The sequence below is a fragment of the Aphelocoma coerulescens genome, chromosome 13 (genome assembly GCF_041296385.1).
Source record: "Aphelocoma coerulescens isolate FSJ_1873_10779 chromosome 13, UR_Acoe_1.0, whole genome shotgun sequence".
NCBI classification, from domain to species: domain Eukaryota; kingdom Metazoa; phylum Chordata; class Aves; order Passeriformes; family Corvidae; genus Aphelocoma; species Aphelocoma coerulescens.
In genome coordinates this window covers 1769581-2046364 of record NC_091027.1, presented here as the reverse complement: position 1 = coordinate 2046364, position 276784 = coordinate 1769581, and the positions used below count along the sequence as shown (strand labels likewise).

The 276784-nt window shown below is 55.0% G+C and overlaps 8 protein-coding genes across 17 annotated transcripts; 5 read left to right on the top strand and 3 right to left on the bottom strand.

The window, feature by feature from the left end:
- The first annotated feature begins 49065 nt into the window (after positions 1-49065).
- On the top strand, positions 49066-73962 carry ADRB2 (adrenoceptor beta 2). Of its 2 annotated transcripts, none has more exons than XM_069029100.1 (2): positions 49066-50429; positions 72048-73962. In XM_069029100.1, the coding sequence occupies exons 1-2, from the start codon at positions 49256-49258 to the stop codon at positions 72080-72082; spliced, it is 1209 nt and encodes a 402-aa protein (XP_068885201.1). In that variant the 5' UTR covers positions 49066-49255; the 3' UTR covers positions 72083-73962. The 2 variants fall into 2 exon arrangements, with proteins under 2 accessions (XP_068885201.1, XP_068885202.1); XM_069029101.1 differs by lacking the exon at positions 72048-73962 and adding an exon at positions 50547-50928.
- Positions 73963-92085: 18123 nt separating this feature from the next.
- Positions 92086-110466, bottom strand: SH3TC2 (SH3 domain and tetratricopeptide repeats 2). Of its 3 annotated transcripts, XM_069028929.1 has the most exons (18): positions 110324-110466; positions 108600-108704; positions 107211-107315; positions 106838-106965; positions 106335-106440; positions 105906-106049; positions 105622-105823; positions 105072-105145; positions 104272-104467; positions 103168-103304; positions 102966-103007; positions 101010-102695; positions 100735-100915; positions 99271-99421; positions 98702-98824; positions 98066-98216; positions 97166-97362; positions 92086-96927 (listed from the first exon to the last, which is right to left on the bottom strand). In XM_069028929.1, the coding sequence occupies exons 1-18, from the start codon at positions 110448-110450 to the stop codon at positions 96736-96738; spliced, it is 4047 nt and encodes a 1348-aa protein (XP_068885030.1). In that variant the 5' UTR covers positions 110451-110466; the 3' UTR covers positions 92086-96735. The 3 variants fall into 3 exon arrangements, with proteins under 3 accessions (XP_068885030.1, XP_068885031.1, XP_068885029.1); XM_069028930.1 differs by lacking the exon at positions 108600-108704; XM_069028928.1 differs by lacking the exon at positions 110324-110466 and having other exon boundaries at positions 108600-108884.
- An 11428-nt stretch (positions 110467-121894) lies between these two features.
- ABLIM3 (actin binding LIM protein family member 3) lies at positions 121895-166215 on the top strand. Its single transcript, XM_069028980.1, has 23 exons — positions 121895-122257; positions 149087-149227; positions 151397-151580; positions 151715-151827; positions 153749-153875; positions 153979-154072; positions 155907-155994; positions 156518-156576; positions 156807-156878; positions 157249-157404; positions 158239-158268; positions 158777-158906; positions 159684-159782; positions 161088-161138; positions 162319-162453; positions 162695-162759; positions 163071-163218; positions 163893-163922; positions 164312-164370; positions 164842-164902; positions 165099-165106; positions 165631-165711; positions 166063-166215. Exons 1-23 carry the CDS (start codon positions 122245-122247, stop codon positions 166174-166176), a joined length of 2058 nt encoding a protein of 685 aa, XP_068885081.1. The 5' UTR covers positions 121895-122244; the 3' UTR covers positions 166177-166215.
- A 2690-nt stretch (positions 166216-168905) lies between these two features.
- AFAP1L1 (actin filament associated protein 1 like 1) lies at positions 168906-188526 on the top strand. 2 transcript variants are annotated; one of them, XM_069028693.1, is made up of 19 exons: positions 168906-168962; positions 181240-181368; positions 181852-181935; positions 182235-182332; positions 182470-182581; positions 182916-183014; positions 183393-183604; positions 183857-184036; positions 184685-184771; positions 184999-185092; positions 185222-185374; positions 185770-185981; positions 186246-186391; positions 186697-186775; positions 186889-187003; positions 187158-187322; positions 187525-187703; positions 187957-188085; positions 188348-188526. In XM_069028693.1, exons 1-19 carry the CDS (start codon positions 168947-168949, stop codon positions 188369-188371), a joined length of 2313 nt encoding a protein of 770 aa, XP_068884794.1. In that variant the 5' UTR covers positions 168906-168946; the 3' UTR covers positions 188372-188526. The 2 variants fall into 2 exon arrangements, with proteins under 2 accessions (XP_068884794.1, XP_068884793.1); XM_069028692.1 differs by having other exon boundaries at positions 186886-187003.
- A 2296-nt stretch (positions 188527-190822) lies between these two features.
- On the top strand, positions 190823-202907 carry GRPEL2 (GrpE like 2, mitochondrial). 3 transcript variants are annotated; one of them, XM_069028892.1, is made up of 4 exons: positions 190823-190958; positions 195727-195883; positions 197024-197105; positions 199055-202907. In XM_069028892.1, the coding sequence occupies exons 1-4, from the start codon at positions 190891-190893 to the stop codon at positions 199408-199410; spliced, it is 663 nt and encodes a 220-aa protein (XP_068884993.1). In that variant the 5' UTR covers positions 190823-190890; the 3' UTR covers positions 199411-202907. The 3 variants fall into 3 exon arrangements, with proteins under 3 accessions (XP_068884993.1, XP_068884992.1, XP_068884994.1); XM_069028891.1 differs by having other exon boundaries at positions 190824-190958; positions 195715-195883; XM_069028893.1 differs by lacking the exon at positions 190823-190958 and adding an exon at positions 191136-191384 and having other exon boundaries at positions 195715-195883.
- Positions 202908-204954: 2047 nt separating this feature from the next.
- PCYOX1L (prenylcysteine oxidase 1 like) lies at positions 204955-208024 on the top strand. The gene is made up of 6 exons (XM_069029169.1): positions 204955-205063; positions 205337-205543; positions 206003-206177; positions 206257-206468; positions 206558-206698; positions 207224-208024. The coding sequence occupies exons 1-6, from the start codon at positions 204955-204957 to the stop codon at positions 207880-207882; spliced, it is 1503 nt and encodes a 500-aa protein (XP_068885270.1). The 3' UTR covers positions 207883-208024.
- A 1024-nt stretch (positions 208025-209048) lies between these two features.
- Positions 209049-210708, bottom strand: IL17B (interleukin 17B). The gene is made up of 4 exons (XM_069029262.1): positions 210688-210708; positions 209506-209792; positions 209465-209475; positions 209049-209376 (listed from the first exon to the last, which is right to left on the bottom strand). Exons 1-4 carry the CDS (start codon positions 210706-210708, stop codon positions 209060-209062), a joined length of 636 nt encoding a protein of 211 aa, XP_068885363.1. The 3' UTR covers positions 209049-209059.
- A 31181-nt stretch (positions 210709-241889) lies between these two features.
- On the bottom strand, positions 241890-274393 carry CSNK1A1 (casein kinase 1 alpha 1). 4 transcript variants are annotated; one of them, XM_069029143.1, is made up of 11 exons: positions 273885-274392; positions 272960-273066; positions 262207-262333; positions 260423-260521; positions 257933-258016; positions 255054-255193; positions 251898-251976; positions 250833-250907; positions 249369-249475; positions 248373-248521; positions 241890-243414 (listed from the first exon to the last, which is right to left on the bottom strand). In XM_069029143.1, the coding sequence occupies exons 1-11, from the start codon at positions 274005-274007 to the stop codon at positions 243407-243409; spliced, it is 1098 nt and encodes a 365-aa protein (XP_068885244.1). In that variant the 5' UTR covers positions 274008-274392; the 3' UTR covers positions 241890-243406. The 4 variants fall into 4 exon arrangements, with proteins under 4 accessions (XP_068885244.1, XP_068885246.1, XP_068885247.1 ...); XM_069029145.1 differs by having other exon boundaries at positions 248409-248521; XM_069029146.1 differs by lacking the exon at positions 257933-258016 and having other exon boundaries at positions 273885-274391.
- Between the last annotated feature and the right edge of the window lie 2391 nt (positions 274394-276784).

Below are 276784 nucleotides of genomic sequence, written 5' to 3'. Positions count from 1 at the left end.
CACAACTTCAGAGATTGAACATGGGAAGAAACCATGGTTATCATTTGATTTTCAGTGCAAGGCATGAAGTTTCATGGGACACCTCCAGTTCTGGTCCCTCCTGCTCTGTTTATGCAGCAGAAGAAGTTTTCAGGGCGATGTCTGCAGATCACTGGGACCCAAAGGTTGCTGAGAAAGGCAGTTTCACACATTCTTCACAGCAAACCACGTATGTGACATGGAGAAAAAAAACCCTTTATCTTCACTGGGAAAGTTTTAGCTGTCCATAAATGAAAACACACTTGAAAAGCTCTTGGAAAGACATCAAAGTTTAGGCAAAAGGCCAAAAAAGGACAGTTTTCTTTGTTGCTATAAAGGGCAAAGGAGCCAAGCCACAGACAAGTACTGTCACTAAACTGTCTCAGAGGACCTCAGGGTGGCAAAGCCAAAAGCTTTGGCCCTAAAATTTGCCTGAAATGAAACTGGGGATTAGACCTGGGAGAGTTGGGATTGTTCAGCCTGGAGAAGAGAAGCTTTGGGGTGACCTCAGTGTGGCCTGAAGGATCTCCAAGAAAGATGGAGAGAGATTATTTACAAGGGATGGAGTGACAGGACGAGGGGGAATGGCTTCAAATGGACAGAGCTGCTTCATCAGGCTGGAGCTGTTCAGGAAAGGTTCCAGTCTGAGGGGGTTTCATGCATGGGATGTTTAAAGGGAAAACAGATAAATGAGGGGAGAAGTGCAATTCTGAGGCTGCATTCGGATGTTTCAGGCAGTGGCACATTCCAAATGTATAAACAGGCACTGCTTTTACTGCACCAGGATGTCACAGCAGAGGGTCTGAACGGCTGAGGGATGTGGGGACCTCCTGGTCCAAGGCCTGGCTCTACCGTGGCATTCCACTGGCTCCTGGATTTAGGAAGTAAATCAGGAAGATAAATTGCTTGACAAACAACAAAGGTCCAGTTAATCCTAACCCTGCCAGAGCCTCCCCAGCCTCACAGGAAAGAATTACTTCCACATATCCAACCTAAATCTCCCCTCTTTCAGCGTGCAGCCATTCCTCCTGTCCTGTCCCTCCAGTTCCTGATGAATTGTCCCTCTCCAGCCTCCTTGGAACCCCTTCAGATACTGGAAGAGGCTGAGGGATATCCACACAATCTTCTCCAGGATGAATATCCCCAACTTTTTCAGCCTGTCTCCATAGGGAATGTGCTCCAGTCCCCTTATCAACCTCGTGGCCCTATTACAGAGCAATTTTTCAGGAAATTCAGGGGAAAATGCAGGGGAGAAACTGTAAATGACATCCCCTGAAGAAGATCAAGAGCGCTGTGAAAGCTTGGAGAGAGAAAGGGAACTGCTGAAGTGCTGCAGTGAATTCCCAGCACAGTTTCACTCCATCCACCCTCCTCCAGATGTTTGCCTATAAAAGGTTCATTTAAGCTCCATTTCTTAGCTAAAAGGGTTGATAGCAAAGATCTTTATCCTCTGCCTGGCTACTACTCTGATGAGCCAAATAGACAAGCCCTGCCAGGGAAGAGCCTGTTCTGGGAGCTATATTTGTAGCTGTGAGAACACAAAAAGTTATGCCTTTGGAAAAGAATTCCCTGATTTCTCAGATGTCCTTCTGGACCCTGGCCTGGCAGCTCATTTCTCTATCTCCAGTTTTCATCTCCAGATTCCTCCAGTTGAGCAGCCAGAGGTTCTGAAGGCACTGGCACTCCGAGTTCTTGCTGCCCTGGAGAAACTCATCCTCAGAGGGTTGTTAATCACTGGGTTTGTTATCCTGCAAATGGGGGCAGGGATGGAGGAGCCTGGATGGATTCTGGGAGCTGGTGCAGAAGCTGGGGAGCCTGGGCTGAGCTCACTCCCTTCCAGAGCACCACAGAGACAAAGCTCTCTGAGTTGTGCAGCTGAAATCCTGCACAGGCTGGAGGCTCCGTGGCCTGAGGAGCAGGAAGGAGATGCACCCATGGGACACTGTCCTGTTCCCAGCCACATTTTAGGGTCAGATGAACACACAGCCCTGTTTAAAGAACCAGAGTGACCACACTGGAGCCTCAGCATGTGCTGGGGATGTTCTTGGCCTCCCTATCCTGCTTTGTTATTCCCTCGTCCAACCCTGGCCTCACTTCCCCGCCAGCACCCACAGATCTGCACAAAGCTCCTCCTTTCCCTCCACTTTATTGTTAAATATCCCAAAATCCCAGCAGCTCAAGGGACACCTTTTCCATTTGGTTTCTTGCTTGCCCCAGGCAGGTGGGGAGGAAACTTCTCCTCCTGCAAACAGCTCAGATATCTGCTCCTGATCCAGTGTTTTATCATTTTTCATGGAGTCACTCCCAGCTGTGAGGGAGTGGACAGCTGCTCCTGGCCCCAGAGGTGAGCAGGAGGGATCAGCCAGGGAACATCTGTCAGTGGAGAAGGTTCGGGGCACGGAGCTCAGTCCACAGCGTTCGCTCCCTGCAGCTCCCGGCTGCAAGAACAGCCAGGAAGAAGCTGTTCTCCCAGGATGAGCCAGGAGAGAGGATACAGGGAAAAGAGGGTCAGTGGTGGCAAAACAAAACACATTCAATGCTGACAGCCTGCAGGGATGGGCCAGGAAATCCAGCAGTGCAGGAGGGACTGCAGGGAAGCAGTTGGAGGAGAGGGGCTGGAAGGGGGATATCTGGGAAGGGCTGGAAAAGCCCTGCCTGGAGTGTGTCCCTCCTTCTGCACCGAGTGGGATCTTTAGGCTGGAGCAAAGGAGGCTCAGGGGGGACCTTGTGGCTCTGCACAAGTCCCTGACAGGAGGGGGCAGCCGGGGGGGTCGGGCTCTGCTCCCAGGGAACAGGGACAGGAGGAGAGGGAACGGCCTCAGGCTGGGCCAGGGGAGGCTCAGGGTGGACAGCAGCAGGAATTTCCCCATGGAAAGGGTGCTCAGGCCTTGGCAGGGGCTGCCCAGGGAGGTTTGGAGTGCCCATCCCTGGAGGTGCCCAAGGAAGGGCTGGAGGTGGCACTCAGAGCTCTGGGCTGGGAACAAGGTGGGGATGGGGCACAGGCTGGACTTGATCTTGGAAGACTTTTCCAACCTCAGTGATTGTTTGATCCCAGCATCTCTCCAAAGCCAGGGACCTATTCCCAGTCTTTTCACAGTCACAATTCTCCCCCTTTGTGGGTGTCAGCTGCTCTTTCTGGCCAGCAGAGCGTGGCTGGAGGAAGCCATTAATTTGTTTTTCTATTGAAGTTTGATAAAAAAAAAAATGTTTTCTTGTGACCATGACCAAGAAAGGAGGCAAAAGCACCAGGCAAATAAACAGTGCTGAGTGTCCCTCAGAGCTCTGTTTATGCTTCTCCCCTGAAAAACAGCTTCTCCCCAGTGCAACGCTCCGGGATAGAGCTGGGGAAAGGGGGAGAGCTGGGAAAAACAGCCCAGGCAGAGCAGGGGGTCCCTGTCACTTGTCCACGCAAGGGGACAGCCACCCTGAGTGAGGTGGGGTCATGTCCAGCAGGGACAAGTGTCCTGCAAGAGGCATCTCTGCTTCCCTGTCTCATTGATGGAGGGGCTTGTGCACATCCCAGCAGGACTGTGGGAGAGGAAAACCTCCTGGATTTGCCCTGAGCCATCCTCAGGAGACAAGAATGTGTCACCTGCAGGAGCAGTGATGTTCAGGATGGCCAGGCCAACATTTGCCAACATTTTCCCTTTCTTCCCACTTGGAGCTTGGCTGTCTCTGCTTTTCCTCACAGTGCCAGAGATGACCACAGTGGTGCCAGCTTGGTCTGAGAGCAGGTGGGAAGTGGCCAAGCCACCCCCAGCGTGTCCCTGCCCATGTCCCCAAGCAGAGAGAGCAGCAGGGACAGACAGGGAGTGCAGGGACAATGGGCTGTGCCACACATGTGGCACCTGAGCTGGCAGCTCAGTCCTTCTTGCCCTTATTCCATCTCTTGGGACCCAGCCAGACAATATTGATCCCCTTGGAGGTGAAGGGATAAATGCTGGCACCTGCAGCTCTGGTCGATGCAACCCAAATCCTATAAAACCCGCCCCAAAAAGCTGCACTGAGATTCCTCCCTGGGCTGGGTTTGTTGGCAGCTCTTGCCTGGTTTAGGTGGCACAGGTGGGCACATTCTGGGAATCAGGGGCTCTCCTGGCTGGAGAGTTCCTATTCCACGGCCTGGCTGCAGAGTGGACATGGAGAAGATAATTTCCCCGAACTAGAGCATTTCTGAGCAGCGCCATTCCCGATGATTCTGTTTCTAATCCCTGAAGGGATTTTACAGAGAGATTGGGAAGGACGAGGCTGGATCCATTTTGGAAGAGCTGTGATGGTTTGACAGAGAGGAAAAATCCTGGTCCTAACCAGCACATTCCTGCAACTGCTCTGCATTTCCATAAGAGGAACTGGGCCAAAACCTGCTTGAATTGTCGTCAAATCTGTAATTTTCCCCCCAAAATGTAATGTCCTCTTTGTGAAACCTCCCAATTCCTGACCTGAGCCCCCCAAACAATCTTTGCCTTGCTCCTTCTCACTTTCAAAGCTGTGTTTCAGTGCTGAGCAAAGCAATGCCCACTCACAGATTGTGTTTACAGCAGGATTTTGGATCTTCCAGTATGAAAAATGCTGCAACTATGTCAGTTATTCCCTTTCCCATCAGTGCAGAGCAGAGAGTTCAGTCCCCTTTGGGAAACTCTTCTCCATAATTAGGAAAGTGTCACGGAAATTGTTTATCCTAATCAGGGAGGCTGGCACGGTGAAGGCTGTGAACTCTGCAAGCTCCCCCAAAACAAACTGAGCTTTTCTGTGACCCCTGGTGGGGTTTAGCAGAGAGCAGAGGACTGAGGGGAGGGTGTGGGGCATTACTGAGGCAGATGGAACTGTTCTGATGCCACTGGCCTGGCAAGGATGGTGCTTTGCCAGTGAAAGTCCTGCTTTGGGGCCATTTCCAGTGGTTTTCGCAGTGAATTTTCCTGAGGGAGCCGGTTCTCCTCCACATGGGGACAGAGGTGAAGTGAGGCCAAGCCTTGCAGGGAGAATTCAGCTTCATTTTGGTTGATTGGGGAAGATCAGTTAAACAGAATTGGAATTTTGACCTTAAAGCTCACCCAGTGCCACCCCTGCCACGGCCAGGGATATCTTCCACTAGCCCAGGCTGCTCCAAGCCCCAGTGTCCAGCCTGGCCTTGGCCACTGCCAGGGATCCAGGGGCAGCCACAGCTGCTCTGGGCACCCTGTGCCAGGGCCTCCCCACCCTCACATGAAAGGATTTTTTCCTTCTTGAAGACTTCAAAATCCTCTTCCTTCTCCTGCAGAGCCCAGGTCACCCCCACAGACACCAGAGTGGTGGCAGGAGGTGGCTGGGAGAGGATGGAAATATCCCAAACACACCAAGCTGGCTTTTCCTCTTTTTTTCCTGGCATCACAAATGGATCGTGGAAACAGAAGGTGGAAAAACGAGCAGAGCATGAATACAAAAAGCAAATGTGGGGATTCTTGGTCTGTGCTGGGCTGAGCCATGGCCTGGCTGGTGTGGGACACTTGGTGGCACTGCAGAGGTGGTGAGGTGGCAGATGGCATCTCCAGCCCAGCTGGTGGGGAAGGAGCAGCATTCCAACGCCAGTTTGTGTGGAAAGGCTCTGTCCCCCGGGATGCAGCTCAGGGATGTGTGACTGTGCCTGAGTCATGCCAGGCTCTCTGCCAAGGGGCTCCATGAGCTGGATCCATGTCCTGCACAGCCCAGAGATTCCCACTGAAAGCCCTATGCCAAATCTCCACTCTTTGGAGAGCCATTCCAAGGAGGAATCCCACCTGGGGGACACAGGAGTGGCTGATGTGTCAGATGGATCTGATGGAACACGTTTGGCTGATGCAGATGTACTCAAAGATGGTTTTGGCCCTTTTATTCCACTGCTGTTCGTCAGCCCTCATTAAACCCAACCCTGCCCTGACAAAGCACTGGCAGCAAGGCTGCAGAGCTCAGCTTTGTCCCTGGGACAACTTAATCTTCCTTCAGGCTGTGGCTGCTGTGGAATAATAAAGCTTCCCTGCTCGGATGTGCTCTCCCAAAGGTCACATCCTTTCCCAACACCCTCTCCAGTAGCCCCGGGCTGTTGTGGGAGGGGAAGGGAGTTTCTGTCCCCACGGAGGGATGTACTGCCAGTCCCTGCTCCCTGCTCCCGTTTCAGAGTGTTCCCCCTGCCCTGCCCTGCCCTGCCCTGCCAGGCTGATGCACTTTTGGACTGGCTCCACTGCTGGAGGAGCCCCAGCCCAGTCTGAGCACCCAGGGCATCACTGCAGCTTCTTGCTGGACTCGTGTCTCTCAGGGTTTGCTTCTCCCCATCCTGTGCATCTCTGCACTCCCAGGAAGATGCTGCTGTGAGGGCTGGTGAATCCCAGAATCATAAAGGGTGGAAAACACCTCCAAGGCCATCAAGTCCAGCCTGTGCCCCATCCCCACCTTGTCCCCAGCCCAGAGCCCTGAGTGCCACCTCCAGCCCTTCCTTGGGTACCTCCAGGGATGGGCACTCCAAACCTCCCTGGGCAATTCCAATGCCTGACCACCCTTTCCATGGAGAAATTCTTCCTGAAATTCCTTCTTTTCTCTGTTTTTGATGAGCAACTTCTCAGACCTGTTTAACTTTCACCCTGCTCTTCATGTGGCCTTCATTTGTTCTCAGCTCTGCAACAAATCCCCCCCCTCTGCAGTGCTACAGCCCCGATGTGCCTTTGCAAAGTTTAATTGTCCGGAGAATAATTAAGCTGAGCTTCTCTTTCCCTGCTGTGCAGCAGGAAGGTTGTAAGAGCAGCTGAGCTCTGCCACTGGGGTTTGTTCCAGCCCTGTCCCTACACCACACCTGCCCTCAGTGGGATTTGGGCATCCTGGCATTGATCCCTCCTTCCCACAGGACACCTTTTGCTCCTCACAATTAAGGCAGGAATGACAGCAAAGCTGCGGCTCCACAAAGATTTTGTGTGATGCTTCTGCACCATGGTGGTCAATCCTGAATTCCGGAGGGGACAACACCTCATTTGACCCTGTTTTGGGGAAGTGTGCCCTGCACCATCCCTTGCTGCTGCTGGTGAGGCCCTGTCTGTGTAAACCCAAAACCCAACTGTGGGACAGCTGAGGAGGGGACAGCTCACTGGCCACAGCCTTGGAGGTGACTTTGACTTTGGTCCTACAGTGGATTGATGGAGCAGAGGGAATTTTTTAAGTAGGAAGCAATGGAGATGGATCAGGATCCTCCCACAGCTCTGCACCACGGGACTGGTTTGTTTGCCATTTGAATTGTTTCTTTTATTCTTTAACTTCATCGGGGCTCAGAGAGGGATGTGGAGGCTCCTCCTGAGAGCCTTTCATTCCCAGGAAACAACTGCTGGGAACTTCACCTGGCGTGGCACAAAAGCTCTGCTGGTTGGCAGCGTGGATAAAGCCTGAATGGATAAAAAATATCCCAGGAATGAGAGGTGCAAACAGCTGAACCCTGGCCAGCCCAGCGGGAAAAATGCTGGCATATGGATATGAAGGGCCTGCCAAGGAGCAAACTCTGGTGCTGCTGATCCAACGGGCATCCCTGCAGGAATTGGGATGGAGAGGTTTGGAGCACAGTTGGGGGAGGGAGTGCTCCAAACCCACTGCAGTGCTGAATTTCCAGCTTGCTTGGACCTGACAGCAAATGTCCCCTGTGTGTGACCATTCCAGGCCCTCAAGGTGTTTCCTACATCCCCCAAAGCTGCCTGGCCCATTTAGGATCCCAATCCATGTGCTGGGAGTGTGGTGGGAGAAGGCGGCACTGAGGACTCAGCTGTCCCCTGCAGTCACCTCAGGGCTTCTGGAACACCAGGGTTGACTTGAAAGGGGCACAGCTCGTCCACAGTTCACATCCGGGGGGGATGTGTTTGCACATCTTGGGGGGATGTGTTTGCACATCTTGGGGGGATGTGTTTGCTCTTCTCACTGGAGGAACTGCTCAGACCAAGGCTTTTCCCTCAGGGCATTGCACACTCATATTTACTTTCAAACCCTTAAATTCCACATCATGCTCAAGACACTTCTCCCAAGGAGCAAGAATTATGAGGCTGTAAAAAGGCAATTTGTCAGCTTGGAAATGCTGTTCCAAGCTTTGATGGATTTCTGATAAAATCTGAGACCTGCCTTCCAGAAGACAATCAGGAAGGTTTGGGAATGTTGGGTGTGAGAGAAATGAGGACATCAGAGGTTCTTTCCTGAGCCTGAGTGAGGAACACGAGCTGAGCTGGTACTTCTGGAGAGCTGAGTCACCTTTTTGTAAGGTTTCTTGCAGGGTGCTGGGGCCCCTCTGCTCTAAACCATCATCTCCGTGTGGAGAACCCTGCAAAGTTGGTATTTCCATGAATATTTCATGTTTAACGTGAGCCAGAAGAAGGAGCAATGCACAGTCAGCTGTGAGTTCATCCCCAGGAAATAGGATCGCTTCAGAAAACACATGGAACGCGTCACTGCTCATTAATTATGCAGAACTTAATAAATTGCTGGATACAGACTGAGCTCAATTGCTCCATTTTTCCCGTGCACAACAGAGTGGAACTAAGCCCTGCCAGATTTGGGTTTCTTGTGTTTCAGTTCCTCTGGGGGGAGCATGTGGATATTTCTTATCAGAAACGTGGAGTGAGAAATAACCCTCCTTGCTTATCAGTGGCTCCTGGAGCCTGATCAAAGGATGTTTGCTGTGCCACGGAGCTCAGGAGTGCCTGACTTGGAAGGAAACTCGTTTCCTGCCATGAGTTCTTCCATGCCTTGTTCTTGGATGGAATCTTTATCCCTGGATCTCCTTGTCTTTCTATCAATCCTCTGTTCAGATGTACCCCTTATCCAGGGGAATGCTGCCGAGGAGATCTGTGGAATTTTGTCCTCAGTAGATTGAAAATTTTGGGGAAAATGCTGTTCGTGGGAGAAGGAAATGGTTTACACATTTTTGGGTCAGGTTTTGTGAGTGTTTGTGTCCCACAAGGATTTCCCTTCCCCCAAAAGTGCTGAAGTTTTTTATTTTGACAACTTGAAAGAAACCTCTCAGCCTCATCTTCCAGAATCACTGCTCAGTTTTTCCCTTTTGAAGTATGACCTATATTTTAGAGAAAAAGTGAAAAAGAAGAACCAATGCTCCCCAAACAAAATAAATCTCTTGTTTTGGGTCCAGTTCATCTTCTTTTTCACCACTCTTTTGCACAACAACAGAGGGGAAAATGCAGTTCTGCTCCAGCTGAGCTAATTAATTTTCCTCTGCTTTCTTTGTTCACCCACCAAGCTGAGAAATTGGCTGTTCCTACAGCTTTATTTGGAAATGGGCTGGGAAAGCTTCTTATTCAAACAGTGAAACTGTAGGAAATACCCCAGAGATCTCAGGAGGAATAACACCAGGGAACAGCACTTGGGCTGGGAGCATTCCTCTCTTTTAAAATCCCGTTTTTTGCAAAAGAGAAAGAGAATCCCAGGGAATTAGCGAGGGTGATGGCTGCTTTTCAAGGAGCAGGGTGATATAAATGATCCCAGTGCCAGAGGTGGTTCCCGTGGTGCTGGGAATGCCACCGTGGGGCAGGAAGGGAGGGAGCAGGGCCTGAGTGACCGAGGCACTCCATGACAGGGCTTTGGCTCTGTTTTCCCGAGTTATTTTTGCTCCTAACGAAGCCCTGGGCTGGTGGAAATGAGCTCAGGAGCTCGGTGCTTCCTGTGGTCACCTGCCAAGGCAGAGGCGCCCGGCCTGGGAGGCTGCAGGGCCTGTCCGGGCTGTGCCAGCCCCACCACGCTCCCCTGAGCTGTGCCAGTGTCCCCGGGCTGGCCAGGGGCAGGGGACAGCCCCCACATGTCCCTCAAGGGGCAGTGCCAGCCCAGCTGCCCCAGCTCCTGAGCCACGGCCCCGAGTGTCCCTTCTTGGGCTCTGTGTCCGGCCCAGGGCTCCAGCAGCCTCCCCAAAAACACAGCAGAGCCTGTCTGCATCCTCCCAGGGGATGTTCACATTCCCAGACCGCTTCCCAAGGGAGCACTTGGCTTTTTCCTGAATTGCTGAGTGTATTCCAGAGCAATTCCACAGAAAGCCTGGGATAAATGAATCTTTTCCTCTGTTGTTCAAACCAGTCCACGACTTCATTTAACTCTTGGGACACTGAACTCATGGGAAGTTTAAGTTGTTTGGAAATGGTGCTGCAGGAGGTGGAGAATGGAGGTGGCTCAGCAAGTCCTGCTTTTCCTGTGGATAACGTGCAGCTGGATACTGCCAGTGGATATGGAATACTGGGCACAGGTCTGGTACTCCCCATATAAGAAGGACATGGAGCTGCTGGAGCAATTCCAGAGGAGGCTGCAAAGTTGCTGAGGGGACTGGAGCACCTCCCATATGGAGGGGCTGGGAGAGCTGGGAATGTTCAGCCTGGAGAGGAGAAGGTTGTGTGGAGACCTCACAGCCCCTTCCAGACCTGAAGGGGCTACAGGGAGGCCGGAGAGGGAACTTCATCAGGAATTGGAGGGACAGGGCAAAAGGGAATGGGTTCACACTGACAGAGTAGGTTTAGATTAGATATTAGGAAGGAATTGTTCCCTGTGAGGGTGGGCAGGCCCTGGCACAGGGTGCCCAGAGCAGCTGTGGCTGCCCCTGGATCCCTGGCAGTGTCCAGGCTGGACATTGGGGCTTGGAGCAGCCTGGGACAGTGGAAGGTGTCCCTGCCTGTGGCAGGGGTGGAATGAGATGATCCTTAAGGCCCCTTCCAACCCAAACTATTCAATGATTCTAAACCAGAGCAGCAGAGGGGGAGAACAGGTCCCTCTCACCCACATGGTGCCCTTCTCTTCCTCCCCACCAGTTCAGTTTCAGCTCCCGCCCTTGGGAATGTGTCCTGTGGATCTCTCCGAGGTGAACACGGTGTTCCCACTGGCCTGGGGATCGCTGCCTCCTTCTGTCTAGGGATGGGAAAACGAGCAGGGAACACTTCAGTATCCTGATCTTTCCCAATGAAGTGCTGGGTGTGGAAGGGCTGCACAACCAGGTCAATGCTTTTTGGGCTACAGCAAAATTCCTCTCTAATTCCCCAGCTCCCAGGAACATGGAAAGCCTATCCTGGAGCAGTTTCCAGCAGGGACACCATGAACAAGTCAGCCTTAATCTTATTATCTCAATGATGCTCTTTATTAGCCTAAATCAGCCTGGCATCCTTTTGATGTATGTCCAGGATGGATTGTATCTCTCCCTGTTGGAAAGGCCACGGAGAACTCTGTTCCTGGGCTGTAAATAAAGAGAGAAAAGAAAAATCTTCCTTGTTGATGAAGTGTTTTACTGGCAAACTGGCAGCACAAGGAACGAGGGAGAAAGAGGAATGATCAGAGGTCAGACCTTCTGAAAATAGTGTGACTTTTGGGGAACAAAGCCCCTGCACTCCATGAGGAAATCCCAGGCACCAGCACAGGCTGGGATGGCCCTGCTGGAGCAGGAAGGTGGCACCAGTGACCCACTGCAGCCCCCTCCAACCTGACCCATCCTGGGGTTCTGGGATGTTCCCAGGAGCCCATAGCTTCACACCTGATGATGATAGGAAGCAGTTTTTCTCTTCCTTGTGCCAAAAAGAGCTGAATGAAAGCCCTGTGTAATTCCAGGGCGTGGTGGGTGACAGCACCATGATATCACTGCCTGGCAGTGCCAGCACCCTGCTCTCATGGCACAGCCCGGTGCCTTTCCAGGTGTGGCAGCAGGAGATGGGATCTCACCTGCCTGAACATTCCAGCGGGGCACTGACTCCTCGCCCAGGGAAGAGAGGAGGAATTTTGGCTTCAGCCCCACACTTCAAACTGATCTCAGCGGGGTGGTTGCGTAAGTATTTTAATTTTTTTTTTGAAGACATCATCTCATAGGGTTATTTAATCAGCCTTTCCACTGTAGGATTTTTTTGTCTTCACAAAGCTTGAGCCAAAAAAAGGGATGGACCAGAAATGAGGGTGAACCTGCCCAATCTCCCTGTTCAGGCCACAGAACTAAAAGTCAGCAGAGAAAGGACACACAAGAAGGTCAATCAGATCTCCAGAACTCTCTCCATGCCATGAGCATGGCTATTAATGGACACTGATAAGGGAAATAATTCATTTTTAATTATCAGGATTGCTCTCTCAAGCACATCCCTCCAAAGCTCCTTTGCTTCCCCAGTGCTCATCCTTTGGCTGAAGCCCCTTTGTGAGAAGGACTCAGTTCCCACGGGTTTCCAGCTTCCCAGCCCTAAACAGGGATGTTGAGGTTGCTCAGAGGGTTGGGTCTGCTCAGGTTCCTGGATCTGTTTCCATCCAGGAGAGTTCGGGGCTGTGGGTGAGGAGAGGAGCCTTGCAGGAATTAAAAACAGGCAGGGCAATGCAGGCTGCAGCTGGCAGAAAGTCCAGCTGGCATAGTCAAGGGAGATAAATTCCCGGGAATTTTAGGGTTTATGAGAGAGAATAATTCCCTGTTTTTCTCTAGACCTGTAGGTCTGAGCATCCTCTCCTGCTCCAGAGCTGTGGGTGCTGCCTGCTGGCCTCCGCTCCGAGCCGTGCCTCTAATTGTTGTAATTAACTCACTGTGTGAGAGTTAATTACAACACATCACTGCCTCAGAGCCCACAGAGGGAAAAGAGACCTCTTGGCACAGTCCATCCCACAGGATCGAATCCCTTTGCCATCGATTATCGGCTTTCCCAGGGCACTGATTTGCCAGAAATTCCCCTCTGGGCTCCGGGCTGAGGAACCTCCCCGGCCCCAGGGAATTTTTGTCCCTCAAGTGTGAAATTGCAGCAGAGGGGAAGTGGAGAAGGGACATTAATTCATGGGACAGCTTTGCAAAGATAATTTGTATTTCCCTCATGCAAATGCTCCAGGAATATGAATGACCTCCTGCAGGGACTGCTCTCAGTTATGTTTTGTTGTTGGAACTAAAATTAGGGGTTGAATTTACCCTGGACACAAGGTGGTGGGCAGCAATGGGATTGCCAGGAGCAGGAATTTGTCCCTGTTATGACAAGAATATTCTCAATGTGACATTTCTTATCATTAATAAAAAGCAATAATTTTAATTAAAAATATAAAAATTTCTAACAGGTGGAGATGCTCATTTGCAATGCAGATCCCTCCAGTGCTTTTATTTGGGAGGAAAAGGAAAAAAAATGAGCTGGTTCCAAGGGATTTTTTTTCACTTTTCATGGAATCATCCAATGGTTTGGGATGTAAATATTCAAGGCCAGGCTGGACAGGCTTGGAACAACCCGGACTAGTGGAAGATGTCCCTGCCCATGGCAAAAGGTTGGAACAGGAAGAGCTTTAAGGCCCTTTCCAACCCAACCCAGTGTGGGATTCTGTGATTCCAAGAAGGAGAACGCAGCCATGGATATTTGTCCTCAGAGCTCCTGATGTTTATTAAAGGTTGGAAGGAACAATCTTTTCAAAGCCAACTCAACACCAACGGCTCTGGGAGAAAAGCAAAAACCTTCAGGGACTTGATAAATGGTTGAGGAACATTAAATTGGGGATTTTTAGATGTGAGTAGAATGAATATGTACAATAGATTATAATAAATATGATATAATAATATAATATGTGTATGCCTAATATATATCTATAATACCTGTCATATATCTACATAGAATAACATATTACATGTAATATCTGTATGTGTGGACTTATTTAAGGTCTTAGATAATACATGAATTATTTGATGTTTTATATATAGCACATGGCATCAAAAAAAACCCAAACCCTCAGCATCTGCCAAGAGAGCCCAAAAACTGTCTCTGGAAACAGCCCAGATCTTTTCCAGTGCATCTATAAAGAGCACCTGCGTTCAGTGGTCAGCAAATGTTGCCCAATTGATGGCAACTGTTGTCAACATCAACAAAAATAGATGGAATAATGAAAGATTTCTGCTGACATTCTCAGATACAACGTGTGCAGCTTCCACCTGGCCACAAACCCCGGACAAACTCCGTTGGCTGCAAGCTGAACAGATTTTTTAGGGAAAAATTATCTGGGGGGAAGCTGCCAAAACTCTCATTATTCCCTTGGTGAATGCAATTATTGCATTGCTGGTATTGTTCATGTTGCTTTTTAAAATGTTGTCATGTTCATATAATATTTAATATTATCGTATTTTGTTCTAAAAGATAAAAATAGATTTCAAAAAGCATCAGGGGCCAATACCTCTTCTTCCACTGTAAATGTTCCCAAGCCTTAAAGAAATCCCAAGAGTCCCATCAGAAATCTATGACATAAAAAAGGGCTGATTCCTGGTGCATCTGAACTGAGCTCAAAGCCCTGTGGAAGGATGAGCCTCTTCCCTAAATAACTGATCCAAGTGTTGCTGGAAGGGAAAGGACACAGGGAATAAATCCTGGTTTTTCCAACAGTGTTATTCAATTAACCTTTCCCCCATCGTATTATTGGCAGAAGTGCCTGATTTGAGCTGGGTGAAATATTCCAAGATGCCAGGATTTCTCCCATAAAGGGAAAATACATGGGAATTTGATTCCAGTTGACAAGTTGGGAACCATTAGGATAAACAATCTCCTTAGGAAACTAACCCATCCTAGTCCCTGATAATTGTTGTGTAAGTTCTCAGCGTCCTGAAAAATAAATTAATTAAATAAATAAAGGTGGGGAGGAGGAAAGGAATTAAAATAATTGGCTTCCTAATTTGCTTGATCAGAAGCAGCAGCATGGATTTGACTCCCTAGGACAACGTGTCCTGCTTTGGAAAAGGAGGAAACATTCCTTGTCCTGCTCCAGTGGGAGCTCCAGAGCAGCAGAACAGGCTCAGTTTGACTCCCATCCTGCCCTAAAAGTGCTGGTATTTGCCCAGAACAAATTCCAAGGCTGGAGGAACCGATGGATAAAGTCGACAGCCACGGAGAACACTCATGGAAAAGCCTCTTTGCCTCATGGGTTTGAGAGGGAACTAGAGCAGGTGCTTTTCCCGTGGATTTTTGGCAGCAGGAGTTGCTGGTCCCTCAGGGTGGGATTGGCTCTGCAAAGATTGGGCACTCCCAGACCAATATTATGAGGTTGGAATGTTGGGGTTTTTTTCTCCAGCCAGGAACTCTTTTCTACAGTTCAGAAATTCTCAGCAATCAGGAAAATTAAAGGAAAAGAGGAAAATTAAGCATAAAAACCTCCAGAACTCACAGAGCTATAAGACATGAACAACTGGCGCTGTTTTCATGGAATCACAGAATTATTCCGGTTGGAAAAGACCTCCAGGATCATCAAATCCAAGCTGTGCCCGATGCCCACCTTGTCCCCAGCCCAGAGCACTGAGTGCCACCTCCAGGAATTCCTTGGACACCTCCAGGGATGGGCACTCCAAACCTCCCTGGGCAGCCCCTTCCTTCTGCAAATCCAGCAGGTCTGGCTGCTCTCCTGGAATCCCACCAGATCCCTCTGGATTGTGGTTGGAGTCGGTGCCTGTTTGCAGGGGCTGCTCCTGAACATTTTTTCCAGATTTAGGGTCCCCACTGGAAGCCCACGGTGTGGGAAGAGGGAAGAAAATCTCCCCATGTGCTGCCACACGGATCTGCTCCAATTAATTTCAGGGATGAGCCCCTGAATGCTGCCCACTCATCTCCCCACCCTTGACCGAGGTGCTTTTACATCAGGAGCCTCAAATCCCCACTTCCCAACTCTCCTTTTCCAGAGGTTTTTTTGCCCAGGCTGGGTTTGCCCAGGCTGTCCTCCCCTTGCTGCAGGGGAGGACACACACAATAAACAGCTTTTCGAGGCTGATTTAATGCCTCAGCAGCTCTCCCGTTATTAATCTACCCACAGAGGAGGTTTATTGCTGTGTCTACCACAGACTGATAAAGATTATCACAGAATTAATTCCCGACAAGTGTGCTGTTAGGCTCGGAGCCAAATGCTCCGAGTTATCAGTGTGAATAAATACTTGAGCATAATTTCTCAACGAGCTTGTCTTAAATGGACTTCTAAGGCCAAACCTCTGCAAATAAACGCTGGGGAAAGTGAAAAGAACAAACGTCACCGGGTTCTTGCATCACATCCAACAGATGTGACGCGTTTGGTGCAGGGCTCAGGGTGTCTGTGATCCAGAAATACCGCCCGGGTTTCCCGGAATGTGGCAGAGCTTCTCCTCTGACCTCAGCATCTTCACCCTCCTTGAAGAAGGAGCATGCATCCTCCTTGGTTCTTGACCTTCTGTCCTCACACTTTCTGTCTTGCACTTCCCAGCAGAGCCCTGAGACTTTCATTTTCAGTGAAATTCTCCTGCCGTTTCATTTTCAGTGAAATTCCCTCCTTTCCTGCTGATTCTTTCCAAGGAGCCACCAGCTCAAGGAGACACAGAAGCTACAGAGGCTGGTGATGAGCACAGAGCTCAAAAGCAGCCAGAAACATCTGGGCATCGGCCAGAATCGTTTTCTGTTTGTGCAAGTGACAGAAGAGTTTCCATCATCTGTTGAAAAATGATTCTAAAAATAACTTTCCCTCGAGTGCTGCACAGCCAGAGACCTGTGCAGAGGACACGGGTGCTGGCAGCTTGGGGACCTTCACCTGGGAGAGGAAGGGGAAAGGATTCGAAAATAGGGAAAGGTTGGGACCTTTCAAATACTTCTTGGAATACTTCCAATCCTTTTTCTTTCCAGCTCATCTCTTGCCTGGGTTGCATCTCACAGTGTCAGGACCATATTCTTGCTGTCCTTATGGAATAATCCTGCATTTCCTTTGCTGTGGGATCTGCACGAGTTTATCCAACCCTCTTCCCTCCAGGAGCAGTCACACTGCTGCTGCTGCTACAGGGGAGGTGTCCCAGCAGGCTGCAGTGAGGCTGGAAGAAAACCTCTGGGAGCATTTTAGAGACTTGGCAGCACCTCCAGCTCCTGTCTTAGCTAAAGGCTTCTTCATTCAAGGTGCTGGAGCACCAGAGTGGTGCTATCCTGCCTGGATGATCCCCAAAAACCATCTATAGGTTCCTGGAGTGGCCACAGCAGGGTGAAGGTGGTGGGAGAGAGCAATGTCCCCAGGCTAATGGTTTTGTGCAGCAGGGCTTCACAAACACTCTCACAAGTCAGCCCATGATTTATGAGGAGATGGGAACTGGGCCAAGCTGGGCCCAGTCCCACTGTGGAACCGGTGTCTGTATCTTAAACAAACCAGTCAAAGAAAAGCAACCTCTCGTCTTTGTGTTGGAAGATATCCCAGAGCAAGGTCTGTTCGCCTGGCTGTGGAAACTGTGGTTGAGGAGGAATTTGGGAAGGGGAGCGGCAAAAAAGTCAATGTTTTGGGGCGGGACGGAGCCAGTTGACATCTCCATCTGCCCAGCAGGTCAGGCCGTGGTGACATGGGCTGCTGTCCTGCTCAGGGCTGGGGGCAAGCTGTGCCTGTCCCCAAACAGGACACGAAGGAATGATGGAGACACTCAGACATATAAAATGTGGGATGTGGTTCAAACCCAGGCACTGGCAGGAGAGAGGAGCTCAGATTTGGCCAGTCCTGGTGATCTGAGCATTTGGAGAAGGCAAATGTGGATCCACCTCTGCTTTGAGGGGCGGAATTGTTTGTGGAGCCCACCAAGGCTCCCAGTGCAGCTTCCTCAGGGTTTAAAAGAAGCCGTGACATGACCACGGCCTGCCAAGAACTGCAGGAGACAAGTGACACAGTTAAGTAGAAAAAGGATGAAAAAAATCCTGCTGGCATTCCCAAGGTAAGCAGAGCAAGGGAAATGTAAAACTGGGCAAGCAGAGGGCTCTTCCCTGTGGGAATCCTGTGGGATCTTCCCTTTATGAACCCTGTGGGCTCTTCCCTGTGGGAATCCTGTGGGATCTTCCCTTTATGAATCCTGTGGGCTCTTCCCTGTGGGAATCCTGTGGGATCTTCCCTTTATGAACCCTGTGGGCTCTTCCCTGTGGGAATCCTGTGGGATCTTCCCTTTATGAACCCTGTGGGCTCTTCTCTGTGGGAATCCTGTGGGATCTTCCCTTTATGAATCCTGTGGGCTCTTCCCCGTGGGAATCCTGTAGGATCTTCCCTTTATGAATCCTGTGGGCTCTTCCCCGTGGGAATCCTGTAGGATCTTCCCTTTATGAATCTGTGGAGTCTTCCCCGTGGGAATCCTGTGTGTCACATCAGGCAGTTCACAGTGTGCTCTCAACAGGAGTTTCTCACCAAGACTATCTCCCTTCTTCACCCATAAAATTGTATTTTAAAAGAATTTTGTTATAAATGGGATTTATGAAGCTGGCCTTCGTAATTAGCCTTATGAGGGTTTACGGAAATAAGGCCATTGGTATATGTAAATTATGTAAATAGGTTAGTGTTAATTGTTCAGGTTTCTTGTTATGTGCTTTCGTTATGTGCTACCGAGTTGAGCAGTTAATTGCTCCGGTTACATTTAATGAGTCATAGTTAAATCAGAGTGTATGTATGTTCCAACTACCCCTGTAACGTCCTGGCTCTTGTCGTTATTAAACAGTTAATAATGTTCAATTATCACGAGATTCTAATATAAAGGGTTATGGACAAAATGGCCAACGAAGGTTGAAGGGGACTTTCCAGAAAGTTCTCCGTAGAGTGTCAGTCAGGGCACCAACCAACACGAGACCCCTCCTGATCGCTGAGCATGGTCCACGTGGGCGGACCCAGACCGAGCCTGCCCTGAGTGGGCGCTATAAAGTTGTAAAACTTTTCTATTTTTCAAATTCTGTAACTTTTCTATTTTTTAAATTCTGCACTGCTTCCTGTGTACCTGTGAAGTTTCTTGTACACAGGGGTGTGCCGGGAACCTCGAGTGGATCTGTGCTCCGTGTCTGACACTCCGAGGGTGTGAGGGCAGGTGCACGGGCCCTGCTCGGTGTTCCTCTGCTCAGACCAGCCACACACCCAGCCCTTCGTCTTTATTCTGGGCCTCCTAATTGTTATTTTTTCCTTTGTTAATAAATCGTTTAAAACTTCACACTGTGACGCGTCGCTCCTCACAAACTTTTAATGCTTTTAAAAGTCCCCGACTGCTGCAGAGGGTGGGGAGTATCCAAACCTTGCTCCTCCTGCGGCTGCCTGGAATGACCTCGGCAGTCCTGGCAGTGCCTCCCGCCCCAGGAGGAGCAGTGCTGCTCAGGAAACTTTATGGCAGCAATAAAACATTCTACACCTGGATTTGGGATGCCTGACTGCTGGAAAATGCTTGGGAAAGGCGCTGGTGGAGCCCTTTAATTATGGTTATTTCGGGGCACGTCTACAACAAACCTCAGTTGCATCAAAATAAATAAAGCAACAAATCCTGGTGATGCCATTATTGCCGGGAAGGGGAAGCTCTCAAAGGTTTGCTGAGGGCACTCTGCAGAGGTTTCCAGAGGCTGAAGGTGGCAAATTGGCTGCACAGTTTTTCCAGGAGAGGAAGCCCGTGGGGAGAGGCAGGGTCGGACCTGAGCCCTCCCGGCGCAGCTCGGGCGGGGTTTGCAGGCTCTGGCTTTGTCCCCATCTTCCCGCTCCGATTCCCGGGCTGTCCCCGGGAGGAACAGGGTGTAAATCACTCATTAACGCCTCCATCCAATTTGTGCTGCTTGGACATCTCCGGCACGGGCTCCCGGGAGAGGGATTCCCTAATCTGTTCCTAATCACCGAGGCTTCAAAGCCGCTTAGAAGGCTGTGCCTGCCGCTTGTCCCCCTGCGAACATCGATCACATTCCCTCCGATGCCACGGCCGGGAATTCTGCAGCGCGGGGGAGGCTTTGGAGCACTCGTCCAGCATTCCTGACATCCAGCTGGTTTTATTGGCAGTGGCGATGATGTTTTAGGAATCCCCCGCTGTTTGGAGGGGATTTCAGGAGCAAACAGGGCACCAAGGGCAGCACTTTTGAGTATTCAGTCAGGTTTAATGCTGGAAATACACTGGATATGAGTTAAAAGGTTTGGGAGGCAGCAGGTGGGACCAGTGTGTTCAGCATCAATCCAAAATAGAGAATGTGAAGTAAGAAACTCAATAAAGAAATTTTAAACCAACAAACTGATTCCCAAATAAACCCAACCCCCTCCCTGGTCAAATCCGAAGTGTTACAGCAGCCTTTAGATATTTAAAACTTTAATAATAATATAAAAAATTACCTGAAGCACTTATTGAAGTTGAGGCAGCAGCAAATCTCATTCTGGCTTCAACTCAACTTGGTGACACATTCCCATGGCAGGGGGCACATCCCAGTGAGTGTGATCTGAGAGGAAATCACATTTTTAATTCCTCCTGGCATTGCTGCTGGTTGCCAACCTGCTGGAAAATGGCATCACCAGTAACCAGAGCACAGTCCCAGTCTGTCAGACTGGTTTGCCAGCCTGTTACTGGGAGGACTTTTCTATCTGTACATTTATCTGTCTTTTCACCCTGAAATGTTTGGACAGCATCACCAATAAATAAATAAATAAATAAATAAATAGGCTCTAATTTGATGCATGCAATCAGCTGTGAGCATAAATATTCCCCAGCAGCATTTAAATTTCCATACAGCCAGTATTTTCCTGAGTAATTGAGAACCAAAATCTCATCCCCAACAGGGTTTTGATGGAGGCAGCGTGGCTGATTTCTTTAATTAGTGGCAATCATGGAGCACTGTATTTAAAATGTACACACAGCAAAGATGGGGGACTCATCTTGAGCCAGGGGATCTTTGATGATTCCAAATGTGGAAGTTTCTTTGGCTCACAGGCGAAAAGGGCTTTTGGCTCAGTCCTGGGGACCAAATCCAACCCTTTTTCCAGGGGCCATCCAGTGCTGGAAGGGACCTGAGCAGGGCTGTGCATCCTCACTCCTCCTGAGCCACCTCACAGAGAGGGGCTGGAAAGCCTGAGCATCACCAGGAGCATCCCAAACCAGGCCTAAAACTCCTTCCCTTTCATGAGAACCAAAGCAAATTTTTTCAAAGTTAGTTATTCTTCCCAAGAGATTCATTTTCAGACCAAAAAAAAGAGATTTTAAAGCTGTTTCTGTTGCCAATGTGAAGAGCTCAGTTAGTGTGGATATTGTGATGACACCTTAACAGGCTGCTGCTCATCTCTGGGGTCTGTGGGACTCGGAACACTCGGCTCTTCACATCCCAATTTAGGGGAATCAGTCCTGAATTTGCCCTCATAAATGATGTTCTTTCCTTTCGAGCTGCATCATTTTGGATGTGATCCTCCTCAAGAGGCAGGGACCTTGTTCAGCAGCTTCCTGGGAGGGGGAAGGAGCCCTGGATGAGTTTGGAAAACCAAACTGGCTGCTCAGAGCAGTGATGTGGGGACAGAGCACAGCAACAGCTCTTCCTGCTCTGTCCCATCCCAGTGGGAACAGCCAGCCCATCTCCTCCAAATCCCTGCTGAGTTCTGCTCATTCTTTTTCTCCCATTTTTGGGAAAGAAATGGCCCAGTCCTGACCATCCCTCGATTTGGGCAGCTGATACCCAGCCCTGCCTGTGCTGGGAGTTAGGTTTTTGCAGTGTGGGAGGGTGTGGTGGTGTTGAAACGCTTTCTATTCCTTCATCAGCGTTCAATTTATTTAAAAAATAAATAAAAATCCCCGTGAGCCACAGTGGATTGTTTGATCAGCGGAGAGCTGGTTAGCAAAGGAAAATGGGTGGCTGAGCCCGGTGCAAAATTCTTGGAAATAATTCAGGGATTGCACTGGAAGGAAAAGACCCCAGGGCAGATGTGACCAGAGGGGGATGGAATTCAGAATCTGCTCAGTTCTCTCAGTAAATGAGGAGTCTCTGGGTGGGTACTCCCAAAACCAGAGAGGAGCTGCAAATAAGGGTGCTGAGCCACCTTTCCCACTGGAAGCTGGTTTCCCTTGGAAGCATTTTATGGGATAAACTGGGAGATAACAGCACTGTGTGTGTCAGAGAATAACTGACCCTCACTCCCATTACATCCCCGAATGCTTTCATCTCCCTGCTGTTTATAGGCCAGGATAACAAAATCCCAAAGGATCCAGGGGTGCCTTTTCAAGCACAAGTGCTGGAGGGAAGGAATCCCGCCCCAGCTCTCCGGTGCATCCATGGCCAGCTGCTCCTGTTTTCCATGGAAATTGTGCCTGCAGGCAAAACTCTGGCACCTCTGGGGAGTTTGTTTGGCCTCAGAGAGTCCTGGAGCAGCCCAGGGATGCACAGGGAGAACCTCTGGCATTGAATCCACCCTCAGCAGACACAGGTGATAGCTTCAGGAGGCTCTGCTGCTGTTAGGGAGCACTGGAATTCCAGGAAATCGTTGCCAAATTGGCTTTTGTGCCTGTTCATCATCAGCAGCCCTTCCACAGCGGGGTCTGGGCACGGACAGGGATGAGCCTGGGACAGAAGGGACGGGATTGGGATGGTTTGGCAGAGCTCTGCAGGAGGATTTTGCACAGAAGCTGCACATTCTCCACTGAGCTTGGCACGTTCAGCCCTCTCCAACACCTCTGGCATTTCGCAGAGCAGAGAAATAGATGCCAAACTCATGGATGGCTCCTTTGGATGCTCAGGCAGAGCCAAGGGAAAGCAACCAGCCACAAAATTCCTTCATGAGGATCTTTTTTCTAGGCTGGGAGGGGAAACTGGGAGAAGCTTTGTGGGATGGGGCTGCCAGAACAAGCTGCATCCATCACCAGCTCCATTTTTTTTCCCCTGGAAGAAGGGACAGCTGGTAATTTATTTCTTTGTCTCTGCTCCATGAACAGGATCAGGGAGAAAACCTGGAAACAGTGGGACAAAATGCCTCTGCACATGGTGATGCACACAGAGATGGAGGGTTGATGCTTGAAGCAGTGGAGGAATCCCAAACATGTTTTCATCTTCTGCATCCTGCCTTTCATGCTTGCAGCAGTGGGAAAAATGTTGTCTTTACACTTCTGCCTGGAAAAACAATTAGGAATGTTAATTGCACTGCCCAGGAGGTGGAACAGGGGCTGGCCAGGAAGGAATTTGTCTTTGCTCATAAACAGGAAGGCTCAACCTTTCCCACCATTCTCCAGGAAGGTGTCGGGAGGATTTCAAGGAGCTGGAAAATGGGACTTCAGTGGGAAAAGCAGCACAAGGAAGAAATGAAAATAGGGAACAACAAAGTCAAGGCACCATCCAGGAGCAATCTCTGCTCCCCTCCTGCTGAGGGGAAAAGAAGGATGGAGGCACCTCAGCTGCTCTTTGGAAGTTCCCCAGGATTTTCCCAACACCCAGGAGCACCCAACATTCCCCCCTCTCCCCTAAATTAGAGTTTTCACGGGCAGAAGTCTGAGTTATTCACAGAACTCTGTGTCCTGCTCATCTCCACCATTATGGCCTGATGGGGATCCCATGGAAAGGGATTTTTGGGAAGGAAACCGTTCCTTGCTCAAGTTGAAACTCTGAAACTCAGTGTTTCTCCTCAGATTTTGACATGGTTGTTGAACCTCGAGGATTTCTTTCAGAAATATGGCTTTTATGGTGAAAAATGTGACAGATTTTCCTGATTTCAGGTCTCCACCTTCATCCCTGTGCCGAGTGCAGCACGATGCAGGACGCTGGCAATGTGAACTCTGCCCCTGCAGGCTCTCAAAGCACCTGAGCTGGGGCTATTGAATTAATTTAATTTTTTTTTCCTGCAGAGTTTATGTAACCTGGCCCACAATTTTCCCTGCCAACAATTCCAGTGGAAATATAAATATCAAATATGAGCTCTGGTTATCTCTGGATAATCTGTGTGCAAAAAAAAACGGTGAAGCTGAAAGTTTTGTGCCTCCTTTTGCGTTGCTTTTCAGGTTACTTATCCTTGGCTCTTCCCAGGACACGGGGAAGGAGGGCAGGGCACTTGGAGAGCACCAGGCAAGTCATTTCCCCTCACTTTGCTTCACTACTCCCATCAGGAAAAGGGGAAAGAGGAATATTAACTTCTCCTTGAGGGGATAATGAGCTGGCTGCAGGCTCCTGAGCTGGATAGCCCACGTGTTATTATTTAATACTGGAAAACCAAAGTCATTTCCCAAGGGGCTCTGGGATAACACGGCCTTTAGTGAGTGTTAATTGACTTTTCTGTGAGGCACCCGATTTGTGCCTGGATCCCTTCATCAAAGCTGTAGCAACACAGCCTAAACGTCCAGCAAATATTTAAAAAATCAAGTTTCCGCTCTGCCCTGCTTGCCAAAAGTGGTGTGCTGGCCCTTTCTGCAGTGATCAGAGTGTCCCATGCCCGTTCTCGCTCCTGGCAGTGCCAGGCAGAGCGCTGACGTCCGGGATGTTCTGGAAGCAGCTCTGCCCCCGGCCCTGCCAAACAGGAATTGCTCCCGAGGTGCCCCAGGGACCTGAATCCCATCCAGTGCCGAGGCAGGGCAGGAGCAGAGGGTGCTGTGCCACAGCTGAGGTTTGTAAATGGAATCACAGCCTGGAGTGGCAGATCCCAAAGGATCAGGGTGCCATCTCCCTCCCCTCATTGCCAGAGCCACCGGGAATTGTTGGCAGGGAAAACTGTGGGTCAGGTTACATAAATTCTGCAGGAAAAAAAATTAAATTAATTCAATAGCCCCAGCTCAGGTGCTTTGAGAGCCTGCAGGGGCAGAGTTCACATTGCCAGTGTCCTGCATCGTGCTGCACTCGGCACAGGGATGAAGGTGGAGACCTGAAACCAGGAAAATCTGTCACATTTTGGCTCTGTCACATGACCCACTTTGGGTCCTGGCCATACTGGACGAAAACAGATGGATGAAGACAGATTTCCTGTAGGGATATTCAGCTCTTTCAATGTTCCCCCTCCTGCTTGGAGCAGCCCCAAGCTTTTGGAGGATGTTCGGGAGCACCAACCATAGGGATAATATCCAACTGCAGGAAAAACCCCCTGGAACAGGGCTGTTTATTCAGGGACATGCCCTCATTTGTAACTTCTGGGCAAGTTCAGATGGCTCCAAGTCCTGGGATTCCAACCAGCACTTCCTGAATAGGGAACAGAGGTGTCCTGGCACCGAGGGGAGCTGCCTGGAAAGGAGCATCCCTGTGGAGAAACTGAGAATCTTTGTGTGCTCCTGGCACAGCCCCTGGCACAGACCTTGCACTTTTCATGGGGCTTTTACTTCCCTTCCTGGCATTCTGAATTTTCTTTCCTTGGGAAGCTCTGGGAAGAGGGGGCTGCCAGCGGTGCTTCTGCCAGATTTAAAGAGGGTCGCTCCCCGCAATTACTGTGGGGAAAAATGCAAATTCCCAGCCTGCAGAATTCCTTGGCACAGGCTGTGCCCAGTGCTGAGACCCCCTCCAGCCCTGGATAACTGGGAGCAGCTGCCCTGGGCTTGCCCAAAATCTCTGTTCTTGGTTTATATTCCTTTTTATTGAGGAACACTAAATAAGAATCCCAGGATCACTGAAGTTGGCAAAGATCTCCAAGGTCCTTGAATCGAGGCTGTGCCTGATCCCCACCTTGTCCCCAGCCCAGAGCTCTGAGTGCCACCTCCAGCCCTTCCTTGGGCACCTCCAGGGATGGGCACTCCAAACCTCCCTGGGCAAGTCCAGCACAAGATGAGCCTGGTCTGTCCGCAGGAACAACATCCGAAGTTTGTCCTTTTAGGTTCTCATTCCAAACCGTGGTTTCTTTCAGCCCCTGGCCTTTCCAGGGATGGATTTGTGAGCTGTCATTGTCACCTGGGGCTGGCCCAAAGCCCCCATGTGCCATCCCAGAGTGAGCAGAAAGTCCTTCCAACATGGATGATTCCCGACTGCTCCAGCCAAACCCTGCAAGGCTCTGCCTTTCCCTGGGAGCCTCCCAAACCATCGGGGCCTGCCGGTGGAACCAGCCAGGAATCACCTCCCAGCCTCAGCTGCTGCCCAGCAAAGTCTCCCTTGCTTGCTCCCCAAAAGCAGCAGCTTGGTGTGTCTCCCTGTGGGTCCCAATTATTCCTGTCAGTCCAACATCCCACTCAAATCCAAGGGATTATCCATGGATTATTCACAGAACAAATGTATTTGCACCAAATGCACACGCCCAGGCTCAGGAATGACATAACTCATGCCTTGGGTGGTCAGCAATGACATTATGGCCTGAAGGTATTTCTGGGACATCCGTGATGGATTCAGAGGAGTCAGCAAGGACTTGGCTCTTCAGGAAGTTTTTGGAACTCCCAGTGCACTTCCAAGGCTTTTGCTGATTCCTTGACAGCTTTGGAGGAAGTTAATGCATTGCAGGAGGTAAAACTGTCAGGAAAGGCTCCTGAGGCCATAAAAAGCCTGTCTGAGTATTTAACTGGAGCTCGTGGTTCGTGCAGCTCCTGGAAGGACAAGGAAGGATTTAGGGTTGGAAACGCTGTGCAGGTACTTGGAGGCTCGGTGTCAGAGCTGTTTCAGCAGGATAATTCCCTTCCTGCTCCCCTTCCTGGGCTTGCTTCAGACACATATTACGGTCTAATCCTCAGTTTTCTATTTTTTTCCTGTCCCAGAACTACAGAGGTTCAGGATTTAGGAGTGTGAGGCTCAGTGGGCTTGAAAGGAGCTTTCCTGGAGAGTCAGACTCGCAGCAAGTTTTCAAGGATTCACTTGAAATCCCTCCTAAGAAGGCTCCTGCCAAGCCTATCCAAACAGCAGGAGCTTTTCCATCCACCCTGCTGGGCTTTGGGAAATGCTCTGTGGCACAGCAGGGAGCTCCTGGCTGGCAGAACAAGCTCTCCTGAAAAGAGATTGGATATGGGAGCAATCCAGGTGGCCCTTGGTGGCCTTTTATTTCCTGGTGCTCACTGGTTCCGTTCTCCAGAGGGAGAGCAGAGAGGCTCTGCTGGGAAAAGGCTGCTCAGGGCCTGGGATGGGGCTGCTCTGGTGAGGAGGTGATGCCACATGGGGGGAGAGATGCTGGAAAACAGGCAGGAGGTGTCTTCCCAGTTATCCCTGCCACTTCATTTGGATGAGATCCATTAGCTGTGCAAGGGAAAAGTCCAGGTATTTTATGCCAGGCTGGTGAGGATTTGGCAGAACTGCGCAGAGCTGGTGACTCCCCATGAAGGGCTGCAGCTCCAGTGCCAGGGCCACGTGGAATAGGGACAGTGGGAGGCACTGGAAAGGGGCTCTGCGTGCCTGGTTTGTGCCCTTGGAGTTATGATTCTGTCCTTTGCCACTCGCTGATGTCCAAACATCATTTCCAGCAGTGCTAAAGAGCGTATGAAACATTCCCATTTCCACTTCCCCAGGAAGGAGCACCACAGAACCCCTGTTCTTTTGTGCCTTCTCGTGGCTGAGCTCATTCCAGAGGTCAAGTGGAGCACAGGAACTGTGGACACCTTCCCTGGGATGTGGACATCCCTCCAGGAGCCAGGAATTCAGGGATATTTATAATCTGTGCCCAGGGAGAGGAGAGGGCTTGTTTTAAAGGAAAATAGGCAGGGACAATCAATATTTGGGAGACCTCTGCTTCCTTCAAATTCCAGCCAATGCCAGGACAATTTTTTTCACTGGAGAAAGAGGTTACAAAGGAGGAAAGCTGCTTTTGAAGGCCTCTACCCCACAAATATCCCCAAAACTTCAGGGAGGTGAAGCAGGAAAAAGGCATCCTGATAATTTGTGAAGTAACTTGGAGTGACACAAACTTCTCCCTGGAGCCCAATATTCCCAGAGTTGTTATCCTGCTCCATGGCTATCAAACAATCAGGAGAGGCAACGAGGAGAATTTTGGCTCCTGGCATGACCCAGTTTAGAATCCCCCTTCCTGGGAGAAGGAGAGGCCCGATCCCTTTGGACAGAGGGAAAGCTGGGATCACAGCAACCTTCCCAATAACGCTGGGGAATTCCCAATTTGCATTTGTGGGGTTTTTTCCCCACCCACACGAATTGGCAGTGGCTGATGGGAGGACAGTCCACGTGGGAAGCTGCAGGGCAAGGACTGGAAGCTGGAGGAAGAGGGAACATGATGGTGAGCCAGAGGGAGAATTATCCAGGAAAAGGACTATAAGGAATTGTAGGAAAGAAGGGAAAGAGCAAAACCAGGATCAGATGAACAACGTGCTCAATGGAAGAGCAAGAGCCAAGGAAGGGACAGCCTGGAGAAACAGAGGGAGAAAGGAGGCACCTCACCCCAAATGCCCTTGGCCACTGCCACAGCCAGCAGGGATTTGGGAACGGCAGCAGCCAAAGGCTGTGAGTGCAGCAGATTTGAGGGAGGTGGCTGAAGAGCAGCCCAGGGATCCATCCCATGGCAGGGAATGTGGGCTGCTCTCCAGCCCTGCGGGGTGAAGGGCACTGCGCTCGCCCCAGGAAGACGCCAGGCAAGGCACCAAGAGCACGAAAGGAAACAAAACAAAGTCACCGGGATTCGGTCGGGGCTTCAAAGCTCCGTGCCACGCCCGGGCCAGTTGTTGCTGTTCGGGCCGGGAGCCAGGGCTGGAATGAAGAGGGGAAAAGCTGCTTTATCTTGTTCTGCTCAAAACCTGTGTCAAATCGAGCACCTGAGAGACAGGGAGAGAGGAGAAAGACTCAGAGCTGTGTCTCCAAATACATCTTAGGGCCATCAGACCACGTTAAAAGCTGATCTAGGTGACATCTGTCTTCTACATCACCTCAACGTCAGCGTTTAGCACCCAAACCCATGAAAACTCCCAAGTTCCCAGGCTGCTGAGGGATCCCAGAAAACGCCACCTCACAGCCAGCCTGGAGCTGAACTTAGGGAGGAATTGTTTGGAGGGGAACAGTTGGAAAGCTGCTCTTGCAGAAGGGGTTTGTTGACAGAGAAATTGGGAGTCCAGAGTTGGGTAAATATTTTTTAAAAGCTGGAAGTCTGGCTTATGTTCACAAATGAGCAAAATTAAAGTGCTGACATTCTTCCCAGGAGTCTCAAGGGGACTCACATGGAAAACTGCTATGAAAAGTTTATAAATGGTGGCATCACTTGTTAATTTTATTAAAATGTGTGCCCGCAGAGCAGCACTCAGGAACTGCTGCCTGCGGGGTTTTCAGGCAACCTGCTCCAGTGGAAGGTGCCCGTGGTGGGGGGCTGGAAGGAGCTGATCTTTAAGGACCCTTCCAACCCAAACCATCCCGGGATTCTGGGATTCTGGGATTCCAGGAACCAGCCAGCAGAGGAGCCCAGCAGAGGTGAAGCCAGCGCTTTTTGCCATACGTGGGATGTCAGCGCCCAGATGATGAGCAGCGACTTGCTGGGATGCTGTGACTTGTCCTTGTGCCTTGGGGCTCCAAAATCATCACTTCGGGCTGTGGGAGCAGTGGAAGACGTGGCTGTTCCCAGCTCCGTGTCCACCTTTGTGCGATTTGGGGCTGTGGGGTTGATGGAGCTTCCTCTTGTGCTGCGATCATCACATGCAGCCGGGGTTGTGTCACCCCAAGTGCTGTGGCAGCGTGGGCAGCGTGGGGCTGGCTCTGCCTCCTGCTCTGTGCAGCTTTGGGCATCACAAAATAAATGTATATCGAGTTATTGGTGTCCAAAAGAAGGGCTGTGAAGGTGGTGAACGCCCAGCCTGGAGTGCAGCCTCCTCTGACCATCCCTGCCCAACTCATCCCCCAGAGCAGTGGGATGTGGAGTTGGGGTCCAGGCTCTGACTCTCAGCTCTGCTGGTTTGAGGTGCAGCTTCTCCAGGAGAGGTGGCAACCCCTGAAATCAGCCCTGAAATGAGCCCAGCTCGTGTTTGGATGGCTCATGACTCAGAGGTGTGAGTAAATGTGAGAACACTCTGCAGCACAGCTGCTCTGATGGGAACACTCCCTCTTTCACACGCTTTGGAGGTGATTTTTTAAAAAAAAAAAAAAATCTAAAGGAGCAGAATATGAGCAACAGCCAAGGAATTTATTTGTCCATGTGCTTCCTACCTCGCTCACACATCTCTCTTCTCCTGCAGCTTTGCCCATGGTGCAGATCTGGGTGGAGTAGAGGGAATAAAGGTTAATTTTCTTCGTGGGAATCTGTGTTTTTTCACATGGGGTGGCTGCACTTGCACACTTTGCTCAGTGAGGGAGGAAGGGAGAGCTCGGGGGGGAGTGGCAAGAGGAAAAAAGCAAGTGAATGTTTCTGAAGCAGCATCTGCTCAGAGGAGAAGGTTGTAGAGATCTTGGCTAAATATTCCTGAGACAGGGACACGTGTCTGTAAATGGAACTGGACTTTAGGGGGAAATTATTATGGGATCAAGGGAGAACATGGCAAACAGGAGTGGAGTGGGTGCAAGAGGTGACGGAGAGAGCCTGGGAGTGGATGCCCATGGAAAAACACTGCCTGTGGCACCTCACGTGCCTCTCCCAGGTTAAAAACCAGCTCCAAAAGGGAATTTGGGTTCCTGATGTCCCCCAAGAGAGGCTGGGTGTGTCTGGTGCCCGGGCTGGCATCGGGTCCATATTTATGCAAACCCCCCAGCAGTGGCATCTCTTTGCCATCTGCCAGAGTGAAATTCTTGTATTTTGAAGGCCTCACACGTGGAACATCAAAAGCAAGAGCAAGGACTCTCCAAGCTAAATCCAGGCTGGCAGAAACCAGTCCCTGTGTGAGCACGGAGAAAAGGCTGTGCACGGGTATCTGGGTGGAGCTGGGTTTGGGGATTAGCTGAGATCAGCGAGTGACTCCAGGGCAGCAGGAGCTGATTTCTGTGTCTGGGGCCTGTGAGAACCAGCTGGGAGTGACTGAGCCAGGCGGGATCCCTTTGGAAACCATCACACCTCACCTCCCTGCAGTGCCGTGCTGAAGGCTGAAAGCAAAACTGTCCAGCTGAGGTGGCAGCCCCAGGTACCTGGGACAACCTCAGCTTTCATCATCCAGACCAACTGCTCTCATTTTTTACCCAAAATAGAGCATGGGAATGGTCTTGAGAGCACCTGTGATGTTTTTATCCAAGGCTGTGGAGAGCACAACAGCCTGGAGCAAAGGAGGCTCAGGGGGGACCTTGTGGCTCTGCACAAGTCCCTGACAGGAGGGGGCAGCCGGGGGGGTCGGGCTCTGCTCCCAGGGAACAGGGACAGGAGGAGAGGGAACGGCCTCAGGCTGGGCCAGGGGAGGCTCAGGGTGGACAGCAGCAGGAATTTCCCCATGGAAAGGGTGCTCAGGCCTTGGCAGGGGCTGCCCAGGGAGGTTTGGAGTGCCCATCCCTGGAGGTGCCCAAGGAAGGGCTGGAGGTGGCACTCAGAGCTCTGGGCTGGGAACAAGGTGGGGATGGGGCACAGGCTGGACTTGATGGTCTGGGAGATCTTTTCCAACCTAAATGATTCTGGAATTCTGGGAAGTGCCACTTTTGGGGGCCACTGAGCCTGTGCTGACAGTGGGATAAGAGACAGATCAGGCACTGGAAGGTTCTGTAAGACCTTGGAGACACCAGTGAGAAGGCCAGAGAAACAGTAACTGGGAGTAAATGGAAATAAATGGGAAGGTTCGAGCTGCTGACACATGAAGGGAAATGGAAGTGGCACAAATTAGGCAGTGACTAATGGGACACTGCAAACAGAGGGAAGCTCACACACCAAGGAGGAAAGGAAAGCAATTAGGGGGATCGTTAAGAGAAATGGAATGACTAATTGAAGGAAAGTGTCAGCTGAATGTCAGGAAATAATTCCTAAATGGGAGCAGCTCAAGGCTGTGGAACAAGCTCAAAATGAGATTTCCTGAGCTGTTCAACCCTGAGTCAAACACTCAGAATCCACCACGGACCTGGCAACAGCCCAGGCCTGAGCTGCTTCTATCGGAGCCTCTGCTCTTGTCACAGTTGTTTTAAAAACAAAACTGATGTTCAAGTCCATAAAACACAGCTAAATTTCCACTCAGCCTTCGCCACAGGAATCCTTCATTCCTTGAAACTCCTGGTCAGGCCCAGACCTTTGGTTCCATAAAACAGCCACGGAAAGATCTCCAACACTGATTGAACGTGTTTGCCTCGAAGCCTTCCTTCTCCTGAAGTTCACAGAAAGCCAAACAACCTCAAATCCTGATTTTATCTTTATTGTCCGCCCTGGAAGGTGCAGTCATTTTCTGATTCATTTACTCCTGTGGCCAGTGCCAGCTCGATCCCTGAACTGCCTGTCTGGGAAGCTGCTGCCTGCCTGGGATGGGTGCTCTGGTGTTTTCCAGCTCAGATGGAGCTGATTTCCACTTGCCATTCCTTTCTCAACATCCCCTGTGCCATGAGAATAGGAAAAGAGGTGGAATCCCAACAAAACTTGTGGAATTCTGAGCTCCAGGGGAAGGGAATCCCAGAACTGGTCATAAACTCCCGGCACAGGGAGTTTGTGTTGATCCGGAGTTTGATATCAAGAGATAAGCAGCACTTCCAGATCTTTGCTTCCATCCCTGATGAATACAGGGCTGCTCTGCAAATCTGGGCTGGTTCCTGAACTTTGCCAAGAGTTTCCACCATCTCAGACCCCACTGGCAGGGAAATTCCCTGCAAATTCAGCCCATCCTTGCTTTCCTTGCTGTGTCCCATGCCACAGCTTCTTTGTGACCAAAGAAAACTGGATGTGGCACTCTGGGCTGATGACAAGATGGGGATCAGGCACAGATTGGACTGGATGATCCTGGAGATCTTCTCCAACCTCAATAATTCTGGGATCCTGAAAGATTTCTGGTATTGTTTTGAGATCCTGGAGTGGGAAGCTTTCCTGAATGGAAATTCCTTCCCAGCCTGCCGAATCCAGCTGCCTGTGGGATGTTGAAATTCCTGTGGTGGCTTCAGAGCAGTGCTAAAGGCTGACTGAGAAGTGTCACATGCAGAGGTGTCACTGCAGGACTGATTTACACCATGATGTGAATTTCAAAATCCTGGAAATTGGGAACACAACTCAGCAGTGAGGAGAGAGGCTCCCTGGGGAAGGAGTGTGAGGCAGGCACAGGGCTTGGACAATTACCCAGGGACAATTCTCACCACACTCCGGTGAACTCTGCTCTGCTCACCACGAGCCATAGCAAGAGGCAATTAATATTACTTAACTTTTGGCTGGTTTTCCCAGATTTGGTGCTGTTGACTCATTTGGGAGCTGCATAATTTCTTGGGAAAGGTGAAAGGTTTCCAATCAGCCAGGACAGAAACAGAAAAAAATCACTGACCCCGTGGTGGATGTGGGTTTTCCTCTGACCTTCAACTGCAGTTCCTCAAGCTGCAGTTTTTAATTTTCATTCTCGTTTTTAATGCAGAGTAACTTTCTTGTAGCCTCAGAGTTTAAATTCGTTGCTGATTTCACTGATTTGTGGCATAATGTTGTAAAATTTCCATCTGGTTTTGAACAGAAAAGGCCTGATTTGGGGTGTAAATGAGTCACAGACCTCACAGGTTACAAAGAGATGGAGGAAGAGAAAAAGAGACTGGGAGGGTGGGATGATGACATCCCTTTTTATGTGGCACTGATGCAATAGCACAGATAAGGAGCTACAAAGGCTTCAGGTGAAAGTAATTCACGTTAGCAGAAAATAAAGCATTAAAAAGAAAAGGGTTCTTTTGGGTCACTCATTCAAAAATGAGCCTCTGCCTGCGGGAAATCACCAGTGAGTGGCACATGGTAAACGTCTACTCAACATCCTGAGGGCTAAAAATGTTCTTGGCACTCCAGGCCCCAGCTCTGCCCGTGTCCCTGTGCCATGCCACCCTCCAGCAGGGCATGGTTTGTCCCTGCAGTGGGTGAGGAGGAGCTGAGCCCTTGATAAAGGACAGGCTGTGGTGGCCTGGAGCTCTCTGTCCCCTTGGAATGTGTGGTGTGTCCCATCTGGGTAATCCAGAATAACCCTGCAGCCCTTCCCAAACATCCCTGAGGCCTGCAGGAAGCAGGATATCTGTGCAGCTGATCTTCCAACAGCATCTTCTGGGGAAACCAGGGAAATTCCTTGGGCTTCCCCTTGGGAACACCCAGTGCCTCAAGGGGAATCCCTGTCCTGGTGTCACAGGAATGGCACTTCCCGACAGGAGCTGTGGCCTTCTCCTCCCTCTGGTCCTAAATTCAGCGGTACCGAGGCACAATTGTGTCTTTGATCCATCAGGATCAGGAGAGCAGGGCCGTAATTCCTGCAGCAGCTCCGCAGAGGATGAGGAATCCTCAGGCACAGCCAGGGCTGGGGGGCAGTGCTGGCTGTGTGCCCGACCCCCTCAGGAGTCAGGGATGCTTTGCTGAGTCCCCACCTCAGCTGGAGCTCGTTATCCACATTCCCCTGGCAGGAGAAGCTGCTGAGGGCAGGAGCAGCCCAGATTTGCTGCAGGTGTGGGCACAGGTGCTGTCCTGCACTCAGCCAGGTTCTACACGCACCCATCTTCGGGCTCACCTCGGAAATCCTCACTCGGAAAACTGTGGTTATCCCAAATTCCTTCTTCCCTCCGTTCTCCCCCAGCCACAAGCCCCACACCTTCCTGGTACTGCAGCAGTGCTGGAAGCTCTGTTCCTGGAAAGGCCTCGCTGGAGTCATCGAGGGACTGATTTCCAGCTCCGCTGTGGGCACCAGCACCACAGCAACTGCTGGCTGCACTCTGTGTCCAGCTGCTCTGTTCCCATAATTGAGTGGATCTGTTCGAGAGCCTTGTGCCCCCATCTGCTGGCACTCGGTCCTGGAAAGAAAAATAAACACTGGATTTTCACTCTGCTGGTTTTGCCTTGAGTTCTGTGCCCTCAGCAAGATGTCAGCTCTGTTTTTCTATCATGTGTGCATGAGGAAAGCCTGGAGAAGGATTCCTGGGAATCTTGTCCAGGGAAAGATTTATCAGCTAATGCTGAGCTCCAGCAAAGTTTTCCCCACACGTGTCCAGAATTCCTGAATTCCTGCTCCCAGAGCTGCCAAGCTTCACCTTAGGGATGGAGAAGATCAAGAGGAGGATGAGGAGGCTGCAGGAATAGCTTGGAGGTCTGTGACCCTGCCACCCTCCCACTGCTGAGTGGGACAGGGAGGATGAAATCCTCTGGGATTTGCCATCCTGTTTGTCACCAGCCAAGGATTGGTTTCTGCTGGAGTCAAAACTGCTCAGTGGGGATTGTAAACCCCAATTTGGGGTGGTTTCCATCACGACAGAGATGCTGAGACCTCTTGGTGTGTTGTCTTTAGACTTTCCTTGGAAAAGGTCTGGTCTGGAGCGAGGTGGGGACACACTGAGAGCTCCCTGTACAAATCCCTTGGGAAGCTCTAAATAAAGGGAAGCCAGCTGAGCGCAGAGGGGAGAAAAAATCATCCAGAACTGCATCCGAGCATGACTTGTATCCTGCTCTGCATATCTGTGGAAAATTGGTGGCCAGCCCTTCTGCTGTGGGAAGCCTGTGGGGTGACAGCAGGATGGGACATCCCAAGGGGCCCTTTGGGGTGTGGGTGACTCCAAGCAGCCCATCCCTGTCCTGTGTGAGCGCCCTGCCACCACCTCCTGGCCCTGTGTTTCCTGGAAAGCCGGGAGCTGGCTGTGGGAGCAGGGCGGGGGAGATGACGACCTTCCAGCTCATCGTGCTGAGTGCAGCACCTGCTTTGCCCTTTTCCAGAGCTGCCTCCGGAGCTCTCGGGGTCACGGCAGCTCTGAGGCGGAATTTGTTCCGTGGTGAGAACCAGCAGGAACTCCAGGCTGTGGATCAATGGGAGATCCGTGTGCTGGTGGAGCGGGGAAACTGCATGGAGTGAGGTGGTGATGGACAGAGAGGCTGAAGGCTCAGGAGTGGGCGAAGAGAGCAGTGGGACCATTCCAGGCCTCCACTTCCAGGGGTGTTGCAATGCTGGTGATGCTGAGCCTGTGGAGAGTGGGAAAACACCCAGGAAATGATGGGAATTTGCAGGTTTGGGCCATGAATCCAGTGTTTCTGGTGTGGGTGTCCAGGTCTGGTCATGAATATCAGCCTGTGTCCCCCACAGCTGACAACACATACGTGGTGACATGGCCTTGGCATCATTTAATGCCAACATGCACGAATGTCATATTCTGATTGTAATTAACGAGTTCTAATTCGGATCTCATCCAAAAAACCCTGCCAGGATGAATTTTATTTGCATGGACTTTCTGCTCATTCTCCTTTCAATGCCAAAACCCACTGGATATTGCCCAAACCCATTTGAAACGCTTAAAAAATTCTGCTTCATCGCTGCATTACTTGGTCTCCAGGATCTACAGAAATTTCTGCTTTAAAGATGTGAAGGAATTTCTTCCTGACTTTTCCAAAGTATTTTATCCCCAGGCACACAAGTGGGAACGTGGCAGTGAAGTGTTCTGGGTCTCTTCCCAGCAGTGACCCCACTCTTAAACAATCCACTCCCAACCATTCCCCTGATCCAGTGTTCCCACCTGGCCAGGGTGTTGATAAGGCAGGAGGCTGGGATGATGAATTGATGGAGGTTTCCCTGTGGAATCAGACCATGCCATGATGGATTCCTGACGTCAGCAGGCTGTGGAAAAACCTGGAATCCCAGAAAACACGGCCAGATCCTGCTGGCCTGCTCTGGGAGCAGCAAACAAACACGAATTCCCGGGATAATGCCTGGAAAAGCCTTACCCTGGGCATGGTGCTGTGCTCCTGCTCTTTTCCTGCCGGGATTGGAGCACTGCAGAGCTGGCAGCACTTCCCTGCCTGGTTCAGAGCTTCAAAGCCTGCTGGTGTTTCCTTTGAGTCATCTGGGAGAAGAGGCTGATAAGGCTGGGCCGGGGCTCAGGGAGGTGTCAGAGCCTCTCTGTGCCTGCCTGGAACTGGAGATTCCTCCAAGGACATTCCGGGGCTGGATTTCAGCTCTCCTGGGTACAAACTGGGATGGTTCCTGTCAGGAAAAGCTCTCTAGAGAAGGTCAAGCCAACAGGAACCACTTGAAGAACAGATTTCACACCATGGAAGAGGGTTAGGATATTCCAAACCCCGTATCCCAAAGGTTTGCAAACTTCCTCAAGTCCCTCTGTGATGTTTCCTGCTTCCAGACCAAGTCTGATGCACATTTCTGACCCTCTGAAGGTTTGGAAGCACTTTAAGGACTTTTTAAGACAATTTCGTTGTCCCTGTCTGAACAAGTCAAAGCGAGCGTACAAAACACATGGATAAACTTTGGAGTAGCATCCCTGTGCCTGACTGTGCTCTGGTTCAGGTGGGATTCCATCGTTTCTTCAGCAGGAAACACGCTCAGTGCTCCCATAAATGTAGCAGGGATGGAGCCAGGACTTTGCATTTCAGCTCTGGGTTTGTTCAGAGAGACCCAGGGAAGCTGGAGGAGTGACAGCTTCCACGGGGCTCAGGCAAAAAGCTGCATGGGGTCACTTCCACCCCTCACTTCCAACGTCCCCATGTGCTTCCCTGAGGTTCTTCCAAGACAAACAAACCCCTGTCTGCTGAGACTTTCCCAACCCTCCCTCTGACACCAAAGGGGACAAATTCCCCAAAGCTTTTTGCAGCAACTGCTCCTGAGGGCTCTCCTGCTGCTGCTTCCTCCCAGATGACTCCAAGATTCCAGGAGATCCTTCCTGTCCCATCCAGTTGGCTTCACTGTGGATGAAGTTGGAGAAAATAAATGGAAACCCCAACAAAGCTCTCGTGTGCTGTTGAGGGAGCTCTGCTTGGTATTAAAGGGCAACTGCTGCCAGGCTGCTGCTGAATTCCAGAGTTTTATTTCCTGGGAAAACAAGTGACCCAACAGGGCCGAGCTGCAGCTGGAAGAGGATGGAGTGGGATGGAACTTCCTCACTGCTCCAGGTCCTGTGGCAGTGGGAGAAACCTTTCAGGGCATACAGAGAGTGTCTGGGAAATGGGAATTGCTCTGTTACTGATTGCCTGCGTGTCCCTGGGCATAATCTTCCCATATTTCCTCTTCTCTTGGATTACAAAACAAGTGTATTGATTCTGTTCCTCTGCTTCTGCAGGGAGCAGTGAGGACCTTGAGAGGCCTTTGGTCTTCCAAGTCATGTAGATAGACAGAAATTTAAATACACGTGTCAGACACTGAACCTGGTGCCAAGCAGAGGGATCGAGCTGGGAGAGGTCATCACAAAATTATGTCTCACTCTGGATTGTGCCAGAAATTCCCTTTGGTTTTCTTTCCGTGGCGAGAGGCTCTGTTTACGTCAGAAAGAATCTTCAGCCTTTCTGCACCAGGCTGGGAAGCTCACAGAAATCCTGGGATGAGGCTGATGCTGTCCAGGGTCTCGGCCAAATGTGCTGTACAAATCCCGGAGTTTCCCGCACGTTCCAAGCGTCTCCAGATGAATTTAAGATGTTCAGGATCGAGGAGACGTGGAAAAAGGGGATGAACCATGGATGGTGTCCTGTAACACCAGCAGAACATCCATCCTGCACGAGGAGTTTGTGATTCCACTCATATTCCCAGATGGCACCACCAAATGAGGGGAAAACCTCCAGAAACTCCTTGTGGTTTCAGCTTTACTAACCCTGATCCCTATTCCCACCTTTCCTTAGTCTGGAAAAGCAGGATGTGTAAAGGTCCCCCACACTGAACTGACATTTTAATTGATTTTCTTATCATCTGAAGCGTTACCAAGTCTTGTCTTCCTCTCCTTCCTCTCCTTCTGATCAGCCTTCCGTTGGAAAGGAAGAGGAGAATTCCAGAAAACACCTCCCAGCAGGAAGCAGGAACATTAAGAAACATCTCAAGGAGGTTTTTATACAAGTGGCCAAACTTTTACCTTCATGGACAGTGTGGAATCTTTTCCCAGGTGTTCTGCACACCTGGAACAGGAGGAAAAGTCTATTTTTCCATGGGGTTGGGTTTTTTTTTTTCAGGAATCCTGCTTTTAAATGAGTTTTGGATAGAGGAATTCAGCACTAAAAGTCTTTATCTATTTGTCAGTCTTATCATAACCAAGAATCAGTAAATGCCTTCTAAATCTTGCCTTTATATAGAAAACAAACCTATTTTGTTATGTTAGTGCTTCAGTCTAACTTCTGTGTCTAAAGTAGGAAATCCCCAGTTTTTATGGATTTACCTTTCAGATTATGAAATATTCCTCCTGGCCCTTAGAAACCCATTCAGTTCTGCTTTTCTTGTGGCAAACAAGAAGAGCTATCACCCCTATCATAAATGAGTTTTGTTTTTCTCTCACATTAAGCTCTTTGTCTCCTTAGGAAAAGCAGAGACACATCCAAAAAGTGCTTTCCATGCATTTTTTGATGCACAGTTTTCCTCATTACCTGTAAGCTCAGAGCCCAGTTAGGATTTCCAGGAGTTCTCCGAGCTACAACTCTGAAATGTTGTAGGATTTAAAATGCAAGGAGAAATTACAGCCACAAGCTCCTTTCAGTGCTCACAAATGCAAACCTTCCCTGGATGGAGGAGAAGGATTCCCCTTCCCTGGATTCAGGATATGGATTTCGTGTTGTTTTCCTATTAAAACACTTTGGGACTCTCGACCTTCCTACCCTACATGGTCAGATATGAAGACAATTCCCAGCTCGGAGCACTGCCAGCTGATGGCCCAATCATTCCTCAGGGCAGCGTATTCCATGCCCTGAGGATGGAGTGCAGGATGCAAATCCACGAGGATGAGTTGGATTTCTACCCTGTGGAATTGTTCTGAGCGCCGAGCCAAGCCCAGCTCCACCGGGATGGGGGATTTTAGGGATACCCCTTGGAGACTGGCTGCAGAGCCATCTTCTCCTGCTGCCTGACAGGAAGCTGTAACAGGATCCAAGGGGAATCACCTTCCCAAGGCAGGGAGAGCACAAGGTTCATCCCCGTGGGATACCAAGACCAGGAGCTCTGGAGCAGGCAAACGGAAGCTGGAATGTCTTATAATTACAGGTGCTGCCTGGGCATTGACAAATTAATTATTAGCCAGTGCTGCCTTGTCAATACTGCAAAAATTCCCTCTAATGCACATTGCTTCTTCCCTCTCATTCCACCTTTTCCTCTGCCTGCATCCATGGGAACATTTATCCCTGGAATTCCCTCTCTGTGAGCTCACGCATCCCATCCCAGTGTGCTGGAAAATGAACCTTTAATCTGAGAGGGAGAAATTCTTTCCAAAACAATAAGGAAAGAGCTGCTCCTCTCTTGGAAATAGGTGAAAACATTTTTGCAGCAGCCATTTCATTTCTTTCCTCTTTGTTTTTCCTACCCTGTTAACATGTTTTAAAGTTAATTACGATATTCCTGTTGTCAGCAGGGCTCTAAAAGGGACTCAGTGCAGCTCTGCTCCATTCTAAGGCAAATTTTCCCTTCTCTCCTGAAGCACTGAGGGGATAATAAAAAAAATCTTCCACAGGACATTAAAATTTTCCTTCCCACCAGCAGCTGTGAGTCATGGCCAGGCACAGAGGTTTTCCTTGGGGAACAGAGGAGGTTCATTAACACCCACAGCAGCTCCTCCAGCCTGTGGTGCTCAACACCCTCACTCATCCCATTTGTCCCTTCAGATCCAACCCCTTCAGCTCTACTTTAATAAAACACATGTTCACCCTTAGGAGGATTCCTGACTTTCTTAAATCTTCTGTCTTCTTCCAAGAAAGGCCCTTTAGGCTGCTCTTTTTAGTCCTCTGCTGTCCTGAACTATAGGAACAAAAGGGGTTTTAATCAATATCTCCCAACTATTCCAAGCCTGGAGCAAAGAGAGGTGCAGGGAGCAGGCACAAAGGTGTGCTTTGTGAATTTGGATGCAGGCAGGCACAGATTTGCTGACTTTAAGGAATTAAAATGTGAAAAAGTGGATGAATGAGCCAGGAAAATCCACAAGATTCAGGGAATCCCCTGCCTAGAGGAGAGAGCCCCAGGATTTTCCCTGTTCCTCTCCTGCAGAAACGATGGCAGCGGTGCCTTCCAGGCCTTTCCCTGCCCCAGGGCTCTCCCAGCTCCTTGGCTCTGCATCCATAACATCTCTGGTGTCACTGCTGGTGGCTCAGGAGCAGGAATGGGGGGATTAAAGGAACATTTCCTGTGAAAGGGACACCCAGGTGGACATGGCCTGGATCCCAGAGCCCTCCTGCACTCCAGAGCTGTTCCCTGTGCTTGTTGGAGGGCTCATAACCAAGTTCCTGCCCCATTCTGATGGTGTCTCACAGACGGCTCCAGGCAGGAATATTTTCTTGCCCTCCCCTGTGGTGCTGATGGGATTTGAATGCCCCAGCTCCAGGCCCTGCACAAATTTAGAACGATTTTATCTCCAGAGAAGCATCAAAGATCTGAGGGCTGGGTGTCTCAGGGCTGGGCCAGACGCTGGAATTCCTCCCCCCACAGCGAAATTCCTGTGAACTGGGGTCTCCCACATCTCCCACCAAAGCTGCTGACTTCATTTATAACAACAATAATCCAGACTGTGAGGACTGGGTAATTAATGAGCTTTAAATCTCTGGGGGGAAGGAAAGCGTGGGTGACTTGGCTGGTGATGACAGTGCCGGGGCCAGACCCACGGCCTGCTGGTCCCACTCTTGCTCCGAAGGAGGAGGTTGTTACTCTTGGCACCACATTCCAGAGAGATGCAGCCACTCCAAGCTCCTTTACCTGCTCCAAGGAACCATCCACATCCCTGGCTGGGAATGCTGGGCTCAAGCTGCCAGCAGGTAAAGGAGAGGGGTGATGTTTATTTTAGTTTAGCTTATTTAAAGCCTTATAATTACTTTTCATCTGGCTGTATCCATAATTATTTATTCTGGGCTTCGAGCAGGACTTTCCCCTTTCAAACTGCACCCACTTGAACTCAGCAGCTGCCTTAACTCATGCCATAGGAATGAGCTGAGATTTCCAGGGAAAGGGAATGCAAACCTTCCTGTGAAATCGGCTACAGCCACCCTGCAACTCTAAATCTGGACAGGGACAAGGCTCTTTTCCAGATGAAAAGTCTGGGATGCACTGCCCCACATCAGACACTGGATCTGTCCCACACCTCCCTGTGCCTGTAAAATCCCCCACGGCCTTTTAACCTCAGCCAGGCCCTCAGGAAGTGATTTCAGATGTTGTGGAAACTGCTCTCAAATGGCAGGGACAGGAGCTCCTTCCCCTCAGTCACCTCTTGTTTTTGTGGGACAAAGCCTGGTGCTCCCATCAGTTCTTGGTGGTGACAGCTCCTGCCCTGCCTTAGGTCCAAGCCACCCACAAGATGTGGTCCCAACCCCAATGGGGACATTGTGTTGCTGTGATCTCCTCAGTCTCTTTATTTCAGCAGTTTAGGAGGTAAATCCAAGGATCTGTGCAAATATCTGCCAAGAAATAAGGGTTTTATAACCCGGTGACAGACAAGAATTCCTGTTTGCTGTTCCCTGGTGTCCCTGCATTGTCAGCTCCGGGGTGGAGATGCTGCTGCTGCTGCTGGACCACACCTGAGCCTTGAGAATCAAAGCTGCTAAAGGGACACAGACCTGCGGGAGGGGCGAATTTGAGCTTGCCAGGGCTAATTTTAGCACGAGGCAGCCTTACACCATTTTCCTCAGGGCTGGCAACATCCAAAAAAAAAAATTAAAATAAAATCAAGCCCAGATTAAAATCGCCCAATTACTACCGCGCAGCAAATAAAAACCCTCGCCAGAGATGTAATCTATTGTGCCATTAAATCCCGGTACCACACAAAGCCCCAGATACCATCTCTGAGGTGGATGCCGCACACAATAGCCCATCTTAAAGCAATTACTGGCATTGTTTAAGGAGTTAAGCTGGGTTTGTTTAAGGAGTTAAGCTGGGTTTGTTTAAGGAGTTAAGCTGGGTTTGTCTGACATTCCAGAGGGGCTGAGGTGCGGAAAGAGCCCGGGTGGTGCCTTTCGCTTCCAGGGGCTGCTCTGCCTTCAGTGCCACTTCATGAATGAGAAAATGAGGATGGAATAGAAGAGGTGGGATGTGCGACAGGAGCTGGGCATGGGCTGCGGAATTCCCCCGGAGCAAGGGAATGATTCCAACAGGGTTCACAGCACGGCCAGGCTGAGAGGGAGCGAGCGGTGGGAGGGTGGAGAGGGAATTCTGCCCGGACACCTTCGTGCTTCCCACCCTTCTTGCGACCAGACTCGGCCCCCAATTAAGCAAATGAGGTGATCGTAACCAATTAAACAACAGTCTTTGTATGGTCTGGGAGTGACTGTGTCCAGGATTCTCAAGTGTGATGGTTTTGCTCAAACACAGTCACTTCTAGAGGATCCTCCTGTCCCCCAAATCTTGCAGAACTCAGCCAGTGACTTTCTTTTAGGGCATCCATTCACTTCCATGCTCAGAGCAAAGTCCCCGTGACAATTCCCACTGGAATTGTCCGGTGCCTGTGTAAAATGGGAGGACTGAGGGTTCAGCCAAGCAGAGTTGAGGCAAGGCTGGGAGTAACCTAAGGCCCTTTGGAACTGTGATTTTCTTTTTTAGGGAAAAGGATGGGATCTTTTATGTTGTAGCCACAGAAAAAACCAAACTTTTTAGGAGTCTCTTGTGAAGTTGCTCAAAAAGAGCTGACAGACAGCAGTGGATGCCCTCTTAACATGCCTGGAGGAATGAGGAATTGCTGCTTGTGCTTCATTGGGGGAAAACAGAAAATCATGGGCACAACGACTGCAAAGGCCCGTGGGATCCAGCAGGAAAAGGTGATTAAACCAAATTCAACCCCCTTGGGTTTGCCCCAGAGGAAGAACATCCCTGCAGCACCCACCACGGCCATCCCACCCTGCAGCAATTCCTCCTCAATCCATCCCCTCGCAGCTGAGGCAAAGCTCAGCAGCCACTCAGCTATTTTGGGTTTGATACGAGGCAGATTTGATAAGCTCTCAGGAAAAACCGAATTTCCTCTTGGACTCGGCAGAACTGGGCACATATTCCGGCACACGGAGTTCCTTTTCCTACAAGCTCATGCAGCAGCCTTCTAAAATTAGGAGTGGGGTGGAGATCTGCCCTCCTTGCTCACAGAACCTGTGTCCTCAGCTCCAGAACCCACCTTGGGGGCACAGCAGACCCTCCTGGATGGAGAGGTGGAGAGGGCAGAGCTCCTTGTGCTGTTTCCATGGAATATCTCCTGTATCCATGGCCATTATTTACGGGAGTCAGAGCTTTACACCACCGGAGGTGCCACACAATTTGCCTCCTGCTTAATGACACTGAGAATTGTCTGAGCAGCTCAGGACCCCGGGAAAAAGGCAGGGAAAAGGTTTTAAATCAGAAGGCACCTTGAATCCAGCCAAAATTCAGTGCATTTGTCTCGGAATCAGCCTTGGCCTCACACCATGAGTGTGCACCTCCAGCCCAGGCTCCTGGGAATTTATGGCCACATTTAGGTGACCTCATGTGGCCCCACTGCAGCTGGCTGGTGTCCCCTCTGACCCGCTGGTGGGGGTGACAGAGCAGAAGCCACTCAAAAAACCCCCACGTGTGGCAAACTCCCTCTCTGCAGCCTCCCAGCCTGCCAGGAAACCAGATCTGGGACAGGGCAGGAGAGCTCTGCTGGCACCACGGGCTCAGGGGGCACTGGCAGGATCAAGCTGAAGTGGGAGGTGTGGGCTGGAGACAGCGATCTCCTGTGCTTGTGAAAACCATGTTCAGTCGTGGGAAAAGCAGCAAGGAGAAGAAAAAGTGGCGATAAGCATCTTTTATCTGCGGCTGTCGTTCCGCTGCTCTCTCCTGCTTCCTCTGCTGCCCTCGTGTTGTGTCCAGGGTTGATTTACGAACCAGCAGCTCAGTCTTTGGCCCAGGGATGATGAATCCCTGGTGCTCAGCTGTTCCAGCCCTGTCATGTTCCACACAGGTGCCTCACTTCTCACCGGGGTCATCGCTCGTGTCCAGCGGTTTCCTTTTCCCTTGGTTGGGGCTGAAGCACAGTAATTGCTTCCCTGCAGGTGCTGGGGCTGCAGGGGTTAAAAGCGGGGGTCTCCCACACCCAGATCCCCTGGAGATGCACGGGGAGCACCAGAGCATCCTCCAGCCCTGCTGCACAAGCTCCTGCTTTGCTCAGTTTCCCTTCCCTCGGGTAGGATGAGGTGGGGACAGTGGCACATGTGGGAGCTTTAGGGAGGCTCCAGGGTCAGGCAGGAGCTGTCCCAGGCACTTCACACCACCCTGCAGCCCCCAGAGTGCAGCAGAACCCCTTCTGCAGGGCACAGGATGGGCACTGTCCCTGGGGGCAGAGGTGGCAGCATCACCCTCTTCCAACGAGGCAGGAGTGTCTCTGTCCCTTCTACTGTCCCTCCTGACACAGGTGAGTGCAAAGGGAGCCCTGGGCTTTCCTCCTGCTCCTGGAGCAAGGGGACAGCCCAGAGCTCCCTCCTGGCCATGCAGGGAGCTCCAGAGAGAAATGAGCCAATAAAAACCCCACTTTATCACCCAAACCCTATTTCTGATTGCACCGTTCTTCCAACAAGGATAAAGGAAAGATTAATGGGGAGCAGAGAGTCAGGGCTGGCTCCCTCTCATGGCTTGGAGGGCAAGAGAGGAAATGAGGAGCCAGAAAGCTGCACTCTGTTCCCCCAAAAAACCTGCCCAGAGCACCATGACCCTGCCAGGCTGCTCTGAAGCAGGAGCTTGAGGGAAACTAAAGAATCATGGAATGGGTTGGGAGGGACCTTAAAGATCATTTAATTCCACCCCCTGCCACGGCCAGGGACATCTCCCACTGTCCCAGGATGCTCCAAGCCCCGTCCAACCTGGCCTTGGACACTGCCAGGGATCCAGGGGCAGCCACAGCTGCTCTGGGCAACCTGTGCCAGGGCCTGCCCACCCTCCCAGGGAACAATTCCTTCCCGATATCCCATTTAACCCTGCCCTCTGGCAGTTTGAAGCCGTTCCCTGTGTCCCATCTCTCCAGGCTCTTGTAAATAGTCCCTCTCCATTTTCCTGTAGGTTCCCTCAGGCACTGGAAGGCTGCAATTACATGCCCAGAAGAAGGCACAGGTGACCCACACAAAGCGTCCCCGTCCCTCCTGACAGCCACACCCGGCACATCCAGAGGAGTGCAGCAGGAAAAAGAGGGGAAACAGAGGGAATCCCAGCTGCCAGGTTGTCCAAAGGGTGCCCGGGTGTAGCCTGGGATGGGCTGGTGCGAGCCGGCGGCCGGAGGAGGAGCGATCCCTCCCCGCTCTCCGCATCCCGCCGCTGCCTCCTCTCACCCTCCCCGCGGCGACACCACTTCCCTGCAAGGAATTGCACAAATTCCTCTGCCGCCAAACACTGTTTTTGTTGAGGATTGCCACTTCCGAGCGCTTGCCAAGAGCGTGATCTGGCCAGGCTGCTTAACTCCAGTGTTGGTGATAAACATCTGGGCAGGCAGGGTTTAAGGAGCTGCCAGCATCCAGCTCCTCACAGTCCTCAGGAAAGTCTTCCATGCCCCAAAGCCCGGCTGTTTATTCCAATTAATGTCAGTTGGGCTGATAAAAGTGATTATTTCTCTCTCCCAGCCCTGCTTTCTCATTGATCCCACAGGCTGCTCTTCAAATGCCACTCAGCGAGGAGGGAGCACACATCCAATTATGAAAAGGGAAAAGATCAGCGTGATGACAAAGCACCAGTGGGGCATGAAACAAATGAGCTGTGTCTGGTTTTGACACCTTCCAAGCCCAAGAAACCCAGAAGGAGGCATTTTGGGGTTTTCCCTCCCCCCCAAAAAATTCAAACTGAGCTGTGTTCATAACATCTCTGAGGTTTGGTGTTGTGTTTGTTCAAAGAAGAAGCCTTGAAGCTTCTGGACATCTAATAATTACTCAAAAGCACAGGTAAAGTCATGCAGACCTCAAGAGCAAGTCAGACTTGGGGTGATGGAATTTATTTTCATGTGAGGCAAATTCCTGCCTTTTTTTTGGAAGCTGTGGTCACTTGTCCCACTCGGTGTGGGCCACGGCTGTGTAGTCAAAGGCAAAAATCAGCTCAAGCCATGGGCCCACTCTGCCACACCTAAAAGGTGAACAAAGATTGCCAAAGAGGAAATCTAAGGAGAAAATCGAGGAACAAAAATCAGCGTTGCTCTGCTTCGTCCAGCACAGCCTCTTAACCAAAGCCCAGGCTGAGGTTTCTTCAAACAGAGCACAGCAAAGATGAAATATTGAGCTGCAAACGGGGCTGGCTCATCCCTGCACCCTGGGCCACAGATTTACAGAGTCCTGCAGCAGCCTCTGGAGAGGGATTGCCAGAGACAGGGATTCCTGGATAAAACACTTGTTGCAAAACAGAGAATTCGGCTTTGTCTCTCTCAGAGCTGGGGTTTCCCACCACATCCCCAAATCTGCTTCTCTTCCTGGCAGGGCCCAGTGCTTCCCGCAAGGCTGAACTTCTGTGGGATGAACATCCGTACATTTATTGGGATTGGGGACTTAAATCTTTTGGAGTGCTCGGATTTGGTGTCAGAATACTCAGAAACAGCCCAGCAAACTCACCTGGTCACTACCTGACATCTCAGGTGCCTCCTAGAGCTGTCACACCAGCTCTTACAAAAAAAGGGGGAACAGGGAGCTGAGATAAGGTGTAGTTCCCACACCTTCTGCTTTTCCTTCTGGTTCTGCTCCGTGCTCCCACTGCTGCATCTCCTCCGTGCCCCTGCTCTTCCAGCAGCTTTTGGCCGTGTTTTCCCTGCAATGTGAGCTCTGCTGGCCCGGGGCAAAGGGAGGGAATGGATATTGCACCCAGCCAGGGCTCTCTGAGCCCCTGTGGGTCACAGCCCTGCCGGGGTGAGGTCTGTGAAAGCCTCAGTGCCACAAACTGAATCCAGCAGGTCCCAGCTGTACCCGGGTGTGTGTGCAGGGAGCCATGGCCCCGTTTATCTTATTTATCTTCTGGGCAGGGGAAGCTCCAGGTAATTAGCTCAGGTCATTAGCTCCTCCCAGCGCCCCTGTTTTCCCAGATGCCTGCAGTGGGAGGGGGTGACTTCTGGATCTTCTGTTCCCTGTCTGTTCATTTTTAAACCTCTGAGGTGTGTGGATGCAGAGGGGGGAGTGTGGAAAGAGCAGGGAAGCCACCGGTTCCGGGAGGTCCCCGCCAAGACAGATACTTCATACCACTGAAACTGCCTTTAATGTCATTTCCTGATTCTCATCTGCCCCTCTGCTTTAAACCACAAAACTTCCTCCCTTCTCTATAAATACCCCCAGCAGAGCAGACATGGACACCCAGTGGGCCGTGCTGTGGGGACATTAGGGTGAAGACTGCAAAAAGTGGGAAACCTGGCCCTGGCACCTGGCCCTTGGCACCGTAGTACTGCAGGAAAAATGAGGCAGAATCATGCAAACCCATCAGATTCCAAGAGCCGATGAGTTTCAGATAAGATTCAACATCACTAAGTGTTTAATTGCTGACAAAGGCAGGAGTCTGGCACTGCCTGTGCCATGGGAGGGCCAAAGTGCTGCATCCAACCAGGGACTGACCTGCAGCTGCTGCTGGTGGCATTGGGGCAATCTGGGCAAAAACGAGTCTTTATTTTCCCCCTTTCTGTGGCACAGGGAAGTTTTAGAACCACAGCGTTCAGCTGTCACCTCTGAAAGCCCCCGGGGCCAGCAGAGTGAGATGTGTCCCTGGGAGAGCAGCGTTGGTTCAGAGTGATGGCAGAAATGAAACTCCAGAGGCAGCGTTATCTCCTGTCAGGCTAAGAGGAAGTTTTCAGGATTCCTTCACCCTTATTTAGCAAATTTGTTTGTTTTGGAGGGAAATATTTGTGATAGTGCCTGGCTCTGACCACATGCCTGGCTGCAGCATGGCTGGTCAGAGTGTCCAGTGGTCACTCCCTGCCTGGTCAGTGCTCCCAGGAGTGAGGGGCGTCTCTATCCTTGACCAGCTCTGAGATTTCTGTGGCTCCCACACTTGGATGCACCCACTGGGGTGCAGCAACAGCACCGAGCTGGGGACTGACAGGGATGGGGACCTGGGTGACATCCTGTCACGAGTTGTCACCAACGAGGATGGGCTGCCAGGGGTTCTCCAGTGCCAGGAGCCCCAGAGTCCTCAGGATTTTCCCGGTGCCGTGTGTCCCGGTGGCACCCAGGGAGCACCCAGGATGCGTGGGTGAGGTGGGAACGCTCCGCGCAGGCAGCGTGGGGACATTTGTGACACAGGGCGTGCACGTGGGGCACTGCAGGCAGAGGCCAGGCGGACATGGCAGTGCGTGGAAAACACAGGATCACCCCGGGGCGGGGAACAGGAGAACACCGCGAGCGGGGGACCGGGGGGGGGGGGGGGGGGCACACACGGAGCAGGGAGAGCCCGCGGTGCGGGGACACGGCGGGGACGCAGCGCGCGGGGCGGGGACGCGCGTGGGGCAGGCGGGGGTGGCCGCGGGGTGCGGGGGGGCTCGGGGTGCGGTGCCGGCTGCCATTGGCTGCGGCGGGCTGATGTCACGGGCTGCTGTCACTTAAAAGCTCCGCGGCGCCTAACGGGCTGGGACACGGGCTGGGACACGGGCTGGGACACTGCCGGGACACTGCCGGGACGGGACGGGAGCGGAGCGGTGCCAGGTGCGCGCAGCCGAGCGGCCCCGCACCTGTCCCGCACCTGTCCCGTATGCGCGGCCCTCGGAGCGGCGCCGCGGCTGCCGAGCGCTGAGCAGAGCCGAGCCCCCCCCGCCGCCCCCGGGGCTGCCGCCGGGCCATGGCCGCGGCGGGGACAGAGCTGCCCGGCGGCAACGCCAGCGCCAACCAGAGCGCCGCCGACCCCACGGTGTCGCGGGACGTGTGGGTGGTGGGCATGGGCATCCTCATGTCGGTGATCGTGCTGGCCATCGTCTTCGGCAACGTGCTGGTGATCACGGCCATCGCCCGCTTCCAGCGCCTGCAGACTGTCACCAACTACTTCATCACCTCGCTGGCCTGCGCCGACCTGGTCATGGGGCTGGCCGTGGTGCCCTTCGGGGCCTGCCACATCATCATGGAGATGTGGAAGTTTGGGAACTTCTGGTGTGAGTTCTGGACCTCTCTGGACGTGCTGTGTGTCACGGCCAGCATCGAGACCCTGTGCGTCATCGCCGTGGACCGGTACTTCGCCATCACCTCCCCGTTCAAGTACCAGAGCCTGCTGACCAAGGGCAAGGCGCGCGTGGTCATCCTGGTGGTGTGGGTGGTCTCGGCCCTGACCTCCTTCCTGCCCATCCAGATGCACTGGTACCGGGCAGACCACGAGGACGCCATCCGGTGCTACGAGAACGAGATGTGCTGTGACTTTTTCACCAACCAAGCCTACGCCATCGCCTCCTCCATCATCTCCTTCTACCTACCCCTCGTCGTCATGGTCTTCGTGTACGCCAGGGTCTTCCAGGTGGCCAAGAAGCAGCTGCAGAAGATAGACAGGAGTGAGGGGAGGTTTCACACCCAGAACAAGGAGCAGGAGCAGAAAGGGGGAGCCGGGCACCGCCGCTCCTCCAAGTTCTTCTTGAAGGAGCACAAGGCCCTCAAAACCCTGGGCATCATCATGGGCACCTTCACGCTGTGCTGGCTGCCCTTCTTCATCGTCAACATCGTGCACGTCATCCAGGACAACATCATTCCCAAGTACGTGTACATCCTCCTGAACTGGCTGGGCTACGTCAACTCTGCCTTCAACCCCCTGATCTACTGCCGGAGCCCCGACTTCAGGTACGCCTTCCAGGAGCTGCTGTGCCTGCGCAGGTCCGCCCTGAAGATGTACGCGAACGGCTACTCCAACAGCAACGGCAGGAGCGACTTCAACGAGGAGGACCACGGCTACCCCCTGGCCTCGGATAAAACCTGCGACTTGCTCTGCGAGGAGGGCTCCTTCCCTCGCCCCGAGGACTTTTTGCACGGCAAAGGTACTGTGCCCGGCGGGGCGGGTGCTGGGGGCTCCGGCGCGGCAGGCGGGGGTGGCACAGAGGAGCCTTTCCAAGGAGAATCAAGCTCCTTTAATAACAACAGTGATTCTCTTCTAGAGAGCGCCTGAAACCTAATGGCTGCAGGAAACCCCAAACTCAAACTCTCTGCAAAGCGGGGCCGGCCCCGGGCAGGGCGGAGGGGCTGCCGGCAGCCCCCTGGTTCGGGGCGCGACCCGGGGATGGGGGATGCCAGGCTGTGCAGAATGCTCGTCCCTGGAGGGACTTCCTGGCCGTGGCCGGGACTGAACTACCTCATGACCTTGCTGGGAGCTGGGAGCGGGGCTGGACCCCCCCCCTGCACCGGTGGCAGCCCCGCAGGACTGCTCCCGGTCCCTTCTTCACAACCCAACTGGCGGCCGTGGGGGTGGCAGGACACCTGGGGCGGGGGCGGTGGGATTGTCCCTGCCAGGGGCCGGGGGCGGAGGTGGCATTGTGCGACAAAACGGCGGGGAAGGGATGCAGGGAGCGGGGCTGAGCGCGGCTCGGCAGGCTCGGGGCTGCTGCCGGCGCTGGGTCACTCTGATCACCGCCCAGGAACTGCGAGCGCTTCGCGGCGTTTTGTTTTGCCGAGTGCTACGGGACTTTCTGCAGGAAAAAAAATATAGAAATAAACGGAGCGTTTGCCTAGAATGTGAGCCTGTGCCTGCGGGACTCAGGAATGTGGCACTGGGAAGTTGGGTGACACGCGGCGACAATCACAGCCCGGCGCTTTGCGGCCAACAAAAGCTTGTAAAGCGCCCGGTTTGTTTAACTCCAGGGCTCGGATGACAGCGAGCCGGGGAGGTGGGAGGGGAGGAGGTTTGGATTTTCCATGGCACCTTGGAAGCGCAGCTCCGGCCGCGGGACGGCTGCGGGTCGCTTGCGGTGCGTGCGGAGGGGTTTCTGCCCCGTGTGCCAGGCTCTGCCAGGCGTCCCCGGGCAGGACAGGGCTGCCTCTCCGGGAACAGGACAGTCCCTGGCTGGAGGGGAGCGGCGATTTGGGCTGGGGGCGCAACCCGCTGCGACAGGATGTGCAAGTGCGGGGTTCTTTCAAGAATCCTTGGGAAAGGTGCAGGAAAAGCCGCTCCCGGGACCTGCCGGTGCTCCGGGGGCCGCGGTGTCCCGGGGGATGCTTGGGAGCCCCCGCATTTCCACGGGGGTGTTGGTGGCGTTGTCGCTGGGGCCGTGCCGTGGTCACTTTGGGGGTGTGGGGGTTGCTGGGTGCCCGGCAGGGCTGGATGGGTTGTGGGTGATGGGTGAGCAGCCCGGAGCCGAATCCCGATGCAGGAGGAGGCAGAGGGGCTTTGGGGCAGCGCCGTGCCCCGTCCCGGAGGGGCCGTGCTGGGATGGGGGTGGAGCGGGGTTTCGGGTTACCGACACCTCCCGGCAGTCCCCGTGTGGCCTCGGCTCTCCTGGCTGCTCTCAGGACCTGCCCCGAGCTCCGGTGCCGACAGGGCTGGAGGGGAATCCCCCCGGATGGGCAGGGAGCAGGGAGGGTGTCACTGCTGCTGCTCTCTGCTGCTGCTGCGAGGTGTGGGGACAAACTCCTCGAGCCCTCACACCCCTCAGGGTAAAACCCAAGGCTTTGGGAACTCCTACTGCTCCTTTTGTTCTTTCCCAATGTGGTCCTGATGGAGAAAGGTGCTGGGAAGGAGGAGCAGCTGTAGGAGCCGTCTCCTCCTCTAACCCTGTGACTGACCCGGCTCCTCTTGTCACCTTCGCAGCTCAGCACTGCAGCAGGGGCAGGGAATGTGGCTGAGAGCCCTTCCCTCATCTTCTGTCTGCCTGTGCCCTCACCAGCAGTGCCCCAAGGCCTCGGAGTGTGAGGCAAAGGAAGGGTGTGGTGACACGGTGACACTTTGTGGCGTGAGAGGCCGCAGGGCAGCCCCTCAGATAAACATTAACAGGCTGCTGAGCACGGGACACCCGGGGCAGGAGCGGGGCTGGCAGTCAGGTGCTCTTTGCTTCGTGTTGCACAAGCACCGAGAGGTGAGAGGCTGTGGGGAGGTGTGGAGTCGGTGTAGGAGCACACTGGGTGTAGGTGCACACTCGGTGTAGGTGCAGACTCGGTGTAGGAGCGGACTCGGTGTAGGAGCACATTCGGTGGAGGTGCACCCTCGGTGTAGGAGCACACTGGGTGTAGGTACACACTCGGTGTAGGTGCACACTCGGTGTAGGAGCACACTCGGTGTAGGTGCAGACTCGGTGTAGGAGCACACTGGGTGTAGGTGCACACTCGGTGTAGGTGCACACTCGGTGTAGGAGCACAGTGTAGGTGCACACTCGGTGTAGGTGCACACTCGGTGTAGGTGCACACTGGGTGTAGGTGCACACTCGGTGTAGGAGCACACTGGGTGTAGGTACACACTCGGTGTAGGAGCACACTCGGTGTAGGTGCACCCTCGGTGTAGGAGCACACTGGGTGTAGGAGCACACTGGGTGTAGGAGCACACTCGGTGTAGGTGCACACCCGGTGTAGGAGCACACTGGGTGTAGGAGCACACTGGGTGTAGGTGCACACTCGGTGTAGGTGCACACTCGGTGTAGGAGCACACTCGGTGTAGGTGCACACTGGGTGTAGGAGCACACTGGGTGTAGGTGCACACTCGGTGTAGGAGCACACTCGGTGTAGGTACTCACTGCAGATGCAATGTAGCTCGTTGCAGGCTGTGATTATTAAATAGCATTCAGGGGAAATGAGAATTAACCTTTGATTGCAGAGATCAATATCTCCTGCCTTGTTTTATCTCCTGTATTTTGGCTCTCGCCAGGCACCTCTATTCTGTGATGCCCAGTGCCCTGTGGGTTTGAGGGTAGCAAGGGCACAGAGGGACAAGGTGTCCCGCAGTGATGGGGTCAGGCCAGCCCCCAGCAGGCTCAAATTCTCACCAGTTTGAGGCAGGACCCTCTGGCACAGAGAATTCCCATGCCCACATCTCTGTTGTGGTTTGTATTTTCACTGTGATTAATTATTTGCGTTTCGGTAGCACTCGTGGAGCAGGATTTGTTGTCCAAATAATGGCTCTGTTTTTTTGGCTGCCTCTTCTTACTTCAGATATTGTGGCTGTGGGTAGCCAAAGCTGAGAGTTGAGCAAGTGATTATTTACAGAAGCACTCCAGCATCCAGAGCATGTGGACGTGGAAGGGACAGGGAATTTTGGGCTGTTTGCACTGACAAGTGACCTCGGTACTGCAAAGCTCAGCTGCAGTGTCAGGAAGCCTTTGCAGTGGAGTCTGAGAGCTGAAGAACTGATTTCTTTCCTCTAAGGCAATGTTAGTAAAACTGGTGAAGTAGAAACTGTGCTGTTCTGGGGGCAGCTGGAATCAACAGAGAGAAATATTGGAGGAAAAAATATTCTGGCACCACCAAAGCCAAACCTTGCCATGGTTAGAAAGAAAGAGCTTTGTCCTGCTAAAATATTTTCTATTAAAAAGATAGTTTTAGAGACACATTAAAAAATGGAGCATTGAAGTCAGGAGTCACTGTTTAAACTGGATTTTAGGATTTTACACTGGCAGAGAGTTGGCTCAGCTTAAACACATCTGACAAAACACACGGTGGTGATTTCATCCGAGGGAAATCAGTGACAGATATTAAATTCTTCCTGCAAACAGAGCAGGCCAAAGCAAATGCTGTGCTGCTGCTTGTACCTCGTGCCACTGCCACAGAGGTGGGGACACAGAGGGGACACAACCCCCAGGTGCTGGTGTGCAGCCAGCTGGAGCTTGGCCCTACATCCACTGCTTTTATCCACTTCGGCCAAACAGATTGGTTTTGTTTTTCAAGTCTTGGTGGAGTGAACGTCACAAACACGGCTTTGGTGTTGTTACAAAATACTGCCCTCGCTGTGGATCACGTTTGGGATGGGGGCAGCTGCAGTTCCCACATCAGGGCTGTCTTGGCTTCATCCCCCAGCACAGAAAGCTGCTGGGTTACGCCAATCCTTTGCCTCTCGGGAGAATTCCTGGACAGCTTTGGCTGTCTGGGCAGCCAGGGCTGGAAACGCTGCTTGCTGTGGCGCTGGGGAGATGTGGAAGTGAACAGGGAGCTGGCAGAGGGAAAAGGGTCTGGGTGCAGATCCCCACCTGGAAGTGTGGCTCGAGCTCCTTTTGAGGACTGGCTGTTCCCAAAGTGCCTCAAATCCCAAACTGTTCAGCAGTTCCTGAAGTCCAGTGTTGCCCATGGGTGCATCTTGCACCGGCCGGGGGTGTCAGGGCTGTGCCTGCCCCAGGAGCTGGGCCCCACCCTGGGGTTCAGGTGAAGGGGAGGCCCCAGCACAGCAGAGAGGGAGGGCAGAGATACCAGTTATTAAATGTCCCCAAGTGTTTGAAAATCAGCCAGGGATGAGGAGTGTGGAAAGGAGAGCCCACAGAGGGAGTGGGTGTGTGAGCAGCACCCAGCGTGCTGCTCCCCAGCTCTGGCCCCTCACAACTGCTGGGCTTCACAGAGCTTGTTGCAGGGGTTATTTACTATAAGGGTCATGTTCGTGCCACCCCAGGAGGGCACTGCCAGGCTGGCTGGCAGTAAACAGCAGCCTGGACTTTATCTCCAGCATCTCTTGCCCTTCTGGGATAGAATCACAGACTCTTTTAGGATGGAAAAGGCCTTGAAGGTCGAGTCCAACGTTAACCCAGCATTCCTGTTGATCCAGATCCCTTTGCAGAGCTGTCCTACCCTCCAGCAAGCTGACATTCCCTTCCAATTTAGTGTCATCTATGAACTTAACGAGGATGTACTCAATCCCCTTGTCCAGATCATTGATGAAGATGTCAAACAAGACTGGCCCAAACACTGAGCCCTGGGGACACCACTGGTGACTGGCCACCAGCTGGATTTATCCATTCCTCACCAGCCTCTGGGCTTTTAACCCAGTCAGGTTTATCCCAGTGAAGAATGGACCTATCCAAGTTAAAGTTTCTCCAGGAGAATGCTGTGGGAAACAGTGTCAAAGCTTAATTAAAGTCCAGGTAGGCGTCATCCGCAGGCTTTTCCTCATCCACGGAGTTGTCATCCTGGCACAGGAGATCAGGTCCCTGCTTTCCAGCCCAGGGGGTACCTGGAGGACAACCAGTCTTATTCCAAAAGACCAGGAAGGCCTTGAGTACCTCAGCCTCTCCCTCATCCTTTGTCTTTCCCCAACAAAGGATGGAGGTTCCCCTTAGCCCTCCTTCTCTTGCTGCTGTATTTATAGGAACATTTTTAAGTGTCTCTTCTGACAGCAGCCAGGTTAAATTCTAGCTGGGTTTTGGTGCCTCTGACTTTTCTCCCTGCATCACCTCCCTGCATCCTTGTTGTCCTGAGTTTCCTGCCCCTTTTCCAAAGGCCCGAGACTCTCCTTTTTTCCCTTAATTCAAGACAAAACTCTCTGTCCTGCCAGCCTTGTTTTCTCCCCTGCCAGCTCCTCCAGCACACGGGCACAGCCTGCTCCTGCACCATTAATTCCAGCTCCTGCTGCCAGGAGTCTCAAACCTCCCCCCAGACTGAGGGAAGGGCTCTGTCCCTCCCTTTGCCAGCCCTCTGCCTCCCGGTGTTTATTTTCCCTGGGAGATGAATCCATTTCCCAAGGAGATGGGTTTATGAGCACTCTCATTCCTCTGGCAGGAGGGAGCATGGCCTGCCCTGCCTGTTCCCTTCTCTGCTCTCTGTCAAAGTGCCACCCTAAAAGCAGCAGGGAAGCAGAGGTTTCCCGACCAGGCAGTGCCTGGCAGTGTCCCTGGGCTGTGGGGACAGAAGGGGCACGCAGGGAAGGTGCTGCTGCTCTTGTCACAGCGTTCCCCCCGTGTTCCCCTCCCCAGCTGCTGGGGCAGCCCCTTGGCTGACCCCACTGTTTGGTAACTCCTCAGGTCTGCAGTGGGATGGGGCCCAGAGCGGTTCTGCGGGTTCAGGGGAGCACAGGCTCTTGTGAAAAGCTGGCCTGGCCTGGCTGTGGTTCTCGGCAGACAGGCAGTGCCACTCCGGGCTCCCCGAGACCCGTGTTTCGCAACATGAGGGCTCCTTTCGTCACTGTTGTCACACTCTGCTTGGTTCCTCATCTCCGCAGCCACCTCGGCATCTCCTCCCTGTGCAAAAATCTCTTCCAGTGTGAAAGCTTGGCTGTCTCTAAGACTCCAACCCAGCAGCCCCAGCATTTCCCCCCCTTGTTACACTTTTATTGGAGCTCTTCTGCAAGCAAACATGAGCACTAATCTCCCCTTTGCTGGGGGCAAAGAGAACATTTTGCAATGAACACCCAGCCCGGGCTGTGAGGATGCTCTCACTTGGCCACACCCTCTCATCAACACATTTCTGTGGGGCACCAGCTGCCCCCACAGCAGCCTGGAGGTGCTTTCTGTCATATTCCAGAGCGGGGCAGGAATATCCCAGCAGCACTGGCTCCTGGAGATGCTGTTCCTACAGCTGGTAGTAGGGCAGACCCTGTGGAACAACCTCTCTCTGTCGTACCCTCGTGTTTGCCTGGCACGAGCAAAGCCCAGCCAGCTCAGTTGGGGTTTTAGGGACACAGCCTGGGGTCCAGACGGAGCTGGAAACGGGAGTTTCCACAGCTTGGAAGGAGGTTCTCTCTCCTGGAGTGTTGTAAGAGCAGGACACAACCCCTGGGTCGGGCAGTTGGAATTGCTGTGGGTAAAGGTGCTGAATCAAACACAATATTTAAGGGGGCACCGAGCTTCTCAAAACTTTCACATGAAAAAAGTGGATTTGCTGCTCCTCCGTGCGTGACATTTCAGTTTTCCCATTTTCCCTATGGAAAGGAGCATCCAGCTGAATTTCTGTGTGATATTGCCAGTGCCAGTGGGGGGTGATTGGGAAATATTTCCTTGTTTCCTGTCCTTGGTAAGGTCGTTTTTGCACAAGTGCATACATAGATACGTGTGTGTGAACCCATTGTCTGTGCACAGCAGTACGTAGATCTGTACATAAACAGGGAGGTGGAAAGGCTTTGCTGTGCCAGCTAAATGCAGAGATGAAGATCTGTATGTTCAAAACTCGGAGTATTTATTGCAGCTCCTACTGACTGACGTGTTTAAATAAAGAGGGTTTATGGGGTTTATGCTCTAGTCGAGTGTCCTTGCTTAAAGCCATTTCTCCCATATTTTCCAGCGTTTTCCTAGTGAATCCGTCAGGGCTCATTAACGAAAACCAACACCTCAAGGAGCAGGGAGGAAACACAGTGTGGACAAAAATGTCATGAATTTACACAGTGCTTTGAGCCCTGGCAATGGGGACGGGGTTGTGGGTGCTCAGCACTCTCTGGTTTTCCCCTCTCCCATCAGGATCTGCAGACAGGGGTTTAAAACCCCACCTGCTTCTCTGTTTGGACTGGCAACACTGGCAGCCTTGGATGGCTCCTGTGCTCCCACAGCAGCACTTCCAGCAGCTGGGAGGGTTTAATCCTCTGTTGCTGGTCACCAGTGCCAGATCCCCTGGGACTGGGAGGGAGCTGCAGCTTCCCCAGCTGTGGGGGCTTGCGGTTTGGGCTGGAAGAAGGTGATGGGGTGACTTGTCCTGCAGGAATGGGGTGGCAGCAGCATGGTGTGGCAGGACTTAGGACTTTTTTAGGATTAAAAAGCTCATGGAGGTGTTTCCTTGGATAAACATCCACTCTCCTGGCCTGTCCTCTGTTACCTGTTGTCCTGATGTCCCTCTTGCTTCAGGTGGGAGTGAGGAAAGACCATGAGTGATGCAAAGCAGGATTGCAGCCCAGCATGTTGCAATGACAAGGATTTTGTGCCCTTTGTGCCACTTAAGCCCACGGTGGAAGCCTTGGCAGCAGAGGCCACTGTGTGCCCGGCACATTGCGAGGCTTCTCCTTTCCACAAAGAACAGCAGGGAATTGGTGTGCAGCTCAGACAGGGGGAGATTGCACCAGGCACTTCCAAAACACATCAGATGCCCAAACTATAATAATTTGTGCTTTCCAGGTTTAGAGAGCACCAGCCATCGCTGACTGCAGGAAGGAAAAATCAGCCAGAGCTTCAGCATCTGTAGGGGAGCAGCAGCTGCCACCCATCTTCCCCTGTTCCTGTTAAAACAGGACATTCCTGCAGGGGACATTCCACATCCCATCCTGGAATGGTGGTTGGTCTTAAGAGGTGCTCAGAGCCAGTCTGGATTTCCCAGCACGAGGTGATTGCCCCCCTCCCGGCTCTGGTCCTCCAGGAATGCCAAAGGAAAGGCTTTGGGGAGCCACAGTGGCCACTGGCAGAGCCTGAGGGCTCACAGACACAATTCCACAGGCACAGAAGCCACAGCAAGGGGATCTCCCAGCCCTAAAAACAGTCCCTCAGCCATTCAGGGAGGTTCAGGCTCTGCAGCCTCAGCCCAGGCCTGAGAAATGCATAAACAGCCAAGTGGCCTCTGGCAAGGCCCTTCCAAGTCCTTTTTCCCTCATGTAAATATTTTTTCCTCTTAAGTGTAGGCAAGTGTGAAAAACCTCTCCTTAATCTTTTTTTTTTTACCTCCCTGGCTGAAGGAAATGCTTGTTCATCCCTGGGTGGGAACAGCTTCATCTTGAATTGCTGCAGCTGAAGAGCCAGGCTGCTGAAAACGTTTCTTATCACCCCCAAAGCCATCCTGCAACCAGATTAAATGGTGCCTGTCAGGACATGACCTCCTTGGTGGCTGTTGGATGGAGGTCCCATGGGACAGCAAATTGTGAGGGAGCCTTGAAGAAATCTTCAGAAGCAGTGCAGAATATCCTTGGGGCTTCAGGATTCCAAAGCCTGAAAGTCCCACCCTGTTGTGTTGGACATGTGAGTGGAAATGTGAGGCAGTTTTTTTCTGAGAAAAACTGGAGCCCTAAATCAGTTTCTTGCTGCCTGACCCTGAAATCAAATGTTTATTCATATCAGAAGTTATGTTTTCTGATAGTTGGTCGTGACAGGAAGTGTGTCTGTATGCAGCAGAGCTGGTGGGAGCCCCAAAATATCTGCAGGGGAGCAGGGTGGGGGAACTGGGTCAGTTCACTGGGGAATCTGTTCTCACTGCTCAGAGCTTTCCTCCCACTCCATTCCCCTCACCTGCGTGGGAAAGGCTGGGATCAGGCTGCCACCCCTCTTTCCCAGCCCTCTGCCAGCTGAGCTCTGTCTTGTGAGGATCAGAAGTTGTTGCTGCTTGTGGTTTCTGAGGCGAAAAGTATCAGTGCCTTGTGCAAGAGAATGATGCTGAGATAAACCTTTATCAGCCTGGCCTGGTGGTGAGGCCTCAGCAGAACCCAAACCCTGCTCTGATGCTCTGCCTTGACATGAGAGTGGCTCGTGACCTTCTTTAGAGAGCCAAGCCAGGCTCATGAGCTGGGGTTCAGCTTTACAGACAAAAAATCCCTTTGGCACAGCACTGAGGCAGAGGGGAGCTGCAGAGGGCAGGACAAAGGGAGAGCACAGGCACAGAGAGAAGGTTTGTGACTCACAACAACGAGGCTGTTTCTCAGTGACGTGATTTGCACAGCTCACTTGGAGCTGGCTCCGTGCTCCCCTGTCCCTCCGGGGCTCCTGCTGCAGAGAAAGCCCCTTCTTAAAAGGGGATCCTCGGGGTTCCTATTTATAGCAGGGAAAGTGCTCCAGGAGAGTCTCCCAGCCCTGAATGAACATCTCCCCGGGAGCAGGGCATGCACAGGCTGTTCCCCTGCAGCCCCAGCCCCTCCTGCTGACATTTGCCAGGCTGGAAGGGACGGTGGCATCTCCTTGGTGCCGCAGGTGGTGCCACAGGAGGCGGTGGCACAGCCTGGCAGGACCAGGAGGAGGCAGGGCCGGGGACAGGCTGCTCCAGCGGGGCTGCCCGGCCCCTTCCGTGGTGGGAAGGGAGGGGAGCGGGCTGTTCCCAAAAGGAAAGGTCAGAGCTGGGGGTGAGGAGCCTCCAGGGCAGAGCCAGCAGGGCTGGGACTGTGGTTTCGAGGCAGGACTTGGGGATGTTGGCCAGGAGAGGCAGGAATTGTGGCCAGGAGAGACAGAATTAATTGAGGATGGGCGGAAAGGATTGTTGGTTTGAAGGGAAGCATGAAGGGCCCTGCAGGAGTGCAGGATGAACAATTCCTACCGGCCTGGAATGTCCCCCTGGACCTCGGAGAGACCCAGCATGGGGTGCTGGGTCCAGTGCAGCTGCTCAGGTTTGGTCTCAGGCTGGGCTGGCTCCAACCCTCTGATTCCAAAGCTGTGCTAAAGGCTGCAGGATGGGATTTTAGTTCGCCACCATTACATGGCCCAGCTTTGGGAATTTTCCTTTCCCGTATGATTTACAAAACCAGAGGCTTGCAATAAACTCAGAGTGGATTCAGGGATGGTTTCTTTCTCTGTCCAAAAATTCCATTTAGCACTCAAAACTTGGAAGGGGAAAGATAATGGTAAAACTGGACAACTGTTTTAGGACATGTTTGGACAACTGCAGCTGTCTAAGGAGGCTCCCATCAGCTCTGCCATGAAAGTCAAATCCAGCACTGGCTGGTGATGGAAAAAGAAGGAATCTCTGGAACACTGGTAAAGGGCAAGGTGGAGGCAACCAAATAAGAGAGGCAATGTGAAATATAGCCCAAGGAGAGTATAAAAAGATGGGGAAACAATTCGAGATGAGAAATCAGTCCTAGGAGGCGAAATGACTCGAGCACCAGCAGGAAACTCAAGAGGCTGGATCCCCTGGAAAGGGAGGGAGAAGGCAGGAATGGGCTGCAGAAGAGGAAGCAGCGCTGGGAAATGCTGTGAGAGCAGGATCTGCACCTCAGAGCAGGATCTGCACCTCAGAGCAGGATCTGCTCCTCAGAGCAGGCAGCCTGACCGGTGCCTCTGCCCTCCCACGTTGGCCATTCCCCTGTCTGCTCCAGAGCTTTGTGGGGAGGAAGGTTGCCTCTGGAATGAGCAGTAGCTTTGCTTCCTTCTCGGAGCTGCTCTGCTGCCTGCCAAGGCACGGCTGGGAGGGCGTGGAGCAGGCGTTCCTGTCATTCTGGAGCCGTGGATGCCTTTGGGGTGAGTGTGTGACAGGTATGGAGACAAACCAGGACAGCCGTGCTGTCCCCCTGCACGGGGGTGGCCTCGGTGGTGAGGAGGTGGGAATGGGGAATCACAGAACCACTGAGGGTTGGGAAAGACCTCTCAGATCATCGAGTCCAACCTTTGACCACTTTGCCAGCCCAAAGAGCTGGAGGGGAAATGGGGTTTTCCCAGCTGAAGGGCTGTGGGAAGGGGTTGGGTACCTGGGATGCTGCTGGGCTTTGGCACCAGTGTTGCTCCCAGGAGTTTTACTGCTCTTAGTTTGCTCTTTATTTATCACCCTGGGGTGTCTCCACCCCAGTGCCAGGGGAGTTGTCCAAGTGTCCAGCCTAATTTATACTCCCAGAGCCGGGAAGGGGAATGTTGATTTATTTTTAATGACAATCCCCTCTGCCTTGTGCCATAGGGCTCCAGTTTTGGGAAAAGCAGGGAAAAAATGAGCCCAGGCAAATGAAACCATTTCGCTTTTACCTGCAAATGGCATCAAATATGTGCATGATGCCAGCCAGCAGCTGTGGTTCGTTTGGAAGGGCCAGGTCAGCGTTGTCACCTCTCTTGCTGTGTCCACCCCACTTGTCCCCGTGGTGACCAGGGCTGTGGCCATGCTGTGTCCAGCGCCCCTGGGAACAGGAACACCACTGTCATTGCCACTTTGCTGAGGTGGTTTATCCTTGGGCAGCCCCAGAGGAGGTGAGGAGTGGCCCAGGGAATTCTAGACTTCCCATGGGAAGGTGGCAACCCACGGGATGGGGACCTGGGCAGGGCTGTGGCTGTATTAGGGATGTGAAGCATGACCCAAATCTGGACAGGAGCTGTCCTGCTGTGCAAGGAGCCCTTGGAACATGGAGATATCTGTCCAATGTCCGTATCCACCCCTGAAAAGCAGCTGCCTGGGTTATGCAGTCCCTGGGTGGAGATGGTGCTGCTGCTGACACACACACAGGACTTGGTGGTGCCCAGATGTTCCTCCCGGCTTTGTGTATAATTCCTCGAGACCTCAGTCCTGTGTGAGGCACCAAGGCTTTGGGATGAGGGGCTTGCTGAGCGGCAGGAAGACAGAAATGCAGCGTGAAGGTGTCACCCTGCTCCGAGGTGACAAACAGCGGGGCCCAGATTAGAAACCAGCGTGTGCCCTGGTGACTCATCGCCCATCCCGGTGCCACCTGCCACTGCCGCCTGCCAGGACCTGCCACTGCCGCCTGCCAGGACCCTGCTGCCTGCAAGGGCACCGTCCCTGCTCACATTCCCAGGAGCTGGGAGAGAAGATGCTTCCCAGTGACCACACATTGTCCATCCTTGGCTGCCTCAGCAGGAATCTGAGCCCCAGCCCGATGCAGATGCACCCAAGGATGAAACCCTTCTCTTTCTTTGCCAGTTTTGAGGGTGTCTGGGAGACCCCTCCGTCCAGGTCTTTCAGATCACAGGGGAGATGAGACACCAGAGCTGGACCCCCGAAGGATAAGACACCATCCTTCACTCCAGTCATGCAATCCTTGCCTGGCAGTAGTGGAAAGCCATTTTCTGCTGTATTTTTTCAGTCTTGAGTAATCCTAACCTAGAAGTGGCTGCATCCCCTTCGAGCTTATTTCATTAACCTTAAGTACCTGCTAAATTCTCTTCCTCCAGCCGCTGAGGAAGCGGGTTGTGTTTGCAGAGAACTTTCTTCCTTCCCCCTCCCCTCCGGAGTGATTCCGAGGGTGCCTCATTCCATTTCTCGAGGATGAGGCGATTGCATCAATGCAAATGGGGCCGGAGGAGTCGCAGGCTGATCGTGGCAATTTCGGGACAAACGCTAATTATAGGGACAGCCAAGCCGGGCCCACTCTGGGGCTTCCTCCGAGGAAATCCCCTGTGGGTTCAGCCAGGAGTTCCAATTCCTTTTTGTTACAATTAATAACAGAAACGTGCCAATTTCTGGAGGAACCACAGGGGTGGGTTATCCCGCTCAGAAGTTGCTTGGAAATTTTTCAGGCAGTGTCTTTGCAGAAGGAGAGGGGTGTCCACCTCTTCCCTGGATAGATGGGACAAGCCAGAGGGACATCACCTCCTAAATCTGTGTCTCCTGCCCCTGCTCTGCGCTGCTTCTCTCCGCAGGAATCCTCACCCCCATCCACGGCTCCCTCAAAGGATGGCGATGGGAATAACGAGCACTTTGTTGCTAATGATAGAGACAATTTAGAGACGAGCTGCTGAGGGATTAAAGGGCTGCTGGACTGGTTTCGGAGGTGAGAATAATGGAGCTGAGTAAATGTGTGGAGCTGAATAAATCCCACCCGCTCCTCCTTTCATCTTCCTGACATGGAATCTGTCAACGTTTGACTTCCAGTAATTTATGGAAAGCTCGGTTATCATTCCCAGACCCTTCTTATGGATTTCTGTGCACAGCAACCACTCTCTCATTGCACAGCACAGGTTTTTATTGGCCACTTTATGTGATCCTGAGCCCAGCTCTGTCCTCCTGCCTTCACAGGGAGCCTTGGGACCACCAGGGTGGAAGAACCAGACAATGTCACCCAGCTCTGTAAAAAGCTGGGGTCCTTCAGATTTCAGTGCTGTTATAACTATGAAGGTGATTTAAAATAAAATACACCTGAAACCCTTCCATATCAGGCCCTCCGAGAGCTGTAGGTGAGCTCCTTGAGCTCCTCTCATTCCTGCTCAAGTGTTGGGACCATCCATTTCCAAATGGGGTTTCAGGTCACAGCTGGGCCTCTCAATCTTCCTAAACAGGAGGGAAATTGCAGTAAATAAGTGACCAGAATGAAAACCTTGCGTCCCCTTAACATCCTGCCCCTGCCATTTCTGCACATTCCTGGACTTTTCCTTCTGCAAGGGGTGTCTGTCTCATTTCCAGCCCCATCTCTGGGAGTCAGGAGGACAGACGGGGCTTGCTGTCATTGTGCACAACTGGGATTTGCCCTGGAAAGGGTGGATAAGGCAACCCCAAGCTCCTTGGCTGAGGACAGCAGTGCTGCTGCTGACAGGGCCATGGGGGCAGGGCTGCATCCATCAAGTGCAGCGGGTCACCGTGACTGAAACCCTGAGATCACCAACGAGCCCAGCTCCACCCCGCAGGGAAATCTTTTTATATCTCCCCATGGCAGATGCCAACCCCGTGCTCACTGCCTGCAGAAGGGGCTTGCCAGGGAGCAGAGCAGGAGAGCCCCGCGGGCTGCGCTGCTGTCACCGCTGGGAGCCGGGCTCTGGGAAAGCAGCTTGTGTTTACCCAGGTGCGATGCCCGCTCCACCCGTGGGTGCCTGGCCCTGCCTGGGTGCTGTCTGAGCTGCAGAGCCTCTGCAGGGCCGTGTTGTGTCTGCCTGTGATACCATCAGCACCCGCTGCCAGCCCCGCTGCGGCGGCGCCGCTCGGCTTTGGTGAGGGAACCAAAGCTCGGTGTGAACCCAGCCGTGCTGGAGCGTTTGCCACACAGGTTCAGCCCTGCTGTAAGCCCTGGGAGTGTTCACCAGGCCTTGGCACAACTCCTGTGCTCCACCCTTTGATGTGGGTGAGGAGGATCAGGGAAAAAAATTTGGGATTTACTCTCATGGAGGAGCAGCTACTGCTGAGCAAGCGATTGCCCGAGGCGATTTTGGGAATGAGATTTAAGCTCTGGAGCGGCTTTGGAAACAGTTAGTGGGGATGTGTTGCACAAGAGGCCAGCTGGGGCTCTGTCCCTCTCCCTGCCCCGTGGAATTGTGCATTTCTGATCCGATGGTCAGTGATTTAATGGGATGGAAGATCCGCAGGATGCCTCAGGAGCAGCGTCCTCCAAAATCCAGTGATTTAACCAAAGTGCAGGAATTGCCGCTTACACTCCTCCAGGTTGTCTGTGTGACTCCAGCAGGGATGAAATAGATGTGTCTGCTATGGGGTTGCTTCTGTGGGAAGTGAGAAATGGGGTCAGTTTTAATCCATGAAGTTCCATGAGGAGGGGGTGGGAAGGAGAGCTCATGGATGCTCTGCACTGGGCAGAGAATGAGGGGCATAAAGTCTCCAAAAGAAGATTTTCCTCTTGTCCTCAGGTGGGAGACAGCAGCATGAGCAGGAGGAGAGGATACCCCTGGTTTTGTGGGAGGGAGCAACCCCTGGCTGAGCGCTCATTTGCCAGGCACTGTTGGACTTCCTACAATAAAAATCCTTCTGCATTTTCCCCTGACACCGAGATATTTTGCATAAAACAGTCAAACCGACCGCCCCAACTCCATTTACAAGTTTTCCAAGAAATCCTCGGAGCGGTCAGAGGAAATCAGAGTTCGGAGCTGAATTCCACAAGCGATGACGCCGAGTCTGGGGAAGGGTTTGCACTGCTGCAATCCAAACGTCCACAAACGCTTCTATCTTAAAATGTGGGATGTTTTCAGTGTGGATCCCCTCTGGGCAGCCACAGGCACCTGCTGATCCCCCACTTCTGTCAGATCCTCGGCTCTTTCCTGTCTAGAGGATCATTGGTTGCTATTTTCTTGTGAGGATTTGGTGGTGTCTCCATGGTTTTTCACATTCCATGACCTCCTGAGCTTGGCACGCGGCAGTGCTCCCACCTCTGTGTTTCACAGCATTGCAGGAACCGGGAGGGAACTCTGGAGATCATCCCAGCATCCCACCAGAACCCCCTGCTCGCAGCAGGGCCAGGGAGAGCAGCTTGCTCAGAGCTTTGTGCTTGGATTGTGGCAGGAGGGAACTGAAATCCCATCCCAGACCTTCCTTTGTGTGGAATCTAAAGGCAAATGGAGGAGAGAATTCAAAATCCCATCCCAGACCTTCCTTTGTGTGGAGTCCAAAAGCTGGTGGAGGAGAGAATCCGTTGTTCCTACAGGGAGAACGTTGTTCTGCTCATTGTTTGGCTTGGGTTTAAGCCTGTATTAGTTGGAGTATCTGCAGAGGAAATTGGGTGTAAGCCAGGCTTAAGGACAAGTCCACACTCCGCTGGCATCACACCAAGAAAAGGGAATTACAGTGCCACAAACCAAGGGAAAAGTGTTGCCTGCGTTGGTTTAGATGGGATATTGGGAAGAAATCCTTCCCTGCGAGGGCTGCCCCATCCCTGGCAGTGTCCAAGGCCGGGTTGGGCGGGGCTTGGAGCACGCTGGGGCAGTGGGAGGTGTCCCTGCCATGGCAGGGGTGGCACTGGATGAGTTTAAGGTCCCTTCCAGCCCCAGTCGTTCCATGATTCTATCCCTGCTCCCTCTGTTGGGAACAACATTCAATCTGTTCAGTGATTTAAAAACCCCCACAAGACCCAAAGCAAACAGTGTCCTTCCACTTCCCCAAAATTCAACAAAAGAGAGAAAAAAACCCTCAGAAAAGCTGGGACAAGGGAAGGAGAGGGAAATGGGATAACAGAGCTTTTAAAAGCCTGTTGCTTTGCAGCTGTTCCCATCCTGGCTGCTTTCCAGAGGTACTTGGATGATCCTCTGCCAGGAAAAAAAAAAGTCCTTTAAACCCATCATTTGATGGGGACATTATTCCTCAGCAAAGGAAATGAAAATCCAGGTTGGGGATTTCAGAATGGAACTGCACCCGTGTGGGAGCCGGGGATCTTCACTCAGGTAGATTTGAGCAATATCCCAGTGCTGGGAGATCCTTCAGGTGGGGACTAAGGACACAGAGGACCTGGATCTTCAGAGAAGTCTGATGCCACAGCCAACAAGTGGAGATGTGGAGTTAATCTGGTGCCTGGCCGGTGGGGAAAGCTGGACATGTGCTAAGGACTGACTGGGAAGTTGTGTCCCAGTTTGGCTTCGTGGCACTGGCTGCTGGATCCCAGTCCCTAGGAGAGCTCCTGGGAAAAGGGGATAAAATAAGCACAACCTGGTGCAGGGGAGGACGGCAGGGGGGAAATGCCCTCCCTGGGCTGATGGATGCTTTGTAAAGTGTCCAGAGGCATTCCCAAGGCTGGGACCTGGGAGTCAGGGATGAACTCTGCAGGAAAGGTGCTGCAACAAACCCAGGAGCATCCCCCTGTGTCACCTGGAACATCACCTTGCACAGCCAAGCACGGAGGTGCCCTAAAGCCCAGGCTTGGAACAGCAGAGTGCAAGGGATGAGGTGGAATTTTTTCCTTTCCTCGATGAAAGCGATCATCAAACAGACTAAATCTGGGGTTGGGACACTCTGGGGTTTTTTTGTGTTACACCTTGGCTTCTTATCAGGCATTCCCAGGTTCTTCTTTCCCCTTGAGCTGTGCAGAAGCACCTGATGGTTCCTCTCCTGTTGCTGTGCCCCGGGATCCCTCTCACACCCTGCTCTTGGAGCAGATGCTGTTGGAAGGTTCCGGGAGGAATTGTTGGCAAATGGGGGATGACAGGTTGCAGAAACAGGATAAAATAGCAGGAGTTTCCAAGGAGAGACTGGAGAGGCAGGAAAGGAAAGGGGGGGCAGTCTGGAGATGAGCTGTGCCAGGCCTGACTGGGCTCTGAGACCCCTGCTGAGGTACAGACTGTGCAGGGCAAGGCTGGCAGATTCTCCTGGTTCCTGGAGGGCTGGAGCAGGAAATTCTGTCTTTCTCTGCCCTCATTCCACCCTGAATCCTTGGATTGCTTGGGGAAGAGCTGCTCCCTTGCAGAGAGCTGAGTTAGTCCCAGGGTTGGGCTCCATTTCCATGGAGCTCCCACGGAGGTTTCCACAGGGTACACTCCAAATGGAAGGAAGCAAATCTAAGATTTATGGAATCACAGAATACCAGAACAGTTAAAAATCATCTCATTCCACCGCAGCCGTGGGCAGGGACACCTCCCACTGTCCCAGGCTGCTCCAGCCTGGCCTTGGACACTGCCAGGGATCCAGGGGCAGCCACAGCTGCTCTGGGTACCCTGTGCCAGGGCCTGCCCACCCTCCCAGGGAAGAATTCCTTCCCAATATCCCATCTAAATCTACTCCCTTTCATTTTGAAGCCATTCCCTGTGTCCTGTCACTGCTGTTCCTGCTGATTTGCAAAACCACTTAGTGCAAAGCACTAAGACAATCCACAGGGAATTTTTTTTCCTCTTCATCCTCTCCTTGACCCCTTGGGAAATGTCCCATGGGAGCCATTTCAAACTCCCCCTGTGACTCTGTGGGCAACAATCCATTCCCATTGACTGGAAAGGGAATTTTGACTTTCTCATCAGCTCTTCACCCTGTGGAATGGCTGTCCTTGAGCCTGGGATTAATTAGGACTAATGACCTATTAATTAGGATTAATTAGGACTAATTAATTAGGACTAATGACCAAAAATGTCATCATCATCAGGCTTCCACCTCTCCTAGGGCTGTCCTGAACCAAAAGAAGGGAATGTAAAGGAGTGAATTCCAGCTGGGAAGTTGTTAGCAAGACCGTGCATCCCTTGCTTTGTGGGGTGTGGCTGATTCATCCCGCTGAATCCAAGATTCCCACAGGTGAACAGGCACTGCTCAGGACCAGAGGCTGCAAGGTTTCCTCAGCCAGCTTCTGTTTTGAATATTAAGCTTTGCCTTGTGAACCTTGAGGAATTCAGCTCCCAGGGCAGAGGAAATGTTGGAAGGGGTCAGGCGAGCTGTGCTCTGTCCGTGTCCCTGGGAGCAGCCAGCAGCATTCCAGGCCAACATCTGATTTTGTGCTTTTACGAGGCAGATGTTTGGGAGAAGGGATGAGCTGTTTACTCGAGCTGCCATCTCCCAGCCCTCCTCCCTCCGCGCGCGCTCACGCCCGGAGCCCATAAATAAAGATTCCTGGGATTATGCCGCTGTTTGGGCTGCCCTGCCTTCCATCAGGACAAGCTGCCAGCCCTGCTCCCCCTGCACCTCAGTTTCACTGGGGAATAAATCAGTGAGGGCTAAATCCTCTCCCGGCGACGCGGGGATGAAGGCGGGATGGCCGCGCTGACGTCGGCGCTGGCGTGGAATTGCGAAGGGGAGTTTGACTCCTTGATTTCAAAGCGGTGCTGCTGATTTGCACAAGAAGGGCTTGGGCTCAGCCTGTCCTAGGCCTGAACTGCAAGGCGGGGTTTGCTCTGGGACGCGGCGCTGACGGCAGAGCAGTTCCGTGGATTTTGCTGGAATTAAGTTGATGGAAATGAGTTGTAGCTTGAGCACGCTCCGGGTCTCAAAGAGCTCCAGATCGTTAATGAAGGAAAGGATAAATCCTGGGGAAAGGGATTCGTGCCATTGCCCAACACTCCTCCAGGAGAGTCCTACAGGGATGAATCCCACTCTTGGGGTTGTGTGGGGCTGATGATGGAGAGCAAGGCAGTGGTGCCCTCACACCCTGATGGACACCAGGCAGATGTCTGTGGAGGAACCGGAGATTCCAGCTGATCCCACCATGTGGAGGAACAATTTCCACCAGGGGAGGAACTGCCCCTGGAAGTGGTGCCAAGAGCTGGCCTGGAGGGGTGGGAATGCTGCCCTTGGCTGCACTTTTCTCCTCCAAGAGGACACAAAAATTGTCGAAGGCAGCAGTCAGAGTGTTAATCCTTGCTCGCTTGTTCCTCTAGATTTTCCCACCTTTTTTTAAAGGATTAGAAGGGAAAGAATGTAAAAAAGGTGCTGGCCCCTCTCTGCTGTGGCTCCAGCCTGCAGCCTGTGGGTTTGAACAGTCTGTGGATACTTCTCCTTGAATATTAAAATTAATAATTACGGATATAAAGTGGATATTTCCTCTTGAAGCTCTAGGGCTTCCCAAACAACCTCACTACCTAAAGAGACTTTGTAAAGGAGCCTGGAATTCTGGTGGCTGCTCTTGGGGAAGCTGGAGAGCCCAGTGGGCACCTCAGGGCCTGCCAGCCTTGCCCCATAAGTGCCCCTGGACACAGGGTGATTTACACCCCTCTCCTGGTGGCACCTGGCCAACTCTGAATTGTTCATAAGTGACTTTTCTAATGGCTCGGAGCGGCTCGGGTTGGCCAGGGTGAGATGCAGTCACGTGTGGCACGGCTGCTCTCGGGGTCCGGGAGGAGCACTGGGTGACCTGGAGGTGGCACCGAGCAGGATGTGGGGTCAGCAGCTCAGGCTGGACCTGGCACCTGCTGAGAGTGACCCCAGAGGTGCCTCCTTGTCCCGCACTCAGCTGGAAGGCGCCCGTGGAGGTGCAGGGAGAGGTAACAGAACCCTGTCCCGGCTCTCCCACCCGTGCTGTTCTCACTGAATGGCTGCTCACGGTGGAGTCTGCTAGGAGGGAAACCAAACTGGGACTGTTGCCATGGGAACTGGAGTTTGGATGGGAAGCTCATCCAGTGGGGCAGCAGGAAGAGGGCTTTGGACTTCTGTCTCCTGTCAGGCTGTGTGGCTTGGGTTGGAACACCACACAGTCATTACTGTGATAATCTTGTTGTAAGATATCCAGAAACATCGACTTCCTCTGTTTTCCTGGGAAAAACGAAGCCAGGATCTCAGCCCCCGGCCTGGGAGGGATGGGGGTGATGAGCAGCACCACTCTAACGAGCAAAGCTCTCTAATTACGGTGGCAGCAATTAAGTCCCAGTGGTGAGGGATGCAGAGCTGGAGGCACAACCTTGCTGTGCTCCGTGCTTCCGTTTCCTGAACGCAGAAATGGAATTATTTTGGAACATTCCCTTTTCCTTCCCACTTGAACTCCACAAGCGGCTTTGCCCTGGGAACTCTGGGAATGGTTCAGGCTTCCTTGGAAGCTGACAAGCACCATCTATAGGATTGCTGCAGAAGAGGCCTCGGGATCCCAGCTGAGGAAAAACGGCAGAGGAGCTTCACTCCGAGTTTCCAGATTTGTTCTGGAAAAACTCCAGCGTGCTCAGCATTCCACAGCGCACAAAGTCACGGCTTTCATCATCCACCCCTCATGTCTGGCTGGATTGTCCATCCTGGATAAACTGCTGGGCCTTGGTCCCACGGGGGAATGTTGCCTGTGGAAATTGCTGGAATTGCAGAGCCAGGATTATTTCACACGGGGATTTTCTAAAGAGCTCATAATCTGCAACATTTCCAGTTTTCCTCAGGAACTGCAGGGACAGGACAAGGGGGAATGGCTTCAAACTGAGAGAGAGGAGGTTTAGGTGGGATATTGGGAAGAAATTCTTCCCTGAGAGCGTGAGGAGGCCCTGGCACAGGTTGGGAGGGAAGAAGGAAGGGAAGGAGGGAGCGAGGAAGGAGGGAAGGATGGATAAACACACTTTGCAGGGCAGATGGAGTGCAAATAATCTTTTTAAAGAGATGCTGGCAAGGGACACTGGTGCAAATCATCCCTGTCACGTTGGAACTTCATCCTTGATTTGCACAAGAAATACAACTCCAGTTTGGATACCCAGAATTCTTCCAAGAGAGGCATTGTGTTCCCAAAGAACAGATACGGGGTTTTTTTTCCTCTCTGCAGATCCATTTTGGCTTTAAAGCTGTTTTCTTCTCCTACATGCACAGATGATAATCTTTTACATGTCCTTATTAAAAAATATCACTTCCAGAAAATAAAAACACGGGCATATTCTGTACTTGTTCCTTTCTCTATCTCCAAATTAATTTCCCATTTTTCCACCTGACTTTTCTGTCATTTGGTATCTCCACAACCAAGGAAAGAAGTTTAATCTCTCCTCTGGCTTTGGCATCTGAATCCCTCCTCTATCCCAACCTCTCCAGGCTAAATTAATGCTGTTCTCCCTCCTTTTGTTTCCCCACAGAGATCCCTGGATGTCCAGGAATGGTCAAGAGCTGAATGATCCAACCTCTGTTCCTCACCACCCTGAGCTCATGAGGGCTCTGGAGAGATGGAGTGGGAGCACGGCCTGGCTTCCCTGAGCCTGGGGATGCTGTGGGAAGTGACTGCCTTGGCAAAGGTCCTCATCCCAACCCATGGCCCATCGCACAGCGCCTCCAGGAGAAGCTGGGGAAGGACAACCAAGGGACCAGGAGAGGCTCTGAGAGCCTTGGAGGACACTGGGAAAGAAGCTACAGGGAACTGAAGGAGGGAATGGCCAAACCACGACGAAAGGTGCCGAGGGTTTTTTTTTGCCCTTGGAAAACCCTTTCCAAAAGGGAGCACCCGGGCCAGGTGTGGTCTCCAGGTGGTTTGGAAGAGGCACAGCCAGGTCACTGCCTCATGGCCAGCTCAGGAGAGCAGCAGGACGTGCTCATGGCAACCTGTCCACGCCCTGCTTGGGGATCCAGGTGAAACAGGAATCTGTCCAAGACCAAGAGAGAGGAGCGTGGAAGATTCCTTCTGTTCATTCTGTGCTTGTTTCTCCTTCTGGTGTCTTCTCTGTCTACCTCTTCTTCTCTAGAGAGCACGGGGGGCCCTGACTGTCACAAAGGAGCAGAAGGATTGGCACAGAGCAAATCCTGCCCCGTGCAGATGGAATGTGGCCTTCATTTGCTCCTTGCTCCCAAAAACCTCCAACTGTCCTGCCTGGACCTTGGCCGTTGGAAAGGCTGGGGCCTGGCCATCCCTTTCCTTGCAGGAAGTCACATTTTAGCAGGACCAGCCACCCTTGGGAGCCAAGATTTACCACCTGAGGCTCATGACAGAGCATCCATCCCTCTCCTGCAGCTGTGGGAAGGAGCACATTGAGCTCCTGATTTTGGATCGTGGAAAACCCACGGAGCAGAGAAAGAGATGGAGGGAGTGATGGTCTCAGGCAGGAAACAGCAGGAAAAACTGACTGAAATCCATAGGAAAATGTGCACCTTGGACTCGGCCCAGCTGCAGCTCTCTGGTCACTGAGCTGCTCCCGGAGCTGGGCAGAACGTGCTGGTACTGAACTGCGGGAGCCCCATCTCAGACCTTCCCTCTCGGGCTTCCAGCTGCAAAACCTTTCCCTCAAGTGCAATCCTATTTATTTATTTATTTTTCTCGCTGCTTGATGTGAAGCTGCTAAAGGAGCCCCCTCCCCACAAACACCCAGGGCTGTGGGAGGGCACAGAGCAGAGGGGCAGGACACAAGGACACCTCCCAGCAGACCAGGAGCAGCCTTCTGGGGAAGGTGTCCTGCTGTGCTGGGCGGGTTGGGCTTGGTGGCCTTCAAGGGTCCTTCCAACCCAAACCATTCTGTGGTTCTGGAAGATTTGAAAAGGGTGCCTGGAAGCGTCCGAGGATGGTTGGATGGAGCTCTGAGCAGCCTGGGATAGTGGAAGGTGTCCCTGCCCATGGCAGGGGGTGGAATTAAATGATTTTTAAGGTCCCTTCCAACCCAACCCATTCCACGATGCTATGGACACGGGGTGGACACACGAGGCAAGAGCAAAAGCTGAGACCAGAACTGCTGTCCCTGGGGTGGGGGTGCAGTTTTGATCTTTCAAGGACTAAGAGCCAGCTGGGCAGGGCTTTGTTGGGAAGGACAGAGGCTGCAGGGCTGGGCAGTGCCTCTCTATCCCCATTTTCTTTGTGCAGGGTCTGTGTCTCTGCAAGAGTTGCTCACCTGGGGGGCTCTCCGGTGCCCTGCTGCTCTCCCACAGCTCCCATGCTTTCAGGATACCCTGAAATCCCTTGGCACAGCTCCCAGCTGCTCCAGGAGAACCTGATTTCTCCCTTCCCTCTGAAGTGCTTTGTCCAAACCTGCCAAAGGGAGATATTTCCCAACAAGAACCTGTTCCTCAGAAGATTCCTGGCTGGCTCCAGTCCCTTATTACACACTGGAAACACTGTCCTTGGGATTGTTTCCAGGTTAGGGACGTGCATGGGGTCGTGGCAGTTCTCTTTCTCCCCAATCCCTGATGTGCGTGGTTGCAGAATGGAAAGGATGAAGCTGTTCCAATCATTTTCCAGCCCAAAAGCAGGGACCTGCTGCTTGCTGCCTCGCAGAGCTGTCCAAATCCCTCTGCCCGTGACCCTTCAGGCTTGTTCCATGGATTCCATCCCCTGGTGGATCTATTTTTAGGCGCCCTGACCCCGGGGTTATTGTGCTGTCCCCTGGGCGGTGGCTCCGTGCTCCATGGCAGGAGCTGCTGGGAGTTTCCCACCTGTGTTTTCCCCTGGAAACTTCATTCCATTTTCCCCAGTGCTGCTCCTCAAACACCTGCTGTTCCTTTTGTCCTGCCACTCGACCAGTGCTCCTCTTCCCCTTCCAAGAGCCCCCCTGGCTCCCTGATTGCTGCCGCTCCCTGTCCTTCCTGTGGCTCAGCACAGGATGAGCCTGGGCATTAATGAGCCCTGTCAGAGATCCAAAGCCACCCCTGGAGCAGCCTCTGGGCTGCTCGTTCCCTCCTGTGGGGTGCAGGGAAGGGGCAAACAGAGCCAAATTGGATCAGTATTGGCTCTGAGCACTCGTATCCCAAAATATCGGGAAGAAATCCTTTCCTGTGGGGGTGGGGAGGCCCTGGAATGGATTTCCCAGAGAAGCTGTGGCTGCTCCATCCCTGGAACAGCTGGGTTGGAGCCTTGGAGCACCCTGGGATAGTGGAAGGTGTCCCTGCCCATGGCAGGGGATGGGAATTAAATAATCTTTAGTGTCCCTCCCAACCCAACCCATTCCGGGATTCTGTTCTCCCTTGGGGAACAATCCCTGGGACAAGTGCACAGCCAAGGTCCAGCTCAGCAAAGCCCAGCCTGAGCACTGGCAGTGGGGATGCTCCAGTATTCCCTGTGCAGCTGGACTGGGAACGGGTGGGGGAACAGGGAATCGTGGTCTGTCCTGCCTGGAAATCGCACCCACGGGCTGGAGCTGCAGCTCTGCGTGGAAGGAGAGCTGCAGGGAGCTGGGAGCTGGCGTGGGGAGCTGTGTGTGCAGCTGAAGCACCGTGGGGAGGGTCAGAGCTCTGTTCCTGTCACCGAACAAATCGTTCCGACAAATAAAGAATGGAAAGCCCTGCTCTTGCCACTCTTCTTTTCCACGAGTGGCACCACAGGGAGGGGCTGCACGTGGCCCGTGGGAACAGAAAGATGCCAGGGCAGTTTGGGAAGGGCTGTGGCTGCCAGAGGGAGAGGCTGGATGCAGGCAGGATGGCCAGGGGGGTTCAAAACACGGAGTGCACTGGAGCAGCTGGCACCGGAGCCTCTCCGTGGGTTCCTGGGGCTGGCGGGTGATGGATGGCAATAACTCCAGGTGGGAATGGGCTGGGGGACCAGGCTGGAGAGGAGCTGAGCAACAGCAGGGCAGTGGGCGTGGGCTGCAGGAGGAGGACAGGTCAAAGGAACCAAGGAGGACGAAAAAAAGAGGGTGAAAGGCGATGAAGAAGGTGCTGAGCATCCCAAGGGTTTCACAGGATGACGGCAGAGGAATCTGGAATCCCCTGTGTGGCCCTGTGCTGTCCCCTGGGCTGGTTCTTCACCCAAATCCCAGATCGGCTCCTTGATTCCTCCTCTCCATCCCAGCTGTTCTCCGCGGTGCCCCGGGGCAGGGTGGCAGTGACAGCGGTGCAGCTCCCCAGGACCGTTTGGCAGGGGAAAAAATTGGTCCCCAAACAAGGAAAGAATCAAAATGATACATTTCCAACTGAATTACTGACGAGACAATTAATCACCACAATTAAAACTAGAGGAGATCCTGGAGAGCCCTAATCCATAAAGATGCTCCAGGCAGCAGCGCCCTGGGGGTTTGCACTGCTCCGGCAGGAGCTGCAGGCAGCACTGCCAGGGGAATTTGGGAATTGCATCACAGCACAGCCAGAAAAACTGCACAGATCCCTGTGGGGTCACCCCCTGCTTTTTGGTGCCACTGAGAACCCCCAAACCCAGCAGCTCATCCCTGCTGTCTGAGCACACTCCCAAAGTCACCTCCTGTGCCACCCACCCACATCAGAGCCTTGCCCAACCTCTGAGGCCTCCAGCATGGATTTTCTCCAGCTCCCAGCCTTTGAATCTGGATTTACAGAGCTCTGGGGTCAGCCCTGCGTTTTGGGACTGGATAAACCCTGAGCCTGATTTGCCAAGAGCCCACACAACCTCCAGACAGCCCAGAAGGTGTCCAGACATCTTCCTCAAGTTCCTAAAGCTTGAGGGCAAAGAGCTGCGAGGAGACGATTGCAGCACAGGGCTGCAATAAACCCTCTCTTCATCCTTTCATGGTCCGAGGTACGAACACGAATTAGGGCAGCTTCGAACCTCCCGAGAGCAGCATTGCACATCGCTCTCTCCAAGGGCTGCTAAAGAGCATTGTTAAGCCGAGATGTCAGCGCTCGCTGGCTCAATGAGGCTGTTTTACGAGGCACTTTAATCCTTCCAGGAATCCAGCGACCCCTTTTCCACCGCGGATCCACTCCTCGCTCCTTTTCTGTCCTGTTTGTTCCCCCGAGGCTCTGGCGCCGTCACCTCCGGCAGCCTCGTGGCTTCCAGATGTACACGGGTTCCTAAAATCCCCACATCTGGCCGGATTTGGGGGTACCCGGCAAACGGCAGAGGCTGCAGGGAAATCGGGGGCTTCTCTTGAGACTGCTGCGATTTTTAGGGTCATTTTGTCAGCAGGGCTGCCAGGCCCCTGCAATCCCTGTGGGATGCCTTCCTGTGGTGCCCTGCGGCTCCTGGGCATGGGTTTTGCTGGAGGATGGAGGAGGATTGAGGGGCCGTGCCCTCAGAGAGCCACGGTCACCCCAGGCACAGCCACATCCCCTCGGGAGGATCCTTCATCTCCCAGCATCCTTCTAAAATCTTGCTTTAAAAAAAGCAGCAGGTCCTTTCCCTGCCTTCCTTATTTCCCTTCTGGGTGCTGTGTCCCTTTCCCTGCTGCCTTGACCCCAATATCATTCCTGAGGTTTTTCCAACATCCTCAGTTGGTGCTTCCCGGGGCACAAACTGATTTCTGGGTCTCACAGCCACATTTCTTTCAATTCAAAAGGCACAAATCCCAGAAAACGTTGGATTAAACAACCCCAAACTGGTGGTTTACCAGCATTTTGATTGCTGTAGGAGAGTGCTGAATTCCCAGGTGCTCTGGGTTGGTCTCCATGGAAATTGGTAGAAACCTTTGGATTGCACAGTCCTGAGGCTGAGGTTTTGTCTCATCAGCTGAGGATGTGATGGGGGCTGCTCTGCTTTGCTGTTTGTGTCAGTGAAATTCCTAATGGAAATGGGAATGGGCCCAGCCCAGGCCGTCACCTGACAGCGGGAAATGAAAAACAGGAAGAAGGGGCAGTACAGAAATGGAAATTACAGTCATTAAAGCCCAAAAAATCCCATCAAAATTAATCTGGGCATTATAAACACTCAGCTGCTTCATCCATGCTGCTTTTCCAGAGCTTGTTGTGGCTGGAAACTGGAAAAGCAGGGAATTATCCAGCACTGCTGTTAACCATTAACTGCTTTGCTGCAGGTTCTGGCTGCAGCCTGCACCGAGAGCCGGTGTTTTTAGGAGTTAATCTTCCTTCAAAGGCCACCCAAGCCAATAGAAAAGCTGGACAGGAGTCCAAGGATGCAGGTGACAACGAGCTGTGTTTGTAATGGCAACCAGGCAACCGAGCAGGGAGCTCCAGGTGGCCCCAGGTGGCTCCAGGTGTCACAGCGGCCACATGGGAAAGGGGCTGGGCCTGGAAGCTCAGGATCTAAATAGTGAAGATGGGATAAGGAGGAGAATAAAGACAGGCAGAGGGGACTTCCCAGAGGCAGCAACAGCATCCACAGGGATCCCTGGTTCAGCAGAGGTCAGGGAAACGTCAGGAAATGAGGGCCGAAGGAAAGAAGGATTCTTCATCAGGGGCAGACAAAGAGGGATGGGTCCATGAAAGAGGGGAAATTTAGGCTGGATATTGGGAAGGAATTCTCCCCTGTGAGGGTGGGCAGGCCCTGGCACAGGGTGCCCACAGAATCTGTGGCTGCCCCTGGATCCCTGGCAGTGTCCAAGGCCAGGCTGGACATTGGGGCTTGGAGCAGCCTGGGACAGTGGGAGGTGTCCCTGCCTATAGAATTCAATGATCTTTAAGGTCCCTTCCAACCCAGCCCTTTCCATGATTCCGTGGCTCTGGGACCATCCCACGGTGGGATAAACTGCCTCTCTTGATGGGATATTTTCCTACAAAAGCTTTGGAACAGCTCAGCTGGAAACATCTGCATCCATCCTGGCAAATCCCAGCCACTCTCAGCAGCCTTTTCCATGGGTCTGCACTGGCACTGGCAGAGGGACGTGGCTCTCTGGGTTTGCCCCTGGGCTGGGAACACAGCAGTGCCCTGCTCTGGGGAGCAGCACATTCCCATTCCCATCCCCTCCCGTTCCCACAGGAGCATCGGCCGCTGCTTCCTGCGAGAAACATCAGAAAAATCATAGAGCCAGAAAGGAATTCCACACCAAGCAGGTTTGGGGCGAGGTTCAGTGCTTTGTTTGTCAGCTTTGAAAAATCATTTCAGATGTTTGTTTGTAGAAAACAAAGAAGTCACAGCTCCCCTTTCTTTGTTCCCCGTTCCAGCGGGAGGGGAGTGCACTGACCCAGGGATTGTTCCTCTTCCTCCCACTCTCCTTCAGCTGGAGAAGTTCTGTGATTTTGATGGGTTTTAAACAGCAGAGGAGGAGGGTGGGGGAGAAATGAGAGCACCCTCTGCATCATCTCCACAAGTGCATTCCAGGACAGAGCAAACAAAGAGGAAATTAAATTTGCCACTTCTCTTTTATCACCCAAACCGAAGCGAAACGAATGCGTCAATCCAAAATGAAATTCTCCCTGTTTCAGAAGCCTCCCCCGAGAAAGTGTGATCAGAAATGATTAATTTTTTTGGAGAAAAAAGACGGATTTGATGGAATCGGACTCTTTGATCCCCAAGTTGTGGCTAAGCAGGGTGCAAGGGCACTTCCAGCTCTCCATCCTGTGGCTGCAGTTGGATATTTCCTGCTGGTCCTTGGGCAAACTCTGGGTGGTTTTGGTAAACAGGCAGAGAATCCCTCAGACATCCCGCATCCCATGGGAAGCCAGGCACAGGGCAGATTTCTTTTGTGAGGATTTTGAGAGGATTTTGTCAGGACAGGTGAGAGAGGGGGAATCCCTGCTTGGTCTCCCATCCTGCCACCTCCACCCCAAGCTCTGGTGCATCCCAGGTGCTCCTGCTGGGATAACAGCAGGAGAAATTCCAGTGGGCTCCAAGCAGCCTCGGCTCCAGGGCATCACCTGTTGTTGAGGCTGCCCTCGGAGGGAGCTCGGAGCTATTTTTGGAGCTGCTTGAGGGCATTGAGGATTAACGAGCCCCAAACGAACAAGAGAGAGCTCAGATTTGCTCAGCCACAAACTCTGCCCCAGCTGGGAAAGGAAGGGCCAAGCTGGAATCCTTGGGAAATTTAGGTTAAATTTTAGGGAAAGTTCTTCCGTGGGAGAGTGGGTGGCACAGGGTGCCCAGAGAAACTGTGACTGCCCCTGGATCCCTGGAAGTGTCCAAGGCCAGGCTGGACAGGATGGAGCAGGTCCAAAGTGAGATGCTCCCATCTGACAGCACTGGGGACAATCATGACAAGGGACAGGCAATGTAAAGAGCAGAAAAAGCCACACAGGGACCTCACAGGGCAGGATTTTCTTTCTGAGAGGAGCCAGGTCACGTGGCGGCACCCATGGATGCCAGAGGAGCTCCAGAGCTGATGTCCCTAATAAAGATACATGGAGCACAAGGCCCTGGAAAGCTTTCAGAGCTGTTTCCATCCTCCTGCAGCAAACCTGGCCCTTCTCCTGCCCTGCGGCTTCCCCTCTCCCTTGGGTGCTGCAGGCAGAGGGGACCTTTAGCCCAGCAGATGCAGTCCTGAAGCCTCATCAGGGCTCCTTTCCATGTGCACGCCGATCCCAAACCTCCAGCAGCTGAGGGGGTGTCTCCCAGTTAAATGAGCCAAAAAAGAGGTGGTGACTCCACCGCTTCTCCTGCTCAGGAGGGGCATCCCTGGAGGTGTCCAGGGAAGGGCTGGAGGTGGCACTCAGTGCTCTGGGCTGGGGACAAGGTGGGGGTTGGTCCCAAGTTGGACTCGATGATCCTGGAGGTCTTTTCCAACCTTTCTGTGATGCTTTAAGAGGCCTCCTAGAAACAGAGACTGGACAGGAGGAAGGGAATACAGGCAGGGATTTATTTGAAAGGCCTTCAAAGGTACCCCTGGGTGCCAGAGGCCACTGCCCAGATGGACCCCAAGGTGGACCCCAGGTCACAAGTTCTTCACACTTTTATAGGTTTGGTTCATTTGCATAGCAGGGTTAATTCTCCAATTAAAGCTTCAGTTAATGATGTCATTTCCCCAAGCTTGCCCCTTTAGAGGCTCTTTGGTTTAGACCTTTTGGGCCTAGGACGGTCTGGGTGACCTCGGAGAGCAGACCCAGACAGGCTTTGTTATGTCTGCCCAGCACAGAGAGCAGAAATGAACAGGCTACGAGAAACTCCAGAGTCACGCACTGGGCAGTGCAGGACTCGAAAAATAGAAAAGTTAAAACCTAAGGGCATCATTTGATCCCGAGATTCTGTGACAATGGATGAATGAACAAAACACAGCACCAGAGAAGAGGAAAGGCAGTGGGGTCAGGCAGAGGGGACACAGCAGCACAGGGAGCCTGGAATCACAGCAGCTCTCCTGATGAAAACTCCCTGAAAACTTCAGGAGAATCCCAGGCTTCTGCCCCCATTTCCTTCCTCTTTGGCACTGATCCATAAAACCCCCGTGTGCAATGGGAACACAGCCAAAACCCCAAAGCAGTGGCTAGCATTCCCGATATCCCGAGCCCTGCAGCTCTGGAGCAGTGCGGTGCTGGGCTCATGGAGGCAGCCGGGTTTAGCTGCAGATGTGTCCCGGGGCAGATTCCAGAGGATCCACAGCTGGGGAGTCGCGACTGGCACAGCCCAGCCCCAGCAATCCAGGATTTCCCAGGGAGAAGGGAACAAGCCCATCCCCAGAACAGCAGTGAGTCCCAGGTCATCAGCTGGGGCTTCCCTGTGCTTCTCCAGCCATCGATTCCCAGGGTGGCTGCACTGGGAAGAGCCGATTGGCAGTTCCAGGATGTGCTGGAGCCTCATCCCACGGCACGGCCTGGAATTGTGGAGCTGTGTCAGCCCAGCAGCTGCATCTCCAGGGCTGCTTTCCAGAGGGAACCACTTTGAAGGAAGGAAACCCGTTTTTAAGGATTTTTCTTTGCTTAGCTCAGCACTCAGCACCAGCTGCCTGATGAAGGAATTCCCTGAGGGATCCCTCCCTTGCTGAGACTCTTTTCCTTTGATTTTCTCCTTGCAGTGGGGCATAAATTTCCTCAAACCCACCCTCACCTCTGTTTCTCTGCCACAGGCTGCAGGAGGAGCCTTTCAGCTCAGCACTGATCCTTCTGCATGGCTGGGGAGAAGACACAGAATCCCCATCTCTCCATGGACACCTCTTCCAGGATATTCCGTGTCCCCTCCTGCCACCCAACAGCGCAGTGAGGCCAAACTCTGCTCTCCCTCTTTCCCAGGCAGGGAAGGCTCTGCAGAGCACAGATCCCGGTTCCCAGGCAGAGGAAGGGAGGTTCATCCCTGGCTGCTCAGCTCGTTCCCTGTCCGTGGTGTAAATCCCAGGATTTGGGTCTCTCCTACTGCCTGACACGTGGAGATTCCTCCCTCTGAGCTGGGTGGGAGCTGCAGTGAGAAAATGAGGTCATTTTAATTAAAAAAAAGACAGAGAGAATGTCTGGGGAAGGAGACAAAAGAGAGGATTTCCACTTTCACTTCCAAAATGCCTCTGCCAGCTGAGGGGTATGTGGGACACTGAGAAAAAGGCTGGAGAAGAAAGACTTCCAGAGAGCCCTGAGGATGAAACATTGAAGAGATGAATTTCACCCATAAAATTCCTGCTGCTGCAGGAATCCAGGCTGATAATTGGATTGACAACCCTTCGGATCTCACTCAGGGGTCTCCTGGCTGTGTCATGCTGAGCCATCCCTGTGACCTTTGGAATATTCGGCTTTTTGGGGAGAAGCAGAGGGGCAGCTGTTCCTTTGAAGAGTTGAGTCACTGGAGAGCCCTTCTTGCTTTCTGCAGCGGGGTGTGGGGATACCTGAGAGATGAACCCAGTCAGTACCTGAGGGATGAACCCAGTCTGTGTCTGAGAGATGAACCCAGTTGGTGTCTGAGAGATGAACCCAGTCAGTGTCTGAGAGATGAACCCAGTTGGTACCTGAGAGATGAACCCAGTCAGTGCCTGAGAGATGAACCCAGTTGGTGTCTGAGAGATGAACCCAGTTGGTGTCTGAGAGATGAACCCAGTTGGTGTCTGAGAGATGAACCCAGTTGGTGTCTGAGCAATGAATTCAGTCGATTTCTGAGTGATGAATTCAGTCGATTTCTGAGTGACTTCTCTGATGGGACAAGTGACACCTGCTGCCCCAGCCCTTCATCCAAGGTGACTCCATCGAGTAGTGCTGGCTGAGCTGAGCTCGGAGCTGGGGGATGTCCCCAAGGGGAGGGACAGACCCAGATCCTGCGGATGCAGAGCTCACCTGGAGCCCCGGGAGCGTGGCTGCCACCTCCAGCCCTGTCCCAGGACAAGGAGGGGGTGACAAACCCGTGGCACTCCGAGGGACACACTCTTATCTTCACTCTCAGCCCTGCAGGCACATCTCTCAGGGCACTGTCAGGCTGTCCCTTGGGTGGCATTTCCAGCATGAAGTGTCCCCTCAGGTCCCCAGGGCGGGTCTGGCAGCTGGCAGACTTGGCTTTCCTCTTGGCACCTGGTTTGTTTGTCATGGGAGCTCTGGTCATGTTCCCCTGAAGGTTTTGAGAGATAAATAAAGCTCCTGCCAGGCAGGAGGGATTTCTTTCAGCAGCAGCCATTTATCCTTCACGGCTTTTCCTGGGATTTATTGCCTGGCTTTTCTTCTGGAGCAGAAAAACTCAGAGGTGCCTGGAAAATGTCCCTTCTGCTGGTTTTTGGGGGGTGTTTCTTGAACCCAAACTGCATCTCCTCCCTCATTTAAATGGTTGTAAATCCCACATCGCTCCAGCCCCTGCAGCCCTCACACACAGCCAGGCCCTCCAGAGATCCTAAATCTCTGCTTTTTCCCAGAAACCTCTCCCAAGACCTCACATAACCCAACTTCCAGGGCCCCTTCTCAGGGGATTATTAGAGGCAGAAAAAGGAGCCTGACTCACCGTGCCCTGCACCTGCGGCTGGAATTCCCCCCAGACTCACGGCAGGGCATGGCAGGGCTGATTTTCCATCTGCTTTTCGGGATTAACCCCACCCAGGGCAGTGTCCTGACTCCATCCTGCCGTGGGCAGGTGTCTCTGCGGTGACAGAAGTGTCCCTCACGCCTGGCCTGTGGCCTGGGGAACGTAGCAGGGGCTCCCAGCAGCTTCTCACACACAGACATCCCTGTTTTCCTCCATTTCCCCTCCATCCTCAATGGTTTTGAAGCAAAAGCATGGAAAATCACCAGGAGTTCTGAGTGGGAATTTCCATCCAGAGAGCTGAGTTGTGTCTGGATTCCCGGCCCAAGTGCAGGGATAAATCCCAGTGTGAGATGCATTCCTGTCTTTTAGTGATTAATGCAGCCTCCAGCAACATCCAACGCTTCTGCTGATGCAGGAGAATTTATAAGCAAGAGGATCATTTACTGCATTAGGGACTGAATAACAGTTCTTTCAACCCTCCCATCAATAAATTAAATTAAATTAATGGATGGGGTCATTCCCCCCATGCCAGGGAATCCCTGAGTGACCAAGGCCTGGTTGGGATAGTGGAAGTGTCCCTGCCCGTGGAATGAGATGATTTTTAAAGTCTCTTCCAGCCCAAACCACCCCATAACTCTGTGATTTCTAAAGACAGAGCTTTAGTCTGGTGAAGCCTTGTAGGGAGAGAGTGGGACAAGAACAATAAAGAGGCTCTGACATGAAATCCCATTAATTGCAACACAATCTGGCAAATGTGTTGCTGGCTGCCAGATTTGCTCATTCCGTGAGCAACTGCACTCCCACATCCCTTCACCAGGAGCTCATTCCTCACGTAAATCACAGCAGGATCCTTCTTCAGCCGCGAGGATTCCTCCTGCTTTTGCATTTTTAGCTGTAGTTTCTGGTTTAGAACATGCTCTGTCCCTCTGCTGGGGCTTTTTCCTGCATTTTCCTGGAGCAAGCAAAGCATGATCCCACCAAATCCCTGCTCTGCGTGGAGCCAAAGCCCAGCTGCCCATGGAAAGGTGCCTGTGGTCAGTTTAGGTCCTGCCACGCAAAATCAGGGGAATTATGACTTAATTAAGGAGATAAAAAGTGAGGTAATTCCAAAAATAGCTCATGTGGGTGGGCAGACCCTGTCCTGGGCAGTGGGGCAGAGCCAGGCTGGACCCCCAGGCCAGGCAGGGTTTGGGGTTTCAGCCTCTCTGGGGGTTTGACATCAGAACCCACACCTGGAGCTCAAGGGCTTGGTCAGGTCGGAACATTTGTGGGGATGCAGTGAAACCCCACAGGATCCCAGGAGCTGTGTCAGTGGCTGGGGAGTCTCCATGAGCAGACACCGAGCTCCTTTCCCTTCCCACCCCGGGAAAAGCCCTCTCCCTGTCCCTGGGAATGGGCAAAGCTCGAGATGACCCCACCAGAGCCAAAACCTGCAGGTGGAGCTACACAGAAGAGGCCAAACCCAACCCCACAGAGCCCAGGCTGGCCCTGGGTGGGATGGGGGGCTCAGAAGCTGCTTTCTCATCCAGGCTTCCCACTAAACCACAACTTTCCCTGAGCCCGCTCCAGCAGACCTCATTTGACATGGAATTCTGTGCACCAGGCCGGAGTGTCTGTTTCCCAAAATATCCCTGACAGGTGCCCTTAAAATCCTGGCACCAGAGTCACAGCACAGAGTGAGATCCCAAAATGGATTTCATCCCTTTGAGCCCAACCAGATGCAACCCTGGACCTCCAGGTCATTTTCATTTGTCCAGCTTCTCTCAGGAACAGGGACTGGAGAGCAGGAACATCCCCGTGCCCACAGCTCCCATCTGGCTGCCAAGGCACAGAGCTCAGGGCTGGGGCAAGCTCTGGGTTAAAATCTGGTTATTAAAATTATTAGAGAGGTTTCTGTGCCCTAATTAAGGTGCAAACACAGCCAAAGTCAACAGTAGAGATTTTTATTTGACAGTAAATGTGAGGTGCAGAGGGGTGGGCAGTGGATGGATGGATGGATGGATGGATGGATGGATGGATGGATGGATGGATGGATGGAGGGATGGATGGATGGATGGGTGGATGGATGGATGGATGGATGGATGGATGGATGGATGGATGGATGGATGGATGGATGGATGGATGGAGGGATGGATGGAGGGATGGATGGAGGGGTGGGTGGAGGGATGGATTCCCAATGGGAATCTGCAAGGCAAAGCACTGCATGGCACTGGGGTTTTTGGGATTTCTTCCCAGCGCTGCCAAGAGGAAATTTGGAACATCAACTCCATCCCCTCCTGCCTTTTGCCTTCTGAACTCTCCTGCGAAGGCAGGATGCTCTCTCCAGGACAAGCACCATGTTTTCCAATTGTTATTGTCCCTAGGGATGTCATTGACAGGCAGAGAGGGATTTTGTGATCCTCTGCCTCTGCTGGGACCGGTCCTGTCCCCTCTCCTCCAGCCTGGCATTCCTGGGCAGGGCCAGCTCAGGCTGCAGGAGCTGCAGGAGCTGCAGGAGCTGCAGGAGCAGCTCTGCCCTGCCCGTGGTGGCTGTGGGCACCCCGGAGGTGACAGTGGCACGGGTGGTGCATCAGTTGTGTGATCACACAGGGCGTGAGTCCTTCAGAGCTGCAGGATTTCATTCGAAGGCCACAGGGGAATTCCTCATTTGTAAAATGCACGGTGTTCCACAGGGAAAAAGAAAAAAAAAATCCCCAGGGACGTGACTGAAACCAACCCAATCTCCAGCAGCAAATCCAATCGAGTTTTCCTGTTAAGCACGGGTCTGGAGAACATTGGATTGAGTCACTTACGGCGCTGAATCGATGGGAATCTTCTGGAGTGACTCCAGCAGCAGGAGCAGTTTGTGCTTGCAGAGAGATGAATATTGGTGCTGCCCAGTGCTGCAGTGCCACTCCTGCCACGGTCCCCATGGGGGGAAGGGGGTGACACAGGATGTGGACCACCAGGGAAGGGTCCCCACAGCGTGGCAGCTGTGGAAAAATGCCCTGGAAATATGTAGGAGGCTGTTGTGTGGGAGGTGTGGAGCCCTGTGGTGTCACAGAGCACAACCCACAGGTTTTCCAGGGCTGCTGATAACAGAAACCACAGCACCAGAGGGTCCCAGAGTGGGACAGGTTGGAAGGGACCTTAAAATCATCCAGTGCCACACCTGCCATGGGCAGGGACACCTCCCACTGTCCCAGGCTGCTCCAAGCCCCAATGTCCAGCCTGGCCTCGGGCACTGCCAGGGATCCAGGGGCAGCCACAGCTGCTCTGGGCACCCTGTGCCAGGGCCTGCCCACCCTCACAGGGAAGGAATTTCTTCCCAATATCCCATCCAGCCCTGCCCCCTGGCAGTGTGAAGCCATTCCCTGTGTCCTGGCACTCCAGCCCTTGGAAATTGTCTCTCTCCACCTTTCCTGCAGCTCCTTCAGGCCCTGCAAGGCCACACTGAGGTCACCCCAAAGCTTCTCCTCTCCAGGCTGAACAACCCCAGCTCTCCCAGCCTTTCCTCCCAGCAGAGCTGCTCCATCCCTCGGATCATTCTGGTGCCTTCTCACCCAGGACCAGAGGATGCTCTCCCCATCCCTCTGCACTCTCCATTCCCAGGATCAGGCTCTCAGCTCCCTCACCTGGACCCTCTGTCCACCCCACAGAGAGCTCCAGGCAGACTTTGACGTGTCCTGGGACTGTGCAACGAGCAAGACAGCTTCACTTGTACAATTTCGCATTTGCAGGTTTAGAGCAACCAATTCCATCCCTTTTTTCCACGGCCAGAAGGAAAGTCCCAGGGAATTGGAGTGATGCAATCCCTGAATCATCCTGTAAAGAGCAGTGGTGGGCGAGTGCTGGGTGTGAATCACACAGCTCCTAATTGCAGCCCCCGCTTGGCAGCCAACTGCCCAAGTTGTTGCCTGCTGTCCTGTTTTTCCTTTTCTTTGCCCATTTGACAGTGGCTGTTCATTACAGCCTTTTTTATTTGGACTTTCTGAGCCTGTTGCCTTCAGCTCAGGGGTGCCAGTAATTTTTTAATGAATTTTCCCCAGATAGAGACGAACAAAAGAGCTGGAGGAGAGGGTTTGATTTCCAGCCTCTGGGAGTGCTTTATAAACAGCTTAGCTGATTAAAAAGACAAGGGTGCTCTTCTAATAGCAGGTTTTGTCAGGGTTCAGCTAATTAATTTCAGAGGAAAATGGAGCATCTTGGTGAAGCAGCCACTTGAGCTCCTTTCTCTGCTCAGCTTCTCTTTGGCTTCGTGATAAAATTTCCGTGTCTCATTTGAAGGGGGTTGGAAGTTAAGGATGGTTAAGGTCCCTTCCAACCTGGCCAAACGTCAACCTGCTGCCCAAATCCCTGGAAAATGTGGGCAGGGTGGGAATGAGGAGCTGTCCATGCTGCAGCCTCAGCATCCCACAGGATAACACAGAGGAAAAGTTGCTGGCAAATAAAACAAATTCAAATTAACCCCTCCTGTCCTCTCCTGCCACACTGGGGGCTCCTCACTGCTAAGAAATCAGGTGTGAGAAGGGAATGGAGAGATTGGGCAGGGAAAACTGGGATTCATGGAGTGGGGAGAAGTAGCAGGGAGTCTGTGTGACCTCCCAAAGGTGAGGGGCCAACCCCATTCCCAGTTTTGCTTGGTTTTCCTTGAAATCCTGATCATCCCTCAACTCTCCCAGGGCTGGGAAACACCAGGACAAGCGAGGCAGTGCCAGGCTGGGGGAGCTCAGCAGAGCCCAGAACTCCTTCCCTGGGCACCAAAAAATCAGGATACTGCATCCAGCAGGTCCTGCTGGATAAAAGCAGGTTCGTTTCTGCAACCTCCACCTTGTGTAGAGGCAACCCTGTCCCTATTGCCCTCCCCTTGCTCCACCTGTGAAATAAATGTCTGTTTTTGTGCTCAGCCTCTGCCTGTTCCCCACGTACTGCTGGGGAAATGAAGAGCTGTGTTTATTCCAAATGGCTTTATTGGAGCATCAGGAAGCACAAATCAATTCCCAAACAAAGTCCAGTGGTACCCCAGGAATCAGAGCTGACAAACGCAGAGATTTGCTGGGTTAAATTAATAGCGAGGCAAGATAAAAGGCAAGGCAGGCCATAAAATGAGTCAGCTACAATAAACTCCCTGAAATTCAGAGCTCAGCAGTAAATAAGCAGCAGAAGGGTTTTGAAAATCAACATGGAAAAGCAAATTCTGGGAAGGCCTGAGTGCATTTTGCTACGGAGGAGTCGCTCCTGCCTTTGCTGCCCTGGGGGGGGGCTGCAGGAGGAGAGCGATTTCACAGCAAAACCTTCCACTTTTCCAGCTGTTTCGAGGAGAGGAAAATTCAGATTTCCTCGTGTCCTCCTCTGGTGCTGCTGGGACCAAGAGCTGGGGCTTCCCTCTCTGGTCGTGGTTTCCTGCAGAGTTTGGCAAACGCTGATTTTTGGCAAATAAATGAATGGAAGAGGTCAAGCCCTGAGCAAAATGGGAGCAGAGCGGTCAGTGCCCACCCCACAGGACTCCCAGGCACCTCGGGAAGCATCACCCAGGGCTGGAAAGGTGATGTCCTGCTGGGAATCACCCGGGAATGCCGCCCTGGGCGGGCGGGGTGTGGCACAGGGGGGGCTCTGGGGATGTTCCCTTCCCCCTGCTGGAAGCAACAATGGGAATTTTCTCTTTCTCTCCTTCCCCGGAGATACTCTTTGGTTTTTTTTTTTTGTTTTTTTTTGTTTTTTTTTTTTTGAGTTTAATTAATATTATCTCATTTTCCCATTGCAGCGAGGTGCTCTCCTAAGCGGCTTTTCCCACTGGAGCTGTGCTGGGATGTCCCCAGCAGCCACCTCTGGTCGCTGCTCATCCCCAGTGACAGGGACCGTCCCCCAGGGCAGCACCTGGGGCGCTGCTGGCTGAGCTCGCTGAGCATTTCCACACCTTCTGTGGGGCTGCCCCGGCTTCTTCCGCCGCTCCTCTGTCCTCTAATTAACTAATGAGGCGTGATGAGGCCGTGACGTGCACAAGGAGTGACAGGGCCACCGAGTGTGGCGTTTCCCTGGGGCGCCCTGACAGGATTTGGGAGGGGATGTGGGAATGAACGCTGAAATGGGAGCACCTGGGGAGTGAGAATCGCTCAGAAAGGCTCAAAATTCTTCAACCCCGTGGGTTTTCCTGCATTCCCAAGTGGCCACTGCTGGAAGGAGGGGTGGGAGAAGATCCTGCTTTTCTGGGAGTCTGTCCCTCCTCAAGGCACTGGGACAGAGATTTTTTAACCCCCCCCCTTTTTTTTTTTTTTTTTTGAGGATGTGGCTAAACCTCTTCTGGAACATTCCAGGCTTGGAGCTAATAAAGCTTAAATTCTGCTTAAATTAAGTTACAGGTTCATCCCTTTGGGTTTCATCGCTTTTTGTTTGTGAAACTCAATCCAATGATGCATAATAATAATAATAATAACAATAACAATAATAATATTAAAAGATTAGCTGACGAGCAGGAAATCAATCCCTGTCTCCTGGGCACTCACTGAGTATCAGTGATTTTTTTAAAAATCCATTTTTTTAAATAAACATGTAATTACTGTCTAACTAAAACTGAATTAACAGGTTCAGCCGACGTGTGCCTGGGTGGGCAGCGGCTCTGGCTGCTGGGGGTGATTTCTATAAGCTCCAGCTTGGGCTGGAAGAGATCCAGGGAAGAGATGCAGGAGCAGCTCCTTGCCATGGTAACCCCTTCCCACCTGCCAGCCCGGGCTGTGTTTTTCTCAGGCAGGCTCTGAGTTTGAGGTGCTGTCCCTCAAAAACTCATCAACCACTGGGTGCAGCCCCAGCCTTCCCAGAAAGTCCTGCCTGCAACCTGGAGAACGTGGAGAAAATGCAGGATTGCCTCTTCAGAGTGAAGCTTTTGGCATCGAGCTGGTGGAAGAGAACTAATGAAATTAAATATCAGGAAGAAATTGAGGCCCTGGCACAGGGTGCCCAGAGCAGCTGTGGCTGCCCCTGGATCCCTGGCAGTGCCCAAGGCCAGGCTGGACATTGGGGCTTGGAGCAGCCTGGGACAGTGGGAGGTGTCCCTGCCCATGGCAGGGGTGGGATGAGATGAATTTAAGGTCCCTTCCAACCCAAACCAGTCTGGGATTTTGGGATATTGGCACACAAATCCCAGCACAGATCCCAGATGCATCAAGGCTGCTCCTTCACGTTCCCAGGGTGAGGTTTAACTCCTCCAAGGCCGAGCCCTCCAGCCAGCAGGAGGGAGAACACAAAGTGTGGGCTGGGAGGGAGCAGAGGAGCTCCCTGAGCCTGGCTGGAGGAGCTCTGGGAGGTGCAGGAGGGTGATGTAGGTGTTTACACAACCTCAGAGCCCCATAACAGTTATCTCTTACTGGAGTGTGATGTGTGAGAGGCACTGCAGTCACCTAGGACAGGTTTTGGCTTGAGCTGAGTAAATCCAGTTTAATTAATGCTCCTTGGAGCCACATTCCCAAGGGAATGTGCATCCACTCATCTCTGCATCCTCAGGGGGCTGAGATCAGACATCCCAGGAGCTCAGGGTGATGGCTCTGGCCCTGTCACTCACCTCGCTGCCTGTCCCCGAGAGCCACCAGCACCAGGCACCGGGTGACACCGAGGGCAGCTCCCAGCAGCCTTCTGGACGTGACCTCTGCTGCATCTTTTCCCCACTGAAGCACCACTGGAGAGAGATTTTCCAAGGGATTTTCCTCAGAAAAATCCTGCAAAGCATCTCGGCACTGAGGACATTCCATCTTCCTGGTGCCTGGTTCCAGCAGCTCTCCAGGTGCCATCCCCAGCTCCTTTTCTGCTGCTTCAGAGCAAGATGGGAAGAGCGGGACCAGCAGAGGAATGGGCTCCCAGGGAGCTGAGCAGCCCAGTTTACACCTCCCAAGGCACCTCCCTTTGCTCCTGGGATGCCCGGGAAGGGCTGGATTGGCAGGTGGACGGATGCCAGAGCGATTCCACATCCCCACAGCTCCCAGGAGCAGCTCCAGTCCCCCTTTTCTGCTGCTTCCCTCTCCTTCCTCTCCCACTGTGCCTCTCTTCGTGTCAGATTTTGAGAAGTAAACCCAAAACAAGGCAGAAATCCAGATGTTGGGAGAAAATCCAGCCTGCCAGGGATGTGGAGGACTTTCAGGGAAGCCTGGGGAGGGGAGGACAGGCGCTCAGAGAGCAGCAGCTGGCCCAGGGACACCCCTTTGTCCCATCGTGGTTCGTGTTTATTTTTTGTATCAGCCAAGGCCTCTCGCCCTGGTTTGAGGGCAAGGAAAAGGAAAGGGCTCGTTTCCCTAAATCCCACAGGAATGGCAGCTGTGGTTTGGCAGGGCTGGGCTGGGAATGCTGCGGGAGCCCAGCGGTGCCTGGGAGGCTGCTGAGGGAACGACCTTTAGCCTGGAGAGCAGGAAATATTAACGAGCTGTTAATTAGCCCAGGGTTTCTCTCACACCCACACCCTGCACTCGTGCACAGGTTTGGGCTGGGGGGTGTTGGCAGCATCTCGGCCACCCAAAAAATGCGTGAGGAGAACAAAATGTGGTGGAATTTCGCTGTGGCATCACTGAAGCGACATCTGCTGAATTCCACAGGCAGCAGCCTTCCTGCCAAAAAATAAACCACCAGAGGTCCAGCAGGATTTGCAGAGTATCCAGCAGAGACTCTTTCCTAAGTGTCCCTTAGGCTGTTGTGTCTTTCCAGGTGAAAGTACAGCAAGATCAAGGGAATTCCAGTGGAGATGAATTCAGAGAGAGCAGAGGGGCACATTGCGAAGTGCTTTGTGCCAGTTTGTAGGGCAGGTTCAGAAAGAACTTGAGAACAAAGCAGCTCCTGCCTGGGAGTTTATCAAAACAGCATCAAGAAGGTTTCAGAAGAAAATCTGTCAAGCCCAGCAAAGGATCTTTGAGGAGGAGCTCAGCTGATGCAGGAAGAAAGGACCGAGAGAAGGCAGGACAGGGACAAAGCAGGTCCTGCCATCCCCAAATCTTCTGGGGTGCCAAATAGCTCCCAAAATAGGCACAGAAGACAGAGACGGCTCAGAAGCTCCTGCCAGGGTTCCCAGGGATGCACCCCTGCCCCTCAGGTGCTCTGCCACCACCCAGAGCACACAGCTCATCCTTCTGCCACACCATGAGGCAAAAGTGGGAAAACACAGCTGGTGGGTCAGGGAAATCTGGGAGAGACTCCTGGTGCTCTGGAGTCATAAAGGAATTCACTAAATCCTTCCAAAGCAGTGGAGGAAGGGATTAATACTGCAGGAATATTTTGGGATAGAGCCTGGCTTGAATCTCAGACAGGGCTAGGAAAAGGTTGTGCTCCCATTAAACAATCAGCTGCAAGGAGCTGAGGGCATCCCAGGGAGGATTAAACCCCACAACCAGCGCATAAACCCTGCAGCTGCTGCTCCCCACACACCAGTGTGGGTTTGTGCTCTTGTGTGGCCCCAGAGCAGGGGGAAAACAAAGAAAAAAAACCAAACACAACAGCAAAAGAAAACCACCACCCCGTAACCAGAGCAGAGTTTGGTTATGTAAGGATTTATTCCTCCTTCCTCAAAACCCATCTGCTGCTCAGGAGCTCTTTTCTGTGTGTTCATCCCGATCCCTGGACTGCATTCCAAGAGTCTCCAGGACCAAATGCGGAGTCTTTTTACTTTCCCTCCCCTCTCCTGCAGTGTGACAGGAATTGCTGGCACTTGTGCTGCTTCCTACACTCGTCCCCAGTGCTGTGGAGAGAAGAGATTCTGGTGCCACTTTTCCTGCCAGGTTCTTCCCAATTTTCCTGCCTGGTTCTTCCCAGTTTTCCTGCCTGGTTCTCCCCAGTTTTCCCACCTGTTTCCTGCCCTTTTCCCTCCTGTTTTTCTGCTTATTTCCTGTCTCTTTCCTGCCTCTTTCCTGCCAGTTTTCCTTCCCGCCTGTTTCCTGCCTGTTCGGCACAAGAAGAGAGAAGAGGAAGGAGAAGCAGCAGGGAAGTGACTCTGGATGGGGAATAGTGAGGCCAGGTGTAAAAATAATTCCCAGTGGGGGTTTGAAACTTCTTGTGCTGAGGTGGCATCAGGCAGGGGGCAGTCCTGGAGCTGCCACCTCTGCTGGCACTGCCCGCAGTCACCTGAGTGTCCCTGGCACAAGGTGAGCTCTCAGGGCAGGGCCAGCAGCAGTGCAGGAATTCCAGGCCTATTCCAGCTCTTTCCATCCCTGCACACCCCAGTGCAGAGAGGGAAATTTTATTTAAGTTGCTGCAGCCACAGTTGGTGACTCGTGGCTCTGGCTCAGCCTCAACCCCTGCTCCTCCTCCGCCATACATATTTATGAGCCCAATTATCCCTGAACAAGCAGGTTGCTGTGCAAACAAATGATTTTTAATCTAAATTACCCAGTTTACACACTCCCCCCAGCTCTGCTGAGCAGAACAGCTGGTGTTTACCAAACTCCTCATTACCGATCCAGGCAACACCGGGAGATGCTGCCCAGAGAGGAGCGGCCACCTCTGAGATAAGCTGAGCTCGAGGTTTATCTCTGCTCCTCCACATCCAGCCCAGTTTGCACCACTGTGCCATGAAGGAATGATGAAAAAATGTCTGCTGATAACAACTGCTATTGTTGGGTGCTCTATTTCTGCAGGAAAGAGTCATTTCCATGAAAATCCAAACAAATCCAGCTCTCTGCCCATATCTGTATTTCTATTTATCAGCATTTCCTTTCTCCTGATTCCACGGGAGGCTCACAGCAGAGCTCAGATGATGCAAGAATTATTCCTGCCATGGTATTTCCACTGTCCAAGAACGAACATATGTGAGAGAAATCCAGCCCCTCGTTATTCCAGGCCTGAAATGGCCCCCTGAGGCATTCAACAAACACGGGATCACGGTGCCAGCGCCGGGGTTTACGTCAGGACTGGGAGTGCTGGTGCCTGGCAGGTCAAACTGGGGAAGGATTGGAGCAGCAAAGCCAAAGCAGGGATGTTCCTGCAGCTCCCGGCAGCCTCTGGAAGCGCTGGGAAGGAAGGCGCTGCTCTGAGCAGCACGTCCTGCTGCACGTGGCTCCCACCAGGCCTATTTCCAGCCTGGCTGGCTGCAGGGAGCAAGGAAAACTCCTGGCCTGGGCATGGAACAGGCAGTCACAAGTGGCTCAGGAAGGAGTCACAAGCCACGGCACACCTGGTGTCGGAGGAGATTTGATCCATCCTTTCCCTTTCCCCTATTTCTGCCTCTGCCCGTGGAGGAGGAGGACGCTGGTGGTCGATGCCTTCTGCAGAATAATTCCTGTGTTCCCACATTCCTTCTCTTCCAGCCTTCTCCTGGAGCAGCAGCACAGCTCTGGCCAGGCTCTGCACCCCTCAGCACCTCGAGGGTGCATCCCTCCCGCTGTGTCCCAAAGAAAGCCCCAGGAATGAGGGACAGCATCCCCATCCTGGACAGGATGACAACCCCCAGCCTCCAGGAGCTCAGCCACCACCTGGTGATCTCCTCTGGCACAAAGCCCCTAAATTTCTCTGCCCAAAAACCTGGTGCCTGGAGGGATGGAATACCCTCACCTTCTCATGGGCACAGGCCCAGGATCTGGTGCACACAAACAGCAGCTTTAAATTTCACTGTATTATGGATTAGGATCAGCCCTGGCCTCCCTGAGCTCTCATCCCACTGCACCACAGCACGTGGGAGCAGACAGGCAGATGAGGGAGAGGGAAAATGAGCTTTTATGGGATGCTCCCGAGGAGGAAGACTTTTTTTCCCTGCAGACACCACAAATTTGGTTTGCTGTGATTTAAGGAGGACACATTTGGTTTCAGAGCAGCTCCAGAGTTCCTGCGAATCAGAACATCTCTGTTTGATTCCTGGAGCTCGGCTGAGTTAGGCCAGCTCAGATGCTGAGCCTGTATTTTAATCAAAGCCCTCAGAGCTTCCCGAGCCATCCCAGCTCCTCTCCACAGCCTGGTATCCAATCGTCCATCTTCCTCCTGGCACAAAGATGTGAGACCGTGCTTTTCCCCGTGTGTGGAAAGAATCATAGGAGGTTAAGGGGTTGGAATGGTCCTTGAAGACCACCTAGACCAAAAGAAAAAGGGGAGCTGCCTGTAAAACTGCTGGAAAGATCCTTTCCTGGCTCGGTGAGCACTGAGATCAGCTGAGGGAGGTTTTGGGGACCCCGGAGCTCGCTGGATTTCACCCAGGATGAAGATTTCCCTCCTCCGGGCTGGGGTCTGAGGCTGCCCGGCAGCACCGCAGGAATGCTCGGTAAACAAGCAGTAAATATTCATCGCCCCGGTGACAAACGCCTCGACGGGATTGGAAGAGGAAGCTGAACTCAGCGTTTGCAGAGAGGAGAGAGGAAATAAATATTCTGCGTTTAACAACCGCAGGCAGGGCAGCACGGGCAGGGAGGTGGCGGAACCGGGAGCGGGGTCTGGCTGTGAAGCCCCAGATGGCCACTGGTTGTCAAAGCAAAGAGATGAGCTGGGAAAACTGCTCCTGATTCCCTGTGCTCCAGCCCGGAGTGAGAGCCGGGCTCGGGCTTTGCAGGGGAGCCGCTCTCGCTGCAAAAATGGGCATTTATTGCTCTCTGGTGGCCAGACGGGCTGAGCAGCAGAGCTGCGCACTCCTGCCGTGCGCCCGGGAGAGCCACTCAGGTTGGAAAATCCCCCTAAGATCATCGAGTCCGACACCAAACCCTGTCCCCAAATGCCACGTCTACATTTAAACACCTCCAGGGATGGGGACTCCAGCACTTCCCCGTTCCAGGGCTCTTTTCCTGTGCTCCTGCTGCAGACCCTGAGGCTGGATGGTGGGGCTGGGGTGAGGGTGGGCTCTGTCTCTGCCCCAGCAGTTTTTTCTGCCCCCAGATGAGGCTGGACCAGCCCCTTCCATCCTCCTCACATCCCTAATTCTGTCTCTCACTGCCAAAAGCTTTGGTGGTGCTCTTTACAGGAGAGGGGTTTGGCAGAGGTGTCATCACAGACCTCGTGGAGCAGACGAGGATAAAACCAGGCATCAATAAAGGAGTTGCTATTTCAAACACCTTTGGGCCGGGCTGAGCTGCTCCAAGGTGAGGGCAGCTGTGGGGACAGGCAGGCACATGGCAGCACTTCCCTGTCCCCATCCTGGGCAGGGCACTCCTGAATCTCCCTCCAGGAGCCCGGCCCTGCTGCCTCCCCAGCTCCAGCACCGCTGCTGGGGCCTCATCCTGCCTGGATACCCTGCCCTGGCTGTGCCACCTCCGCTGTGGGGCACAGCCCTGCTCCTGAAAAACAACAGAAGGCTCCCAAATGCTTGGGACGAGGAGCCCAAACCCTTCCAGCTCCTCAGGATGTGGCGCAGGACCTCTCCTGGAGAGCACAGGGCCCTTGCCCGGCGCTGCTGGACGGCTCCCACTGGTGTCCCCAGGGTGGCAGATGGGTCACACCACGTGGCCACCTTCGCTCAGCCACCGGGGCCGGTCCGTGGCACAGCCTGGAGTGCCCTCAGGTCCCCCTGGGGCTCCGGGGATGGCACCCAGCTTGGCACGGAGCAGGGCTTGCAGCTCCTGGTCTCCCAGCTCGGCGGCTGCGGCGAGGGCCAGCAGGAAGTAGGAGGCTGCATCCTGTTCATCCTGAGCAGAAAGCACAGGGCCGGCGTTAGGAAGTGGCTTCAGTGGAGGTCACGGGGCAGGAGGGAGCTGGAGCAGAGCCTGGGGGTTCCAGGAGGAGCCAGGGACACCTGATTTCACCGGAATGGTGCCGAGTGCCAGCACTTCTTTCCAAATTCCCTCCCTCCCACACCAGAAGATGTGATCTCCACCCTCAGCTTTCCACCCAAGCCACAGCACCGCGGGAAACCTCATTTCTCACCTTCAGCTTGTGCAGGGCCAGGTTGCCCAGGTGCCAGTAGACCTTGCAGTAGTACAGGGCCTCTGCCGAGCTCTGCAGCACAGGGGGATGCATGGCCAGGGTCTTCAGGTAGCAATCCTCGGCCATCTCATACATGTGCAGCAGGTCGTAGGCTGCGGCCAGGCGGTGGAAGGCAACCAGCTCCTGCAGCTGATCCCCTGGAAAAGAGGTGGGTGGGGTCAGCCAGCTCCTGCCATGGATATCCTGGAAAAGAGGTGGGTGGAATCAACCAGCTCCTGCCATGGATCCCCTGGAAAAGTTGCTGATCCAGCTCAATCCATCCCCAGCCCTGCTGAGCCACTTTGGATGCATTTTCTCAGCAGCCTGGGGGCATGGACACCTCGGAGAGGAAACAGAGCCATGGGTAGGGCTGTTGGTGCCACAGCTGGACAGATGGGCCCAGGAGTTTATCATTTTTTACAGGTTTTTTTGGGTGCTGGAGGACTGTTCCAAGACTGGTCCCATCCCAGACATTTCATTTTGCCCATCCAAGCTATTTCTGTAATGGGAAGGGGTGAGGTTTTTAGGAGAGCCAGGGCAGGGAGGAACTGCTCAGTCCTGTGCCTTCAGCAGACTTCCTGTGCTCTGGGGTAGCAAAAACCCTCTGCTGTCACACAGCTGGAAAAAAAGGGGAAATGGCCTAAAAAAAAGGCATGATTTAGGGTAAGAGTATGTCCAGCAGCCTTAGGAAAGCAGGAGATCCCCTTTTCACATGGACACTGTTCTCATGCACAGGAGCCAGTGACTCCCAGTGCCCTGGGGGGGAAAATCACTGACTGACCAGTGACTCCCAGTAACTTTTGGGTGTAAATCACTGACTGACCAGTGACTCCCAGTAACTTTTTGGTGTAAATCACTCACCGACCCTGAGGCTGAGCCTGGCTGCCAGTGTGGCAAACTCCAGAGCCTTCTCATAGCCCTGCAGGCCAATCTGCAGCTCTGCCAGTTTATTGAACAGCCTCAGCTCTGTCTGGGTGGCCTTGAGTTTCCTGGCCAAGGGCACAGCACCTCCCTGAGGAAAGAGAAAAGTGAGGCCAGGGTGTTCCTGGAGGGATCAGCGTTGCCTGAGAGGGGTGGCAGAGCAGCAGGACAAGGACCAAGGCAGGGGATGAGGTGGTGGAGCACTGCAGGTTTTGGTTTTAGTCCCTTCTTTCCATTGAAAATGAGTTTTATATCCCAGAGCGCAGCTCTCAAAGCCTGAGCCTCACATCTCTGCCCTTCCTTGGGTGCCTGGAGTTCTGACTGGGTGTCCCCAGGAGTGACCAGCTCTCACCTGACACCACCAGGATTTGTAATGGAAGGAGCCCGTTCCCAATCCCAAATGATCTCTGGGATTTGCAGAAACCATCTGTGCTCCAGGCCTCCCACTCTGGCACCCTCAGGATCACCCCATCCCTATCCACCCTCCATCCTTTTGGTCTGCCCTGGGGCACAGCCCCCCCCCCAGCCAGCACCTTGTGGGGACACAGGGACAGAAGTGCTCAGAGGCCTCCATACCCTGTAGAACTCCACTGCTCGGTCCCTGTTCCTGCTGCCATTAAAGAAGGTGTCACCTGCTTTCTCGTAAAGATCCATGGCCAAGGAGAAGTTGTCCCATTTCAGAGCAGTCTGGATGGCTGCCTGGAAGGAAAAAGGGGGCTGCAGTGACATTTGGAAAGGCAGAGGCATCGGTGTGGTTAAATAAACCCCACATTTTAGGAGCTGCTCTTCCAGTTTGCGGCTCAGCCGAGAAAATAATGCTGGAGATGGAGAGAAGCCAGGAGCCTTCTACTCCAAGGACTTCCCTGCCACTTTTCCCTTATTTATGGATATTTCAATGGGAATTGGTCACTTGGCACTTCCAGCTTCCTCTGGCACTCCTACATCAATGAATTCACTTACTTTCACCCCAAAATCATCTGAACTCAGTCGATGGAAAGGAAGAGAGGAAAATCAGTGCCGGAGGGGAAGGCAAGAGCTCCTCCTTCCAGCAGCGGGTTTGCAGTGCTCAGAACTTCCCCTTCCAGGTTTTCCAGCCCCAAAAGGCTGTGATGGGAACGGGACAGCTCCAGCCACCTCCTCCATACCTGGAAGTACATTTCCACCAGCTCGTCCTCCTGTAGAAGATAATAGAGTTTTCCTGCCTGCAGCCAGGCCTCTGCTGCCTTCACAGCCTCCTCGAGGTCGATGAAGATCCTCAGGCTCTGCTTGGTGCAGTCCAGGGATTGTCTCAGAGCCCTGTGATGGCAACAGGCGAAAAGGCATTTCAGAGTCTCTCTCAGCTGGCCCCCCACCACCTCCCCGTGGCACTGATCCCCCGCCCGCTCCTCCTGTGGTTACCAAACTTTGGGGATAAAAGGACACTCTCAGCTCTGAGCAATGTGCCCTGATAGGACCATGCAAGTCTCTATGCTTTAATGCTCAGCCTTTAATGGTCATTTGGCCACCTTAGGACAATCCAGGACACCAGCAGTCCCATCCAGGCTGCTCCTCGCCCCGGTGTGATAAAGAAGGGCTCATCCAGGTCACCTGCAAACCCAATTTTTCCCCATAAACCAAGTCCCAAAGTAATCCCAGCTCCACATGGGAGCACAGGCAGGGAATGCTTGTACTTACACCTCCCAGACAGCACCTGGCACCCAAACCCCCACCTCGGCCCGTTGTTTGGCCCTTGTGCAGCCAGAGACATCTCTGGCTACGTGTCCAAGCCCCTTTTCCAGCCCCTGCTCACTGGAGGACACAAGGACAGGCAGCAGGATGAGCCAGCAGGTTGGAAACACAATCAGCAGTGTCCAGGGCAGTTTGTTTGCTTGGTGTCCCTCCAGCTGTCCCGGGAGCCCAGGGAATGGGGTGCTTTGTGATCCTAAATAGCACCGTTCCCATGACAGGCATCTGCTCCCTGAATACCTTCCCCCTGAACTCACCGTGGCCTGGCTGGGGAGGTGAACATCCCAGCTGGGGACAGCCCTGCCCATTTGTCCTTCTGGGATGTGGAGCCTGCTCTCCCCTCTTTGACCCATTTGCCTTCAAGGCCTGCGGCCTGTCCCAGCCTCCTTCTCTCCTCTCCTGCCCAACCTCATCAGCCCCACGCAGGCGGCAGGCAGGAGATTAAAGGTGAGCTGATACCGGGTTTTAAGCACCTCCCGTGGGTCTTAAGTCCCTCCCTGGGGACAATCTCCCAGCAGATATAGGGAGGGCAGCCTTGGCAGCCGAGGCTGAACCCAGACTTACTCAAAGGGCAGATAAGGAGCCAGTTTTCACTGGGGAGTGGTGATTAATCACTGGATAAGCCTCCAAAGGAAGCAATGAATTCCCTGTCACTGGGTCAGCTCTGCTGAAGGCTGGACGTCCTGGAAAACTGTGTTTGGCCAGACTCCAGTTCTGTCTGGGACAACGTTTGCCCAGCTTTGGCTGGCATTGAGCTGTTCCCTCTCACAGCACAGTGACAAATCTCAGAACCAGAGCTGGGGGGCAGCTGGAGCCACCACACCCCTTCCCACCCCAGGAAAGCCACTGCCCTCTGGCAGCATCCGACAGCCCCAGCCACTCACTCAGGTGTGCCCAAAGCCTGGTAGAGTTGGCTGAGGGCCTGCCTGGCATTGCCCTCCAGCTCCCTGTCCTGCAGCTGCCGTGCCAAGGACGCCCAGTGCTCGTGGTAGGTGATGCAGGCCTGCAGGTCGGGGCACACTTTGCTGTAGAAATGGCACAGACACTCAGTGGCGTGCAGCTGACCTGTGTGGCACAGGGAAAGGGAGAAGGACAGGTCAGGGGACAGTGCTGGGGGCCTGGCAGGGTCGAACACTGCCCTGCTCCCCTCTGTACTCACTCCTCAGGTTCTGCCACTTCAGGGCAAACCCCAGCGCCAGTTCATAGCAGAGTTTGGCATCTTCCATCCTCTGCCTGTCCACCATGGCCTGTGCCAGCCACAGCAGCACCTGTGCCAGCTCCACATCCAGCTCTTGTTGTCCCTGGAGCTCGGCGTAGAGCTGGACTGACCACAGCAGGTAGAGCTCGGCCAGCTGAGTGGCACCACACGAGAGGCTCAGCTGGCCCAGGTTAGCCAGGGACACGGCCTGATTCCTCCTGTTCCCCGTCTCCTTGGCCTTGTGCAGGGCCCGCAGGAAGTTCTCTGCAGCCTCCTGAACGTGCCCTTCACCCCTGAGGGCCATGGCCAGGAGGTTGTGCACGGCCCCGCCCTGGGTCTCGCTGTCCGTGCCACGCAGTGACCGCAGCAGCTGCCGCAGGATGTCCCCGGCTGGGCCCGGCTGCTGCTGCAGGAGGTACATCCACCCCAGGGACAGCGAGGACTCAAAAGCCTCCTCCTCCCCCATCAACCTGCCCAGGGCTGCAGCCCTGGCTGCGTAACAAACTGCCCCATCCAGCGCCCCGTGCTGCAGGTACATCCTGGACAGGACGGCGCAGAGCGTCCTCTGGCTGGGCACGGCTCTGCCCTCGCAGCAGAACTGCAGCGCTTGCTTGAGGTACGAACAAGCCAGTGCTGGGATGCTGCTCCTGTCCAGCTGCTTCCCCAGGAGTTTGGAAGCGTTTTGGAGGATGAAGCCGGCTCTCCAGATGGGCGTCGGTGTCCCCCTGGTGCCGCTGGGGACAAAGGACCTGGCGCAGGCCAGCGCGATGTTTGGCAGGCACTTCTTGTCATAGAGGTGGCACAGGGTGGCAGTGGCATCCAGTGGGCCAGCACAGGTGGTGCTGAGACACTGGAGATGCTCCAGAAAGGGCAGCACCTCCTCGGTCCTGCCCAGCTGCAGGAAGAGCTTGACAATGAGGAAGCAGATCCGGGCCTCCAGGGGAGCGTTGCCCACAGCGATGGATTCCCTCAGGATGTACGTCAGGAGCTCCAGCTCGTTCTCCGAGCTGAAGGAGCGGCCAGGCAGGCACACGAGCAAGGTCACCGTCTTCCCCAGCAGGCAGGAGAACTTGTGCTTCATGTTCTGCTTCAGGTAGATGGAGGCCAGGCTCACGTGCAGCGCTGCCAGCAGGGGCAGGTCCCCAAAGCCCCTGTCCAGGACACTCATGGCTTCCTCAAAGTACACCCGAGCCTGGGAGAACTTGACCTTTTTGATGCAGAGCTTACCCAAGAGGAAACAGAGCCTGACGTGAGCCCAAACTGAACGAGTCCTCTTGGCCCAGTTCCGGGACGTCTCGAGGTACAGGACCAGTTCATCCTCATCAGAGAAACCATAAAAAGTGGAGTGGAGAAAGGAAAAGCTGAGGTCATAAAAGCTCTGAAAACTGGGCACAAAATTGTCTTGGTTCAGGAAGGTCAATATAGGGTCAAAGACATCAGCATCCTCCATGTGCCCAGCATTGAGGTCAATGAAGAATTTGGGATAATCCAGGTCGTCCAGCTTCTCCAGGAGAACATCTTCCAGTGTGGCAGGGGCGGCTTCACTGCCTGGGCTGGACAGCTCCGAGGTGCTGCTTGTGGCCCAGTCATTGATTTCCTCCCAAGACTGGAGCACTTGGATTTCTTTACTGCCATGGAGAGCAGCCTCTGGAAAGGACAAGGAAACCATAGTGGGATTAGGAAGAAATTCTTCTCCGTGGCTACCCCTGGATCCCTGGCAGTGTCCAAGGCCAGGCTGGATGGGGCTTGGAGCAGCCTGGGACAGTGGAAGGTGTCCCTGCCCGTGGCAGGGGGTGGCACTGGATGACCTTTAGGGTTCCTCCCAACCTAAACCATTCTCTGATGTTTCCTCATGTCTAAATTCACCCTCAGAAGCCATCACCAAAGCCTCCCCCTCTGTCCCCTCCTCATACTCACCTGGTGGCACTTTTGGGAACATGGCTGTGGGTTCAAAACCATCTGTACAAGGAGACAAACAGAAAACAAAACCCCAAATCCTTGGCCAGTGTCGATGTGCAGAAATCAGCCGAAGTCCCAAATCCACCCACTCCAGCAGCTGCCCCCAACTTGGGGCTCTCCACGGGGATCCAGGGGCTGGGAAAGGAGAGGGGACACTCACCCAGCCGGTACACAGAGGTGATGTCAGTGTGTGCCAGGTCCCCCAGGAGGGTGGCAAAGTGCTGCTCATCACCATTGCAGGGCATGTGCAGGACTGGGGACTTCTCCTCTTCGCTCAGAAACACGAAGCCCTTTCCCCTGGGGTGGGGCAGGAGAAAAGAGTCAGCGTGTCCCCAGCCCCTGACACTGCAGCTGGCCTGTGGGGTGGGGTGGGGTGGGATGGGATGGGATGGGATGGGATGGGATGGGATGGGATGGGATGGGATGGGATGGGATGGGATGGGATGGGATGTTTTCCCATCCGTTCTCTTCCTCCCACCACACAAGTTCTGCTGCAGTTGAACACAGGATTTTTGGACATCTTCCCCATCCAGGTTCTCCATGAAGGAACAGAAAGGTACCAGAGGAAAGGACCTATTGGGTTTTTTTTGAATCCAGAAGCCACAGGACAGCACCTGATCTGCTCTGTCCCTTCTGGAGCACCAGAGAAAAGTGCTGCAACTCAGCTTGAGTGACTCTGAGTGAGGAAAGCCCAGCAGATCTTGGTTAAAACCTTGTCCTCCCACACCCATTCTTGGAGAAGAAGCTTTTTGGGATGGGCATTGAACGGGAGCCATCAACAGACACAACTGCCTGAGTCAGGGTGGGACTTGTCACCCTCCCTTCCTGGACAGCTCTTGCCATGTCCTCAGGAGGGTGTGGGATTCTGCTCTGTGCCAGTGGCCATTCTGCCTCCACATCCAGGGCAGGAGGATGGAAAGCAGGACTTGGCTTCCTCGGCAAGGAATGCTCTCTCCACCCTTGCCAGGCTCCCAGCCCTTCAGAGCCACAGACTGAAGACATTTCTAGGACAAACTGGGAAGCCAGCTTGCAGGAAACCAGATTAGCCCAGGGCTGGATCTGCTCCTCTCCAAGAACCACCTGAGGCAGGTGAAAACATGTCTTTGTCTGGGCTGCAGCAGAGCCTGGCCAAGGCTTCTGCTCACACCTCAAACCCACCCGCTGTGGAGGTCCTGCAAAGCAAGGCTAGGCTCTCATCCAGCCTTGAGTTGGGATTTGGAGCCTCCCCTCCCTTTTCTCCGGGATTTAATTTAAATAAACTCACAGAGGTTCGCAAGCCTCGGGACTGACGTGTCGGGTGGGAATGAAGCCGATGCTCCCGGTGCTGAGGGATTTGCCCACAAACCAGGGGAGTCCCGGGATGAAGAAGCCGATAATTTCTATGTGGTCTCCTTTGGAGAAGCTCAGCTCATCCCACGCTGCTCCTCTGTGCTCCTTGGTGGCGATGCACCTGCCTTTGACTGGGAAAGCAAGGAAAACAAGGGAATGTCAGTGGGATCCCTGCTAAAACCCCCTCACTGGAAAAGACCCAGGCAAGGAGAGGCCATGATTCCAGCTGGAGATGGCTGCCTCTCTCTCCCCTAAGATTTACTGTGATCATGGATCCAGATCTCTGCCATTTCTCCTTGGGGAGTGGATTATGATAAAAAATAAAGGAGGGATGGATGAACTCCACACTGGAAATACGGAGCTTCACAGACACTGCCCTGCCTCAAGTCTGCCAGGAGTGAAATCTTGGACAGTTCAAATGTCCATCCCTACATGACCAACTCCCAGCTGCAGGGACCTCCTGTGTCCAGCATGCTCTGAACTGGATTGGGCTGGGGTTGGTGGGTGGATGGTGGGCACCATCACGATTTGAAACCTCACTCCTGAAAGAATTAAAGGAAACATAAAATTGAAGGAACACACAGTGGCAGAAGGGTGTCACCAGCAGCTCTCTGCTCTCTGTGTTCCTCAGATCATCCTTCTAAGCACACACAATTTGCAAGCTCTGATCTGCATTCCAGAGAGGCCAGAGATGCAGCTGTGGCCAAATCCAGGTTTCCAAGAGCTGTCACTCACCAATGGCCTGGGAGCTCGTCCCGCTGATCTCCTGGGAGAGGCCAAAACTCACAGCATAATTCTTCAGGAACCACCTGCAAGGCAAAAGGGACCCTCACTGGTCCTCCCTGAGCAGTCCTGTCCTCAGGCCAGCCCCAGGGATGGTGCCACACACAGGGGAAGAGCAGGATAAATTTGCCATCTTTGAGGAAGATTTCTCCAAGTAAAAGGAGCTGTGGGTGTCTTTGAGGCTCAGCCAGGTGACCAACAGGAAACCCCAATTTAGGCACCGCCTAAATTTTTTCTGCCACTTCTTCATCTGTAAACCAGAGATAATGTCCTGACCTAAATCAATACCTTACAGAAATGACAGCTGAAGTAGGAGCATGTCCTTGCTCTGTGCCACTGGCAGCACCTGCATTGATTCCAGTGGCTGTCTTTATGCCTAATGTGGATCCTCATGGAAATATCCTCATGGAATTGTGAGCAGTTTCACAGCCCAGCCTTGGTGCCAGTCATGCATCAGCATCAGGAAAAGATCCTGGTTTGAGCCCCTTAATTCACCACTTACTGGTAAAAGGGGTGTGGTATTGGCTCCAGAGCTGTCACGGGCACCACGCCTCGCTGCCCCGTCAGCAGGGACGTCCCTTCCCACTTGGAATCCTGTCCAACACTCTTCACATGGATCAGCTCGTTCCTGCAGAGCTGCAGGCCCTCCTCACCCTCCTGCTCCGACTTCCAGACTCCAGGTGCTGCTCTGGAGAAAAAGTTCCCTGCGGAGGGAAAGAGTCAGGGATCAGATCAGGGCACCAGCACAGGGCTCCAGCAGAAGATTTTCAGGAATTCCCATCACACCTTCCTGGAGGAGCAGATCCATGTAGATGGTGGCCAGGTGCTCTTCATCCACAGTGACCCTGAGCTCCGTGTCCTCCACCAGGGCACAGTCCAGCCAGAACTCCTGGCCAAAGAGGAGCTGCTCCAGGCAGGTCCCCACGTACCCTGAGAAGCCAAGAAGGGGATCAGGGTCAGCATCTCCCTCCCCGGGCAGCAGGAAGGGTCTGTGGGGACAGACATGAGGCAAAAGCTTCTAATTTTGTCTCCAAAATTTCCCAAAAGGAATCCTCCTGAGTGTCTTCCACTGATCCAAACAGTAAAGAGTGGACTGCAAAGTTTTCCAGTTCATGTTCTCCCTGTCCACCCTGAGCATAACAGCTCTGTAGTGTCAGACAACGCCTTCTCCAAAAACACTTCTCACACTGTCTGCTTAGAGCTTGGAAACGTTACCTAAAGTCAGATACGTGGAAAACTTCCAGACTTCCTCCAGGGTTTTGAAGGTGAGGAAGAAGCGATCCTCATGTGCCTGCACACAGACCAGCCTGGCTGACAGCTCCTGCACAGGAGACAAGCAGGATCAAGGGAGAGTCCTGGAGCCTTGAAATCCAGCAGGGAAGGAGAGTTCAGTCTAGGCTGGGATTTGTAGCTGGGATTTGTTTATGTAAAACCCAACCTGAGAACTCTGTGCCCGTCCAGAGCTGTCACCTCCAGCAGGGACACGGATTTGGTGATCCCAGCCCTGTGAATTCCTTGCTATTTAGGGTCAGATCCCCCAAAATGGCACAAGGCTCAGCTTTGCCTCTCACTTGTCATCATTTCATCTCCCCCATCATTCCAGTCCCCTCCAAAGTCCCCTGCAGTGACTTGGGAGGAACTTCTCATCTGGGTTTGGCATTCCAGCACACATCCCACCATTCCAGGAGCACCCCAGCGTGCTGGGATGGGGTTTCTACCTTGAACAGGGCACAGACACGTCTATCATCACTCTCCAGAGCCCACAGCTTCTTCCTGGCAGCTTCCTGGAGCTGGGAATTGCGGCACCGGGAGGAGCGGCTCTCGACGGAGAAGGAGAGCGAGATCTCTTGGAAAGGAGAAGAGCAGCATTAAAGGGGAGGAGGAGCTCTGTGGCACCCAGAGCCACCCCTGCCACCCAGAGCCACCTCTGCCACCCTGCCAGGCCCACCAGAGCCTCCAGCCTGGATGTGATGCTCAAACAACACCGGCCCAGCCCATCCTCCCCCTTCAGCCACCAAGGTGAGACTCGAGGCACTGCAGGGGTGGATTCAACCACAGGAAATCTGGGAGATCCCACAGGCAGCCCCTTACCTGGTGGAAAGCTGTCCCTGAGAGCCAGCAGCACCACGGAGGGGTCCGGGGAGCCGTGTCCTGCCTCGGGAGCGGGGCTGCTCTGCTCCGTCACCCCAGCCTTACCTGGAGAGGAGGGGACACAGCAGAGCTGCTGGAAAACGTGGAAGAGGTTTCGGATCTTCTGCCTCAGCTGAGAGCTCCTGGGAGCACAGCCCTGCAGATCTGGCTGGGGATTGTGTGGATCTGGAGCCACCCTAAAGTCTTGCTCAAGGTTGGAGAGATCCATGAGATTGGGGCATAATTCCATCATTCCCTTGATGTCCAGCTTTTTTTTCCGGCTCTGGAGGGAGGAGATTTTCCCTCCTTGCTCCTGGACAGACCCTCACTGAGCAGATCTGTTAAAAGGGTGAATGAATCCCCAAGAGAGATTTTTCTGGAGGAGGCCTCAGCTCCCCAGCACAGGAGAGCCAAGGCCTTGCAAAACTCTTTGAAAACCAAAATGAGATTTTCTCCTCTGGTGGGTATCCCACATCCAGGCTGCATTCTCCCTGCTCCACACACCATCAGCTATTGCCATAAAGGATTCAGGGCCTGCAACTCGAGGTGTTAATTATGTTAACGAGAGCTGAGGCACACAAAACTCCCGCCTGCTCTTCCACAGCTGCATTGGCAGTGGAGGGATAACCAGATTAAAACCCAATTTCTGTCAGTAATCAGATTGGATTTGCAAGAGAAACACGTACCTGGAGATGTGGAGTTTGGGAAGTCCCTGCTGCGACCACAACTCTGCTCTACAATTCTTTCTATGGAGACAGCTTTGCCAGTCACTCACATAAACTGGGATTTGCTAAGTCACTCACATAAACTGGGATTTGTGTGCAGAAATAGAATTCTTATTTAGAGAAGTAGAATTCTGATTTAGAGCTAGCAAGTAGAAAAGAACAGCCCAAGGCTGGACATGTCATGAAGTAGTTTTTCTTTGGAAGAAAAGCCCCTACACTGAACAAAGTCTTAGCAAAGGATTTCATGTGGCAGCTCCATCCCTTCCACATGTGGGGGAAACGGAGAAGGGGAAGTGAAAGGAGGCAGAGGCAGAACTAAATCTGAGCTGGCTGCTGCCATTGCTCCACTCCCGCCTGTCCTCGGCCCTCCCTGTGCCCCAGCAGACCCTGGCAGGGCCTGGGAATGGGTACCTGCTGCCACTCCTGGGGGTGGGTACCTGCTGCCATCCCCTGGGAATGGGTACCTGCTGCCACTCCCAGGGGGTGGGTACCTGCTGCCACTCCTGGGAATGGGTACCTGCTGCCACCCCTTGGGAATGGGTACCTGCTGCCACTCCCAGGGGGTGGGTACCTGCTGCCACTCCCTGGGGATGGGTATCTAATGCCACTCCCTGGGGGTGGGTACCTGCTGCCATGGTCTTTTCCTGCCACCATTGTCCCCGGCGCTGCAGTTGGTCCCAGCGGGGCAGGAGCTCGGGGGAGCGGGGCCAGCAGGACTCACACTCCTCACCTGGGGAACACGGAGGGTGGGCAGAGGTGTCCAGATCCCTGGCAAGATTCTCCCTGGCAAGATTCTCCCTGCCCGAGAGGTGTCCGTGGGATGTGCCACAGGAGGTGGCAGGTGGGACACTGCTCGTGCCACCTCCGCTGGCAGCAGGACAGAGCCTGTCCATGAGTGCCCAGAGCCACGAAGGGGCCAGGGCTCACTCTGGCTGCTCTCATGGGTTCAGTGTTTATTTTCATTTGGGCCAGAAAGGGAACTGGGAGCTTGTTTTTTCAAGGGACCAATTGAAACTGCGGCTGGGGAGTTGTTCCCGGTTGTGCCAGTGACTCAGTGACCTCCCCGGTGCCAAAATATTTTGTAAGAGTGGGCCGGAAACAGCTCCAGCCCCGAGCCAGGCAGGTCCCAGTGCTCAGAGCTGCACTCCTGGCCCCAGGGCTGGGTGCCCGTGGCACCTTCTGGCCCTGGCTCTGCTGGGGGACACGTGGCCACAGCGGCTGGCCCGGAGCCATGTCCCTCCTCCAGGTCATTGGGACACGCTGGAATGGGAATGGTGCCTTGGGGGATGCCAGCACCCCACGGGCTCTGCTTGGGGGGCTCCTGGGCAGGGAGGGTGGCAAGGGGAAAAGCCAACAGCATGGGAATAAGCCAACCCCTGGAGTGATCCTGTCCCCTCCCTGGCCAAGTGCGCTGCCTCACTCCCTGCATGCCCCAGTCCAAGAGGAGGGGCACCAGGAGCTATCCCAGGAAAGGCAGGCAAGGAGCCAGAGGGGCCAGTGCTCAGCGCCAGAGTGTCCCCAAGGGTCCCATCCTGTGGGACAAGCGCCACAGCCACAGCTCCCGCAGCCCCGCGGGCACCTTACCTGTGCATCCCAGCGCCAGGTCCTGGTGCCAGGGGGTCCCCAGGCAGCAGCCCATGCGTGCAGTGACACCAGCAGTGACACCAGCAGTGGGCTGGCAGAGGGCTGGCAGAGGCAGGGCTGCTCACTGCCCACCCGGCACCGCAGCTGGGCACGGCCACAATGCACAATGTCCCCTTTGAGCGGGCACTGGCACGGCGGGGGCGGCGGGCACGGGCTCAGGGCAGGGCTTGGGTTGGAGTCACAGCATCAGTCAGGTTGGGAAAGGCCTTTAAGTCTGGCCACAAACCTGGTACTGCCAAGGCCACCACCAAATCGTGTCCCTAACTGCCACATCTATGTCTTATAAATGCCCCCAGGGATGGTGGCTCCACCACGTCCCGGACGGGCTGTGCCAGTGCTTGACAAGCCTTTACATGGAGAATTTTTTCCTATTATCCAACCCGAACCTTCCCTGGTGCATCCTGGGACCATTTCCTCTCCTCCTGTCCCTGTTCCCTGGGAGCAGAGCCCGACCCCCCCGGCTGCCCCCTCCTGTCAGGGACTTGTGCAGAGCCACAAGGTCCCCCCTGAGCCTCCTTTGCTCCACTCTGCCTTTGCCTCCGGGAGCGCAGTGCCCATCCCACATGGCACATTCCTGGCATTCCTCCTCGGGACTCCCTCGCTCTGCCAAGCCTGCCCCAGCTTCCAGCTGCTCCCTCCCAGCTGATCTCCGCCCAATTCCAAAGGCAGAGCTGTTCCCGACGCCGCTGCCAGCACCTCCCTCACCTGTGGGGACACCCAGCTGGGGCCCGTCCAGCATCCTCCATCCGGGGCTGGCTGTGATCCTGGACTTCCTCCTTGCCCGATGCTTTTCCCGTGTCACCGTGGGGACAGCTGGCAGCACCACGGGCATCTCTGCCAGCTACATCCAGGTGAGTTCCTGGATCTCACAGCATCCAGGGGTGCCACAGCCCAGGCACTGCGGGATCCAGGGGGCTGGCAGGGCTCACCTCACCCCCGGGGTCAGGGCTGTCCAAACCCCAGATCCAACACCACCAGGGATGAGCTGGCTGCTGTGCAGGATCCCTTGGGCTTCCCAGGATGAGGATGAGTCTCATTCCCTCCTCGCTCACATCCTCAGACCTTCCCCAGCCCCCAGGATCAGGATTTGGGGTGGCTGGGTGGGCTCACTGTGCTGTGGGTGGTTTGCAGAGCATCTCTGGGCAAGAACAACACAGCCCCTGCAAAATAAAACCCAAAAGGTTTAGGGAGAGAACTTAGGGAGGATTTTTAGGGATGGATTTTTACTCCAGCAACCAGCCAGTGCCACCACTGCAGGGATTTTTGTGCTGGGATTGCTCCAGGAGCATCCCGGGCTGCATCACAAGCCATGGCAGTGCTTTGAACTTCTCCAGAGTAGGGAATAATTAATCCAGGGAGTAATTTAGGCCAGGCTGGATGGGGCTCTGAGCACACTGGTGCGGTGGAAGGTGTCCCTGCCCATGAACAGAGGTAAACTTTAAGGTCCTTTTTAACCCAGACCTGGTGGTCTCCATGATTCGATGACCCAGAGAGAGAATGTCAGGATTCCCACGGCTGGCACAGTGCCCCTAAAGCACATGCAGTGCCCCTAAAGCGAAGCATGAGCAGTACCTGGCGGTGGGAATGGCAGGATGGAACCCACCTGCATGGAGCTGGCTGGGAATTTCCCCACAAAAGTGAAGCCAAAGCAAAAGCCTTTGCAGGGAGGGTTGCACTGAGCGATGCTCCTCCACAGCCAGAGCAGACTGGAGGAGTGGGGATTCCTAATCCAGATCTCCAAATCTGGGGTTGCCTGGAGAAGGGAGCATCCTCTCCATCGTCCTGCCGAGCCCCAGGTGTCGGGGGGTTCTCCGGGCTGGGGTTTGCACTCCGAGCCGTGGGACCGCAGGAAGGTGAGAGCTGGGCCAGGCCAGCGCTGCTCCCCCTGTGGCAAAGGCACCGCCCGTTCCCATCCCGCGCCAGCCCTGGGAAACTGCACCTCTAAAAACCTCCCCGAGCTGACCGAGGGGTGCTCTGCCGGTGCAGGAATCAGAGGGGGAGCTCAGCCTGCCTGTGCTCAGAACGCACAGATGGAATTTTGTGATGGATTCAGGCACATCTTTACACAGTTGATGCTTTGGTCCCGTGCTGTCCAAGCTGTCAGAGCTCGAGCAGGGCAGGGTTCTCAAACAAAGCTTTTTGCTTTCCTCAGAAGGTTCTTGGTTTCAGCAGTTCCTGCTCACCAATTAGCATCAATTTCTTCTACACAGGGGAACATTTTATTTTTTTTTAATCCACAGAATGGGGGGTTTTGCTCATTTTCTAAACACAAGTGTCTTCCTCTGTGGTTACGAAATTCCTTTTTGTTTTTAAGTCTACCTTAGCAACTCAGCAACCAAACCCATCCCTGTACAAGCAAAGCTGTCACCTCCTGTTTGACCTGAACTGGAATTTGCCTTTTGGCCAGCAAGCTGAAAACCTCCCATTCCGCTTCCTACCTCTCTGCCTCCCAACAAATCCTGGATCTCCCCCAGAGAGCCCCCATTGCTGCAGCCTGGCCTGGAAAAGCCCAGTCTTGAGAAGTATGGAATATTTCCTGGGCTCTCAGCCTGTTCCAGAGGGGGGGTCTCTGCCTGTGCCAGCTCTCCAGGGCCTCTGTTCCCTTTGCAATCCCAGTGCCAGCCGGCCACGCTTCCCTCCCCTGGGCACAGAACGGGATGAGAGCGGCTGTCGAGGCACCCCTTGGCACGGGGTCAGAGCTGGCACCGACACCACAGCTCTCCAGGGCTGTCACCCGGCCCCACCCAGCCCTGGCACCGAATCCCCTTTCCCAAATCCAGCTCTGGTTTCTCCCGTCCGTTCCCAGCACCCAAACCCAACCTGTCCCTCCCCACAGTGCTCATCACTGAGCCTCAAATCCAGCCTTCAACTCCCCAGCTCTGTGGCCCAACCTGGAATTCCAGAGGCGCTGGATCGCTCCAGCACCTGCCACCAGCGCGTCCCGGCTGTGTTTGCTCAGCTGGGGACAAAGGGCACAGGCAGGGGACAGCCCCGGCGACAGACAGCGGCTGTACTGACCTGCTCCCAGCTCCCAGCTCCGCTTCCCTCCCGGGGAACTCCTGGATGAAATTCCAGCCTCTCCAAGCCCCGAGGGAACGCTGCGCTGCCGGGATGGAGCTCCCAGGGCTGCGGACGTGTTTGCGGGGCGGGCGAGCGTGCCCAGCGCTGCCACTCCCTCACACGAGGGCAGGAATTCCTTCCAAGAGCTCCTTATCGTCCTGGGAACCTCCGCTTCCCAGCAGAGGTCAATGAGTTACCCAAGGCTGGGCTATCAACAGGACACCGCCGGCTCCCGGAATTCCCAGGCACCGAAACAATTCCAGGGAGGCTCTCCAGGGGCTCGGTGTGGCCAATCCCAGCCGCATGGCTCGCCCATTCCAGCCAGGAGCAGCCTCTCCCGGCCTCACCTGTGTCCTGCTCGCGGCCCCGGCGCCGCGTCCTTGGGGCTGGGGACCTTCTGTCCTCGTCGTGCGACAGCAAAATCCCGGGAGAGGCATTCCCGCCGGGAATTCCAGCTCCGAACCCCCCTTCTTGCCTGCCAAAATGCAAATCCAGGCGCACAGAACAAGAGATCTGTGGACCCAGCAGTATTTGTGCATCCCGGCTAAAGTCCGCGGCAGAGGGAATTACAGGGAATTTTTTCCCCTTGGAAACAATGAAACAGTTAATCCAGAGCTTTCCCGATGTTTCTGTTTCCTTCTGAAGCCGCCCGTTCCTTGGCAGGTTCAAAAACGACGCCTCGCGGCTTTTCAGCTTGTTATTTCAAACTGAACCTGAAAGCAAAGGAAGTCAGCCCAGAGCCGGCTTCACCGGAGGAAAAGGCAAACAAAAAACATGAAAGGTCTCGTCTGAGGCCAAAGAAACTCTGGGTTCACGGGTTTGATCCTCTGGTACGGGTGGGAGCACCCACTTTGGGGTGAGGTGGAGCGGAGCTTTCCTTCCCTCCACCCCTGCAATCCCCGCGGGGGAGCGCCGGGACACGGGCAGGAGCACCGGGGCCATTTCCTGGGGCCATTTCCTCGTTCCAGCGCTCTGCTTTTGCTTTCCTGCCGTGCCAATGGGCACCGAGCAGCGATAAGCACCTGCCCCCTCCAGGCTTTCCACCCTCCTGCAATCCAGGACCCCTCGGGCTGCGCACCTGGAGAACCTGCCCCAAGACTGGGTGGCTTTGGGACCGCATTTTCCCGGGTGATTTTTGGCAGCTGGGGCACTGGGGGAGCGGGGCTCATGCATGGCTGAGGACACGGGGAAATCTCAAGGCTTTCACAGCGAAACTGCTGCGGCCAGTCCCTGAATGCAGCCAGACTGGCCTGGCTTTGAGGTGTTCCTTCTCATCGATGGCCCTCACTCGGGAATTTTCTTCCACCTCCAAACCCTTCCCTACTTTTCTCGACACAAGGCAGTCCAAAGCTGCGGCTGCTGCACTGGGAATTCTGCTCCATCCCACAGCTAAAGGGTTAAGAGGGCTCCGGGGCTGAACTGAGCTGAACTCAGCGCTTCGTGTTCAGAAATGCTGAGTCCTGCTCCTCTTGTATTGTTTTCAGCCAGAGCTGGAGGAAATGAGCATTCTTGGAAAACTGGAAAACTGGAAAACTGGCTCTGTGTGTGTTGGATGGATCCGTGTGGCTCCAGAGGCTGAATCCTCCACTTGTCATTCCAGCAAAAACTTCAATAGCCACGGCTATTGCTTTGCCAGCAACATAATAGAGCATCTCACGGAATGCTGTCAACATCGAACAAAATATTGACTTTCTCTGTTAATGTTTAGCTATGATATAGAATTTGAAACTGGACTTTGCAATATTTCTTTATCAGATTCTACTGCAGGGACTGTAATTATGAATTTAGAGAAGGGATTATTCAATATTTCAACAATTATTTGCCATATTGGCAATATATTTGATATAGATTTATTTCCACGGGTGGATTCATCAAAAATTTTTATTCTGTTTTGTAAAATTGAATAAAAGCATGTAAGATAACGATATAGACTGTCATTACTAATATCTTTTTAAACTCACTGTTCAATTCTTTTTACTGTATTTGCTACGTATGCAGAACCTGCAATCCTATGAAAAGGTTCTGGAAAGAGCTGAAATGCTCTGACCACAGCTGCCAGCTCCACCCACTTGAGGAGAACCTTCCACTTGATAAGAACAGACAGGACCAGCCTTTGCCACACCGGGAGCTGTGGTTTGAGGTCTCCTCCCGGGCACTGGGCTGTGAATGCCAGGAATCCTCCCTGCTCCTGCCCCTGGGCACTGCTCCAGAGGCAGCAGCTCGGTGTCACCGCCCAGGGGAGCTGTGCAGGGTGTGGGGTTGCACTGGATGATCCCGTGGGTCCTTCCAGCTCGGGATATTCCCTGATCCACGCATTTCAGGGTGTGAGGGGCATTCAGGGCATGTGAAGGGCAGAGCGCATGGCGCCACAAGCGCCATCCCTAAGGAGCTTCTCCTAAACTTTGCAACAGGAATGCCTTTCCCTGCCCTTCCCCCTGCGCCCAGTGTCACCTCAGGGACATCGTGGCGTGTTTGGGGCCCGGCGTGGCCTCCTGCAGCCCTCGGGAGAGCTCCTGGACTCCCCAGGCAGCAGCGCTCGGCGCATCCCTGCTGGATATGAATGGTCGGAGCCATTAGATGGCAGCAGGAACCGCTGCTCAGCATCCCAGCATCGGAAAACGGGAATGCCGCCCTGCTGCCCCCAGCAGCTCCACAGGCTGCCAGAAAAACCCCAAGCCCTGTGGGGATGCAGAGTTGGGACCGCCAGGAAAAACGAGGGATGGGGGAAATGGGGGAGCAGCATCCTGAGCAGCAACAGGGACACAAGAGCCGGGTCTGGAGGACATCTCCAGAGGAAATAACCCTCTGGAGCCCTTCTCCAAGGGATTTTTGGGAGCTCACAGCTGGGTATGGCTCAGGAGTGAGTGGTCAGCGAGGCCACACACAATTCCAGCGGGGATTTTATCGTTCCTGAGTTAAAGTCACCCCGGGTCGGGTAATGCTCCGGCAAATCCCACTGGGAATGTCCAGCCAAGGTTCATCCAGGTGCTGCCTGGATGGAGCTGACTGAAAATCAGCAGGAAAAACTGCTCCAAACATCAAAGCTGTTCTCCTCTGAGAGGTTTCCAAAGGAAATGGGTTTCACTTGGAAATGCCTCTAGAAAATGAGACTTTCAAAATACTTCATCTTCATGTTCAGTTTCCCTTCCAGTCTCTCGTTTTCTTTATTATCCTCTGCTTTTACCCTGGTCCTATTTTGCCACTGGAACAGAAATAAACAGGCCAGGGAGAAGGAAAGATGACAAAGTGAATTTATGTGAACCACCCCATCTAATTCCCACAGCTGGAGCTCCAGCTGAACCATCCAGTGAGGGGACCATATTTAGAGAAATCTTTGGATAAAACGGAAAAAAATCAATATTTTTAGACTTCCCTCTGGAAGAAAAAGAGAAAATCTAATTAAGAAATTAATTGCTTATGCTGATCTAGGGGTTTTTTTGAAGTGCTTAATGATCCGAGCTTCTTGTAAAGGTGTTGGTCTCGATGCCATTTCCTTTTAGAAAGCAACAAAGCAGCTCAGCGAGGCTCAGCATCTTGTTTTGATATTTCCAGGGTGGAACATTTTGATTTTTCGACTTCCAAAGCTTTGCTGCTTTAATTTTTTGTCCATAAAGCTGAGGCTGAAATCAGAATGAAAGCTTTCAGTTTAAGCCAATTAATCCAAACGCTTTGAATCAAAGCCTGGGATGTTTGCACAGTGGTGTTCCCTGGGAATTTATTTCCAGGGTCTGCATTCCATTTTTAGACTGAGGAAGAGAAAAAAAAGTGAGATTTCCTAGAAAAGAGATAACCTGCTGCTTACCTGGGGCGAGCCATTCTGCAGCTTAGAAGCGGAAAAAGAAATTATCTCCCCTTAATTACAGCATTTGGCCTCCTCCTGAGGATCTGGAGACCTGGCCTGAGCTCCAGTCCCTGGAGGTGCCCTAAATTCTGCCAGAATCACCCTGATTCCCAGTTTTCCCGTGGAATAATATGAGGAAGAAAAGGAAAACGGAATTATTGTGATAATGCCACCGCAGCAATGAGAAAGCAGCAGCATTTCCCGAGGTGAACCGCTCCTTCTGAGCAGGGGGTGCTCCCTGAGGAGCGCTGGGAAGGCGGGAGGAATTCCAGGCAAGTTCCAGGAGTGCAGAGATCCCAGAGCTGGGCTTCCCACAGGTGGTTCATGCTGGGCAAGGCTGTCCATGAACACCTCGTGATCCCGACCCAGTGGGAGGAACCCCTTCTTCCAGCAGCCCTCGCTGCTCCGGGATAACTTCAAAGGGAAAACTGGAAAGAACCCCGACTTCCCCTGCCCTTCAGTGGGGTGAACCCGGCCGGCAGTGGGACAGCAGGGCAGGTTCCTCGGGCTGCAGCTGGAATCGAGCTCCCTGTGCCAGGCAGGAGCTGCCAGCTGGGCTCAGCGGGGTGGCTGTCCCCAAAAAGGGGTCACACGCAGGGTGTGACACCGACATGAAGCAGCCCTGAGCTCAGGCGTTAAGCCCTGCCAGAGCCTGGGAGCCCCGGCCCTGCTGTGTGACACAACAACAGCTCCTCGACTTTTCCAGAGGGCTCCGGAGTGAAAGATTTGGAGGTTTGGGGGAAACCACTGGATTTCAGTGCCCTAAAACTTTTGCCATCGCTGCACCTTTAGCCTGGATCATGCAGCACCTCTCCTTTCCTGGTGTCCTGGTCTTTCAGGGGGGAGTGTGAACATTCCTGAAGTGCAGGGCTTCTGCAGGGCTTGTTTTCACTCACCTGCTGGTGGTTTGGGAGTATTTGTTGCATTTGACCCAGAAACTCAGCCTTGGTGAGGATAAGAAGGGAGGAGGATGCAGGAGGATGGAGCCAAAGGATGGAGCCAGAGGATGGAGCCATCCCTTCGTGGCTTTGCAGGATGGCTCTGGGTACAGATGGGCTGTGGTGCATCAGCTTTGCCTGGAGCACATCCAGATCCCACCCATTCCCCACTGCCTGGGTGCTTTTTTCACTGCCTCTCTTTGCACAGCGCTAAAATTAATGCCTGGAAATGAGAGTTTGCTTGAAAATAATCTATCATTTGATTATCGCTTTAATGCAGGCAGCCCGAGGAACAGCTGCCTCTGCCAGGCTGTGTCTCCTCCTGCTGATGTGGGGAATTGCTGGGAAGGGCTGCTGAGGATACTGGAAGAGAGCCAAACCACTGGCAAATGCCTTGGTGGTGGCTGTGAGGAGGAAGAGGATGAGAGGGGACCTTTGCTGGATCAAGCACCAGGGCCCCACTTAGAACACCCATGCCCAGTTCACTGCCTCTGGTCCCATTTGTGATCCAGGGAGTCACAAATTAAAATATTCATCTCCATCACGTGGAAAATAATTCTGTCATCACCAGGAGTGTCTGGATCTGCACTGGGGCAGTGGACAGCAGCATCTGACCGCTCCTGACCTTACCCCTGCCAGATCCCACCTCCCAGGGGAACCAGGGACAAGAGAAAAATGGATGGGAACTGCCCAGCGAGGCAGAATTTCCTCCCATGTGTCCATCCCATGACACAGCCCATGTGCCACGGTAGAATGGGGTCTCCAGCCCCCTTAGGCTCTTCTGCTGCCTTTTGGGAACATCACAGCCCCGGACTTAGAGGCTTTTTTTGGAAAATGTCACCAGCTTGTGATGAGTCAGTGGAGCCTCTCTGCAGCCTGCCCACTGCTTCGTGCGAGGCGTGGGGCTGTCCCCACGGGCATCTCCCTGCTGCTCTTTGCTCTCAGATCTTCCTGCTGAGAGAGGAGAGGCTTCTGCCGGCAGCGCTCGGGCAGGAGCTGAGCCAGGGGCTGGGGCTGGCAGGGCTGGGGCTGGCAGGGCTGGGTTTGGCCAGCTGGAGCCCCAGGGCCAGACAGACAAACAGACAGACACATCCGTGCTGCAGCAGCCGGGGCGAGGGCTGCAGCTGGGATCTGCAGCCAAGGCATTTCCACTCCTCCGGGGATCCTCAGAGCCCGGCAGCAAAGGCTGTGCACCCAAATGACTCCCAGCGGAAGGGGAAGGGAAAACCACAGGGAGACCTCTGGAAGCTGGTGCCGGGCACACGGCGGGTGTGTGGTGTCCAGGTGTGCCGGGAGGGATGCTTCAGCTCCAAATAAACCAGACACGCCAGAGCTGAGGCTGCTGATGGACCATCCCCCCTGTGCCTCGAGGATGAGGGTGTTTATGTGATCTTTTGACTCCCTGACCTCTCCTAACTCTGTCTCTCCCAGCTCTGGGACCTGCTATCCGATATTTCCCTCACCATTCCTCATGTGTGCCCAAGCCCCGCAGGAGTGAGGAGGGATCCCCTTCCCTGGGGGCTGTGGGAGCAGCCTGGGGGCTGCCCCTGAAGCCCCGGGGACCAAAATCCCTTCCCAGGGACGGCAGCTGAGCACGGCCTCTCACAGAAATGCACGGCAGAGGCACATGGAGAGGTACTGAGCCTGATTTCTCAGAATTCCTGGTGCAGGTGTGGCACGAGATGGGTTTGAGCCCAGCTCCCGGTGATTCCACGTGCCAACCAGCAACTTCCAGCTCTCCAGCAGGTATCAGGCATCAGGGAAAGAAGGAACTCAGTGACTGACAGGGTGGGGGACGTTTGGTTCAGGTGACTCTCAGCATCTCACAAGGGCATGGAGGAGGGATAAAAACCCAGTGTCCGGGGTGGGGGGATAATTAAATGAAATTAGCACCTTTTTCTCCTCTGTCCTCTTATCTCCATCACTCCTGTGTCCCTTCTCCCTGAAGGATGCAGGGTTCCCCTTCCTCTGCACAGCCTGAGCTCCGTGGGACCTGCAGGTGCTGAACGGAGCTGGAGCCTTGTGGGAAAAGCACATCTAATAATTGCTGTGCAAATTCATGTTGCAGTGCAGAGACACAAAGGGATGAAAGGAGGCTGCCTCAACATCCTGACATTTCCTCCTTTCTGACTTCTCATCTCAGGCATCCCGAACATCCTTTTATGGCAGCTTTTGCAGGCAGTTCCCTCAGACAAAGGAAAGGAAATGGGATTTCCAAAACACCCCTGGGCCGGCGCTGATGGTGAGGGGCTCTGAGCAGCGCCCAGGAGCTGCTGGCGGAGCTGGGGAGGTGACAAGGGCTCCTTGCTGCCACCTCCCCAGCACCAAAACTCACAGATGCCGCTGCGGGGAGCACCTGCCACCCTGCCCGCCTGGCAGTGCCCACTGCCCTTCCCTACAGAGCAGCTCTGGGACCACCCAGCTGGGGACGGGATGGAAGGGAAGAGGTTCTGAGCACCCCATGCTCCTGTGCAGCCCTCTGCAAGCCCAGCCTGCCTGTGCTGGAAATTTCAAGTTGTTCTAAAGGCAGCAAGTTAACAAGATTTGGAAACCAGGTCAGCAGAAGGAGCTCAATTAGCTGCTGAACCGTGGGGACCAGCTCATGTCATGGCCTCTTATTGACTCCTCAGATGGGCGTTATTGACAGCACACACGTCGGGCTGGCTGGGATGGGGGCCTTTCCTCGAGGAGGGGACACCTGGCCACTCCTCAGCCACAGGAAGCTTTACAAAAGGCCAAACTCAGTGCCATGGGACAGCCCGAGCTGTCCCACCGTGCTGTGGCATGGAATCACCACAGAGTTATAGAATGGCCTGGGTTGGAAGGGATCTTAAAAATCACCCATTTCCAACCCCCCTGCCATGGGCAGGAACACCCTCCACTAGCCCAGGCTACTCAGAGCTCCATCCCACCTGGCCTTGGACACTGCCAGGGATCCAGGGGCAGCCACAGCTGCTCTGGGCACCCTGTGCCAGGGCCTCCCCACCCTGACAGGGAGGAATTTCTTCCCAATATCTAATCTAAACCTCCTCTAAAGCCACTCCCTCTTGTCCTGTCACTACATGCTCTTGTAAACAGCGTCTCTCAATCTTCCTTGTATCAGAAGCTCTGCTCCCCCCAGCCTTGCAGGAACCTCCAGGCTCCCCCTCCCACTGCTCGTCCTGCTCTTCCCTGAAGCCTCAGGGGAAGGGACAGCCAAAGGGGACAGGCAGCAGGGCTTGCAGGGAGCCGGCAGCACCGGCACGGCTCATGCGACCTGCTACCTGTCTAGTCACGCCACAACAAACATCTGCTGCAGAAAAAACAGCGAGAGAAAGGCAAAGCCAAAGGGCCTCTCCGAGCAGCTCTCCAGCCCCAGCAGCGGGAGGGATGCGGCGCCTGTCACGCTGCATGAAAAACCTCTTTCATTAGTGGCAGGGCTGGAGCTCAGATCCGGGAATCACAGCAAGAATCACGGCTTGGAATCCCAGCGCAGCTTCCTGGGGGCTCTGCAGGCCGGCGGGCACAGCCCCGGCTCCCTGGGCTCCTGGGGAGCAGCCTGGGTATGGCTTTGTTCTGATAGGGAGCGTTTCACCCACAAAACAAGGAGCTCAGGGCTTTGAAGCCCTTCCAGGAATCCTGAGGTGCTGCCAGCAGGGAAGGCTGCTTGCTGATTCCGAGGGAAGAGCCCCTCTCCATCCTGTGCAGACATCCACAGCTCCCTTCCCGATCCTGGCGTGGGACAGACACCCAGGCTGCCAGGAGAGCCGGCGGTGCCAGCCTGGACAGCTGCGGGAGGGAATCTTGGCACTGGAGGAAATCCAGTTCACTGCATGGACTGCATCCCTGTGTCCCGGGACAGCATTTCTGGGATGCCCAGCCACGGCGGGGCCACGCTGGAGAGCAAACAGGGCAGGGCTGGCAGCGGTGGCACCCAGGGCTGGGCGGGAGCCCCGTGGCAAGGAGGGACCAGCCAGGGGGCTCGGGGGCTGCAGGAGGGGCTGAGGGCAGGACAGGGAGCAGGGCAGGGCTGAAAACAGGGCAGCTGGAAGGGCAGGGCAGCGCGCAGGGCTGGACTGTGGGCAGAGCTGAAGGCAGGGCAGGGCAGTGGGCACAAGAGGGCCGCGGGCCGAGCAAAGCAGGGCAGGACAGGGCAGTGCCAAGGCTGAGCATCTCCCAGCCGCCTCCGGCTCCGTGCTGGGATCCGGGTCCGTGCGGCCACCGCCCTGCCACGCCCTGCCTGGGCACGCCCCTCCCGGCCCCGCCCGTGGCTCCCGGGCCGGTCGCTGCCCGCGGGCGGTGCCGCCGGGCCGGGGCGGTGCCGGGGCGGTGCCGGGGCGGTACCGCCGGGCCGGGGCGGTGCCGGGGCGGTGCCGGGGCGGTGCCGGGGCGGTACCGCCGGGCCGGGGCGGTGCCGGGGCGGTGTCGGTGCTGCGCGGCCCCGCCGCCGCTCCCAGCCGCTATAAGCGGGCGGCCGCGGCCGCGCTCCGCAGTGCATGGCCGAGCCCCGACCGGCCCCCGCCGCTCCGCCGGGACCCTCCCCCGGGCCGGGACCCTCCCCCGGGCCGGGACCCTCCCCCGGGCCGGTCCCGGCCGCCCCCCGCAGCCGCCAGCCGTGACCTTGGCATCCGCCAGCCCGGGGGACAGCCGCCGTGGGATGCGTTAGCCGGCGGATCGCACGGGAATATTTCTGCTGGGAAAAGGAGAGCGGCAGCCTCCTCCCGCGGCCGGGGAGCGGCAGGAAAAGCGGATTTAAGGAGCATCTTTGGCCCTTTGTTGGATGAGAAGGACGGGGAAGGAGCGGCAGGATGAGCACTAGCAGTGAGTACGGCGTCCTCTCGCCTCGGCTGTGGGAATGGGGCTGATACCGCACCGAGCTGGCTGGGAGGAATTGGAAAGAAAATGTCATAACAGCGCTGACAAGCCTAGTGGGATGGAATTTGGGGTTATTTTCCTGCCTGCCTTTTGCTTGCCTGCTTTCTGCCAGGCTCTGGCTCTGCCGTGTTTGATGTGGGCTGAGCCGTGGTGCTTATCTCCACGGAGTACTTTTCTTGGCTTGGGTTTCTGGGGTTTTGGAGGGCAGAGCATCGACTGAAATGTCGATACGCAACATGGTGAGAGGCAGCCAGGAGCGCTCTGACAGGCACAGCCCTCACTTGCTGCTCCCTCTGCCTGGGAAGAAATGGATGTGAGGGGAGGAGGAGAAGGGCGAGGAGAGACCCAGAAACCTGAGCAAAGCACAGGTGCAATCCTGAAAAAACCCCAAGCTTCTGCAGCTGGGGATGTGGGTGTTCCTATTGTGCGTGTGAGACAGGGACAGAGGCACTCATGCGCCGTGGATGAATTTCTAAAGAAGCAGAGCTCGGAAATGTGCTGCATAAGATGAGAACTGGCACCAGGCTGCTCACTTTGGATTCTGTGCCCTTGTTGGAAAGTCTGGGAAGATTGATCAGGGTTGAGCAAGTCACAATCAATTTCTTTTTCCTGCCTGATGTGCTGGGTGACAGCTGTGCCCACCTTGCTGGCACAGCTTCAATCCCTTCCTTTAAAAGCAGCGAGCCCCTGGCAAAGGAGTTGTTGTCGATGGCCACCTGAGGGGCTTCCTCCTGGGATAACCTCCCCAGGGAAGCCCCCCTGCCCCTCGCGTGGGTCCTGGAGCTGTGTGGGGAGCGGAGCCCTCCCCCAGGCACCAAACAGCAGAGCAGCAACTTCTCCATTGCATTGGCGTGCTGAGGTTTCTCAATCCGAGGGCTTGGGGTGGTTCCCGAGCAAAACACCGTGAAAAATGCCGTGGCACGCTGCGAGGCAACAGAACAGGTGATTCCAGCTCTGTTGGGCTGTGCCACAGGCGAGGAAACTTTCCAGGTGCCCGCTGCCCAAGCCACACCTGGGACAGGGGCAAGCCCCCCTCCCGGGGGAGCGGGGCTGGAGCTGCCTAGGTGGGAAACAATAGGGACTGATTCTTTCCGAGCCTGTAGGATGCCTGATAACAAAGGGTCCTCCCTCTGCTCCTCTGGGGGAGCAGCTCGGCTCTGGTGCAGAGGACTGGTGGGATCAGTGGCCACCGTGGTCAGGTGGGACTGCTAAGCTTCCTCTAAGCCAATTTTGCCAAATGCCTGTTGGTTCCTTTTGGGATTCCTTCCCAGCTCTTAATAGCTGGCTTGGCTGCTGCGGGAGATAAGGGCTGTTTATGGCACTGGTGTGTTCTAACTATCAGATCGTGCTGCAAAACTCCTTCAGCTGGGGCCTCCCACACTCAGCGAGGTGCCAGGGAGCCCATCCGCGCTGCCTGCCCGCTGTTCTGCCCTGACTCACGGGGAGAGGCCACGGGGCAGAGCCGGGAGTCCCTTGGGAGCTGCTCCTCCTTCTGCCACCGCCTGGCTCTGCGGCCCCGGGCACATCACCCAGCAGTGCCAGCAGCTGCCAGGGCTCTTGCCAAGTCCTTGGGGGGCTGTGCAGTCTTTGCCTAAGTTGCCATTCCCCCCTTTTAAGTAGCCACGTGTTTCAGTCAAGGTTTGGCGACTCTGTGTCATCTCCTGGTCACTCACTGCACTGGAGGTTGGTGATTTATGGGTCACTCCAGGTCCCTTTGGGACCACACCAGGGGTGTGCAAACCCTGCAGGGCGCTGGCTCTGCCCTGTTGGGCTCCCAGTTGTTTTCCCAGCAGCTGGGGTGCTCTGAGCAGGGCTTGGATGCCCAAATGCTGCCTCTCTCCTGTTCCCAGCCATGGCCTGAGCCTCTCCCAGCTGGCTCTGGGAGGCAGGCCGGGGTGTGGGGCCATCTCTGCCGTCAGCATGTTCTGGGACCGGTGTGAACACTGCCAAAAGCTGCCTCTGCCCATCGCTGCTGCCTCGCCCAGCTCTGGCCATCCCTCCCCAGCCTGTAGCCCTCAAATCCCTCTGCCCACAAGGCACCAAAAAACAAATCCTGGGAGCCTTGTGTCAGTGCCATCTCCATTTCACCGCCCCCCCCCCCCCCGATGCCACCTGGCACTGACCTATCATGGGTTTTTTCCCCTTCTGCTGGTGGCCAGTGGCTCAGTGGAGCTCGGTGCCACTTGTCAGAGGCTTCCCAGCCCTGCCAGCATGGCCAGCTCTGCTGTTTGGTTTTTGGCTGTTTTTTCCCCTCAATCCTGTAGTGTCTGAGGGCTTGGATGTGGTGGGATCCCCCAGGGGCACTCCAGCCTCCCCAGGCTGCTCTCTCTCCTGGTGCCCAGGAAGAGGAGGATGGCTGAAGAAGCCAGATTGTGCACAGATTTATGATGTCCAGGTGTACTTGGGCCTGCAGGGCTAAAATTCTGGGGCTGGCAAACCAAGGAGAAGCGCAGCTGAGGATGAAATGCCACCATCTGATCTGTGAATTCCCACCACTGCTTCCCGTTTTGCTAACGCTTCTCTCCTGCCTGAAGCTGGTGTGAGGCAGGAAACCTGTGGCTGTGGGCCACGGCTGGCCCCAAGCCATGCTGGTGAGCAAATCTGCGAGGCCTCCAGGAGCTCTGGGCAGGATTTGCTGGGTTTGTCTGTGGAGATGCTCCATGTGCAGCACACCTGTCCTCGCTGAGGGGACGGGGGTTGCTTTTCACCCTGGATTTGAGGACCCCACGTCACCATCTCTCCCATGATGAAGGCAAAGCCAGATGGAAATTGTGTATTTAAGGTGAAGAGGTAAAACCACTTGATCTCAGGCCTAAACTGTTATCCTGAGGCTGCAGAGCAGCTCAGGTGGCCCTGAGGGTGGAAGGGATGGGAAGGTGGCCTCTGCTCCTGGGATTCCAGGTGTGCAGTGAGGGTTTGGAGGGCACGGTGTCGGTGTTTGTATTCATTAGGCTATCACTGCCTCTCACTAATTGGTTACAAATGGATTCCTGCCTTAGCAAGCAGGTCTGTGGTGCTGCTTGGCATTTCCAGGGGAGCTGGAGCTTGTAGGACAAACCCTTGCCTAAGACAACGTCCCCTAAAATCACCCCCTGGAATCTCCTCTGCCTGCAGCCAGCGTCTCCCTCAGAATCTGGGCAGGGAGTTTGACGTGACTGATGCTGTGTTTGTGCTGAAAGGGTTCAAGCTGTCACTGCCCCAAGGATTTCAGCCTCTGGAGTGGGAAGGATCCCTTCTGCTGCTCTGGAGGGAGCCAGCAGGTCTGGGTGCTGCAGGTCCATGGAGTGCTCTCTGTGAGTCACTCCGTGGGATTTGCACATCATCCCTTTGGGCCCAGCTCTCTTGGGGTGGGAGAGGGGCTGCTGCCAGTCTGGGCACTGGTTTTGCCAGGAGCAAGGTGCTCCTGGTTGGTCTGGGTCTTGCAAAGGACATCCGAGCTCCTGGGCTGAGCTGCGTTCAGCAGGATCTGGATCAGTGTGGTACTGGGTGATTGGGTGCACAAACCTGGGATCTTCCAGATTCCCTTCTGTCTCCAGTGTGCACCTGGAAAAAGGAGGCCAGAATCTGATGGCAAGTTAACTCGGGGTGGGCTGAGCCATTTATCCCCATCCTTGGAGCAGCTGGGAGCCTGTTGGAGCACGGAGAGCTCCCGAAGAAGGTTTGGTATGCCAAGTGGAAAGTTTCATCCCAATCCCTGCCACCTCTCAAATTCCTACCGAGAGGCTCCCCTGCTCTGAGAAGGAGCTGTGGGGAAAGGCTGGACAGCGAAGCATTTGGGAGGGGAGGCTTCCTGACAGATCCTGGTGAATGCAGCATGTTTGCCTGGTTATTTTTGTCTCCCTTAAATCGTGCTCCTGCTTAGATCGTGATCCTCTAAGCGTAATTATGCCGTAATCTCCAGGCACATGTGGTTACAAGGTGTTTACCAGCAAACTCCATTAAGGCCCTGTGTAATTAAAGAGGAATCCCGTGGTGCTGCACATCCCTGGGAGCTCCAGCTCGGCTCCTCAGGCAGGTGATTCACCAGGTGTCCCCACCCTGTGGGGCAGGACCTGCTGGGGAGCACAGGGAGGCTTTTTCCCCGTGTTCCGAAGTGCAGGGAACCCGGAGTGATCAGCCTGTTGATGTCATGAGCAGGGTGTTTTCCAGAATCTGGGCACCAAGGGGCACTCCCAAACTCCCTGCCCACATTTTAGTCCTCTCAATGCCCTGACTCTGACAAACAACCAGACACAAATCATCCCCTGTTTTCCTGGGCAGCCCAGCAGAGGGACAATCACCCATTGCATTCACTCTGCTGCCAGAAAATTCCGATCCCAGGCAGCAGCTCTGTCCCTGGGCTGGTGGATGGGCTCTGTCCTCTCTCCAGGCTCTCTTTCCAGCCCCCTTTCCTGGCAGCTGGCCCTTGGAAGAGCAGGAGCCATGGAAAGTGGCCCTGCAGGCCCGTGGAGTGCGTGCTGTAAGGTCGATTGAAGCGATTGAATTCTTTCAAGGGCCTACCGTGCTCTTCTAAAATAAACAGCACATTTTCTAATCACCAAGTGACGAGTGGGTTAGCAGGATAATGGCATTTGGGATGGCAGCAGGCTGGGCTGCTGACAGGAGTCCGTGTGCTGCTGATGCCTTTGCTGGGAAGGAGGGAACACAAACCCACCCAGTTCCTGCCAGACCCCGCGGTCCTGTCGTGATGGGGCCATCACGAAGTGGTTGGGACACCTCATTCGATATTTTTAGTTCTCAAATACATCAGTGCCTGAGCTGGGAGCGCTGCAGCACCTCCAGAAAGCATCTGGGGGTGGAGTGGTCACGGCAGGAACTGGGGTGAGGAGGGATGGAGAGTTTTGCAGGATGAAAGGGAACGTGGAGGGAAGGCCCAGGTGCCTCGGGAGCAGGGATTTTGGTTGTGGGGGATTGGAAGCCTGGAGCAGGGAAGGGGGTTGTGCTGGGTCCTCCTGTGCCCAGTCAGGGTCTCAGTGCATCCCTGGGGAGTAGAACAGCTGGAATGCCTGGTTCAGAGGCACTTGCTGGGACATGTAGTGGGGATCTCCCAGTCACAGGTGCTCCCACAGCCCCCGTGGGCACACCTGGCTCTCCAGGAAAGGGCTGACTGGGGTTTAACAGGCCCAAAGTGATCTCTCACAGCAGCAAACTCAGCCGCACAGGTCCCATTTCTCTGCTGGTGGCTCAGGTATTTGATAAGCCCCAGTTTCTCAGTGCATTTTTCAGCTCAGGTGGAGTTTTCTGAATGCTTTATCAGTATCAGCCATGAGCCCTGGCCTGGGAATTGATGAGCTTTCTCCACTGCCTGGGGCGGAGAGCGGAAAGAAAAAGGAGCTGCTGCTGTGGTTTCTTTACCCAGCCTGTCTGACCTTCCTTTCTTCTTCCCCTTGCTGGCCTGGCAAGGTCTGCACAGCCCCAAGGATCGTTTGTTTTTCTGTTCGTGGACATTTTACTCCCCTTCCATTTTGAATCAGCTTCTTCCTGAGTCTTGGAAAAGGCTCAGAGCTGGGAAGGTCCTTGTGGGGAGGTTTCTCTGAGGAACGCAGCAGTGTAAGGGGGGGGGGGGGCAGGCAGGTGCTCGAGGTTTGAAGCCATCCCTTTGGCTCCTGGTTTTCCTTGGCAACAAGTGGCACATTTTGGAGAGCTGTGGGGTAGGGAAAGCTTTTCTGCTGCAATGCCAGCCTCAAAAACCTTTCCTCAGCCCAGCCTGAGCCCACAGCAGCCTGAGTTTGAGTCCTAGGGTTTGATCTGTCCTCAGAGCAGGGAGTTACGTGACTGTTTCCCAGATATGCAGCCAGGCTGCAGGATCAGACAAGCCAAATGTGGAGCAGGACTCGGTGTGAGCTCCCAAATCCACGTGCTAGGCCCTGGGGAACAGCCCCCCTCAGGAACACCTTGCTTGTGAAAGCACCTTGCAGGGCCCTGCGTGTCCTTCCCAGCATCCCAGCTGTGCTGCCAGCCCTGGGGATCAAGGAATTTTCATGGAATTACAGGGTGGCCGGGGTTAGAAGGGACCTTAAAGTTCTTGTCCCACTCCCTGCCATGGGCAGGGGCACCTTCCATAGACCAGGGTGCTCCAAGCCCTGCCCCACCTGGCCTTGGATACTTCCAGGGATTGCTCTTGCTGGAGAATGGGAGCTATTTTTAAATCCTCTGGGGGACTGGGTGGGTCGCTGCCTGCCTCAGAGGCACTTGCTGGGACATGTGGTGGGGATCTCCCAGTCACAGCTGCTCCCAGCCTGGGTTCCCAGGGCAGGCACAGAGGGTCCCAGCAGGGTGGATGGCCCAGGGTGGCTTTGCTTCACCCCCTGGTGAAGGAGGAGGAGGAGGGGGGAGCAAAGCTGTGCGTGGAACCCATTCCTGAGGCACGGCAGGAGCCACAGCCCCTCCATGGCCCAGAGCTGCCTACCCCCAAAAGAAGGGGGTTCCTTAGCCTGGCCACACAGCAGGGCTGGCTCAGGGCTGGTCTGGCAGCTGCTGCTGCACTGCCTGTCTCCTCTGCACTGAATCCCCGAGGGCTTTTTCCTAAAAGAAGGAATAAAATCCCCTCTGGCTGTGCTGGCCGGGGCTGGGGCAGTGAGTGGCTCTCTCAGGCTGGTGTGGCTGCAAGCTCTGTGCCATCCGGGATGCCCGTGGTGACCACAGGAGCAAGCAGGTCCCTGGGCTCACAGGAAGGACCCACAGCAGGTCCCCATGGTGAACCAGAGAGTGGTCAGGTGCTGAGACCAGCAATGGGAAGGTTCTCCTTGAAGCCAAACCCAAAGAAACGAGGGCTGGGGCGGGCAGAGGTCCCAGAGCCCCTCCAGGGTGGTGCAGACCCCGCTTCTCTCAGCACCAACCCGTGTGGGGCACACAGGGGTGAGCAGGCAGCTCTGCTCCGGGCTTCCCCTCTCTCTGCTCCCGTGGCAGCAGCCCTGGGTGTGATGGAGCACGGCTGGTCCCCGCGGACCCTCCTTCCCTGCGCTGTGCCGGGGTCCGGCGTGTCCCCATCCCCCACTGGCACCTCCCGCGCCAGCTCCGCTGCTCAGAGGATGGAGAAGGTGGAGCAAGGTAAGATGAGCCCTCTCTCAGCTCCTATAAATAACAGCACCAGCCCAGCATCGGCTGGGGGGGGTGGGGGGCACCGGCTCCGTCCGTCCGAGGCGCAGCCGGGCTGGGCGAGCGGCGCTGCCGGTGACACGGAGCGTGCCGTGGGGACCGCGCTCGGCTCCTGCGCAGCCTGAGCGCCGCTGTGCCCGCTCCTCCGTGGCAGTGGCAGGAGGGCATCCTTCCCCCGCGATGGGCCAGCCTGCTTCGGGCTCCTGCCAGGCTGTGCCGGGGCGCAGCTGGCGTGGGTGGGGTGTCTTTGGGGCGTGGGCCGGGTTTGTGGCCAGATTTCGGGACAGAAGGGGATGGCAGCTATTCCACAGGGAATAAGCAGATTTAGGAGGGGCAAGAGGGGCTTGTGGGGAAGGACCTGGGTCCTGTCTGTCAGTCCAGGCTGTGCCTTTGGGGTCGGTTTTGCTGGCATTTCCCCAACCTTTTGCCCACGAACCAAGCAGCAGAGCAGCTTCCAGGTGCGTGGGCACACAGGGAGAGCCACGGCAAGGAAGCCATCCTTCAGCTGGTGGCAGCTGCTGCTTCATCCAGCACGAAGCTGGATGATCCCAGCTTGGAGCCTTTGATCAGGGAGCAAAACCATCCCTTCATCCACCCCCAGATGTGATTTGAGAGAACTTGCACTGGTGTCCCACCATCTGGCCCAGCTGCCCCACCGGGGGAGGAGTGGGATGGATCTGATCCTTCCCCTCTGGAAAAGGAGGAGCTTGGATGAGCTGGCCAGGGAGAGCTGAGACATCGAGTGTGGATGTTCTCCCCTCCCATGCTTTTGAAAAAAAAAAAAAAAAAAAAGGAAAAGTCACTGCCTGCACGGTGAGTTATGTGGTGATGACTCCTTCTGATGGGCTACATATAAAATCCCTCGCCTCCCTGAGGATGCTCCCCGTTGAAAGCTTTTATGGCATCTTAAAAATAGCCACAGAGGGGGAGAATGAGAAGATGGATAGGTAGGTGGATCCCTAATAAGGAGAGAAGAGGAAACAGCTCGAGAGGGAATGGAAAGACTTTGGTGAACGGCATGTGAATGATTGCTGAGGGAGGGGGTGGTGTGGCCATACCGAGCCGCTGAGCTGCATGCCCAGCGGGAGCAGGAAACCCTATAAAAAGCCTGCCTGGGAGATCTGTGCCTTGCACGTGCTGGGGTGAGCATCAGCTCGGGCCGTGTCTCCTGCAGGCGCTCGCTGCATTCTACAAGTACCCGTTAAAAATAATCCGCAGCTCTCGCCCGGCTGCAGCTGCTGCTCCTGCGTGATTCCCAAACAGCTCATCCCTGCTCCTTCCCTGCCCGCAGCCTCAGGCTGGAGCTGAGGGATGAGCTCGCTCCTGGATTTCCCTGAGCTGGTGGCCTTTCCCACCTGGGCTGTGCTCTGGGAAAGGTGCTGGGAGCTGCCTCTGCCCTGGCACCTTTCATTTGTAATGCCAGGGGTGAGATGTGGGGATGGTGGCACTGGGCTGGGGCTCTGTGAGGGCACAGCTGCCAGGGCCTGGCTGGAGCAGCACTCCCGGAGCCGCTGGCAGGGGTGCCCTGCAGGGGGACAGTCCTGCTCTGCCGTGTGGCACTGCCAGCACAGCGGCTCCGGGACCCGGGGAGGGGCTCCAGGCCCTTTGCTGTGCTTGTGGCAGCTCTCCCCATCACTCGGGGGAGATTTTCCAGTGTCTCCAAGAAATGCTAATTGCTTTGGCTTCTCTTGGTACAGCACAGCCACTGGGCACAAAGGGCTCTTAGTCAGCTGAGAGATCTGCCAGATCCTCCCTCTGGATCCCCTGGAGAGCTGGTAGAGTCTGCCGTGACCACTGCTGAGCCCCACATCCCCGGGTCCCATCTTGTCCCCAAGCTGGCCTGGACCTGTGGTCTTGACATCCAGTGGCACAAGGCACTGTGACCTCTCTTTGGGATGTGAAACCCCCCAAACTCAGCCCCTGGCAGGCACAGCATGGAGTCAGTGCTCCCCTTGTGCTGCAGGAAGGGTGGCTGGAGGGATAGCGAGTTTCCCATCCTGGGAATGTGGCAGGAGCCATCAGTGGTGGTCTGTCTGTCCTCCCAAGCCCCTGGGGTGCCACTGCCCATCCCAGCTCTGCCCCTGGCAGGAAAAGCCCTGTGCAGGTGGCTTTGTTTGGTGCAGGCAGCTGGGAAACATTCCTTGGCTTTGCCCCTGCTCGAACTACAGGGAAAGAACGCTGCTAACAAGGCTCCTCTGTCACAGCCGCCAGCCTGTCACATCCAGACCATCTCCCTCTTGCTTTCTTGTCTTTTTTATCTTTTTTTTTCCCTCCCTCAGCTAGACAGGAACTCAGAGAAGCAGAGGCTGTGGAGGGTTGGCACTGCCCAACTCTGGGGAATAGTGAGGCTGGAGAGATCCTGCCTAATCTTTGTGGGTGGTTCTGAACTGGCAGCACTGTCCTGGCTGGAGAGTGTCCATCCCCCTCCCCATCTGGAGTGCTGCATCCTGCTCTGGGATCCCAGCACAGGAAAGGCTGGGAGAGCTGGGATTGTCCAGTCTGGAGAGGAGAAACTTTGGGGTGACCTCAGTGTGGCCTTGCAGTGCCTGAAGGGAGCCTGCAAGAAATGTGGAGAGAGACTGTTTACAAGGGATGGAGTGACAGGACGAGGGGCAATGGCTTCACACTGACAGAGCACAGTTTGATGGGGTGTTGGGAAGGAATCCTGCCCTGTGAGGGTGGGCAGGCCCTGGCACAGGGTGCCCAGAGAAGCTGTGGCTGCCCCTGGATCCCTGGCAGTGCCCAAGGCCAGGCTGGACAGGGCTTGGAGCAGCCTGGGATAGTGAGAGGTGTCCCTGCCATGGCAGGGGGTGGAACAAGATGAGTGTTAAGGTGTCTTTCAATGCCAACCATTCCATGATGGTCCCTGCTCCCACCTTGCCTGCCCTTGGCTGGGAGCATCCCGTGGGTGTCCAGAGGGAGCGCTGGCCAGGAGAGGACTCCTGCAGCTGCCCCAGCCCTCTGTGCCTGCTTGGCTGCTCAGGTGGCAGCAAGGGTCCAGTTTGGGACACAGTTCTGTTCCCTGGCAGGCAGGTTTTGGCTCACTTAACCAAAAGCACAACAAAGCCCGTGCTCATTTTTCTCCCGCTGAAAGGGGACTTGTTCCCTGGAAAGTGCCAGCTCTGCCGGGCCCATTGATTGCTTGTTAATTGTCGCTAATGAGGAGCTGGGCGAAGCGGCATCCAGAGGCTCGTGGGGACAGACTGTCGCTTCGGCTCGGGAGGGACATCTCAGCGGGGAAGGGAGCCGTGACCTCGGCGTGGGTGAGCTGAGCTGCATGAATGGGTTCGCTAACGAGGAGCGCTCCAATTCCTGCGCCCGCAGCACGGGAGGGCAGCGCCGTGCCCTGACTCGGCGAGGGTTAAGAGGATCCCCGGTGCTTTCCCGTACACAGATGGATTTATTTACACGTGGAGAGGTTGGGATGGAGAGGTCTAAACTGATGCCTTAAGAGGCCTCCTGGAAACAGAGACTGGACAGGAGGAAGGGAATACAGGCAGGGATTTATTTGAAAGGCCTTCAAAGGTACCCCTGGGTGCCAGAGGCCACTGCCGAGATGGACCCCAAGGTGCACCCCAGGTCACGAGTTCTTCACACTTTTATAGGTTTGGTTCATTTGCATAGCAGGGTGAATTCTCCAATTAAAGCTTCAGTTAATGATGTAATTTCCCCAAGCTTGCCCCTTTAGAGGCTCTTTGGTTTAGACCTTTTGGGCCTAGGACGGTCTGGGTGACCTCGGAGAGCAGACCCAGAAAGGCTTTGTTATGTCTGCCCAGCACAGAGAGCAGAAATGAACAGGCTACGAGAAACTCCAGAGTCACACACTGGGCAGTGCAGGACTCGAAAAATAGAAAAGTTAAAACCTAAGGCATCAAAACCCACCGTGCCCAGGAGGGAGGGCTCAGCCTCTGCAGCCCATGAGCAGCAGGACGCGATGCCAGGGCTTGGCCCCTCGCCGCCAGTCGGAGGCTGTTTTGTCGCCAGCCCTGATGAAAGGCACCAAGGGCTTTTAGCAGGAGCCAGCCGTGTCTGCCTGCCCGGAGCTCCCCACGCTGGCAGCCTCCCCCTCCTTTGGAAGCCGGGATTCTGAGCGTCCTCGAGAGCCGAGGAGGAGGGGAGGGGATGAGGTGCGTGCCGAGCCCCTCCTGTGCCCGGGGCAGTTCATTGTGCCTTGTCCTGCCACGTCCCCATCGTCCCCAGCCAGGTTTGGCCCTGCCCTGCTTGGCTCCTCTTGCTGAGGCTCAGGATGTGGCTGGAGGGGTGTGAAGCCCCCTTGGGAGTGTCACACTGGTGCAGAGGTGTGTTTGTACTTGTGGAGACTGCTCTCCCACGGCAGCAGCTCCCTGAGTGCCCGTGCCCTGCTGCAGCAGCTCCTGTGGCACCCGTGCCGCTCACCTCAATGGTTCCCTTTATCTCCTCTTTGCTCAAATGGCTGAGCTGCTTCACCAGTCCTTTTCCTGGGAGTTTTCTCAGCTTTTCTCCCATTCCTGCCAGGCTTCCATGTACCTGTGACCTCCTCCTGCCCCCTGGGTACCTCCTCTTGTCCTCACAAGTGGTGGGTGAGGCCCCAGCAAGAGGCTGTGTCTGTGTCTGCGTCTGCGGCTCTGCAGAGGGGGATCTTCCCTCTGGAATTTGTTATTTCATTGGAATAAACAGCCACGTGGGATGTTATTTTCCATCCAGCTGAAGGAGGTTGGAATTGCTGCTTTCTGCCCCAAACCCTGATGTCTGGTTTTGGATTCTCTGCCTTTGAAGTGGGGAGGAGAAGCGAGAGTGGAGCCTGTGGATGCTGTTCGTGTTCTTGCAGGGCAAGGGCTGATGTCAAGGGATTGGTGGTTGCACCTCTGCCTCCTACTCTGACCCTGGTTTGGGCTTCAGGTGAGCCCCAAGCCATGCAATGAAGTCTCATGTACTTTGTTTTCCACTGCTTCCAGGCTCCTTTCATAATGGAGATGGCTGTGGGCTTGGGACTGGCTGTTGCTCTGTGCTTCACTTGAGGGTTTCGCTATTCTGACCCCTAAAAAACCTTTCAGGGGCCTCAGGCAGCCCTGCTCCACTTGGGAAGCAGCAGGACAAAGAGCTGGCACAGCTGGGCTGAGAAATGTGCCTGGACTCCAAAACTGGGGCGGAGTGGGAGAGCCCTGAGCTGGTGGGATGTGTGTGACCCAAAATCTGAGCCAACCCATCTGCACTGGGGAAGGGGAACAATAACTCCATCCAATCCCTCCATCCACCCATCCAATCCCTCCATCCACCCATCCAATCCCTCCATCCCTCCATCCCTCCATCCCTCCATCCCTCCATCCCTCCATCCATCCATCCCTCCATCCCTCCATCCCTCCATCCCTCCATCCCTCCATCCATCCATCCCGTGAGGGTCTCTGAGGTCTGAGAGCCGCCTCAGGGGGTGGAAGGGCTCCTCCTGTGTCTCTGGCAGGTGTCACCTCCTGCACCACAGTGGGACATCCTGGGGCTGCCAGGCTGGGAAGGGGGACAGGGGGGATCTCTGCTGGGACAGTGGGGCCACCAGAAAATGTCTCAGTGGGGCACTTGGAGGGTGGTGGTGCTGAAGGTCATCCCAAGGGGAGCAGCCTCGAGGCAGCTCCATCTCCCACCACCGTTGTTGTCCCTCCCCACGGCTCCCCCTTGCCCCAGCCTTTGCTCCATGACTGTTTGCCTTTCCTGCTTTTTTACCTTCCACCCCACCTTCCTTTTCTCTTCCCTTTCCCCGTTTCTCTCCTGGCAGCTTTGTTCTCCTGGCTGTGTACCGGGGTTGCCATGGTGACTGCCACAGCATCTCTGCATCCTGCAGGAGTGGTCCTGCGCTGCCCTGGCCATGGCGAGTGGCAGGGCACCCTCCTGCCCCTCCCAGGGGCCACCTGCCACCTCCTCCCAGGGATGGAATTCCCTGGGGACATCCCTGTGACACATCCTGGTGTCTGGGGAGAGGAGGGGACGGCGTGGGGTGGCCCTCAGCAGCTCAGGCTGGGGCTGGGGCGCAGGGCTGGCTGCATGGCACAGCTTTATTGCTGCCAGAAATATTCCAATAAAACCTTCCATAAATATTTTTTAATGAGCAAACCCTACCTGAGGAAAACAGAGGAGCTGCTGCAGCACGGGGAGTCCCCATGGGTGTGGAGGCAGAGCTGCTGGTGGCCTTCTGGTGGCAATTTGCAGATGACAAGATCTCCTTGCAGTGTGTGTCAGAATCGCTGGGCCCCTTTCAGGAGATAATTAGGATGACGTGTTATTAGCTGATTACTGGGGAAACATACATTTACCGAGGATTTATTCTGCACCCAGCATTAATCTCCTGTATAGCTGCTAAACCCCCATAAATAATCTGATTTTGATAATCAATTGCCATTGCAAGTTCCCCTATAAATCTCAATTAAATGCACATTTAACTCGCATCAAGTTGCCACATTTGCTTGTGCATGTGCATCCTGCTGCTTGCCTGGGGCAGATGTCTGGGGATGTGCAAGCTCGAGTCTGTTTTTCAGACAGCCTAAAACCAGAATGGGCTTTGCCAAGGCAGAGCAGCCCCAGGAACAGCACCACTGCTCTCCCGTGGTCCCACACGGAGAATCCAGCACATCCCAGCTCCCTGCTGCTGCTCCCACGTTGCTGCGCCTGGCTCTTCCAGCCTGGGGTTGGCAGTGAGGGCAGCAGGAGGAGGCTGTGCCTCTGCAGCATCCCAGGGAGGGGAGATGGAATTGCCAAAACCCATGTGGGGGCTTTCAGCAGTGCTTGCCTGGGGTGGAAACTGAGATTGGCTTGGGCTTGGTTGAGTCCTGGCCACCCTTGGGCCACTGTAGAGACTTTTCCAGCCTTAGTGCTGGTGGAGGGCTCAGAGGGCGGGGACATCCTGCAGGGAGAAGGTGACCAGCAGGACAAGGTGCCACCAGCTTTCTTTGGAGCTGGAAGGAGATTCCAGCCATTACCTGGGCTCTGTTTGCTGTTGGGGCCACACTGACTTATTTTATCTCCTTGTCTTTGCAAGAACTGCACCTCAGGGAGGGCAGGGAGAGCTGGGTGGTTGTGGCAGAGCTCTGGTGACGTGTTCCACGCTGGGGACCTGGTGGGGGCATGGCAAACGTCCCGCTGCCTTTCAGGGTGTGGGATTTTGGCCTCACCTGGGCTGCTGCACCCCACAGGTGAGGGTGGTGTTGGATGTTTTTGGAATGCAGCCCCCCATCCCTGCTGTCTCAGGGGTGTCGGCTGGGGCTGTGATGATCCCAGGACTGCACTGAGGGAGCCATAGAAGAAATTATGAAGCTCTTCAGATGGCTGGGAAGATGTCAGAGAGCTCCTCCCGAGCCTGGCTGGAGCCCAGCCTGCCGATTGTGGTGGTGTGGGAAATCCACAAACGTACAGATGGCAGGAGAACGAAACCTGCTGCCTTTTAAGGGGACAGCTTCGTGCCTGGCCACAGCAGGCAGCAGCTGAGCGTGAGCAGCTTTGGGCGAGAGCAGGAGCTCTCAGGGCCCGGCCCAGGGGGATTCTGCCTCTCCTGGGGCAGCAGCATGGGCCTGTGGAGGAGCAGGGATGCCCAGCTGTGCACAGCTGTGTGTGCTGGTGGCAGCCCCAGGCAGGGCTGGCAGGTGACTGCTCCAGCCTGCTGTGTCCCTGGCACTGCTGAGTGCATCCCTGCCTGGCACATCCTCCCTCTGAACCCACCTTTCACCTCTGCTGGCTGGGGTGGGGTGGTGGCTCACAGAGAGGCCTCGGATGCTGCCATTTGTCACCAGCCTGGCATCACCTTGCCCAGGTCTTGCTGCACCCCTCGGGGTCCCCTTCTGTGCCAAGGGGCTGTGGGGGCTCCCCAGAGCTCTGTCCCATGGGGTTTGACCCCAGCATTGAGGATGGGGTCGGAACGATGGAACCAGGCAGCAACGGGTTGGGGATGTGGGGTTTTCCAGCGCTGTCCCGTGGGTCAGAGAGGCTGCCCTGCACTGCTTGTGGTGCCTGGAACACCACAGGTGGAGTCCCCATCCCTGGAGGTGGCACTCAGTGCTCTGGGCTGGGGACAAGGTGGGGATTTGGCACAGCTTGGACTCCAGGGCTTTGGAAGGCCTTTCCAACCCAAACAATTCTGTGTGGCCACGGGGCTGGCCCTGGCATGTCCCTGTCCCCCCCACCTGCTGCATCCACCTCAGCCACCCATATGCAAGGCCAGGTGTCTCAAATGGACTCCCTGCGGGGTGGGGACAATCTTTTTAGGGCCACTTAAAGGCTCCATTTGCTGCCTTTAACAGAATTAGAGCGGGGATCATGGTAGATTTAGAAAAGCAGTCAACACCTTCTGTGCAGGGCCCCTGGAGGCTCTGCTCAGCTCCCCCCTGCAGGGGCTTTGCACAATTTTTGGGGGATGCTCTATGTTAGAGGACTGCAAGAGTGGGTTTCATCTCTTCCAACCCCATAATTTGCAGGGGGTTTGATTCAGGAGGGCTCCAAGGGGATGTGGCAATGCCCTCCCTGCGGCAGCCCCGGATCTGAAAGAGCTCTCAGTTGATTTAGAAAGCACCTTCCCAGGATATAAGAGCAGCTGGAGGAATTTGGAGCCAGCCAGGGAAGTTCCTGCTGGAGTTTTGCCCCCAACCCTGAGCTGTAACTCATCCCCTGGAATGGGACTGGCTGGGGGGCTGCTGCTCTCGAGCCTCCTGTCCCTCTGAGCACGTGCTGGTGGCATTGAGAGGGCTCTGTAACAAATACCCCTGCCCTGCAGCCTATTTCTGGGGCCATCGTCCCCTCTGTGACGCCAGGGCTTGCTTTGCCAGCTGTCACCCCCAGCCCAAATTCCCATTTCGTTGCGTTAATATCCATGCAGTGCCTCTGGATGGGGATTTGATTTCAGCTGGCTCTCCGGAGTAGAAAGAGTTAAAAATAGCAAATCCAACACCCCTCATTCCCTGGCTGTGACGCAGTCTCCCAGGTTGGAGTTACAAAGCCGCCAGGAATAGGGTTTAAAATAAAACAGGGGAGTGCTCTGCACTCTGCAGAGTGGGAGAAAGCAGCTCCAGCCTGGAGGAAAGACATGGAGCAGCCTCTGGATTTATAAAACAGGCAGGAGTTTGTCTCCCTTGCGGTGCTCATGGCCAGATAAGCGATGCTGCGCACACACAGGGATTAGTGGGGGAATTCAGGAGGCTCTCAGCCCACCAGGGAATCCACAGGAGAACCCAGGAAGGAACGAGCTCAGTGCGCTCTGCTCTGGAGCACCACGTGCAGAGCACCTCGCCAAGGCTCAGCTGGACACTAAACCCGGCCAGCAGGGCAGCGATGTGCTGGATCCAGCAGCACCGAGGCTCCCTGGCAGCTGCAGGGCGCAGGCAGGGACAGAGCAGACGGCTCCTCTCCCAAAAGTGCTCCCAGACTCTGGAAGCAACAGTCTGCTGCAAGGTGGCGAGGTGCCAACCTGGCTCTGCCTCATCCAACGGGGCCGCTTCTCTGATCTGGCAGAGAAAATCCTAAATCCCCACGTTTCTCCTTCTCAGACGCTGCCCTAGTTTAAAAATGTCAGCTCCTGGCTTTTCTTTTGTAACATTTTAAATATAGCACCCTTTCTGTTTTCTGATGGATGCGCCATATGCTGGGGAAACGGCACCCGAATCCACCGGGCTGGTGGGCGGGGGTTAAAGGGAAAAAGCATTTCCATACGGGAAGCTGCAAACACAAAACACAGCAGCAGCGAACAGCAAATCCCTCCTGCAGCAGCCAGGAATAAGCTCCTTTCTGTCCCGCCTGTCTCCGGGTGTTGGTGTGAGGAGCGAGCCTGAATGTTTCCATTGTGTCACCTCCTGTCCCGGCCACCCTGGCACTGCCTCCACAGCGCCCAGCAGGAGATGCCACCATCTGACAGCTGCTATGCCCTTTCCTTTCCTCAGAAAGCCCCTTTGCTGCTTTCTCTTTGGGGGTTTTAGGGGGATTTTCCAGCTGGGATGGGTCCCTCGTGCTCCAGCTCGCCCAGACGGCTGCGGGCCGGGCTGGGGGTGGTGGTGGGTGGGTTTGGCAGCCAGGGGACAGTCCCCCCGGGCTCCCTGCACTCACACACAGCCAGGGCTGTCTCCCAGCACTAAACACAGCCTCTGTTTAGCAGGAAATCTGGCCTCAGCAAAATGATGAGCTCAGGCTTTTCAGCTTTTGGCCAGGACCTCAAGTTCAGATTATTCCACTCTGCACATCCCTCAACTTTAGGACCCAAGTGTAGCCCCTTGCATGGACCCCCCAAAACCTGTCCAGCCCAGCTGGAGCTGAAAATAACATCCTGTGGGCTGGGGCTGGGTCCAAGCCTCCGTCAAGGTCGCCCCTCCTGCTCTCTCTGGCTGGGGCTCCCCCACTTGTCATGCCTCAGGAATCAAATCCAGGGGAGGGGATGGACTTTGGCCACTGCCTGGCTGCCAAGGGGGCTGTGTCTCTCGAGACCACCCTGCCAGGGGAGCAGGAGAGAGGCTGGGGTGGCCCAAAGCTCCTGCTGGCAGTGCCAGCTCAGGTTTGGCTCCATGCCCAGAGGGTGGGGGGAATGCAGTCACAGAATCCCAGAATGGTTTGGGTTGGAAGGGACATTAAAAATCATCTCATTCCACCCCCTGCCATGGGCAGGGACACCTCCCACTATGCTAGGTTGCTCCAAGCCGTGTCCAACCTGGCCATGGATGACCACAGTGGAGGAGGGGATGTGGGGAAGCCTTTCATATTTGCTCTTGCTCTGCAGCACCGGAGATTCGGGGTTGTGTCCCTGGGGTGTGACAGGTCCAGGAGGGCACAGGGCAGCTGCTCCCAAGGGCTTGGCCGGACACTGGCTGCGGTGTGGTGTCCTCCAGAGTGTGGCCTCAGCTGGTCCTGCTGCCCCTGGGATTCACACAGGGCCACCAAGCACAGCCATGTGTCACCGGGACTGCTCAGACGGGGTTGTGCTCACCCAGATCCCTGTCCCAGGCTGCTGTGTCCCTGTGCCCAGCCCAGCCCTGCTTTTGTGCCCGTGCACCTCATCCCCCTCACGCCTCCCCGCTCCTGCCCTGTTTGTTTGCATCCACAACAGCTCAGGCCAGAGTTTTTAAGCTGCACCAGATGTAAGGACCAAATCCCATCCTCAGCCTCTCAGCGGGGTTCCCTCCTCAGCCGCCTCCAGTGAAGCTTCCTGCAGCCCAAAATGCCGATCCCAGGGAGTGCTGCACATCTGGCAGGGCTGCAGGAGCTGCTGGGAGCCACAGCAAACACCGGGAGCAGGCAGGGCATGTGTGGGAGGCGAGAGGGCAGGAAGGTGCTTGTGGCTCCTGCCGTGGTGCTGGCCGTGCTGGTGTTGGTTTTGGGTGTAAAAGGGTTGGGTTTGTGCCACACCTGGTGTCACCTGTCCCCGCTGGGGCAGCTCCTCCCTCACTGAGCTATTCTGGGTCTCCTCCACAAGCCTGACCTCGTGTCAGAGCAGGATTTGAGCTCAGGGCTGGGCCCAGCTGAAATCCTCGCAGAGATTTCAAGAGCAGGGGATTGCAGAGGTGCAGTGTCCTTGCTCCTGCCTGGGAAAGTGGCAGCTCACAGCTGTCCTGGGCACCCACCCCAGCACAGGACCTGCCACCAGCCCCGTGGTACCTGTTGGGCACAGCGCCGTGCTCCGGGCTCACCAGGGCTCCTGCCCTGGGCAGCCATGCATTGCAGCAATTATTAATTAAAATGCAATCTATCCTTTCTCATCCTCTCCCCGAGACACCAAGAACTGCTAAAATATTCTCGGGGATAATAGGGAGGGGAATTAAGCAGTTCCTAGGAAATCTGAGCAGTGCCTTTTGGAGATTTCTCGCTGCTCCTGGAGCCCGCAATTCCCTGTCGGGCTCTGCATCTCCAGCCCCACTCTCTGGAAATCCCAGTCCTGCTGGGAATGCAGGGGGAAAAGCGCTCTGAGTGTGATGCTGAGTGTGGGGAGGAGGATCTGGGTGTCCCATGAGGGATGTGGGGAGCTCAGGCTGGAGCAAAGGAGGCTCAGGGGGGACCTTGTGGCTCTGCACAAGTCCCTGACAGGAGGGGGCAGCCGGGCGGGTCGGGCTCTGCTCGCAGGGAACAGGGACAGGAGGAGAGGGAACGGCCTCAGGCTGGGCCAGGGGAGGCTCAGGGTGGACAGCAGCAGGAATTTCCCCATGGAAAGGGTGCTCAGGCCTTGGCAGGGGCTGCCCAGGGAGGTTTGGAGTGCCCATCCCTGGAGGTGTCCAAGGAAGGGCTGGAGGTGGCACTCAGAGCTCTGGGCTGGGGACAAGGTGGGGATGGGGGACAGCTGGGACTCCGTGGTCTGGGAGGGCTTTTCCAACTGAAACAATTCTGGGATTCTGTGGCTCATCCTAGTGGAGAGCAGCTCCTGGTGCAAACACGGTGCCGGGAGCAGAGCTGGGCAGCAGCCAGGAGGATTTTCCCCCAAATCCCAGTTCCATCCCAGTTGAGAGGCCTGGCGTGGGCAGACAGGCAGCAGCCTCCCTTGGGGGTCCCATTCCCTCCCAGTGTGGGGGGCTGTGGAGCCCAGAGCTGTGCTGGGAGGGGCTCCCGTGGTGTCTGCAGAGACACAACCGTGTGAGCACCAGGAGCCCTGGCTGCAGCTGCAGCTCCAGGAGATCCTGTTGCCATGACAAGCTGTAAGAGTGTTTTCCAGGAAAAAAAGATCCAGTTGGGGATGGGAGGGAAGGCTGCCAGTGTGGAGGGCACATGGATCCCACGGGAATTGTGCTCTGGTGTGGCTGCAAGCACGGATGTTCAACTGCACAGGTTGAACCTCTGACCTTCCAGGGTTACACCGCCAGGTGCTTCAGCCCCTTCCCGAGCTCTGTGCCCCCCAAATTCCCACACCTGGGGGTGCAGAGCCCTGCTCCTGTCCCCTCACCCTCCTCCAGCCCCCAGCAGCCATCCTGGCATGGTCCTGGCAGGAAAGGGAAGGTGTCAGTTCTCCCAAATAGCGACAGGACAAGAGGAAACGGCCTCAAGCTATGCCAGGGGAAGGTCAGGTTGGACATCAGGAGGAATTTCTGCATGGGAAGGGTGGTCAGGCACGGGAACTACCGAGGGAGGTGCTGGGAATGCTCCTTTGCCTGGGGAGTGTCATTGCAGCCCTGAGTGTGAGGATGGCACGCACAGCTGGTGCCCGTGGTGCTCCCTGGCGGCTGCCAGGATGGGAGTTCTCAGGATGCAGTGGAATTCTTGGGATACAGCGTGCTCCCTGGCTCTGCACAGCCCAGGGTGGAGCTGTCAGGCTGCGGGAGCACTGTTGTGCCTTTCTGTTGTCTGCACTCAGGTCATCAGGTCTGAAGAAGAGCAACTTTTCCCCCTTTTTGTTGGGAATCTGGGAAAATCACCGCAGCAGCAGCAGCCAGCGCTTCCAGCAAACCAGGCTGATCCCAGATCCCTCGCTCAGGACACCCCCGGGGTGCTGCTGGAATGGGGCTGGGGGTTCCTGCAGGGCAGGAGGTGAAACCTCTGCTGAGCCCCAGCGGGGTTTTTGGGTTTCCCTGGCACATTCCAGCCCTGCCTGTGTGGGAAGTAAACATCCTGCAGGCAGGCACGGGCAGCTGCCTGCGGCCAGGTCAGCATGGGAAGGCAGTCACGGCTTCCTCCACGCTCATTTGGAGAATAATTTCCACGGATGCAGCCAGAAACAAATTCTGCTGTGCAGGCAGGGCCCTGGCTGTTTGCTGCTCCAGCTTTTTGTTTGTTTTCCTTCCAGCCTCTTGATTCTTCCCCTTGTCTCCTTCCCTCTTTACCCTTCTCCTTTGTCTCCTCTGGGCGTTTTTGACCTCCCTCCTCTCTCTTTTTGCGGCGTGTCCCCATGTGACCCAGCTCCCACGCTGGCACGACGTCCTGCCATGCCCTCGTGATGCCTTGGCACCTATTTGGGCACCTGCCACACTCACAGCCCTGCCTCCCGCTCCCAGCTACAGGGTGTTCCCTCCCTCCTGTGATGCCAGCGCTGGCCCGGCACCCCCAGCCCCGTGCCCTCTCCCATGGTGGCATGTGCCACTCCAGCTCCCTGGTGCCATCCTTGCAGCACCCACAGCTTGTGCCCTGTGTCCCACCAAGGGAGTGCCAGCGGCGGGGGGCGAGGGGCCAGCGTGAAGCAGGTGGGAGCAATAATTGGTCCTGATCTAATTAGGGAAGCCTAGGGCTGGATTAGGAGCTGTGGCAGTGGAGGGTTTTTAGCTGTAAGCCACAGATGGCTTTGCCTGGGAGCCAGGAGAGGCTGGCATGGACTGGAGGGGGTTCATAATCCCACCTGGAATACTCTCCAAGCTGGCTGACATCTTTGGGAGCAGCCCAGTGCTGGCTCTGGGTGAGCTGGGTGGTCCCCGCTGCCCCCAGCCCACTGTCCCACACCGCAGTGCCTGTCCCAGCCCAGTCCTCGTGGATTCAGTGCAGACAGTGGGAGAAGCAGCCGGAGCTGCTCCAGGCTCAGCCTGTCCCACAGCAGATCCCTGCTACCCATCCTCAGCCCATCAGGAGCACTCAGCCCGCCCCAGCCTAAAAATGTAAATATTCAATAAAGAACCACGGGATGCTTCTGGATTTTATTGAGGGGAAGGATCAGGAGAGAAAATCTTCTGCCCAAGCGTAAATCTGGCATTTTCTCCTTGGTGGGAATGGCTTTTATCCGTGGCAGCTCCATGGGGAGCCGTGGGCTGAGCACTGAGATGGCCGTGCAGGGCTCAGATTCACCACCAGAGCCGAGCATCCCGACTGTTGGTCCCTTCCTTTATTTCAGGGATAATTTGGCTGATCCCTCACCTGGGTACCTCACCCAGCTCTGTGCTGCTGGCACCCCCACAGTGTCACCTCCTCAGCAGGGACCTGGCGTGGACTCGATGGTCTCAAAGGTCTTTTCCAGCCTCGTTAATTCTGATTCTGTGTCTGGAGCAGGCACATGCCCACACGCCGGGGTCACGGCAGCCCCACAGGACGCAGGCTGAGGCTGTCCCGTGCCTGCTGAAGGACCAGCACCATCTGGCTCCCAGCCCATCCTTCCCTTCCTTCCCAAGGCGTTTTTACGGCTGCAGCCAAGCCCCGGCCGCTGCAGGACAGCAGGCAGGAGCCTTTGGCCCCGCTGCTGATGAGAAACCCACATCCCGTGGCCCTGCAGTTCCCACCCTTCCTCCCCGGCCGCCCCTGGGACACAGCACAGCTCCTGCCTGGAGGGGAAATCCTCCCCCCTCGCCCTCAGCTCCCCTCTGGAGCCGGCCAGGTCACCCTGGATCCGTGCTGCAGCGGGAGGATTTGGGGTGCAGGCTCCTGGAGTGCCACCTCCTTGTCCCCATACCCCAGCAGAGGTTTCCTTTACCTCGCTCTCTGCCCCCAGCCCGGCACGCTGTGTCCCATCGCCGGTGCTTCACCCCGGCCTCTCCCTCAGCCTCCAGTGCTTCCAGCAAAATTCCTTCCTGGCCAGTCACTGCCGCCCCTCAGCCTTGACGCCTCCGGGGCTGCTGTGCTGGCAGGGCTGGGCTTCCTCTTCCTGAGCCTCCCCAGCCCTGCTCCCGACCCCCTCCTCACCCCAGAGCCGTGGAATCGGCCCTTCCCGGGGTCTGCCAGCCGTGCCCACCGGGAATGCCCGGTGGGAATGCCCAGCTTTCCTCACCCTCCCCGCTGCAGCTGCATCCCACCGCCAGCCCGTGCCACGCTGGTGCCACCACCCACAGCGGGGCTCTGAGAAGAGGATTTCCAGCCCCAGGGACCGCGCTGGGGGTGGGATGGGGAATTGCTCAGCGCCAGGGAGCAGTGGGAAGCTGCTGGAAGGAGTTCAGCCCCATGGAGGTGTGACAATTCCTGCCAGCATCATCTGCCCTGCTCCCCCAGCGTCCAGCTGACATCCAGCATTCCAGGGGCTGGATCCATCCCATGGTGACACCCACACCTCCTTACACATTCCAGGGCCTGGATCCATCCCATGGTGACACCCACACCTCCTTACACATTCCAGGGCCTGGATCTATCCCATGGTGACACCCACACCTCCTTACACATTCCAGGAGCTGGATCCATCCCATGCTGGCACCCCCTTGCTGCAGGTGCCAACTCTCAGTCCCTGCATCACTCCTGGCACCCACCAGCCTCAGCTTCCCACAGTGGCGCTGCCTCTCCTTATTAATTTCAGGGTGAATACTTTGCTTTTCCACGGTCCCTTTCACCTGTGGCTCTCCCAGCACTGTGCAAATATTAATTACTGGCAGTTAATTAAGCTCGGCATGCCCATCCTCCTGTGGAAATGCTGGGTCACAAACACGCTGGCAGCAGAGCTGGGTGGGAGCTCCCGGGTACCTGTGGATAATGATCCAAACCCCACCTGGAAAAGCTTCTCCCTGATAGACCTTCCTGGAGGGCCAATGGGCTGGGAGAGGGAAATAGGTGGGAAAAGAGCAGCACCTACTCTGGTCCCAGTAAGGAAGGAGTACTCTGGTCCCAGTAAGGAAGGAGGGGTGGATCTTTAAAGATGCCTCTGGGTGCCCCTGGAAAGCTGCTGCTGGGGTATATGGGGCTGTGGGATATGGGGCTGCCAGGGGGGAACCCAAGCTGCTGGTGGAGCTGTGCCCTGTTATTTGTGTTGGTGGTAAGCAGCAAACCCTCCAAGGCAGATGGAAATTATCCCGTTCTCCTTCCACTCGTGAAGGGCTCGAAGTGTTCCAGAGGTTCAGCATTTCCCCACCCTGGTGCAGGGCTGGACGCTGTGCAGGAAGAGCACAGGAAGACAAACAAGGTCGTTGACCCTCCTGAATCGAAGGAGGGGGATTGCCCAGGGGTGGGAATTGCAGATTGTTCATGGGAGCAGCCCTTGGGCACGGTCCCTGCGCCCTCCTGGGGGACTGAGCTCCTCTGCACAGCCCTGGGGCTTGTTGGGGGGCTGTCCCCCTCCCGGGTCGCCCACTGGCTGTGCACGGCCACCGCTGCCTGACCCCGGGGCTGCGCAGGGCAGCAATCCCTGACCGGAGGTGCCACCTTAATCCGGATCAGTGGGAAATCTGTCAAGTGCCCACGCAGCCCCGTGGCGCTTCCCTGCCTGGCTGTGCCCTCAGCCCGTCAAGAACCAGCCAGGACCCGGGTACAGCCCCACAGGAGCTGGCCCTGGGCAAGTTTTGCGCTGAGAGCGGAGCACAAACGCAGGAATTGTTGGCCCAGAGGAGCTCCGAGCAAAACAGGAGCAAAGTGGGGGCAGATTATGGCATTCCTTGGGCAGCTCCCACCCCCTCTCCACGCCTGCTGTATCCCAGCCTGCGAGGCCACTAATGCTACTTACATTATTAGTGGATTATTTGGGTGTAATGAGCTTTGCCCCGCTCAGCTGGCCCTGTGCTCGGGGCTGTGGGATGTGTAATACTTCCTGCACGGGGCCACGAGGCGGGCAGCTGCTGCCTGGAACACAGGCACACAATGCACCAATGTTCCCGGACAAAATTCCAGCCTGGGCTGGAGGTTAAGCACGAATCAGGGAGCTTTGGGCAGCGCTGAACAAAGCTGGAGGGTGAGGGTGCCCTGAGCCGGGTCCTGACCCGTCCCCACGGGCACAGCCAGCAGTGACTGGCTCAGATCCATCTCTGCCCGTGGTGGAGCACAGCTGAAAGCATCTTTTCCATCCTCAGCTCCTTTTCCTCTGCCTTCCTCCCATCAGACCAAGCAAGGGCTTGACGATGTGTTGCTATGGACACCAGGAAGTTTTCCCTGGAGACCAGCAGCCCGCACTAAGTGATGCCTGCATGTTCTGACATAGATTATTATTTTTGCCTTCCCCTTTTCTTCATCGTGAATGTTGAAGTGTGGATGAATTCCTGGCTTTCCCCCCTGCCTCTGTCCTGCTTTCCTCTCCCAGCTTTGTGCATTTCCATGGCTGTGTCTCAGGGCTTGGCTTCGGCTTCGTTCTGGGCCAGGGTGTGAGCAGTGGGTGCGTGGGAGGAACTTTCAGCTCTGTAACTCTTGCTCTGCTGGAGACCCCTGCGGGGAAGATCCCTGATTTATTCCAGCCTCAGGAAATCCTGTTGGTCCCCTCAGGCGGCTGCAGAGCTCCTGGGCACCCATTACCATCACAGGAGGTGCTGGATTGCTGTTCCCAGGGCTGGTGCCTCTTGGGTGGGGGTTCCCTGCTCCCTTCGTTGTGTTTGGGACCTCAGAGGGATTTAGGTCTAGACTAATTAGTCTCTGCTGGGCTGAGCTCCAGGCCCGACTCCCATTTTGCCACCGCTCTGCTGGCACTTGGCGTCCTTTAGTGTCTCAGGTACCTCTGAGAGCTCTTGGCTTGCAGGGAAGGGAAGTCCCAGCAGCTCTTGGAAGTCAAGGCCGGAGTCTGAGCTTTGCAGGAGGGCACTCAGAGCTTCCCTCGCAGCCCATTCCCAGCAGCTCCAGGGATGGAGGGTCAGCCCATTTCCCGGAGGGAAGCGGTGCTGTGTCTCTGGGCACTTGGCACAGGGAATGGGATTGCACTGTGACAGGGCCTCAATGTCATTTTGACTTCTCCTGCTTGGCTTTTGAAGGCAATAATGGGCTGTTTCTGTTCCCTGTCACTTGATCTGCCCCTGGGTGAGCGAGGAGCCCCTGCTGAGTGATCTCCTCTGTCCTGTGCCCCTTCTTCCCTGCTCTGGAGCGACTTCACAGGCTGGCTTTCAATCAGCTGCTTCTCTTGTTCCTGGGAATGCAGTTCAGCCCTGGGTCAGAAAAGCTCCTGCCTTTTGCTGCTCAAGTTGCCCAGATTGTGACTGCCTCTCAGAAATCTTACAGCAAATAAATCCCGTGCTGCTCGGCCCCTGCCTGCAGTGCTTGGCGTGGTGTCAGCCTGGCTGGAGCTCCTGCACAGCCCAGGCACTGCCAGGTGGGGCAGGGAGAGCAGGAGCTGCTCTGGGTGTTCTCCACGTGTTTGGGAATTGCCTTGAGACAGAAGGATCTGTATGGAGCAGGAGGATTTTACCCTGCTGATGCTGCTGGGCATCACCTGTGTGGTGTTCCCAGAGGGGAGAGGAGCAAAGGTGAATCCCAGCACTGCCTGCAGCAGGAGAATTTCAGCTCTTGCCCTGCCCTTCCCTGCAGCCCCCAGCTCCTTCCAGAACCTCCACGCGCCGCGGGGCCGCTCCGGAAGGAGCCGTGGGCCTCGGGATGCTGCTCCTGGCTGAGGAGGTGACAGTCCCACCAGGGCCAAGCACTCGACTGCTGTGATGTTTGAAAGCTCCTTGACAAATGACTTCTTCCCCCAGTTCCTAAGCAAACAAGGAGGAGCTCCGAAAACACAACAGTTCCTTCCCGTGCCGCTGCCAACTCAGAACTCCTTGGGCTGTCTCAGAGAGGGTCAGCAGCCACCAGGGCTGAGCAGAGCACTCTGGGCTGGTCCCTGCAGGGTCCTCCTGCACCTGCTATGGGGACAGGAGAGCATCTGGGGAGCTCTGGGATGATGCTGTGCCCTCGTTGTCCATGCAGGGACAGGGAGCAGTGCCCAGGTGCTGACACTGCAGAGAGCTTGGGACTGCAGACCAGGGAGCCTCTTTTGTGGGGCAGGGAAATCCCAAATCCAGACAGGGCTGGGCTCCCATCTCAGAGTCATTGGGTGCTGTCCTTTGCCCTCAGTGCTGGCCTGATGTCCCCTGGCCGTGCCACAGCTACCGGACTGAGCTCAGTGCAGTGGCACCCAAATCCTAACACACCCTTCCCCTCTCTCCCTCTGCCCTCCCTCCTTTCTGCCAGCAGTTCCCTATCAGCAAAACCCCTACACCCCTGGGAGCAGCTCCTCTGTCATCCAGTGCTACCGCTGTGGGGACACCTGCAAGGGCGAGGTCGTGCGTGTGCAGAGCAACCACTTCCACATCCGCTGCTTCACCTGCCAAGGTAGGATAAGGATGCCCAAAAAGCTGCTGCCAGCTTGTCCCACAGCCCTGGGTGCCAAGCAAAAGGCTGGAGACACACCTACCAGGCCCACTGAGGTGTGGTCACACACCTAAAGGGGGCATGTGGTGTGGCACAGGGCAGGCAGTGCCCCTGAGTGGTGCCAGAGCCACTGAAGGGGTGGCCAATGTCACCACCCTGGAGCCCATCTGTGTCTGGGGGAATCACCGTGTCCTTCAGCTGCTCCCAAAGCAGGAGGAGGAGGAGGAGGCACTGCCAGCCTGGCTGAGGTGGGGAGATGCCCAGAGCAGTTCCTGATGGAGCTGGGGCTGGGTGACACATCCCGGCCACCTGCCTGTGGGATGCAGCTGGGACTTGGTGGCCCCAGGGCTGGCAGGAGTGGAGCAGAGAGGTTGTTTGGGTCCTCCTGGAGCAGCAAAGGAGAGCTGCAGGGCTGTAAAGCTCGTGGTGCGTGGCTGCTGCTGCTGAAGGGCTCCTCAGCACCTTTATTGGAGCAGCTGCTCTCAACCAGTTTCTGCAGGCTGCAAAATCTCCCATTCCTGGGCTTTTTAAGGGCCTTTGGTCTCCCAAGCTCCCTGTGCTGAGCACAATCCCCACCCCCTTGGCCACACTGTGCTCCTCTCCAGGGAGCAGCGGGTTTGGCTGGAGGTGACGCTTCCCTGGGCTGTCCCCACCCTGCTGCAGCCCCGTCCCCCCGCGGTGTGGGCAGCCCCGGATTTTTGGGAAGGGGCAGTGTCTCGGGATGTCCTCAGGGCTGACCTGCACCTGCAGGGCCCCGTGCTGAGCATGCTGCCCTTTCCCAGCTCGATCCTGCAGGAGCTGAGCATGCAGACAAAGAGCTCTGCCAGCCGCCAGCTTCAAAGGGCCCGGGAGCCAGCAGGGAGAGCCTGGCAGCGCTCACTGCCCGATTTCCAAGTGAAAGGGAATAAATAATGAGAGGAAATCCTCCTGTCTCACCTTCCCTCAGAGCTCTCACCTCCTGCCACCTCTGGCTGGCTCCAGCCCCGCTGCCTGTCCCTGACGTGTCCCCGGGAGCTGGCACGGGAGTGAAGCCATGGGATGTGCTGTTCCCACAGCAAACAGGGCACAGAGCAGCCTCATTTTATCTTGTTTCTGCTTCCTGATGCTGTCCCCGAGCTGCTGGCCTGTCCCTCGTTGCTAACAGGATATTTGGGACACCCAAATTCCCCCTGCTGGGTACCCCCAGCTGCAGGGAGCAGCTCGGCCAAGGGATGCTCCACAGGACAGGAGCTGCATCTCTGCCCCCGTGGGCCCTGCAGCAGCGGGTCCAGCTGTCCCCTGTCACCCTGAGCTGGCCCACAGGTGCAGGGACAGGACAGAGGGGGCTGAAGGACAAAGCAGAGACCGAGGTGGGCTGTGCCAGCGGGTGCTCAGTCGCTCTGTGGTCCCCTCTCCATGCTGTCACCTTGCAGGACAGGGGATGGGCACCGTGCCCAGGCCCCAGGAGCACCCTGTGCCACTCCAGTGCCAGGCTCTGCTGCTCTCCAGATCTCTCTGTGGCTGGAGAAGCCGTAGGAGGGAGCTGATGCTGAGGCCGGGGCTGGCCATGTCTGCTTGGATTACTGCGATGGGCTGTGCACCACTCACACTTCCCACGGCAGGGCAGGAAGCGAGGCTGAGCTGGACACCTGTGGAAAAACAAGCAGACAGAGCTCCAAGCCCAAAATCCCGGGAGCCGTTCCCGTCAGGACACGGCTCCGTGTGCGGGGAGCTCACCAGAGGCAGCCGTGCCCCAGGGCAGGGACGAGACCTCTCCCCAGGCGTCCCTAGGGCACTCCCAGCTCTTTGCCAGCCCTGTCCTCAGCTTCCTGACACCACGGGAGTGCCAAGCGGAGGGGCTGAGCCCCAGCCAGGTGCGGCGGCTCCAGGAGGGGATGCCCAGGCCGTGCCAAGCCGTTTGTGCGCGGTGCGGCAGCGCTGCAGTGCAGGGGCTCTCTCCCGGCAATGGGATTCCCTGTGGGAGCGGCCCCATCCCACAGCCCAACACTGACATCTTGTGGTGCCGGGGGAGGCCCCAGAGCTCCGGTGGGAAGGGAAACCCTCGGAGATACCTGCAGGAAGCTGGAGAGGCGGCAGAGGTGGCTCAGGGACCCTGGACCTGCCGTGACGGGTCCGTGTCCTTTTCCCCAGTGTGTGGCTGCGACCTGGCCCAGTCGGGTTTCTTCTTTAAGAACCAGGAGTACATCTGCACCCACGACTACCAGCAGCTCTACGGGACCCGCTGTGACAGCTGTGGGGACTTCATCACTGGCGAGGTCATCTCTGCCCTGGGCAGGACCTACCACCCCAAGTGCTTTGTCTGCAGCACCTGCAGGTGAGTGGAGGTTGTCACCAAGGGTTTGTGACCCCCCTGGAGAAGCCCTTGCCCGGAGCCCCTGTGCTCCCTGCTGGCCCCAGGGAAGGAGGGAGATGAGCAGCTGACCCCTCCCCACCTCTTCTTGGCCGCAGGAAGCCGTTCCCCATCGGAGACAAGGTCACGTTCAGCGGGAAGGACTGCGTCTGCCAGAACTGCTCCCACTCCCTCCTCAGCACCAAGCCCATCAAGATCCACGGGCCCAGCCGTAAGTTGACTGCTGTCCTGGGATGGATGCTAAGAGAGGGACCACGAGCCCCTGGAGAGGGTGACAGGATGGGCTTTGGGGCCACTGTGCAGCCCTGCAGAGCCACGGGTGTCACAGAGGTGTGGGAGGAGGGACGGGGCAGTGCTGCGGCTCCACCCAGGATTGCAGCTCACTGCTGGTTTCGGAACTCCCCCGGCCTGTTTGTGACCTGGGCAGGGCCACCACCCTGGCAGGCGCTGTCTGAGCTCATGGGGATGTTCTGGAGCTGGGTTTGCTCAGAGCAGCAACCCCGGGAATACTCCTGGGACTGTCCCAGCGCTGGCGTTCCTTGGTGTGTCTGCAAGCACTGAAAGGCTTTTCATGCTCATCCCCTGGGGAACCCCTAGAACTCGGCTGGAGCGATGGGCAAGCTCTTTTGGGTGGCTTCGGCCTTGCTTTTTACCCCAGGTTGGGAGGACCTTCCCTTCCTGCCATGCTCAGCAAGCCCTGGAGGTCAGTGCCAAGACCAGAGCCAGGACTCAGTGTCACCCCTGGTCCTTGTCACCCATGGTCCTTGTCACCCAGTCACCACAGTGGCACTGCTGGCGACAGCACAGGTGCTGATGGGCCCCACTGCCAGCCCCTCAAGCTGCCTCCCTCCCCCCAGCCCTCGATGGAGGGGACGTGGCAGGGTTGGAATGAGCCCAGGGACAGGAATTCCTCCTCCATGGGCTCCCGGAGCTGCCCAGAGCCAGGCTCTGCCTCCCTCCCGCCTTCCCCTCCCTCGCCATCCCCTTCCCGGCCCTGGAGCGGGGTCACCCGAGGACACCATGCCTTATTCATGGCAGCTGCAGGCAGACGGAGCCTGCCCCTCCCGCACGTGTCCCTCGCCACCCCGGTGGCCCTGGCAGTGCCACCAGCAGGGTGGCAGGGGAGCTGTGCGGGCTGCTGGTGCATTCCATAGGGAAGGCATCTCTGGAAGGAGGATGCCGAGCCTCTCCCTGCAGCCCCAGCCCTGCAGGACCTGAAGGAGGGAACAGATCCTGCTTTTTTCCAGGGGTCAGAAATCTTCCCCCGTTGGTCCGGCAGGCAGGGATTTGGCACGGGGCAGCCTGGGAGGGGCCTGTCTGCTCCTGCTTCCCCCGTGGCAGGGAGGGGGTTAAGGAAAACCCCCCTCCAGGCAGACCTGCTGCCCAGGGGGAGGCGAGGACAAGGAGGAGCCAAGGTCAGGGGTCCGAGGCCCATGTGCTTCCTGCTCGCAGCCCTGATGGGAGCCAGGGGAAGCAGGGGAGGAAGGGAGGCCGGTAAATAGCGCAGCGGGGCCGGACGTGGCTGCCGGACAGCACAGCCCTTCCTCTGCCGGACACTTCCCACCCTTGGGGACCTGCCAGGGCAGCGTGGCCCCCTCAGCCCATCACAGAATCACAGAATGAACCAGGTTGGAGGAGACCTTTGAGATCATCAAGTCCAACCTATGACCCAACACCTCCTCATCAACTAAAGCACAGCACTGAGAGCCTGTCCAGGGTTTTTTTTAAACACATCCAGGGACGGTGACTCCACGGCCTCCCTGGGCAGACGATTCCAGTGCCCAATCACTCTTTCCATGAGGAATTTTTTCCTGATGTCCAACTGGCCCTGGCTCAAACTCATCACCCCGAGGGAGATCCCACTCTGTGCCAGCAGTACCTCAGAGGTCCCAGCTGTCCTCCTGGTTCCTGTGCTGGGGACAAGCAGAGGTGACAGATTTCCATAATGAAATGATCCCCACGAGGCTGCCTCAGGAGCAGGGTGTAAGAAAAATCCCTGGAAAAGTGATCCAGGACAGGGCAGGGTGTGAGAGGAGTGCCAGGTCACACAGCCGGGGTACCTCGGGGTGACGCAGCAGCTGGGGGTGTCCCTGCTGTGCTGCCGTGTCCCACATTCCCTCCTGTCCCCCCAGACTGCGCCGGCTGCAAGGAGGAGATCAAGCAGGGCCAGTCCCTGCTGGCCCTGGAGAAGCAGTGGCACGTCAGCTGCTTCAAGTGCCAAACGTGCGGCATCATCCTCACCGGCGAGTACATCAGCAAGTGAGTGCCACCGCCCCGCGACACTGCCGGGCCGGCCCCGCGGCTGGGGGGGCGGCCAGGGGCTCACCTGCCGCTCACCCCCCTCCTCTCCCTCTCTCCCAAGGGATGGCATCCCGTACTGCGAGTCCGACTACCACGCCCAGTTTGGCATCAAGTGCGAGACCTGTGACCGCTACATCAGCGGCCGTGTCCTGGAGGTGAGTCCCGGGGCTGAGCCGCCCCATCGCGGGCTCTGTGGCAGGGACATGCCCTGGGGAGCTGTGGGAGGTGCCACCCTCCATCTCTGGGGGCCGTGGCTCGTGCTGCAGCAGCTCTATCACAGCGTGACCACCTTCTCCAGAGGGTGGGAGAGGGGGGAAACACCACCAGACCTTGGATAGCAGAGCTCGGGAAACACCCACAGAGCCCTGGGGGTGCTGGGACACGTCTGGAGGTGTGGGGACATCAGCCCTAAGCAGCCGCTGCCATGCCCGGCTCTGCTGTCCCCAGCACGCTCACCCCAGCCCTCCCCTGAGCGCATCCCCGTGCCGGCAGCCTCCTGTTGCCTTGGAAACGCATCCCACACTGCTGCCCGCTGCCGAGCCGGGCTGAGGGGCTGCAGCACCCTCCCTGTGGGCAGCGGTGCCCGTGGAACACCCCTTGGCAGGGCAGAAACCAGAGCAGAGGGTCCCCTTCGCTGGGAGAGGCTTTGGTGGGCAGGAGGAGCTGCTGTGGAAGAGCCCTGGAGGGATGCAGGGACTCCCCAGGGATCCCACCATGGATGCAGGTGGCTGTGGGACACGTTGTGCACAACCGTGGGGCAGGTCCCTTCCCTCACTGCTCCACCAGCCTTGTACAAGCTGGAATAATAACCAAAATGAAAGGAGCAAGGTTTGTGCATGGTTTGGAGGAGTTCTGGGTGTTCAGATGGTGGGTGGCTTTTGGAGAAGGTGTGTGGTGAAATGGAAGTTGGGAATGGGCTGGGCCATTCCCAGGGAGCAGCCAGCCTCCCTCCACATGGAATGGTTTGGTTTGGCACAGGGCTGTCCCCTCCCTGCACTGCAAGGAAAGGAAGAGGGGTCCAAACTCTCCAAACTCATCCTCCTGCCTGTCCTAAAACCTTCCACTCATTTTTGGCATAAACTGGGGGGACTGGCTGCCATCTGCACCCCAGAACACTGAATTCCAGGTTGATTTTATGGGCAGCCCACGGGCAGGTTCTCAGTTGGAGCAAAATCCCCTCTTTTTTCAGCCCCCTCTACCACAACCCTCTCCTTTAAAAGCAAAAGCCTCGTCTTCCCTCTGCCACCTTCAATTATTCTCCCTCTTCTTTTGGTTTGTTATGGGTGTAAAAAGTTCTTTCGGGTTGAGCTGTGACAGCCCAGATTCCTCCTGCCCTGAGCTGGCTCCCAGCTCCCAGCCCAGCAGAGAGCCCATAATTGAAATGCTGACAGACACTTTGAGGGGAGCAAGCTCCCAATTTCAGCTGTTAGCCCTGTCAAAAGAGCCAGAGAAGCAGCCCAGCTTCCTCTCAGCTGGGGAAGAGCCTGTTCCTAGCACTGAAATTGGAGCAGAAGAGGAGAAAAGTTCCTTTAGGGTCAGGAACTGGCAGTGATAGACAGGGAGGTCTTTGGGGTCCCTTTGCTGCTCCCCTGCTGTGACATCGGGGGCCAAATTTGCTGTTTCTGCTCAAATCTGTAGAGAAGGAGCTGATGCAAAGCACAGCTGCAGAGGGCCTTGGCCATTCCCAGAGTGTCAGGGTTGCAGGGACACTGTCCCTGGGGGTTTGGGACCTCCTGGCTCTGCTTGGTGTTGAACATTCCAAGGAGAGCTGAAGGCTCCTGGTCTGACTCGTAGCCCAGCAGGTTGAAAACGGGGATGAAGCCATGTCTGGTTTTCTCCATGGGATGTGGAGGTCTCCAAGGCCGCCCCAGACAGTTTGTTCACCGTGTCACTGTCTGCAGCAGCGAGGGCTGGCAGGGTCACCCAGGGACAGGGGCAGGTCACCGTGTCCTGCCGTGCTCAGGGGCTGCTCTCTGCTCGCCCGCGCAGGCAGGAGGGAAGCACTACCACCCCACCTGTGCCAGATGTGTGCGCTGCCACCAGATGTTCACAGAGGGAGAGGAGATGTACCTGACAGGTAGGGCTGTGACAGGGTGGCTGTGTGGGGGGGGTCCTGCTGGGGGGAGTGGGGGGTTTGGGTCCTTATGGCACTTGGAGGGGTCTCTTTGTGCAGCAGTGCTGGATCCCCCTCTCCACTGCTCCCCAGACCCTGTGCTCTTCCAAAGCCCTGCAAAAATCACTTCTCTCCATGAAATCTTCCCTGCCACTGAGCTCCTGCTCCTCCTTTTTGTCTCTCTGCACACCTGGGCACAGCCCAATTTCTGCTCATTCCAGCCCAAAGGATGGAGGTGCTGGGATGCCCGATTTAACCAGCAGGAACTGGTTGGGTCACCCAAAATCCACCCAGCTGAGGTTTGGCCACTGCCCTCAGTGCTCCAGAGCTGTTCCATTCCTCATCGTGGACACGCAGTCCCCACTGCCCTGCACGTTCCCGTGGCACTGCTGCAGGTGGCAGGGACGTGGCAGGGGGACCCGGCTGACCCCTGGCAGGGGGGTGACCGTGTGTGGGGCTGAAACACTGTCCCTTTGCTGCCTTGCAGGCTCTGAAGTGTGGCACCCCATCTGCAAGCAGGCAGCCAGAGCAGAGAAGAAGCTGAAGGTAGGCAGCAGGGTGAGGGGCATCCCGAGAGGTGGCACGTCCCAGGTGACACTGTCCCCGGGTCCCTGCTGGGAGTGAACGGCCCAGACCTGGAGTGGCTGCCCAGAGGATGATGGGTGGCCATGGCTGAGGCTGTGAAAGTGAAATTCAGCTCCCAAACCAGCACTTTGCCTGCTCAGGGGTCCCTCCTTGCCATGCACTCACCTGCCCTCACCTCTCTGCCTCCACAGCACAGAAGGACGTCGGAAACCTCCATCTCCCCCCCTGGCTCCAGCATCGGCTCCCCAAACCGTGTCATCTGCGTAAGTCCAGCCCTGCCCCTCACCCAGGGCCCCAGGGATGGGAACAGCAACTTCCCGTGCTGCTCTTCAGTGGGACAAGCCCAGGATTTGGGGACAGCACGGACAAACCCCCTTGTCCCAGCAGCACGCTGGGCCACCACTGCCGTGGCACAGCTCAGGAGTGCTCAGAGGGGCACAGTCCTGCCCTCCCAGCTCCTCTGCCCTCCCCACTGCTGCCTCTCAGGCCTCTCCTCTTACCTGTCCCTGCTGCTGGGGTGACAGCGGGCTCTGTCTGCCCTGTGCTGGCTCCACACTGCGTGCTCCAGCCTCCCTTCCCTTCTCTCCTCCTCTTCCTTTCCGCCTCTCTGTCTCCGTCTCTTCCTCTCCCTAGGCTAAAGTGGATAATGAGATCCTTAATTACAAAGACCTGGCAGCTCTTCCCAAGATTAAAGCCATCTATGAAGTGCAGCGTCCTGACCTCATTTCCTACGAGCCCTATCACAGATACACGTCGGATGAGACGCTGGAGAGATATAGCTATGGGGAGGTACCGAGTGTCCAGAAACCCCGTGCTGGGATGCGCAGGAACGGGCCCCAGTTTGGGGGAGAACAGTGTGGGGCTTTGCTCATCCCAGTGGGAATAGTGCAGGGAGGCAGGAATGAGGCAGGACCTCTCCCAGAGGCTTGGGAGGGTCTGGGGTGGAGGCGAGGTGATGCTGCTGCTGTAGAGTCAGAAAGAAACCAGTGACCTCAGGACATGTGCAGGGACAGACAGCGCTGTGTGATGGACAGGGAATTCACCCATCACCTCTGGAGCAGCTCTGGAGCAGCTCTGGAGCAGGGCTGCCCTGTTGGGTGCTGGCCGGGAAAGGGCTTGGGCAGTGCATTTCTGGAAGTGTGATGAGGAGATGCTCCGGCAACACACAGCACAGGACTGTCCTGCCTGCCCAGCTGGGGCTGCCGGGTGAGTTCAGGGAGCCCATGGAAGAAGAAGGTCTGAGCAGCTCACAGAGATGGTCCTGCAAGAGCACTTGGCAGTAGCATCTCTTACATCCCCACCCCAAGGTTTTGGCACGAGCCTGGAGTCCTGCAGCCCACCCAGGAGCGTGGCCATGGCCCTCTGTGCCCTCCCCCCTCCACAGAGGTCTCTGAGAGGTGGCAGCTGCTGATTCCCCTGCCAGTTCCTCTCCTGGCCAGGAGCTCCTGCCCAGCATCCTGCCCCAGTCCAGCTCCAGCTGTAGCCCCAGTCCCCCTCACTGCCTGGTGACGTGGGGAAAACGAGCTGCTGTGGGACCCCAGTCTGTCACTGCTCCTCTTAACCATGTGCTGTCTCTCTCTCTCTCTCTCTTTTCCTCCTCACTTTGCCTCCTGCTGCCTCCAGTCCCTGGGGACCCTCTCCCCATACTCACAGGTAATGCCTCTGTGGGCACTGGGGGTCTGTCACCTGCTGCTGCCACACGATGTCCCTGTGCCCAGGGGCTCTGCTGATCATCCCCCTGAGCTGTGGCTGCCCCAGGGTGTGGGGTGACAGGGAGGACACTATCCAGGAGGATCCTGTCCTTCAGGCCCCAAAGAGAGCAGGGTGCAAGTCCTCCCTCCCAGAATGGCCCCAGGGTGCAGCTTCTGCCCCGTGGAGGGAGACACCCATAATTGGGAACAAGCACAGGGAAAGGGACAATCTCCAGGCAAAAAACCTCTGGCTGGACACTGTCACCTGGTGCCAAACCCTGGGATTTGCTGCCTGTGCCTTGGCAGGGGGGAGGCAGAGCAGGCTGGGGACCCCTCCAGCCTCAGAGGACACAGAGTGTCCCACACAGAGCACAGACCTTCCCAGGCTGCCCCAGGCATGAGACCCCCATCCGTGGGACACCTCCTGCCCCAGTCTAACCCCAGTCTCTCCACACCTTCCCCACCCCCAGGACATCTTCGAGAGCTTTGACACGCGGCAGAGACGAGCCTCCAGCCCCGGCTACATCGACTCCCCCACCTACAGCCGCCAGGGCATGTCCCCCACCATCCCCAGGTCCCCCCACCATTTCTATCGCTCAGGTGAGGATTTCAGCTGCAACCCCAGGCTGAGCTGAGCTCACAGCACCAAGCGGAGCGAGGATCACAAAAATGTCCCTGGGATTTCTGTGGTTTCTCCTCTGGAAAGGAGGCCTGGGGTGGCCCATGGTGGGAGCAGTGCCCAGCTCGGCACAGCCTCTGGTTCTCCAAACTCTTGCGAGCGGCAAGGAGAGGCCGAGAGGAATTTGCAGCTCAGGCATGAGCTGAGGCTCATGGAGGATGGGGTGGCAGGCAGGTGATCTCCGGCTCTGGTGAAGACCCTTCAGCTGCGTTGGTGGCTCTGGGAGGGGTGTGCAGGCAGCGCTTGTGCCCGGGCAGGTCCTTGCACACGCAGACGTGCATGCACGCACACCCCAGAGCATGGCAGGCGAGCAGAGTGTGCCTGGGCCGTGTCTCCTGTCCTCTGGAGCTGTGCAGGAAGGACTGGAACACTCTGAGGTCGCTGCGAGTCCCGCTGCACCTCAAGGGCTCCTCGCCGTCAGCCTCCGCAGCACGCTCGGCTTTCCTGGCAGCGCTGGGGCAGCGCTGCCCCGGGCCGGCCCCGCACTGGGGTTTCCTCTGCATCCCGTCCGCCTCCGGAGATGCGGGAAATCTCCCCCGCTCCATCACTGCCACTCCCGGACCGCACGTCCCCGTCACACCCCCCCTGACACGGGCCGCCCCCGCTGTTCTAACACCGCTGCATTTAACACCCATTTTCTTCTGCCTCTTGTTCTCTCTCTCGGTCACTCACGGCTGCTTCTGCTCGGCCCCGCGTAGGCACCGAGAGCGGGCGCAGCTCCCCCTACTATAGCCAGTTAGATGTGAGGTCCTCCACTCCAACCTCATACCAAGCGCCCAAGCATTTCCACATCCCAGGTAGGCTCCGGAGCGCCCCGCTGCCGGGGGAGCGCCGTGTCCGTGGCATGCCCGCATGTGCCGTCCCCGCTGTGTCGCATGCGTAGCTCCGCCGCCTGCCTAGAGCCAGCTGGCAGCAGGATCTACCCCCGGTAGAGGCCATCCATAAACAGGACCTACGGCTTGAACCCTCCTCCTTCTCCCCCCGTCACCACCCGGAGGTCCCAGAGCCGCCCGGAGTCTGCTTGATCCTTGCGACATCCCTCTTCTTCCTCCTCCCTGCCCTCCCTCCACTCCCCACACGAAGATGAGTCCCCTGGTGAGAGCCTGTGCCCTCCCCTGCCTTCCCCCCAGGATCACCAGCCGGAGCGTGCGTGCCAGAGGCGTTTCCACACCCATCCGCTACAGATGACTATTTTATACTCCCCCTAGGGCCCGCCGCTCCCTCCCCCCAGAGTCTTCTTCTGGGCTTGCCAGATGCCTGCTCCCCTTCTGCAGGGATTGCAGGGGGCCACCAGGTAAGGGCCACCACCCACTCCCGGCCACGCAGAGCCCACGGGGACGGGGACGGAGCGGGCAGCAAGGGAGAGTGGGTTGGGAAGCAGGCAGAGCTGCCCATCACCCCTCAGCGGGGTCAGAACCCCGCACCGTCCACTCAGCTGTTGGCATCCCCCCCTGCCCCAAAAGCGGCACACCCTCCCTGACGCATCTCTGATGCCCTGGGACAGCACCGTGAGGACACCCAGAGGCTCCCCCCGCTCCCTTCCCATCCCTGCCAGGGTCCGGCCCCGCTGCCCTGCCCTGCCCTGCCCTGCCCTGCCCTGCCCTGCCCTGCCCTGCCCTGCCCTGCCCTGCCCTGCCCTGGTGGTTTATGGATGGCCCCGTCCCTGCTCCGCCTGCTCCAGGCTCCAGCTCGCTTTCCCTCCCGACTCGCTCTTTTCTCTCTCTGCTGCGGAAAGAGGCTTTGGCTGATGTTGGCTCGCCCCAGGTAGCTCGCAGGCGGTTCTTGCAGGTGCTGGCACCCCGAGAACCCGCCGCGGGTGCCTCGCTGCCGGCTGGCAGGCTGTGCCCGCCGCCCCGGTGCATGCTGTCGCTGGGTGCTCACTGCATGTCCTGTCACCGTGGGCAGCCGGGGCCGTGCTCCTGTGCCCGTGCCGCCGGCCCGGAGCCCTCCCGGGGCACTCGCGGGCCCGGAGGCGGTTGTGTGATGGAAATGTGGCGTGGGGGTGGTGGCTCCTGCAGGACCCGTGTCCTGTGCGCTCCCAGCACGCCCACACTGACCTCCCCTTCCCCCTTCTTCCCTTTCTCTCTCTCTTCTCCCACCAGCTGCTGGCGAGAGTAACATCTACAGGAAGCCCCCCATCTACAAGCGCCACGGTACGGTCTGGCTGCTGTGTCCCTGTCCCCGTGTCACCCCGGGAGGGGACCGGCGTGTTCAGGGGCTGGGTGGGAGGTGGGGCAGGCGCCAAGGTGGGACAGATGGACTGGGGGACAGATGTGGCTTTGGACCACGTCCCTCTTGTGTGGGATGATGCAAAGGCTGGTAGTGACACCGGGGGTAGCTGGAGGAGGGGGAGCAGGGTGATGGTGGGGTGGCAGAGGGGACAAGGGAGTCAGAGCAGCCTCAGGAAAGGGATGAAAAAGGCAACTGGCAGTTTCACATGCAGCCCCGGAGAAAAATCACAGCCCATGCTGGGTGGCTGTTCCAGGGTGAAACGGGGATGCTGCAGGATGGGGAGGGTGTTTGGTGGCTCTCGGTGTTTGGTGACTCTCAGCGGGGCTGGCTTGCACTGTCCCCGCTTGCTTCTGCTCACGGAGGGACAGCAGCTCCCCCTGAGCAGTAACTGTGTCTCCTCTCTCTCCCCGGGCTCTCCCTTCCCTCCTGCCCCATTCCCACTGCCCGCTGCTGCCTGCTCCTGCTGCTGTAAGTACCTGCTGGGTCCCCCGCGCCTGCCGGAGGTGGTGGGGTGGCTCTGCCACCTCCTGTCCCTGGTGCTCCTTTCCCTGTGACTCTCCTGGTGCAGCAGAACTCCCCCCTGGGTTCCCCCCTGTGCTGCTGAGGCTCTGCCCCCAGCCTGAGCACTCTGTGTGTCCCTGCCATGAGGACCAAGCCCTGCCAGAGCCCCTCTGCTCCCCGCCCTGCTGCCACCTTCCCCTGGCAGAACCCAGAGAGGCCTGTCCCTGCTGGGTCTGAACCTTCCTCCATCCCCTCTCTCACCTCCTGGTGACGGGACAGCACAGGGAGCTGGTGGCACTGGTGGGACAGGGATGAGCACGGTGCAGGAGCCAGCACTTGTGGTGCCGTGGGCTCTCAGCCGTTTGGGTCCCTTCCCAGCCACATCAGTGACAGCCCCTGCTTGTCGCTGTTCCCACCGCCTGCCTCAGCAGCCTTGTCTCAAGGAGGTGTCAGCAGCTGGAAGGCTGATTATTCCCAGCTCTGCTCTGTGCTGTCCTGGACACGAATCCCTGGCAGTCACTGGGGAGGGAAGAGGATTTGCCTTCATTTGGGGGGGATCCCTGCAGATCCTCACCTTGGCTCTGCCTGCTCCTTTTGCAGACAACCCCTCCGCAGCCACGAAAAGCAAAACCAGCGAGGACATCGCGCAGTCATCCAAGTACAGCCCTGCCTACTCCCCGGACCCCTACTACCACTCCGAGTCGGAGTACTGGTCCTTCCAAAGCTCACCCAAAGGTAACAAATGCTCCCGGGGCTGGGAGAACGGGAAACACATTCCTGCCTCCAAATTATCTGGGAGGGAGCCCCGCTCTGAGTTGGGTCTGGACACAAAAGTGGGGTTGGGCTGAGATACCTGCCAAGGTGACCCCAAAACACGAGTCTCTGGGATTCAATGTGCCCATGCAGTTGGGCACTGTCTCCTCCCTGCCTGTCCCCGCTTCTGTCCCCATCTGACCCCTCACGTGTCTCCTTGCAGCTCCCCGGGCCCGGAGGTTCTCATCAGGTGGTGAGGAGGATGGGTACGACCGGGGCATGCATAAGGTGAGTGCCAGCCCTGCTGGGCACAGAGCCAGCACCAAACTGTTCCCAGTTGGCTCTGGGGAGGAGGCTCAGCCCAGCTCTGCCACCCGAGAAGGTGCCACCACCATCCCTGCTGCCCTCGGCCATCTGTCCCCTCCTGGCCACCCCCGGCATGGGCTCTGCAGGAGGGGGAGAGCATCCCCTTGCCGAGGCACCCTCACCCTCAGGAGATGCCAGGCCCATGCCAGGGGATGCTGTGCCCATCCGTGATGTGCCAGAGAGGGCTGGGCAGGGAAAGGAAGAGTGCAAGGTGGCTTTTCCCCTCCTGCCAGATCCAGAGTGGCATCGGGAGGCTGATCCTGAGGGAGGAGATGAAGGCTCGCTCCAACTCCTACGCAGACCCCTGGACACCCCCTCGCAGCTCGGCCAGCAGCAGAGAGGCCCTGCACACCGCGGGCTACGAGGGCTCCCTCAACGGCTGTAAGGCTGTCCCTGTCCGTCCCTCTGTCCCACCCCACACAGCCACAGCCCCTCGGGAATTTTATGGGGTGGAGAGGGAAGATCGGGACAAGGGAAGGGGTGGTGAGAGGTGCTGGGCATGGAGCTGGGCTCAGGAGGGTCTTTTCCTCTCTGGAGGGCTCCATCCATTCCCTGTGCCCCAGCTGGGATGGGGCATTGCCCGGTGGGTGTCTGGGCAGCCTGGAAGCGCCGTATGGAATGGCTGAAGGATCCCTTGGGAATGTGGCAGCACAGCCACACCGGGGTTGCTGTGACCTGTTTTAGGACCTCCTGGCACCCCAGACCTGCTGAGCGGCCCCAGGGCTGCCTCACTGGCATTGCTCTTGTCACAGAGCCCCCAGGGCACCCAGCCCTGTCCTTGGGGCCAGGGGGGGGCTGGGGGGCACTCCAGAGCCTGGCAGCACAGATGGCCCTGTCCATTCCATGCTCTCCTTCCTCATGGCACATCTGCCCTCACCGAGCTGTTTGGGGATGCTCAGGGAGCCCCTCTGAGGGCTGAGGGCTGGGAATGGGCAGTTCTGAGGACTGAGGGCTCCTGGGAGCCCCAAGGAGGATCTGTGGGGCTGGGAATGGGCAGTTCTGCATAGCATGGGGTGCTTGGCCCTCCCTGACAGCCGGCTCTGCTCTCCTTGCAGCTCCCCGAACCCACTACCTGGCCGACAGCGGTGAGTGCGTGAGCTGAGCCCTCCCCGAGCTGGGGGAGGTGCTGGGACCAGGGAAGGGAGAAGGGAAACGAAGAAGGAGCCGTTGAAAGCCTGGGATAGGATAGGATAGAGCTGAACCAGGGCAGAGAGGATGAGTCGGGGAAACTGAGAGAGGAGAATGCATTGCTCTGAAGGGTGAGGTGGGAGGGCTGCGGCAGGAAAGGGATTTTGGGGAGAGGAATATCAGCACGGGAGGAAGCCAGGCTGGAAATGAGCCAGAGCTGGAAGGAGACAGAGCTGGGTGACTGGAGCTGGGAGCACAGAGGTTGAGAGTGGCCCAGTGGGGGCTGTCCCGGGGGTGAGGCTCATTCCTGCTTCTTCCCTGATGCCCCTTGGTGGCTTCTTTGCAGATCCCCTCATTTCTAAGTCGGCCTCCCTCCCTGCCTACAGGAGGAATGGGCTGCACAGGGTGAGTGCCTTCTGCTGCTCCCAGGCATTCCTCATTCTCCCAGGCATTCCTCATTCTCCCAGGCTCCTCCATGTCCCCAGTGCTCTCTTTCCATGACTGGGATGTCCTCCCCCTTCTCTGCATCCCTGCTGTCACCGTTGTGCCAGTCCAAAATGACCCTTATTGGGGTCCAAAGTGCCCTGTCCAGGCAGTGCCTGCCCTGAAACTCCCACAGGGCGATTTTCAGAGGGGTGCTGGTGTTGCTTTCCAGCAGAAGAGCTTTGCTTTATATCCTGGGCTCGGGATTGCTTGGGATCAGGAGTTCTGCTCCTGCCTCCGTGTGACCTGGGCTTGCCACTTCACCTCCTCGTGTCTCAGTTTCCCTGCTGGTGCGTGGGGACCTTGGTGTCCTCCCCTGGGGACCCAGGAGGTGCCGCTCAGTGTCTGGAGGAGCCTCCCCCTCACTCCTCCCTCTCTCCATCCCTCCCGCAGCCTCCCAGCACGGAGCTTTTCCACTACGACAGCACCAATGCCGTCAACTGGGGGATGCGAGGTAAGGGGGGGCTGGGGACCCTGCAGGCATCCCGGGGGCGATGCTGTGGGGCTGCCAACCTCCCGCAGGCAGCTCTGGAAAGGGGGGCTGGAGGGAGAATGGGGGGGATCCGGGCGGGGTCTCCACAGCCTGTGGGGGAGGGTGGTGACAGCAGAGGGGACAGTGTGGCTCACGTCTTGCTTCTCTCTCTCCCCAGAGTACAAGGTAAGACCCTTCTGCTGCAAGGAGTGGCCTCCAGCCAGAGGTGGGAGTCCCAGGGATGTGTCCTTGTGTCCCCAGGCTCCTCAGGGGGAAGCTTTGCCCTCTGCCTGCAGGCCCTGCACTCATCCCCTTCCATCCTTCACCTGACATCCTCCTCCTCCTGGGACTGTGGGGGTCAGAGCAGAGTCCCCTCCGCTCCTGCCAGGTCCCAAGTGCTTGGCTGAGCAGGATTGTCCCCCAAGTGAGGAACAGAGCAGGGGGGTTGTGCTGGTGCTTTGCTGCTCACGCTCGTGCCTGGGTCGTTCCTGGTGTCGCAGAGTGAGCAGGTTGTTCCAGAGCCACCACGGAGATTCAGGGTGGATCAGAGTCACCCTGAGAGCAATTCCCACCTCTCTGTGTCCCACCCAAGCCCTGGAGTCAGCTGTGCCACCCAAACCCTGTTAAATACAGCAGGAGGCTTTGCCCTCGTCCCCAAGTGTGCCCCAGGTGTCTCGTGGCTGCCCCATGGTCTCCCTGTCCCCATGCAGATTTACCCCTATGAGCTGCTCCTGGTGAAGACAAGGGGGAGGAACCAGCTGCCCAAAGATGTGGACAGGACTCGGTTAGAGGTGAGAAGAGCTTTTTCCACTGGGGACAATCTCCTCAGGGCACAGAGGGACCTGATCCTGCAGGGTGGCCTGGCAGGCAGTTTGTGGGGCTTGTGGCCGTGTGAGGAGCATCTCCACGTCTGCCCAGGAGCACACGAGTGTCAGGGCACTGTCACAGTGCTCCTGCTGCTCCCCTGGCCGGGCAGAGCTGTCCCCTGTGCCACTGGCAGGGGCAGGAGGGAGGCAGGTCCCGAGGGAGCAGTGCTGGGGCTTGTGTCACCCCACTGTCCCAGCAGGCAGGGGATGCCCTCAGACCCCCAGCTTGGCCCTGGAAGGTGCCCAGCTCTGGCCCAGCCTCCCATCTCTCCTCAGAGGCACCTGTCCCAGGAGGAATTCTACCAGATCTTCGGGATGACCATGGCCGAGTTCGACCGCCTGGCGCTGTGGAAGAGGAACGAGCTGAAGAAGCAGGCCCGGCTGTTTTAAACGCAGTGCACTATAAATATATACATACCTATAAATATATACATAGAGAGATCTCTATATGGCAGCAGCTCTGTATGATTCTCGGGGCTGTACGGGGCACAGGGGCCCTCTCTGCACCCCTGAGAGTGAATTGGAGTCTCACAGATCGTTGGATGCTCTGTGTTTCCTTTCCTTCTCCTGATTGCTGTATCGATCCCTGGGTTCTCCCCAGACTTGGTGTCTGTCACTGCTGCCCCACAGGGACACGAGGGCAGGGGGAGGATTTTCCTGCTGCAGCCACGGTGCCTGGGGGTGGCAGAGAGCAGGGTTTGGGATGGGAGGTGGGATAGGGGTGTCCCATCACCTTCTGCTCAGCTGGGCTGTGGCTTAGGGGTGGAAAAGGCACTGGGCACAATGGCAGGAAAGCGGGATCTCGCTGCAGGCTCCTTAAATCCCTCCCTGCCTTTACATGGCCAGGACTGGGGGCACTTCAGGATCCAAAATGCAGAGCTTGGGGTGGGGGACAGAAGTGGTGGGGACCCCAGGGGGCCAAGGTGAGAGCCTGAGCCCCAATCTCTCCTGGCCTGGTGACTTTCCCTGCAAACCCTGGGTTGCTCCAGAGCCAGTTTATCCTCCCAGGGTGCTGGAACAGCCACTTTCCATCCGCAAACCCAGCCCTTCTTAAACGGAATGGCCAAAGGCACGTCCTGCCTTGGGCAGTTTCTTGCTGCTCTTCAGGTTTGTCCAGGGCTGAGTATTCCAGGATATTCCAGCTGGGAGCTGGGGGAGGGCCAGAGGAGAGGAGTGGGAGATGCAGGTCCCACTACCTGCTGGACCTCTCCTGGCTTTTCCTGAATTCCCCATCGCAGCTGCCTGAGTGCCCAATGAATCCCTCTGGGAATGAAGGAAATTCCCTCCCCTGCAAACTCTATATTTGTATCCCAAACTCTATGGGATAACTTCTTTTTTTGCTTATTTTTATTTTCATAAAACGAATAATGTCGCTTCCACACAAACATCTTCCCTGGTGTCCGTGGTGCTCTGCTTTCCTATTTGCTCATCCAGCAGGATTTTCAGGCATACAGCAGGATTGAGCAGTCCCAAAAACAGGCCAGGGAGCTGTGGGGTACCAGCAGGAGCTGAGGGGACAGCGAGGGATTTACCTTCACCGTGCCATGGGCCACGTTCTGGTCCCCTCTGGAATCCTCCTGTCCTGGTGTCCCCCATGGGGAGTGGATTCAATGCCCTCCCTGCCATCCAAATCTGCCCCAAATCCATCAGCAGGTTCCCCATGCAGGGGTTTGCCGGGGTGCAGAGGGCTCAGGGCAGGAGTTTTCCCATCAGCAGCAACTCCAGCCCTGGGAGCTTTATGCCAGCAAGGAAAGGGCTGGGGGCTGAGGTGGGCATGGCAGCATTGCCCCAGGAATTGCTCTTGTGTGCTTTAGTGCAGCAGTAAATGAGCCGGGTTTATTTATAATTATTTTCCTCATGTAAACCAGGCCTCCCTAAATCAAACTCAACTGTTGGTGGCTGTAGGATTCTTCCCTCTCCAGCAGCAGTTCCAGTGATGAAGCCTGCGGGATGTTATTAATAACAATAATTAACACAACAGCAGGATCTTCTCATTTCCAAAGCATTTTATGGACAGTAACTCTTCTCCACAAGGGCCTGCATGGCAAAGGTGGGGAAACTGAGGCAGGGCTTGGTTTTATCCCTCAGAGCCAGGGCAGCCTCTCCATCCCCTGCCATTCTGGGGCAGCAGACACTGTGAGGGTCCCTGCTGGTGTCCCAGCACCAGGGAGAGACACCCCAGGAGTCACCACTTGTCCTGGAAGCTGTCCCAAAGCCCCAGAGCAGCCGGAGCCTGGCAGTGCTGGCAGCCCTGGACTGAGATTCCTGCCCTAATCACAGCCCCGAAGGTGATGCCAAATTATGGAAGAAAAGTGGAGCTCAATCCAGAATGGAGAGACCATCAAACACCATCCAGGCAGGAGCTGGTTCCCACCTGGGCATGGGGGGGATGAAAGGGGCCAAGTGGTCCTGGGCTGAAATTGCCCCAAAAGGAGAATTTCTCCAGACCCGTTGCTAATTCACATCTTATATTTCAATTATTGTTTCCCCAAGCCATAACTGGGTACGTGTGAAACCTCATCCCATTTCTGTCACAACCCGCTGTCCCCACAGGGCTGAGCTGCAGCCCGGATTGTCCTGGGAGTGCCAGGAGCCACTGTCCCTGCTGCCACGCCTGGGCCACTGTCACACGTCCCACAAGTCTCCCCAGCCCAGCTCGCCAGGGAAGTCTGTGCTGGGGAGGGACAATGACAGCGGCATGGCCAGGGAGACGCTGGGCACAGCTGGGCACAGCTGGGCACAGCAGGGCCACCACGAGGGAGCAGATACGGACGGGATTTCGGGGAGGGGGAAACAAGGGCTGAGGGGGAGCTGCGCTTGCTACTGGCTGTGGGAATTCGGCTTTTTTCCCCCTAAAGCGAAGTTGCCGAGCCGGGGCAGGTGGAGGTGGCCCACTCAAGACCCCCCCACCCTTCCCAGGGGAGACGCAGCGTGGCAGGGGACCCCAGGCTGTCCCCGCGGGGTGCCCCCGGTGCCGTGCCGTGCCGGGCCGGTGCTCGGCGCTGCCGTGCGCCCCAGCGAGGGAGGGAGCGAGGGAGGGAGGGGCGGAGGAAGGGATTGGCCGCCCCGAGCCAGAGCCGGCCCCGCCGGGCGGCCGCTGCCCGGGACATTCGCCCGCCCGCAGCTCCCGGGGCGGCCGCGGCTGCCGCGGCTCCGGACCATGGACCGGCTCAGCGGTAAGGGGACGTGGGACGGGACGGGACGGGCATCGGGCATCCCCTTCCCGCAGCACAGCGCGGAGGGCACAGGGATGCCCGTGCCCGTCGCAGGGAATCCCCGGTCGCGCATCCCATCCCAACCGAGCGGGCGCATCCCGGGATCCATGTGGGACCGTGCTCGGAGCGTGCCTTTGCTCCCCACCACTCCTCCAGCAGGGCCGGTTGGGGCACGAACTGGAACCAGTTTCTCTTTATTGGTCGGATGGAGAAAACACCAGCAGCCTGCAAGGGAGGCCGTGGGGTGTAAGCACTTGTTAGGGGAAATTGTGGCCGTGGAAAGGGAGGTGACGTTTCCAGATGGGGCTGATGGGGCTCAGAGGGTTTCCTTGTCTGGGGAAGACGCCGGGAGTCTCCTAAAGCCACGGAGGGCCTGATCCCCACCCTGCTGGGGGGAGCTGCCTTCCCACACGTGTGCGATTCCCGCCTGCAGCCTGTGGCATCGGGCTCACCGAGCTCCTGGGCTTTGATCTGGGATCTGTATAAACCTGCCAGGGCTCTGGGCCAGCTCTGCAGAGGAGGTCCTGGCTTTCTGCTGGGGCTGGCAGGTCCCTGGAGGGAGCAGGGGGAGGTTTGCAGGGGGTTTGCTTCTTGCTGCTGCTGCTGGTTGCAGCCTGGGGCTGCGCAGGAGGAGCAGGTGGTGACATGATGGAGCACGGGGGTCCTGGCCCTTGACCTGTCCTTGGAGGTGCTACAGAAATGCTGGCCAAAAATGATAAGAGAGTGGCCAGGGGCCTCTCCGCCTCCACGGGCTGGGACCACGCTGAAGTCCCAGGGCAGCTCAGGAGTGCTGTGTCTGCAGCTCCGGGTCAGCACCACAAAGACCCAGGGGTCAAGAGTTCCCCTTCCCGATGTAAAAGGATGGGGTGGCGTTTCCGCAGTGGAAACACAGCTCTGAGGAGTTGGGGACTGGTGGAAACACAGGCACGGTGTCAGTGCTCAGGGAGCAGTGCCAGTGGCCTGGAGCCCGGGAGGGGACAGGGACATCCGTCCCCTGTGGCAGTGTCCAGCCAGGGTGGCTTTGCCAGCTCTGAAGGAGGGAGCTGTGGCAGGACAGGGAGTGTTGGCAAGTGACACTTGATGCCAGAGCTGTTCTTCAGGGTCCCAGAGGACATCACTGCTGGGGACAGGGGGGAGCAGAGGGTCTCGGCTTCCCCATTCTCTTGTGGGGTGACCAGATGAGAAATGCCCTGTTTGCACCGCATCCCACCCCAAAAATCAAACCTAGGACCTCATGGCAGGGAAGGAGGGGATGCCCAGCTGTGGTAGCCATGTCTGGGCATGGTTTGGCCTCTCCACAGGTTGACCCTGCCAGGGAAGAGCTGTTTTATCCCCGTCGCTGGTGCCTGCCATGGCAGCGACAGCAGCCCCTGCCTGCTTTGTTCTGAGTGCTTGTGATGAATTGCTGTTGGCACCTAGGTGGCTCTTTGCTAATGGAAACCTCCCCCAGCCCCTCCTGCTCATCAGTCAGAGCTGCTGGGTCCCTCTGGGGGCTGTGACTCGAAGCGGGAAGGTTCCCTTCCCCAGCGACCGGCTGAGTCTGGCGTTGGGCAGGAGCTCAGTGCCCATTCCCAGTCTTTCCCCGCTCCCTGGCAGCCCCTTTCTTCACCTGGAGCTCTGCTGTATCCTGATTTTATCATCTGCCAGTTTCTTCTCGTTGCCCAGCAGTGCCCAGTGTGGCCCAGCTCTACACCAGTGGCTCAGTGGGGGGACTGGTGCTGTGGGCTGTTGGCAGAGTTGTTTCAGGTTGTGCTGATGGAGAACCTGGCTCCCAGTGTGTGATTTGGGAGGTGATCCTTTGCTCAAACACGCCCGTGCTCACACATGGCTTCTCCTCCCTCATTAGTGTCTCTTCCTTGGCCTTTTGAGCCACCAGAATTTAGGTCCTGCCCCAAACTTATCTGGGCTCTAAATCCAGCAAAGCCGGCGGAGATGTGTCAGGGATAAACTTGGCTCCAGCTCGCCCACAGGAATGGGGAGGCTGCTGGGATCATTCCTGCCCTGCCGCCTGTGAGCTGGCAGCAGGAATCCTGCCGGTGGAAGGGGTCTGGGGTGGTGAGGAGCACAGCCCGGGCCAGCTGTTAGCGCCGGGCAAGTGCCGAGCTCTCCTCCGCATTGCAGCCATTCCTTCCGCTGGAAACTCAGCCTGTTTATAGCCCGGGGGTGTGGGGAAGGGGCCTGAGCCCCTCTGGGGCTGCCCCAGCCCCTCAGGGTGGGTAAAACAGGGTGGGAGGGCGGCCCTGGGGATGCTGATGCTGATGGAGCGCTGGAGTTGTTTGCCCCTCTGGATTTTCCAATATCCTTGGTGTGCAGCGTTGGCCTTCCCAGGGAAATCCTGGATCCGCGTGAAGCCTCCTGGCAGCTCTGGAGGGGCACAGCCCTGGCAGAGGGGCTGATGAGAGGGGAGGGACGCTGTGGGATAGTGTCCCCCAGCCAGGAGCCCTGGGGACTGCCCTATCTGTCTGGAAAACCTGCCTCTTTCCCACTCCTGACCTGGAAATGCTCTTTTCCTGTGCAAACGTGCAGAGCTGCGAGGCTGCCGTGCCCTTTGCTGCGGAGCAGCGCCGGAGCTCCCACGGGCCTGCAGGAGGTTCCTATCCCTGCCCAGGAAAACTTTGTTTAAGGTTTTGAAGAAGCTGTCTCATCCCGAGCAGCGGGAAGCCTTTTCAGAGGAGAGCACTGGGCTCGACCCAAGCTCTGCCTGCTGTTCGGTGGCCAAATCACTTGCTGGGGACAGGAGATAACAGTTGAGCAGAGTGGAGGCTCGAAGTGGTTTCTGGCATCCCAGACTCATGTCCTAACCCCTTAACCCTTCCCTGTTACCCACTCTGGAACAGCTCAGACTCTCTCCTGAGGAACACATCTCCTCCTGCTTGTGAAGAACCTTAAAATGAACGTCACAATTCTCTGTCCTGTAAAATCTCTATCAAATGTCACTGTCCCAGGCCAGCAACAAGCCAGTTGGGTTGGAAACCTCTCAGTGCACAAACAAGGGGCTGGCACCCGTGCCAGGGCACCCACGAGGTGACAGAGTGGGGAGGGCACCCTGGCAGGCAGCAGCCGCCTGTCATCACCCCGAGGCGCTGAAAGCAGCGGCATTTGGGGAGCTCAGGTCCTTGCGTGGGTTCTGGGCTGACAATCTGCACTGGGGAAGGATGAAATAACCTCTGTGAGCCTCCCCCCAAGGCACGGCTGCTGCAGCCCCTTCCTTTGCTGCTCCTGATAAAGCCTCCCGTGGCATCAAAGCCGGCTCGTTGGCAGGCGAGGGAAAACACTGACATTTCGTAACAGTTTGGAACAAAAACAGCTTTGCTGCAAGGGGTTTCCACGCTCAAAATACTTTTTTTTTTTTTTTCTTTTTTTGAAGTGGTTTCCATGTGCATTTGATCCTGGCAGTGATAAGAGGGAGCTCGGGGAGACGCTGGTATGCTCTGATTGCTGGCAATTAGCAGGAGATGTGTAAGGAGCACTTTGAAGAACGGCTTTGGCTTTCTCCGGGTTTTTTTTTTTTTAGCATTAAACCCACCCGAGTTTGCGATGGGGGGAGCAGCTGCTCATTTTCTGTGGTCCGAAATTGTGGGAAACCGAGGTTGTGAAGGACAAAACCAGGAATAGAACATAAGGAGAAGCAGGTTTGAGAGCTGGTTTTGGTGTCCCGGAGTTAAAAGCAGGCGAACCAGGTCCCAGCACTGGTGGAGCCACCGGCAGGCACCACAGCAGTCGGCCACACCTTGTCACCTTCCCCGCTGGGATATCCCGGTTTTCCTGCCCCTCCAGCCCTGCCCCGCAGGGGTTAAACGAGTAGGAAATGCTGTGGGATGCTGGCCTTGCCGCTGCACCTGATGCTCCCGGCGGAGCTTGGCAAGGGAAGGAAAGGGAAGGGCTGAGAAAATAACGCTTATCCTGCTCGCCGAGGGTCCTCCGGGGCAGCACGGCCCCAGCCCCCACACACGGAGACCCTCAGCATCGGGACAGGGCTGGGGTGGCCACTGAGAGGGTCCCAGTCGCCCCACCAGGCAGGGGGACTCGTGTCCAGCACAGCTCTGGAGCTCCTGGGCATTGTGGGGGTCAGGGCAGGGATGCCAAGGTTGGGGGTTGGTGCTGGGCACGTCTCCCTGCCCCCAGGGCCACAGGGGTATTTCCCCCGCTGGGATCTGTGGATTACTCCTCCCACCAGCTCTGTAAAGAAGGATCCATATCCTGCTGTTGATGGCATTTGGGACAGCGGAGTGGGATTTGGGAAAGCTGATCCGCCAGCTCCTTCCTGCAAATCCCTGCCTATACCCTGCTAGGTGAGGGTTTGGATCCTCCTCTCCTTCTCAGGATCCCGTCACAACCTCCCCGTGTGACTTTTCCTCCCGGGAAGATGTGCTGGCCCTGCCGGCCTCCCCATGTCTCACTCCTGCAGGTCAGGAATTGCATCCCAGAACGTGGCTTTGGGGAATGGGGATGTACAGGCCATGGAGAGGCGTCTCTTGGGGTGCAGAGAGCTTTCCACCCCCACCAGCGGGGATTTTGGGGATGTGGGTGCTGGATCCAGCCCTGGCTGGTGGTGTGGGCTGGTGGGAATTGGGGTTTCCCACTAGAATGCCTGCAATTAGCTGGAATTCCTACAATTAGCTGGAATTCCGACTCTTCCTGGAGGCTGAAGTTTGTAATCCCAGCTGTCCTGGAGGCTGAGGTCTGGTGGAGACCAAGGGCTACAGAGAGGTGACAGCTCCAGGTCCCCACAGAGCCAGCCATGGGCAGGAAGGGGTGACCCAGGGAGGCTTCCCAGTGCTCTGCCCACCACAGAGGGTGGGCACAGGAGTGGGCAAATGCTCGGGGCACCATCCCAGGGCCTCTCCCAGTGCTGGAGGGGAGCCCAAGCCAACCTGTTGCTGGAGTTTGTTTGGAAAAGGCCGACACCAAAATTTTGGTTGGAGGAAACACAGTTTACTCTGGGTTCTGAGTAATGCTAACATCTCTCCTCTGCCTGAAGCTTGTTTTTTATACATTACTCAGCAGGTCTCACCCCTGCCTGACTATTCCTTTAAAGGGCATCTCAAACCTCTCTTTTTCATTCATTATTTAAATGTATTTTCCAGCTCTGCTCCCAGGCTGGTGCATCCTGCCACGAGCCTGCTGAGCCTGGCACCGAGTCCTGAAATGTAGTCTGGAAGTACTAAACCTGTGATCCCATGGGATTTTCCAGAGCTGATTGTGTTGAGCTGGGGCTGGAAACACCTCATACCCGGGGTTAGGAGCTGAGTTCGGAGGCTGCCCACGGCCTGGGGACTCGGAAGGGTCACTCAGAGATCTCTCACCTGGGTGATTTATTTGCTCACCATCTCGCTGTGCACAGCTGCAAGAGGGGGTGACCCAAAACCCACCCCCTGCTCCTCTGGGGTGGGGGCAGCTGCAGCTCCGGGTCAGGGGGATAAAGTTTGCTTTGGGTGAGCTACAGCAAACAGCCACAAACTTCTCCAGGAGGCAGAGAAAGGGGGGATCGGGCCCTGGAGGAGGGGTCCTGCCCCAGCACGGGGCACCAGGGGGTCACTGGCGGCCTGGCTCACACAGGAGGTGCTTGTCGATGATTTAATCAGCTGTTAATTATTACCTGAAGCACTCTGAAGCTGCTGTGAGGAAGGACATTCAGGAGGGACAACAGGGGCTGTCCCAGGCGTTCTCCCAGCAGCGATGTCACCTCAGGGAGCCTCTGGTCCCTCTGATGTCCCATGGCTGTGCTGGGGAGCCGCTGCCCAAGGACTGGGGTGCCAAGGGGGCTGTGCAGGGTGAGGGGCTGGGGCTGGAGGGGAGATTTCACACCCACAGCCGTGCTCTGGGTCTGGCACCACCAGGAGAGCCTCGACCCAGCCAGGGGGTGCAGTCAGCACCGCTCCTTGTGGGGTGTCCTGCTGGCACCGGGCTGGGTGGCACCTGCCACGATCCCCTCGTTCTCCACGTCTCATTTAATGCAATTACAGAGCAAAGAGGCTTCAGTGGCCCCCCGGAGGGAGGGATGGCTCCTGCAGTGTGGGAGCTGCCAGGGACTCCAATGCAAGGGATAATCCTTGCCCTCTGCACGCTCTGTCAGCCTGTAATGACACTTCCCTCTATTCAGGACTGCTGTTTGCTCGTTTAGGAGCGGGAGGAGGATGTGAGAAACTGTGTCTCCTGCGGGAAGGAGTGCGCTCCGAGGGGGATGTTCGGAGTGTTGCTTGTGTCCGATTCCCTCGTGGCAGGGCAGAGCTGTGGCTCCAGTCCCACAGCTCCCTCTGCTCTTCTCCCGTTTTTGGGAGGTGGTGAGGACTTAGAAGCCCCTCTGTGCAGGGAGCCAGGGTGAGGCAGGGCATTGGGAAGAGCCTGGCTGAGGGAGCAGCTCTGGGCTGGACTCGCCTAGTCTCTGCTGGGGTGGGTGAGTGGCTGCAGCAAGGTCTGAGATAAGGCTTTGTGCAGGGCTGTGTGTCCTGGGGGGATGAGCCTCTGCTGGCCAAGGCACTGAGACAGGCCCAGGAGCCTCCATGGGCACTGCTGGAGTGGCTGAGCTGCTGCCACTGGAGCTGTGCTGGGAAAGGGATCCCCGGAGCTGCTGGCAGCGCTGGGGTGCAACTGGAGCAGAGGGGGACACTGATGGAGGAGGCTTGGGAGGCGTAGCCAGGGCACCCTTTGTGCTTTTTAACCATTCTGGTGGCTCATCTGCCCCTCTCCCAGGGCTGGAGCAGGATAGAGGAGCCCTCCAAACCCTGTGGGCTCCTCGTGTAAGGGGAGAAGCCGCTGCTTGGGAGGCAGAACCGGGGGGGCTGGTGCCCCCTCAGGCAAGCAGCTTGCACATTCAGCTCCCAAGATTGATTCTCCAAGGCTATCAGCTAAGGGTATTAATTACTGCAAGGCCACGATGATGAGGTCCCCAGGAGCTGTGCATGGCTGCTCTGCCTGCTTGGAGGGACCGTGGGGACGTGCTGAGACTCTGGGGAGTGAGACAAAAGATTTGAGCTTGCCTTGCACTCCTCAACCCTCAGGGGTGCTGCAGCAGCCAAACTGGGAGCAGGATCCCGTGAGTTATCCCAGGGAGGGTGGCAGGGTCCCAGCCAGGCAGGAGCCAGCCCTGAGTGCTCAGCTCCTGCTGGAATTGTTGGATGTGGAGTCAGAGGCTCTCCCCATCCGCCCCACTCAAGGGGCCCTTGTTTGCAGGGAGGAGATGATTCATGTGCACCGAGTGGCCCCTCAGCAAATCTTCCACTCTTAGGGGATGTTGCCAGGGCTCAAGTGTGATCATTAATGGTTGGCTTTTCCCTAAAACCCCTCCGGCCTGGAGCAGGACACCCTGGGAGGAGGAGGAGGTGTTTTCCAGGCTGCTGTTCCTGGCCCCACCAGCCCATCCCGGACTGCCCCGCACCCAGCAGGTGCTGAGTGGCCAGGAGCAGAGCCTGGCTGGCTCCTGCCACCTCCGGGGCTGAGCTGCTGCCTCTCTCCTGCCCACTTGGCAGGGCAGTGCCACAGCAGTGGCCGCAGGCAGCTCTGTCCTGCTGTCCCCTGCACAAAGGAACAATTCTGGGAGCGCCGAGCCACCCCCACCGAGGCACTTCCTCGCCTGCCTCCTCCTCCCCGGCGGGAAGAAACCTCCTCGGGAATGAGAATGGGAACAGGAACTGCCCTGGGAGCTCGGCAAAGTGCTCAGGAGGCCGTGGGCTTCCTCAAGGAGCAGCAGTGTTGGGGCTGGAGGGGGCTGCCAGCATCTCTTTGGGCAGTACCCCTCCGGTGATGCCTGCGCTCGGGCACCCAGCAGGACAAGGGGACACGTCCCAGCACTGTGTGGCTCTTGCAGGTGGCTCCACATCAGCCTGTGGAGAGCTCAGCATGGTTTGTGTGCTGCAGAGAACTCCTCTGGGTCCTTTGGTCCCACAGGCACCTCCCTGCAGGGTTCCCCCAGGGGCTGGGGTGTCACCGGGTGCTGTCCCCACCTCTTTAGGGCATCCCAGGAGCTCTGAAGGTTTGTTTGCTGCGGGTGGCAGCTGGAAGGAGCCGTGTAGGGGCAGGCAGAGCGTCCAAGGGCCCTGCCCGTGCCAACAGGAAGGATTTATTTGTGCTTGGGTTTTATTTTAGCTACAGACAATGGCTGTTACTCCCAGCATCCGATTTCCCCCGGCCCCCCTCGGCCCCAGCCATCACCTGGCGCAGGAGGAAGCGCGGCCGGAGGCAGCAGAGCTACAGGATAGGGGTCCCTGTGCACCTCCCACTGCATTTCAGAGCTGTGATTCAGCATCTCCCCTCCCCTCCCCAGGGCTCTCTCAAGCTGCAGGCTGGGCTTTTCTTGGCATGAAAACTCCATGGGGTTGTTTGATCTCTCTCCTTGCAAAAGCTGGGCCTTTACACCAGGAAACTCCTGCTTTGGCTTGGCCAGAGACTCTTCCTCCTCCTCCTCCTCCTCTTCTTCCTCCTCTTGGCAGGTTACTGGAGCAGGACCTGATTTTGCTGCTGTGGTGGAGCAGGGAGGCTCTGCAGCTGCAGGCTGTGTCCAGACCTTATCTCTGTGCTGGGAAAAGGTTCCTTGAGGAGGGGGGGGGAACACTTGTGGGGTCTAAAAATAGAGCTGGCCTGCTGTAGGGTGGAGAGAGGGGCTGGAGGGGATGCAGCTCCTCTGCCAGCACCCTGCTTGGTGCTGCTGCCAGGGCAGGATTTGGCAGCAGGGGAAACACCACCCCGGTGTCCTGCATGGCAGCAGTGTCCTGGTGCTGTCCCCTGGGTCACCCCGTCCCAGCAGAGCTGCCCTGGGTCCCCCCCAACCCATCCAGCCCTGTTGGTTAATGCTAAAGCCATCTGCTGCCACGGGTCCTGGCCTTCCCAGGCTCAGAGACCTCATGGACGTCTCCCATCCTGTCACAGCAGTGGGAGAGGCTGTAAACGTGGAGAGGAGGGAGTTTCTGGTGTCACTGTCTGTCCTGGGATCTGTGCAAAGCCTGAGTGCAGGGAGGTGGGGTGATCCCACAGGATTTTGGATGCAGGAGAAGCCCCAGCAGAAAGCAGCAGGGGATGTCCCAGAGCAGGGTGGGCAAGGGACACAGGCTCCTTCAGCCGTGTCACCTGTGGTCACTCTGCCATCCCACCCCCTCCTCCCCAGGAGCCCTTTGCTGTTCTGCTGCCTCTGTCCCCGAGCTCAGAGCCCCCAGGGCACTGCCACCAGTGCCCCCCCTCAGCACAGGAGCCGTGTCCCCTGTCCCCAGGCCAGCTCTGCGGGGTCTGTGCTCACTCCCAGCAGCTCTTGCAGAAGTGCCTGTGCTGGGCCTTGCTTGCCAGGTGACCTTGGGTTGGTCACACCATCCCCTGCTGCCCCCCAGAGCAATCTCCCCTCGCCTCCTGCAGCCCCCCCACCCCCGTTAACTTCCTTCTGACTGGAAGCATAGGAAATTAATTCCTTGCCTCTCTGATCTCCCCCGGATCTCCCCAGATCTGCTCAGTGTGCCCTCCTGGCATCACAGGCCTCTTTGAGTGCCCCCTCCCTCCCCCTTGTATTTTGGAGGATGTTTAACAAGGGAGATGGAGGGGACAGCTCAGCTGGGGGGAAACAAAGGCGCCTTCAGAGCTCTCTGTCCGTGCTGAGTGTGCCCGGCTCAGGGCATTGCTGCTGAGCTCAGCCCCTGCCAGCAGCCCTGGCTTATCAGGCACCCTCAGCTCTGGTGCCCAGCAGGGTCTCCTCGCCCCCCTCCCCGCCCGCTTTGGTGCTATTAATAGAAACCAGGCTGCCCTTCTGCCCTGGGCTGGCCCCGAGCTCTGACACGGAGCTGGTGGCTGTGATGGGACATGTCCTGCATGTGCAGGGAGTGGGGGGATGCTGCTGACCCCACGGCCTGGGCTTTGGGGTGTTCTGGGAGTGGGGGGATGCTGCTGACCCCACGGCCTGGGCTTTGGGGTGTTGTGGGAGTGGGGGGGATGCTGCTGACCCCACGGCCTGGGCTTTGGGGTGTTCTGGGAGTGGGGGGGATGCTGCTGACCCCACAGCCTGGGCTTTGGGGTGTTCTGGGAGTGGGGGGGATGCTGCTGACCCCACAGCCTGGGCTTTGGGGTGTTCTGGGAGTGGGGGGGATGCTGCTGACCCCACAGCCTGGGCTTTGGTGAGCTGTGTGGGAGCCTGCACAGTCCCCATGCCCTCTGTGAGAGCTCATAGCTGAGCTGGGGCAGCAGGAGCATGGGTGAACCCCTGGATGTTTGCAGCTGCTGGCTGGACAGGGGAAATCTTGCTTTTTGTCCCAGCTGCTTTCTTGTAGTCCCCTGCTCCTCCAAGCCCTGCAGGGAGGATGTCTCACCTGCCTGGAGATCACCAGCAGATCCCACCCTGCCTGTGCAGCGCTCGGCAGCATCCCAGGAGGATTTTCCCCTCTTCCCTCCCTCCCTGCCTCTGCAGAGGGGCACTGGGAGCTGGGTGCTTCCCCCACACCCCCCACACGAGGCTGTCACCTGGCAGAGCAGGTCCCCAGCACAGGAGGTGTGAGCAGAGCATCAGCAGGACCTGTCCTGTGGCTGCCTGTTGGCTGTGGGATGTTGTTCCAGCTCAAGGAGCAGGAATCCCATTCCCTGGGGTTGCCTTCTCCTTGCCCAAGGTCTGGGGGATGCTGGTTCCTCCTGGAGCAGTGCTGAGGCTGGGGCTGCCTGTCCTGGCTTGGCCTGCCCGTGGGAGATGGGCACTGCCCGGTGCTGTGGCCAGAAGGGCTGAGGCTGCTGTTTAGCTTGGCGCTGGGGAGGGAGGAGGAAGCAGAAGGTCTGTGGAGATAGAATGCAGGGAGGCAGGAAGAGCCTCGTGAGCAGCATCCTGCCCCATGTGCTGGGCCAGTGGCGATTCAGGGTGGGCACGTTGTCTCTGTCCCCAGGGGCTTGTCTTGGCTGGCACTGCTCCACATCATCACCCTCCTGCTGGGCTCCCCTTCACCCTTGGGAACACCTTTGGAACTTTGGGCAGCAGTGGCTGGCTCCGTGTTCCTTACATGAGGAAGGAGGATCCCATCAGTGACTCAGAATCCTTCCTTTCCCCTGGGAAATACACCCCGTGCCAGCCCCTTGCTGCTGCCCAGCTTTGCTCTGCCAAGGGGCAGTGTGGGCACAGCTACAGCCCAGCCAGGGTGTCCCCAAGCTCTGGGGCACACGCTGTCCCCTCCTTCGAGCCATCCCCATCGGTCAGCACGTCCGAGCTGCCTCTGCCGTGACCCTTGGCCTCTGCTGCTGTCCCTGGAGACCCAAAGCCAGCTGTGTGCCACCCCAGCTGCGCTGGGAGGACGTTTGGTGGCTGCCAAGAGGAGGGATCGTGCCCTGGGAGGAACTGCAGCTCTGTATTTCTGTGCTCTCCAGAGCTCCGGGGTTGCTGGTGTCCCTGAGCTCGGCCTCTCCCGTTCAGGTGCTGGATCCTGCAGGAGCTACCCTGGACAGGGCAGGTGTGTGATAGAACAGAGGCTCCACTTTGGATCCAGATCAGGTTTTTTTGTCTTACCCTGCTTGGTGGAGATAAGGAAGAGACCTGGGATGAGGATGTTGCTGCAGAAGTGAGGGTGTGGGAGCTCAGGAGTGATTTGGAGTTCAGAGCTTGCCTCGTTCATCCTCCCCATCCTTCCCACCCCTGGCCATCGGGTTTTCCCAGAGCTCTGTCAGCTGCTGCCATCCCTGTAAATGCTGCCTTCAGTGAGGAATTCTTTTTGTAGCCCAGCTCTGACATGGAAACATCCAAGTGTTTTTCAGGAGCTTTGCCACTTGGGTAGCCCAGACCTGCTGTGTGCTTTTTCTTTGTGAAAACTGGCGGTTTGAGCGCAGCAGGAGAGAATAAATATCCTCCAGCAGATGAGGGGTGGGAGAACATCTCAGGGTGGCATTGCCAGGTGGCTCTGGAGATGGCACCTGGATTTCCTTTCCCTCTTTCCTTCCACCACCTCCCAGTGCCTGGCACAGCAAAGGGGCACCAGCAGCAGTGGTACACAGTGAGGCAGACGGAGGTGAAGTTTCATCTGTGTGGAAAAATACATGTTCTGAGCCTTTTGATGGAGGTCCAGCAGCCTGTGGAGCCGGTGTTCCCATCCAGGCTTCATCCTGGGGTCTGTGTGGAGGTGGAGCATGGAAGGAGCACTTGGCAAACACCACCTGAGCCGTGCTGGGCCAGCTGGGAAAACCCCTCATCGTGGGGTTTGCCACACCCAGGGGTTCCAGTCCATTTGGCCTTGTGCTAACCCCAGCATCCCCACATTCCCCTGGCTGACAGGATTTTTCCTGCTCTCTCCAGTGCTGGACCAGCTCCTGCCAGAGCTCAGCGTCCTGCTCAAGCTGCTGGACCACGAGTACCTGAGTGCCACCACGCAGGAGAAGAAGCTGGCTGTCTCCACCATCCTGCAGAAGCTGCAGCCGCCTGCAGGTCTGTGTCCCTCTCCTGTCCAGTGGGTGTTCCAGGGGCAGTGGGTGTCCCCAGCAGGGGAAACCAAAACCCAGCAGGGCAGGGAAAAGCTGCTGCAGGGCAGGGCTGAGCCCAGCACCTGCTCAGCGCCCTCAGGGCACTTTGCTCCCTGCTTTCACTTCGCAGCTCCTCCCTGCCCCGGGAGCAGGGCTGGCGTCAGCCCTGCCATGGATACGGGAGGGCTGCTCCCTGCGGAAACGCTGCTTCCCAGAGCTTTTCCTGCCCCGGGATTGTGCTGAGCGCAGGGGTTTCCGCGGGAAGGCCGGCGCTGTGCACCTGGGGCTTCACAGCCTGCCCCCTTCCTGCTCTCCTGGGGAGGCCGCAGCATCCCTGGGCGTTCCTCCATCCCTGCTGCCTGCTCTGGTGGGGTGGGCTGTGTCCCTGGGCTGGTGTTTGTGGGTGCCAGTGCCTGCCCCAGGCTCAGATCATCCCCCTCAATTCCAGGGAAGGATGTGGACTACATGTATGTCAACACAGCGTCCCTGGGCAACGGCACTAGCTTCGTGGAGTCCCTCTTTGAGGAGTTCGGTACGTGTGGCTGGGCTGGAGGGATGCTCCGGGGGTCACTGGGTGGGTGCATGGTCCTGGAGTCCTTTGGAGGGAGGGTGACAGCTGTATCCTTGTGTCCAGAGTGGGCATCATCACTCTGGGTGCTTGTTCCTGCTCCCTTGTAGCTGTTTGGGGGCTGGCCACGAGGGAACCCACGCAGCAATAATGCCACCTCCCAGCACCTTCCCAGGGAAGGACGATGGAGATCCCTGGAGGGCACAGCTGGGATGTCCAGCTCTGCTTTCCTGCTCCCTTCACCCTCCGTTTACCCCATGCAGACTGCGACCTGGGGGACCTGCAGGACATGCAGGAGGAGGAGGGGGACACCAGCGACGGCGTTGGCTTGGAGCTGGCAGGGAACCAGACGGCCAAACCTGTAAGTGCCCGGCTGTCCCCGAGCCAGGTCTGCTCTGCACCTCACAGGAGGTGGCAGTGGCCAGGGTGGGACCCTTCCCGTGCCCTGCTCCTGCCCCTGCTGCTGCCTGGCTCACAGTGGAGGTGTTTCTGCCATAGGTTCCTGTGGATCCTGCTCCTCCACTGCCCACCACTCCCCCTCCTGAGGATTACTACGAGGAAGCGCTGCCCCTGGGCCCTGGCAAGGCTCCTGAGTACATCACCTCCCGCAGTGAGTCCTGCTCCATCCAGGCCAGCAGGAGGGTGGGGGGAGCCCCACAAGCTGCCCACTGCATCCCTCACCTGCCTGGAAAACCAGGCAGCACCCGGTGGGCTTGACTGCTCACCCTGGGGAAGGAATTGTATCCCACTCCCTTCCATCCCACTTGTTACTGCAAGGAGTTGTTTGCTCCAGCCAGACCCGGAATGGGGTGATGGGGAGAGATCAGAGCCACGGAGGACCAGTGCTGAGATGGCCTGGGAGGGCGTGCTTGGCTCTGCCTCACTGAGCATCCCTGAGGGAAAACCAGGTGTAGCAGCCCCAGCTCCCTCTGCTTCCCCTGCAGACAGCTCCAGCCCCCCCAATTCCATCGAGGACGGCTATTACGAGGATGCAGACAGCAACTACTCTGTCACCAGGATAAACGGGGAGCAAAAAAACTCCTGTAGGTATCTGGGTGTCCTCAAGAGGGAGGGGAGAGCTTTGGCAAAGTCCAGCCCGAGGTGGGGCTTGAGCAGTGGGTTGGGGGCTGCTGGGGTTGAGGCTGGGGAAGCACGATTTCAGAGTGTGAGCCTTGCAAAGAAATAAAGCAGCTCAGGGCTCTGGGCAGATGCACCTGGGGCTGGCACTTGGCCCACGAGCATCCCACTGGGATTCCAAGGGAAATGGAGATGGCTGGTGCCAAACGCTGCTGCTTCCAGAAGATGACACGGAATCCGCCTGTCCCGGCACCCAGCCCAGCTCTGTCTGGAGCCCGCTGGGCACGGGGAACCCTGGAAGTGTGTGCAGCACCTTTTAGGGTGACTCCCCTCCTTCCTTCCAGACAATGACTCGGATGCCATGAGCAGCTCTTACGAGTCCTATGATGAGGAGGAGGAGGAGGGCAAGGGCCAGCAGCTGACACACCAGTGGCCCTCGGAGGAGGCCTCCATGAACCTGGTGAAGGATTGCCGGATCTGCGCGTTCCTCCTGCGCAAGAAGCGCTTCGGGCAGTGGGCCAAGCAGCTCACCATCATCCGGGACAGCAAACTGCTGGTGAGCCTGGCTTCGGGGGGACAGAAACCCCCTGGGGGGTTGGGAGAGTGGCTGAGCCCAAGCTGAGGGAAAAAAGCACCATCCAAACAAAGCCCTTGCCCCAGGGTTGCCACTACCCCGCAGCACATGCGACCTCCATCTGTGCCACCAGCGAGGGACCCTGAGACCCTGTGCTGCCTGTGAGACCCCCAGCACAGCAGCTGGACAGACAGGTTTTCCTGAGCCCTGAGCAGTTCTCTCTGCCTCCCTTAGTGCTACAAAAGCTCCAAGGACCGTCAGCCACACGTGGAGGTGCCCCTGAGCACCTGCAACGTCATTTATGTGCCCAAGGACGGGCGGCGCAAGAAGCACGAGCTGCGGTTCTCGCTGCCGGGGGCCGAGGCGCTGGTGCTGGCGGTGCAGAGCAAGGAGCAGGCTGAGGAGTGGCTCAAGGTACCACCGCTCCTCCCAGGGGCATCCACAGACTCCCCTTGGCATCTCCCTGCCTGAGCTGGGGAGGGGGCTGCCCTGGGAATGGCCTTGCCCTGCTGGAAGGGGAGGGGGCTTTGCTGCTGTCTCTTATCAGCCGCTTCCCAGGGCCTGGGCGTCTCCGGCGCTGATAGCCCCGGCTGGGGGGATGTTTGCTCTCCCCCCCCTCTTCCCCAGGGCCTTTTCCTGCCTTTGTTCAGGGCCGGGAAGCGGGGGCTGTGGGGAAGGGGCGGCGGGTGGGAAAGGAGCCTCTGAGCGCACCACCACCAACGCAGCTGTCACCCCAAATCGGGGAGAGCAGGGTGCTTTTACGCACCCAGGACACGCCACGCCTGTAAAACGGGGGTCACGAGGTGTCCTGTGCTGGCAGGATGATGCTGGCTTGGCACCCAAGTTTCTCCCTTCTGAGATTCCCAAAATCCCTGACAATATTCACAAAACTGGTTGAAGTTTCGAAGGGGCCAAGATGTGAGCAGCCCTGAGCAGGGTTTGCTGCCCTGTGCTGTGGAGAGCAGGACCTGCCCCCGTGGTTCAGCCTGAAGGAGCTGAGCCAGGGAGGGCAGCCCTGGCCCTCGGGTCATTTCAAAGTGACAGCTGGGGCTGTCCCTGCAGGTGATAAAGGAAGCCAGCAGTCCAGCAGCGGGCGGGATGGAGGCCCCCACCTCCCCAGCAATGCCGTGCAAGATGGAGCTGGATAAGGTGATGGTTTCTAAGGGGCTGTGAGGGGCTGCTGCGGCCAAGCCTGGGGAACACGGGGCTGGGGGACCCCAAACTCCTGGGGCTGCACAAGGAGCCCTTCCCATTGTCACAGCAGCTCTGCAGGGCACGGAAGGGGAACAAGAACTGGGTATCCCAGCCCTATGCAGGGGAATGAAGGGCTGGCAGTGGCTGGGGGATGGTGCTGATGGGGTTCTGCTCTCCCACAGCGGCTGTCCCAGGAGAAGCACACCTCAGACTCGGACAGTGTGGCCATGGGTGACACCGGGTCCCCGGCCACCCGCAGAGAGCACGGCGAGCACGGTACTGTCCCTGTCCCCACTGCCCACCCAGCCAGGGCCAGCTGTGTGCCCACAGCTGGGCAGCATCTTCTGCAACCAGGCGGGATGCCAGGACACGCACCGGGGTCACACAGCTGCCCTGTCCTTCCAGGGAAAGGCAAAAAGAGCGGCCTGGCTGACCTGAAGGGCTCGATGAGCCGGGCAGCGGGGAAGAAGATCACCAGGATCATCAGCTTCTCCAAGAAGAAGCCATCCCCCGAGGACAACCAGACCTCCTCCACGGAGGAGGACATCCCCTGCTGCGGTTCGTGTGGGCTGGGGGCAAAGATGGGGCTGGGGGGTGGGAGTGGGATCAGTGGGGAGTGACATCCTTCCCCCAAGCAGGGCTGTAGGGGTGGGGACAAGCTCACTGGAGGACTGTGACACTGCCACAGGCTGGGAAATGCTGCCCAGGCCTGGCTCTGCAAATTCCAATGATGAGTGGGCAGGGGGTCACCCATGTCCCCAAAAACAGGCTTGGGGGGCTGTCTGGTACCGAGCTGGCAGCTCCCCTGGGCCCAGCTGGTTGCGTGGGGGGAAACTTGACGCACAGAAGGGCTGGATGAGTAGGAAGCCATGCTGTAACCTCTGCCTTGTCAAAGCCTGCCCGAGGTGCGGCCGAGCAGGCGCTGATGCCCTTCCCTCCCCCGGCACCCCCAGGCTACCTCAGCGTGCTGGTGAACCAGTGCTGGAAGGAGCGCTGGTGTCGCCTCAAGGGCAACACCCTCTACTTCCACAAGGACCGCACGGACCTGCGCACGCACGTGAACGCCATCGTCCTGCGGGGCTGCGAGGTGGTGCCCGGGCTGGGCCCCAAGCACCCCTTTGCCTTCCGCATCCTGCGCCACGGGCAGGAGGTGACGGCGCTGGAGGTGAGCGGGGTGGGACGGGCCTTGAGGAACGGGTTGCCAGGCTGGGGGAGCGATCCTTGGTGATGATCAACATCCCATGCAAGCAGTGCATTGTTTCCCCCTCCCCTGGAAAGCTCAGGGCACCATTTGGGTGAGCTGGGGGCAGCCGCACGGGAACTTTGTGCACAGAGGGGGATTGTGCACAGCAGGACTTTGCGTCGGGAGGCAGCGAGGATGAGGGGCTGGGAGCTGGGCGTGCACCCCAACCCTTCCTCTGCCCTCCAGGCAAGCTGCTCCGAAGACCTGGGCCGCTGGCTGGGTCTCCTCTTGGTAGAGACAGGCTCCCAGACAGCCCCAGAGGCCTTGCACTATGACTACGTGGATGTGGAGACCATTGCTAACATCGTGACGGCCGTGAGACACTCCTACCTGTAAGGCTGTGCTCCTGCTGTGCCAGGGGCTGAGTGCTGGGCTGGGGATGGTGATCCTTCACCCCAGGGACTCCCTGGAAGGGGCTCAGGCTGGGCTGTGGTTTGTGGCTGTGATCTCAGGCACAGTCAGTGTCCCGGGGTTGTTCCTTGGGCAGGATGGGAAGCAGAAAGGATTTAGTCAGTGCTGACGGTGTGGTAGGGTGGGGTCATGAGTGAAGCTGGGAGAGCGATGCAGAGTTGGAAGGGCTCCCTGAGGGGCTGGTAAGGCTGGTGTGGGAGTAAAGACCCCATCCCTCCTTGTGCAGGTGGGCCAGCTCCTCCCAGGATCACCGAGCGGACTCCTCCCGGGTGGTGTACGATGATGTCCCCTATGAGAAGGTTCAGGTGAGCACAACTTCACCTGAACTCATCCTCTCCCACCGCGGTGGCCCAGGGAGCCTTGGCCGGGCTGGAATGGCCCTGCATGTGTCTCAACTCACTCTCCCTCCTCCCAGCAGGCAGAGGAGGAGCCGGGGCGACCGGGTGGGGCCCAGGTGAAGCGCCACGCCTCGTCCTGCAGCGAGAAATCGCGGAGGGTGGACCCGCAAGTCAAAGTGAAGAGACACGCGTCCAGTGAGTCCCCGGGCCACAAACCTCCCCAGGGCTGCTGGCCAGGGCAGGAGGGGCCGTTCCCCAGAGAGATGTGCAGCCACGGGTGGTGGGTGGGCTCAGCTGGACCACGGGTGCCATCAGTGCAGCCCCTCACGGGCTCTCCCCGTGCCCGCAGGTGCCAACCAGTACAGGTACGGCAAGAACCGGGCCGAGGAGGACGCCAGGCGATTCCTGACGGAGAAGGAGAAGCTGGAGAAGGAGAAGGCATCGATCCGCAGCGAGCTGATGTTGCTGCGGAAGGAGAAGCGGGAGCTGCGGGAAGCCATGAAGGGCAGCACGGGTAGGTCGGGGCCGTGCAGCTGCTCCGAGACGCTCGGGTACGGAACTGGGCTGGCACAGCGACACCGGGCTGGCCACGGGGACACCTGGCCGTGAGCTGGGCTGGCTGCAGCACTCCGCCGGGCTGGCAGCCCCACCTAGTGTCGCCGTGCAGGAGGATGGGTGGATTGTGCCAGCCCTGAGCCGGGTGATTGTGCGAGCAGGGCCGAGGCTGCAGGAGCTGGAGCAGCGGGTGGCGGGGCTGGAGGAGCGATGCCGGCAGAAGGAGGAGTCTCGGGTCGATCTGGAGCTCAAGCTGACCGAGGTGAAGGAGCAGCTGAAGCAGTCGCTGGCAGGAGGGCCGGCCCTGGGGCTGGCTGTGACCAGCAGGGCTGAGAATGGGGTATGCATCCTTTTTTCTCACTTTCACAGCTCCAGTTTCAACCAGTGACAGCGGTTGGGGTGTTGGGGGAGCAGCACAGGGGAGAGGGGACGTCCCTGTGGCTTTGTCCCATTGTGGACAGTGGTGTGTGAATTAAGTATGATCATCTCAACTTTCACCTCATGACAGTTCGTGCTTTTTAAATTTTTTTTTTAATCTGGTTGTCAATGCTTCCTGGGTCTCCTAAACTTTTCTTGCTCCCCATTTTCCCCAGGAAACTACAAACAAGCCAAACGGGAGCCCCCCGGAGCACTTGGTCCCTGTGAACTGTGCAGCAGAGCTGAGGAAGAGAAGCCCCTCCATCATCCCTGCCAACACGGGAAGCGTGCTGCGGAAAGCCAAGGTCCTGCTTCACTCTCCCTCTCCTCCCTGGCCCCATGGAAAACCTCAGTCTTTGCCCCTTGTTTAACCATGAAATCTGGGAAGTGCAGGGCTGGGTGGGAAAGGGAAAGGATCGCCCCTACAATGCCCAGGGTAGCAGTGAAGATGCTTGGAAAATGCTGAGGTGACCCAAAGCCCCCAGTAGAGAGAGATACCTTGAAGGGCTCAGTGTTGCTTTTCCAGTGCTGTCTCCTCATCCCTTTTTATTTCTCCTTTCTCTGCAGGAATGGGAAAAGAAGCAGACTTAAGCCAGCCTGCCCAAGGCCCTGACACACTGGGGATCATGCAGGAGCTACCAGCCCCCTTTCTCCAAGACACTGGGAGGGTGCTGGGGAGGCGTGGTGGGAAGAGCCGTTCTCCCAGCCCCCACCACTGCGGCACCACCAACGCTATAAACCAGGGGAAGGGGGCGGGAGGGGATTTGGGAGGCGGGTGGGGAAGGGGAGTTCCTCATGGATCAGGGTCGCAAACCACTGGGAGACCCAGCTCTGGGGGGAGCCTGCCCCGGAGCCAGGAGTCCGACACAAACTCTGGGTGCAGGAGGAAGGAGGGGAGAGCCTGGGGCTGGCAGTTGGCACTGCCCAGCAGATGCTCCAGTTTTCAGGATCAGCGCGTGTCCAGGCTGACGTTTGCCAAAGCAACCAAGGACTTGTTGGGGTTTGTGGCCCCCTCAGGAGCTGCTCAGGACCAGCCACCTCGGAGATGCCGATTGGTCACCCTGCTTACTGCTCCCAGCTCTGCAGGGTCTCATCTCAGGGTTCCTCATGGCTCCAGCTTGCTGTGCCTCAACCAAGTGCCATTGTCCAGTATTTCCTTCTTGTCCTCCAGGCAGTAAGGGTGAGGGCATGCTGCCTTCCCTTGGGAATGAAGGAAGCTCAAGTGTCAGCACTGGAAAGCGAATTACCAGTGGACGCTTTTCACCTAAACAGCTTAGAAGTGCTGCAAAGGGCTGGGGAGGGAGGCAGCTCAGCTCTCTGCCCTGGTCCCATGCTGTTTTGGGGGGAGCAGGGAAGGGGACAGGGCTGTCTCCTGGCCAACAGCACATCTACACTCTGGCTGCTGCACTCAGACACAGGTTGGTAAGGCATGTGATCAAAATGGAGCGAAGGGAAGTTTAAAAATTAAAAAAAAACAGAAGTGCTATTGGAGCAGAAAAGAGAAATAGAGTAAGGTCACTCAGCACGGGCAGAAACGAGGGACAGGAATGGAGAGGAAAGGCCCCGGCTTTTGTGTGGGGAACAAGGGAGTCACCATCACCCACTCACGCTATGGACTGCCACAATTAACCTCTGGAGCCCACTCTTCCACAGCCCTGTGTTAGTAGCTAGGTAAGCAGCTTTTAATAAAAACGCTGACACTGGCCTGCTGGGTCCTTCGGCCGAGGAAGCAGGGCAGGAATGCTACTCCTGCTCCCAGGGAAAAGAGTAAGGGTGGGGCTGGGGTGGGGGCAGCACCCCTGTGGCAGCAGCCGCTGGGACAAGCAGCCCCCTGAAAGCACATCAGAGATTCCGAGACTGGTTTGGGTTGGAAAGGACCTTAAAGCTCATCTCATTCCACGGGGCAGGGATGCTTTCCACTATCCCAGGTTGCTCCAGGCTCCCTCCACTCTGGCCTTGGACACTTGCAGGGATGGGACAGCCACAGCTTCTCAGAGCAACCTGTGCCAGGGCCTCAGCATCCTCACAGGGAAGAATTTATTCCCAATATTTCATCCAACCCTGCCCTTTGCCAGTTTGAGGCCATTCCCCCTCATCCTTCATGCTGGCTCCCAGTTGTTGGCAGCCTTGGCCAAGGCTTTGGGTTTTGGTTGATGTTTATTCACCACAGGTAAGGCACATTCGCCGTCTCTTCCAGTCGTTTCCTGAACTAGAGGTGAAACCTGTCCCGTTCTCGCCCCCTTAACCCGCCCAGCCAGGGGCAGGAGCCGTGTGTCCGGGGTGACCCGAGCTCTGTGTCCGTGTCCGAGCTCTGTGGGGACCAGGTCCGAGCCCCGGGGGGCAGAACCGGGTCCGAGCCAAGGGGAGCGGAGCTGTGTCCCCGGTGCCCAGGTCCGAACTCCGCGGGAGGCAGGAGCGGGGCCGGGCCCGAGTCCCGGGGGATGGAGCTGTGTCCGGGGCCCGAGTCCCGGGGGATGGAGCTGTGTCCGGGGCCGAGCTCCAGGGAACCGGGGCCGTGTCCGGGGCCCGAGTCCCGGGGGATGGAGCTGTGTCCAGGGCCCGAGTCCCGGGGGATGGAGCTGTGTCCGGGCCCGAGCTCCTTCAGGGAACCGGGGCCGTGTCCGGGTCCGAGTCCCGGGGGATGGAGCGGCGTCCGCAGCCGCGCTCCAGGGAACTGGAGCTGTGTGTCCAGGCCCGATCCCTGGGACACTGGAGCTGTGTCCGGGCCCGAGCTCCAGGGACCCGGGGCCGTGTCCGGGTCCTAGTCCCGGGGGCGGTGCCGTGTGTCCAGGTCGGAATCTCGGGGGACAGGAGACGTGGCCGGAGCCAAACCCGGGGTCCCGGCCCCTTGTGGCCGGAGCCGAGTTCCGGGGTCCCGGAGCTGCGTGTGCGGCGGCGGGCGGAGCATCCCCTCAGCCCCTCATCCCCCTCACCCCCTCATCCCCCTCATCCCCCTCATCCCCTCGTCCCCCTCACCCCCTCATCCCCCGTCCCCTCAGCGCGGCCCCGCCCGCCGCTCCGCAGGGCCGTGTGGGAGCTGTAGTTCCGCGGTGACGCGGGCGCATCGCCGCCGCCTCCTCCGCCGCTCCCGGCCGGCGCCGTGCGGGGCCATGGCCGCCCGCTCCCTGAGGCGCCTCGGGGCCCTGCTGCCCGCGGGCGGCAAGGCTGGCACAGGCAGGTACGCGGGGCGGGCTGGGTGGGATGGCACGGCACGGCACGGCACGGTACGGGGGGACAGGGGTGGCCCGGAGCCGCGGGGGGGTCGGGGACAGACGTGGCAGCGCCGCGGGGCCGGGCCCGGGCGGGCGCCGCGCCGGGGGCGGGAGCGGATCTAGACCCGGACCCGGACCCCAACCACGGCCCTGATGCGGGTCTGGAGCCCGGGCCGAACCCGCAGCCAGACCCCGGCCCGCACCCTGCCGGTGCCCATCATCCCCCGCCGGTCCCCATCTCACCCCCCAAAACCCCACGCTGCCGTTCTCCGCTCCTCAAAACGCCCTGGAGCAGAAATAACCCCCGATAACCAAGCTCTTTTCCCGGAAAAGTGATTTTTTGGGGGGCGTAAATTAATGTTCATTATTAAGGCAAAGCGTTTCCGCGCTCGGTAAGTCACGCTGGGAGGGTGGTTTCCTGCCGCTGTGGGTGGGTTCTTGTGTCTCGCCCGGCCGTACCATTTATTCATTAATTACGGGTTTAATGTGCTCCTCGGGTTTTGTTTTTGGTGGTGAGGCAGCACATGTGCTATCAGCGTGTTTTGGGTGGTCGCAGGAAGAGAATCCACTTAATTGTGTCAATATTTAGACAGAAAAACAGTGTCCACTCATGCTTTTTTACATCACGGAATATGCCTTAGAAAAGAGAAATCCATAAAGATGCTTTGGTTACTTGAGTGAAGTATGGACAGGTAATAAGAAAAAAAGCCAAAATGCATGGTAATTTTTTTTTTGTCTAGATGAGAAACACCACCAAAAGACTCTTTAAATGTAATATAATAAATCTGCAGCATGTAATAGAGGGAGCTGTGTTTGGGACTAAGTGTAAAGATGCATGTCAGGAAATTCTCCCTCTAATATGTATGAAGACTGCTTTGCCCCTCTAAAAAAAGGTGCAACGACTGTGAAATAGGTGAGTGATGGAGCTGAGCAGGTTTCCATCTTGAAGGATCAGCAGGACCTGCTGTTGGTGTGAAACTCTTCATTGTACACAAATTTTCTGCCTGGGTCACCATCAATGGGAACAGCTCCATGAGCAAGGCAGGGCTGGTGGGGTCCAGGCTCCCATCCCAGGGATTCCATACCCTGGACTGGCTTAATCTGGGAGCCCCCTGCCCAATTTGCAGCCATCCTGTGTGGAGGTGCACTCTTCTCCAGCTTCATTGAGGAGGAATCCTCGTGGTGTTAGAGATCACAGAATATCCTAAGCTGCAAAGGGACCCACAGGGATCATCAATCCAGCTCCTGTCCCGGAACAGAACACCCCAGAAATCCCACCCTGTGCCTGAGAGTGTTGTCCAAATGCTCCTGGAACCCTGGCATGGCCCCCCCGCGTCTTTCACCATCTTCGTGTCCCTTCTTTGTCCCTCCTTCAGGTTTTTCTTGTATTGTGGCAGCCAAAACTGCCCCCAGTACTCAAGGTGAGGCCACCCCAGTGCAGAGCAGAGCAGGACAATCCCCTCTTTCCTCTGCATTATCTCTGGAGTCACTCCCTGATGAAACAGCACGAAGGAATTGGGAGTAATTAGATTTCCTTCCAAAGCAGGCTCATCAGAGCTGAAACCAGGGCAGATGTTTCTGTGTGTCTCAGCACTTGAGTGCTTTGTCATGCTGATTTGGGAGGAGGAGGAAGTGTTCCAGGAGAGGTGGGGAAGGACCCTTGGGTCAGAGAGAGCTGATGGTCACTTTGGGATGGTCAGAGGGAGTGTTCCAGGAGAGGTGGGGAAGGACCCTTGGGTCAGAGAGAGCTGATGGTCACTTTGGGATGGTCAGAGGGAGTGTTCCAGGAGAGGTGGGGAAGGACCCTTGGGTTAGAGAGAGCTGATGGTCACTTTGGGATGGTCAGAGGGAGTGTTCCAGGAGAGGTGGGGAAGGACCCTTGGGTCAGAGAGAGCTGATGGTCACTTTGGGATGGTCAGAGGGAGTGTTCCAGGAGAGGTGGGGAAGGACCCTTGGGTTAGAGAGAGCTGATGGTCACTTTGGGATGGTCAGAGGGAGTGTTCCAGGAGAGATGGGGAAGGACCCTTGGGTCAGAGAGAGCTGATGGTCACTTTGGGATGGTCGGGCGCTCCAGAAAGAGGTGATACCATTGTATCCCTGACCAGAGACCCGTTCTCATCACTGAAATATTAATCTTGAAGGCCAATTAGCTTGAGCCATATGGCTGCAATCAACTTCTCTGCTATTTCTTGTCTCTTTGGCTTTCTGTGACATCACTTTGTAAATCTTTCTGTAACACCAACTTGTGTAACCCCCTTCACACACCCAGCGACTTCCACGTGTCTGTCACTTCAGGATGTGTCAGCTTCCTCCCGTGGGATCCATGCCTATTTTTAGGGCAGCTGTGATCAAGCCAGTGTTTAGAAGATGGAGCCCAGTCAGTGGGACAGCCTGTAAATAGCTCCTGCCACTTGCAGGGGAGGATTCCTTTCATCCTGCAGGAAGGAGCAAATTGAGCGGCATTTTCAACCCTGCATTACAGACCTGAAGAATTCCCTGTGGAGTCAGGCTGTGGTTCCGATTTCTTGGCCCCAACTTTTCCAGGCTGCGCGTGACACCCAGGGCATGTCCCTGCACGGGGGAGCGCTCTGGGGTTTGGGTTCACGGGCTGCAGAGAGGACTCCATGCAGGCAGCTCCCTGCTCCACGTAGGCAGCTCCCTGCAACTGGGACCGGCTCCTCCATGCCCCTCTCCCACGCAAAACACACCCATCCCTGCGCTGTAACCACTGGCAGGGGAAAATACCTCACCAACTTTGGCTTCTTGGGTGCAGAGGAGTTAACTGAGCTGCACAGCCTATTTTTAAAACACGGGAGTTTCATCTCTGAGGGCCCCAGCGAGATTTCTCAGCTGTGTTTCGGGTTCTTCGGTGCATCTGTAGCGTGGCTGATTTCCATCCCTGCAGCTCTTGGAAATGAAATGTGAGATGATAAAGGACAAAGCTTGTAGCTGGTGTTTGCCATGGATATTTTTAAGTGGAAAGAAAGCCTCACAGATTGATTTTTGAAGGAGGGGTCCTGCTCTGTCCTCCCCTCCAGTTTAATCTACTTTCTCTAACTTTGAAAAAGTGCTGTTAGTCAGCACTTTTAATAAATAATAAAATGAATGTGACAGGAATCTTAAAAATTATTCAAGATGGGGTCTTGTGCCCCAAACAGCAGCCAGGGATAAAATGCGGAGGTTTTTTTCCCCTGTGTTGGCATTCCTGGAACCCAGATGGTTCTTCAAAAATTAGCCTGAGGAACATCCTATTCTAGAGCAAGTGTAGGTAGAAAAAGCACTTTCAGATTTGTATTATTTGGCATATATAATTTGTTGAAAAGGAATGGTTTCACATATGGGTGATGATTTAAGTAGCCACTTAATAAAAACTGCAGATGCAAATGTCCTCAGGTGGGGAAAGGAGGTTTGTCATTAGTGCTGTGGGACATTTAGCAACCTGGTATTAGGGATTTAAATGAGGGAACATCTGGGCTGCTAAACACGGGGTGGGAGGAGATGCCTGGTGGTCTTTGGGCAGATACAGATCTCTTGAGCTGGGCTTTGAGGGTTGAGCCAGTCTGAACCACCTCAGGGACACCTCCTCCCTGCCCCACATCTCACATTTTTGGCTTCTCTTTGGTACTGGCACTTGCACTGATCTGATCTGTCAGCAAACCCGTTCAGGGACACAGAGAGAAAAGTCCTCTTGTTTTATAGGGTGCTTTTTCGGCTGGTTTAACTCCTTGAAATTTAATTCTGCTCAGCTCCAGTACTGGAACAAAGGGGGCAAAACTGCTAAACAGCACTGAGGCCTCATGATGGACCCCAGAACAACCTCTGTGCACGTCTGTGACATTGAACCTGAGCAATGCAGCCTTGCTAAAGAGTAAGAATGGTGCAGGCCTGGTAATGTGAACTCAGCTGAATCGATTCTGGGATCTAAATTAGAGTCTCTGTGCAGTGTGGAATTGTTCTGTATAAACACAGGAGTGGAGTTGGTGCCAGCACAGGGATTTTTGGGCTGTGCTGCCTCTCACTGGGTAGATGTGCACTTAATGTATGGAAAACATTGCAGAGAGGGGATAGAAAACATTGCAGGAAGGGGGTGGTGAAAGCTTTGCTCAGAGGAAGAGCCCAGGTGTTCCCAAAAAAGGAGAATACACCTTTCCTGGTTAGGTGTGTACTGCAATGTTTCCTGTATGGAGCCGGTTTGGAAGTAAATTGTGTTTTGTTCTGCAGATTCTTCCTGGTGTAAGGTGTGAGAGGGAGGGTGTAGTAGGAGAGTGAAACAATCAGGGAATCACAGAATTGTTTAGGTTGGAAAAGACCAGGGAGGTGGTGGAAGTGTCCAGGGAATGACTGGATGTGGCACTCAGGGCTCTGGGCTGGGTGACAAGGTGGGGATTGGTCACAGGTTGGACTTGATGGTCTTGAAGGTGTTTCCCAACCTCAGTTATTCTCTGTTTCTGTGAAAATCTGACTCTTCTCAAGGTATGCCAAAGAAGTGGTGTAAAGCCTCTGTGTGCCACGTTAGTCTAAAATAAAGAGTTTTAAAACACCTCTTTGTGTTTCTGTGCTGATTGTCCGTATTTTCTGGAAAGAGCTAAAATTGTGTTTAGAATCCTGTGTACTTTTTTTAAGAGAGCCTGCTTTTAATAACGGCACTAATCTTGAATTCTTGTTGACCCTGAAGTTACTCAACTTTGTTTCTTTATTATTTTGTTTCTTTATTTATTTTAGTTTGTATTTCAGAGGGTCCCCCTGTGCTTTCAGCACTGCAGCTCAGCAGAGAAGTACAGGAGATGAGTGTGGCCCAGAGGATCCCAGTGACGAGCCCAAGCACTCCCTCTCTGACTGTGCCTTGGAGCACAAAGCCATAAAATTGGAGGAGCAAGTCCGAGATTTAACTGTGAGTGTGTTGGTGGCATCAGGAGGGTGCCTTTGCTTCAGTCCCCTTGCCTTGGTCTGTCTTTTGGCCCTGGATTTTTCCCTAAATGCTGTGACACACACATAGCTCCAGAGCAGCTGTGCTCTGAGGGTGAGAGGGTGAAATTCCACCCTGCCTTCCCCAAAAACACCATCTGTCAGCAGGGCACTGATGGTGTGATCCTGGCAGGAAAAGCTGGGTGTTGGAGCTGGTCACTTCTTTCACAGCCTTGTGGCAGTAGCTTCGTGTTGATTGGCATGGAATCATGGAATATCCTGAGTTCCCACAGGGATGATCCAGTGCAGCTCCTGGCCCTGCCCAGACCCCCCAACAGCCCCACCCTGGGCATCCCTGGCAGCGCTGTCCAAAGGCTCCTGGAGCTCTGGCAGCCTCGGGGCCGTGCCCATTCCCTGGGGAGCCTGGGCAGTGCCCAGCACCCTCTGGGGGAAGAGCCTTTCCTGATATCCAACCTAAACCTCTCTGACACAGCTCCAGCTGCTCCCTGGGTGCTGTGCCTGTCACAGGGAGCAGAGATCGGAGCTGCCCTCGGGAGGAGCTGCAGACCCCGAGGAGTCTCCCCTCAGTCTCCTCCAGCTGAACAATCCCAGTGACCTCAGCTGCTCTTCCATGGCCCCTCCATCCTCATGCCCCTCCTTTGGACAGTCCTTAATATCTTTACGTCTCACTGGATCCAGATTATCCAAGAAGGGAAGTCCTTTTAAGTGCCAGTGTGTGGTGGCAATCAGGTTCTATATTGAAGAGCTCACATGACTGAGGAGGGGATTAAATCCCACTGTTCTGGGGATAATCACCCTGAGAATCCTGCACTGAGTGAGAAATCAGCTGCTCACAGAGCTGCCTCCTGGAGAAGGGAGGCTCAGCAGCAGCAGTCGGTGTTTAGCTGAATTCAGTCATTCAGTGCCCAGAATATTTCTGGCCTTGACTTCTGCCCTTCTGAGGGAGTTACAGTTTTTGGTTAATCAGTAGGAGAAGGACTTTTCGTTTGTATGAAAATGCAGGAGCCCAGCACAACCTTCTCTCTTTAAAGTGTTTCTGAGGGGTTTCCAGTGCCAGGAAAGGGGTTTTGCCTCCTGGTTTGAAGTGTCTTCTCTGTGGTTGCAGGAGCGATACCGGAAAGCTTTGGCAGATTCCGAGAACGTCCGGAGGAGAACACAGAAGTTTGTGGAAGATGCCAAACTCTTTGGTGAGCAGAAGAGCTGTGTTTGCTGCACTGGCCTGCCTGTCTGAGCAGAAATGCTGATCAGCAGCTTTTCTGTCTCCCTGAGCTGCCCTCCCTCATTCATTGTAAAGCTTGGTGGGATGTTTGGCCTGGACTCTTGATATCTGGGCTTAATCACTGTTTTTTCTCCATATCCAGCTGTGTCCTGTCCTATCAGGTTTACCCACAGAATCACAGAATTGTGACTATTTTTTTCTTTTTTAAATAGTCCCAGTGCAGCTGAGTTTAGTTCTGCTGACTTGGTTGAAAATCCAGGCTCTGCTGTGTGCTGAGGGTTGGCTCTGGCAGGGTGTATTTTATACTCAGCTGTGTCATCAGCTTGTGATCTCCTTTACTATATTAACAGCCTCTTCTGCTCCAGTTCATTGGAGGTAGATGCTGCCTGGGGCAGTAGTTGTCAATCTCTAGATTAGATGTTTAAAACTTCTAAAAGAAATATTTTAGCACCAGTGAAATGAGCTGGATTTGTAGCTTTGGCAGCAGAAGCAGGTGAAGGGGGAAGAAACTGCTGTTCAGGCACTGCACTGTGCCAGAACCATCTCTGAGAATGAAAAACTGTTTTTCTCCATACTGCATGAATCTCAAGAGGTTTGTTGTCAGTTAATTCTAGCAGCCTTGAAATTAGAGCTGCTGTATTTGCTTACCTTCCACCCGTGGTGCTATAAAATGGCTGCTGAGTTTGGGCATCATCAACAACGGGATGATTGATTTTGAGAGGGGTTTTTTGAGCTCTTGGGATTTTATAGGTAGCATGCCTCACACATGAAGAAAAAATAAGCTCTTTATTAGAAATTGCTTGCAGAGTGAGATCTGTAGATAAGAGGAAGATCTGAAAGGAGGTTGTAGCAAGGTGGGGTTGGTCTCTTTTCCCAATTAATGAGGGGTAAGACAAGAGGAAACAGCCTCAAGTTGTGCCAGGGGAGGTTTAGATTGGCTTTTAGGAGAAATTGCTTCACTGAGAGTGTTGCCAAGCACTGGCACAGGCTGCCCAGGGAAGAGGTGGAGTCACCATCCTTGGAGATGTTTAAAAGACTCGGTGACACGGTTTAGTGGTGGCCTTGGCAGTGCTGCCTTGATGATCTTAAAGGTCTTGAGCAGCCTAAATGACTCTGATTCCGTGAAATGAGTGGTAATTGCTGGGTTTCTGTCTGTTCCTTTGTTGCATCTCCTTCCTCTTCCTTTGTTCTGTGCCTGTTCACATGTAAAGCTGGAGACAGCACCTGACTCTAGCCTCATTTTCTCTGTTTCCCTGATGTGTCATTCCAGTCAGAGAGTTATGACATTTATGTAACTGAGGGACGCTGCTTTTCCTGGAATTTCTGCACTGTGCAAGAAACCACTTCTGGAAATGCAGCCAATCTAACCCCGTTTTTCTAATGACAAAAACTGCCTGGCTGTTCATGACCAACCCAAGGACCATTTTGGTCCAGTCCCTCCACAGTGCTTTTAAGCTATGAATAAATTGGGGATTTTGTACTTTTGAATAGCCATGCATTGGTTTTGCTTCCCCCCATTGTGTTTGTTCCCTGTGGAATGGCATTCCTATGACAAAATTATGTCAGTGGGACTGGAGCAGGGGGTGTGGAGCAGAGTCCTGAATGACAAATCTGAGTTGCAAAAATCTGTTTGGAGCGACACATTAATGCTCTGCTCTGTCAGGAAGACCAAAAATATAAATGTTCATGGTATAGATGTGCATTTCCTGCATATTCCTTCGTTTGGGGAGTCTTTAGATGACTCCTAGTGCCGAAGCTTTGGTTCCAGGAACCAGGAGACACCACCTGGTCTCGCTAAATTAAGTTCAAATCAATGAGCAGCTTTAAAGGTGCCTTCAAACCGCTGTGACTTTGTGTCTGTCCTCGGTACTGGAGCTCTGGATGTTCTGTAAACTGTCCTTCACTTCCTTCCTTCAGGGATCCAGAGCTTCTGCAGGGACCTGGTGGAGGTAGCAGACATCCTGGAGAAGACAGCCGAGAGCGCCGCGGGCCAGGCGGAGCCCAGCGATCCCAACCCGACCCTGAAGAAGATCTACGAGGGCCTCTCCCTCATCGAGGCCAAGCTGCAGAGCGTCTTTGCCAAGCATGGCCTGCAGAAGATGAACCCTGTGGGTGGCAGGTACGACCCCTACGACCACGAGATCATCTGCCACGTGCCGGCCGAGGGCATGCAGCCGGGCACGGTGGCGCTGGTCACTCAGGACGGCTACAAACTGCACGGCCGCACCATCAGGCACGCGCTGGTCGGTGTCGCCGTGGAGGCACAGGAGTGACGTGGCTTCACCTGCTCCACCTGGGACCTTCCTGAGCTGGGGACAGTCCCAGCTGCAGCTGCATGTATTTACTTATTTATTGAGCTGGGTTTGTATCGTGTGATGGCTTCGGGGTCGTGCGCACGGCGGCGTTGCCGTTCGTTCTGAGGTACTTGTGTGTTTAATAATCCTGTCTGGAGTCCGTGGAGTCGTTGTAGGAGTCCTGCTGTTTGTCAGAAATTCGTGGCACTGTAGCCCCTTTCTCTGCTTATTTCTCCATGAAGGTATGTATGGGGAAGAGGGGAGATAGGGAAGAAAGGGAAATTCTCTTCTTGTCTCCCTGTTCCATCTCTGAGGGAGACTCCTGCAGTGGCCTTCAGGAGAGGAGCTTCTCTGCCTCACTTTCCACAGCTGTATTAAGGGACTGTAATAATACTGACCTACCTCACAGGGATGTGGTGAGGCTTTTCCCGTGCAAAGCACTGGAAAAAGCCCAGAGGGATGAGTATTATTATCACCTGGATTTGATGTCTTCCCTTGTCCCCAGACCCCTCGGATGGAGTGAAGATGATCACTTGAAATGACATTTAGGGGCAGCTTTTTCTTATGTTGCTTCAGGACAGCAATCTGGAATTCATGGAATCTCTGTCATACTAGAGTTGAATAGAGATGAGGGTTTAAAAAGAATTCAGTTGTTAGGTCAGACTAATATTCCTTCTCCAGGTAAAATTCCAGCTTGACTCTTTGTTCCCAAAGGTAAAACAGGGAACGGTGATTTGTGGTGGAGCCAGAAAACTGTCCTCACATGTCTTAATCTCCAACCCAAATGTATATTTTAGAGGAGAGTAATTTCTCTTCCCTGGTGGGTATTTGTGCAGCTTTCAAGCATGATAAACTGTGTGCTCTTTGTTGCAGCTGCTGGCAAAATGGAGCTGTGCCCTTAAGCAGGAAATCTGGACTGTTCTATTTTCTCAGCTCTCCTGTAGAGATCCTCAGATTACACCAACTTCCAATCCACATTTTGATCCTACTTTCAATGGTCCTAGCAAATATGAAACCTTTTGGGTTTAGACACAAGGAGAAAAATCTTCTCTGCTCCAAAGTCTCAAGTGCCCTTGAACCAATTTTAGCAGCAGTGAGAAGAAAGCAAGAGAAGCAGAAGGCTGAGGAAGTGAAAGCTGACCTCGAGCTGTCCTCCTGCTTGGAGGCATGTTGTTGTCACAGCACATATGTATTTCCCACTGGCCCTATTGCCTGGGAGTTCATTTGTCTCAGCTGAAAGGATGCAGTCACTGAGGAGGATCACAATTTAACCCTTTGCAGAGCAGCAAGCAGTCAAATGACAGAAGGACAGATAAGCCACAAAACCAGGAATGGTTGTTTTTCAGGTTGTTTCTAACTGATTTGTTCATCCCTTCCTTTTTTACTTTCTGGAATTGGATCCATAACCTGACAAATGCACTTCCAAAAACACTTTACTTGGAGTGGATGCCATCACTGGTTTGGAAGAAAATTTATTCTTCTCCCATTCCTTTGCAGGCTTCAGCTGAAAAACCCTTTTGTGGTGGACTTCAGGATTACCACAGCCTTTAATACTGACAGTCTTTCACCTGGGGAGACTGTGTGCAGTCATTGGGTTGTCATCCCAGAAATTTGAAGAATCTGCACTTTTCTAACCTGCCCCATGCAACCTTTTTTAGTGGCAGCTGTGGTGTGAGTCTGTAGTGGATCCTTTCTGGAGTGTGGGTTTCTGGTTCTGAGGGAGGTACTAGAGATTTCAGCCCTGAAACAGCGCTTCTGGCAGCTTTAGCTCGTGGACAGACCTCTTGTTCCATGCTCTTGTATTATTATCGTGGTTTTGGAAGTTTCAGAGATAAACATTTCCTATTCCTTGTTCTGCTGAGCAGGTCACCAGGGTACGCTGTTCCTCCAGAGAAGAATAGGTAAAATATGAAATGTGGCGCTACAAATCTTGCTGTTCTTCCTCAAAAGTGAGGAACCCATGTCCTCAGCTGGAAGGAACAGTGGGGTCTCTGCTGCCTCTTCAGCCCCTGCTGTATCAGCTGAGTCTTGCAGTGTGAGGGGAGAGCTGGAAACCAACTCTGAAAGTGAAACTTTAGTTGTAAGGAACCGAACAGAAGCGCAGGATTTTACACAACAGACAGCTTTGTGTCACAGAGAGGCTGCAGCTGGGTGTGACCAGGAGCAATGGGATCCAAACCCTCTTTAAACTCACCCGTGGAGCCACTGGACTGGGAAAAAAATGTTACAGCCACTCAGTCCAGCTTGGGTTTGCCAACCCTGCCTGTGTCCTCAGCCAGCAGTCACCCACTTCTGCCTTAAGGAAATACCCTAAAATGCACTCCCGACCTTCTGTCTGTACTGAGAGAAGGTTTATTCAGCTTGTCTGTCTGGGGGCTGCTTTCACTGAGGCACTGCAGTGTGGCTGCAGCGAGGATCTGAGGGATCCAGTTCCTGTGCAGTCTTTCCCACCCTCACAGAGGCCCTGTTTGATTTGGGGCAAGTTCTTTTCCCAGTCAAACCTACGAAACTTCTACAGGATCCTATCAGGTTTTATGATTCCTGTGAAATGGACCCAGTGCTGAGAGACTCTTTCACAGATGTTACCAAAGAGATAAATCCTGTAGCTGTTGTTTGTCCCAGTTTCTGCTTCCTTTGAAAGGTGGAGTGAAAATGAAATAACCAAACCTGGATTCCATCACAGAATCCAGATTTCCCAGGCAAAATTTGATTCTCTTGCCTTTCAAGCACATTTAATGATGTCTTTTGTCCTGGATGAGATTGTGGAAGGGTGGGTTGAATTTCTCCTTGGTTCTCACTGCCTTTTCTGCCCTGTTTGTGTAACTCTTGCAGGGAGGGACTGACCCATGGTCACTTTATCCAATGCCTGTTTAATAAAACACAGGAATACATTAGCAGGGCAGGAAGAGCAGAGGAGAGGACCTCATGTACCTTTTAGTTATTTCCACACCTGGACAAGTCTCCAGTGGCACTGTCATGAGCATGGCAAGATCTCAACTCTGACCAGGAGCAGTGCAGAATGAAATGAATGTTGCTTTGTGAACCTTAACTTCTCAGTGCTTCAGCAGCAGAGCTTCTGTTGGAAGAGCTGTGATCACTCAACAGCTCTTAGCAGTCCCTTAATTAAAAAAAAAAAAAAAAAAGTATTTAAGTTTTATATTGTGAATATTGTAGTATTTTTTTATTTTAAAACTCGAGATGTTTTGATATTTCTTGCAAAGTCAAACGAACAAAGCGTTGCTAATCTCCAAAAATCGAAGGTCATTTAGGTGGGGGGAAGACGCATATATATTGTATTTTTTGTGTGTTTCTGTGCTCTTTGTTTACCCAAAGGCTCTGGCTGTACGAAAGACAGAGATGTGTGGGAGCAGCGCAAGGAATTGACAACGACATTTGAGTGGATGTTGGAAAGGGCTGATTTCCTTTAGATGTCCAGATACTGCCCATTTGCTAATAAAACAGAAGAATTGCAGTGACTTCTCTTGCCTTTTTTCCCTGCCCCAAACTGCTGCTCATTCCGACTCCAGGCAGCTGGGACTGCACACTGGAAGGTTTCTTGCTATTCCTGATCCCAGTGTCTGTGAAAAGGACCAGAGCAGCACTTGGCTGAACATTTTATTGATGATGCTTTAGGAGGACTCCCAGAAATGCACACACACAGAGCTGTTGCCGAGGATTCCTGCCCTGACAACCCACCCAGATGTGTCAGTCCATGGTATTTCCAAACCTTCTGCTGTGTCTGTTTCTGGATGACTGCATAGAGAAATGTTTTCTGCCAGCCTCTGGTGGTGTTGCTTCAGCAGAGCTCTGCCATCAGCTGAAATGTGGATATCTGAGTTTATTTTTGCTTGGCTTTGCTGCCCGTTAGCCCCTGCGCGTGCTGTGCTGCAGCCAGCGAATTGTGCAGCAGTGCAGTTAAGGGTGGCTTCATTTACAGGCTGCATTCACACCCGTGGTACCCACAGGCAGGCTGTGCTTTCAGGGATTTGTCAGAGAAAAGACGAGGCTTTCTCTGTAAGGGTGTGTTTGTAACAGATTTCATTCTCTGCAAAAATAGCTGGGCCTCCATTCCTGTTCTTGCCGTGCCAGTTGGTGCCTTGTGGGTGGGCCTTGTTCTCCCAGAGCTCTGGATGCCCCTGGGCACTTCTCCCTGCAATAAAAAGCTTTTTCAAAAGACCATTTACAGATAGCCTTTATGGGGTGAGATCCATATTTCCGTGCTAAAGATCTGCCAGCAAAGCCAGCTGTGGTGCCCGGGTGATGTCCCATTATGGGGGCTTTCCCTCATCCTGCTAAAATGCACGGGCATTTCTTGGTGTAACCATGCCAGGAAATCCTGCTGCTGCATTAGGCAATTTCTGGGGTTGCTGGTTTTCCTCTGCAGCAACAATGAGAGTTGGGAATTCTCAAACCACCATCTGCAGAAAAGCCTTGGGGCTTGGGGCAGAGCATTTTGCTTATGGCAGGATATTCCAGAACTCCTGCAAGCAGGGAGGGGACTGGGAGCAGTGCTGACCTGCCTGGGAGCCCTGCTGTGTGCACAGCAGATTCCTCGTCGCCCACAGCCCTTGGGGAAATGAGGCTGGTTAAGTAAGAGCTTGTTAAAACCCGAGACGTGCTGCAAAGATATTTGTGTGCTGTGTTTTAAGCTGCTTGGGATCGTCATCTCCCCATCCCAGTGGGATCTGCCCATTGTGAGGGCGAGCTGAGCAAAGGTAATTTTTGTCTGTGCCCACCCCAAATATTCCCACTTGAGGTTCAGGGTTGTACGTGCTCCCCATGCAGGAAAGCTGAAGTGGCTCCTGGCTGGTGAAAGGATGGGGCCTGTGCTCGTGTTGTGTTTCCCGGAGATAAAGTTCAAGTGGATGCGTTCTCAAACAAAATTCTGCCCCTTGGTAAGGAGCCAGCCCTGGGCTGGAGCAGGCTCTGGGTCTGTAAATACATGTCCAACCTGTTCGAGAGTTTTTGCTCAGCCTTTGCTCTCCTTTGTAATCCGAGTAGCAGCGGGCTCCCGTGGGATGCCCTTGGCACAAACTGCTCGCTGTCAGGCACCTTGTTTTGCCCAGGGCAGAAAGTCCGAGGGAAAGCTTGAAAAGCCCGTGCTGCTGCATGAGGCAGGCAGGACCCAGCCTGCTCCGCTCAGCCGGGGACCGAGCTCTGTGAGCATCACCCGTGCGCGCACGGAGCACACGGAAAGCGTGCTCTGGCAGCACCAGCGGCAGCGCGGTGCCGCCGGGGCAGTTCCCGGCTCGGGGCCTGGCTGCGCGCCGCGTGTGAGGAGCGGAGGGCAGGGAGATGCTCGCCGTGGCTGCTCGCAGGATGCCAGAGTCCCCCGCGTCCCCTCAGCGCCGCTCCCCGCTGGGGGCTCCGGCACCCCGACCCTGCGGGGCTGCGCTGCCCGGGCCCGGCGCCGCCTCCCCCGCCCGTGCCGGGCTCGGGGCGGGGCGGGCGCGGGGGGCGCGGGGGCCGAGCCTGCGGGAGGGGCGGGCCGGGGCGGGCGCTGCCGGCCCCGCTCTCCGCGCCATGGCCCCGCCGCCCGCCGCGCTGCCGCTGCCGCTGCTGCCGGCCCTGGCCGCGCTCCTGGCCGCGCTCCCGGCCGCGCCCGCCGCCCGCGCCGCGCCGCGCTCCATCGGTACGCGGGGGAACGGGCTGGGCTGGGCTGGGCTGGGCTGGGCAGCCGGGTGCCCGCGGCGGGGGCCGGCAGCACCGGGCCGCCTCCCTGCCCCGCCGGGGCCGGCACGGAGCGTTCCGCACCCCCTGCGCGGCCGAGGGGCTCCGCACCGCTGCATCCCCGCGCGTCCCAGCGCATCCCCGCCTTCGCGGGGATGCTTCCCCGCCGCGGCTGGGGGAGCGGCGGGACCCCCGTGGCCCCGCTGACCCGGCCTCTCGCCGCTCTCGCCCGCAGCCGTGGTGGGCGCCGGGCTGGGGGGCTCGGCCGCCGCGTACTTCCTGCAGCAGCACTTCGGGCCGCAGGTGCAGCTGGACGTGTACGAGGCCGCGGGCGTGGGCGGGCGCCTGGCCACCGTCACCGTCAACAAGCAGCAGTATGAGAGCCGGGGAGCCTCCATCCACGCCCTCAGCCTGCACATGCAGGACTTCGTCAAGATCCTGGGTGAGCGTGGGCGTCCCAGCGCTTGCACGGCATCCCTCGCTGAGCTGGGGGGCTGGGACAGCCCCGGGCTCTGTGCTTGGGGCAGTGGGGAGGGTTTCTGCCAGTCCCCCTTGGCACCCCAGGCATGCGGTGATCCCCTTGCTGTCCGTGCACCCCTGCCCCGTTGTGCTCTGGAAAGAGAAAGGGATGGGGTGGTCACCATCAGGGCGTCCTGGTGGAATTAGTGCTGGGAGGTTGTTCACAAACTCCCACCAGTCTGTCCCAGTAGGCAGCAGCAGCTCCATGCGGTGCCCCATCATGATCTGTCTGGGATCCCATGCCTTGGGGTCTCTCATTCCTGATGCTCCTCCAAGAGCATCTTCGCCCATGTCCCTGCTGGGATGTGGCCAGCGCTGGCCTTTCCCAGGAGCCAGCCAGCCCCAGGGAGGGCCAGCCACGCGCTCCCTCTGCTCCCGCCAGGCCTCAAGCACCGGCGCGAGGTGGCCGGGAAAAGCGCCATCTTCAGCGGGGAGCACTTCGTCCTGGAGGAGACCGACTGGTACCTGCTCAACCTCTTCCGGCTCTGGTGGCACTACGGCATCAGCTTCCTGCGCCTGCAGATGTGGGTGGAGGAGGTGATGGAGAAGTTCATGAGGTAGGAGAGCCCGCGGGGCTGGGGGGGTTTCCCTGGCACCGGGGCGTCACCGGGTGCCCCCTGCTCCCATCCCCTCCAGGATCTACAAGTACCAGGCACACGGCTACGCCTTCTCCAGCCTGGAGGAGCTGCTGCGCTCGCTGGGCGGTGAGGCCTTTGTGAACATGACCCAGCGCTCGGTGGCCGAGTCCCTGCTGGAGGTGGGTGTCACCCAGCGCTTCGTGGACGATGTCATCGCCGCCGTCCTGCGCTCCAGCTATGGCCAGTCTGTGCTGGTGCCCGCCTTCGCAGGTGAAGCCACCTCTCCTTGCTGTGTGACACTCCTCAGTGTCCCCTCTGCGGGCAGGCTGTGGAGCCGCCCTCCTCTTCCTCTCTTGCAGGAGCCATGTCGCTGGCGGGAGCCCAGGGCAGCACCTGGGCGGTGGAAGGAGGGAACAAGCTGGTGTGTTCAGGTCTGCTGAAGCTGACCAAGGCCAATGTCATCTCAGCCAGGGTGACAGGCATCTCCCTGCACAGCTCGGGTGAGCCTGGTCACGGCTGTGGGTCTGGGTGCACCGGGGTGGGAGGTTGATGGTGGCAGAGTGGGGGTGCTGGGGCTGGAGAGCATCCTGGTCCTGGTAAGGCACTTGGGAGAGGGCCTGGAAATGTCCTCCTGGGAATTTTCTGATCCACTGGGACCCTGCAGTACCTGAGGTTTCCCTCTTGAGGTCCCTCAGGTCCTCCTGTGGCACCATCCTTATTGCAGGCTTGCTCCCCCATCCAGCACAACAGAAGAATATCTGGGGCCTGGGGGGTGGGCTGTGTTCCCCCAGCCCTCTATGCCCCCACTAGGCTGGACGTCTCTGGAAACATTTTCCCAGAGTCTTAATGAAGTCTTTCTGCCACCCTAAGGCGTCAGCAACTCACCCATAACCATCAGGTGCTGTGGTCCAGCCCTGGTGTGTACTGGAAAACCAGGGCATGGAGGTCAGGTTGGAAAAAAGAGAGCCAGGGCAGCACCACCTGGGGCTCAGGGCTGCTCCTGACTGTCCCCTGTCTCTTTTCAGAGGGAAGAGCCCTGTATCAGGTCCACTACGAGAGCACTGAAGGCCAGGGCTCGGCTTTCTACGACATGGTGGTGGTGACGACTCCGCTGCACCCCAGCAGGAGCAACTTCACCTTCGAGAACTTCGACCCCCCCATCGCCGACTTCCCCGGAGCCTTCCAGCCCTCCGTCACCTCCGTGGTGCACGGCTACCTCAACTCCTCCTACTTCGGCTTCCCCGACCCCAAGCTGTTCCCTTTCACCAGCATCCTCACCACCGACACCCCCGACCTCTTCTTCCACGCCATGGACAACATCTGCCCCGTCAACATCTCGGCGGCGTTCCGGCGCAAGCAGCCCCAGGAGGCCGCGGTGTGGCGCGTCCTGTCCCAGCAGCCGCTGGACAAGCACCAGCTGAAGACCCTCTTCAGGTCCTACTACTCGGTGCAGGTGACGGAGTGGCAGACGTACCCCCGCTACGACGCCGCCAAGGCCCTGCCGCCCATCGTGCTCCACGAGAACCTCTTCTACCTCAGCGGCGTGGAGTGGGTGGCCAGCTCCATGGAGATGATAGCGGTGGCGGCCAAAAACGTGGCCCTGCTGGCCTACAACCGCTGGCATCAGGACCTGGAGAAGATCGACCAGAAGGACTTGATGCACAAGGTGAAGACGGAGCTGTGACACCCGTGTGGGGGTGGTGGGCTGGGAGCTCTGGTGTGTGGTAGCCTGGGGAGTGAGTATTTATTGCCTTGGGGAGGCCAGGGGGGCTGGGGGACAAGGGACAGGCTGCGTCCCGGTGACTTGAAGGCCTTCAGGAATACAGTTCCTGCCCAGTGTTGCTGTGTCTGTGCCTCAGTTTCCCTGTTCCCCTTCCCCAGGCTCTGCTGGAAAGGAGCCTGTGCCTTCTCCTGGAAAAGGGTCACTGTGTTTGGGAGGGATCTTGGGGGGCTTCCAGGGGCAAGGCTGGCTGGCACTGGCAGTACATGGGTCCCCCCTGAGCCTCCCAGGTCACACCACAGCCTCTCCTGCCTTCCTGGCTTTGCCTCTGGGAAACCCACAGGTGGGGCTGGAGATCCCATGGCCTCTCCCGTGCCCGGAGCCTAACCCTGCTCCTGTGCCCCAGGGATGCAGGGTGGGCCGTCACAGGTCCTGCCAGGTGCTCTGTGTTTCTGGGGGTGTTTGGGGGCAGAAAGGCCTCGGTGGGAGAAGCTGGGCAAGGCAGAGGGGCAGCGTGAGGGGCCGAGGCAGGGCCAGCTCAGACCAGGGCCAGCAATGCGTTTTATTGAGACTTCAGAAGCTGCCCCAACCACCAGCAGCTCTCCCCACTCCTTGGACTGCCCAGCCTGGCACAGAGGAACTTGTGGGAGGGCTGGGGAGGACTGGGAAGGATGGGAGGGCTGGGAAGGGCTGGGAAGGACAGGAGGGCTGGGAAGGACAAGAGGGCTGGGTGTTGCCCGAGCTGTTGCAGCGATGGAGCGAACAAAGGGAAGTAGGGACTTTGGGAAGGGAGGAGACCTGATCCTGATCCTGATCCTGATCCTGATCTTGCCCAGCCAGAGGGACCATGGGCAGCTGCCTCCTCCTCTCCCCCAGCCCGTAGCTGCCCTGAAGCCTCGGGGCAGTGGGTGTCTGGCTGGGTGATTCGCAGGGGCTTCCTCTGCACTGGTTGTCCCCAGAGTGGCTCCTGGGGCTGAGGCTGACGGAGTCTGCAGGGGAATTTTGAGGAGCTCTCGCACAGGGGCTCCCCTCACCCTGATGCCCAGCCAGGTGACCTCTCCCAAAGGGCTGGGCAAGCTCGGGAAGCAAGAGCAAGCTGCTTAGATGCCCACGGGGAGCTGCAGGGGGTATCTGTGCAGCCTCAGAAGATGCAGGTGCAGCCCACAGCGATGGTCTCCATCACCATCTGGTACTTCTTGTGGCACTTCTTCTTCCCCGAGGGCCTGTGCCCCGCCTCGGCCGTGCCCGGGCAGAGCAGGCGGCGCACGGGCAGGCGGCTGTAGATGGGAATGCTGGCCATGGTGCGGTCCTCCTGCATGGTGAAGGGGTTGATGCAGCCAGTGCAGAGGCACCGTGCCTCGGGGATGTCTGCTGGGATCCGTGTGGCATCGTGGTTTATCCTGGAGGAGAGGGAAAAGCAGGATAAGGCTGGAGAGGTAGTGATGGGGGCAGCGATGGCTGGGGTGAAATGGGTTCTGCATCGCATCCTGCCACAGCCTCCAGCAGCCACCACAGCCCCGGGTGCTGGAGCCCTGTGCTGGCACACAGCCACCGTGCCTGTCCCAGAGGTCCCTGCCCCGAGCTCACCTGTAGGCCCAGGGGGACAGGCTCCTCCGGTTGGACCTCCAGAGCCTCAGGTTCACCTGGCACTTGGTGTCCCCCGGCTCGGAGCCGTTCCTCAGCTGGCGCACCATGTCCTGGATGCTGTGCTCGTACTCTGCCATGCTGCTGTAGGGGTCGTCTGGGGCCCAGGCCAGGGCAGGGGTGGCCGTAGGTGGCCGTGCCAGACCCCTTCTCCTGCCCTTGGCTGCCTTGCTCTGGTCCTTGGCTTCGGGCACCAGGACCATGGCGAAGGTGAAGATGCAGAGGAGAAGCTAAGGAAGGAGGAGGATGGTGAGCGGCTGCTCGGGCCACAGGACTGCCATGGAGGGGGAGCTCTCCCTCCTCCGGGGGATCACCAGGTGATGGCAGGACCACACTGACTTTGGGGTGGCACATTCAGTGCCCAAAGGCAGCGCTGGCCTGCAGGTGAGAAGCACCTGAGGGCAGTTTGCAGGGATGGTGGGCACATGGTCACGGTGAGCTGAGGTGTGTGGCTGCCCCTCGCCCTGCTCGCAGCTGGCAATTTGTGTTGCCCAAAGTGCCCCTGCCCGTGCTGGCCGAGCTGTGCCCAGTCCCCTCCCTGCCCACCCCGAGGCAGCTGCGTGCTGGGAGGGACCCAGCTCAGGCTGTACCTGGGCAGCCTCTGGTTTAAAAGGAGCCTTACAGAGATGAGACGGTCAAGAATGGGATCTTTATCCAAACCCTCCTCTCCCTCCCTCTGTGCTCTGAGGACGGTGAGAGAGAAAAGATGCTTTTTCCTTCCCTTCTCCCTCCGGCCTCACCGGGCCCAGCTGCCGTGAGCTGCCACCCGGCAGGCTGCCCAGCAGGGAACAAAGTTGCTTTCTGTAGTCCTGCTCCCTGCTATTCGTGTCCCTGCAGCGGCCCAGGCAGCCCCACACCCTGCCCGTGGGTGTGCAGTGCCCTGGGGCAGGGACCGCTCGGCCAGGGCTGTTCTCCCCGGCCGGTGCCGGACTGTCCGGCCGGACTGGCGTGGCGTTGCTCTCCCAGGCTGCTGCATCCTCGCCGTGCCAGGCGTGGCAGCGATGGCCCTGGCAGGCCACAGAGGGCACCTCCAAAGCAAACAACCCCAGGTAAACAAGCGTGCAAATAATTCTGTTCGAGAAAGAAAACGAGGAGCAAGCCCTGAGCCGCCGGGGAGGCACCTACCAGGTTTGGAGCCCGCTCCATGGCCGCGGAGGGGTGCCGGCCGCTGTCCTGCAGTGTGGCCGGTCCCTGCAAACCGGGCAGCTAAAAAGGGAAAGCCCCAGCCCCTGGCTGTGCCCTGCCGGAGGTGTGTCCGGTCCCCAAGGTGCCAGGGAGCCTCGAAGCAGACAGGGCAGGGGGCCAGCGTGGTCTGGGACTCGGCCACCCGTCGCCGCCCCGGGCGCTGGCTCCGCTGGCGGTGGCGACTGTGGTCAGCGGCGGGTCCCCTCCGGACCAGGCAGCCCCGAGGGGCTCTCTTGGCAACAACGTGCTCTGGGGAGGGGGTTTGGGCTCTGCTGGTGTCACCAGCATGGTCACAGCCCTGACACGGCCAGGAGGGACACTGGGCTGGCGGAGCAGGAGCTCCCAGGAGGAGCAGGCGTGGCTGTGTCCTGTGCTGGCAGCAAGGTGAGCAGGTAACCTGGGGCTGAGGGCCCACTGCCATCTGCGAGCCACCACCCCCGGCAGCTCTGCTGTCCCCAGGAGCCCCCAGACCCTTCTGGCCAGCAGTGAGATGATGGCATCCATCACTCCCTGCGCCCCTGGGCTGTCTGTCCCCAAACCCTTCCCCTTCTGCTGTCCCCCAGCTCCTGCCGTGGGGACACACCAGCTGTGCCCACAGCCGGCCGTGGGGCTGGGCCCTGCATCTGCGGGGTGCTGGTGGGTGCTGCTCTGGCCTCCCGGGGCCAAGTACCGGGGTTCAGGGTGCTGCGGTGGGGGAAACTGAGGCACGGAGGTGCTGGCTGTAATTCCCCGTGCAGGGGGCAGGGGCTGGCATTGCACCCCAGCTCTGGGCTGTCGCTGTCCCTGCGGTCAAGTGCCACGCGATGGTGCTGTCCGCCACCCAACCGCTCCCAGCTCTCCGTCCTTCCCGTCTGCATCCCTCCTCCTTCCTGTCCATCGCTCCCTGCATCCCTCCGCCCCTCCATCCCGCCCTCCATCCCGCCCTCCATCCCTCCTTGCATCCCTCCGCCCCTCCATCCCGCCCTCCATCCCTCCCTGCATCCCTCCGCCCCTCCATCCCTCCCTCCATCCCTCCCTCCTCCCCTCCCTCCATCCCTCCCTCCATCCCTCCCTCCATCCCTCCCTCCTCCCCTCCAGCCCAGCCGCAGGCCGGTGCCCGGCGCTGTTCCCCACGCTCCCGGGCAGCAGGCTCTGCCCTGCTCCTTCGGTGGCAGCCCTGGATGTTGTTTCCCTCCTCCTCCCGCCTCGCTGTGCGTCCCCAGGGATTTGAAGGCCCTTGGGCTTTGTAGGGCGGTGGGAAATTTCAACCTCCTTTTCCCAGTCCGTGAACTGGGCCTCTAGAAAACTCCATAAATAGGGTAAAGGGCTCTGTACCCCCAACTCATGCTGTCCCTCTCCTCCTGCCAGCCCTGGGATGCAGCAGGGGACAGCCTGGCTGCTCCCACCCGCCCCAACCCTCGTTAACATCCCCAAGGACAGCCCCAGCACAGCATTTCGGGGGCTTTGCTGTCCCCTTGGCTGAGATCTGAGCACACAGTGTCCCGTTCCTCACCTCAGGACCTGCCAGAGGAGCCCTGCAACCACCTGCCCGTGCTTCAGGTGTACGGCAGCACCCGGCCTTTGGCCACCAGCATTTTCTGGGCTGCTGAGCCAACCCCTGCCTGCACCCAGCAACTTCACCCCCTGTTGTGGGACCCCCAGAAGGGCCGGTGGCAGCCCCGGGGCGCCTGCGTGTGCCGCGGCCGCCTGCGTTGTGTCAGCACTCGGCAATGCTGTTTACACATGAGAGAGGCACAGAGGCATCTCTGCCGGCAGCCAATTACCCAGTTTTGATCTTTTTTGGTGAAAAGGAAACCAGGCCTTTTCAGACATGGCCAAATTTGATAAGCTGGGGGAGGCGGGGGCGGGCACGGGAGGCTTTTCCCCACCAGCCTCGCACAAGGGAAGGGGCTGGGATGGGGAGGCTGGGTCATGGCCAGCTCTGCCTCCAGGCTGGGACAGGAGGGCTGGAGGGCTCTGTGTGCCCATCCTGGCTGCAGTGCCATCCCTGAGGGAGCAGGGTGTGCTGGGGTTGGAGTGCTGGAAACCCCCCCAGAGCTCTCCTGGGAGGGGGTTACCCAGAGAGGTGCCCTCAGGTTTTGTACGTGTTCATCTCTACTGCTGTCACCTCTTTGCCACACTGCCATGGAAAACTTGGGTGGAGAGCAGGGCCTGGAGGTGGGGAACAGGGATCCAGGTGGGGCAGGAGCGGCTGTGACGATTGGCTCCACCTGGCCTGAGTAAACCCAGGCGCTTCTTTGGCAGATAACCCTCATGGAACCCACCCCAGCCCAAGAGATGCAGGGCAGTCATGCCATGCTTGTGCTTGGCAGCAGGGGTGTGCTGGGCAGGGCTTGTGTGGCAGAGCACACCACGGGGGCTGCAGCTAAGAGAATGGGGGGAAACCAGGCCACAGTTCCACGCTGGCAGAAAACAGCTTTGTGCCTTTTCCCACAAGCAGGAATGTCCCTGTCAGGGTGGGAGCTGCTGATGTGGGGTCTCCAGTCCCCTCTGCCCACAGAGAGCAGTGGGCAGCATCACTGTTGGTGCCACTCTGCAAGGCATGGCCACTTCTCTGGGCACCAGGCAGCTCCAGAACCCGGCCCCTCATGGGGTTTGTGAGGCCCCAGCACACCTGAGCACACACCCACCCCGGGGCCAGGCAGACGCGTCTGGCAGGCGGCTCCAGCACGGCCTCATCCCTATCTCTGCGTGAGCAACATTTTCCACTCATCAAAGGAAAGCTCCAGCGAGCTGTCCTGGCCAGAGCCAGCCCTGTGCCGTGGTGGGAGGAGGGCCAGGCCTGGGGGCCTCCCATGTCCCCCCAAAACCCCCCTGGCAGGTAGTGCTGGCCCAGCCAGAGCACGGAGCTCACATCCTTATTTGCACAACGGCTCCAGAGACGCCCGAGCCAAAAAGGCTTATTTTAAGCTTGCTGGAAAAAGAACATTGTTTGGTGGGAATTAAAACTCCCCGTTCTCAAAAAAGGGAAAAACAAAAAGTGCTTAATTCTGCCGGCTCCTGCCATTGCATAAACACAGAGACACGGCACGGCTGGACAGGGCGGCCAGGAATTTGTTGCTGGCATCGAGTGGGATGGGTGCTCTCCTCCCAGCAGCTGCTGTGGGACAAGAACCCATCCTCTTCTGTGCCCGCATTGTCCCAAAAGCCCTCATCCTGGCAGGACGGGTTTTCCCGAGGGAGGGAGGGGGCATTGCCCCGCTGTGGTGCCAGGGTGCCGCGGGCAGGAGGGGTGACCACGCTGGGCAGCTCGCTGGCCCGGGCTCTGCATCACTGCACAATATTATTTACACAGCCCTAATCCCGCTGTCCCGGCGGCCCTCCTGCCCCCCCCCGGGCGGGGAGCTGGGCGATGCTCGGGGCTGGCTGTAAATCACGCCCTTTGGATCCCACGCGGCAGATAACAGCCAGATCTGGGCGGCGGGAGGCAGAGCCGAGCAGGGCTGTCCGCTGGGGCTGGGGGCCGCGGGGCCAGCAGCACCCCGAGCCGCCAGCCCCCGGCTGGGAGGCTCCGGGGGGACCGGAGGCGTCGGGCCAGGGCTGCCGGCAGCGCCGGGCGGGCGGGGCGGGGGAAGATGCGCGTCCGGCACATCCTGCGCGGCCCCTCCGGCACATCCATCACCCGCCCGGCGCTTACAGCACGGCGCTGCTTTACACGATCCAGACGCGCAGGTTCCTCCTGGCCCGCTCCTCTCCTGCCTTTTGTTTTCTTTTGCCTCCTGCTGCTGGAGACAGAGCACCTGATGGAAAAAGCCTGCTCTGCCGCTCGCCGCGCTGGAAACAGCCGCTTCCTTCCGTCCCTGCCCGGCCCAGCGCCCGCTGCGGGGCCCGTGGCTGCCCCGGTGCCGCCCTGCCTTGGTGCTCTGGGTCTGGTCCCCGAAGGTGGCACTGGGGGGAGGTTGGTGTGAGGGCATGGCACTGCTCCCTCCGGGAGCTCTGTGCGGGTCAGCCTCAGGTCCCCATAGGACAGAGGGGGACAGAACCACGGTCTCCTCCAGCCTGGGAGGCTGCAGGGACCATTGAGGCACTATCTGGCCATGGGTCCCCTCATCCTGCCTGGCCCCATACCCTGCTCCCTCCGTGACCCCTGTGCTTGCCCTCTGAGCCCTTTGGGCTCCTGGCCTCAGCCTGTCCTGGCTGTGCCCACTGCCCACCAGCGTAGAGCATGGGTGGGCAATGCTGGCTTTCCAAACAACTCAGTTCTCTTTCCCCCTGCAGCCTAAGGCAGTCGGACACCAGCCCCTGAGTGCTTTGGAGGGGTGGCTTCATTTTGTGCTGGATTGCAAAGGTCAGACAGTCCTGCCAGGGTGCCCTCTGCATCCCAGCTCCTGGCTGTAGGAAGGGCTGGTCCTTCAGCCCCGTGTGGGACACACGGAGCAGCCTGGAGCCTCCCCACCACCTTCCCTGCAAGGCCAGGGGGCTGGAGGATGCTCCCAGGGACGTGCTGCCAGGGCAGCAGTGCCCTCTGGGTCTGTGAGGAGAAAGCCTCTTATTTTAAGGGCTTTGGTGGCTTTTTCTTGTGGGCAGGAGTCCAAGTTCCCAGGGCAAGGCGAAGGGTGGAGGTAAATGGAAAGCTGGGCGGTGGCACTGACGTCTGTCCTGGAGGGTTGTGCTCAAGCCAAACTTCTCTCTGTGTCCCTGGGCAAGGGATCACATGCAGGGACCTCCAAACTCCTGGGGAATCATCACCAGGTGGGAGCTGCTGGTTTGAAGTTAGAGCAGACAATCTCCTGCCCCGGTCCCCATTCCCTGCTCCTGTGTGCTGCAGTCCAGGGAGGGAAGGGATTTACAGGGCAGCACAGGCCAGTCCTGAAGGTCACCTTCAGAGCTGCCCCAGCCCAGCTCGCCCATTGATCACTGTCCTGCCCCTGAAGGGGCTGAGGGAGGCAGGGGCTGTAATAATATACGGGCTGAGAAATGCCCTCCTGCCCTCCAGCAGCCCCCTCTGATGTCGGGCAGCAGATGAAAGGGTTGTAAATTTGGTGTGTTTGGATGGCTTGTAGGAGAAGAGTTTCTCTTATCACGTCCCAGCCTCTTGGGAAGGTGGGAGCAGCCCTGGGGCTCCCTCTCCATCACTGCCCAGTGGCATCACCCTGTGTGCAGCCAGCAGCCAATGGTCCCCTCCCCACCTGCCTGGGACAGAGCTGTCCCGGCCACTTGACCCCTGCCCTTACACCCAGCCAGAGAGGCTGGAGGTCAGCGGGAGCTGGGAAAAAAAGTCACTTTTGTGTAGATACTGAAACTGAATCCGTGGTGAGGAGGGATGGCTGGGCAGCATCTTAGCGAAGGAGTAACAAAAACAAACCCGCGCCAAGGAATCCTGCTTTGCCCCAAATGTTTTTCTTATGGAGTTGTAATAAGACAAGAGCTGTAAAGATAGTAACCTCCTAAACATTACCTTATTAAGGCTTCTCAGAAACCACAGGGCACGACCCCTCTGGGTCATGGAACAAGAGCGCAGCATCCAGCGAACAAACAGAGGCTAACATTACATTTTTCACTTCATTTAGGGAACCTGGTTTCTAATTATAGTGTTTGTTTAATGGCAGCCCGTGGTTGTGCCTCCCTCAAAGCCAGCCCCCCAAGAGCACAGGGAGAGGGGAGCAGCAGGGCTGGGAGATCTCCCTGCTGGATCCCAGGGCATGGGATGGGGATGAGCTTGGGGATGGCGAGGGGTTTGGGGATTGGAAGCAGTGAGGGAGGGTCTGTGCCCAGAGAGAGCCCCAGCGTGTCCCAGGGACATCCCACGGGTGCTGTCCCAGCTCAGTGCTGTGCACCAAGGTCATTGGCAGCAGGGGAAGGGGATGTCCTGCTGTGGGCTGCGCAATGCCCATCGTGTGCTCAGTGAGCCTGGGCTCATCTCCGTGCCCTGGTGACAGCGGGCACACCTGCTGGGAGCCTGCTGCTCCTGGACCCTGGCAAAACCAAGGCTTGTGCTGCCAGGGGCTGCTGCATCTCTGTGTGTGCAGCAATTCCAACAAGGATTGGCGTTTTTTCCCAAATAGCCCCCGGGAAGTGCTTCACCACCTGGCTGGTGGCTCTGAGTCCTTGGAGGACACCAGATGCCTGTCCCTGCTGGGCCTGGGCATGCTGCTGGCAGATCCAGGCACTGCTGCTCCCATCCCTGCTCTCCTGGCAGGTGCTGGGCAGATTTCTGTTGCCTCATCCGGCACAGGCTGGTTCCCAGTTTCTCCTTTCCTGCAGCTGGCAGGGAAGCTCCCTCTGGGATGATGGATGTCCCCAGGACACACACAGAGGTGTTGAGGGGATGTTCAGCTCCTGCAGCAGTGGCTCTGGTGCTGAAGTGATGCTTAAATCTGGGGGGGGGGCATCAGGGATGCCAAGCACTCCACACCATCCCTGTGCAAAGCCTGGCATGATGGCAGAGAGGCCCTGGCCCTGCTTTTGGGGCTGTCCCAACGAGCTCAGGGGTCTGGGGATGGTAGGAACCCTCCCTGGGATGCGTTTCTGGTGGAAGTCCTGCCCTGCCAGACTCTTACTCATTTGTCCCCACCACTGTGCCTGTGCATGGCTCAGGATCCGGCTCCTTCCCACAAGCCAGGACCCTCTGATGGACATGAGACCCCAGAACCCAGCTTTGTGCTCCCCTCAGGGAATGTCACCACCTTGGAAAGCCAGAGCTGGAGCTGGCGGCGTCCCCCTGTGCTCCCCAGCTCTCCCTCAGTGATTTCATGCAGCAGAGGATGTTCCTGCTGCTCCAGAGCTGTGCTCCGTGCTGGATTCACTGCCCAGGGGGGCCAGCACAGCCCTGCGTCACCCAGGCAGCGCGGCCGTGTCCGGAGCAGGGACAAACTCCTTCCTTGCCATGCGAGGGGCCGATGCAGCAGGAGGATGAAGGCGCTCGGTGCCGGCTGCTCCCCGCCCCAGCTGCCAGCTGGCTGCTCTCTGCGGGGACCCAGTGCCGGCTGGAGGCCGTACATGGACTCACGGTCCACACGGGGCCGGTGCCAGAGCTCCCACACAGGCTCCCCGTGCCCCTGGCACCCGGGAAAGGCCCGTGTGCCCTGCCACCACCACCACCCCACAGGGATCCCAGCCCCGGGGGCACTCAGGGACCTCACCCTGGGCTCACAGCAGAGCCCCGCTGCTGCCACAGTGCCTTTTTTCCCAGGCCAGATGGAGCTTTTCAAAGTCGTGGGAGTCACAGGACACCTCCAGCCAGGCCAGGGAGCATCTCCGCTCTTCCTCCGCTGGCCGGCGGGACGGGCGCCAGCACCGCCCCGGCTCCCCAGGGCCATCCAGCCCCGCTGGACCCCCACCCCACGGGCGGTGGGATGCACATCCCCCCCGTGCACGGTGTCGGGAGGAAGTGAGTTATTCCAAACAACTTTCTCCGGCCGGCACGGCCCGGGTTCCCAGGCGCGTCGCCCTGGCCGCTCTCCTCCCCCTCGCTTCCCCCAACCCTCCTTCCCTCCGCTCCCCCTCTCCTCCTTAATGACTTCCACATGGGCCTCTGGCAGCCCGAGCCAAGCCTCCCAGCATTGTCTGAAATCTCCAAATTTAGAAGAAATATGAAAATTGTCAAGCGGCCCTTCCTTAGGGGGTAAAAGCAACACTGGGCCTCGCGGCGGCGGTGGCGGCCGGGGGCCACGTGACGGCCCCCCAGCCAATGGATCCCCACGGCGCCCCTGACAGCGCTGCCCGCCGCGGCCTGGCCTCCCCCGCCAGCGCATATAAGGTAAAAAGAAAAAGGTTTTTCCAGCTTCTGAGGAGCCTGCGAGGAGTTTTGCACCCAGGGCTCCCATGCGGGCCGCTTCAAGAAGGCCCGTCCGGCGTCGCCGGGGTGCCGCTGGCGGGTTGTAATGCACCGGGCACGTGGCCGTGTCCCCGCGGTGCCCCAGGGCAGGTGTGGGGTCGCAGGTAGGTGGCTGCGGATGGAGGGAGGGGGCACGGGTGGGTGTGTGGGGCAGTGGGGATGGGGAGGTTGATGCCGGGGCTGCCGCGCAGGGTTGGAGCTCCGGCTGTGCCCGCTGGAAAGCACAACTCCTCCGGCATCGCCCTGTGCCAGCCCAGCCCGGGATGCTCAGCAGCTCGGGAGGTGAGCGGAGCACAGCCACGAGCGGGGAAATCTGCCGGGCGTTGAGCTGGCGAGGAGTGGCCGAAGCCTCCTCGGGGTACCTGGGCAAAGGGGATCCCCAAAATCTGTTCCCTTACAGCTCCGTCCTAGCGCTGGGCTTGGTGGGGCTCGCCCAGCTTTTCAGAGGTGGGCACGGACCCTCCCGGGGCTGAGGGAGGAATTGCTTTCTGCTCCGTGGATGTCTGGGATGGAAAAACTGGGAAACTGGAGGCTCCCACGCAGCGGAGACATTGGAACCCCTGCTTGGCTCCTCCGCCTGTGCTGCTGCCGCTTTTGGGGAGAACGAGCTGGGGAGGGAATGGGGCCGGGGCTCCCTGCCCGAGGCTCGCAGGGTGTTGGAGCCGCCGTGACTGGGAGCATCCCGGCTGCCCACGGCTTTTGGGATCCCGGGGCCAGCCCCGCCTGTGCCCTGCTTCTCTCTATCCTCCGGGAATGGCCCCAGCGGGTCCCACGGACGTTATCCCAGCCGGGGGCACTTCCCCGGCTCCATCGCTCTCTGAGGGAATGGTGGCTGCAGTGTGTGTGACCCTGTGGGGGCTGAGCCCTGTCCTGGCTGCAGGGGAGGGCAGCAGGTGATGGCCAGCAGGGCTGATGGCCTTGCAAAGGCTCCCCGGACGGTGCCTCCTCCCTCAGGGCTGCCTTTGTGGGGTTTATGGCTGGCTCTGTGCTCTCCCTCTGCTCCCAAAGTAGCGGCAGTGGCTGTCCCCTCCCAGTGGGTCACCTGGGGACACTTGTGGCTGCAAGGTGCCGTGTCCTCCTGCCTCCTTCCTCTGCAGGGACAACCACCAGGTGTTACTTGGGTCCACCACAAGGACAGTGGGTCCAGCCAGGACACAATGATATCCCTGGGGGGTACAGGTTCTGTAGGGGCTCTGTGTCCCTCTGCCATGGGACAGTGACAGTGAGCAGGGCACTGCAGCCTCTCGGCCACCATGGTCCCAGTCTGTCCCCACTCTGCTGTTCCTCCAGAGCTTCCCACTGTTGCTGGCTGCTCCTGGGGAAGCTGCAGCATCCTGGCACTGGGATGGAGTTGGGGAGCCACGGGTGGGACATGACCTGTGTCCCCATCCCAGTGGCAATGTCCCTGGCACAGGGCTGTGCCCAGCCTGGCTCCCCAGACCCCATGCACCATCCAGGGAGCCCTCCAAAGGATGATGGAATTGCCTCCCCACTGCCGGCCGGTGGGAAAGAAGTCACCATCCAACAAACACAGGCAGACGCCTCCGCCAAAGCTTTCCCAAGCAGTTATCAGCAGGAATTCGGGAAAGGCTGCGTCTAGACAGGCTGCAGCTCTGGGTGGCTGCTGGAGAGAGTGGCATTTCCCTCCACACTTGTCAAGAGAGAGTCTGCAGATGATTAAGAGCCCTTTTTTTCCCTCTTTGTCTCCTTTTCTGTCCAAGAACCACCCTTGTCCCTGATCAGGCTTTTCTGAGGTTTGTTCCTCCGCAGCCCGGGGTAACCTGCCTTTGCTCATCCCTGGCATCCTGCTCCTCTCTGGGACTAAGGGGGAAGAGCCAGTGCTTGGTGCCTGGTGGTTCATCCTGCAGGGGCTCCTGGAGAGCAGGGCTGGGATGAGTGGCTCCCTCAGCCCATGGCACCGCAGCCTCCTGGTCAGTGACAGCTCCGGCCGTGGCAGGCGCCGTGCCGCTGGTCACTGCCGCTCCACGGCAGGGTGCTGGGCAGTGGCGTGGCACAGGCAGGAGCACGGGCAGCGCAGGGGCTGTGCCAGGCTGGGGACCCGGCTGTCCCCAGGGCAGCCCCAGCACCCGAGTGTGTGCAGGGCAGAGGCAGTGCCAGCTCAGCAGTGAGGCAAGAGGCTGGAAATCTGAGCTCTGGGGCTGTTTCAGCGTGTCCTGGCCTTGGCTGGGAGCAGAAAGGAGGTGATGGGAGCAGACTCCCTGCAGAGTCAGTGCCTGGCCTGCAGCTGCTGGCTGCAGGTGAGGGCTGAAGCTGCTTTGTGCTGGTGGACAGGCTGGGGATGGTCATGCTGTCCATGGGAAGGGGACTCTGGAGGGCTGGCAGGCCCCCGGGCCAGCCCTGTGCCCCCAGTAGGCACACAGCGTGCATGGCTGTCAGCTGTGGGGGTGACAGATGTGTGTGGTCACCCTGCCCAGGCGCTGCTTGAGGTGACACATCCAAGCAGGAGCTTCTGAGCAGCAGCACCTTCCCTGTCCTACCGTCACTGGAACCTGCTGTGTGCAGTGCTGGAGCTGCAGGGGACGGCCAAGGAGCAGGAGGTCCTGGTGGGGCTCCCCAGGGCTCTGGCAGCCCTGGAGGGCACCAGTGCCACCTGTTCCCAGGGGATTTCAGGGGGCTCAGCCCTGGCTGGGTCTGTGCTGGGATGGGCTGTGACGGTGCCGTGCGGTGGTGGCAGGGACTGGGATAGCGCTGGCAGTGCTGGAGGCTTCCCACCCTGGGCCAGCAGGACCCGTGGGGGTTGGCTGGTGCTGTGGTCCTTGCCCTGAGACCTCTGGGAGCGAGCAGATGTCCCCACTGAGCAGGGACAGCCTGGGCTGAGCTCTGCCGGGATGAGCAGCTCCCCGTGGATGAGGGATGGCAGCAGTCAGTGCCTGGCAATGGGGCTGTGGGGTCTGATGTGCCATGTGTGGGGCAGATGCTCTGGGGTGGCCAGCAGGTCACCTTGGTCTTGCTGTGGGACCGGCTCAGTGGCCACTGGTACTTAGGGGAACGTCTCTCTCCTGGCCTGGCCTTTTTAACTGGGATGCCTCACTGCCAGTTTGTCTTTTGTTTTTTTCCTCTCCCTTTTTAACCTTCTTTTTTAAATTTTAATTTTGATTCTTCCCCACCTGCAGCCCCACAATTCCTGCTGGAGGCTCTGCAGGGGAACGATGCCTGTTACAGCAGTCCCAGTGTGACTTTTTGCTCCCTGTTTTTCCACACCTCATCTCCCGAGTGCTGGGAACTGGAGCCATTTAGGGCATTTTATTTTAGTGTTTTTTACTGCTCGGATTCGTGAGCAGCCGGCAGGGCTGGGAAAACTGGGAGCCTGTGAGGGACATGAATTACAACCTGGGCTCTGCTGGAGCAGAGATAAGGGGATAGAACCAGGAGAAGCAGCCAAAGTTGTGGCAGCTTGAGGAGCCCACCATGGCTGTGCCTCTGCCTGAGGAGAGGGAGCCTGGCTGCTCCCTGCCCGCTCCAGCTCCAGCCTCTGGGAAGCTCCTGCATGCCCACCATGCCGGCTGTCCCCTCAGCAGCTCCTCAGAGCCCTGCAAGAGTGGGATGAGGAGCAGAACCCGGGAGCGAGGAGGATGCTGGAGCAGCCTCCCTGCCCTGCTTGGGAACCGCGTCCATGGGGAGCTCTCCCCGCGGCGCTCCGGGTTCCCACCAGCCCTTCCCAGCCGGGCTGGAGGCCGCTGACGTGCTGGCCTGTCCCCTCTGGGACTTCACCCCTGCACCACTTCCTGCGGGCCGGGAATGTGACGTGTAAACAGAGTGGGAAGGCTGGTGCTGGCCTGGGCTCCCACGCTCCGTGCGCCCCAGGGCCGGCCCCGGCGCCAGCAGCATCCCCGTGCCCCAAAACACCTTCCAGGGCTGGCACGGGGAGCGGGCACAGGGCTGGGGAGCGGCTCTGGGGGGAGGAAAGCAGCCGAGGATGGGGAGATGGTGACGCGAGGGCCGGCGGCAGCGGGGAAGGGCTGAGGCCGTGGGAAAGGCGGTGACCAGGCTCCTGTGTGCCTTGGCTCTTCCGTAGCTTCCACGGCTTCTTCCAGCCACGAGTCCCTGTTCTGCTGCTCCTCCCCTAATGGAGACTCCTCACCCCCAAGGCAGGATCTGGAGGGTTTCAGCCCCTCACCACAGCACTGGCACCAGTGGGTTCTGCATGGCAGGGACAGCGGGGTCAGTGCCCTTCCCTGGGGTGACAAACAGGGAGGTGGCAGAGGCCTCGTTTGTCCCTCCAGCCATCCATGCCATGCCAGGCCGTGCCACCACCAGCAGAGCCGAGTGTGGAGGCTCCAGCCCTGCAGAGACACCAAATTAGGTGATTTCTCCCTCACCCTGGCCCCACAAACCAGATGCGCTCTCCCCTCTGCACCCATCCCCTGCTCGCAGCCCCCCGAACCTGCTCCTTTGTTCTTGGCATCATAATTCATCCCAGCAAAACCCAGCGAGCGAGAGCAGCATCCCCCTGGGCCCCCTTGGCTCGTCCCCAGCAAGGGAGATGGGGGGAGATGGGGGCCGCTTGGGCTCCAAATCTGCCTTTTTGACCATAAAAGGGCAGGCACGCAGCCCCGGCAGGAGGATGGGAAAGGGAAGGCAGAGCTATTTATAGCTGAGCATCAGGACCTCAGCCTGAACTCGGGGTTAATCAGCCTGTGACCAGATTAGGATCTCCCCTGGCCCCTCCATTTTCTCATAAACCTTTGATTTAATACCAGTGCTGGCGAGGGAAGGAGGGAGGAAGGGAGAGAGGAGGCACCTTTCCTCTGCAGAGGCCACCCTGGGCTGTGGGGGACAGGATGGAGACGCTGAGGGATGGGATGGAGATGTTGGGAGAGCTGGAAGGCCCCAGTGGGAAGGAGCATTGGAGCTCTCCTGCCACCAGCTCGTGCTGCAGAGTGCCAGGGAGCAGCATCCCTCTGGAATCGCTGCCCGCAGGGACCCAACAGGCAGCAGGAGCTGCCCTGGGGTCAGCCCCTTACATTCCTGGAGTTGAGTGAGTCCTTCCAGCAAGGGCACGCTCTCCTACATGATCCCAGTCCTCAGCACCCAGGAGGGGCGTTTGAGGGGGTTCTTGGGCAGGATTTTACCTTGCCTGGTGCTACCTTGGTGGTGGCATCAGGGCTGTCTGGGAAGCTGATGGATTAAAGCTTGTCTGGGGCAGGGATGGGGTTCTGATGGCTGGTGGAGATCGGGATTTTGGGGGCCAGGAGGAAGGGAAAGGGCTCCTGCATGGGATCGAGCATCACCCAGTGCCTTCCACCCTCCAGAGAGCAGGGAGCTGCTCACAGCAGAACCTTCCTGGCCGAGGGGCTCGGGCGTCCCTGAGGAGCCCCAGCCTGGCCTCGCAAGGCTGGGGAATTTCAAGGAGGAACAAATCCCAAGTGCAATTAAAAAAGGACATTTCCTGCAGCGGAGGCCTGCCTGGAGAGGGGAAAGGGCGCTGTGTTGTAACTGCGGGGAGGGCCGAGCTCTGACTCAGCCCAGCGCTGCCGGAGCAGCTCGGGTGGCCACGGAGCTCTCAGAGCAGTCGCCCACTCCTCGCCCTCTGGCATCGCCAGCAGCAGCAGGGGACACGCAGGGGCACGGCTTGGGACAGGAGAGGCTGGAGGTGAGCGGCGGGTCGGGGCACAGGCAATGCCAGCAGAGCTGCTGTGACCATGGAAGGTGCCAGGGGACTGTCCTGGCCATGCACGTCATGCCCTGGGCACCTCCAGACACCCTGAACGTGGGCATGTGGCAGCGGCTGGTGGATCCCCAGCCTTGGCAGGACCATGATCCAGCCATTTGTCGTTCTGGATCCTTCCGAATCCGTGTGGCGCGTTCGCACCCGCACGAGTGGGATGAGCAGCCTGGGGCTGGGGCTCTCCTGGCTCGGGGGACACCGCTGTCCCCCACACGGAGGTGCCCCAGCAGCAGTGTGAGTGTGGTGACCAGAGCGTGCTGGTGGCAGTTGTCTTTCATGGGAATTTGGGAGTGGAATCAAGGGGGACAGGGCAGGCCCCGCAGTGCTGGGGTTTTGCCCCATCTTGGGGACACTGGTTGGGGTGTCTGTCTGCCCTGGGACCCTCTCTGGGGCAGGGCTGGGTGGGCTGTGGCGGATGTTTTGCCTCCATCCCGGCGGGATGCGCAGCCCGGCGCATTCCTCCGGAGTTTCTCGGCGTTTCTTCCCCCCCCCCCCCCCAGCACCTCCCCGGGGACAGCAGCTGAGCTCTCCCAGCCCTGCACCACGGGGGCAGACAAGGCTTTGTCCTGTCTTTTCCCACCAGGGGACGGTGGCAGGGGGAGGACAGGGCCCTCCCCAGGCCCAGTGCAGGGATCCCCTCACACCTGGGGACCTGGAAGTCAGTCCCAGGAGAGGAGACGTGTCCCACACCTGTGGGCTTTGAGAAAAGATGGCTTTGACCAACAAAGGGAGGATTTTGAGTGAGTGTTTTAAGGTTTTTTGCGTGCACTGAGCTGTTGGCATTGCCATCCTCAGGCCCATGGGGTGCTGAGCACCCAGAGGGGCCCCACAGCTGCAGGACAGGACCCAAGGGCTCGTGGCTCCACACTCAGCTCTTCACTGCTCTGCTGACTCCCATCCTCTGTGTTTTACAGGCTCAGCTCTGGCTGTCCCTGGGGTTTTGAAGCTGCTGAACACATGAGAGGATGGTACAGCCCCCCGAAATGGCCACCACGAGCGATGGGCAGAGCTGATGTGCCACCACGCCGCCACAGGGGCACCACCGCGGGCCCTTTCCTGGCCACAGGCAGGGACAGGCCGTGGGCTTATTTTCCCCTGCCCAGTCATGCAGAGGGGGCTGGATCCCAGGGACTGGAGCCCAGGGACTTGATCCCAGAGGATGGATGCCAGGGACTGGCTCCCAGGGGCTGGATCCCAGTGCACGGATCGCAGGGCACGCTGCAGTGCCGCACATCCCTCCTGCAGAAAGCACAGCAGCCCCTTCCCAGGGGCGTGCAGGGCGCCAGGCAGAGGCTCTGCAAAGGCAGGAGGGTCCCTGCAGCACCTCCCCTGGTTCTGGGTCCCTGTGGCTCTTGTCACACTTGGCCAGGGCTCAGGGCTGGCCTGGCCATGGCTGGTACAGAGACAACGCCGTGCTGGCCAAGGCTGCTGCAAACTGTCGTTCCTGAGCAATGGATGCTGCAATCTTGGGGCTCCCCAGGGCTCTTTCCCCCCACAGAACAAGGGGCAGCAGTGGGGGGAGCCCAGCCCAGTGCAGGGGGTGGTTCCTGCCCCGGGTCCCAGCTGGGTGCGTGTGGCCGGGGGGGCCGGGCCGGATGCAGGGGCTCACGGCAGAGATGCAGCATCTGCTTCTCATCAGGCTGCTGGGGCTGTGATAGATGGTCTGTTTATCAGCTTCAGCCCTGCTCAGGATGTTAGTGTTCGCCTGAGAAGGATATTTTTGGGCTCGGTCGCTCCCTCTATCCTCCCTCGCCTCCTGCTTCCCCCCGGATCTTTGCTCTCCAGGCCAGGTGGGCTGAAGCCTTTCCAGACCCAAGGGTGGAGATCCAGGGAGCTTCTGTCCCACAGCCCCTGGTTCTTGCCCATGGGAAGGGCTGGGCTGGGCTCTGCCAGCCTGGGAATGGATCAGGCCCAGGTTTGATCTTGGGAAGCCGAGGTGCCAGCCAGCTGCAGGCTCTCCTGGCAACGAGGACAAGGACAAGGGCGGGGAGGGACAGCAGGAGCTTTCACATGCTCCTCATCCTCTGGGGCAGGGAAGGGGCAGGGAGGGATGTGCTGCGTGGCACCCGCAGCCCCACATTGTTCTGGTCACCCCCATCTCCCTCACCCTCTTGCCCAGCTCTGCACCAGCTCTCTGGGGGGATACATTTGGGATTTAGAGGCAGCCCCACCACTTCCCCATCCCCTGTCCCTGTCTGTCCCTGCAGAGCTGGGGCCAGGCTGAGCTTCCCAGCCCAGGCCTGTGCTGCCATCATGCTGGGGACACGGGCACACAGCTCTGGAGGAGGGGGACACCTCTTCGCCCGCACCCAGACACAGCCTGGCTGTGTCCCCACCCACGGCCACGCGGCGAGGGGGACCCCGGACACGTCCATGTCTCCCAGCCCAAGGTGCAGTGCTGCATCTCTGGTCAATTGGGAGTCTGAGATGAAGCACTGTAGCTCGGGAAGGGAGGAACTGCGCACCCTGGGGACCCCCACCCGCTGGGACAAGTGACACAAGGAGAGCTCGGCCCTGGCTGCAGGAAAAGGGCTCATCCCAAAGCTCCCTGCAGAGATCCAGCAGGGATAGGAGGGTGGGGAGGTGTTTCCTTACAGCAGGACCCCGTCTCTGCTGGGGACCCCCAGCCCGGCTCTGGGCACCAGTGGGAGGGGTCCCACAGAGATGGGAGGGGTGGGGGCTCCCCCCATCAGCCACACACGGAGCCGGGAGAGCGGCGAGGACGCGCCGGGCTGGCACAGAGCCCGGGTTGCCGTGTCCTCAGGGTCCAGTTTTCCCAGGAATCCCTTAGGCACTAGGATGGGGATTCCTGGAAATACTGTTCTTGGGGCCACGGCTCGGCGGCCCATCCTGTGGAAGCCACAGCCTGCGGAAGAGCCGGGAATGGAGGTACAGGGCCACGGGGAGGGGTGGGAGTGGGAGGGGAGCCCCTGGAGATCCCACACGGGGGGTGATGGATGTCCCCGTGGGTCACCACTCACTGCCAGGGGATGTGGCTGGTGGGCAGGTGGCCTCACACCCCTCCTGCCCTGCCCGGGCCACCCAGGGTCAATAAAGGTCTCTATTCCTGAGTGACTCTGTCCTGGCGGGTCCTTTGGGGCTGGGAGCAGGGTGGGACCCAAGGGGGTGGTGCCAGCACCGTTTGGGGCAGAAAGGTGGGACAAGAACCACCCTAGGGGTTGCTTTCTCCCTCCTGTGCTGTCCCCCACCACGTCCCCCCATTCCCAGCCCTGCTGAGCTCCTGCAAAAGGGACGCTGATGTGTGATCCTGTGGGGCAGTGAGAGCATCTCAGGCAGCAGCTGCCTGGGGATGGGCTGGGGGCTCTCCCTGCAGCCCCTCGGGCATCCCGCATCGATCCCTGCCTGCAGCCAGCCCCACTGCCTGCACCAGGGTGGGTGTGGGCAGCACTGGATGGAGACAGAAGAATCCCAGAGTCATTTCGGTTGGAAAAGCCCTCCCAGCCCATCGAGTCCAAGCTGTGCCCCATCCCCACCTTGTCCCCAGCCCAGAGCCCTGAGTGCCACCTCCAGCCCTTCCTTGGGCACCTCCAGGGATGGGCACTCCAAGCCTCCCTGGGCAGCCCCTGCCAAGGCCTGAGCGCCCTTTCCATGGGGAAATTCCTGCTGCTGTGCACCCTGAGCCTCCCCTGGCCCAGCAGGCAGGTGCAGGCAGCGGCTGGGCAGGCCGGCAGGTGGCACTGCTGCCTCGATGGGAGCAGGTAGGGACAGCCCTGCCCATCCCATCCCATCCCATCCCATCCCATCCCATCCCATCCCATCCCATCCCATCCCATCCCATCCCATCCCATCCCATCCCATCCCATCCCATCCCTGCCCATCCCGCACTCCCCAGTTCCCAGCATGGAGCCCCTCGGGCCACACCACAGGGGCTCCCCCACCCCTGGCAGCAGCAGAGCCGTCCCCAGGCCAGCAGCAGCCGCTGTCCCCCCCTTCCCACCCCTCGCTGTCGCTGCCCCCTGCCCAGCTCACGCCCTGCCTGCCCGCTGCCAGCCCGGGCGGGTGCCATGGGGACAGGGACCCTGCTCCAGCAGTGCGTGAGCCCCACCCCTGGCTGTAAGAACAGTGCAGGGGACACCATGGGGTGGTCAGCTTGGCCCCCATCACCCCACCAGCTCAGGCGAGAGGCCCTGGTCCTCCAGCCACCCCCACCAGGGACAGGACCCCGGGGCCAGCCAGGGGATGCCACCACCCCCACGCTGCTGGGCTGGCACACCCCACAGCCGTGTGCCCACCTGGCCTGTTCCCAGCTCCGGCAATGCCACCGGCCCAGCCACCTCCCTGCCCATCCCACTGACCCAGCAGGGCACAGCCCACCCTGGGGGACAGTGACGTGGGCTGCGACCCCCCACACGCCCCATGCCCACCTCCCCTCGCTGCCTGCTCTGCCAGGACCTGGGAACTCATCTGGAGAGATGGAATGGGCACACAGAAGGGTTTGGGGTCCCTGGATTGGCAAGGAGAACCCGCCCAGGAGGACACCCCAAAGCCAGCCGAGGGAAGGCAGCCGTGGGGAAAGTCCTTCCTGCCCCTCACGAGAAGGAAAAGTGGAAATCACAAAAGCTCTCTGGAGATGGAAAGCCCAAATCCAAGCGTGCTCCTCCCCGTGACAGCACTGCTGGTTTGCCATGGCTCCAACCGCTCCGTTTCAACGCTTTCCAAGCTTTTGTTTGGATTTTGGTTGTTAGGGGGTTGCAGGACATGCCGGGGCAGGAGGGGAAGCCATGTCTCTCACACACCCAAATTAAAAAAATATGGCACTTAGTGCAGGAAATGCCAGCTCAGAGAGCTTTGATTGTTTCCTTCTTTCTTTCCTCCCCCCTTTTTTTTTTCAGCCAGAAAATTCATCAAGGTTGACCCTGTCCCTGAGAGAGATTTAGGTTTGGGCAATATTAGGAATTTCTGGCCAGAAAAAGCTCTTTAGTTGGAGAATTCCTGATTGCCCAGGGCTAGGATTCAGCTCCCAGCCAGGTGGTTTCCTTGGAATTTTCCAGGTGCATCCCCAGCTCCAAGCACCGGGATTATCCCCAGCTCCAGGAGTGCTGCCCCAGCCGCCTGACAGGGAAACTGAGGCACGCACAACTGTCTTGCATCCAGAACAACCCAGCCATGGCTCTGCTCCACCCCAGCATGGTGTGGGCGAGGATGCCCTGGGCACCCATCACAGGCACCACACGCTCCCTGCCTCAGTTTCCCCGCTGTTGGCACAGGATCCCTGCAGAATGCTGAGCCTCCCAGCACAGCTCAGCCTCCCCGGCTGGCCCAGGAGCAGGAAGGGAAGGGAGTTGTCCTGACTCAGCCGGCAAAACCGGCACCACCTGGGAGCAGTGGCAGCCGCTGGCACCGCCCCGGGCACGGAGCAGGGAGGTGGCAGCAGTGGCAGAGCCTTCCCTGCTCATTCTTCGCCTCCCTGCTCCCGGCAGGATGAGCTCCACGTGTTCCCCGCTCTCTGCAAAGCACCCAGCAGGGGAGGCCAAGCTGCCACGCTCCCTTTTTTGGGGGCAGTTTTTCCCCTTCCAAGAGCCCTGGGCTGGCCCCATGCTCAGGGCTCCCTGGCAGTGCCTCCCTGCCAGGGTGTGCAGGGAAACACTGGGATATAAAGTAAGGGAGTGCTGGGTGCTGGTGTGGCACCCATGTGCCTGAAACCCTTTGGTGCTCTCAAGCCAGCCTCAATTTTGCAGACACTCGGTGGCCATAAATCCTCCTCTGTCCCCAGGACCGCCTGCTTGTGCTTCCCTACCTCGTCTCCATCTTCTCCCAGAGCCAGGTATGGCCACATCCCTCAAAAAAATTTATTGGGGGTGTCTCAGAGCCATGCTGGCGAGAACCGTGCTGGCAGCCAAACCCCATTCCCAAGAAATGGGAATTTCTTCCCATCTATTTATTTATATCCACAGGCTGCATGGAAACAGCCGTCCCTGTGCCAGGCAGGGAGGTTTGTCCCTGTGGGGTGGAGGTGGGCAGAGGGTCTGGGTGTCAGAGGATGGTTCCCCTCACTCCTAGAGGCCCTCAGAGCAGTGTTTGGCAAACCCAAAGGGATTGGGGAAGGGGCAAAACCTCCCCCTGCCCCAGGGGGGGCAGTGCCAACCCCACAGTGGCCACGCTCCCCCCCGTGACCCACAGCCACAGCCCAGTACCTCAGCACTTCGTCAACGGGCAGCAGCAATCGGCTTAAAAATAATCCCCAGCCGTGTCCTGCACTGGCCCCGGGCTCAGGGCTGCCAGGGGGGCTGGAAATGCCCCTGCCAGGGCCCACAGGGCATTTTGAGTCAGGGCTGGTGGGTGCTGCTGCGGCAGCCCTTGGATGACGTTGGCACCCACGTGTCACCCTTGGCAGGGCAGCTCATTGCCCTTCTCCAGGCTCCTGGGATGGTGTGAGGGTGCCCGAGGGCCAGCCCCACGTGCCCAGCAGGCTCAGCCCTGTGGGTGTCACAGCGCTGGGCCCCAGCGTGGCTGGGAGCACCCCTGGGCTGGGGAAAGGCTCCTGGATTGGGGCTTTTTGCAAACGCAGGTTTTCCAAGGCTCAGCAGGGCTGGGAGCGGAGCGTGCGCTCACCCACGCACCAGGGCCCATCTGCACCCCCAGGGCTCTCCCCGCTCTGCACAGCCCTTCCCGGGGCCCTCCACACCCACCCCTGGCTCTGGAGAGCGGCCCCCAGCTCCCTGAGCTGCGCTGGAAACACGGGAATGGGAGCTTGGGCAGCTCCATCCAAGCAGGACAGTGTGGTTCAGGCCCTGGGGTCTCCCAGCATGCCAGGGACCCAGCTCAGGAGCTGCCCCCCAAACACAGCCCCACAGGGAAGAGCTGCTCTTGCTGCTCCAGCGGGATGGGATGGGATGGGATGGGATGGGATGGGATGGGATGGGATGGGATGGGATGGGATGGGATGGGATGGGATGGGAGAGAGGAAGGGGGCAGCCATTGATGCCATGAAGATTTTTTGCCTTTTCTTTTATACCCCTGTTATACCTTTTTACAACTTCTGTATTCTCAGTGCTTTTTGCCTACATTCTTGGACTTGTCTGTCAAGCTGAGAGACAAAACATTTTAGAAGCTTGGTAGCCAGGGATCAGTGTGCCCCAGACCCCAAGGTCCTCTCCAGAACACATTCTGTAAACCAGGATAGAGCCATCCAGGGGGAGGTTCCTTGGGGAGGGGGGCTCATTTGAGCCTCTCATTGGGGAATCTTTGATAGATCTGCTAATTAGTAACACCTATAATGTTACACCTGATCTTTTAGGGGTGGGCATTTTGCGGGGTGCATTTCGGTGCATATGACTGGACGTGTGCACCTAAGGATCCTTAAAATAAACACCAAGGTAAAATCCCTTTTCCCCTTCTAACTGTGTTTGACTCTTGATTTTAAGACCAGGAAAAGGCATCACCATGGCCCCCCAGGAGCCCTGGAGCAGGGAGCGGGGTGGCAGCCTGGCAGGGCCGTCCCTGCCCAGGGGCTCAGCCTGCCCAGCACTCGCAGCCACCCAGCCTGGGCTGGCAGCCACCACCCTGCTGAGTCAGCAGCAGGCAGGTCGCGTCCCAGCCGGGCTCGCCAGGCCTGCCCGGCGTGCCCCAGCGCCTGCGGTGCCAGAGCCGCTGCCAAACCCGGCTGCCGTGGCCAAACCCGGCTGCCGTGGCCAAACCCGGCTGCCGTGGCCTGGCTGGGCACAGCGGAGGTGGGTTGGGCACTGCCAGAACCCCCCTCACCAGCCCTGTGTCCCCAGCATCAGGGGTCTCGGTGGGAGCCCCCAGCACAGCCCCAGGGTGCCCAGAGCCGGGCCCAGAGCTGTGCCCAGAGCCAGCCCAGAGCTGGGCCCAGAGCTGTGCCCAGAGCCGGGCCCAGAGCTGTGCCCAGAGCCAGCCCAGAGCTGTGCTCAGAGCCGTGCCCAGAGCCGTGCCCAGAGCCGTGCCCAGAGCTGTGCCCAGAGCCGGGCCCAGAGCTGGCCCAGAGCTGGGCCCAGAGCCGGCCCAGAGCCGTGCCCAGAGCCGGGCCCAGAGCTTTGCCCAGAGCCGTGCCCAGAGCCGTGCCCAGAGCCGTGCCCAGAGCTGGGCCCAGAGCCGGGCCCAGAGCCGTGCTCAGAGCCGTGCCCAGAGCTGTGCCCAGAGCCGGGCCCAGAGCCGGCCCAGAGCTGGGCCCAGAGCCGGGCCCAGAGCCGTGCCCAGAGCTGTGCCCAGATCCGGCCCAGAGCCGTGCCCAGAGCCAGGCCCAGAGCTGGGCCCAGAGCCGGCCCAGAGCCGTGCCCAGAGCTGGGCCCAGAGCCGGCCCAGAGCTGGGCCCAGAGCCGTGCTCAGAGCCGTGCCCAGAGCCGGGCCCAGAGCCGTGCTCAGAGCTGTGCCCAGAGCCGTGCCCAGAGCCGGGCCCAGAGCCGGGCCCAGAGCCGGCCCAGAGCTGGCCCAGAGCCGGGCCCAGAGCCGGCCCAGAGCCGGCCCAGAGCCGGGCCCAGAGCCAGGCCCAGAGCCGTGCTCAGAGCCGTGCCCAGAGCCGGCCCAGAGCCAGCCCAGAGCCGTGCCCAGAGCCGGCCCAGAGCCGTGCACAGAGCCGGGCCCAGAGCCGTGCCCAGAGCCGGGCCCAGAGCCGTGCCCAGAGCCGGGCCCAGAGCTGGGCCCAGAGCTGGGCCCAGAGCCGTGCCCAGCCCATCCCGGGGGAGGCACAGCCCTGCCCGCTCTCCCCGCTCCCAAAGGCCTCCGTCAGCAGCTCCCAGCCCCAAACCTGCTCGCCCGGCCCCGCTCCCTGCCTGGGGAAGATGAACCTGCCCAGGGAGGCACAGGGCAGGTTCCCACCACGTTTCCCTCCTTCCTGCACCCCGTGGGGCCTGGGATGAGGGCGGGTTTGGATCCTGCTGGGGCTGGCTCTGCCCTGGGAGCACGGGCTGAGCCCAGAGGGGCGGCAGCAGCTGAGGGCCCTGCTGCCCACGGGCTGTCATCAGCCAATATTGACCCAAGGCACAGCTCCACCTCGGCGCCATGGGCCTGGCTTCGGCCTTATCTCTCCTCCTGCCCTGGGGGAGCAGCCCAAGTCCTCCCACCGGGTCCTGAGGCTGCATTAACCCCACCCCGGGGCTGGGGATGAGCTCCTGTGCAGGGTAAACCAGCACAGGACCATCCAGAGCAGGGCAGTGCCATGACCAAGGTGGCGGCACCCTGTGCCACGCCTAATCCTGCTCCAACAGATCCTCCCCGGGCAGCAAAAAGACACGAGCTGGCTGTGCCTGTGCTCCCAGCTGGACTTTGGTCCCTGCTCCTGGGAACCAGAGGCTGCAGCTGGCTCCCTCCATCCTCACTCGGCTGCATGGAAACCAGCAGGGCAAGCTAAACAAGCCCAGCCACAGAGCTGAGAGGCAGAGCCTGCACGGGGCAGGGAGCTGCTGGAATGGGCCCTGTGGGATCCCCTTACAGCAGGGGCACCCCTGGGGTGTGCACAGCCCAGCCACAGCGGGGAACAGCAAGCTCACGCTGTCCCCAGTCCCCAGCACTGAGTCCTTGTGGGGGTCTGCACCCCAGGGCCACCTCCCCAGCAGCTGGGCTGCCACCAGCAGCCCCGAGCCGAGCAGTTCTCGAGGCAGGAACACACACAGCACTTGTCTCCTGTCCACCAGGGAGGATAAAACCCCATCCCGTCACACCAGGGCTGCTCCCTCCTAGCAGCCACAACCCAGACTTTTACTGGCCTCTCCTCTTGCAAACAAGCCAGGGCTGGGCTTTCACACGGCCTTTGAGGGAGAGTCAGCCCCAACCTGCCCTGCACAGCTTCACACTCCAGCAGAGTCCTGGAGCTGCCGAATGCAGGCGGAGCTGCCGCAGCCCACGAGGATTTCACCTCCCGGCCTTGCCCCAGGTCTGGCAGCTCCTGACGTGGGTCCGTCCAGCCTTGGAGAACAAGGAGAAACAGAGCAACTTTGTACTTGCCCTCAATTAATGAGTGACCTATTTAGAAGAAAATCTGGGCTAAGTGGGATGAAGGAGCTGGAACCGGCTGCTTGGGGGTGGCACAAAATTGCCTGAGCCCGGCAGCTCCAGAGTCACTCAGGACAGAGCAGCCAGTTCAGAGCATTTTAAAAACTGCCCTGCAAGTTTTTATTGCCAGGGAAAGAGAAGCCCAGTCTGGAAGGAACCTCATGCTGCACTTCCCTTCCTGAGCCCACCAGCCAGGGGACATTTCCAGCCAGCCCCAGGGACTCAGAGGCAGGTGGAGGGACAGGAGAGAGGCACGGGGTGGGCCAGCAGTGGCTGGGGGCTCCCAGGGCTTTCAGCTGATGAGGTGGGAGCAGTGCAGGAGGGGACCTTCCCTGGGGTGAGCAGCCAGAGCACGCGTTCTCCTGATGAAATCCTGCTGACAGCAGGAGCGGCGGCTCAGCTCCGTGGCGGCTTTGAGAAGAAGGCGTTGGTCGTGCCCAAGGGAGCACGCTGAGAGGAGAAGCGCTTATCCGACAGGACGTGCAAGTCCGAGGCGTATCTCAGCCTCCAGAGCTCTGCCTCCCGGAGCTGGCAGCCTCCCCTCCCGCTCCCGAGCCTGGGAAAGCCGCCTGTCCCAGCCCAACCCCGGCAGGAGCTGACGCTGCACCTGGAGGCCTCTCTGCAGGAAGGAGCTGGGCTGGCAGCTCGCACGCTGGAAGCCAAAAGCGCTTCCCACACCGCGCTCAGCTCTCCATCAGCAACACCTCCGTGCTCCAGCTATCAGGCAGAGCCAGGCGAGACGCCGCGGGCTTATCGTGCTCCTCCTGACGGGAGCTGGAGGAAGGAGCAGCTCATTCCCTCCCCAGCTGAAAGGAAAGCGCTGTTATTTCTGGAGCTGGGCGCTGGGGACTCGGGAACCGGGTGGGTGGGTTGGAGAGGGCAGGCAAGCTGAGCGGTGCTCACCCAGCAGATGTGAAACACTTGCAATACTTCACTGAAACTGATGTGCAGAGCACCGCTGGCACTCACCCGCACCCCAAATTGCAGCCACAGGTTATCCAGGCAGGCCCTCAGCTCAGCTGGCACTCTCCCACAGGATGCAAGCCCTGACCTGGTCCTGCCACGCTCTGCCCGTGCTGCCAGACCACTCCTGGCTCCTACAGGAGCTGTTCAGTCACTCCAGCAGCTCCAGCACCACTCCAGCCTGGCTTGGCTGCCCCTCCAAACTCCCTCTGCACTCAAAGGGCTGCAAAAAACCTTTTCCGTGGGGGGAAAAAAGATATGACAGGTCCCTGAGCAACTGTCTCGCTTGGGGCACACTCCATGGGCTGTCACAGGCCCAGGGTGACCTCAAGGTGCTTTGTGTTCACCCGAGATCATCCACGGCGGGGTCTAGCACAATCAGGGCTCTTCCCAGAGGTGCTGGCACACAGCTGCAGGGTGAAGGATGGCCTTCCTGGGATATCCCCAGCTTTCCCACTCCCCTGGGCATGCTGGCCTGCAGGCTGGGAGCAGGCAGAGCTGTCACCAGCGCCAGTGCCACCTCCACAGCAGCTGTCCCCACACTGGGGTGCTCCCTGCTGCTCCCCCACACCAAGGTGAGGACCCAGGCAGGGCAGGGGGAGTAGAGTGCAGGTGGGGCTGAGCTCAGGGCTTGGCCAGCACTTCTGAACCCGCTCCAGAGCAGACATGCAGGTGTCCAGAGCAGGGCACACCCTGAAGTGACCAGCAGTGAGCTCCAGGGCGGCTGGAGAGCTGTGGGAGAGCTGATGTGGAGCTGGGTCAGCCTTTAGCTCCCAGAAAGGCTCAGAGCAAGACTCCAACCCCAGCTCTGTTACCACAGCAAAAATAAAAGCAGCCATGGAGCCACAGAGTAGGCTGCCCTGACCTTCCAGAAATGGGATTTGGGCATAAACACTTCTTTCCTGGAAAGTGTATCCTGGCATTTGGGATTCCTTCCCATCCCACAAAGCTCCCCTTGCGACACCGATCCGGGAGTACCTCACATTCCTGCAGGACCTCGGCTCGGCCACGTTAACAAACATCAGCAGCTGGGAAGTTATTTAGAGCAGCAGGATTGCTCCCGGCGCTGCTTTCCTCTCCCATAACCTGCCAGAGGCCCAGCCAGCACTGGGTGATGGTGCCACGGCTCCCCAGACACACCAGATCCCCACAGGCTCCCCAGCACTCCCCAGGCAAGCCTAGGAAGGGGTTTAGGAACAGCCAAAGAGGCTTTTTGTGCCCTGCTTGTTCCAGTATCCTGAATTTAAACTTCTTCCTAGAGGTTAGAGGAAAGCGGCAGGAACGAGGTGTTTAAGAGGTGCCTTGGCCACAGGGATGCTGCAGCTCTGGGACCCTCTGGCCAGCCCCAGGGAGCCTCAGCAGCTGCCCCAGCAGCCAAAATGAAGGTTGGGATCAGAAAGAAGCCACCCTGCCCAACCACAGCCCCCTGGGCTGGGCAAGAAGCACACAGAGGGTCATCAGCATGTCCCAAACACGGGCAGGTCCCTCCGTGCCACCTGAGCTCTGCTGGGCACAGCTGTGCCCGGCTCCAGGCAGGGGTGAAGGGCACCCAGCCCCCCTGGCGCTGCCTTTGCTGTGTTTATCCGTCACCCAGCAACCTGCTGAGGAGAGGAGAGGGGCAGGAGAACGGCGCTGGCTCTGCTTTCACAGCCTGAACCCCGGGATCAGCAGGGCAGGGGGTGCCAGACTTTCCCTCAGCAGGGGACAGGGACCATGCAGCTCCCCCGGCACTTCCCAAGGCGGGGACATAAACCAGAACGCTCCAGGAAAGAGGGACAGGCAGATGCCTGCACGATCTTGGCACTGGGATGGGCTTTGTGTCGGAGCAACTGCTTCATCCCCCTGCTCCCCAGCCCGGGAAGGCCATAAACACATGGAGCACACCCTGTGCCTCATGGACGCCCAGGTGCTCCCCGTCACGCAGCATCAGCTCCTCCTCGGGACAGGCAGGGCTGCCAGCCACAGCTGAGCCAGTCTGTCCAGCGCTGTGATCCCACCCCTCCACAGCCCCACGGGATCCTGCCCTGCCCTGCCAGGAGCTGGGATTTTGGGAGACGCGGCAGGATGGGGGGACAGCCGGCTGACAAACCCCGGCAGCAGCTGTTCACTGGGGAAGGCTGAGCGCAGCCAGCTCGGCCCCCACGAGCTGTTTGCATGTTGGGAAGCAAAAACAAGCCGCTTCCAATCAGCATCACATTCCCAAGGCCGCGCTCCATCTCCTGGGAAGTGGCTGGCAGAGCTGGCACTCGAGGCAGCCCCATGCCCGCCTCACACCCACCTCGCTGTCCCCAAACCCCCGCCAGCACCTCGGGGAGGGGCACGATGTTAAAAGCTGTCAGTGAGAGGGAGAAAGGTCACTGAGCAGGGACTTAACACCCATAATCAGTTTATGGGATTTGTGACCAGCTTGGGGCTGGCTGGGAACGGCGTCAGCACAGCTCCAGCACAGCTCCATCTTCCCATGGCAGGGGTGCAGCTGTGGCAGGGGTTATCAACCCTCCCCAGGCACAAACTGCACAAACCCATCGAATAAAAGCCAGCAGCAAACGCCTCCTGGGCAGCCAAAGGGAAGAATGGCCACAGCTGGGTTCTTCACTTTTTCTCCCCAAAGAAAGGGGGCTTGGGAAGGAAGGGAGGCGCTTGCAGGGTGAGTCAGGGATTTCTGGCCGTACCTGCTGTTCCGTGGAGCAGGAGCTCCCCGAGGGTTGAGCGGCACGACCAGTGCCAGCCCTGAAGGGGCATTAACACCCCCAGCCACCGTGCCCACCCTGCTGGAGCTGTTCACAGGTTCTGACCCCACAGGTGACCCCGAGCACTGGCACAAACGGCCCTGGCCCAACTCCAGCCACAGAGGAGGAGGAGGAGGAGGAACCCAGAGCTCAGCACGAGGCAGGGCTGTGCCAGGGGGAAGCTGTCGGCACACGAGAATGATTCTATTTGCTGCCCAAGTGATTTTTCTCAGCTCAAAGGACTTGCACCAGTTTCCAGCTTCACCTCTCTGCTCTCCTCCCCCACTGCCTGACTGCAGCTGCCAAGGCAGGAAAACGCTCCCTGCTCCTCTCTGCCCCATCTGGGCAAAGTCCTGCCCACGGCTCCCACCAGATGAGGGTGTGGCAGATGCCATCTGCAGAGGCCACCCAGCTTGGTCTGGCTGCTCAACATCAGAGCCAGCTGCCAGCCCCAGGCTGGTTCTGGTCCCCACTGTGCCCACTTGGGTTTGTGAAATATCCTTGCAGTCACCAGAGATAGGGTCAAGAATCTTTAATTCATCCACAGTGCTGAGCAGCAGTTAAAAAACCCACGAGAAGGAAGTGCAGCGGCTCAGGAGAATCCGACACATCAGGGCAAGCTCTGCCCAGGGCCCAGCCCTGGAGATTCCCAGTTAAACACATGATGGTCTCATCTGGAAGAGTCCCAGTGCACTGCTTTGGCCACAGCAACGCGAGGGACTCACCCAAGGCATGAGGAAGGGACAGGGAGGATTTGCTCCTGCTCGTGCCCCTGCTCTGGTGGCTCGTGAAGTCCCACAAAGCTGAGTCACACAAGTTCCCTGCCCCACCTCTGCCAGGCACAGGATTGTGCCGAGTCAGGCTCCTGCCCCGGGCATTTACAGGGCTGTAAAGTGAAGGCCTGGCTGGATCATGCACACAGGGGCTCTGAGTGCAGCAGGGAAGCTCACAAGCCAGTCCGCCCTGTATGACAACATGTACACTCCTCCAAGGCCTCCCCACCATCTCAAATTGCTTCCACTCAAAAGAAGTTCAAAGTGTGCCACCTGCAAAACAACTCAAGGCTCGGTGTTATTTCAAGGGTGGGGACAGGGAGCAGCACGGGCAGCCGGAAGCCTTGGAGCTCTTGGGATACAACGGGGTACACAGAGCTCTGGGAGAGCTGCTCCTCCAGCCAGGCATCGATGCCTTCCTACAAACTCAGAGGGGGAAAGAAATGCAGTTAATCAGCTGTGTTTACAAAAAAACAACCCTCATTATCAACAGGAACAAAAGGGGAAGGAAGGGAAAGCAGTGAGGGCTGAGCATGCTCAGGTACTTCCAGGAGCAGTCCCTGATACCAACACACCAAGCTCTTCTCTGAGAAAGGAGCTACATCAACCTTCAGTAATTCATGAACACAAATACCTGGAAGCCAAATCACTCGAGTCTGGTGAGAGAATATTCCCTGGCTCCTCCCGATTTCCAGCTACCAAAATCCAGCACTATCCAGAGTCACATGGAAGAACATCTCACATAATGTAAAAAGTCACGTTAGCATCTCAGTGTAGTGGATTTTACACCTTTAGTACTGAGCTTTGCAAAGCAGCTGAGGCCACTGTGGTACGTTTAAAGAGAGGGACGCAGAGCTGGGTGCGTTTGGAAGGGTTCATTAATGCAGCTGTGTCCCAGCACGAGTCGATCTCAGCTCCTCACAGACAGCCCTGGTCCCACCCTCCCCCGTTCCTGCTGAGCCCAGGCTAACGAGGATCACATTAAAGAGCCATTTCCACATTAGAACAGCCACGGACGCAGTCCTTCCACTCAGGCCCTATTAGGAGGGTGGGCACTTCCTCTGTGTCATCTTTCCAGAGGCAGCAGGGCTCGGAGCACACAGCTCTTCCTCCCAGCCCGCTTTTCCTTTTTGTCTGGAGCCTGCCGTGCTCACCGACGTGTGTTATGACATCAAGCTGATATGAAATCATGATGATTTCACTGCAATTAAGGCAGGAGCAGATGGGGCTGATGGAGCTGGCTAAGCAGCAAATCTTCTAAATTGGAGAACGCTGTCAAGAGAAATTAAAGCCTCGTGCAAAAAGCCAACTTGGGATGGCAGAAAAATTCCACATGGGAGGGAGCGCAGGGAGGCAGCCAGCACAAGCTCCTGGTCAGAGCACTGAAGCACCTCAGCTCAGGAAAACCCCAGCACAAAGCAGGGACAAGTTCCCAACAAAAAACACCTGAAAAAGCTGAGAGAAAACAGGCACAACACTGCAACAGCCAGGCAACACTTGAGCTTGGAAAATAACCCCTGGAGAGACAGAATTACATAGAAATCAGCAAAAAAAAAAAAAAAAAGTGTGTGGCACATGCTGGACAGGCTCCAGACCTACCAGAGACACATCAAGTGTTTTTAGCACAGCCAGGGGTTGTGTTTGTCACTTGTTACCAACACCACACAGAGGAGCAGCCAAGGAGTGACGCTGGTAACAAGTGAGAGCCAGAGCTGCCTCTTTTCAGAGTCTTTATGGGAGAAGAGAAAAAGGCTCTCAACTGCTTCTAACAAGGAATGGCTTAAATAGGTTAAAAATAATGAAGCAGTACTCTGCACATGAGCACTCCGTGCTCCCAATTAAGCAATCCTTTACAAGGTGGCCTTAGGAAGCCTCGAAGAGTCATTGTAAGGAGGTTAATCAATCTCTTTGAAACCCTGGACGCAGCTTAGTGAGGTGACTAAGGAGCTGTTGTCACAGCCTAATGTCATTACCCAAATTCTGGCACTTTGCAGGGAGCACGAGGCTGCAGATCTTGAGCTTTACAGCCTCTTGTCCAAATGACGATTCCTTGTCAAGGGCCTGGGACTGCTTGCAGGACTCTTGACTTTGCAGGTGAACCCCTCTCAACACAAAATGTTTGCAGAGCTGCAAGCAGAAGTCAGGATCCACAGGGTTTTAATCTTTCAGGTTGAAGTCTTTGTTACAAACCAAGGAGAACACACAGCAAACGGGAGTTTGGTGCCACGGGGTCACTTTAAGGAAGGTGGCATCTCTGCCCTGGCCAGCACGCCTGGCACAGGCTGTTGATGCAAAACATTTGGCCCACACTCCTGTGCAGAGGAAGTTCTATTCCCACACATCTGCAAGGCTGACTGGGCTCCAGGCTCCTCCACAGCACCTGCAGCTCCCAGAACTACAAACCAATGCATTTTGACACCCTCAATGTGTTTACTCTCCCTTACAGAGCTCATCAAGAGCAGTTTTGTTTCTTAAACCCCCCTCAAAGTCACAAGCAAATTTAATGGACAGAGAAAATAATTTATTCTCCTGGAACCAAATGATTTTCTCCAACTTTTCAGCAAGTATCTCATGTCAAAGCATGAAAAGCGATGCCACAACAATTCCGAGCAGCCTCTCCAAGAACAGCTGCCAAGAAGGCATTTCATTGATGCTTCTTCCCCTCCTGCCAACGTGTGTTGTCAGACACGTTGCCTAGACAGCAGAAATCACAGATAAGGACATCTCACAGTGCTCTAGATACCAGTTCTTACAAACAGACTGGTTTTTATAGGAGGCATTGCTTGAAAACCATCCTTATTTGGATGGGGCAATACTTGGGGGTTTGGAAAACCATCCTGGCCAGGAGCACGAGCTCCATTTCTTCTTCCACCTTGCAGGTAGCAGAGCCTGCTGTGCCTCAGGAGCTCCTGAGTGTGCACTGCTATCTCTGAAGCCCAGCAGCCTCTCTGCCTCCCTGTCCTCCCCCATTATCTATCCCAGTGTTTATTAGCACGCAGTGTTCTCCACCTAAACGTTAACATCTCAGGGCAGATCCTTCTTGGACAGAGTACAGGGCAGCCTTGATCCACATCACCATTCCAGGAGTGCACAGTGTCTTATGATCCTGAAGAAATGGTTTTCAAAAGGAAAGAAAGATCTTTTCCAACAGTAGAAAAAGATGAACTGTGAGCAGGAACTCTGCTCCATGCATGAAAACTGTGTAAAAAGCAACCATACAAACAACATTTACACAATAGGCATCTGGCAGCATTTTCAGACATTTTTTTTAATTTATTCTGACATGCTATAAAGGAATAAATTACACTGTTAAAGAATTACCAGCAATAAAAGTATTTCTTTCTTTCAGCTGGGCTAGAATAGGAGTGAGAAGGAAGACAGCCTGGGGCAGTAACCAATGTGAACTCTGCATGGTGCGAGGCTGCCCCCAAGAACAAGAGGAAATCTGGTCATATCCACTTCACAAGAACTTGAAAGAAAATGCCTTGGTTTAAAACCATCCAAATTTTTTTTTCAAACCATTCCAATTTTTTCTCCAAAGCAGCAATCACAAGTCAGTCCAGCCGAGGCAGGACATGGCAATGCTCGGAGGCTGCCAATCCCGGGTCTGCAAAAGATTCCATTTCATTTTAAAAAATTCCAATCTTATTATAGAGGGCTGGTCTCAAACAACAGGTTATAAAAATGCAAGACTGCCCCTTCCCCCTCAAGGAAAAAATACAAAATTTATTTAAAAACAAAATGAGGAAGAGTTACAACACTAAATCTAAAATGATTTAGAAAGAAATATGACTTCTTTTGCTTAACAAATGGCCTTAAAACTTGGTTTAAAAACAGGGTAATGTAAATTTCTTAAACTGAATTAACAAGGCAAATTAAAAAAATCTCATTTCCTTACAGAAACAGTTTTTAGTTTTTAATGAACTTGTAAACAAAAAAGCTCCCGCTTCAAAATAAAAACAAAATCCCAGATCATATAGATGTTTACAGTGATTACATTTATCTAAGCAACTTACATACAGGTTCAGTTGTAAGATGTTAACTAAATTTCGTGACAAATATGCTGTTTTTCCTTTTATACCAAGAACATTATAGAGTTAATGCAGAGTCCTAAAGATTATCTAGTAGTCGCTAAGTTTCTCTTAAGTCTTCACTTTAGATGCTGTTATTTCTAGCACAGGTAAGCAGGCAGAGTCTTTCATATGCTTAAAAACTGGAATCTTTGGTTACTACCATGTCAGCTGGCTTGGTATGTTGCACATAGAAGCCAACAACTTTAAGAATGTTTTAAGTGTACAACTTTCAAAACCCAGGGAGGAATAACCAGAAAAGAGTGCACAATTGTGAGCATTTACAATTATCACAACTGTTGCCGAAGACTGTTCATGCCATTCTTCCAAAACAATGAGATCTCATAAGCAGTGTAGTTCAAAGTAAAAAGGTAACAAAAATTGGCATATGCACAATTTTCTCCACTTGTGTGTCAACCATTAGTTAACTTTTCCACTTGAAAAAAATGCAATAGAAAACTGGACACCATGTTTCACTATCTCAGTAATATTCACAATTACAGCTGCTACAACTCCAAGTGCAGCATCACTGACACTGCCCAGAGCCAGTTTATACTGATATTAAGTTCTTTACACCAAGGAAATGGTTGCCCACAGCCACTGGCAAGTGTATGAACTAAAATTTCTAGGATTTGGGGAGTGACAAGTCCTGCTCCGATCTGCTCTGCTTTGTCCCATCCTCGTCATGCTCAGAAACCTGCAAGATAAACACAAGGGCAACTTACTGATACGGGATGGAAACGAGCAACAGCCTTCACAGGAGGAGAATTAAACAGCAGTTATGGTCATTCAAAGGGGAAAATGCTGCTCCATCTGGGAACTGCAGAGCTCCTGGTGTCCATTTCCAAAGGCAACCAGCATCTGCCACAACTCTGGAGCTCACACACCTCTCACTCACACCTACTGCTGCACTGGAAAACAGCCTTAATGCACCAGCTGGATCCACATTCCTCCAGCAGGAATTCAGCCCAACAGTTTGAAAACAAGCTGTGTTACTGCCACTAGGAAACAGGATGTAATTTCATAGGATTGTTTTCTACTTGTCTGCAGTGGCTCATGTTTATATCCCTGAATGTCAGGCTGTCATCTGACTGCAGGGTGCTCTCCAGAGCCGCAGTACAGCAGTGCCACACGGACACAGGGAAGGCAGGGAAGAACTCACCTTACAGTAAGTGCTGGCACTACAAACCCACAGCAGCACGCTCTGGGCAGCCACAACACACGGCAGAAGCTGTGACGGTGACTTGGGAAGCAGCACACCTCTGTCTTTGCAAGGACAGTGCTGACTCACATGACAGGGGAGGTGGTGCACACACAGCAATTCTTTTAATGTTCAGTATTCCAAATGACATTGAGGGATAGGCAGAGGACAGGAATATACACACATCTCCAAGAACCAGTTACTGCAGCTAAGCCAGCCCTCCCTCCTGCTCCTTTCTGGTGACTCAGGTGGCAGGGCTGTGCTGTACAGAGCTAACAGGAGCCTTGAGCAAAGATGGCTTTGCCAAGCGAGTTTCCGCTCGGGATGCCCTCCAGCCAGGATGGTTCTGGCCATGGGTGGATTCAGCAGAGCAACAGCTCCGAGTTTTTGCAACAGAAATCTCTTCTCAGTGAAATACAGACAGAGCTGACCTCAGCTATAGCTTGTGCTGTCATCCAGAGAGAAGCAAGTGCAAACAAGTCTTACTGGTCTGACATTCTGTCCAAAATGTATCTGGAGAGCGCTCAGAAAATGGCTTTAACTCTTCCAGAACTGGCTCCAGGTAATTTCAAAGAGGTTCAATAACTTGGTTCAAACCCAGTCTTAAAGCACTGAAGGACAATTCTCTTTATCCAGTACTGGTCATATTAAAAAAATCCTGCACCAGAATCAAGACAGCCATAGCACTTGAGTGCAAATTCCCACAGAAAGCCCCGTGATTCCTGAGTTCCCTAATCCTTACTTGATGCACACAACACAAAGTTATGCTGTTTTTCCATTTAGTGTATTCAGCAGAGAACACTGATTCATCATTTGAACCACTTTCTCCATCAAAGCAGCCAAACAGAGTCAACAAAGGAGAGTGTGGAAAGAAATAGATCAACTCATTGCTTCAGAAGTCTGAATATTTCACAAGAAACGGGAGCCTGAACCTGAGGACAAAGGACATCCTAACAAATGATCTGCTGCTATGAGAACTCCTCAAACCCAAGGTAAAATGGGCAGGAGAATGTCCAGCTATGGCTACAGAGAGAACAGGGAACTGGATTCAACTCAAAATGTCCCTTGGAAGTCCTGTGAAGACACAGCCCAACCACAGCTGTCAAATGAGATGGAGATACTCAGAGCACACAGAGCACTGCTGGTATGAGGAACGTGCTGCAGAGTTCACTCTTCCCCAGATCTTCACTCCATACAGGGCCAAACCATCACTCCTTGTCCCTCTGAGGTGTCACCCAAACCCCTGAAAACCTCTCTGCTACGTGAGGGACCCTCAAATTGCTTTATTATTACCATGGCTGCAGATCTGATTGAGAGGGGAGCAGCAACTGTAGTGTCACTCCCTAAAAACCTCCTCAACTGGAAGCGCTCAAACTTTGTGTATTCTCCTTTTCTCCAGACAAGCAGTGAGAAGTATTCAGTTGTCAATAATTCTAATTCTCAAGCAGAGAAGTCTCAGTCTGTTCTGAGCAATCCTGCCACCACCACAGGCATCCAGCAAATATTAATGGACCTGCTGACAGCCTCGCAGAATCTCCACTGCCAGGAATTAAAAACACCTCTCCCAAACTGAGCTGGTAGACTTTATCCTGCAGATTGACTGCTTGAGTCACTTTTATGACTGAGGGAATCTGAGTGTAAGCACAGTTACAAATCACACCTGAACAACTGCTGCAATGGCAAAAGAGAGCGAGCCCAACTTCCCAGAGTCAGCAGAGCTCTGTCTGTTGGAACAGTTCACCTCTCCCAAGTTCCAAACCAGCTGAGCTGGCTGTTACAAAAGACACTGCACAGAGTTCCAGAGAGGGGCAGGGGAAAAAAAATTGAAGAGAAAAAAGGCCATGGACACAGAACAGGTTATTCTGGAACCAAGCAGAATATTTAGCCTGGATAAACCCCAGGATTCAGTGTTCTGATTTAACATGGATCTGTGTTAAGGAAGTCAGGAATATCTGTAAATGAGCACACTGGATAAACAATCTGAGCCTGTACTTCTCGGGACCTCCCTGCCCAGATGCACATCTTCAACAGGACTTTATGAACAACTGCACCTGTACATTGCTATTTGCAGACTCTTGTTGAATGGATATGGTTACCAGAGGGGTAACATTGATACCCTGAAGCCCTTTAAGCCACTTCCACATAGGCTTTGCTATAGCAACTACAAAAAAATTTAACTGAAGTCCAGAAAAAAACCCAGGTATTTCATCCTCTCCAATGTGACAGAGCATCCAAGCCATACAGTCTCCTCCTTCAGCTTAGCTGGGTTCAAAAGTCTTCATTACTAGGCAAAATTCCCCACAAAAAGACATGTAGGATTTTAGGAATCTGGAAATCTTTACTTTGATGAAGAGATGAAGCTTCTGAAGTCTCCTGATGCTTACCAAGCACTTCTTTAATGCTTGATGGATCCAAAGGACACAAGCCTTTCTTGGTGATGGGGATGGAAGAGGAGCCATTCCTCAAAAAACCCCCATGAAATTGTGCTAAAACACCAGGAATTTCACCTCAGCTATAGCAGTGGCTCTCTACCAAAGGACAGGTGATCAGCAGGGATGTCCATCAGTGAACAGAAATGGTCTAAGGCTCCCTGGCAAAGCTTCCCTGCTTCTCGTGCCTGTCAGTGAGCTCAGCTCTGCTCTCTGGCACTGAAGCACCACCTCAAGGTGCAGGCAGATAATCATTTAAACGACCTTTTCTTTCTTTACACACAGCACTTGGTCAGAGGCTGGCTGAGCCAGGAGAGCAGCACATTAAACCTCAGAATGCTTCAGCAAAACTGCTTCACCAGTTCACAACCTGATTTTCAGGGCAGGTTCCACTTACAGATCATCACCTCCTGCAAGCCCTTCACTTTGAGCATGAGCTGTTGTGAGGAATGTGCATTTTTGCTCAAATTATCTTCTCCTGCTCCAACAGCCAACCTCTCCACACCCCAAATTGGGCTGGGTTCTGAACTTCAATCAGAGTTTCTTCTCTATTTCAGGAAGCAATCCAAGCCCAGGTGCTTAATCACCCAGTCTGCTACTGGTGTTACAGCTGAAGAAACTGGTTTCCAGCCTCTGTTAGATCTAGCCACACAAGCTGCACTCTTTATGCCAAAAATCTGACACTGAATGGCATTTTTGGATTTTTTTTTTTTTTCAAGAACCACTTCAATCTTGGGAAAAGCAGCAGGTATTTTACTACTTCATTTGTTCTGGATGAAATATGTTTTTTGATAGCAATTCTGACTAAAGACACCTGGTAAGGTTTGAATGCTGCCACAATATGTGAAGAACAATGTCTGACAAGTTTATTGGAAACACTTCTGCATTTCTTCGATTTCCAGGATTGTCATGTTAGCCAAGTATACAATTTTATACATATAAAAATGATAGACAAGAGGTACTGAAGAGCAGCAATGCCTCAGTACAGAATTTAAACCTTGCTTCTCTATTCTCAGTCACACAATCTCATTCGTTTCAATTTTATCCACAGCTCAGCTTGAGGAATTGGTTTCATGGCAAGACTGGCTCTCAAATGCACAGATGTGGCAGTTTCATCCTAGGGACTTACCAGACTCAAACCAGGACATTTACATCACAAAAAAAAAAGTATTTTAAAAGCTTCTCGACCATGTGAAAAAAAAAAAAAAAAAATGTGTCTTTTCAGAACTCAGTTTTCAGTTATTACACAATTACATTTGAACATGTCACAACATTTCCCTTTGAAACCATAACCTAGAAACATCAAAAACATCATCAGGAAACCTGAAGCCCCACCCCTGAGCACCCAGATACTTCAGAAAATTGTGAGTTGGCAATCCACAGCAGTTTGGGGTTACTGCTTGATTTAGGCAAGGCATTTTGAGCTCACTGGTCCCTTCCTTGAACTGTGGACCAAATGTCTCAATGTAAACCCACTGGAGGAAGCCAGAGCATTCACAATTTTCTCTTCCCAGTGTTTGAGGCATACAGAACAGAACAAAAGCAAACCCACAGCACTGTACCAGCTGCCACAGAGCAGAACCCAAAGTCTCTAGATCCTTGCCTAGTCAATGAGAATTATCCCTTAAGAAGTGTTAGGTCTAGGATTTTGGATTGCATTATATATTTATACATATATAAGGACATATATATGTATATATATAAATCAAAATGAATAAAAATGTCACATTCCCAACACCAAGTCAGTTTCTTGTTTTTGGAAAGTGGTTAATGCGGGAGCAAAAGATGCAGTGGTTAAAAATGACCCAACATCCCCAGAAGAAATGATATGAATAACAAGGACATTTTGGAATAAAGTTAGTAGTCAAATTCTCCAAGGACGTCTTTTGGTTTTGCTTTTGAATTTAAGAGCCAAATGTAGTTTTTAAACCACCTCCTTGATCTAACACTTGGAATTGCCGCCGTTGTCCAAATTCGTGGAATTTTTGTTTTTCCTGTAACGTCACTTGGTTCTTGGCTACTAACCTTTCATGTTACTCTTGGATTTGTCAGTTTGCTTGCCTGTGGGGGTTTGGGCCTGCTGCCCCTGCCCACTGGAAGAGGCTGCCTGCTGTGCTGCTTTCTGCTTTAACATTGTCCAGTCAAATGTGTAGTCATACTGGTGGTTCAAGGTCCTGCAAAAGAGGGAAATATTCTGCTGTAACACATCAGAGCCGACACCAAGCCCTGTCTGAAATCCCAGAACTAGGGGATAGCTCCTTCTGTAAGCTGCTTTAGAGATTATGAATGGTATAGAAATGCTAAGTGTTACTAACTGCAAGGGATTCTTGCAGCAAGCCCAAATACCAGCCAGCAGCATTTACTCACTGCTTACACAAAGGTCTGCACTTGTGGAAGCAGCACTTCCTCCCAGCCCAGCTCACCCACTGTCTGCACTGAGCTTCTGAGCTTTTTTTTTAACACAGATATAATTTCAAGGAGAGACTGCAGTATTGTACATCACTGAATAGGAATTCTTTGGATTCCAGAAACCTGGGGGGAGACTCGAGAGATCAGAACCAGCCCTTCTTTTGACAGATGCTGTTCGCTGCACAAGGTGGAATTTATGTTCCAGTTGCTCTAACAAGCTCAATGAAGCAGCACTATTCTCCTCCACTGAAATTCCTCTCCTGGGAACCACTGCTGGGCCCATCACCAATTCCCAAACATAAAAAGCTTCAAAGACTTCTACCAAGGGGTCAATTTCTTAAGGTACTTGCAACAGAACCTGAAGCATGGGCTCAACCCTGTGGTCACATCACACAGTGCAAAAACAAGAGAATCTTTCCCCTTTATGTTTAACATTGAACAATAATTTTCAGGTCCTTTAACAGCTTTTGAAGCTCTGAAATGAAAGGAAATCCCAGAAGAGCTCCCTACACCACACACACATAGGAGCTGCTCTCTGCAGTGCCAGTCCCACAGAGCAGTTCCCAACTGGATCCCTGAGAAGTTTCTGTACTTTTCCACTTGGAGACTGACCTGAAAAGAATACGGAATAATTGCCTCAGATACATGTAATCTGGTGCCTCTTCAAAGCGCAGGCCACGACAGTAGTTCAGATACATGGCAAATTCTGCAGGGAACCCCTGTAAATCAACAGTGTTAATCAAGCCATGGCTTGCAGCAAAAACCTTCTAATAAAGGCAAAAACATGTACACCTGTCTATAACAGCAGAGACAAACTGCTTGAAGATTTGTAAATTAATTCCACTTTGCCCCTAGTTGTTAATTTATTCTGTATTTCAGCATGTGGATTTAATCAGGTACACATTCCTTCCCCAGAGTTGCTACCTCATGTATGGTTTGCAATCGTAAGCTCTCCTACCAGAACCTTCAACATATAACTTATAAAAGTACTTTTTTCATCCTAATTAAACCTTCTTCTTATTCACTAAGTCTCTAAAATAAGTGGTAATTGTCTACTAAGAGATTCACTCTTGTTTCCTTGATAATCTACTTGAACATAGTAGAGACAAGGTCAGTTAACAGTATTAAGTGTGAAAAATTAAGAAAACCTCTTTCAAAGATCTGCTGCTTTATGTTTTTAAACATTTAATGCTGTATTAAAGCCTACCTGTAATAGGTAACAGCACACAGAACAGTGCTGTAAAAAAATCACAGGGTGTAACATCCCTGGAAGTGTTCAAGGCCACACTGGATGAAGCTCTGAGCAACCTGGACTAGTGGAAGGTGTCCCTGTCCACAGCAGGGGGTTGGAACTGGGTGATTTTTAAGGTCCCTTCCAACCCAAACCATTCCATGATTCTCTGAATAGTTCAACAGTTTGGGAGATGCTGTAGGACTCTGGTGATAGAGATGTGCAGGACTAGAGAGAGCAATCCTTGGTGCTGCTGTCTGAGGTGCAAAAACCCCCCTGTGTTCTCCAGGACCTTTGTTGAGAAGCACGTGGCTGCCACAGTGCAAGAAAATTCTGAGAACTCTAAGGAAAACTTTGGAAAAACAAAGATCATTTGCATCCTACTCCACTACAGCCACGACTTGAGTTAGGGCAGACAATATGAACCCTCTGGAAGAGGCAGGAGGTGGATGTGGGCAAGCCAGACAGCTCCACCTTGGTTAATTATTTACTTCTGATGTAAAACTTGCACTGTAAAAGTTGAAGAACTGAACAAGCCTCACCTAAGAGAGCTCTCAGCTTGCACAGCCAACAGTAAGCAAGACCTGAATGATGGTGGCATGACCTTTGCCAAGGAACAGCAGCAAATGCTGTCCTGTTACACACATTCCCAGTCTTGCTGGGTGGCCAAACACAAGGCACTCAGTGCCTGCCAAAGCAGTATTATTCAGCAGCAACTGCCATGTGAGGCTATTTAATATATTGGCTCTGGTTAAAAAAAAAACCAAACAAAAACAAACCAACAAATAAAACAAACAAGACAAGAATTTCCATTTCACAGTATGACATCATTTGGAAACTCTTACCTTACACAAAACCTCAACAGGAGTGGACATTTTCTTTTCACTAATCTTTTCATACTTTTGCTTCTTTGTTGCAGCCTGTGGAACATGTAGGTCACAATATAAGAGATATTGTGCAACACTGGATTAACAAGGACAGCAGCAAAGAAAAAAAAAATGACAAAAATCCTTTGGTCAACCGTAAGTATTTTATGTGAAATCTCCAAGTCCCACACACTTATTGCAAAGAGAATGAAGGTCAATCTGGTATTAAGATTTGGACACAGTTTAATACCATTTGTCGCAGTCTAATGCTTCCATCACATGGCACAACTCATGTAGTTCTAGCTGCTGCTTTTGTCCATTAACCACACCAGACTTGCAGCTACATTTGCCAAAGTTGTATTAATTCCCACTCAGTGCCTCATTCAGGGCTGCCTTGTGGTTCAGCACCCTTTGCATTCATTTGCAGCTGAAGAGTTCCAGTGTCCCACAAGCTGCTGCCTTTTTAGCAACTGTGCAGCTGCAACACCAGTGGAATTACACAACTCTCACACGGAGGAAGTAAAACAATTAAAACATGAAAATCAATCACTGGAGTCTCTATAAGTGAAGTAAGATATGTCTGCCATGTTTGTAGCTGGCTCCCATACATGGAAATCCTGAACAAGCCTGTTGCAGTTAATAATTATTCAGTTGTGCCATAACCTCGACTGAAGATACCACTGAGGCTGAACTTGCCAGGCAAGAGATTATTTCCATGCTCTCTCCAGCAATTCAAAAAGCCACTAACAATGTTATTTTCTATTTCCCAAAGGGGTCTCAGCCTGCAACAGGACAATAACTGGCAAAGATGATGTCAGCTATTGTTTAGCATAAATTTTAAGATGGTCCAACAATGCACATTTTGCCTGCTGCGTAAGAGGCAGAATCCACAGTCTATAAATATCAAGCTTTGCGAAAAGCTGCTTTGTACAACTGAGGCTAAACATTATATAAACCTACCTAGCATGCAGAAGCATGATAACCAAACATGAAAAAAAACCATTAAAAGGGTGGGGGAGGGGGGAAAAAAGCACCACAATTTACCTTTAATCCTTGCCAAGGCAGACTGGTTCTGTTAAAGTACATCAATACATAGCCTAGAGACTCCATGTCATCCCGACGACTGCAGGAAGAAAAACACAAGGAATTACAAATTCTGGCATTCCTTACTTTATTCCATAGTGCAAGCATTCAAAAATTTAAATTAAAAAAATAATTAAGGAATAAACCCTAAGATAGGAAGAGGTCCTATTCATTTTTTAAGCAAATATACTCTGTAGGTATTGTGTGTTCTAAGTTTCCATCTGCAGTTTGATATGGGAAACAAAAACTTTGGAAAATGAAAAAAAAATAGAAGCACAAAATGTCTTTCCTGCCTTCCTAAGTATCTCGTGTAGAAACTAAAGATTTTCCTGTAGGAACCATGGAATGCATTGTAAGAGAGAACGAGGTTAATGAGGTCAATAAGGCTGTAACATCATGTAAGTAAAAATTTTCCCTGAACCTTGGCTCAGTCTGGGATCAATCCTGACCATCTGGCCCCTAAAGGCCATTGCTCCTTTCTTCCTTCCCCTTCTGGCAAAAACCCCTGAGCTGTCTCTGATTTTAAAAGACAGCAATATTTATAAAGGTGCATTCATCAGTCTGAGAGGTGCTGCTGCCTTCTTCCCACAACTCTGCTCCAAGGCAGCTGGAGAACTCCAAAGTGATCCAGCCACGGGCTTCACCAAGAACTTGCACAGAAACTCTCACGCAAAAGGCTTCAAATATTTTCTGCCCTGCACATGTTCCACATCCCCACTCTGGCCACATGAACACCACTGTACTTTGCTCACAGCTTTCCTGAGTACCAAGATGAGCACAGTGGGAAACACACTCCAGGATTTTTTTTCCTCTTGGCAAAGTTGCCTCTTCCCAGCTGTGGTAAAATCAGATTTTTTTCCTCTGACTGCCCTTGTGCAGCTGACATCTATTTAATACAAGGCAGAAAAATAACTTCTTTTTCTCCTCCCTGCTCCCTTATGGGGAAAACCTGGTGAGTTTTGCTGCTGCTCTGCCACCCAGATAAGGATTTAAAGGCTGGCAGGACAGACTCTACACCCACTACCCCAACAAGGGATCAAAAGGCTGAAAGTGGCATTGCAAACAGGATCACACACAAAGGTGAGGGTAAACCAGCTCCCTAGAAGTGGGAACAGGCTGTAACCTGATCTATCTGCAGATCTTGGTACGAGAAGAAAGAAGTTAGTGATTTTTGTGTTATAGCCAAGCCAACATATCCAGAACAGCCTGGCACCCCCTCAGCTCATGGGCCAGCTCTCTTTGTTTGTTTCCCTTTGGGGAACAAACAAAAAGCTGTCCCAGGAGAAAATCAGCTTGGCTCCCTAAAGCTTTTAGCACAAGGCCAGAAAAGCACTGCCGTGCCCAGGGAAGAGAGGATTGGTTCCCTCCCCTCAGCAGCAGCTACCTCTGAGATCATCTCAGCTGCAACACGAAACCACAGACAAAGGGATGAAAAATGATACTGAGCTCGCAAATTCCAGCCTGCAAAACTTGCTAATTGTATTAGAATGGCAGATTTTAATCACCAACGGCATTCAGTGAACCTGGATAGGGCCATGACATAAAATTATGTTTTCTGAGAAGACAATGATAAATTCAGAAGCAATAAAGGGATTAAGAGTTTGCATCCCCCAATCCAGCTCATTGTTTTAATGTTTAATGTCCTGATCTTGTAGTAGGAAACATTTAGTTCTGTAAATCTGTAACAGGTACATTACGTTTGAGAATATATTGATAAAAGTAGTTTTCAGGATTTGGAAAACAGGACAATCCTCTCCATTACTAAAATAAATAACATTGCAAACAGCTCCTTGAGCACAGCTGTCATTACCTACAGGAAAACAGGACTAGAGGTTGAAATATTCTGCCATAAGCTCCAGAACTGGTTTCTCTTGGTTACAGGAGTGCATTACTTCTTTGCCTCACTGCTGGCCTGACCTAGACAGTTTAGCAGCTCTTAGCAAGCACCAACCTACATTTCTAATTATATCAGAATTCCCATTACCAACAGATATGGTGTAAAATCCAACTAAATTCAATTTATGGTGTCCACCTAAATTCAAAAGCAACATCCTTTGCAGATCCCTCCTTCACTCTCAGGTGCAAGTACAGATATTCCCTACCCAGAACTGCTTGGAATCTATGAAATGCACTTATTTCAGAAGTGACACCTGTCATTTACCCCCCTGAGCCACGTGCCAAGCTGACTTAAATAACGACTCTGACAGGCAATAAAATACCCCTAAAGAGCCTTAAGAAAATTAAAGTTAAAAAGGCAACATGGAGCATTTTAAAGCACCATTTGGGGGTTACATGTTCTGTTGAAGCTGACCACTAGGAATTCTGTCATTCTCATCTTGATTCAAAGGTCAGAGCCACAGACATTCCTGGAAGCTTTAACTATCCAAGAGAGGTGAAGCCACACTCTTGCAGTTATCCATTACAATATTTAGGCACAGGTGTAAGGAAGAGAAGAGAGGCATTCCCTGATATCCCAAGAGTACCTAACACTTCCAAACAACCTCAAGTGCTCTCTCCACTGGACCAATGCTAGGATTCTGCAGGAACAAAATGCCTTTGATCCAGATGATAAAAACGTGTTTGTTGATTAAGCAAAGCTCAAATGTATACATATATCCACACATGTGTACATACCTACAGACATGACTACACCAGAAACTAAAATACAGTGTGAGTGATATTTTAAGTCTTGCTTGCAGGCAAAAGGAGAAATAATAGTTTACTAACTTGAAGAGAGTGAGAAAACAGGACAGACACCAGCTTTAGAACTGCTTACAGAAAGGCCTCTCAAGCCAGTCAGCAGTGATGCCAACAGGTACCAACACATCAGCAAAGTGCACCATTTTATGTGTGAAGGGCCTCTGACAGGCCCACATCAAAGTATGGCTTTGCCTTTAAAAAGCCAAAATAATATGCAGAACATCCACCTGATGTCTGCAAGACACACAGTCTCTTCGAGAAGCAAATTAGGTGCTCGGATTTTTCCCCCATCCTTGCACAGGCAGCCCAAAGGAAGAATACTTGCAAAGGGATGGATACACTTTTCATATAAAATGAGTTCAGACTCTTCAGAAGTTTACAAAGATCACGCTGCACCTTCCAAAATGTTGCACTCACCTCTGCTCAATGCCAAGATGTGCATTGATGCTGGCATACCGAGCTGTGCCAGTGAGATTTTTGTCTTCTCTGTATGGTATGTGTTGCCTTGTCCTGTTGTCCCGGTACTTTTTGGCCAAACCAAAGTCAATAAGGAATAACTTCAAGAAAAATGAAAATAGGTTAGATTCCTATACAATTCCCAAAATTCCCAACTTCTTTCACTAGGCATTAGCTATGTTTTAAGACACCCAGACAATGTAACAGCCTACAATTAAAAGAAGCAAAGTAACAGTGCGGAGGCGCAACCAGCTTTAACTAGTCAGTTAAAAACTTAATGGTGAATTAGTTCAAGCCTTTCCTCAATCCCCTGGAATAAGATTAGATGGTGCTACTCAGCATCTGTAGCTCAGTTCTATGCTATTTTCTATCACTATTGTAGACTGATGACTGCAGTGCACAGCTGAGGGAGGAAGATGTGTGAAAGCACATCCCAAACCCCACTGGCACCGGAGCAGGTCACACACACGGAGTTAATGGCAGCTTAATACACACGAGGCACATCCTGCAACCTCCTGTCTCAAAGAACAGTGGCCATTCTGCAGAGCACAAGGCCAAAACCTTCCCCAGTAAACAAGACAGCTTGATCCTGGCTCATTTTAAGGCTCCCAGAACACTGTCACAGCAGCAGGACAAACTCGCTGGTTTTAACACAGCCAGGAAGCTGAAGCCAAGGAACGGGATCCAATTTGGGTTTCTAATAACCAAGCTTGCCCAATGATTTGGTATTTAGCAACCTGAGTGTGTGGTAATTAGTGTGTGGTAATCACTGTGCTGCCAGCCAGCCCACCTACAAAGGGTTATCCAGGCTGTACCTTCTTGGACAAGATTTCAGGACTAGGCAAAAAAAGCCAAGGCAGAAAGAAGTACATAAGGAACCTTTCAAATTCTAGCATTCAGACTTCAAGCTAGAAATCCTGATTCCAACACCGGATTAATGCTACAGGACCAAGGACTGCAATCTCTACAGACTGATCAGTGCTGCAAAAGTAACTTGGGTGGGGGAAGAACGTGATGGAAAGAAGACATTTAAAGTTCGATCAAGTCTCAGTAAAAACCAACTCAGTATCACCTTAAAGCTGATTCCAGAACTGAAGATACATTTTTAAAAGCAAACTGGAGACTGAAATGCATCCAAGGCTGAAATGATGGGGTCATTGGCACACTGAAAGTGCTGTGAATGAGGAAGTTCAACTCAATGTGAAGTATCCAAGATACTGAAAGTTTCTGAAGTGCACAGTAGCTATGGTTTAGAGTTCTGGTTCAAGAAGATTTATCAACTACAGTAGCCTAGACAGGAAAAAGCAAAGCTAGAAACCTCTTAAATTCCTGGTGTCAGAGCAGAAAACCTGGGGTTGAAGTCTTGCCATGATTTATATGCAAACACAAGGCACTGCAGTTCTACATTTGTTGCTCCAGTGAAAGTCATCCTGAAAGCCCAGAATGCTTGGAGCAAGGGGACATAAATCCAACTACAGTGCTCAGACAGCTCAGCAAGGTGTGGGTCTGGGCTGCGCTGCACCCACGACAGGCAGCTACTCAGTGAGCATGGCTATGTTCCCTAGCTACCAGGAAATCATCTGGTATGCCAGAAATATTTGATATTGAACCCCAAAGCAGACAGTAGAAAGCTTTACACAATTCCTATGCTGCAACTTTCCTAGAAACAAAGCATAAACTCAAATGCAATCTCTCATTTTCTGATTTGGTCCACAACACAGACCTGTAACTGGATGTTATTTTCCAGCACCAGCTTCCCTGGGGAAGTTTACTCTGTTCCCTAGCTTAGGATCAGTCTGTATTTCCCTGTGGATGGGTGGAAGGCAAAGGAGTGAGTCCCTCCTGGAAAGAATTAAGCTGGGAGACACAGCCCAACTTGGATGAGCACAGAATGTCCCAATGCCAGCCCTCAGGAACACATTCCCAGATCACCTCACACCACCTTCATTCTGTTTGTTGCACTATCAGCAGGAAACTGGAGAAGTAGGGCACGATTTTTGCCAAGAGCAACTAGAGAAGTAGATCAAAGTCTGTGCCTCTGATAAGAAAGTTTCAGAAGCAGACAACAGAAGCCTGTCAGCTTGTGTACAGCAGGAATCCGCCTGGGATTTAATCCATGGAGACTACTGTGGAAAGCTGTGGACCAATGGCCAAGCTCCTGAGCAGTGATTCATATTCAGCAATTTCCAGCTGTCCTGATACCAACTGGCAACTGTCTTCCTTCCTCTGCAATTCATCTTCTCTTCAAGAGTCAGAAATACATTATACACTACAAGATAAGCTCCTGCTTCTCCAAGACACAGCTTGTTGGAGTAATTTCAGTTTTTAAGCACAATGGATGAAAATATTAAGTCTTCATTACACATTTGGGGTGATTTTGAACAAAAACTGCACAGGGAGGAGTCTGGCTGAAGTGATAACAGAACTTCTCCACATGCATCCATAGAAACTTCAGGAACCCTTCAGGAAGGCAAGCAGGAGCCATGCTATTTCATGTCTATCCTTCACCACATCTTTAGGAGATTGCCTTTTGAGTTGGAACGACTGAAAATAAAGCCTGCACCTGAAATCAAGCACGTACATTTAGCCCTATCAAAGTTTAGAAATAATTCCACAATTTAAACAAGCGCCACAGGGAAACATCTTAGTAATGTTACATGTTTGCCAAGTATGTCTGAATAATGCCAACATAAGAGGTGCTTTTGCAAGGTCTACATTCTCCAGAAAAACGAAATAAAAAACAAAAAATAAACCAAACCAAACAAAAAAAAAAAAAAAACCAAAACAAAAATAAAGCACATGAATTTGGGGTTGAGGTTGGAATAGGAGACAGTTCAGACCTGGTTTAATCCTGAGAAAGATGGGTCCTGAGAAGTACTAACAGTCATGCTTCTTTTCCTCTTCCCCACTGGAGATTCTAAACACTGAACAAACAATAGAGGGTGGCAGTGCATCAAACAGTCTTGCTTACATTGCAACATTGGCCGGCGCAGACAGGCAACACCGAGGCGTTCGAGAAAGAACAGGGTAGCCAAATGCCATCCTTCTTCCACCAAGCACTGTACTTTTCAAAAAAACTGTATGTTTCCATCTTTTTGGAGTATTATTTTTATTATTTATAGTAGTATATCTTTTTTTTTTTTTTTTTTTTCCAAGGAGAAAATTTGACAGATGGGACAAGGTAAATTTCAACTGTGAGCCGCTCCAAAATGGCACTGCCTTAACCAGGGATAGCAATGGTGACATTTGGCTCTATTAAAAAAGGACATTCAAGTTTTTTGCTTACAAAAGCAGCCTTTGGTTCCACAAACTGCCCTTCCCCCAAAAGACATTTAGAAAAAGTAAATCTTCAGTAAGGAAGAGGTAGAAGGCATTTAGTCACCTTAAAGTTTACTTTCATAAGCATGCAGGGCTTATTTCTAGCACAGCTGGAAATTCATCTTTTAAGGTGGGAGCAAAATTTCTCCCAATCACCAAATTAAAATTTGGAAAAAAAATCAATTTAATTTTGTTTTAAATATAACTGACAGGAAGCTACTGGAACAAGATTACCATGCTGTTCTAGTCTTTGTGGCTGATTTTCTTGAACTGTGTAGAGTCATCTCTAAAAACCTCAAAACTACACTTGGTTACAAAAAGAAACATTAAATACTGTATGGTGGCAAGTGTTTCCTAGACAAAGCACTTGATTCCAAACTAAAGGAACCCGTTCCACATTTTGCTCATGCAGAATTATGAATTTGCACTCGGGTCAGGAACTACTTCCCTAATTTCTAACTCCCTGAAACATAAGTGAAGCCCATGCCCACAGACAGTGTTTTACCACCACATCATTGCATGGCTCCCTAACCAATGGGGAAAAAATCTAATGGTTTGTAGGCAATTTTGTCTTTCATTTCAGCTGATGCAAATCTAATGTGTTCCTCCTCTAAAGTAAGCACAGCAGCAATTTCTAGGCCATTAATCCACACCAAGATGAACTGGAGTGCAGCAATGCCAACCTAGCATGACTGTGCAAAAGTATAGAAAAATGGCCCAAAAAGAACAATTGGAAATCAGAAACTAAAACTAGGAAAAAACCAAAATAAAAGTTTTCAAGTTCTACTTTGAGTCATGCCAGAAAATTAAGGAGCCTAAACTGCTCAACACAGCAGAGAAAAATAGAGCTGTACAGAGTGAAAGTATGAAACTTGGGAACAAACAAAGTTTAACAGCAACAGGATTACATAAAGATTGTCTTTCAGCTGGAATTACAAGCTTTTCCAACAATGGTTGTCTCTAAACACTCAGTGCATTGCACCTCTTCAGACAAGAGCTCTTATCTCACATTATCCAAGCTTCCCCCTTCTAACGCTCATGGCCCTGAAGTTGGCATTCATACAGGCAAACAAAGGTAAACATTTTGATTACTGGTAGTGCCTAACCAGATGAGACATCCTGGGATGGCATATAGAGAAGATAAGTGGGAATCTTGCTTCCAATAAACAGCTTGATCACGTACATTTGTCCTGAAGTTAATTTCTAATCAGTAGCATGCTTAATGCATTGCCAATGCTGCCTGTCTGCCCGAGCTCGACATACAAATTGCAGGATTAAGCATATTTCACTCAAGAAAACTAAAAATAAAACGAAAAAGTTGCCTTCTAGGCAGGAAACATGCACTTCTGACTATGTTTACCCACCCCAAAAGGTGTAACAACCTCAGCCCACCCCCCGCCCACCCCCAGCTTTTGCCCCCCCCACAAAGTAAACTGAGACAAAATTTTTGTTGTACAACAGGTATTCTACAGCTTAACAGTTTTCCATCAACATCATTGCACCATTTCTTTTATTTGTAAAGGCATCTGCATGTTGGCTCTTGGGCTTATCCACAATTCTGATGGTTGAGGAGACTTTACCAGTCTGTCACTGCAACATTTAATGCCCTGCTGACTGGTAGGTCAGGAGCTCCCACGCTGGCACAAATTGTTTTCATCCTAGGAAGTCAGCCCCAAAGCCAAAGATAAGATTTGACTTTAACATAGAGGAAAAAAAAAATGCTGTGACAACAGACATCTTGAGAGAAGTAGTCAAGTATTCTCTAGGGTTAGTTTATAACCTTGTTGCAAGTCTAGAAATCATCTTGCAATCAAGTGCATCTCCCAGGGTGGGTCAGAGACCCACAGCATTTACAAGTGGACACCAAGAAAACCAAGTTCTCATACCCAAAAACTGTAGTTTAGCATCCAAAATAGCAGTTTTAGCAATGCATTTTACAGAAGTTGTGCAGCTGGAATCAAATCACACAGGCATTCCCTCTGGAGCTTGGAAACAAAGAGCTTTGGACTAACCTTATTACAGTGACGCCCAATACCCATTAGGAAGTTATCTGGTTTAATGTCTCTGTGTATAAAATTCTTTGTGTGCACATATTCAATTCTACTGATCATCTGTAAAAAAAACCAGCAACATGTAAGATTTCAAAGAGAGCAAGACATGTCATTAAACCTTCAATGAAAGCATGGATTTTTAGTTACCTTCCTCTGCAGCTTCAGTTTATGTATTTGCTTCATGAAAACCTATTTTTGTAAATGCTGTCTGAATTATTTTTTTGCATGTTAAAATTCCATCATCTTGGTCAAAATCTGGCAGATTAAATACCTGAATATTTCCCAGATATTGAAGTTCGTGCTTCTAACTATAGCATCCTATTAAAAAGTAATTTCTTTTCATTACTTCAAAGGTTTTATAGCTACCACAAGCCAATTTTAAAGCTCACTCCCTCCCCCCTGTCCCAGTTGCTCATTCATCTGGTTACTCATTCATCAAACATCACTTTTGCAGGTAACAGTTTTCATGGAGCAAGTCACAACTTGATGGTGGCCCATCCTGTCATATCTAGGCTACCCTGATCCCAGAATATGTGGAGACATGGAGAAACTCTGGCACATCTGTGTCATCATATAGAGCCAACCCATTTCCTGTGGGTGAGATCACAGCCCATGGTTATGTGGCACAGCTCTGCAGCTCCTCAAACACTCCTCTTGCAGGCCTGAGTGGAGTTGTTACATCACAGCCCTGCCAGCTGTTTGCTGGACTGTGCCCTAAAAGCCACTTCTGAGCACTGATATCCCCCATTTCTGCCTGTTTCCCAGCTGACAACTAATTAGTGTTTATCATCCAAAGGAATACTGCACAAACCCCTCATGGATTCCCTGGAGATGCTGTCACACCCAGACTCTGGCTAAGTGAGCAGGCAAATGGCTCTCTAAAGCAAGCACATCACCCTCTTAGGGCAGCTGAGAGCAGGGACAGCTGACCTTGTCTCCAGACAAATGCCTTGAGCTTCCTTGGCCAAGAGCCTGGGATTCTACAAGCATCTGGCTAAGTGACAACTTGGTACTGACATCAATTACGTAATATTAGATGAAATTTCAACTACCATTGAAAAATTCAACTTGAAAATCCCTCACTGCTTTTCAAGGAGCTGAAGGCAGCACAATCAAGCTATTTATTAAGCAGCAAGAAATAAATATGGCTGCTTGTTTCAAATGCTGTATTCTCATGACCAAGTTGGAAAAATATCAACTGCTATAAAAAAAGACTTAAGAGAGTTTTAGAGGCCTTAATTATGTTGGAGGTAGAGTGGCATCTCCACTAACAGCTTTAAGGACTGTCTGTGAGGACCAAACAAGCAAGACAGTTATTTATTATTAGCTCACTGTCTGGTCCTAGAGGCTACAGGAGGGTGTGAGAGCACAGGGACAGGCAGTAAGAACAGGGACAGACTTGCACGTTGTCACCACAGGTCCTATTGAATCAGATCACCCACAGGTGGAGACTTTCAGCCCCCCTACCACAACCCCCATGGTGATACTGGCAGGGAATCCACCCAGAACAGTCCTAATATTTGAATGAAGTTGGCCTTAAAGCAGCAGCACAAAGAAGCTGCAGCTGCAGTGCCCTCCCACTCCGTGCATTTTGTAGGGCAGAGCACACAGAAACCACCATTACTCTGTCCTTATTTAGGTCAAGTGTTCACTTAGATGTATAAAACACTGCATCAATAATTTAACCCAGTCTGCAGAGAATCCCTCAGGGCTCTGAAGCTGCTCCCACCAAGGTGTGCACATACCTGGTCTGCTAGCATAAGTACTGTTTTCATCGTAAACCTGCGAGAACAGAAGTTGAAGAGGTCTTCCAGGCTGGGCCCGAGAAGATCCATGACTAGAACATTGTAGTCCTTTTCTTGACCATACCACCTGCAACAAAGGAAATGATCCAGCATTAGCAGGAATCCTAATGCAGCCCAGGATACCACCAGCACTCTCAGCTCCAAGGGCTCGTTGCTGACTAATGTTCCATCTCGAAAGCTAACGAGAAATTAATGCTGGTAGTGTCTTATTTTTCCTGGGAACAAAAGTCTGAGCACAAACCAGAACACACAAGTTGGCAATTTTCCCTGAAGAGAAAACACTACTACACTTCAACGACCGAAATACCAAACCCCAGAATGAAAATGCAACCAAAGCAGCAGTGTCCTTATACTGAGGGGTGTGTACAACACCTGGACTGAAATTCCTCTGTGGGACACCTTACACTCGCTGTTCCTGCATCATTTCCCTTCACAAAGCCATCCTGACGTGCTTTAGGCTTTGTTTTCAGGTTTGACTCCTCTGCATCAGACCAAAGCATCTCTCTCATAGACGTCTTAATTTATTTCCCAATTTAAAAATGCCAATCAAGTTCTATTGTCCCATTAAGTCGAAATAAAAGACTTTTTATCAGGTTTTCAACATCACAGAGAGCACTCAAGTGTCAGAAGAGCAAAAGTAGAAATAAAACAAAATATTAATTGCAGCTATACTGTGATAGTCACCCTTAAGTGCCTAGGACATAAATTTTGGGCAAAAATAAAGGCGAACAATGCTGTGAGGACAAGCAGAAGTCCTTCCATGGATATTTTCCTTTCCAATCCATGTTTAACATTTTCATCATAGCCCTGCTCTATTGTATCTGTAACTGGGGGTGGTCTCTCCCCATCTAAGCTGCCTGAGCAGACCTGGAGTCACACCCTGGACTCCTGCACATCTCAGCTGTGAATCTCCACAGCTGAAAGACAGGGCTGGAATATTCTCCTCTCCAGTCCTTCTGCACATCCCAGATAACTCCGGTTAAGTGTCAGCTGGGTGTGAAAAACTGCATTTGAAGCTGACATGACACCTGGCTGATCAGAAGGCTGCAATTTTCCCTTTTCTGAGCTCCTGATCCTTATGTCAAGGACCTACTGCCAGTAGTCCATGGAGAATTGCCCTCAATTTCCCAACAACAGTGGCACAGACAAGATACCCCAAGGATGTACCTCATAATAAGAGCATGCAGATAAAAGAAGAACTCAAGATTCAGCTAAAGTAGCAGCTGGAGCTTAAATATCTGTACAGACACTGTATTTCCACTTTAGGCAATGACTCCAGTACACCAATGCATGGTTGTCTGGAAAATAGTTACCACTGATAAAGTCAACAAATTCCTTGGTACTCACAGGATTCCAAGCTTAGCTGGGGTAGTAAAATAAAATGTTTACAAAGGCAGGGAGAAAAGATTCTATATTTGGATTTGTTTCAGGAACTACTGGCCTGTACCTTCCCACTGTCTGGATTCTAGTAGATACTATGCCCTTTATCCTGCATTGTTATAAATCTGATAAAAGTTATATACGAGCTGTGGCTCACACTCCTTGTTTTACAGATCAGTCTAGGCCCTTTTTTCATTCCCTGCATCAAAATGGGATGCAGAAAATATGTATTTTGAAAGCAGTCATTCAAATGAAATGTTAACACAACAGCTCTATAAACAACTCCAGAGGTCACAGGTGAAAATGGAACATTACTGTCACCTAAAGTAATGAAAATTGGAGCAAATGACCTGCCTAGGCATTCTGTCCTATGAAACTTAGGTTTCTTGGGGAAAAAAACTAGAGAGTAATGGGCTGAAATGAAGAATCCTAAGGAGTAAATGAAGATCTAGATAAAGTAGTATTTTCTTCAAGGGATGCAATTCTAATTGAGATGCTGAGCGTAATTGTTCAGCACAGCAATGGGTCAGTGCCCAGGAGATGCAGTGTGAGGGAAAAGGATCAAAGATCAGCCTTCACTGGAGCTAAGAAAATTTAGTCACAGCCTCACAGACAAGGTGAAGCTGATGCAAAGGAAGGCCACCCTGGAAGGTACATTTTAAAAACCTTTTTGTTCCTCCACAGGGATCTGTCTGCTGAGTAAGTGCAGTAATTCAAGATGATTGCACAACCTCTGTTTGGCCTATTTCTGTGTATGAACAAGAAAATTCTCATCTCCTGACCATTCTGCGCTGGTGAAAAGCACATCCAATTCTCCAAGACAAAGAAATAAGGCAGAACCTCTTAATATTTCATTTTCATGTTTACCTGCCTGTAATTCCTCACTGCAGACTGTGACACCTATTCATTTCACTACTGGCAACTGGAATTTCTTCCAAGGTATCAGAGTGACTTGTGTTTTATTTACTTTGCTAACACTCCAAGTAAGTTTTCATTTCCCTTGGAACATTTCCAGGGAACGTGGGATTAAGAGGTAAAGCTACATCATGTCCATTCAAGGTGTAGGAGCTGCTACTACTGGCAGCTCTGAATTAAAGAACTAATTAGAAGTCTTGTCTTTTCTTAGGAAAACTTGGATATTAGGATATATGAAAGCTGGTGTCCCAAAAAGAGATCGTCACCAATTTTAATACTGCATCCACAGGGAAACTTGGCATTATCTACTCATATGAGGAAATGATCCATACAAAGCCCAGGGCAACTATTAGGAGGTACTGGCACCTCAGAATACAAGTGTGCCCACATCTCTGATAGAGATCCATGGACTTCTGTCAGCACACTTGGAAGTTCTTTCCCTCATAATAAAGTTGAGGAAGGAACACATTTTAAGTAGGGAGAGTTTTGGAGGGGAGTGAAAAGCGGGAGCAAGAGATTTAACTGCTTGAGAGCTCACTTTGGGTGGGTAATTACTCGGATTTAGTTATATACAATGTATTATCTCAAGAAGATAAGGTAATTTACTAGAAAAAGTTCCCTAGTCTAATTGATTCCTACCATGCTTTACATCCTTAGACAAAACATTAACAGGACACAATCATGAGGAATAAATAGTTCCGTTTACCCTTGAACAGGCAGTGTCACACAAACATCTGATACAGATGTCACAAACCTACTTGAGCTTCAAGGTGTGCCCAAGCTCCCAGCAGGAAAATCATTCTCCCTTCCCTCGTCTGTTTAAAGCTACATATCAAACTATTCCAGTCAGTCAGAATACAGTAAACCTCTTTTATGAAGCTTTCTATCAGAGCATGGTTAAAGGCTGAGCACAGTGACCCTAATTTGACTTGAGTGACTTGTCTATGTGACAGACCAAGACTGGCCACGTCACCAAGTTTCCAAATCATGTGGTTTGAGAGCCTCATCTATTACCCCAGCAAAAACACAGGGCTGAAATTTTCTAACATCTTGGATTTCAGCACCTGAGCTCTGTGGGAACATCTAAGTCACACCACAGTGGTTTGAAAGTGTTTAGTTTCCAAATAATACACAATAAAGCAGGTATGATGTCAGGTCACGTGACAAGTGGATGTTTACTTCAACTGCCATGGGGTGTTTTTTTTAAATTCTCTTGACTGCCTTGAGACAAGGAAGTGAAGTGTTGATGCATATCTAGGACTTGGTGGCAAATACTGTAGTCAGCTCTACCCAAACTCAAAGTCCTTTTGCCTTTTCAGAGCTGCATCTTTCAAAAAATCAATAATGTCTATTTCAGCAACTGTATATTTTGTAAATACAGTCAAGGACAAAAGAAATGTTTGAGGAGGTGTTTGTTTATTGCTTGGTTCGTTGTGTTCGGATTTTTTATTTGCTTTATCTAAGAAAACATTTCATTTGGTTATTATAGCATTTTTTTCACATCTTCCTTTGAAAGGGTCAAACAGAACTAGGCCAACTAGCAGAGAAAGGGGGGGAAGGGCTAACAGAATGCATACACTGGCCATGAAATTCCAGCCCAGTTTCACACTCGTGTGCCATTCACACAATTCCAGTCAATAACCACCAGTTTCGTTCACTACACTGGCAATGATAATAATGACAAGGTAACAAACCCAGCACAAGTACAAAAAATGGGTGAGAAATCAATAAAAGGATTCAGAAGATTCACTTGAAAAAAACCCAACCATATTTAGATCAAAATTAAGGAAATGACTGAATTAGTAAATGACAGCTATTACTCAATGGTGAAGAAACCCCAAATCCCAAAATTCTGAAGCCATGGAGGCAATAAGGGTACCTCACTTTGCTTACAGCTTAGATAAAAAACCAGAACATGAGCTCAGTGCCACAAAAAACTCTGCCCACCATCAGACAAACCATGACAAGACCATTTTGTTCCCACTTAATAAAAGCTCTCCTCAATCAACACCTGCTTTGCCAGGTAACCCATCCTCCACTAAAGGCTTCTGTCAGCTCCATCACTGACTGCTCCCACAGGGGCTCTGGCAACCTGGAATTACAAACACAACTACAGGAGGCTGTGCTTTTGTGAGACAAAAAATATCTCCTGGTGCCTCACTGCAGGGAAGGACAATGCTTCCAACACTGGAATATTTAAACTCAAATCTTTACACTTCCAGAAATGTTTATACTCCCATTACAAAAAGGGAGATTTTGACTTCTTTGACATTACATAAATTTCTGCCATTTCCATAAATTATGGTGTGTGACCCTATGATTACTCCATGAAATCCTATGTAATTAAGTTTCCCAGCACTTGGGTTTTCAAGCAACAAGTGAAAGAGTTCTCGTGACAGAAATGGAGATTGTCAAAAGAACTAAGGGGGATAAAAAAGCTGTTAGAACAAAAATGTAAGGTGAAAAAGCAAGCTGGAAAGAACTTGCTAATAGAATTACCTGAGATCACCTAATTAGTAAGTTTGACAAGTCAGCAGGCACATGAGGGTGAATATGCGAGTCTGGAAGGCCTAGTGGACACAAAGGACTCAGACATCCTACAGAAATCCACATGGCACTGATCTGGTGAACACTCTGGAACTGTAATCCACTCCTGCCAGCCCTAAGCCATTTACACAAAACTCTCTGAACTGGGCATTAGTCAGATAACGTGACTAAAGAGAAAACACTGACCTCCCTGTAATTACACAGCTCTGATATCCCTGAAAAATACCAAGGAATCCTACCCAGGAAAAGCACAGCACAGGAACTGAGAAATAACTGGCATCACTGTGCAAGCCCTGTCACCAACTCAGGAAAGGAAATCCACATCCCAACAAGGGCAGAAAAGAGACTCCAAGGAAGGTGGGAAGATTGTAACCTCTGCAATCGTGCACCCAAACAGCTCAGCAAGGCAGTTATGGAGTTATGCAATTATTCTTTATAGCTAGAGGAGGATGGGAAGAGGGAAAAGGTTATTAACAGAAATCAGGGGGAAAATACCTGGCAGTTGAGTGCCTGTGGGTACAAGCATTATCTTTAGGCACAGAGGCTCTCTCTGTCCAACAACACAATCATGAGCACTGCTCGGCTGGCCTAGAAAGTTGTGATGTTGCACCTGACTGATTGAGCCCCTTCTGCTCCCATGTTCTCCCATGTTCTCAGCACAGACATCTCTTGACAAATAATGACAGTGCAGACAAATTGGAAAGTGAATTATGCCTGTAAAAATACACCGAGTCTTACAGACACTGAAGCAACACATGAAAGAAAGGTAATCCATCAAAGCTTCATTTCTAAATTGACACGTATTTTGTATTTCTGCTTTATCTCCCCTGAAACTGGAAAAGCACTTAACTGTTAGCCAGCCAGGAGTAATATAAATGAACTTCACATAATATGGCATGACTGAAATCCTGAAGTGGAATATTTAGCAGATGTCACCTAACGTTAGTTGCCATGGAGAGCATGAATTAGGCCACCCAAGTACTAAATAAAGAAACAGCCATGAACACCCTACGCTATGGAGTTGGCTCCACTCTATAAATAAAATTCTGTATCACTTTTTGTACAGTTCTGAGAGCAATACATGAAGTATGCCAGCACCACTCATCCCCTCAGCAAGGAGGTGGTTTCATCTGCCCAGTGTTATGTTGCAAACATGCAGCTGAGTCCCTGTTTTGCTGAGCTGTTTAATAAACTACATTAACACCTGGGAGGAAGTCAGGAGTTGAGTTTCCCCTGCAAAAGGCAGGAGCTGCAGTTCAGTGAGAAGGTGAACCATTAATCCGCAGTGGGGACAGCAAACAGCACCGAGGAAAAGAGTATTTTAACATTTTTTTTATTCATTTTAATATCTCTACTGAGCATTTGCTTCAAACAGGAGTAACACTGACCTCAAACTCCAAAAACTGAGTTAAGGCAGGGAGAAAAAAATTCAAACTGTGGTCTCTTCTTGGATGCTTTGACAGAGTCCACAAAGACCAATTAAGACAAGAGTTTAGACTGGTGGAAAACAGGAAATAAATTTCATTTAAATATATTTATTTTCTTAATGGAGGAACCATAGGTATTCATTTAAAAGGTTACCTTCCATTTTATTTAGAGCCACGAGAAGAGGCTTCTGGTTACCCATCAGATGGTTGTATCCTTCAATATGCAGCATTAAGTAATAATACAGAGTTAATTAATAGTAGGCTTTATTGATAGAGACTTTTTTTGGGGGGGGTGGGGTTTCTTGTGGGTTTAGTGGGTATTTTTCTGTTTTTCTCATGGTGGTTTGGGTTTTTCTGGTGGTTGGTTGGGGGGTTTTATGCTGCAGGAAGTTACTGAGAAAACAGTTTAAAATGAAAGTGTTTGAGAGGTGTGTTTACAGATTTTTAAGCACTGCTAAACAAAAAAAAAAAATCAACGTTTCAAGTGCTTAAGGCAAATTTGGTTGTGGTAACTCTTAGATTACCAACCTTGCCCACATATTTCCATTACAGATAGTATTTAATGAAGATGTATAAGGGCAGATTCTGTTGTTCATAATTATTCAGCAACATGGCAGTAATCAACCAGAAGCACAAATATTGTAGATAATTTTTTTTCCAGAAAACTCAACTCAGTGAGAATTTCTCTCTGAATTTCTCAACATCAAAATACTTGCAAGTACTGCCTTGGAAAATTCAGAAATGTAGAGATTAACTTATTCAGTTTGCAAGAGAACTTTAAAAAACCAAAACAAAAACACAAAAAAAACCCCACTAAGTCAGTAGCTTTTTACTTTTAAACTTACAAACAGCTGATCTTCATCAGGGATACAACCAAGAGTTGATGAACACCATAAATGGCAAAAGAATCAAGAGAGGCTGTCCCAGGTAATTTGAATAATTGCTTTTGTGAATAAAGCTTTAACAGTTACACTGTGGACAAACACACAAAAAAAATCAACCACGCTCTGCTGCATTCCTCCAAGGCAGAAGCAGGAATTGGGGAATAGAGGTGGATAGTCCCAACTAATAGGATCAGTGCCCAGTTAACAAGATTACAGCTCAAAATGCTTTGTCACTGAAAAAGAGAGGAAAAAAAGCAAAGGGCAGCTGATGAGTGAGAACAATGAGAATAAGCCCAGCAGAATGCTGGGGCCTGGCCATTGTGTCCTAAAGGCACAGCAGACTGTCACAATGTTAAGCTTGGTTCAAGAGCCTTTTGGGGAAAATTAAGGCAATAATTAAGCAAAATTTGGACATCAAGAACAAAATACAGCTTAAAAAAAAATTCTAGAGTATTAATGAAAGTTTTGTGAAACTTTAAGGTTAAGTTCAGAAACTTTGCTGCTCTTCCAGGAAACAATAAATAGCAAAGTTAAAGATATAAAAGGGTATTGAATATGCAGAGAATAAAATTTCCCATTCATTCATTCCAATCTCATTTCTTGCTATTTTCTGTGCAAATAACATGTTCTATTACAGTGGAATTAAGCACCTAAGCCCCTTGTTAACCCTCCATGACAGGTGAAGGTTCACTGTTGACCCCACAGAAACATTAAACTTTTAACTCAAAAACTCAGATATTTGCTCATTAGTTTCTTGCAATGAGCCAGAAATTCCATCAAATCAACATTAAAGGCTGTAAAAAAAGTGCTTGGTTCTAGATAACTTTAAGGACACTCTAAACATGTGTTCTTGTAATTCTAAGTTGGAAATCACATCTAGAGGGCAGAACTCAGCTTTAGGAACAGGAGCCCCAAATGAATGAGCAATCCCTACCTCATTTATTCTCTCAGCTCTGTGAGTCACAGAACCACAGCAGAGACCACTTGAGTGAGGCAAAGTCACATAATGCAACTTCCAGGAAGCTGATCTTGGCCACTGCACCACTTAAGGAGGTGAAAAATAGAGGAAAAGTCCCTCACTCTTAAATGAGAAACACAAATTTTCATGTTGATGTGTCCAGGATGTGCAGCACTGAGATAAAAGAGCTGCTGAGTTCACTTTAAAAAGCATGGCAATGGGGAAAGCTTGGCATGATTCCTTCATTTCCTATCAAATTCTTGTGCTGCTGTTGTTTAAAGGTGTCACATTACAGAAATTTTACCAAATGTACCGACTTTCCTTCAGCTTGATTCATCCTTGTGAATACACTGAGCCAGGAACAGCTTATTCCAATGTGACAGCGTATTATTATGAAACAATGGTGGCACATGGATTATCAATGACACATGCAAAGTGACCTAAGTATTGACTTGGATTCAGAGCATCATGGATTCTACTTCTACTAAACACAGAGCATTTTAATATTTGTCACAGGAACTGTGCTGCTCAGCTTCCTTTTAAAGAAGATAAACCTAAGAATGCCAGTTTAGATTTCCTCTATTATCACCAGATCCACACAGAAAGTCAACAACCAATTCCAGCAGCCCAGAGAAACCTCTCAAGCAGCATCTGGCACATAAAGACAGATTTACAACTAATGCTGCTTCTGAAAAGAAAAAGGGTATTTCCAAAAAAGACACTTTTCTAGAAAAATACTAGAAAGATTAATTAACACTGTGAGAACCTGAAAGGACTGACTGACATTATCCAAGAATCACACACCTTCAGCACAATGAGTGAATCAATTTGTTGAGTGTTGCCTCATTTATCCACTCTCAATTTCTTTGTAACCTTGAATTATTTTTAGGGGATACAAGAACATCAAATACAGAAGTTGTAGTTGAAGATAGAGCAAGTTTCTCAACGTGCAAGATTATGATCAGTATGTCCCAGGGCATTTTAACCAAATACAAGAAATTCAGCAGAATCTCAGTGGAAAAGCCAAAAATTTGCAACTTGGGCATCATTATAGCACCACTCACTCATTAACTTTTCAAAAAAGTAGTTCAAGAATGCCTGCTTTTCCAGTTCTGTGATGAAACACCTGATATCTGCTTGCTCTGGCTGTTTTCCCAGTTATCCCTGTTTTAGCATGCAACTGTACCATGACAGCTTTCCAAAATGCAATTCCTATTCTTTCAGTTGTGAAATAAAGGCAGCCACGTTTGAGAAAAGAAGGAAACTGTAATCTCAAAGAAAGACTGCATCTGTTTTCACATCAGCAACTCTGCTGAAGCTGCAAGTATTTAATTCAGGTATGTTGATTGTATCCCTGCAAGAGGCTGGAGTGAATGAGGACAGATGGCCAGGACAACACTGTCTCCTCCAGCTCATATTCAGGATCAGAGCCAGTTGTGTTTGGGGGAAAGGAGGAGGGAGTTATTAACCTCAGAAATGCAGATTTGTACTAGGCTTTGTTCAAATTAATACAGGATCTTGGCTATGTCATCGTGAGAACATTCAAACAGACCCTCAATGTCACTATTGATCCTGTACAAAGTCAGGAAGGGTTAAATTAAATGGAATCCACAGTTTGACACAGAACCTAAATTGAAATAGGTTGTGCAGCTCAAGGAACAAAAACCCTTTATGCCACTGTGCCAAGAGAAAAAACCACTAATTTTAAAAACAATTATTAACAAAGTTTCAAAAAAAGGAACAACTTATACAAAGTCTCACTGGAGAAAACTGAAGTTTCATGTAACTCTTTGATGCCCAGATTCAGGAGTTGGGCACTACCCCAGGGTAACATCTCCGTAATCCCATGAGGAATAACCCCTCCAGGAGTCCTGCACCAGCGATCTTCCTCCAGATCAGGAAATTCTGAAACCCTGCCGAAAGTTTCAGCTGGAATCCGAAGCAAGGAGCTGCATAATGAGGAACTGGGAGGGATTAATCCCGTACTGGTGACGCATCTGTTGCGGGCAGCAGAAAGGAGCTGCTGCCATTTCATTCCTGCTCCAGGTTCTCCGCAGTCTCAAGGCTGGCGGCTCATAACTATGAAAGGAAAAAGGCACAAGCCCGAGCACGTCCCTTGTCCCACCAGGAGAAGGGGGAGGGTTAATCACGTCCAGCCGCCATTTTCTGAGCGGAGCAGGAAGACATGTTGGAACAAAAAAAAAAAAAAAAAAAAAAAAAGAGAGAGAGAGAGGCAACAAAAGAAAGCAGCCATTTCCAGGGCCGGCTCCCAACTCTCTGCCTCTCGGAGAAACAGCCTCCTCACACTTTGTTCTAATGGCCACAAGAATTTCTCACTGAGTGTCTCTCTCTCCATAAAGACAGAAGCCCTGCGGGAGGAATCCAGCGAGTTGGAGAGCTTGGAAAGGAGCATTTCCCCCCTTCATCAGCCCCAATTCCGCATGGATACATTTCTTTTCATGGTGGTGGCCTGCCTCACACTACAAAGTATACAACAACTGCCAATATAGAGCAGTAAGCATGACAAAAAAAGTCACACCAACAGTACAGAAACGCCACTGGCACACACGGCTGATTCCTACCGTATATGTGGGATGCCAACTCCTCCCTGCAGGATCTTGTACAGTTTGCTTTCATAGAGCAGCTGGGGGTGCCGAGCCTTCTGAGACTCCAACTTCACAGCAACTTCCTGCAGTGAGAGGGAACAAGGAGTCAGGGCAGAGCGTCCACCGAGCACTGAGGTTTAAGGGGCACAGCACTTCCACAACCCCCACACACCCCTGATGCAAACGCTTTCAGGTATATATTTATTTATTTCCGAGCTCGACGTGCTGCATTTTGTGGCGTCTTCAAATAAAATCCACATCGCGGTGATTTGTACACAAATATCCATCCCGGGTTATGCATTTGAGCTAGAGATGTGGAGTCTTCAAAACCACTTAAGCGAGGAAGAACATACGTGGGTGTTTCTTCTTTACAGCTCAGAGCCGTGAGGGGGAGGAAGAAAAGGAAAAAAAAAAACAAAGGAAAAGCTGGAAAAACAGGGGGATCTTCTTTGTTTCTATTAGTGTTGAAGAAACGAGATACAAAGTGTTCCCCAGCTGAGGCAGAGGAGGAGATGAATGGCGGGCGAGGGACGACGACTTTGGCCGCTCACAAAACACAAATATGTTTAAATATGTTTTCCCACAATGGTTTTCGCCTCTTTTCTCCTCTCCCGAGTGCTCGGTGGGGGAGCCCACGACCGCAGGTCTCTGCTGTGGAAGGGGCAGCGAGGAAGAACCCTCGGTGGGGAGCGGGGGATGAAGACCCTCGGGGGAAAGGGGAGGGAACGAACCCCTCGGAGAGGGGAAAGAAGGGGGAAGGAAGACCCTCGGCAGGGGGGAAGGAAGACTCCCAGCCCGGGGACACAGAGGGCACAGCCGGCGGCAGGTGGGGCTCGGGGTGGCGATGGCTGGTGCCCGGCTCGCCCCGGGGAGCTGAGGGGGGAGTGCGAGTGGCCCTTACCTCCCCGTTGGTGATGTTGATCGCCAAATAGATGTCCCCGAAGGAGCCCGACCCGATCTTCCGCACCAGCTTGTATTTGCCTCCGACAATGAACTCGGCCTTGGAGCCGCTGCTGCTCGCCATGGCGAGGGGCGGCTCTCGGGCCCTCCCGGCCGGCTCGGCGGGACAACGAGGGCTCTACGGCCGCCCCCGAGGAGGGGAAAGGGGCTGGAGGGGGGAGAGCGGCGCAGCCAAGGACGGTCCCCGCGCTCAGCTCCAGCCGGGCCCCTCGGGCGGGCGCCCCCCCCTGCGCGGCTCTGCGCCGCTCCGCGGCTCTCGGCGCGCTCCAGAAACAGGAGAAGCGGCCCCCGAGGTGCTTGTGAGAGCAGGGAGGGGAAAGGGGGGGGACTCGCGGGGTCGCGGCGGCCGCCGGCCGCTCACTCGGCCGCCGCCGCCATCTTGTGCCTGAGCCGCCGCCGCCGACACAAAATGCCCCCGGCGCGCGGCCGCCGCTTCTTCACCGCGCGGGGCACGCTGGGAGCGGGGCGGGGTGGTGCCGCGCCAGCCACGCCCCCTCGCCGCGCTTCGCCAATCACCGCCCTCGCTCGGCGCCCCGCCCTCCAGCCCGGGGCGGTGATTGGGCGCTCGGCGGGACCGCGCACGCGTACGGAGCCATTCCGCCAGTCCGGGCGGAAGAGGGCGGGGAAAGCGGACGTGCCCTCACTCGCTCTTAAAGGGGCAGGCGGAGGGAGCGGGCGGGGGTCGGGTGAGGGGGGTTGTTTGCGGTGTCAGCGCTGCCCACCCAGCCCTGGGTCCTGAGGCACTGGGGGGTCCGCGACAGGGACTGGGGTCAGCCAGCGCCAAGACGCCACTCCTCACGTGGGGCTGTTCCCAGGCTCTTCTCGAAGCCCAGGCCCCAAGCTGTGTGTGTGCGTGAATGGGCTGGTTTGTGGACAAATAAGTACACAACAACTTCGTTCCATGGAGGTGTCCAAGGAACGACTGGACTTGGCACTCAGTGCGCTGGTGTGGGTCACAAGGTGGGGATCTGTCACCGGTTGGACTCGATGATCTGGGAGATCTTTCCCAACCTCAGTGATCCTGGCACGTTGTGATTCTTTCCATGAGGGTGGCAGAACAGCTGCCCAGGGGTGCTGTGGAGTCTCCCACTCTGGAGACATCCCAAACCCGCCTGGACGCGCTCCTCTGTCCCCTGTTCCAGGACTGGACCATACCCACAGGTCCCTTCCAACCCTAACAAATGTGTGACTCTCTCTCTGAAAGCCACAGCCTCTTTCCCCAGCCCGTATCCGTGGGGCGATCGTGGGGCTGAGCTGTCCGCGCTCCTGCACGCACACACCGTGCTCCATCACCCTTCCCTGCTCCGCAGTTCACCCTCAGCCCCTCACCCTGGGCCTGTTGCCGTGCACAGCAATGCAGGTCCTGCCTTATTGCTCCGGGTGAGGACCCACGAGCAGCCCGTGACCCCCCGACAAGGACACCGTGAGCAGAACCACGGCCACATCCCCATCCCTGCAGTCTCCACCTTCACTGGGCCCCCACACCCGGCTCTCTCCTCGCCAGGGTCACCCTGACCCAGCAGCTCGTGCTCCAGGGGCTGGTTCTTGCTGTCTGTCAGAAGTGAAATCTCCTCCGTTGCCCCCTCGCTCGCTCTCTCTCTCGGCGCTGTGAGTTTTCCCTTTGCAGGAACACCAAACTGTGAATTCCCAGTGACTCATCATCACTCCCTGTCACAGCGGCGTCTTCTGCTGTGCAAGGCTACATTTGGGAAATGATTCAGTCTGCAGGAGAGAGAAAGCTCCTCCAGTAATGTAGCTCATGGAAGTAGAAGGAAAGCCTACTCAGGGTGTCTGCTTTGAAGGCAGGCAGGCAGAAACTGCCTCCCAGCTTGCCTGGTGCACCCAAAGCCATGGAAGTAATAAAAATACGGATTTTAAGACCAGTCTATGCACAGATTTTTTTTTTTTTTTTTTTTTAATAGCTGACTGCTTTGGAGAAAAGTGAGATTGAGAGGTCTGGGTTAGGACATATCAATAGGGTATGAAGGTGGAGGAGTTCTCTCGAAGAACAGCATCCACACGGTGGAAGAAGCTCTTCTTGCACTCACCATGTTGCTTTCTAGCTTGGTAAAAACACTTTCTGCCTGCACAAGTGCAAAAGAGCCCTGGCTTGTGTCCATCTGGCTGTGAGGCAGGAAGGGAAATCTGTGATTTTCCTGAGTTTCTTCCTGTGGTGGACTCAGTGAGCTCCAGATGACTCCACAGTGAGAGACCGGGAGGATTGCAGAGGGAAGATTGGCACTCAGCAATGCCCTGCACGGCAAATACCATCTCCAAGCTCCCCTTGTGTTTCAGGGAGCTTAAATCCAAGGTTTTACTACAGCTCTCTCTGCCTCTCTGATGAAAAAATTGAAATGCAAATGACTCAAAATCAGCCAGATGCACCAGAAGGAAAACGATGCTCCGAGAACGAGCTGGCCTCCAACTCATTCCCACCTCGGCTCTGTCAGGGAGCATTTGTGCAGGCAAGAATATCCGCACTCTTGTCACTCACAGGGATTGTGGATCTTGTGTGGGGGATCTGGGATGCATCACACACTCCTTCAGGGGGCTGGAGCTTCGAGGGCAAATGAGGTATCTTTGAACATCACACCCATTCCCGAAAGCAGAGCCCCGTGTCCTCAGGTGCCCCCCGTGCTTTGCAGACAGCTCGGGGCTGATGTGCCTCTGTCGGCCTTTGGGGTTGTTTTTAATGGTCGCTCTGGATGGGATTTGAGCGGCTGGGAGGCGTTTGGCTTGAGTCACGTATCTTGGAGGAGCTGGAAAAACAGGTCTGGAGCTCCTGGCCCAGGAAAGAGCCCCACGCCTGGGTAGGCAGGAGAGCAGGATCGGCTGGGCTAG

What these genes read in the sequence shown, in the direction of transcription:
- GRPEL2 (XM_069028891.1), top strand. Translation starts at nt 190,891, where the DNA reads ATGGCCGCCCGCTCCCTGAGGCGCCTCGGGGCCCTGCTGCCCGCGGGC. An exon ending in GGCAAGGCTGGCACAGGCAG is followed by an intron (nt 190,959 to 195,714) that starts GTACGCGGGGCG and finishes TATTTATTTTAG; the next exon opens with TTTGTATTTCAGAGGGTCCC. An exon ending in AGCAAGTCCGAGATTTAACT is followed by an intron (nt 195,884 to 197,023) that starts GTGAGTGTGTTG and finishes CTGTGGTTGCAG; the next exon opens with GAGCGATACCGGAAAGCTTT.
- PCYOX1L (XM_069029169.1), top strand. Translation starts at nt 204,955, where the DNA reads ATGGCCCCGCCGCCCGCCGCGCTGCCGCTGCCGCTGCTGCCGGCCCTG. An exon ending in CGCCGCGCCGCGCTCCATCG is followed by an intron (nt 205,064 to 205,336) that starts GTACGCGGGGGA and finishes TCTCGCCCGCAG; the next exon opens with CCGTGGTGGGCGCCGGGCTG. An exon ending in GTGATGGAGAAGTTCATGAG is followed by an intron (nt 206,178 to 206,256) that starts GTAGGAGAGCCC and finishes CATCCCCTCCAG; the next exon opens with GATCTACAAGTACCAGGCAC.
- IL17B (XM_069029262.1), bottom strand. Translation starts at nt 210,708, where the DNA reads ATGGAGCGGGCTCCAAACCTG. An exon ending in TGGAGCGGGCTCCAAACCTG is followed by an intron (nt 209,793 to 210,687) that starts GTAGGTGCCTCC and finishes CTCCTTCCTTAG; the next exon opens with CTTCTCCTCTGCATCTTCAC.
- ADRB2 (XM_069029100.1), top strand. Translation starts at nt 49,256, where the DNA reads ATGGCCGCGGCGGGGACAGAGCTGCCCGGCGGCAACGCCAGCGCCAAC. An exon ending in GGACTTTTTGCACGGCAAAG is followed by an intron (nt 50,430 to 72,047) that starts GTACTGTGCCCG and finishes GTTTCCCCACAG; the next exon opens with AGATCCCTGGATGTCCAGGA.
- AFAP1L1 (XM_069028692.1), top strand. An exon ending in GTCCCTCTTTGAGGAGTTCG is followed by an intron (nt 181,936 to 182,234) that starts GTACGTGTGGCT and finishes TACCCCATGCAG; the next exon opens with ACTGCGACCTGGGGGACCTG. An exon ending in CGGGGAGCAAAAAAACTCCT is followed by an intron (nt 183,015 to 183,392) that starts GTAGGTATCTGG and finishes CCTTCCTTCCAG; the next exon opens with ACAATGACTCGGATGCCATG.
- SH3TC2 (XM_069028928.1), bottom strand. Translation starts at nt 108,867, where the DNA reads ATGGACAGGCTCTGTCCTGCTGCCAGCGGAGGTGGCACGAGCAGTGTC. An exon ending in GACGAGCTCCCAGGCCATTG is followed by an intron (nt 104,468 to 105,071) that starts GTGAGTGACAGC and finishes TTGCTTTCCCAG; the next exon opens with TCAAAGGCAGGTGCATCGCC. An exon ending in GTTCCCAAAAGTGCCACCAG is followed by an intron (nt 102,696 to 102,965) that starts GTGAGTATGAGG and finishes TGTCCTTTCCAG; the next exon opens with AGGCTGCTCTCCATGGCAGT.
- ABLIM3 (XM_069028980.1), top strand. An exon ending in GAGCAGAGAAGAAGCTGAAG is followed by an intron (nt 156,577 to 156,806) that starts GTAGGCAGCAGG and finishes CTGCCTCCACAG; the next exon opens with CACAGAAGGACGTCGGAAAC. An exon ending in GGAGGAATGGGCTGCACAGG is followed by an intron (nt 164,371 to 164,841) that starts GTGAGTGCCTTC and finishes TCCCTCCCGCAG; the next exon opens with CCTCCCAGCACGGAGCTTTT.
- CSNK1A1 (XM_069029143.1), bottom strand. Translation starts at nt 274,007, where the DNA reads ATGGCGAGCAGCAGCGGCTCCAAGGCCGAGTTCATTGTCGGAGGCAAA. An exon ending in TACTTATGCTAGCAGACCAG is followed by an intron (nt 260,522 to 262,206) that starts GTATGTGCACAC and finishes TTTTTTTTACAG; the next exon opens with ATGATCAGTAGAATTGAATA. An exon ending in CTTTCTCAGGATTAAACCAG is followed by an intron (nt 255,194 to 257,932) that starts GTCTGAACTGTC and finishes TTTTTCTTGAAG; the next exon opens with TTATTCCTTATTGACTTTGG.